The sequence below is a fragment of the Hydra viridissima genome, unplaced genomic scaffold (genome assembly GCF_058129835.1).
Source record: "Hydra viridissima isolate aposymbiotic clone 2 unplaced genomic scaffold, HvirCarnegie_v1 scaffold_2, whole genome shotgun sequence".
NCBI lineage: Eukaryota > Metazoa > Cnidaria > Hydrozoa > Anthoathecata > Hydridae > Hydra > Hydra viridissima.
The window spans coordinates 2,461,428-2,705,220 of NW_028324301.1; the positions used below are offsets into that span (position 1 = coordinate 2,461,428).

The 243,793-nt window shown below is 29.7% G+C and overlaps 22 protein-coding genes, 2 long non-coding RNA genes, 2 other non-coding genes and 4 pseudogenes across 55 annotated transcripts in view; 15 read left to right on the top strand and 15 right to left on the bottom strand.

Moving 5' to 3' along the window:
* LOC145194281 (uncharacterized) overlaps positions 1 to 3,052 on the bottom strand; it is a 5,133-nt gene extending 2,081 nt beyond the window's left edge. For 2 of the 8 annotated variants that reach the window (XM_090077426.1, XM_090077425.1), the window contains exons 1-2: positions 2,511 to 2,716; positions 947 to 1,520 (exon numbers count right to left, since the gene is read on the bottom strand). In XM_090077426.1, coding sequence (XP_089933552.1) covers positions 947 to 996 — 50 coding nt within the window. In that variant the 5' untranslated portion in view covers positions 997 to 1,520; positions 2,511 to 2,716. Of the gene's footprint in view, positions 285 to 932; positions 1,521 to 2,510 lie in introns of those variants that run through there. The other 6 variants (XM_090077424.1, XM_090077423.1, XM_080071911.2 and 3 more) reach the window with 5 other exon arrangements.
* Positions 3,053 to 10,446: 7,394 nt separating this feature from the next.
* LOC145194304 (myophilin-like) lies at positions 10,447 to 12,172 on the top strand. The gene is made up of 2 exons (XM_090080521.1): positions 10,447 to 10,703; positions 11,629 to 12,172. Exons 1-2 carry the CDS (start codon positions 10,598 to 10,600, stop codon positions 11,964 to 11,966), a joined length of 444 nt encoding a protein of 147 aa, XP_089936647.1. The 5' UTR covers positions 10,447 to 10,597; the 3' UTR covers positions 11,967 to 12,172.
* Positions 12,173 to 20,174: 8,002 nt separating this feature from the next.
* Positions 20,175 to 21,717, bottom strand: LOC149891538 (uncharacterized). Its single transcript, XM_090079571.1, has 2 exons — positions 20,752 to 21,717; positions 20,175 to 20,668 (listed from the first exon to the last, which is right to left on the bottom strand). Exons 1-2 carry the CDS (start codon positions 21,504 to 21,506, stop codon positions 20,641 to 20,643), a joined length of 783 nt encoding a protein of 260 aa, XP_089935697.1. The 5' UTR covers positions 21,507 to 21,717; the 3' UTR covers positions 20,175 to 20,640.
* Positions 21,718 to 34,049: 12,332 nt separating this feature from the next.
* Positions 34,050 to 38,159, bottom strand: LOC149891539 (uncharacterized). The gene is made up of 8 exons (XM_090077244.1): positions 37,894 to 38,159; positions 36,817 to 37,782; positions 36,544 to 36,687; positions 35,876 to 36,265; positions 35,443 to 35,727; positions 34,991 to 35,262; positions 34,595 to 34,864; positions 34,050 to 34,249 (listed from the first exon to the last, which is right to left on the bottom strand). The coding sequence occupies exons 1-8, from the start codon at positions 38,157 to 38,159 to the stop codon at positions 34,050 to 34,052; spliced, it is 2,793 nt and encodes a 930-aa protein (XP_089933370.1).
* A 3,957-nt stretch (positions 38,160 to 42,116) lies between these two features.
* On the bottom strand, positions 42,117 to 44,624 carry LOC145195427 (uncharacterized; annotated as a pseudogene).
* A 3,825-nt stretch (positions 44,625 to 48,449) lies between these two features.
* LOC149891540 (uncharacterized) lies at positions 48,450 to 50,774 on the bottom strand. Of its 3 annotated transcripts, none has more exons than XM_090079576.1 (6): positions 50,379 to 50,774; positions 50,019 to 50,183; positions 49,551 to 49,799; positions 49,272 to 49,349; positions 48,741 to 49,042; positions 48,450 to 48,614 (listed from the first exon to the last, which is right to left on the bottom strand). In XM_090079576.1, the coding sequence occupies exons 1-6, from the start codon at positions 50,452 to 50,454 to the stop codon at positions 48,594 to 48,596; spliced, it is 891 nt and encodes a 296-aa protein (XP_089935702.1). In that variant the 5' UTR covers positions 50,455 to 50,774; the 3' UTR covers positions 48,450 to 48,593. The 3 variants fall into 3 exon arrangements, with proteins under 3 accessions (XP_089935702.1, XP_089935703.1, XP_089935704.1); XM_090079577.1 differs by having other exon boundaries at positions 49,272 to 49,313; positions 50,379 to 50,772; XM_090079578.1 differs by lacking the exon at positions 49,272 to 49,349 and having other exon boundaries at positions 50,379 to 50,772.
* A 4,273-nt stretch (positions 50,775 to 55,047) lies between these two features.
* Positions 55,048 to 57,362, bottom strand: LOC149891541 (uncharacterized). Of its 5 annotated transcripts, none has more exons than XM_090080244.1 (6): positions 56,943 to 57,340; positions 56,583 to 56,747; positions 56,135 to 56,383; positions 55,870 to 55,947; positions 55,339 to 55,640; positions 55,048 to 55,212 (listed from the first exon to the last, which is right to left on the bottom strand). In XM_090080244.1, exons 1-6 carry the CDS (start codon positions 57,016 to 57,018, stop codon positions 55,192 to 55,194), a joined length of 891 nt encoding a protein of 296 aa, XP_089936370.1. In that variant the 5' UTR covers positions 57,019 to 57,340; the 3' UTR covers positions 55,048 to 55,191. The 5 variants fall into 5 exon arrangements, with proteins under 5 accessions (XP_089936370.1, XP_089936371.1, XP_089936372.1 ...); XM_090080245.1 differs by having other exon boundaries at positions 55,870 to 55,911; positions 56,943 to 57,339; XM_090080246.1 differs by lacking the exon at positions 55,870 to 55,947 and having other exon boundaries at positions 56,943 to 57,339.
* A 4,175-nt stretch (positions 57,363 to 61,537) lies between these two features.
* Positions 61,538 to 81,221, top strand: LOC145183735 (protocadherin Fat 3-like). The gene is made up of 25 exons (XM_080059185.2): positions 61,538 to 65,433; positions 65,576 to 65,712; positions 65,829 to 66,053; positions 66,156 to 66,482; positions 66,587 to 66,768; positions 66,894 to 67,100; positions 67,394 to 67,726; positions 67,830 to 68,118; positions 68,461 to 69,013; positions 69,463 to 69,812; positions 69,923 to 70,117; positions 70,603 to 71,593; positions 71,678 to 72,927; positions 73,198 to 73,406; positions 73,565 to 73,981; positions 74,110 to 74,806; positions 74,897 to 75,474; positions 76,195 to 76,432; positions 76,726 to 76,845; positions 77,381 to 77,544; positions 77,834 to 78,077; positions 78,161 to 78,388; positions 78,484 to 79,484; positions 79,865 to 80,154; positions 80,476 to 81,221. Exons 1-25 carry the CDS (start codon positions 61,724 to 61,726, stop codon positions 80,789 to 80,791), a joined length of 13,251 nt encoding a protein of 4,416 aa, XP_079915311.2. The 5' UTR covers positions 61,538 to 61,723; the 3' UTR covers positions 80,792 to 81,221.
* Positions 81,222 to 86,001: 4,780 nt separating this feature from the next.
* On the bottom strand, positions 86,002 to 99,462 carry LOC145196870 (grainyhead-like protein 1 homolog). 6 transcript variants are annotated; one of them, XM_090080446.1, is made up of 20 exons: positions 99,109 to 99,461; positions 98,013 to 98,055; positions 96,779 to 96,813; positions 96,487 to 96,535; positions 96,229 to 96,284; positions 94,451 to 94,493; positions 93,858 to 93,913; positions 93,639 to 93,715; positions 93,286 to 93,344; positions 92,745 to 92,948; positions 92,593 to 92,649; positions 88,524 to 88,625; positions 88,335 to 88,410; positions 87,565 to 87,689; positions 87,239 to 87,303; positions 87,031 to 87,079; positions 86,792 to 86,858; positions 86,623 to 86,711; positions 86,459 to 86,523; positions 86,002 to 86,372 (listed from the first exon to the last, which is right to left on the bottom strand). In XM_090080446.1, exons 1-20 carry the CDS (start codon positions 99,387 to 99,389, stop codon positions 86,255 to 86,257), a joined length of 1,716 nt encoding a protein of 571 aa, XP_089936572.1. In that variant the 5' UTR covers positions 99,390 to 99,461; the 3' UTR covers positions 86,002 to 86,254. The 6 variants fall into 6 exon arrangements, with proteins under 6 accessions (XP_089936572.1, XP_089936574.1, XP_089936573.1 ...); XM_090080448.1 differs by lacking the exon at positions 99,109 to 99,461 and adding an exon at positions 98,888 to 98,949; XM_090080447.1 differs by lacking the exons at positions 98,013 to 98,055; positions 99,109 to 99,461 and adding an exon at positions 97,865 to 97,929.
* Positions 99,463 to 114,533: 15,071 nt separating this feature from the next.
* On the top strand, positions 114,534 to 122,032 carry LOC145183889 (mRNA export factor-like). Its single transcript, XM_090080461.1, has 10 exons — positions 114,534 to 114,783; positions 115,115 to 115,207; positions 117,526 to 117,612; positions 118,028 to 118,267; positions 118,854 to 118,880; positions 119,786 to 119,892; positions 120,437 to 120,509; positions 121,315 to 121,416; positions 121,496 to 121,588; positions 121,690 to 122,032. Exons 1-10 carry the CDS (start codon positions 114,625 to 114,627, stop codon positions 121,774 to 121,776), a joined length of 1,068 nt encoding a protein of 355 aa, XP_089936587.1. The 5' UTR covers positions 114,534 to 114,624; the 3' UTR covers positions 121,777 to 122,032.
* Positions 122,033 to 122,078: 46 nt separating this feature from the next.
* On the top strand, positions 122,079 to 124,720 carry LOC145183910 (uncharacterized). Its single transcript, XM_090080466.1, has 6 exons — positions 122,079 to 122,831; positions 122,965 to 123,150; positions 123,407 to 123,443; positions 123,545 to 123,708; positions 123,837 to 123,986; positions 124,231 to 124,720. The coding sequence occupies exons 1-6, from the start codon at positions 122,691 to 122,693 to the stop codon at positions 124,426 to 124,428; spliced, it is 876 nt and encodes a 291-aa protein (XP_089936592.1). The 5' UTR covers positions 122,079 to 122,690; the 3' UTR covers positions 124,429 to 124,720.
* A 4,017-nt stretch (positions 124,721 to 128,737) lies between these two features.
* On the bottom strand, positions 128,738 to 134,235 carry LOC145183868 (scaffold protein ILK-like). The gene is made up of 12 exons (XM_080059341.2): positions 132,774 to 134,235; positions 132,469 to 132,634; positions 132,094 to 132,189; positions 131,887 to 131,983; positions 131,754 to 131,801; positions 131,500 to 131,523; positions 131,267 to 131,361; positions 129,806 to 129,915; positions 129,421 to 129,664; positions 129,228 to 129,327; positions 129,012 to 129,142; positions 128,738 to 128,913 (listed from the first exon to the last, which is right to left on the bottom strand). Exons 1-12 carry the CDS (start codon positions 132,860 to 132,862, stop codon positions 128,773 to 128,775), a joined length of 1,341 nt encoding a protein of 446 aa, XP_079915467.2. The 5' UTR covers positions 132,863 to 134,235; the 3' UTR covers positions 128,738 to 128,772.
* Positions 134,236 to 135,454: 1,219 nt separating this feature from the next.
* Positions 135,455 to 146,045, top strand: LOC145183835 (uncharacterized). The gene is made up of 11 exons (XM_090080452.1): positions 135,455 to 135,981; positions 137,280 to 137,380; positions 137,488 to 137,575; positions 137,758 to 137,840; positions 138,084 to 138,163; positions 138,476 to 138,562; positions 138,688 to 138,734; positions 142,180 to 142,263; positions 142,728 to 142,823; positions 145,006 to 145,056; positions 145,135 to 146,045. Exons 1-11 carry the CDS (start codon positions 135,844 to 135,846, stop codon positions 145,801 to 145,803), a joined length of 1,524 nt encoding a protein of 507 aa, XP_089936578.1. The 5' UTR covers positions 135,455 to 135,843; the 3' UTR covers positions 145,804 to 146,045.
* On the bottom strand, positions 144,720 to 144,849 carry LOC145198573 (U6atac minor spliceosomal RNA). Its single transcript, XR_013850531.2, has one exon. It is a non-coding gene; the product is annotated as a U6atac minor spliceosomal RNA (small nuclear RNA).
* A 2,733-nt stretch (positions 146,046 to 148,778) lies between the features above and the next one.
* On the top strand, positions 148,779 to 152,168 carry LOC145183973 (uncharacterized). Of its 5 annotated transcripts, none has more exons than XM_090080468.1 (3): positions 148,779 to 149,165; positions 150,528 to 150,632; positions 150,869 to 151,483. In XM_090080468.1, the coding sequence occupies exons 1-3, from the start codon at positions 148,799 to 148,801 to the stop codon at positions 151,165 to 151,167; spliced, it is 771 nt and encodes a 256-aa protein (XP_089936594.1). In that variant the 5' UTR covers positions 148,779 to 148,798; the 3' UTR covers positions 151,168 to 151,483. The 5 variants fall into 5 exon arrangements, with proteins under 5 accessions (XP_089936594.1, XP_079915628.2, XP_089936596.1 ...); XM_080059502.2 differs by lacking the exon at positions 148,779 to 149,165 and adding an exon at positions 150,253 to 150,341 and having other exon boundaries at positions 150,513 to 150,632; positions 150,869 to 152,168; XM_090080470.1 differs by lacking the exon at positions 148,779 to 149,165 and adding an exon at positions 150,272 to 150,345 and having other exon boundaries at positions 150,513 to 150,632; positions 150,869 to 152,168.
* Positions 152,169 to 154,760: 2,592 nt separating this feature from the next.
* LOC149891542 (Nuclear RNase P) lies at positions 154,761 to 155,033 on the top strand. The gene has a single exon (XR_016450377.1).
* A 1,362-nt stretch (positions 155,034 to 156,395) lies between these two features.
* On the bottom strand, positions 156,396 to 176,031 carry LOC145183751 (uncharacterized). The gene is made up of 18 exons (XM_090080441.1): positions 175,901 to 176,031; positions 174,483 to 174,577; positions 173,866 to 173,977; positions 173,680 to 173,791; positions 173,454 to 173,569; positions 172,045 to 172,103; positions 171,850 to 171,946; positions 171,644 to 171,755; positions 171,318 to 171,424; positions 171,122 to 171,216; positions 170,795 to 170,906; positions 162,093 to 162,204; positions 161,388 to 161,497; positions 160,951 to 161,128; positions 160,070 to 160,148; positions 157,827 to 158,081; positions 157,653 to 157,753; positions 156,396 to 157,405 (listed from the first exon to the last, which is right to left on the bottom strand). Exons 1-18 carry the CDS (start codon positions 175,953 to 175,955, stop codon positions 156,559 to 156,561), a joined length of 2,754 nt encoding a protein of 917 aa, XP_089936567.1. The 5' UTR covers positions 175,956 to 176,031; the 3' UTR covers positions 156,396 to 156,558.
* A 2,671-nt stretch (positions 176,032 to 178,702) lies between these two features.
* LOC145183812 (rab proteins geranylgeranyltransferase component A 1-like) lies at positions 178,703 to 181,452 on the bottom strand. Of its 2 annotated transcripts, none has more exons than XM_090080445.1 (2): positions 181,306 to 181,452; positions 178,703 to 180,673 (listed from the first exon to the last, which is right to left on the bottom strand). In XM_090080445.1, exon 2 carries the CDS (start codon positions 180,662 to 180,664, stop codon positions 178,859 to 178,861), a length of 1,806 nt encoding a protein of 601 aa, XP_089936571.1. In that variant the 5' UTR covers positions 180,665 to 180,673; positions 181,306 to 181,452; the 3' UTR covers positions 178,703 to 178,858. The 2 variants fall into 2 exon arrangements, with proteins under 2 accessions (XP_089936571.1, XP_089936570.1); XM_090080444.1 differs by lacking the exon at positions 181,306 to 181,452 and adding an exon at positions 180,895 to 180,974.
* Positions 181,453 to 182,460: 1,008 nt separating this feature from the next.
* Positions 182,461 to 188,767, bottom strand: LOC149891543 (uncharacterized). Its single transcript, XR_016450276.1, has 3 exons — positions 188,644 to 188,767; positions 188,166 to 188,258; positions 182,461 to 182,548 (listed from the first exon to the last, which is right to left on the bottom strand). It is a non-coding gene; the product is annotated as an uncharacterized LOC149891543 (long non-coding RNA).
* LOC145183843 (amidophosphoribosyltransferase-like) lies at positions 187,490 to 193,312 on the top strand. 2 transcript variants are annotated; one of them, XM_090080453.1, is made up of 3 exons: positions 187,490 to 187,641; positions 191,439 to 192,543; positions 192,682 to 193,312. In XM_090080453.1, the coding sequence occupies exons 2-3, from the start codon at positions 191,500 to 191,502 to the stop codon at positions 192,931 to 192,933; spliced, it is 1,296 nt and encodes a 431-aa protein (XP_089936579.1). In that variant the 5' UTR covers positions 187,490 to 187,641; positions 191,439 to 191,499; the 3' UTR covers positions 192,934 to 193,312. The 2 variants fall into 2 exon arrangements, with proteins under 2 accessions (XP_089936579.1, XP_079915459.2); XM_080059333.2 differs by lacking the exon at positions 187,490 to 187,641 and adding an exon at positions 190,663 to 190,879.
* Positions 193,313 to 196,568: 3,256 nt separating this feature from the next.
* LOC149891544 (uncharacterized) lies at positions 196,569 to 198,382 on the top strand (annotated as a pseudogene).
* A 1,969-nt stretch (positions 198,383 to 200,351) lies between these two features.
* On the bottom strand, positions 200,352 to 205,119 carry LOC145183902 (transmembrane protein 19-like). 4 transcript variants are annotated; one of them, XM_090080464.1, is made up of 4 exons: positions 204,991 to 205,093; positions 203,530 to 203,568; positions 201,495 to 201,781; positions 200,352 to 201,303 (listed from the first exon to the last, which is right to left on the bottom strand). In XM_090080464.1, the coding sequence occupies exons 3-4, from the start codon at positions 201,754 to 201,756 to the stop codon at positions 200,663 to 200,665; spliced, it is 903 nt and encodes a 300-aa protein (XP_089936590.1). In that variant the 5' UTR covers positions 201,757 to 201,781; positions 203,530 to 203,568; positions 204,991 to 205,093; the 3' UTR covers positions 200,352 to 200,662. The 4 variants fall into 4 exon arrangements, with proteins under 4 accessions (XP_089936590.1, XP_089936589.1, XP_089936591.1 ...); XM_090080463.1 differs by lacking the exon at positions 203,530 to 203,568 and having other exon boundaries at positions 204,991 to 205,119; XM_090080465.1 differs by lacking the exons at positions 203,530 to 203,568; positions 204,991 to 205,093 and adding an exon at positions 202,671 to 202,694.
* Positions 205,120 to 215,124: 10,005 nt separating this feature from the next.
* Positions 215,125 to 217,037, bottom strand: LOC149891545 (uncharacterized). Its single transcript, XM_090080472.1, has one exon. It carries the CDS (start codon positions 217,035 to 217,037, stop codon positions 216,630 to 216,632), a length of 408 nt encoding a protein of 135 aa, XP_089936598.1. The 3' UTR covers positions 215,125 to 216,629.
* A 910-nt stretch (positions 217,038 to 217,947) lies between these two features.
* On the top strand, positions 217,948 to 220,700 carry LOC149891546 (uncharacterized). The gene is made up of 2 exons (XM_090080443.1): positions 217,948 to 218,420; positions 218,562 to 220,700. Exons 1-2 carry the CDS (start codon positions 218,063 to 218,065, stop codon positions 220,151 to 220,153), a joined length of 1,950 nt encoding a protein of 649 aa, XP_089936569.1. The 5' UTR covers positions 217,948 to 218,062; the 3' UTR covers positions 220,154 to 220,700.
* A 422-nt stretch (positions 220,701 to 221,122) lies between these two features.
* Positions 221,123 to 223,165, top strand: LOC149891547 (uncharacterized; annotated as a pseudogene). The gene is made up of 2 exons (XR_016450273.1): positions 221,123 to 221,636; positions 221,748 to 223,165. The product of XR_016450273.1 is annotated as an uncharacterized LOC149891547 (transcript).
* A 1,097-nt stretch (positions 223,166 to 224,262) lies between these two features.
* On the top strand, positions 224,263 to 226,099 carry LOC149891548 (multifunctional protein ADE2-like). 2 transcript variants are annotated; one of them, XM_090080454.1, is made up of 2 exons: positions 224,263 to 224,468; positions 224,553 to 226,099. In XM_090080454.1, the coding sequence occupies exons 1-2, from the start codon at positions 224,456 to 224,458 to the stop codon at positions 225,818 to 225,820; spliced, it is 1,281 nt and encodes a 426-aa protein (XP_089936580.1). In that variant the 5' UTR covers positions 224,263 to 224,455; the 3' UTR covers positions 225,821 to 226,099. The 2 variants fall into 2 exon arrangements, with proteins under 2 accessions (XP_089936580.1, XP_089936581.1); XM_090080455.1 differs by having other exon boundaries at positions 224,345 to 224,468; positions 224,540 to 226,099.
* A 3,719-nt stretch (positions 226,100 to 229,818) lies between these two features.
* LOC145188184 (uncharacterized) lies at positions 229,819 to 230,297 on the top strand. The gene is made up of 2 exons (XR_016450274.1): positions 229,819 to 230,016; positions 230,112 to 230,297. It is a non-coding gene; the product is annotated as an uncharacterized LOC145188184 (long non-coding RNA).
* Positions 230,298 to 230,490: 193 nt separating this feature from the next.
* On the top strand, positions 230,491 to 231,912 carry LOC145186024 (zinc finger MYM-type protein 1-like; annotated as a pseudogene).
* Positions 231,913 to 232,105: 193 nt separating this feature from the next.
* Positions 232,106 to 239,891, top strand: LOC145183921 (erlin-2-like). Its single transcript, XM_090080462.1, has 12 exons — positions 232,106 to 232,368; positions 233,215 to 233,237; positions 233,354 to 233,434; positions 233,545 to 233,591; positions 233,679 to 233,740; positions 233,843 to 233,968; positions 234,112 to 234,185; positions 235,172 to 235,230; positions 235,385 to 235,476; positions 238,448 to 238,537; positions 239,126 to 239,205; positions 239,310 to 239,891. The coding sequence occupies exons 1-12, from the start codon at positions 232,281 to 232,283 to the stop codon at positions 239,445 to 239,447; spliced, it is 960 nt and encodes a 319-aa protein (XP_089936588.1). The 5' UTR covers positions 232,106 to 232,280; the 3' UTR covers positions 239,448 to 239,891.
* A 381-nt stretch (positions 239,892 to 240,272) lies between these two features.
* LOC145183968 (protein lin-32-like) lies at positions 240,273 to 242,361 on the bottom strand. Its single transcript, XM_080059490.2, has one exon. It carries the CDS (start codon positions 240,964 to 240,966, stop codon positions 240,451 to 240,453), a length of 516 nt encoding a protein of 171 aa, XP_079915616.2. The 5' UTR covers positions 240,967 to 242,361; the 3' UTR covers positions 240,273 to 240,450.
* Between the last annotated feature and the right edge of the window lie 1,432 nt (positions 242,362 to 243,793).

A 243,793-nucleotide genomic window follows, 5' to 3' on the forward strand; every position in this document is an offset into this window, starting at 1 on the left:
ATGCATAAAATTCTAAACTAAGCAAATGTCGCGTTAACCGCTCAGTTTTTTTTAGTTTCTCATTCAATTTCTTGTAGGTGTCCAATAGGCGCATGTCATTAGTGCTCTATGTCTCGAAATCCGAATATTTGTAACAAAAATAAAAAGCGCCAGATTTTCTTAGATAAATATCCTGATTTACAAACGATAACAGAACCAACCACTTTCTTCGATCATCTTGTTGCGATAATTCGATGTGGATTTGAAAGAGTAGACATTTAATTTGTTTTTGTTTCATCTAACTTTCGAGAAAATAGTTTTTTATTACCTAATATCCTGAGATCAATATTATTTTAATAATCCTAAATCAATATGAAGCCGTTATATACATAAAAAGGAGCGACCGTTATTAAAAATTGAAAGATCTAATAAAACTAGTTTTACTTGTAAACTAAAGTTTTGCCGTTTTAAATTATTACACGAAATGTCTTTGCTTCAGAAACATTTAAATCTTCATTCAAACATGACTCAAGGTAAAAAATAATCCGTAAAAATCGTGGAAGATAAGAAGCATCCGGGAAAGTGGAAATTTCAAAGCATTTTGAGATTACATTACAACGCACATATATGACATGAAAGGAAATCTTTTTAAAATGTACAAAACTGTTTGTTCAAAAACTACATTATTCATATAAAAAACAATTTTATGAAACAAATTTTAAAACACTACTTTTGTATTTTAGTTTATTTGAAATTTCATTTTAAACTTTCATTTTAATTTTTAAACTCTTAGCGATTACCCCGGTCTGGTCGTCACCCTTAAATACCCCGCCACACATTTTGAGATATCATGCAATAACCAAAAAAAAGTAATTGCAAGCTATAAAAAATGTCGCACTTCAGAAACATTAGCTGAGATTTTTAATTCTGGTAGAATGCACAGAGAACCTTACCTACTTTCTCGTACCTTAATACTTTCTTTTCCTTCTCTTTCTGACCGTTTTCTCCAGAACGCATTAAATATATTTAAAACTTCTGCGATGAAATAGATTAAGGTGAGCAATAGCGTCATTCAGAATCGCAAAGATTCAAAAAGATTTTGATAATTAGTTTCCGGCTGAACAAAATAGACAGAATTCCTAATCAGCTTGAAGATAAAGAAAAATTTTTGCCTCACGAGGGAGGTACATGCATTCGATTTAGGTTCAGTACAACGATTAAAGAAGTACGTACCTTTTTTCGTTCAATAATGACATTGTTTTAACTTTATAAAGTAAATCGGTGTAAGCATTTCTGATGTAAGACAATTTATTTTTAAAAAATTTTAAGCTATAATTGATATTTTAGAGAAAAAAAGAATAAATTTTTTTTCTTGGTATTACATATTTATTTGGAGAGAAAAAAAAAAATATCTTTAAAAAATTTAAATCCATGAGAGGGAGTCGAAATTGATTTTCGTCGGTCGGCGCGCAACTCAGCATATCTACAGTTTTGGGTAAAGTCGGAACATTGAAACGCAGACCGACGTTTTAATACGTCGACTAAAAATAAAAAAGGCAGATCTTTTAGAGCTTGTCGTCTAAACTTTTGCCATAGTTTTTCTTTTTTTAATAACTGTTAATTAATCTTGTCGAATTACTTGGAGTAATCTCAAAGGAACGACATAAATTAATTTAAAGTGTTTTTAAGAAATACTGAAAGTGTTTCTGTTGAAACCTGTTTACTCTAAATACATTTTACAGAAGTTTTATAAAGCTTCAAAAAAATATGTTAAAATTTTCTATAATCTTGGATTCACAAGATTATTTTAAGACTGTGGCATGTTTGATTTGTGCATCGTTTAAATAATCAATCTAGTTGGATAAAATTAACCGATAAATTATCAAATTAGATGAGACTTTGTAAGATTTTAGCTCGATATTGATAACGTAATGGATGCCAGATTCCTATGCAGATTACTAAGCAGCTTTTAAAAGTCGAACCGACTCGAAAAGGTGGTGAATCAACCAGTAATCCCATCTAAGAGTTTTATAGATGAGTACATATATAAGTAACATGGCAACAAGCTATTATGGACTCCTATAATCGTCATAAAGGCTTATAGTCAGCGTGAGAATTTTTTTTGCATATTTTATTTTTGTATTAATCGATCAGTGCATTAATATTGACGGAACTATACAACGTCATCGATTGCAGTTTGCGTAAAAAGCTGGGAATTCAAATCTAAAACCTTGCTCACTTAATACTCTCTGAAGCAGAAACACTTTCATACCTGTTATATTAAAATTTTACATAAAATCAAAATAAGCACAAAATTTTTCTTTCTGAAGATGATAATAAGTTACATAAATATTACAAAAGTAAAAACATTTGTTAAAAATACCGTACGAAAGTAGAAATAGAGAAATTTTTATGCGTAAACTTTCGCTGAAATTTTTTTTTTCAAAAAAAAAAAAAAGAGATTAAATTAAAAAGAGATTTATTTTAAAAATAAGTTCTTTAAGTTAATTAATGGTTGGAAAAAATTTTACCTTTTTTTTACAAAAAAACTTGAGTTGTCAGTTTTAGAGATTTATCGATTATCGAAGAAGTTTTACGCCAAGTTTACTTCTGCGCAGATAAGTTAGAGCGTCTTAAAGAAAATGAATGTGGACAAAAGTGTTAAAAGCGGTGAGCATTTGCTAAAACGAACAAATATTTAAGACGTATAACTGTCTGCTAGATTTTCAACGAAAGCGTTTTGTCTAAACTCTAACTTTGAGACAGCTGTTTCGTATTGCGCAACAAAAAAAGAACATGACTTTAGGCAAGTCCAAAAATTAGGTCTTTTCCATCTTTTTTCCCACAAACATGCTAACAGTAACTTTTGAATTTTTTTATAATAAAAGCTATTAACATTCACAAATAAACGAATGCATGTTAATAACCTAGCAATAAAAAAAAGCGTAATAAAATGTCGTATACTATTGGTAAAACGATTCTGGCTCCAAGGTACTTAAACACACGTGAGGACCTTGGCTACCTCCATACAATAAGAATTAATGTGTATTCTTTTACGAGTTCTTTTCTAAACAATAAATAACCGTAAGAAATACGATTTCGCCAGTTTAGTTATTGATGTTCTTTAGTTCAAAATTTGAAAGGAAAAAATAAATCTAGTGATTTGGGTAAACATTAAAGTTCTGGTTTTATACAAATGCGATTCATCCCTTTCAACAAGTTTTTACAAATATACAGTGATTAAACCATTCTTAATTCCTGTTTTGTAAATTTGAATTTTGAAATTTAGGATGAGCTTCACTTCTAGTTTTTATTATACACAAGAGACTTCGATGGTTTTCTCAAAGCGCTTATTTTGTTTCATTTTGTTTTATCTTGTTGCAAGAAACAAAAGCATGCTTTTAATTACTTTTTAAGAAGGTGTTGTAAATCTTAAATCTTCTTCGAGCTGCTTAAAATATACATTGAAAAAAAATTTTTTTTCAAACTTAAAAACTCTTTTAAAAAATCTCCTCAAAAAAGTCTCTGTAAAATCTTATGTTGTTACATTTTAACTCGAGGACTCTTGTAACAGTTTTCCACGATAGAATTTAATCTTTATGCTAAATCAATTTTTGGCTCTATGAACGTTATATTATTTGTTATATCTGTCCCATGAATGTCAGATCAATTAAAAATATTATTAATCTGTGAATGTCACAAAATAGTCAAAAAGTGATTGAAATAGTGTTAAAATTACATCGTAGCCAAAATTTTTGCATGAGAGAGATAACTTTTGATAATTCATACTGTTTTTTTGTTGTTTTTTTTTTTGTTTTTTTTTTTTAAGAAAAAAAAAAAGCTGTTTTCTCTCTTTTGAGTAGAATATTATTTCCTTTAAATAAATTTACAAAAGAATATCAAAGAAAATAATCTGGCTCCGGTTTAGTCTCGTTAATTTGTAACTGTTACATTTTTTAATCTTTGCTTTTAACTCAATTATTATCTTTTTAATGCCACCCATAGAAAATCTATACAAATAAAAATTTCATAACAGAAAACAATGAAAAGTCGAAATAAATTATTATATGATAGCTAAGTTTAACACAATCAGTTGCAAAAAGTTCAACGTAGACTATTGTGATGACTCATGCACTATATAACGTAAATAAAATGAAAAGGCAGAGAAATACTTTTTTTGATTCGAAAAATTGTTTTCATTGGAAATAACAAAAGAGTGCAGCGAAACATAAAAGAGATATGAAATGAAAAGAAACTATTAAAAGATATTATTTCTCGAACCTTTTATCAATTTATTAAATTATTTGAAGTTTATGTATTGATTAAATTTATTGAAATTCATATATCTATTAAAGTTTAAAATGAAAATAGTTTTTTGTTGCAAATTTTGTTTCTTTTTAAAATTAATCCAAATGAAAAATGATTTTCTCTGTTCATTACTTTAATTTCGCTTTATCTAAATCATCTCCTGTTATGTTTTCTCCGCTTATTCTTTAAAAAATTAGTTTCAGGTGGATTTGAAATTTGTTCAATAAAACGGATATTGGAGAAGTGGGATATACACAGTTGGGGAAAAAGAGTAATTGAAAGCCGCTATTTTATACAATTTTTTTTACGAATACAGCAAACGAAGACCCTAATGAAAGGCGACTCTGTGAACAGGATGTTTCACTAAAATATCCGAAATCTCTTTTACTTAAACTGATATAGTTTCCATCGACCCGTATATTTTAAAATGAAGGATTGTCAAAAATTACGAAAGCACAGAAACTGTATTTACCGCGTTTTGAGTCGTTAACCGTTATTTTTATTTTTTACTTTTTTGCCATTTTTGTGGTGAAGTTTAACTTTAAGATTTAAGCCGCAAAAAACTGCTAAAAAGCCAACAAAATTTCTGCCTCTATTTGTGATCTAAAACTCTTTTCATTGGTTTTTGTCTTAAATATTCTGGAATGGTTTTTATTTTAAATATAATCTGACATAATATTCAGGAAATCAAGTTCAATCAAATGGCATGTGAAATTGAAACATTTCTTCTACACCATGCAAAAAATCTTATAAAAGCGTGTAAGCTAACAAAAAAATTGCTGAAAATGATATTTATCTTAGTTTCTCCGAGTGAATCTTCAGAGATTAAAATTCTTAATCCTTGAAAGACCAGCAGAAAATTTATTAACAATTCTGCGGAAGTCTCCGATCCTCGTTATTTATGTTTACAACTTTTAATTTTTTATGGTATTTTGTGACATCCGGCGTCTAATATTAGACTCAGCATTACACCTTTAACATAGAAAAGCTTAGCCAAATCGAAAGTTCTGGAATTCAGAATAATAGCTACATAAAATAAAATGTAATTAGAGAACAAAGCTTGCTGACAATTACTTTTACTTGGTATTATGAAATTCAGAATACTGGCCTGCGCATTAAGAGTCTGTTAGTTTAAATCTTGGTATAACTCTCGTCATGACACTTTTTTTCCAATATCATATCAGAATGATAACAATACGAAAATGAAACGATACGCAGACGCTAATTGCGCATGATAAAACTAATAGCAACAACTTTTAATATACCGTATTATCCAATCGCATTCATTTATAAATAAACATTAAAGATTTAGTCAATAACAAAATTGAAGCGGTCCTAAATTTCTTACTCTACAAAACATTTTTTAAATGGCCAATATTTACCCAAACAATGTAGACAGCTAACATACTTCAAGGAGTGTAAACAAAAATAATAAACAAACAATTAAAAACAAACAACCTGATCCTAAGATAAATGTCTGCACCTGAAGCGGAACAAATTGCATTAAATGTTTTCTTTTAAAATATGAAACTTCTCAGTATAAGAAAAGTCCCCCAGAGCCCTGGTCGAAGACGTACGAGAAAAAAATATTTATAACCTTTGTAAAAATTTATCAAATTGAAATTCTTTATAAAGAGATATGTAAGGTACCAAATTACTTATACAAAATTTTATTTGATCAAAAATTGAATTTATTTCATATAAATAAAGCGGTCAAATTTAGTTGAAACAGTTTGGTGGTTTACAATGTGGAGCCAAAAGTAAATTATTTGGATGGAGGAATTAGGGGAGTGAAGGGGGAGGACAAAGCCCAAAAAAACGTTTTTTGGAGGAGGAGTGAAGGCGAGGGAATTATCTGTAAACTGGCAGGACACTAAATAAATTTATTAAATTTAATTTTTACAAATCTCTATTTTTGTTATATTTCTCATAGGCTTTTTAATTAACGGTATGCCTTTTTCACAGGTCTGGAATTCTGTTAATTATACTCAGTTTTTATTCCGCAGGAAACGAAACGATTGTTATAATTTAGACCACTGAAAAAAGTTTGAGTTTTCTCTACCAAAAGTTAGTATAACACTTTTTTAGCTTTATGAATTTATTTATTCCTACGAATAAAAATCATTTACATTTTGGTTTAAAAACAGTTTGAACATAATTTGAAGATAAATGAAGACCGCAGGAGAAAAAACAAGCATGTTACATTTCATAACTTTTGAGAAATAAGGATTTTAAAATTTGAAAGTATCTTGTTCTTCCATAGGGTAAATAGTATATTTACTATACTCTATGAAAGAATAAGACACTTTCAAACTTTAAAATCCATATTTATTTTACTGATGATTTTTCAATTTGCTGGCATTATCAGATCAATATTTACCATGGGAAGAAGAAAAATGCGGATAGCAAGTAATATTTAAGCTTGAAATGTGTCTGGCTTTTCCCCTGTGGTCCTGAAATACAATTTCAATTGAAAATTGTTTGTTATTTAAGAAATTCTTTCGCCTCGATGGCCCTTTTATATGAACCCGGTATTCTTTTCGTCAATTTTTTGAAGATATCTTTTTCAATCTCACTCCACGAAATTCAAACTCTTCGCATAGATCTTCCAATTTAGATGATCCCGTAACAACTCGATGGGATTTAAATCCGGGGATTGATTCGCTATTTCCTAAATATTCTCAGTTCGAAGAATTACGTTATCTTCCTGAAATACAAATCTTTATCTAACTAAATCTATGCCATATGGCAGTGCATTCAGCTCTATAATGTTACAATATCCCTCTTTTTTTTACATTTCCTTCGATTTTAACGTAATAACCAACCTAGGGCCAATCCTATAAAGCAGAAAATGCGTTATTTATGCAAAAAAACAAGATTTTTGCTGACAAAAATTGACTTGGCGTAAGAAAAATCCTGTTTTTTCAGGTTTAAAGGATTGGCCCCTGGTCTTCCCAAAACAACCTTAAATCATTGAGTAATTCACCTCCTTTTCATGGATAATCAATAGTTTTCGCAACGGCCTAAGTATTTGAAACAGTGAATTATTAGTCCAAATGACTTTCTATCCGTTGGTTACCATACCCGTTTATTACCGTACCCGATGGTCAATTGTCGAATGTTTGTTTTTATAGCGGCATTTTAGTGTATGCTTTTTAATGGTCTTAACACTTATGGGTTTATTTTAATTCCCATTATTTCTACTGAAGCTTCGAATTTAAATGCTTTTTCTGCAGTTGTAATTCTTCTAATATTAGAGTACTGCACCCTTAAAGACTTTCAATTTTAATGCATTGTTTATGCAACAAAGGGAAAAAAAAATTAAAGTACCACAGTAAATATGAGTTCAATAAGTCATGGCGTATTTTGGGTCACACCTCAAAAAAAAACAAAGGATTAAACCAAAAGTTCAAGTAAAAAAAATTAAAATTAGAATCAGATTTTTTTTTTACTTCCATAAGAAGAGGGAAAAAAATAGTTTCATTTATTTTCTGTTTTTTTTTTTTTAACAAATAATTTGTCAACGACACTCGGAAAATATTTTTAATTTTTTTATTTGATGTTCTCTTTCTAAGAATAGTAAAGTTTAAAAAAAAAAATTTGCAGAACAAAAATTCAATTCTATGTGGTATATTTGTTTTTCACAGAAGTGAGGGTATAAATGAAAAATTTTAAAAATGAAAATACGATATTTTTCAAGTTAAAAAATTTTGTTTCTGGGTTCTAAAAACCCACCACTTTAAAAGCGTAAAATTTTCGGTTTTCGAAACCTTTGCACATTTTTTCTGTTTTCTTTGCATTTCGAATTACTTTGGTCGTTAGGAAAGTTCGTAAAACTCCCCTATAAAAAAAAAAAGGAGAGTTTTTTTTTTATTTTATTTTATTAAATGTTCAAAATAATGTCCATCGATATCTATACAAAATTGCATCCTTTAAAGCCATTTGTCAAAAGTGACGTCATCAAGATTTTTTTTTTTTTCAACCCGAATAGCCAATAATCGGATGGAGCTAAGTCTGGTGAGTTTGGCGGGTGGCAACTTATTGTAATTCCAGCTTGGTTTAGACAATTTGTGACGGTTTGAGTCACATATGGGTCGAACGTTATCATGGAGAAATTTGAAATTTTGAGTGCCTATTTTAGATCTTTGTTTATTTAAGAGGTTTCAAACAATTTTTTATATAATACTCGCTAGCAATGGTGTCTCCCTTTTCAACATAACCCAAATGAACAACACCTGTTATTTTGAAGAAGATGTAGAACATGTTTTTCGGCTGAAACCTGTCGCATCTTACTATAGTTCTTGGACTTTCACCTTCACCGACCCAACTAGGATTAGCTGACTTGTGTCCAAATTGTCTCAAATAAAACCATGACTCATCCCCTGTAATAATATCACATAGTCTCTATGGGTCGTTTCTGAAAAGGGCTAAATTTTCCTTACATGCCTCAACTCTTTTCTTGCGATTTTGATCGGTTAACTCGTGGGGTATCCAACGTGATGTTAATTTTCTTTTTTTAAGTGCGTTGTGAATGGTTTCGTTGATTGTAAAAAGATTAATCAATGTCAGAGCTTCAATTATATCATGTAGGTACGTGTTTTTTTAGAATTTTATATTGACTTAGATAATATTTTAAAAGTAGAGTGTTGTAAGTTTATTGCAATTTGTTTTGTTTTTTTGCAGTTACTAACGTTTTTAATGATTTCATTTCTATTAAAAACTTCATTCCTGTTCCGGAAATGAATTGACATTGAAGGGATGATGGGTTTTTTTTTTAACTTTTGAATCAATTTTATATACCTATTTTCTATGTACCTGCCAAATTTCATTAGAAAATAATGACACGCTCATATTCTATTTTTGCACGCAGTAAAGGTACCAAATATTCTTCTGTTGTAGAGGTTGGGGGGAGGGGGGATTCACGATTACGAGCATTTTGTATATTTGACTATTTTATTCATTAAAAACTTGTTTTTTTTTTAGAAAAATGAAACTTTATTTAAAATATTGGTGATTTTTTTAAAATACTCAAAACATGATTTACACACACACACACACACACACACACGCGCACACACGCACGCACGCACGCACGCACGCACGCACACACACGCACACACGCACGCACACACGCACGCACGCACGCACACACAAACCATATTCTGTTATTAGTTGAATAAAAATATAACCGAGGCAAAGTAATGCGCTAAAAACACTGATCTCTATAATAACTGGATAGCGCATCTCTAATATCAAAATTGACGCCAAAATCGCCATATTGGAAAGGCCCAGAACAATGAAATCTGATATGTGAGATAAAGCGATAAAGCGATAAGCCGAAAAACAGAACTTAAAGCTTACAGGATTAAAATTTTTGGGGCTTTCCAATATGGCGATTTTGGCGTCAAAAAATAAGAAGTTTTGCTCGGAGTTGCGCTATCCAGTTATTATAGAGATCAGTGGCTAAAAACTAAACAATGAAGTTCTATTATAAAATCACCGTTAGCCGAACGCTAATTTTTTAAGTTGGTTGCAGTTTTCTTAAGCATTCCTTATAATGAATTTTTGTCACTTAAATGGGCATAACTTTTAGTAGAATCATTAGTTTTTTATGAAATTTTCACCATAGTAATACTGATTTAAAGCTCTTTACAATGATGTATTATAATTAAATATTTGGATAGTTTAAAAATTTTGCACATGTACCTATATCATGTGTTGCATGCGGATTTTCTTCAATAATGGCTCGCACACGTTCAATATTTACAGCTGTATACGAGGTTTGAGGGTGCCCTGAGCGAGGACCATCTTCGAGACTCTCTCTACCATCTTTAAATAAAGTGTGCCCACTTGGCAACTGAACTTATATTTTGGAGCTTGGTCACCATGAACTAAAGCCAGTTCATCGGTTATGGCTTGTACTGAAATTTCAAGTAGAGCACGGGTTTTAATATATGCTCGATATTCAAATTTTTCCTTTTAAATTTTTTCTTTTAAACGTATATAATAAAATTTAAATAATTTTTTAAATAAACATTCAAAATATTTCAAAAAGTACTTAAAATGTTCATAATTAAACACAGTTTAAAGTGATAAATAAATATTTAATTATTTCCTGTCTCATTGTATCTTTATAGATGAAGTTCTATGAACTTCTCTAACGAACTAAGTAGTTGTCTTTCCACCCGATGCTCAGAAGTAGCGAATGCGAAAAATTTCTCTTTTTTTTAGGAAATACATGTATACCTGGCTTTTTTTAATCTTTTTTAGTTCAATTTGTATGATTATTTAGGTTTTAAGATAAATAGATATGGCAAATAATTCTCCAGAGAAAAATAACACTGCAGAAGTGATATCTGCTATTGCTAAGAAGTACGATTCAGCAGTTGAAAAAAATGTCTTGACCTGGATTAGCAGTAGGTTTTTATATAAAACAGTTACATAATTCTGATAAGCAAGCCATAATCACACAAATAAATACATAGATACATATATGCATACATGCATGCATACATACATGCATACATACAATACAATACAATACAATACAATACATACATACATACATACATACATACATATATACATACTTATATACATTTTCTTTTTTTTAGTTTGAATTGACTTCTCAACAACCAGGTTTTCATGCCATACATGACCTTTGTGTGAACAGTGAATGCCTCAGGGAAAAAATAGTATAAGCCTTAAGATTATGAGTAGTAAAAGTTTTTTAGGACAGATTTCTAGAGATACTTAAAGACTCTTATAAATGAAAAAGTTTATTTGCTGTGTGTAATTGATAGATATAGATTAGATAATTACAAAGCCTATCTATGCTCATCTAAGACTGCTGCACATTTAAGCTTGTCTACCTACATTATCAATATCTACAGAAAGCTGAAATGCGTGATTAAAAGAATTAAAATCTAAACAGTCAAAAGAAATTTTTATATAGTGTAGGGGTGTTTCGAACCTTGATCATGCTCTGTATTTGAGCCTTTCCACTAAGATATAAGGATTTAAGAATTATGAAATAACAATTAATCAATATACAAATTTTTCTAATAAAAAAGTTCCTTTTTTATTATACTGGTAATAAACTGAGCTGAACTGTACTTATGAAATCATATACACAAAATCTTCATGCTAATGTTAACTAAAAGGGTACAAGATAGGGAGTAAGAAAAACATCTGTGCTTTGTTCTAGTGTAGTTGTTAAGGTGAGCTTCTTGTCAGGGTCATGATTATGTCACTGTAGTGTTTCAAACATACATACATACACACATTCATACATACATACATACATTCATACACGCATGCATTTATACATTTTTTTTTAAGGTGTCCTAAAAAGTCCTCAATTGTTTGACGGTGTAAATGGACCAGATGCATTGCAAGAGAAACTTAAAAGTGGTGTCATTTTGTGTAACCTTATGAATGCAATTAAACCTGGGAGTATAAAGAAATTCAATGTTAATGCAAAAATGCCATTCCATCAGATGGAAAATATTGGTTTATTTAATGAGGCTATGCGTAACTATGGTGTACAGCCAGACTATTTATTTGTTACAACTGATTTATTTGAAGGAAAGAATATGGTGCAAGTTTTGATTGGACTGAGAGCACTTGGTTCCAAGGCTTCATCCTCTGGAGTAAAACCAGCAATTGTTGAAAATTAACTTTTAGATATTTATGTATAGTACAACTTTTTTTCTCTGATTCTTCATTTTGCTTCGTTAATTTTCATTCTATTGTTTTGTTTATGTTTTTTTATATTTTTTAGCTTGTTTATTTTGAAAAAATCTAAATTGAGATAATTTTTGATGTATTTTGTTATAGTGTTATAGTGTAAATGATAGTTTTTAATACATTATATGCCTTAAAATCCTTGTTTGACTCATTCCATATTATTGCACGATCCTGAAGTAAATAAACTTACAATCAAAATTTACAAATTTTAGAGTTTACAAAATTTGGAATTTAACAGAGATTATTTGGCTCATGAGAAAATGGCCAGTTTTATTAAATCAGTCACCAATTATCCAAAATGTAATATAATTGACTTGACAAGAAAACTATCTATATGGAGTAAAACTTCATTCATCCCAAGATCATCATCAAGATACCAAAAATATAAATTTTTTAATTAAACAATTTCGACCGAGAAAAAGAAATTGAATTTGACGTTTTTTAAAACAATTGGATTAAAATGACTCATTTTGAATAGCAGCTATAATGGTAAAATGGCTGAAAACGCTTGAAACTTTGAAAATAGGCAGGTATATTTGCCAACAGAAAGAAGCGATAAATATCTTATTTAATAAAACTAATTTAGGCATTCTTTTATGCTGTATTCACTAAAAATAGCAAGCAGGAAGAAAAGAGTCTCTTTTGGTGGTTTAGTAAGTAAACAAGCTGGAAAACCTGGCACAAAGTGTCGGGTATTTAGTAAAATGGAAGATTTTATAGGGGCTTGTTTGATAATTTTTTTTTTTTTTTTTGTTTAAACGTTTCTTTTCAGTTATTCAAAAACTTGTAGTCCTGCAAGACTGGGCCACTGACTTAGAGATGTTCACGGTCAGGAAAGGAATGTCACCATTAACTTCAGAGAGTGAAGTTACCACTATGTGCAAAATTTTAGCTCTTTTGGACCAATCCCCACAGATTTGCCACACTCCACCTTCACCGGGGGCCAAGGAACGGTAGAAAGGGTTAGAATTTGGTTTTGGCCGTAAGGACCCTGAACACTGAGTCTGGGGTAGTCGGAACCTGGTCTAAAACCTTCCCTGAGTAAAAGTACCTCCAAGTTCAAAATTTGGTGCAGATTGGTCCACAGGTGTGAATTTGCATAAAGAACAAACGTAAAAAAGTAAGCTAAAATGTATAATTCAATAAAAATCAAAATAAAAAATATTTTCTTTTTATTCAACATTTTGGACGGTGCAGTATTTAAAAAAAATGTAACTTAGCTGTATTTAAAAAAAATATATATAACACTATTTATTTTTGTTTAAAGTTAAAGATTGACTGCTCTATGTGAATAAATAATGAAATTAACCGTTAAAGCTTAAATAATTACTTTATTATTACACAATGTAATCACTAAACCTTTAAATTTGAATTTACCAAAAGTTTAAGTAAAATTTAGCCAATGCGGTGAAGTGAATCAAATTCTATAGCTAAAAATTTAAAGCTTATCAATATCTTCTTTGTTCTCTTTGTTTCTTTCAGTCTGGAATATGACGATATTTTATTTGAAATCAGAATAAGTTAAGTAACATCAAGTACCTTGAACTTTTATTGAAAAATTTTTCATGGTACATTTCGGAAAATACATTTTTTACTTTAATCTATACTTTCTTCTCAATTAAATATCAGCTTACTATTTGTAATTTAAAGTGTTTTAAATCAAGAGTATGAGTATGGAAAAACTGGGTCTTGCAAAGCTAGGTGTAACAAAGCTGATTGTAGCAAAGCTGGGTGTAGCATGGTGAAAAGTGCTCTCAGTGTTATCGCTAACAAATATCAGAGAAAGATTTTTTCAAATAAAGATTTATATATATATATATATATATATATATATATATATATATATATATATATATATATATATAGTTTATGACTTTTAATTCTAGTTTTTGTAAATGGAGATTACTTATGTAGTTTTCAAGCATTTAACAGTTTATTGTTGCAGCCTGATTTGAATTTGCAGAATTGATATTTAAGCTTTTAATCTTATACTTATTTACACTAAATTGCAAATAAGTATAAGATTAAAAACTTAAATATCAATTCTATAAGAACGAAAAGCGACTGCATAAAATGAAGAAGAATATGATGTATTTCGTCCAGTTAAAGCATACCCAGCAAGCACACAACGTTGAAACAACATTGAAATAACGTTGATCAACGTCGATCAACGTTATTTCAACATTGTTTCAACGTTGTGTGCTTTGCTGGGTAGTAAACAATTCTTATGCTTTGTTAGACAAAATAAATCTAAGCTGAACATTCCCTTTCTTTTTACAAACTTCAAAAAGTTCTTGAAGACACCTATTGTCCGTTCTGTGCACAGATTTGTTTTGGGTATTTCCAGTCTTGATGGTTCCTGACTCCAAAACTTTTTCACAGAGTTTAACGCTCTCTCGTGACCTCCAAGCTTCTGATAATAATCTGCATTGTAGAGCATCCCGCCATCGGAAATTGCGTAAATGAGTAAATTCCGATGTGAGAAATAGTTTATAAAGGTGACTCAGATGTGATACGATGGTGAGGAATGGTATCACATCGGAGGTGCGATGTAGTCCGAGGCCGATGGGGAGAATGTCACGCACTCTCCGATATATTTCGAGATTTACGAATCATCGTATGATATTTTCGTGTAATTTCACAATAAATCGTATTTACAGTGTAAACTAGTAATATTGTGATATTTCCGATGTATTTATCTATAATTACGAGGTTTTCGCAAAATTACAGCAAAATTTTGCAAGCCACCACAAACCATCGTAAAATATCGGAAAATAAAAAGATTAAATCTTTTTTTTTAAATTACTTTTACCACTAATAATAAATAACTTTAACAAGTAAAAGTAACGCATTTTTAAAGTTAACTTTATGTAAGTAATTTTTACATGTAATATATTATTTTACTATGCTACTTTTCAAAAAATGTATTACATTTAAATGTAAAAAAATATTTGATAATTTAATCTAAGTTATGTAAAGTAATATTTGTTTAAAAGTAACTTTTTTCATCAAGTTAAGTAAAATAGTTATCCCTCGTAGGTTTCTAGCAACTAAATATAAAAACTTTAATCAAATTATAACTTTTACAGCTTTACCAGTTTTCTCTCCTTAGGAAATTAATTTCCAATTAATTTCCGATGGAGTGTTTAATTGCGGAGGGAATTTGCGAAAATCTAAATCGGTTTTTACAGTTAACTCACTCTTTTTACAGATTATCATCGCAATTTAATCAAATACCTCGTACTACTAGAAATACTTCGTATTAACAGTGAAATCTCGTGATAAATCATCGAATTACATCGTACCTCGACAAACCTTGTAAGAATTTCGATGTTTTTATTTTTCCAAAATTTCTATAAAGGTTTTTCCGATTAATTACCGTACTTTATTTTGACCATCGGTCGCGTATTTTTACGATGGAAAAAAATCCAAATACGCACTTTTGCGTAGAAACCGATGCATCGCCATCGTAAATCTCGTAAATCTCGTACGAGATTCCCGCCGAGTCCGATGGCGGGGAATGCTCTAAAAAGTATGAATGCCAAAAGAGCATTGCTCTGAAAAAAAGAGCTAGTATTGCTCGAGAATTCCATCTTCTATTACTTAAGTTTGATATTCTAAAACTTCACTTTATGAAATACGAGATTATTTCGCCATTCTGCTATTTTAGTAATTACTACTCTGCTATTCTTGAAATTCATCCTGAGCTGCCCGCAGATCTTTAACAGTTTTGGAATAAAAGGATACTAAATATTTGGTGGCGTGTTGTTTCCTCTAAGTTCTTCATCTATTACTACGCGAAGAACTTGGTCAAGGGCATGGTGTTGACAATCAATGAATTGTGGTTCTCCCAGTTCTTTTGAAAAAAAAAATCTTTGTTACAATCCCATTCTTTCTTCTAGTGTTCACATTCGTTGCATCCGCTACAATTATCTTTATACTCATCCATAAATTGTATTTACTGAGAACGGCTGTTATGCCTTTGATTACAGTACCTGCTTCTCCGCCTGGAAGATCTAGTGGTTGTAGCTTAACTTTTCTATGTTCATTCTTCAGCACAAACACTTGATAATCTCGGTGATTAATACGTTTACTATCAAAATGCAATAAACAGTTTTTCCAAATAAAATGTTCCGTTCATTTCTTCTTTATGTTAAACAACTTCTTTAATAGTGGATGCGAATTGTTGCCAGATTCTTTAATATTGGATGTGAAGATGCGATAATTGTAAAGGGGTCTGAACGTTAATCCCATCTTGAGATAACTGTTGACATATGGTTGCTGCTTTTCTGGTAGACGGCTTTTAAGATGTTAATAATTTGATTACAGTTTTGGTTTTGCTGTACTTTTATTTGGACGGACTGTTCTTCTGAATCTTCAGACTCTTGATATTCTGTCTCGGTCTCTGATTCAGAAGTCGACGTTGACGTTTTGCTGTTGCTGCTGCTGCTGTTGTTACGGTAAATTCCAAGGAAATTTTTCTTCTTTTTGATGGATGGAAAATGGTCCTTTGCTTTCAATCTGAAGATTACACAACCTTTTGTTCTCATTACAGAGCAAAATTCACCATCATTTTTTGTGATGTCAAAAGCTTCATTCAATAAATCATATTTCCCTTGTTTTACACATTTACTATAGGTTTTCAACACTTGATCCAGTTTTGCGTGTACAATTTGAATTGATAAATTTGGAAAGTTTAATTTCTTTTGCCATAAGCTTGTAAGTTCTTTCTCAAGTTGCTTTATGCGTTCGCGTCTACCTTTGATGGATTCCCATAATAATAGTGACAAACAGTTTAGACTTAGAGTGCTATTCTGCTTTTATTTTCCAATAATTTTTGTTTAACTCATCAAAAATTCCAGAAGGTTCAAAAAAGTTCTAGAAGGATGTAGAAAGTCACTTATACCGCTCAAAACTATTACTTGCATACCATTTTAGAAGTATAGTGTTGAGCGCAGGGAATGTCACCAGGTCCCGTTCAGCCGCCGAACGGCTAGTTACAAAAAAATTTTCGGGTCCCAAACTCATTCGGGTATAGACCCATAAAATACCTGATAGCCCAATAACCCAAAACAATGAACAAACGGGTTAACGAGCACTGACAGCTAAGGAACCGAAACCGATAAATTATCGGGTACCCAATCGTGTATTAAATTTTTTTAATACCAGAAAACCCAAACCCGTTCGGTTTTTGGCTTTATCACCATTCGGGTCCTGAATTAATAAATTTTTTAAATAAAATTTTAAAATTTGCGAAAATTGCTAAAAGTTACAAAAATTTGCTACGAGTTAGGATGACGATGGTAACTACGAGTTACGATGCTTACGGTAATTTTAGTATCTTTGGAAAACACCGTGAAATGTGTAAAACTGAAATTTAAAAAGTATACTGAAAGAAACCTGAACCAAGGTTTAAAAAATCATTTTCGAAAAATATTTTGTCTTTTTGAATATTATACATGTCCATAACGTTATATGTATCAATAGGGGCTTCCTAGATGTCATCATCCAGCTCTTCATTTGGATTTGATGAAGAGCTTTTAGTTTCTGAGCAGATTTTGAGCAGCATTTTTCTCTCAAACTGAGAGTAGTTGCGTTTAATGAAGAACAGTTTTTCAGTCTTCAGAGGATGCGATTTCTTCCCTTCGTGACCGTCAGTGATTAACAAGCGCTCTGAGGATGCTGAACTTGCAGGAATACTCAGGATAGCAAAGGTAGCCTTGGAAAGAATTAGATAGACGTTCCCTTTTGTCTTCCAGAACTGCATTGGCTTTCCAATCCATGCAGAAGTTGTCTAAACATCATTTTCATAGGTAAAAAGTTCTTCTTTCAATCCAAACGCGCTCTTCTTCTGCTTCTTTGGCTGAATAAAGCTCAAAGAGAAGCTTCCAAATTGTAAGTACCGAAGACTGTCGTCGACAAGGAATGGTTCAATCTGGGATTCTTCTTCCCCACTTTTACCGAACAAACTTGATAAGAACTCTTTTATAGCTTGTTCAGGATCCTTGGCCGAATTCTGGAGACTAAATATGGTTTCTTTGAACTTGACTTTCAAGAACTTGGCGTATTGGTCTGAAAAAATAAAAAAAGAGAATTAAAAAAGTCTGACTTTAATGGGCGAAAAGATTGACTTTAAGGGAGATTTATTCATACTTTAACTAACTTTTGTTGAATTTGTGTCCTAATATTTACAACTAATTGCATTTTTGGAATTATTCGTAACTGTTCCAAATTACTCGCATTTCTTCTAATTATTCATAGCTGATTGCATTACTTTGTAGCACTTAATTATATTAGTAACTTAGATGTAACTTTTGACGATTGGCACGTCTAACGCTGGATTGGGAACTTGCACAGTAGACTACAGCCATTTTTAAATAATAATACTTTTAAATAATTTTTTGCTCGCATTTGTAAAAAGGTTAGTTGGCAACATATATAGTCAAAAGGCGGTTCCAGGACATCGACCCCTTCCCATACTTAAGGATGAATAAAAAATGGTGAACACTTCATATCATGACAAAACCAATACTTAAGAGTCGTCTTTAAAAATCAAGAAGAAGTATAAAAATAATCATGTTATTTCTATACCAGTTCTTCAAGATGCCTGTTCTTCGCTTGGTTTATTGCCTTGTTTTGTAATGTCCGATGGCCAAGGTGTGAATTCCGTCTTCCAAGATGTGTCTTTTGTCGTCGTTAGCGCTGAGTGCGACTTTGTTGATCTCTTCGGTGTAGACATCGTGATGACGTGATCGGAAGACGTTCATGGTGGTGAGTTTTTCTTGTTTAGTCATTAACCAGTCACCACAAGGTATTAATAACTTCTTGAAAGTCAAGACCTTCATTCAATTTTTTCAAAACATAAAGACACAAGTGACCGCAATAAGACGTATCACCAAATTGAACTCTCTCGCTGTTATAATAAACTGAGCTTTTTAAATAATGGACAAGTTCGACAAGAGGAGGTTGAGCATAAGAGTCGAAGCTGTATTTTTTGTCAGCGTCTTTATACCAGCACACCCAATGAAACCCACCAGTGCTTGAATCTCCTGTATTCACAATACCACATTCTTTTTTTCTTGGCTTTTTTGGTAACTCATCCCTGACAAACACGTCTTGAAAGTTTTTTAATTTTAACTGTTTAGCAGACTTTATCAATTGAAAGTTAGTTAAAGCTTCATTAGGTAAAACAATTCCTTCTACGTCAATCCATTGAAAGTTGATCATTTTTTTTAATTTCTTAAAAAGTTTATCCGAATTTTTTTAACAAGCGATTTTTCATAGAATAGCACCTAAAAAGGGTATGCTTGAGAAGGGTGAGTTTGGTCCGAGCAATAATCCGGATCCAATAGATTGATAGCCTTTTCCATTTTTAACAAAGAGTCCATCACCGTGAACATTTTTAGTCCATGGGGTAATAAACAATCCTTCTCCACCTAAAGTTTTTATCTTCATTCCTTTTCCATTTTTGCTCATGTAAAAAAGACCTCGCCCAGCAATTTTATCAACCATAGCAGAACCAGCAGAAGATCCTACACCTGCTAACAATCCTGTGGCTAGAGCAGGAACTACTCTTGTTGCAAGAGTGCTGCCTAACATACCTAATAACGGTAAAAGAGCTCCGATGAAACCTCCTTCTATTTTCGAGTTGTATGATAATTGTTTTCTGCTCAATTTAAGAGTGATCCCTTTTCCAGCTTCATACGCTTTTCTAATTTTGTTCAATTGCGTATTAGTGATAGCGAGAACATGTTTACCGTTCAAGTCTTGATGAGAAAGCTTAATGCTAGTATCGGTTTTGTCTTGAATGGCTTTTTTAATTTTATCAGATTGGCTCTGCGAGATGTTAATTTTGATATTTTGATAATTGCTCATTTTTTTATGTATTAAAAATTATTTATTTCTCGAATATGATATCGTATTGTAATATCCTCTCCACGAAAATCAACCAAATCTCCATTCTGATCAATGATGCGAGTAACCATTGTTGAAATTTCAAACAGTTTAACAGGAAGATAAATCAAATGCATTGGTCTCTCGATGATTTTATAGCCAGGACTAACATTCGGATAAAACGAGTAAATGCAATTGAGTTGGGTTCCATTAATATAGGATGATCCAATAATGTTGTTAACGATTCTGATGGTGTTAATGCTTGAAATTCTAACGATATGATCCGACTCGTATTCGGAATTGGAATTTAATTTTCTTTTAGTAAATCCTAAAACTGAAGAGATGCTATTCTCCACATTAAAGTCAATCAAATAATTCAAGCCAAGTTTAATGGTTGATTTTAAAGTATTAAGATTGATTCCAATTTGAAGGTTGTTTGGAGAGTAATTAATTTTATTTGCAATAATATAACTTCCACGTTGAGCTGATTTTATTGTGTTTAAAATAGACTTTTGCAAATACTCATTGATGTCTTTAATGTCATAGCTTCCTGATGGAATGATAATGTTCTCCCAATTAGCTCCATTGTTCATGCTGTATTTGAAAGAATTGTTTTTACTGTTTACATTTGGAATGCTGTTGTAAGTCTCAAGACCGAGAAAAGCCATTTCATAACTTTTTCCTTCGTCAAAAACGATTTTATCCAAAAAATCAGTGGTGATAACACTTGATTTTCCATCTACATCGATTATTATACCTGTCATTTTTTTAAAATAAGAATTATTTTTTAAATTGTTTTAGAAAAATAAAAAATTGTCAAACCCGCTTCGGTACTTTCCCTCGTTCTTTTTAGAAGAGAGATCAATAACGGCAAATCCGTGAGGTTCATTCCAGCAATGATTGCAAAAGGCTTTAAAATCTTCTATTTTCATATCGCACGAAACGTGGTCTTGATAAATGTGATTAACACTTTTTTGGTCTTGTTTAAAGAGACAAATAAAGTTAGCATTTTCTCTGATGGTATGTCTTGGAATCTCGAAATAGTTTTGAGCGAGGTAAAAGCAGTCGACGTTAGAGTGTCTTCCTCGGATGTAATATTTTTCGCACTTGTTTTGATTAGTTAATTGCAAATCGTCAAAGATCATTAAATTGTTTTTGGTCGAGTCTAAGGATTCAGGTTCAGGCACATCGTCCGCTGTTTCAAAAAATTGACACTCCATATCATCATTGTTGGAATATTTTTTTGAAAGGTTGTTAATAACATCTTCAGGGTTTAAATTCAATTTTTCCATTTCGTCTTGTACATCATCCGTTAACAAATCAACAATATCCTTTTTAGGAAGTTTATTTTCGAAGGATCTTTTGAGTATTTTGTATTCAGGTTGAAAAAGGGATTTTCCAAAGACATACAATCGGTTGTAATCTAGCCATCCCGGTCTGAGAAGTAGATTGAGCAGCAACGTTGTTTTTCCATATCCAGACTTTCCAACGATGATTCCTCGAATGCTTCTCGGTAAAAGCTTGCTGTTGTTTCTTTTGGTTTTCCCAATTTTACACGACAATTTCATCACTTCCATTTTTTATATTTAAAAAGTTTTTATATATGTTAAAATGTACTGCGTTAAGTGTAGAAGAGAGACTGAAACCATTCACTTGAAAAACGAGATCACAAAAAACAACAGACCTATGTTGAAAGGGACTTGCAACTCTTGTGGGATAACAAAATGCAAGTTTGTTTCTTCTCATACGCCCAAAGGATCATCTTCGCATGCGGTCAATGGAGGAGACTTGGTGGAATCGATCAACTATTTTTCAAAAAAAATAAAGCTTCCATGGGCAAAGTTTCCAGGAGAAATGCACGTTCCAGGTATGAACTTTGCAGGACCTGGAACCAATTTAGATAAAAGACTCACTTCCACGGACATGTATCAAGATTGGAGCAAACCGGTAGACAGAGTGGACAATGCAGCGTATCACCATGATTTGGCATATAAATATTTAAACGACGTTCAAAGCAGAAATTTAGCTGATCAAATGATGCTTGAAGAAATGGATTCGATTCCCAATCCCACTCAAAAAGAAATAAGCGAGCGAAAAATCATTGTTCCCATCATCAAAGCCAAAGCTAAATTTGGATTGGGTGTGAGTGATTTGAAATGGACGGATCAGCTTGCAGAGGAGCTTCATAAACCGGTGATTCATCATTTTAAAAGAAGAAGGGTGATTGTAAACGACATTGATGAAATATGGGCCGCAGATTTGGTGGACATGCAATCGTTTTCAAAATTCAACAAGGGCGTAAAATATTTACTCATGGTGATCGACGTGTTTTCAAAGTATGGATGGATCGTTCCGTTAAAAAGCAAAACGGGTCTTGAAGTGGCAGAATCGTTGAAAAAGATTTTTGGTGAAAGAAAATGCGTCAAATTGTGGGTAGATAAAGGAAAAGAGTTTTACAACAAGCACGTGAGAGCGTTGGGTGTGCAATTATACTCCACTGAAAACGAGGAAAAAAGTTGTGTTGTCGAGCGATGGAACAGAACGATGAAAGAGAGAATGTTTAAATATTTTTCAGCCAACAATACCAATAAATACATTGACGTATTAGATGAGATGGTGAAAAATTACAACAACACAAAGCACTCTTCTATCAAAATGACACCAGTGGAAGCTAGCGATGAAAAGAATAAAGGTAGGGTATGGTGGAATCTGTATGGAAAGGATCAAACATTACCAGCAAAACCAAAATTTCTCATAGGTGATCAAGTGAGGATCGTAAAAAAGAAGTCTCATTTTGAAAAAGGGTATACGCCGAGATGGACTGAAGAGGTTTTTACAGTGTCAAATGTTCAGCATACGAATCCACCCACGTATAAAATCGCTGACGCTAACGGTGAAGAAATTCAAGGCACCTTTTACGAGCAGGAGATGCAAAAGACGCATCAAGACATATTCAGAATTGAAAAAGTCATTCGCAAAACCAAGAGCAAGTTGTTAGTCAAATGGTTGGGATATCCAGACTCGTTTAATTCATGGGTAGATAATAATGAATTGTTAAGTTTGCAAAAATGATCTAAAAATTTATTTTTAATATGTAAAATGCATGCTCCTCACAAGTTTTTTAGAAATGTTGCCTCAGCAGAAGTTCTTAGTTTGGATTTGCAATTAAAAATTTTGGAAGAGAGGGTTAGAGAGTTGGAGGAAAGAAGACCAAACAACATTATTGTGTCTACGAAAACGTTAGATCATCCACCTTATTTCAACGTTAACGAACAATATGAGATTTTTGCCCAGAAAGACATTAAATTTGCTGCTCTCTCACATACAATGATAGCTTTATCCATTGGGCTGAATTTGCAGAAAGGTGTTGCAGTGATAACATTAATGAATAAAATTACTGATCAATTGAATTATAGAAAAAACGAAGTTATTATTTCAGAGTCTGTAGATGATGTTATTATGGACGTGAATAGTAACAGCAAACAGGACGTGATTGTTAAAAAAGGAGAAAAACTTTGTAAGATTAGTTACATTGATTTAAAATAGTTTTTTTCGCTTAATAAAAGTGGAAATATTGAATGAAAAACTTTATCCAGTTCTTCCATCAGCTCCTATAGAAGAAGGAGGGCATGTTTACCGTTTTCATAAAATAAGCGAGATTCAGAAAGAGATAGAGAGTGAAAAAGCAAAGCGAGTTCATCTAAGCAAAAAGTACCATCGTGTGTTTAGGATCATTTCGAATGTGGACAATGTGATGCAAGGATTATGTATAGCATTGGGTGCGACTGGAATAGGGCTTTTGTCTACGATTATTGCGAGTCCAGTAGCGATTGCGTGTGAAGGTGTGGCTATTGGCATGGGGTTTTTATCGATTGTTGGAGGTCGATTGAATAAAAAGATGGTATTAAAAGCGGAAAAGCATGAGAAGATCAAAGTGTTGGCTGAGTCGAAATTGAACACCATCAGCGAGCACATTTCCAAAGCGTTGATAGACGGAAAAATAAGCGATTCAGAGTTTCAATTGATTCTTGGGGAGCTTCAAAAATTTAAATCCTTGACGGTGGAAATACGAACCAAAACCAAAAAGGGAATAGATGAAGTTACTAAAGAAAACTTGATCCAAAAAGGTCGAGAAGACGCGATTCAAACGTTTAACAATTTGTTTAAAAAAGGATCAACGTAGTCGTAAAAACCAATTTATGTTTTTTTTCCACGTATTTTAAAAAGGATCAACATAATCGTAAAACCAATTTATGTTTTTTTCCACGTATTTTAAAAAGATGTTTTTCTTTAAAATACAAGACCTGAATAAAAGGGATGAAATTGTGAAACAAATTAATGACAGAAGAAAGAGAATTTATCAGAACAGCATCAACGACAACATTTCAGATGTTAATTTTCAAGCTGATTTGAGCAAGCTGTTCAAGCCGATCATAGAGAGCAATGAAAAGATGATCAAGAGCCTGTCAGTCGATCAAAAAAAGAAAAGGCCTTTCGAAGTGAACAAAGTTGGAGATAAAATGTATATTGGAAAAATGGAGGTTGAAATAGATGGAGATGATATCATTGTCGGTGGTGAAAGGTATGAAGGGACAAAAGGTCTTTGGGAGCTGATGACTGAATTAACAATACCAAAGAGCTATACCGATGAAGATTTGCAAAATTATGAAAAAATTTTAATGGATAGTGATGCTATAAGATCTGATTCGCAACCGCATAAACCGAAATCATCAAGAAGACCAAAGTATCAGCAACTTATTGCTCCTATTTGGGAAAAAATGATGCGTATTGAAAAAGGTAAAAAAGGTCGCGGTGTCATTATTCTTCCGAGCGATCCTAATGCGTTGGTGGAAAAGCTTGAATTGAGTATTGCTGCATGGCATGCTGGGAATAAAGAGTCAAGAAATGTGGCTGTTGCTATTTGCGATGAGCTGTTGAGACAAGGAGAGATTAATAAAGAGGAATATAAATCGTTAATGAGGACTATTGATAAAATTATTTAAAAAATTGTTTTTATTTAAAAAATGCTCATTGTGAACAAAAGAAGATATGTGAAAAAGAACGTTGTTGGAGGAGGTGGTATTGTGGACATGATTAAAAATTTCATAAAAAGAGCAGCTGCGTCAAGTGTATCAAAAGCAACAGTGAATTTGCTTAAAAATGCTGCTACAAGTAAAATTGGACAAGAAGCGATTACAGCTGCAAAATCTGCTGGGACAGAGTTAGCCCTTTCAGCCATCTCCGCTGCTAAAGACGTGGCTATTGATAAAGGTAAAAAGACCATTGAGAAATTAAAGACTGGTTCATCTATTCAAATTAAGAAAATGTCTAAAAAGAACGCGATTCGAATCCAAGACCTGGTGAAAATGGGGCAGGGCATGAAAATAGTATGAAGATAGCATTTTGTTGCGATGACTTGCAATGAGAGACATTTAAATGAATTAAATAATTTTTTTTAGTACTGAGCGATTAAGAGTTACTGAGAACCCAGAGTATGATATTGGTATTGAAAAAGTTGATTTTTTTGAGTACCTTCCAACCAATCTCGATTTAAATTCTTCAGGCACGATTACTTTTGAGATAGACTGTCAATCGATTCAAACAGTACCATCAGAGGCTTACATTCTTATTGAAGGAGTGTTGAAAAAGAGCGATGGAACCTTTTATGATGCTAAAGACAACATTGCACTGGTGAACAACGCTTTGATGTATTTGTTTAATGATGTGACTTATGACTTGTCGGGAGAGCAAGTGGAAAGAGTGATGTATCCAGGTCCAGCCACCACCATACTTGGATTGATGAAATATCCTTATGGATTTCAGTTTGCTGATGGATTAAAACAGATGTGGTATATGGATACGTCAAATCTTGTTGGAAATTCAGGATTCAATGTTAGACGAGACCACTTGTTTGCAGACACTACATCCGTTGGAGCTTTTTCGTTTAAAATTCCGTTGAAACACATTTTTGGATTTTGCGAAACCTATGACAAAGTTGTTTATGGGTTTAGGCATACCATCACCTTTACAAAGAAAGAATGTGATGATGCGATTTATAGAGCGGAGAGCGTTAGTGCAGGAATGATCAACCTTAAAAAATTCAGACTTTATATGCCTCGCGTTGAATTGGATATTTCGAAAAAGACTGATTTCATGAATTTAATAGCTCAAAAAATTCCCATTCAAGTGGCTTATAAATCAAACAACATGTGAAAGACAGCTTATTCCAGCCGGTCAAACAGAATTTACCTGGTCGCTTGGAAGAGTCACTGACAAAAGCATTCCAAGATTTATCTTGTTCGGACTTCAGACAAACAGAAATTCCAGTCAAACAGTTAATCCATCACTATTCGACCATTGTGATGTTAGCAATTTTTACGTGACTGTTAATGGAATAAAGTATCCAAATTACAATTACGACTTGAATTTTGGAGAAAAGAGAGTGGTCATGGCTTATTCAGATGCGTTCTCTTTTGATGAAAAATATTACGGCACAAATGAACTTGTTTGTCAATCTGGGTTAAGCTTGCTTGAATATATAAAATTATATCCGTTGTTCTTTGTGGATATCAGCAAGCAAAAAGAAAGAGTGGCGTCGGAAACAGCTGAATTAGTGGTAAACCTTAAATTTCGAACTTCAACTATTGCAAATACCGTTATTTTTGCAGTGGTGATCTCTGACAAACTGCTTAAATTTGTTTCAGACGGAACCAACATGACTGCTGTTTATTAAGTTTATTAAGATGTCTTTTCAGGAAAAATTGAATTGACTTAAAAAAAATCTTGTTATAATAAAATGAGATATACAACATCGTATTTGAAAAATTTGTTGAATGAAAACGGAGTTAGTAAAACAGCAGATGATTTAATAACGTTGATGATGCTTGCGGTTGAAAATAATTTGATCAGTAAAGATGAGATTTTAGAAAGAGCAAAAGAAAAAAAAGTAAAGCCTCCTCCAAAAGAAAAAAAACCTGTTGATCCAAAATGGGAATGGCTTAGTTTAGTTAAGAAAAAACCCATCACTGTGAGAATAACCAACATTGAAACGGGTGAGGTGACTGAATACAAGTCTCTTTACAAAGCGATGGCAGGGACTGGACGTGGATGGAGATATTTAGAGCGTCGAGATGGAAAGGTGGATAATGGAATCAAGATTGAATTTTTAAATTCTGAAAACCTTGAAAAACGTAAAAAGCAGCAAAATTGATTTTTTAACTTTTAACATGTTAAAAAATTGACTTAAATAAAATTCTTGGCATAAATAAAAAGATGGAAAGCATGCAAAAGGATGATCTTTTAAATGCTCTTGATGATAGCTTTGAGTCAACTTCTGATACGACTAAATCAAAAAGTTTGCTAAAATTTCTAAAAAACATAAGAAAACTTCCAAAGGAACATCGAATCATTTTCAAAGAAATGGTTGAAGTAGCACCTTTTGAAGAAGTGATCAGAAATATAAAAGAAGACATTGATCTGCGTAATAAATTCCTGATAGGAACAAATTGGAAACTAAATGCTAGCGGACGTAATAATTGTCGTAAAATCACTGAACATATTAGAGAGATTAAAAATATGTATTCACGTCTTTCCAAATAATTTTTTAATTCTTTTCACGGGAGAATTAAAAAAACGGTAAAAACTTTTCGAAGAAGAAAATATGCTGAAAGTGTGCCAAGATTTAAAAAAAAATTGAATTGACTTAAAGAAAATCTTAGTATAATAAAAATGAGTATCTATTCTTCAAAACCGAAATTAATTGTTAAAGAGCGAAAACTTGAATGCATCGAAAAAAATTTTCTTTCCATTAATAAAATGGGTGATAAAACTGATGCTAAAAAGCAAAAAGCAAAAACTACCGCCAAAGAGCGAAAAATTGAAAGTGACATAAAGAAAAATCTTTCCGTAATAAAAATGGAAAGTAAAACTGTTAAAGATCGAAAAGTATCAATGGCATCATTAAGAAGGGATGCTAAAGAAAGAGCTATAAAAGGCTATACCAGAATGACCAGGGAAGAGCTTGTTGAGGCTATTAAAACAACAATACCTGTCATTGCTGTCAAAGAGCCTGTTAATGATCGAAATAAAATGACTGTGAAAGAATTAAGAGAGATGGCTAAAGACCGTGGTGATATCAAAGGTATCTATAAAATGAAAAAAGCCGAGCTCATTGAAGCTATAGGACCTGTCATTGGTTATGGGTCTGCTCCTCGTAGACGAACGACTGAGGCGAGACCTTTGCCTGTTAATGAAAGACCTACCGCGGTTAGGTTTGTTCAACCAGCTGTAAAAGTTTCTGTAAAACCGACAAAAGTTTCTGTAAAACCGACAAAAGTTTCAATAAAGCCGACAAAAGTAAGGTTTGTTGTCAAACCTTCCACAGCGATAAAACCACCCATCGCTCCGAAACCTGTCATTGCTCCTAAACCATTGTTCATTCCACCAAGACCTGTGGTAAAACCTCCTATTGCTCCGAAACCAATTCATTTGCAAAATCCTAATATTCGAAGACCTGTGCCTGCTCCAAGGTTAAGGACTAACGACTTGATTTCATTCGAACCTTCTGCTCTCTTGCAAAATCGGGTGACAGGTGATGAACCCTCTATTCTTAACACACCGGTTATCGATTCAACAAACGTTATTACACCTAGACCGGTTCCAGCACCAAGACCTTTATTTTCAAGTCTGAAAGCAGTTGCAAAAAGTGTGACGTCCTATGTTGCAAATAAGTTTAATGATATTAAAGAATGGATAGATCCTTACGTTCCTGAAGTAGTCAAGAATAAGGTAAGCGAATCAGTGGATCAAATCAATGAAAAGGTAAAGTCTATCAAATCACTTGTATTAAAAACAGTGTATAAACAGCCAGTGTCAAAGCCTTTTACAGTAAAGTTTAATATGACTGAACATTCTGCAGAGCGTACTACTAGACTATTTTCTTACACACCTTCTTCTCAATACCAAGACATTGTTCCTTTTTTAAACTTGGTGAGAGAGTCGGTCATTCAAACCATAGAAGGAGAAAGAAATACAAAGGTAAGAATTGTTTTAATCTGTGAAATGACTCGCGTAAGCATCTTAACAGGTGAAGAGATTACTCAGATGGCTCACTTTTCATCCAACTTGAAAATTATATTGGAGGGTACAGATGTAAGAACGGCTGTGAGTCAAATGGAAGAAAAAATCTTGGAGCGAAGCGCTAATTACAACAAGATGGGATCCAATTGCGTCTTGTCTAAGATTTTAAGAATGGATATCAGATTTATCGATTATGAACCTTTCAAGGGTTCTTCCTACATGGAGCTGTCTAAAGAGCTAAAAGGCAAAAATGCCATCATCAACATGGTAAACAAGGACAACCAATGCTTTAAATGGTCTGTCACCAGGGCGCTGAATCTTAAAAATAGAGACAATGAAAGAATTGACAATGATCTTATTTTAAAATCAGAAGAGTTGAATTGGGAAGGAATGGAGTTTCCTTTAAAGGTGACTCAAGTCGAAAAGTTTGAGAAAAATAATCCTGACATCAGCGTGAACGTCTTTCACTACGAAATGAATAAACCTCAACCTATGCAAATATCCAAATTTCATGATCGAAAGCACTGTGTTGATTTGTTGTATATTTCAAACAAAGACAACAGCCATTATTGCCTCATTAAAAATTTCAGTCGGTTTGCTCGTTCTTCAGCATCAAAACATCAACATAAACAATATTTTTGCAGAAGGTGCATGCACGGCTATGACCAAGAAGAAAAGCTCCAAATTCATCGAAAATACTGCTATCATAACGCGCCTATGAGAATCGATCTTCCAAAAGAAGGGTCGACCCTTGAGTTTAAAAACTACAACAATAGTATGAGAGTTCCGTACTGCGTCTATGCCGACTTTGAAAGTTTCATCAAACCTATCGATGACAACACTGAGTATAATAATAAAGAGTCATATACCAAAAAATGTCAAAAGCATGTTCCAAGCTCCATCGTCTATTATATCAAATGCTACGACGAAACCATTTACAAGGGAAAGCTTGAAACGTATACAGCAGAAAGTGATGATGACGACGTGGCTCAAAAATTTGTTACCATGCTTGAAGCTAACTTTATAAAGATTTGTGACGATAGTTATTCACGGCAAGAACAATGGAAAAATAAGAGAATAGAGACTAATGAGGATGAGAAAGATTATGAATCTGTTACCCAATGCCATATTTGCAAAAAAGATCTTAACGGTGACAAAGTATGGGATCACTGCCATTTGACTGGAAAGTACCGTGGTGCTGCTCATAAGAAATGCAACTTGGATTATAAAATTCCAAAATTTATTCCCGTTGTCTTTCATAACTTGTCTGGCTATGACAGCCATTTGTTCATCAAGAGATTAGGTGGAAAAAAAGGAAAGATCACTTGTATACCTAATAACGAAGAAAAATATATCAGTTTCACAAAAAGCATCAAAGTGAGAGATTCTATTGATAAGAAAGGTAAACCAAAAATAGTGTATTTACGGTTCGTTGACAGCTACAGGTTCATGTCAAGCCCTTTAAAAGATTTAACTGACAACCTTGTTAAAGATTTGTGTGAGGAGTGCTCAAAATTAGATCCAAAAACATGCAAAAAGGACTGTATGGTTAAGAAAGGTAAAAAATGCAAATGTAAAGACAATTGTGAAGATTGCGCTCATAGAAGATCTAAAAAAGGAGACATCATGTGCAAAAACTTAAATTCATTCCACAGCGGAGCAAAACGAGATTTGCTATTAAGAAAAGGCATTTACCCTTACGAATGGGTGGACTCCATTAAAAAATTCTATGAAACACAATTGCCACCCAAAGAAGCTTTTTACTCTAAACTAGACGATAAACACATCAGCGATGAAGACTATGCACATGCTCAAAACGTTTGGAAGGTATTTGGATGTGAAACGTTTAAAGATTACCACGAGCTGTACAACATCTCAGACGTGCTCATTTTAGCTGATGTCTTTGAAAATTTCAGAGACACTTGCATAGAAAATTACGGTCTAGACCCTCTTTGGTATTACACCTCTCCTGGTTTGGCTTGGGACGCCATGTTAAAGGAAACTAAAATTAAATTGGACTTAATAACCGATATTGATATGCTCAACATGATCCAAAAAGGAATACGCGGCGGAATATGTATGATCTCAAACCGACTTGGAAACGCTAATAACAAATACATGAAAAACTATGATCCTTCACAACCATCGAAATTCATTCAGTACTTAGACGCTAATAACCTTTATGGGTGGGCCATGAGCAAACCTCTTCCCGTTAGAGGATTTAGATGGATGGTTGAGGATGAACTTTTAAATTGGAAATCCATGCCTTGCATTCTCGAAGTTGATTTAACCTATCCTGAAAGTCTACACGATTTACACAACGACTATCCTTTGGCTCCTGAAAGACTAACCATTGGAAAAGTGGATAAGCTCGTTCCCAATTTAAACAACAAAGAAAAATACGTCGTTCATCACGAAAACCTAAAACTCTATGAACGGATGGGTTTAGTTATTACCAAAATTCATCGTGGTATCACCTTTGAGGAAGAACCTTTCATGAAAAAATACATCGACCTCAACACCAATAAAAGAAAAGTCGCTAAAAACGACTTTGAAAAAGAATTCTTTAAACTCATGAACAACTCCGTGTTTGGAAAAACCATGGAAAATATTCTAAAGCATGTCGATATTAAACTGGTCACCACAAGAAAAGAAGCCTTAAAATTATCCAAAAAACCTCGATATAATCGGTACACCATTTTTGATGAAAAACTCATCGCAATTCATATGAAGAAAACACAATGCTTTTACGACAAACCCGTTTACTTGGGAATGAGCATCCTAGACATCAGCAAAACACTCATGTTTGAGCATCATTACAACTACATCAAGCCTAAATACGACGATCGTGCAAAACTACTCATGACCGACACTGACTCGCTCATTTACGAAATCAAAACAGATGATTTTTATCAAGACATTGCTGATGACGTACTTGAAAAATTTGACACGAGCGACTTTCCTAAAGATCATCCCGCCATTCAAAACGCTGGACTCAAAGTAGGCGAAAATAAAAAGATCATTGGCAAGTTTAAAGATGAAACCGGTGGAAAGCAAATCACGCAGTTTGTTGGTCTTCGACCCAAACTCTACTCTTACTACATCCCTGAAGAAATAGATGATCAAGAACATAAAAAATGCAAAGGTGTTAAGAAGTGTATTGTTAAAAATCACATCACTCATCAAGACTACTACGACTGCTTAATGACTAAACAAGAAAAACTCACCACCATGAACGTCTTCCGATCACGTCATCACGATGTCTACACCGAAGAGATCAACAAAGTCGCACTCAGCGCTAACGACGACAAAAGACACATCTTGGAAGACGGAATTCACACCTTGGCCATCGGACATTACAAAACAAGGCAATAAACCAAGCGAAGAACAGGCATCTTGAAGAACTGGTATAGAAATAACATGATTATTTTTATACTTCTTCTTGATTTTTAAAGACGACTCTTAAGTATTGGTTTTGTCATGATATGAAGTGTTCACCATTTTTTATGCATCCTTAAGTATGGGAAGGGGTCGATGTCCTGGAACCGCCTTTTGACTATATATGGCAACCAGGTAGACAAATTTTCTGGATTTTTTTTTCACTTTTAAGAGATGCTTGAAGGGAATTAGCACCCTGTGTTTTGGCAATGTATTGGCTGGTTTTTCGGCTTTGCTTTAATAGGTAGGCAGGTCATCTGGATCTGAAGATAGTGTTGGATTTTCTTTTTTCTGTTCACTTCCTTCTTCGTTTTCAGTATCAACATCGACATGACCTTGTGATAACTGAGTACTTGACTGGCTAGCAAGCATTTTCAAAATGTTTTGCTTTTTTACGCACGTCCCATTTTAATTTCAAAAGTTTAAAATTACATCCTTTCTAACATTATTTGAAGAAACGGAAAAGGAAACAATTCTAAAAACAAACAATGATGCTTTAACGATCGGTTTTGCTGGTTTTGGCTTACCTTGAATTTAATAAATCAGAGTCGAGCATTTCAAATAAAGAGTGAGATACAGTAATATTGCCGACCGGTTGGCGTGAATAGCATGAGGAAATGTATTAAATTTTGTATAACTGTAAAAGGTCAAATGAAAATATGATTATTGCAATTATTACGGTTATATTCCATTTTTTGTAAAAATATCAATTATTTTTTAACAAAATGGACCTTTTCACTGAATATCCGACAAAACCGTTCAGGAATTATTTTTCTAACGGGTAACCGGGTTCGAGAACCGTCAGGATCAATAACTTTCGGGTACCGATAATTTGTGTTACCCGAAAACTTGAGTTGGGTCGGGTATGAAAATTTTCAACTACCCGATCTAATCGGTAATATCCGTTCGGGTAATCGGAATCCGATAAAATTTTTTTTGGCTTTTATCGGTGTCCGATACCCGTTCGGGTCGGATCTCGTTCGGTTCCTATCGGGAACCGGACATTCTCTAGTTGTGCGCGCCCCTTTTAAAAACGAAAGCAAAATAAAACCCGTATTCATTATCTTTGAGCAAAAGTTCGTAAATTTATGACACAGAAAATTAATTATTTCACAAAAAAGTGAAAATGTCATAACCCTAATATATATATATATATATATATATATATATATATATATATATATATATATATATATATATATAATGTAAAATCTCGAGGATTAAAAAGCTGAACGTTTGGAGAGACAATATATTTTTGTGTAAATGCAAGAGTGTCTATGCTGCTCCACCAACAGAATATATAATAAAAAAGAGGTCTGTGGAGAGCACGCACCAATAAATTGACCATTAACAATAATAACAATAATTAAGTTACAAATACCACATTTAACAACACCCACACACAATAATTAAATAATAGATATCACTTTCAACATGCTTCTTAATAATTAATTTTTTACTGTCACTTTTAACACACTCCCCCCTGTTGACTTGTCAACAATATATGTCCTTTAATTGTCTTAGACATTGTCCATCAAGAGCTGCCTATCGGGTTGGACGTTTATTAATTGACCTGGGCGCCGCATCATTCTGCCCAACTCGGTTTAAACAGCACAGACATTTTTTTTCGATTTATCTTTATTTTTGCTATCTTCTTCAACATCGCATAAAATTTTTTGCAGTTCTTCATAAGTAACGAGGGATTTTCCCATAACCTTTAACAGTGGCATCTTAACTGATCGTACCAATCTTTCATAAAATCCTCCCCACCAAGGGAAGCAGGTAGGATGAACTTTTGAATAATCTTATTATTTAAACAAAACTTCTTTACTTCAATAAATGTTTTAAAATTGTCACAAGTAATGCTATCAGGTATGCCCCTGCGTGCAATTAAGCGTTTGAGTGCTCGGAGGAAAGCAGGGATCTTCATGTCAGGAGTTAATTCCAGATGAGCAGCACGACTAGACGCACAGGTCAAAATCAAAACGTAAATCTTAGATACAGCATCAGTTTTTAAATAATTTTTTACGTATAAGGGTCCGGCAAAATCTACACCAACAGCTTGAAACGAAAACATAGAAATATTTGTTGGGAGTTGGGGGAGGCAGCATTGTTCTTCCATTAATCTTCTTGCAAATAACACACTTACGCAGAACATTCTTGACAGTTTTTCTTCCTTTAAAAATCCAAAACCTTGCTCTAACTTGACTTAATGTCATTTTAATGCCATGATGCATAACACGTTCATGGGTGTCACGAATAATTAACACCGTAAAATAGCTATGCATTCCATCACGTAAAATAATCGGATATTTTTCATTATAACTTAGTATCGAATTTCCAAATCGTCCTTTTAATCGCAGTATATTTTGTTCGTCAGTGAACAACTTCAGGGATGAACTTAGCTTCTTGTAGTTATCTTGATTTCGTAAATAAAACTATTCAACTAATAACCATAAATTAAATGCCATATCATATTCATCAAGTGTGAACATGTTTTCTTTAATTATTCCATTGTTCTTCTTAATTGTTTTTATCAAATTACTTGCAAATCTGTTTACATATCCTGTTACAATTATAAGCCTGTTCAATGTGCTATACTTCTTAATATCTATCAGAACACAAATATTACCACTACTCGCAGCCCCAACCATATTTACTCTACTCTCATTTATCCTATCAACACCCTTCGACTCAATCAGAACTTCATCCACATTCAAACTATTCTCACCATCAAACAATCCTACTTCAGTTGGAATATCTGCTGGATTCTCCAATCCTGCTACATGCCTCCATTTCTTCCTCTCAACCTCTTTCCTAATCACAACTACACGATTTTCCACCCCAGGATTTCAAGTTTTCTCCTTCCCTTTAATCCAATTCAAAGTCACTTCAGAATCTGTCCAACAACTAACATTAATAATTACTCGATTTTCTATTACTCGTTTCACTTATCCTACTAAATTGTTCAACAGCAAACAACCCAACAGTTCTAACCTAGGAACAGACAGCTCTTTCAATGGCGCTATCTTTGTTTTGGCTGCCAAAAAAAATACTCTCACAGCAACACTCGTCTTAACTCTAAGATAAACAACTGCACAATATATCTCTCTTGAGCTATCACAAAATCCATGTAACTCAGCAGAAATTATTCTCTCCTCAACTCTAACAAACGCAAATCTCTTTACTCTTAAAACACTCAACTTCTCAACATTTCTCAACAATTCTTTCCACTTAAACTCAATCTTTCCACTCACACTCGCATCCCATTCCTTTTTATCTCTACACAAAATTTGAAAAATTGTTTTTAGTCTGGCTGTTATAGGCGAAACAATGCCTAATCGATTGATGCCGAAATTTTCAAGATATTCCTTTTTGTTGTTTTAAGTTCCCGTGACATTGTATAAAGTCATTAAATTGGAAAATAAACTCATCATTTTCCGAGTCCCATTCAATTCCTAAAACTTTTTTATACTCATGATCACTTTTACCCAATTCTGTTTCTAAGTAAGTGCTATCATCAAGATTATTTCTAATCATTTTCTCATTAAAACCAAAATAGTTTTGTAGTTCTTGGCTGTTTGTTTTCCATTTCCTTAAATTGAAACCAACTTCAGACATAATTGTTTTAGAACTTTTATAAAATTCCTTACCCTTCGTTACACTTTCCGTTCCAGATGTAACATCATCAACGTATAAATCTTCAACGAATATTTTTACAAACTTTCCATTAGATTTTTCATGTTTTTTAATGTGATGTCTTATTGTTCCATTTAATAAAAAAGGGCTACTAGTCAGTCCAAATACTACTCTTAAAAACCTATAAACAATCAATTCTGAGTTCCTGTTTTGCATCAACATTTTTATACCAGAGAAATCTTAAATAATCTTTATGCTCGCTAGAAATTTCTATATTTAAGAAAGCTTGTTTAATGTCTGCTAATATGGCAATATAATTTAATCGGAATCGCAGTAGTACATCAAATATTTTGGATAACAGATTTGGCCCTGAATAAAGACAATCATTCAAGGACAATCCATTGTTAAAACAGGAAGCATCAAATCTTAGTAGTTTCCTTATCTTTTCTGACGACTGGCCTGTGTGCTAGGTAGTGTGTTTTTCCTGATTCCTTAGCGATTTCATTGTCAGGTACTATTTCAATAATTTTATTCGTTTCGTATTCTTTAAAAATAGCGTCATAATCACTTAACAAATTCTTATCACTCAATTGCTTTTTTAACCTATTTAGTTTAATCTCACAAATTTTATAGTTATCTGGTAAACAATCGTGATCTGGTTTAAAAGGAAGCTTAGTTACGTATCTCTAACCGTTATGCATAATATCATTTTCGAATGTATGTATCACACACTCATCAGTAGATTCCATTTTCTCTACACTCCAAAAATTTTGTAAATCACTTCTTAGTTCATCAATCTTACTGCGCACATCTTCCACACTCCCTACTAAATTAGCATCAATGTGTAAATTCATGATTACTTTCTTATTAACATTATTTACAGAATGCATTGAGTCACTTAACACCCATCCTAGAACAGAGGAAGAAGCTACAGGACAGCCCTCAACCCCTCTAATAACCTTACCTGTCATAAATTTATGGTACAAATCACACCCTTCCAAAAAGTCAATAGGAAAATCTTTGGAACCATCATCATAATCAGCTAGAATTAATTTTGAAATATGCGGGTAATTTTTACACGCTCGAGATATCTCTTGCCTCTGCAAAGGGCTACAAATAACTGGCACACACAGAGCCTCGACATACACATACAAATTAGCATTTCTATGTTTTACCTTAATTTGAACAACATCGAGCTTTTTAACCCTGGAATTATTAAATTGACCGAATGTTTTTATTATTATAGCTTCTTTCCTTATAGTTTTAACTTTCAATCTTTCACATACATCTTTGGTAATATAAGACCTCTGACTACCGCTATCAAATAATATTCTGAATACTCCACACTCACTCTCTGAATTAAAACACTTAGCCTTTAGCAAAATGCTATCAGACACACCTACAAGAGTTGCACTAGTTTGGGTTTGCTTCTTATTGCAAATAGAGATGTGGTGTTTTCCATTGCATTGAAAACATGAATAGTTAAAATAACAAAATTTTGAGATATGACCTAAATTTAAATGGATGAAACATCTCTTTTGCTTTTTTAGAATTTCAATTCTTGAATCTAAATTCGTTACTTTTAAACAGTGAGAAGGCCTTTGGTTTTCTGAACAATATACACGTTGTAAAATTCTTTGTTCTGGTGCTCTTCTATTTTGTGTATGAAAACCTGATGTTGTAAAGTTATTTTTGTTTCTATAATTATGAGAAGAATTTTGCTATGCATTTTTGTTTAAAGAATCATATTTAAAATTTTTATGTTCATTTTTATCATAATTTGATTATAAAAGATATTTGCCACAATACTCTTTAGCTTGTAATTCTTCATTGTAATATTGTAAAAGTCTATCTAAAGTCCACAACTCTCCGGAAAATTTTCTAGAAATTAAAATTAAAAGTTTATCAGGCAGTTTCTCCTTAAGGATAGGCAGAGTTGTTACGGCATAATATGTCTGGCAGATCTGTCGACATATTTTCAGACAAATTTTACATCGACATAAAATATGTCCGAAATACTTTTCTGCCAACTTACTTTGACATAATTTTATGTCTGAGATATTATCTGGCGACATAAAATATGTCCGAAACGTTTTTATCCTCGTGTTTTGACATAATTTCATGTCTGAGACATTTGCTGTTTCTTATTTTAGAAGAAAAAATCTTACAAGTTTATAGCTCATTTCAGATTAATTTGACGAGTAAAACAAAAGTTTCGATTTCCCCTTATTAGAATGTAAAAACTTAGTCTCAAACTAAGTTTTTATTACTGAATGTGGTTTTTATCATATGGCGTCCTGTGCCACATTAGAAATTATGTTAAGTAGAAAGAAAAGTAGAACTTTTAAAGGGTCGAACCATTTACAGCATAAATTCGACGATCTAATCGTCTACAACATAATAAAAATAGAAAATAACTCTTTGTCGGAATATTTAATTCCGTTCCAGGATAGGTCGAATAATTTATGGTCGAAGCAAACCTTATTAAAAATGTAATTTTTCACCAGCGCGGCGTTTCAGGTTAAAATAGAGTAACCATAGGACAACCGACAATTTCAAGCAGCGGTTAGAATGCAATTTTTTGCCGTAAGAAAATCTCTGGCCCAAATTTATCTTTTAATTTAACCGAACCGTCAGAATCGTTTTTTGAAGAGTAGTGATCTTAACCGAAAATTTATTTCAAATAAAACAAATATCAATGATAATGTTTGGTTGTTAAAATTTTTTTTTCTCTTACACGTTTTTTAAAGAGAAAATATCCCTTTTCAGATTGTAAATGATACAACTCAAACAAATTAACTGGCAATTAAATGCCTTAGAATAAAATATTTAAGTGTCTGCTCTCCTCAATCAAACCACATGGCATTATAGGTTGCTAAACTTTGGAAAATTGGCATTTTTTTTTATCCAATGGTATTTTATGGCCTTTTACCTTTATTTTTGCATTTTGACACGTATTTATTTTGGAAAAAAAGTTGAAATTAATTTTTGCCCCTCAAGTATTTTTAAGGATAATAATAAACACCTTTTGACTTCCGATCCGAAGATTAACTAGTTGATTTCATTGATGAAGTTTGTTCAAAATAAAGTGACGGAATCATTTTGAAACAGCCGCGATATGAAAAAGGGCATTATTATGGCATTTTACATTCACGCTTTTGGCATTTGACATGTAAAAAATGTTGGCAACACTGAATATAATTGTCAATTAAAACGACCAAAATATGACGACTTGGAATGCTCGCTTCCACGTTTGAGACATTAAAAAGATTTTCCTAGCCGCATTAAAAAACGATTATTAATCTAATTATTCATTTTTCGCGGTTTAAACGATTGTCCTGTGGTATAAATAGATCTTGGAATAACTTTTTTCTTGTCACTGTTTTTGTTTTCCTTAAGATTTAAAGACAAATATGGAGAATAATTTGCATAAACAAGTGAAAAGTCAATTTGAAATTAGTAAAGAAGGAGGAAAGTGTAAAATATGAAAAAAATTTTACAAAGGCAAGTTAAGTAACCTCAAAGATCACCTTCTTCGAAAACACAAAGAAAAAGCAGGCGAAATCGACTTAGTTGAAGCTACTTCGGCTACAAGGAATCGAAATGACGATGAGATTCAATTAATTAAACGAATCAAGCTGGATGTTGATGTAAATCAATTAATTAGAGATATGATTAAGTTAATGATGAACCATAACTTGTCTTTCGCGTCAGCTGATGAAATCGGACAATTGTCTTTAGTGAAAAATGCACTCAAAGAATTCAAAAATGTTATAAATCGTCACAGCATGAAACGCTTCATTCAACTTGCGTGTGAAAATATTTTTTCGCTCATAAGAGAAGAAACTGAAAATGTTCTTGTCTCTTTGATGTTTGATAGTGCGTCGCGATATGGAAGAAACGTGTTTGGAGTTAGCTGTAGATATGTGAAGGACGGGCAAATAGCTGACAGAACCTTAGGCATACTTACTCAAGAAGGTCGACAGTTTGGCGAAATTTTAGCTGCTTAGTTAGAAAATGTAATTGGAAAAGTTCGAAAATATGCTAATGATATCTACGCAACTTGCACAGATCAAGGAAAGAACATGACGAAGGCTTCAAAATTTCTTCAAAATGCACAAGTTCAAATGAAAGTGATCCTTGAAATTTATGGTGACGAATTTATAGATTTCGAAGACGAGGAAATTGATATTGGCGCTTTAGAGAATGAAGAAGGGAATTATAGTGAAGCCCACACTGTTTGTGTTGAAAAATCAGTTGGATCGTTCTGTTCAGCCATGTTTTGTGGCGCACATGTGTGTCAACTAGCTGCTAAGGACGTAACATCAATGTTTGAAGATGCATTAAATAACATCAGAAAAGTTGCTATCGAATCCAAAAAAGTAGCATATATTCAAACATTTAAAAATCTAAAAAAACCTCGTGTAGACATTGAACCATGCTGGGATTCCACGTTTTTGATGATAGAAGATTTCCATACCAACGCAGAAGCATATCAAAGGCTAAGACACGACCAATTAAAATTAAATGATGCTTCATGGAGTTTAATAGATTAATATTTCGATGCATTTTTACCAATACATTCGGCTATGATGGATTTTCAATCCGCAAAATTATCAATTAGTGAATTCTACGTTCGATGGATTCAAATGAAAATAGAAATTGAGGACGTTCCAGCAGGTGATTTGGGATTAAAAATGCTACTGACAAACGCAATTAATACACGAGAACAAGTTTTTTTTAAATGGAAGCATTTATTGCTGCTTTAGTTCTGGATCCTAGATTTCGCTTTACATCTGGTCATCAACTGTTTAATACAGAAATGTTGAATAGAGGAATTATACAGCTAATCAAAATCCATCAAAAACTTTGTACTCAACGAAAAAAATCAAGTTCTTCATCAACAGAAGAATCCATGCAATTAAAAGTGTCATATTCCTCAAATACTTCTGAAGAGATGATTCCGATGAACTCAGAAGAAATTGATGCTGAAAAAGTACGCCGTTTCATTGAATATACTGGAGGAGGAACCAGACAAGGTGTTGCTAATGCAGCTTTAGAATCAGATCAAGATATTCGTCAATTAATTTTAAAATGGACTCTTAATGAACCACGAGTGTCATTAGACGTTGATTCAACATTCTTGCGTACTGGAAGAAAAACCAGAAAACGAAATGGAATCAGCTCTATGAAATCTCGTAAGTAGTTTATGGTGCAGCGTTCTCTAGCGTAAAAGTTGAACGTGATTTCTCTCACGGTGCATAGGAACATACTCTAAGACCTTGCAACACATCCCCAGAAATTTTATTTTTGATTATCATTAGAAAATATTTCCTCATTCAGAAAATGTAAACGACAACTTTTTTAGTGGGGGCCTGGGGAGAAAACACATATTTTAGGGCAGTGTCCAGGAATTTTGTTGTTCAAGATAGGTAACTAAGAAGCATGTGGCATACTCAAATTTTTAGTATGTTGATACTGGTAGCAAATGAGGATGACTTGCAAAAAATTTGGGTAATTGGAGCTAAACCAACCCCGCCTCGATCCCTAACTGCCCCCTTCCTAGAACTACGTCTCCTTTAATCGTAAAATTTTTTTTTTATTCTATCATAAACTAGATCAAAATTCATCGACAGATTTCAAATGTCATCAAAAAATCTCTTTTCGTTTAAGATTTATAACAATGCAAAGCTTAAAACTACCCCCTGAAATAATTTTAAATGGTCTCAACTTTTAAACGAAAATTTTTTTTTGATGTAATTAAAAATCTGTCGATGAACTTTGATCTAGTTTAATATAAAACAAGCAAAAAACTGAAAAGTGTTTTTAGGAACCATACCCTGGGGAGGGCTATTAGGGGTCGAGAAGGGTTTGCTACAATTATTTATTACATTAAAAAAAAAAAATACTCTGATTTTTATGGTTACATTATGATTGATATTTTATATTTCAAAGTCATACTAAAAGTTTGTTCATAGGAGATTTAACACTTTACTTTTTACAAACTACATTCCTGCAAAGAGAAAGCTACTTTAAAAGTGCTTGTAGTTGTAAGCAACAACCGCGTTTTTCAGTGCCTCTATATAGTTTGGGCTGTGCTCTCCAACTTTTCTCATTCGCCAAAACTGATTGAAATCCTGATAAATGGATTCGAGAGCTTGTTCAGTCCAGTAACCTAAGCCTATAGAATAGTAGAAGTACAAAAGAAATGCAAGTTTATTTAATAAATATTCATCGTAAATTATGCAAATTCTACGCTTCAACTGTTGAAATAGAGTATTTAATTACTAAGATTATAAATTATTTTTAATCAAATTTAAAAGTTATTTATCATACCAAAGACTCCACCTTTCATGTTGATAAATTCAATAACATGTTGCTCAATTATGTGTACCTTCAAAGGAATTGTAGCCCTTAGATTTCTATAGCTCGTAGAGAACTCCTCTAGATCTTTAACATACGTGGAGCATAATGATTTTCCAAAACAACCATGGACTATTTTTTCAAAATCTCTAAGTACCTTAATATATTTGGCAGCGGAAACTCCAAGACTAAACTCTTGAAAAAACAGTTCAAAGCTGTCTATGTTTTTAAGCAATTTATGACAAGCATTGCCTTCCAAACGATGCTGCCCTTGGTAGGACACTCTGCAGATGTTTATTTTAGACAGATATTGGTTAACAAACTGTAACCCACAGTTCTTGTTTTCAAATAAATTTTTTTCAATCTCTTTTAAAATTTTGTCTACAACACCTAGCAGTATATGTAGTCCAGGAATATTTACAAGTTCTAGTATTTTTTTGTTTTTGTTGCCTGTTAATAACGGGGGGTTAACAACATTAGTGTAATTTTTTGCTTTTTTTAAATTTGCACCATCAGCCATCCATTGGTCGTACAATGTACACAAAGACTCTAGAGTATAATAATCAGCTTTTTGAAAGTCAGGAGATGACGTCATTGCAATACGGACAAGGGTGTTTTGATGTTGCAATTTGTTTTCCAACCAATTGAAGCAAAACCTTTAGATCTTCAGATACTGTGTAATCTAAGGATGAAGTGTTTAGCTTATCCAATATTAACCGCAAATTATGGTTTTTTTCGTTCAATGAAGGGAAAATGGCCAATATAATAGTTTTGTGGACGCTTGAATCTTTAAAATCTTTGCACGCATATCCGTCACACTTGCTCAGTTTCTCTGGAATTTTATTATTTTTTTAGCTCTGGTTTTAGGGTTATTGACAGTGTAACTTTTAGGAATCCCTGCCCTCCATCTTCACCTAATTTGATATCAACATCATTTGTTTCTTGACTTCTGTGATGAAGTACCATTGCTACGAGTGCAATACACAATAGGAGTATCTTTTTCTACCGACTATACATTCATAAAAAATCAAAATGAATAATACAAATTGCAATCTAGCTATAAAAATTTTTTTTTGGAAATAGTTTACTTACCTCTTCGCTTTCCTTTAATTCTAATAGCAATGGGAGTTTATCACAATTGAATAATTTTCCAATTATTTTGTTGTTCTCAATCAGTTTAATATTGAAACCAGATTCCACACTTTTTCGTCCTGCCTCATTTCTCAGAAATCGTGCAACTTCAATCATGTTGCGATTACTTAGAAATCATAATAAAGTTATTATAAAAATTGGCTTTAAACTCATAACAAATTTATTTTTAAAAGTATTTTTAAGCAACAAAAACTTACCTGGAATGCAGTTTTAATTGAAGTTTGTTCAATTTATCTAAAGAAAAGAAAGGTTTCTTAACCTCAGACTTTCCGAAAGAGACAGTGAGTTGCTTCGGACCAAAGGTTTTCAAAGCTAAGGTGTTCTCTGAGACATTTGTGCTGAAATCTTTGGTAGAGCTGGACAGAACTTTTCCTTGCGTTGTTTGGGATGTTGATTTTAAAATGGCAGTCAAATTCTTTAGTCTTTCTAATTTCGTACAGGGATGTGAAACTCCTTGTCCCACTTGGGCATAGCAATGTTGACAAACTAGTCTTTCTGCAGGTTTATTTGAAACATCTTCAGCGCCTTGATAAACAAGATTTCCCGAAACACATTCAACCATAGGAGCCAATATTTTTTCCATTTTTGATTTGCGCCCATTTTCACAAATAAAACATTCACATTTTTTCCCTCCAATAACTCTGGTATTCAGGTCTAAATTTTATAGCACATGTATAGCAACTATAATGACTAAAATAGCGAAACTAAATTTTAAATTAAGTAAACTAAACATCAATATAGTTATAATTACCTTCATAACACGGCCGCATAATGAAGTAAGGATCAGTCCCTGCAAGCCTTTTTCTACATTTTTAGCAAAGCATGGTAGGAAGGTCAGGATTATCCGCTGAATAATCTTTCCAGAATATAGTTTTGATAAGGTTTGAGTAGTCATTTTTCTTTTTACTTAGATTTAAATAAGTTGTTTCAGGATTATTTATTGGTCTTAAATCCGTGCCTTTCCTGAAGCAGCAAATGCAAAATTTTTTTACAAAATCACTATGTTCTTTTGCATGTTTAGGCATTTTAAATGAATGCTTCAAATAAAAACTTCTGATATGGATTGATAATATTAGCATGATATATCGGTCATATCAAATGTCAATGTAATGGCTATAAACACATGTCAACATAATGGCTAAAAACATGCTTTCAGTTCGTATATCAACGCGTGCAAAGAGTTATTATGCAACTGTTAACAATTAGCAACTGCTAGCTTTTACTAATTATTAATAATTAAAGGTTGCTTTGCTTTGTTTTTATTTCAATAAAAATGTAAGTAGAAAGTAATAAAAATTTTTTTATCTGTCTGTAAATTTCAATGTTAAACAAAAATTTTTAAAAACTTTAAAAAAAAAATTGATAAATCTATCACAAACATTTCTGAAAATCTAAATATGGGGCATGGGCTCGATTTTGAGGTGTTCGAGAAGATCCCCCAAATCCCCCCAGGGTATGGTTCCTAAAAACACTTTTCAGTTTTTTGCTTGTTTTATATTAAACTAGATCAAAGTTCATCGACAGATTTTTAATTACATCAAAAAAAAATTTTCGTTTAAAAGTTGAGACCATTTAAAATTATTTCAGGGGGTAGTTTTAAGCTTTGCATTGTTATAAATCTTAAACGAAAAGAGATTTTTTGATGACATTTGAAATCTGTCGATGAATTTTGATCTAGTTTATGATAGAATAAAAAAAAAATTTTACGATTAAAGGAGACGTAGTTCTAGGAAGGGGGCAGTTAGGGATCGAGGCGGGGTTGGTTTAGCTCCAATTACCCAAATTTTTTGCAAGTCATCCTCATTTGCTACCAGTATCAACATACTAAAAATTTGAGTATGCCACATGCTTCTTAGTTACCTATCTTGAACAACAAAATTCCTGGACACTGCCCTAAAATATGTGTTTTCTCCCCAGGCCCCCACTAAAAAAGTTGTCGTTTACATTTTCTGAATGAGGAAATATTTTCTAATGATAATCAAAAATAAAATTTCTGGGGATGTGTTGCAAGGTCTTAGAGTATGTTCCTATGTACCGTGCTCTGGATTCGCTTTGGTTTATAGCCATCTACGTACTCGCATTTCAAATGATTTCTTAGACTCTATTATGGTGGTAAAAAATAATCTAGATTAAATTGATAAAATAAAATTTGTTTAAAAAGCTGAACATTTCACATTTTCTATTAGTCAATTTTTTATGGCGCCCCAGTGCAAGAATCGAGTTCTGAAAACCTTTTTAGAGTCGAAACATAAAAAAAAAATTTTTTATAATGTAATAAAATTCTTTTAGCTTTTGAGTTAGCAAAGTATTTGACAGAATTCTAGCACAAAAAGTCAAAGTTAATTTTGAGAATAGAACTATTATTAAAACGGCCGTGATATAAAAATCTACAACTGGGGCCAATGCTATAAACAATTCGAAGTTTTTTTCGAGAAAAAAAATCTTTCGTAAAAACGCAATTTTTCACGTACGAAAAAAAGTTCGTAATCTCGAGGAATTTATCGCTGTTTGTATTTTTTTCGGCCATTGCTATAAAGCATAAAACGTATACGTCACTAAAATTCACGAATTTTTTTTATCCGTTCACGTCATTGATAACAACAATTTTTTTATTTTTATTAAGTAGGCCTACTTAACAAATTTTATTAGTTATAAAGTAGGCTGTGCTGTCTATTCTATTTTTATAAATATTTTTACATTCTATTATTTGGTGTTTAAAAAACTGTGTAAAATTAAAATAGGAACATGGATTTAATTTTTTCGGATGAAGACTTAGATTTCGAAGTTGCAGAAAATGAGCTTCGCCACCGATTGCCTCGAGAGGTTGGTGTTTAAAACATTACTTAAAATTAATAAATTTTGATGTTTTTTTTTAATGATTTTTTATCGAACAAAATCAGAAATCATACTAAATATGCGCAGAAATTATATTTTTGTTTTGTTTTTCAATTTCATTTTAGTTTAATGGTCGCTTTTTTAACGAAGATGTTTCTGACAACGTTTTTCGAGAACAGTATCGAGTACCAAGAGCTGTATTAGATTTTTTAGAAACTAGGCTTAAAGATGATTTGCAACATTATACTAAGCGAAATAAAAGCATTTCAGTACGTTTCCAGATAATGGTATTTCTTCATTTTATTGGCACAAATGTTTTTTTTCATGTTCTCAGAGACTGTCATGGAATCTCTACCAACACAATTTATCGTATTATACACAGTGTAGGAGAAGCTATTTTCAATGTTAGTGTATTAAGTTAATAAAACTATTGAAAGTTTTACAATGTCATATAAAGTTGCTTATTATTTTTATTTTAGTGTGAAAATTAAAAACTAAGTTTAGTAAAGAGAAAAATTGTTATCTTATAAGATTAGATTCGACAAGAGATCATAAAATGGCCGAATGATTGCTCCACTCTTCCACAAAAGTTTATGGAAATCGGAGGTTTTCCGTGCGTATGTGGTGTTCTGGATGGGTCTCATATACTCCTTTCTAACCCTCCTCAAGCAGATGAAGATTCTCTAATCAATCGCCATCATGTCCATAGCATAAATGCAATGGCAGTATGTGGACCCGACACGTCCATATTTTATGCATCGACCAACAGTCCAGGAAGGTGGCATGATGCACATGTAAGCCTGTCACTAAGTTATATTTTACAACTGTTAGTTCACTAATGCTGGGTATTCAACTAGTACGTGACATTCTTCGGTATGTTCATATTGAACATACTATTTGAACTATTATGATTGCTAATTAAAATGTAACTTAGACTAACTAATATAATGTATTATAATGTAACTTACAGTAAATTTAAATATTGTGATTTTACTACTATTAGGTTCTAAGAAATTGTAACCTATGGAACAAGTTTGAAATTGGAGAGCTTCCATTTAATGGAGCTGTAATTTTGGCTGACTCTGCGTACCCATGTCGAGAATGGTTAATTCCACCTTTTCCTGGTGATCCAGACGGAGCTCAAAAACGTTTCAACAAAGCACAGAGAAAAACTAGAAACATAATTGAGCGATGTTTTGGCATTGTCAAAAACAGGTTTTATGCTTTGAAAACTGGAATTCGTTTGCATAAGGTCGAAGATGCCTCTAAGCTTATCATGTGTGGATTTGTTATCCATAACTTGTGTATTCAACATGGAGACAATGGTAATGACTTTGAAGAACGCGAAGAAGAACAAGCTGATGAAAATCTAGCTCAAGAAAATCAGAATGATGGAGCTTTGAATAGACGATTACAGCTACTTAACTACTTTACTTAAAAGTATTGTTTAAAAATTCATATACAATTTGCTCTAGAGCATAGGATCTATCAAAATAGTTTGGACATGGATCATAGATTTGTGCCTAAATTAGTTGAATTAAAATTGGAAAAAAATTCACACAATGACTTTTTAATAAATGCAAGAAATTTTTATAAAATATTAGACCATAAAAATATATGTTTATATCTGTTTTTATATAGTATGTGTATTTTGTTTTTTTATAGAACACGCTTAAAAAAAATTAGGAGATTTGTTAGCTTTTGTTGTTAGGAGCAATTCTTATTAAGAGTATTTTAAAAAGGTAAAAAATGCTTAATAGCATAAAATTAAGATATGATCGTATTAATATTAAACTAGATTACAAAATAAATTTAAAATATGAAAGATATTGTTTTGTTTAAATTTTAAAATCAACCACTAGCCAATGCAATACCTTATATATAGTTATATATAGTTGTGATGCTTGTATCTATTTCACATCGCAACAGCATTGGTCTTAATGTTTGTGTGAAGTTTTACAGAACTTATTACTGTAAGGTAATGGTGATAAAAAAAAATGAAATAACAAGAACAATTTCAGGTTGAAGTTATATTTTTATTGTTACTAAAAAATGTAATTGGTCATGGCTTTACAGTTAAATACCTTCAAGGTGAATGTTTAAATATAGTTATACAAATTTTTCCAAATTTAACATAAAATTATGATGTAGCTCTTCTCTTAATGCTCAAGAATTTCCTCCTAAAACAAAAAAAATTTGTTAATGATAAAGTTATACTAAATACAAGCTACAAGTTATACTAAATACAAAAAATTTGTTAATGATAAAGTCATACTAAATATTATTACAAATTAATTTTAAAATACCGTTTCTGTATTTACAAAATGTTGCTGGTTTGAAGGTTGCAATTTCTCATTCATTAGCTTTGTTGCTGTTGTGTAATATATTGTTAAAGCCTTTTCTTTTCGAATTTGCTGTTGTCTGAGAGCAACGTCCAATTTCAGAAGTTTTACTCTTAATTCTTGTTCTTTTTTTAATCTTTCTTTTTCTAACCGTAAAACACTTACTTTCAATTTTTTAAAACTTCCATCTACCAGGAGACTTTCTCTAGCTTGTTTTCTTTTTAACTTTTTTAATGCCCCCCTTGATGGTTTATTTTGAATTGAATCTAAAATTTAATTCTAGGTGTCAAAACAAGATCAGTTAACTAAAATAATAAGAAAGGTGGTTTAGATTCCTTTAAAAATAAGAAGTTTTTAATGGTTTTGGAAATACTAGTTGTGTAAAAATTAAGCACAAATTGATGTTGTCTGTTATATAATTATAAGTCTAAAACCTACAATTAACTAAATTAAACAACTGAGATTTAAAAAAAATTAATTTATAAATTGCATTACCTTGAAGTATCTGACAACTGTCACTAACAAGAGTGGTATTGTCTAAATTAGGGGAGGACATACAATCAAATCTTGCATCTAATATAAACAATCAATTAACTCTATAAACTATAGAAATAGAAATATATATATATATATATATATATATATATATATATATATATATATATATATATATATATATATATATATATATATATATATATATATATATATATATATATATATGTATATGTATTTTATAACACAACTAGTCTTAACCAACAAAGAAAAATATACCAGACATAGACGAAATAAAAGAAGCTGTATCAGAAGATTGTTTCAAAGTAAAGTTTACTTCTTTACTTGATGAAGAAAGGGTGGCAGTGGGAGTGGAAAGTTGGTTGGGAGTGGATGACAATGCATCATCTGTTGTACAAAAAGAGATATTAAAATCAGGAACATCGATTCCAGATACATTTATTGACTTCCTGTCAATAATGTCTAAAACAACATTATCTAATTCTGTTAGTTGTCTCCCTGCAGCACCTTAAAAAAAAAAAATTATATATATATATTTGTATATATAATATATATATACAAAAATATTTAATTATATATATATATATATATATATATATATATATATATATATATATATATATATATATATATATATATATATATATATATATATATATATATATATATATACATATACACACACACAGACATATATAAATATATATATATATAACAAAACTATACCTGTTTTTAGACTCTTAGCAAAATTTTGCATTGTAGCTCTTCGCAAATAATCCCACTCTCTACTACGTAGCTGGTTGATATCTTCAATTTTTGCCCCTAAACTATTTAAATGTGACATTATGTCTTCCCAAATTCTATTTCTATGCCTCATAGTAATAGATGGACCTAAAAGTAGATGAAATAAATAATCAATATATAGTATAATGTAGTCTTATATAGTAAAATACTAAATATTCTATAATAATATATTATTTTATAATAGGAATCATACCTAAAAAAGCTTACCTATATATATATATATATAAAATATAATGCAATTATACATATTTTTATTTAAATAGTTTGCTAATTAAAACATACCAAGCTTCCCAAGAAGAACCTCTTTGTTTTCTCTAATCTTTATTGCTAGTATCATTTTAAGTTCTTTAGACAGCATTTTATTTTGTTGTGTATTTGTGTATTATATGGCATATTTGTTGACTATTTATACTTTTCTTTAGTCAAACATTATGAAAAATTTGTTTAACCAAAATTACTATCGAAAACCTAACAAGGAAAAACAACAAGGAACTGAATATCGATTAAATGCAGATTTTAAGTAATTATTTTATTATGGAGTTACCAAATCCTTTTCAGTTTTATCTATAAAATATCTACATAAAAACACAAACAAAGAATGTTCAATGATTTTGAAGCGCTAACGTTGTTCCAGCAATGGCCGCCAAAAATCACGAAGAAAATATCTAAAATTGAGATCAAAAATCTATCTGAAGTTTTTTTTCGAAAAAACGCATTTTTTATCTGAAAAGGCGATTCCCTTGTTCGTTTATAGCATTGGATTTAAAAACGAAGTTTTTATCTTAAAAACGGAATTTTTTGAATGTTTATAGCAATGGACTTTTTTTTTCTTCGCTTTTTACGGTAAAAACTTCGTGTTTTACGGAAAAAACTTCGTTTTTTATGTTATATAGCATTTATTGTATATAGCATTTGGATCAAAAGGCTCCAGCATCAAGAGTTTTTTTAATGCGGCTAGGAAAATCGTTTTAATGTCTCAAACGTGGAAGCGAGCATTCCAAGTCGTCATATTTTAGTCGTTTTAATTGACAATTATATTCAGTGTTGCCAACATTTTTTACATGTCAAATGCCAAAAGCGTGAATGTAAAATGCCATAATAATGCCCTTTTTCATATCGCGGCTGTTTCAAAATGATTCCGTCACTTTATTTTGAACAAACTTCATCAATGAAATCAACTAGTTAATCTTCGGATCGGAAGTCAAAAGGTGTTTATTATTATCCTTAAAAATACTTGAGGGGCAAAAATTAATTTCAACTTTTTTTCCAAAATAAATACGTGTCAAAATGCAAAAATAAAGGTAAAAGGCCATAAAATACCATTGGATAAAAAAAAATGCCAATTTTCCAAAGTTTAGCAACCTATAATGCCATGTGGTTTGATTGAGGAGAGCAGACACTTAAATATTTTATTCTAAGGCATTTAATTGCCAGTTAATTTGTTTGAGTTGTATCATTTACAATCTGAAAAGGGATATTTTCTCTTTAAAAAACGTGTAAGAGAAAAAAAAATTTTAACAACCAAACATTATCATTGATATTTGTTTTATTTGAAATAAATTTTCGGTTAAGATCACTACTCTTCAAAAAACGATTCTGACGGTTCGGTTAAATTAAAAGATAAATTTGGGCCAGAGATTTTCTTACGGCAAAAAATTGCATTCTAACCGCTGCTTGAAATTGTCGGTTGTCCTATGGTTACTCTATTTTAACCTGAAACGCCGCGCTGGTGAAAAATTACATTTTTAATAAGGTTTGCTTCGACCATAAATTATTCGACCTATCCTGGAACGGAATTAAATATTCCGACAAAGAGTTATTTTCTATTTTTATTATGTTGTAGACGATTAGATCGTCGAATTTATGCTGTAAATGGTTCGACCCTTTAAAAGTTCTACTTTTCTTTCTACTTAACATAATTTCTAATGTGGCACAGGACGCCATATGATAAAAACCACATTCAGTAATAAAAACTTAGTTTGAGACTAAGTTTTTACATTCTAATAAGGGGAAATCGAAACTTTTGTTTTACTCGTCAAATTAATCTGAAATGAGCTATAAACTTGTAAGATTTTTTCTTCTAAAATAAGAAACAGCAAATGTCTCAGACATGAAATTATGTCAAAACACGAGGATAAAAACGTTTCGGACATATTTTATGTCGCCAGATAATATCTCAGACATAAAATTATGTCAAAGTAAGTTGGCAGAAAAGTATTTCGGACATATTTTATGTCGATGTAAAATTTGCCTTGGACATATTGGACAGGTAACAACTCTGAGGATAGGAATAAACAAACAGCCGTAAGTTGTTGTTTCTATTTTTAGAGGTCTAAGATTACGTACGCAGCTCTCTATATCATTATAAAGTTTTCTTAATTCTTCTAGATCATTTAAATCTTTAATTTTCTTTATTTTTAACAAAAAATCCATATGTGCTGAAACTAAAACTTGTGTATTCCCGAATCTGTTAGTCAAGATTTCAATTGCCTCTTTATAATTTTCTGAACTAAGTGAAAATCCTGAAATAGTAGCCAATGCTTGGCCAGACAAATATTTTTTTAAATAGTTAAATAGATCTATATCATTTAAACCTTCATGCCTATGAATTGATAAATTAAATTGATCCCAAAAACCCTGCCAATCTAAGGGATTCCCATTAAAAACTGGCAATTCTAACTTAGGTAAAATACACTTTGATTTATTTAAACTTTTAACAGAACCTTTATCTGATTTATTTATTTTTATACTTTTTAATTTTAGTGTCACTCCAGCCATCAACTCATGATAACACTCAACTACTTTCGCACTCTCCAAAACATCATTTTCAATTTCCTCTTGATCTAAATTATTTAATATTTCCTCATCAATATTGTTTAATCTCTCATAACTCTCGCTTAAATTATTTTTTAAATCTATTAAATTTGTATAATTAAACTCCTCACTCTCTAATTCCTCTCTTATTTCGCTCAACAAATTTCTAAAACTTACTCGTAACGCTCTCCTTCTCGCTACTTTCCTTCCTAACGCGGCAGCCATTTTTAAATAAACATCCACAACAACTCAGAATAAAATCAAATTTTCGTCACAATCAACACCTTCAACAATTAAATTCTAATTCTATCAAATCTTCCCAAACAAAATCACAAATAACAAGCTCCACTTACTTCAATGTTCAACAACCCAAACTTTACTCAACTCTTGATAAACTTCTTTCTTTAATCATTTAATTCGGTAACTCTTCATAGTTTTTCATCGGGCGCCATGTAAAATCTCGAGGATTAAAAAGCTGAACGTTTGGAGAGACAATATATTTTTTAACTAGTATAGCTCCACCAACAGAATATATAATAAAAAAGAGGTCTGTGGAGAGTACACACCAATAAATTGACCATTAACAATAATAACAATAATTAAGTTACAAATACCACATTTAACAACACCCACATACAATAATTAAATAATAAATATCACTTTCAACATGCATCTTAATAATTAATTTTTTACTGTCACTTTTAACATATTATATATAATAGGTTGTCAAAATTAATTTGCACTAACTGCAGTTTATAAACATTTCGGATATACAGTCTTATGCTTTTTTAAAAAAGATTTGTTTGGAAAATTCAAAACCAAAGTGAAAAACATAGTTTTTATGATAATTATGATCACAAATTATGCGTTTTGCCAAGTTGCCCATTTTATCCTCAATTTTTCTATCAGTAACATATTAAGTACTTTAAGGATAGCCTGTGATTATAGACTTATGTAAACAAAATATTATTTTCATTAATTATTGCACATTTTTAAATTTCTTTTTTTTCTTCAATTTTTGAACGTATAACTTAGCCTCCTCAATAATATTGTTAAAAGTTTAAATGTACTGTCTATCTGAGCCTAACACCTCCAATCATCAAAACACAACAATAATGATGATTTTGAATGTTTTGGTCCAAACCTATGGCTGCTTAAGTTTACAGGTTATTTATTTTAATTTTTTACTCATATAATTCGTTATTACGCATTTAAAATAAAATTAATATCATCAAAATTTTACTCTTTTAATAATAACTTAAATTTTAATATTTAATGTTATTTCTAGCTAAACAAAAAAGCGAGGTCGTCTACACGTGGAACCTCTAAATTTAAATACTTTTTCTTTATTTCGAGCGAACTTCATTAACACAAGTCTTTGTTGCTCTGCTTTCAAGTTATTTTATCACAATCGCTCGATTCATATCCATAAGGGTCACACACAAACACCACGTGTTGTCATGTTTTATAAAATATTTAATCTATTTTAATTTTTTTTATAAAAAAAAAAAAAAATTTAGTAAGTTTATATTTTTAAGATAACACGCTAGAGGAGAATTGAAAAATGTGCCTATTATTGCATAAAAAGAAGAAGAGAACACGAATTGCATTCTTTAATTATTGTTGATTTAAATCTGATTGGATATTTAACAGTGGTTATTTATTTAAAAAACAAAAGTTGTCAAGTCATGGCGGCAATCGAGTCCTATAGTCACTAACTATGCTCTTGTAGTTATCATAGAGATAAGTATCTCAACGTTGCGAATAAATAGTTTTAGCTGCTGTACTAAACTAAAAACATCTTTTAGTAGTATATTAAACGATCATAAATAAGATCTAATATAATAAGTAAAAAAACTACAACAGTTTTAAGGGATATTATTAATAATTATATATTATATATTATATAAAACATATTATTAATAGCTATAAATTTAAAATATGAAAGATATTGTTTTGTTTAAATTTTAAAATCAACCACTAGCCAATGCAATACCTTATATATAGTTATATATAGTTGTGATGCTTGTATCTATTTCACATCGCAACAGCATTGGTCTTAATGTTTGTGTGAAGTTTTACAGAACTTATTACTGTAAGGTAATGGTGATAAAAAAAAATGAAATAACAAGAACAATTTCAGGTTGAAGTTATATTTTTATTGTTACTAAAAAATGTAATTGGTCATGGCTTTACAGTTAAATACCTTCAAGGTGAATGTTTAAATATAGTTATACAAATTTTTCCAAATTTAACATAAAATTATGATGTAGCTCTTCTCTTAATGCTCAAGAATTTCCTCCTAAAACAAAAAAAATTTGTTAATGATAAAGTTATACTAAATACAAGCTACAAGTTATACTAAATACAAAAAATTTGTTAATGATAAAGTCATACTAAATATTATTACAAATTAATTTTAAAATACCGTTTCTGTATTTACAAAATGTTGCTGGTTTGAAGGTTGCAATTTCTCATTCATTAGCTTTGTTGCTGTTGTGTAATATATTGTTAAAGCCTTTTCTTTTCGAATTTGCTGTTGTCTGAGAGCAACGTCCAATTTCAGAAGTTTTACTCTTAATTCTTGTTCTTTTTTTAATCTTTCTTTTTCTAACCGTAAAACACTTACTTTCAATTTTTTAAAACTTCCATCTACCAGGAGACTTTCTCTAGCTTGTTTTCTTTTTAACTTTTTTAATGCCCCCCTTGATGGTTTATTTTGAATTGAATCTAAAATTTAATTCTAGGTGTCAAAACAAGATCAGTTAACTAAAATAATAAGAAAGGTGGTTTAGATTCCTTTAAAAATAAGAAGTTTTTAATGGTTTTGGAAATACTAGTTGTGTAAAAATTAAGCACAAATTGATGTTGTCTGTTATATAATTATAAGTCTAAAACCTACAATTAACTAAATTAAACAACTGAGATTTAAAAAAAATTAATTTATAAATTGCATTACCTTGAAGTATCTGACAACTGTCACTAACAAGAGTGGTATTGTCTAAATTAGGGGAGGACATACAATCAAATCTTGCATCTAATATAAACAATCAATTAACTCTATAAACTATAGAAATAGAAATATATATATATATATATATATATATATATATATATATATATATATATATATATATATATATATATATATATATATATATATATATATATATGTATATGTATTTTATAACACAACTAGTCTTAACCAACAAAGAAAAATATACCAGACATAGACGAAATAAAAGAAGCTGTATCAGAAGATTGTTTCAAAGTAAAGTTTACTTCTTTACTTGATGAAGAAAGGGTGGCAGTGGGAGTGGAAAGTTGGTTGGGAGTGGATGACAATGCATCATCTGTTGTACAAAAAGAGATATTAAAATCAGGAACATCGATTCCAGATACATTTATTGACTTCCTGTCAATAATGTCTAAAACAACATTATCTAATTCTGTTAGTTGTCTCCCTGCAGCACCTTAAAAAAAAAAAATTATATATATATATTTGTATATATAATATATATATACAAAAATATTTAATTATATATATATATATATATATATATATATATATATATATATATATATATATATATATATATATATATATATATATATATACATATACACACACACAGACATATATAAATATATATATATATAACAAAACTATACCTGTTTTTAGACTCTTAGCAAAATTTTGCATTGTAGCTCTTCGCAAATAATCCCACTCTCTACTACGTAGCTGGTTGATATCTTCAATTTTTGCCCCTAAACTATTTAAATGTGACATTATGTCTTCCCAAATTCTATTTCTATGCCTCATAGTAATAGATGGACCTAAAAGTAGATGAAATAAATAATCAATATATAGTATAATGTAGTCTTATATAGTAAAATACTAAATATTCTATAATAATATATTATTTTATAATAGGAATCATACCTAAAAAAGCTTACCTATATATATATATATATAAAATATAATGCAATTATACATATTTTTATTTAAATAGTTTGCTAATTAAAACATACCAAGCTTCCCAAGAAGAACCTCTTTGTTTTCTCTAATCTTTATTGCTAGTATCATTTTAAGTTCTTTAGACAGCATTTTATTTTGTTGTGTATTTGTGTATTATATGGCATATTTGTTGACTATTTATACTTTTCTTTAGTCAAACATTATGAAAAATTTGTTTAACCAAAATTACTATCGAAAACCTAACAAGGAAAAACAACAAGGAACTGAATATCGATTAAATGCAGATTTTAAGTAATTATTTTATTATGGAGTTACCAAATCCTTTTCAGTTTTATCTATAAAATATCTACATAAAAACACAAACAAAGAATGTTCAATGATTTTGAAGCGCTAACGTTGTTCCAGCAATGGCCGCCAAAAATCACGAAGAAAATATCTAAAATTGAGATCAAAAATCTATCTGAAGTTTTTTTTCGAAAAAACGCATTTTTTATCTGAAAAGGCGATTCCCTTGTTCGTTTATAGCATTGGATTTAAAAACGAAGTTTTTATCTTAAAAACGGAATTTTTTGAATGTTTATAGCAATGGACTTTTTTTTTCTTCGCTTTTTACGGTAAAAACTTCGTGTTTTACGGAAAAAACTTCGTTTTTTATGTTATATAGCATTTATTGTATATAGCATTTGGATCAAAAGGCTCCAGCATCAAGAGTTTTTTTAATGCGGCTAGGAAAATCGTTTTAATGTCTCAAACGTGGAAGCGAGCATTCCAAGTCGTCATATTTTAGTCGTTTTAATTGACAATTATATTCAGTGTTGCCAACATTTTTTACATGTCAAATGCCAAAAGCGTGAATGTAAAATGCCATAATAATGCCCTTTTTCATATCGCGGCTGTTTCAAAATGATTCCGTCACTTTATTTTGAACAAACTTCATCAATGAAATCAACTAGTTAATCTTCGGATCGGAAGTCAAAAGGTGTTTATTATTATCCTTAAAAATACTTGAGGGGCAAAAATTAATTTCAACTTTTTTTCCAAAATAAATACGTGTCAAAATGCAAAAATAAAGGTAAAAGGCCATAAAATACCATTGGATAAAAAAAAATGCCAATTTTCCAAAGTTTAGCAACCTATAATGCCATGTGGTTTGATTGAGGAGAGCAGACACTTAAATATTTTATTCTAAGGCATTTAATTGCCAGTTAATTTGTTTGAGTTGTATCATTTACAATCTGAAAAGGGATATTTTCTCTTTAAAAAACGTGTAAGAGAAAAAAAAATTTTAACAACCAAACATTATCATTGATATTTGTTTTATTTGAAATAAATTTTCGGTTAAGATCACTACTCTTCAAAAAACGATTCTGACGGTTCGGTTAAATTAAAAGATAAATTTGGGCCAGAGATTTTCTTACGGCAAAAAATTGCATTCTAACCGCTGCTTGAAATTGTCGGTTGTCCTATGGTTACTCTATTTTAACCTGAAACGCCGCGCTGGTGAAAAATTACATTTTTAATAAGGTTTGCTTCGACCATAAATTATTCGACCTATCCTGGAACGGAATTAAATATTCCGACAAAGAGTTATTTTCTATTTTTATTATGTTGTAGACGATTAGATCGTCGAATTTATGCTGTAAATGGTTCGACCCTTTAAAAGTTCTACTTTTCTTTCTACTTAACATAATTTCTAATGTGGCACAGGACGCCATATGATAAAAACCACATTCAGTAATAAAAACTTAGTTTGAGACTAAGTTTTTACATTCTAATAAGGGGAAATCGAAACTTTTGTTTTACTCGTCAAATTAATCTGAAATGAGCTATAAACTTGTAAGATTTTTTCTTCTAAAATAAGAAACAGCAAATGTCTCAGACATGAAATTATGTCAAAACACGAGGATAAAAACGTTTCGGACATATTTTATGTCGCCAGATAATATCTCAGACATAAAATTATGTCAAAGTAAGTTGGCAGAAAAGTATTTCGGACATATTTTATGTCGATGTAAAATTTGCCTTGGACATATTGGACAGGTAACAACTCTGAGGATAGGAATAAACAAACAGCCGTAAGTTGTTGTTTCTATTTTTAGAGGTCTAAGATTACGTACGCAGCTCTCTATATCATTATAAAGTTTTCTTAATTCTTCTAGATCATTTAAATCTTTAATTTTCTTTATTTTTAACAAAAAATCCATATGTGCTGAAACTAAAACTTGTGTATTCCCGAATCTGTTAGTCAAGATTTCAATTGCCTCTTTATAATTTTCTGAACTAAGTGAAAATCCTGAAATAGTAGCCAATGCTTGGCCAGACAAATATTTTTTTAAATAGTTAAATAGATCTATATCATTTAAACCTTCATGCCTATGAATTGATAAATTAAATTGATCCCAAAAACCCTGCCAATCTAAGGGATTCCCATTAAAAACTGGCAATTCTAACTTAGGTAAAATACACTTTGATTTATTTAAACTTTTAACAGAACCTTTATCTGATTTATTTATTTTTATACTTTTTAATTTTAGTGTCACTCCAGCCATCAACTCATGATAACACTCAACTACTTTCGCACTCTCCAAAACATCATTTTCAATTTCCTCTTGATCTAAATTATTTAATATTTCCTCATCAATATTGTTTAATCTCTCATAACTCTCGCTTAAATTATTTTTTAAATCTATTAAATTTGTATAATTAAACTCCTCACTCTCTAATTCCTCTCTTATTTCGCTCAACAAATTTCTAAAACTTACTCGTAACGCTCTCCTTCTCGCTACTTTCCTTCCTAACGCGGCAGCCATTTTTAAATAAACATCCACAACAACTCAGAATAAAATCAAATTTTCGTCACAATCAACACCTTCAACAATTAAATTCTAATTCTATCAAATCTTCCCAAACAAAATCACAAATAACAAGCTCCACTTACTTCAATGTTCAACAACCCAAACTTTACTCAACTCTTGATAAACTTCTTTCTTTAATCATTTAATTCGGTAACTCTTCATAGTTTTTCATCGGGCGCCATGTAAAATCTCGAGGATTAAAAAGCTGAACGTTTGGAGAGACAATATATTTTTTAACTAGTATAGCTCCACCAACAGAATATATAATAAAAAAGAGGTCTGTGGAGAGTACACACCAATAAATTGACCATTAACAATAATAACAATAATTAAGTTACAAATACCACATTTAACAACACCCACATACAATAATTAAATAATAAATATCACTTTCAACATGCATCTTAATAATTAATTTTTTACTGTCACTTTTAACATATTATATATAATAGGTTGTCAAAATTAATTTGCACTAACTGCAGTTTATAAACATTTCGGATATACAGTCTTATGCTTTTTTAAAAAAGATTTGTTTGGAAAATTCAAAACCAAAGTGAAAAACATAGTTTTTATGATAATTATGATCACAAATTATGCGTTTTGCCAAGTTGCCCATTTTATCCTCAATTTTTCTATCAGTAACATATTAAGTACTTTAAGGATAGCCTGTGATTATAGACTTATGTAAACAAAATATTATTTTCATTAATTATTGCACATTTTTAAATTTCTTTTTTTTCTTCAATTTTTGAACGTATAACTTAGCCTCCTCAATAATATTGTTAAAAGTTTAAATGTACTGTCTATCTGAGCCTAACACCTCCAATCATCAAAACACAACAATAATGATGATTTTGAATGTTTTGGTCCAAACCTATGGCTGCTTAAGTTTACAGGTTATTTATTTTAATTTTTTACTCATATAATTCGTTATTACGCATTTAAAATAAAATTAATATCATCAAAATTTTACTCTTTTAATAATAACTTAAATTTTAATATTTAATGTTATTTCTAGCTAAACAAAAAAGCGAGGTCGTCTACACGTGGAACCTCTAAATTTAAATACTTTTTCTTTATTTCGAGCGAACTTCATTAACACAAGTCTTTGTTGCTCTGCTTTCAAGTTATTTTATCACAATCGCTCGATTCATATCCATAAGGGTCACACACAAACACCACGTGTTGTCATGTTTTATAAAATATTTAATCTATTTTAATTTTTTTTATAAAAAAAAAAAAAAATTTAGTAAGTTTATATTTTTAAGATAACACGCTAGAGGAGAATTGAAAAATGTGCCTATTATTGCATAAAAAGAAGAAGAGAACACGAATTGCATTCTTTAATTATTGTTGATTTAAATCTGATTGGATATTTAACAGTGGTTATTTATTTAAAAAACAAAAGTTGTCAAGTCATGGCGGCAATCGAGTCCTATAGTCACTAACTATGCTCTTGTAGTTATCATAGAGATAAGTATCTCAACGTTGCGAATAAATAGTTTTAGCTGCTGTACTAAACTAAAAACATCTTTTAGTAGTATATTAAACGATCATAAATAAGATCTAATATAATAAGTAAAAAAACTACAACAGTTTTAAGGGATATTATTAATAATTATATATTATATAAAACATATTATTAATAGCTATAAAACATTAATGAAGTAATCATAATTGTTGTAAGTGCACTTGTATAGTTATATTTGTTACTACGTTATAAAAACTTAGAATTTCAAATTTTTTAATAGTTTTTTTTTTTTTTAACAATATTTATTAACTGACTTTGTGTTTTTAGACTATTTACTCAGATGTTAATCAAACATTTTAATGAAAAGTATATTTCAAAATACCTTCTACAAAGCAATATAATTGGTATTAGGAATATTGCTATTAGGTTTTTATTCATGCTTTGTGTTTTTGCTATTTTTAAATTTTAGATTACATTTTAAAAGAAATAAATTTTGTAATGAAGAGCAATGAAGATAAAATTTTTAACAGTCATTGTATTGACTTTTTTAAAAACTTTTTTATGTGATGAGCGCTTTTATAGAGAAGAACTTGGTTATGCAGACCGTCTAAGATTCACTAGTGGGTTACATCGGTTGTACAATTGCACAGTTGTTAACAATAGGCTGGTATCCAACCTGAAGATTGGCATTTACACACATGAAACTCATGAGAACAAAGTTTCAATAAATTATACTTTAAATGACACTTCTATTTATATTTTAACCACTGCAAAAGTAGAAGACTTCTACTTCGCAATTGTGAATGTTAATGGGGCTGTCCGTGAAAGTAATAAAGTTATTGAACTTACTGCAAGTGACACTAATACAGGGAATGTAATTGATAGGACACTTCTCTATATTTATGTAAAGGAAGATCATAACTTACCTCCTGTATTTGATAGTAATTCAAAGACTATAAGTCTATATGATGATTTATTTCTTGGCAGCATTATTGGAAAAATTACTTTAAAAAAAGCTTATTCAGATGCTATTTTATATATAGATGAAACTAATGTAAGTTTAGTAAAAGAATTTAGTGTTTCAGTGGATGGACGTATCATTTTAATTAAAAGCTTAAATGCGGCTATAAAGAGTTATTTTGAATTCTATGTTAATGCCCGTTTTCCAGACTCCAGATTATATAGTTCAATAAGAGTAAGCATTCATGTTAAACCTGGATTGAAACCTCAGAAGCCTGTTGACAGAACCTTTAGAAATATTATACCTCAACAATCATCTAGTGGTGGTAATAGTTATACATCTCATTTACTTCGAAGAGATTATGTGTTTTCAGTAAGTGAGCTAGCACCTAAGTCAACAGTAGTTGGTAGTTTGGATATAAACATACCAGATGTTAACTTTTTAATTGCTGATGGAGATCCTGCAGGTATATTTCAAATAGACTTTAAAACAGGAGTGTTATTTATACAAGATTCCCAGCATCTAGATTATGAAAAAGTTGTTTCATACAAGTTTAGTATAACAGGGTTTATAAAAAATGAAATTCGTGTACTTGAAGCACAAGTTTTAATAAATGTTACTGATGAGAATGACCATGAACCAGAGTTTACAGAAGATAGGTATGCTGTTTCCATTAAAGAATATACTTCTGCATTTACTTCTATCTTGAAAGTCACAGCTTTTGATAAAGATGATGGAAATAATGGTAAAGTGAGCTATGTAATATCAAATGATATCAAGATTCCATTTGTTGTTGATGATGATGGTATACTAATGCTCTCAGAGCCACCATTATTCCCAAAAATGAGATCAAAATATTATGTTTATATCACTGCATTAGATTGGGGAAAACCATTTAGAAATGAAAAAGAAGTTACTGTAGAGGTAAACATTCAACCAGTAAATTCTCATTCACCTGTTCTCAAGCAACAAGCTTGCAATTTTGTGCTATCTGATGCTTCTTCATCTTTGTTTACATTTACTGCAATTGACCAAGACTTTAATGATAAAATTCAGTATAAAATGGAAAGTATCCATGCAGGTTTTACAATTAACTCCACTAGTGGAGTTCTTTCCTATGTTCCACAACCTGGTCATACAGAGACTATGGTTTATATATCTGCATATGATGGAATGCATGAGTCAAAAGTGTCAGTTCTTAATGTAAAATTTAGCAAAGAGGAAGGGGAAAAAGTTTGTGTTGATAACAAAGATTTTTTTTTAATAAAAGATTTAATATCAGAAATTAATAAGCCATTCCCTTTATACGAAAAGTTACCATCAACTAAATCTGTTTCTTTGCCACTGAAGTTTAAGGAAACCCCAGGCCCAACTGTAAATGTTCTAGAAGATGTACCAGTCAACTCTAAAATTGGCTTGTATAGTACTAATATTGACTGTTGTTTTATGGTGTTGTATTCAATAGAATCTGGAAATAAAGACTTTAACTTTCGAATTGATCCATTAAATGGTACATTATATGTTCTCAGACCTCTTGATCGGGAACTTTTTGCTAGTCACAAACTTACAATCAAGGCTTCTGGTTTGAATGGTGAATCTGTAATGTCTTTATTGACTGTAAATGTACTTGATGTTAATGACAATGTGCCTATTTTCACTAATAATGGTACTTATACAGTATATGTCCATGAGGATTGGCAAATAGGAAGAAAAATTGTCACTGTAGAAGCAATAGATCTTGATTTAAATACTGATATAGAATATTCATTAGTTAATCCTTCTCGAATGTTTAAAATTGATTCAAAAACTGGTGAAGTATCACTTTTATCTTCATTATCTGATGAAATTTATATAGAATATTTTATTCAAGTTCAAGCTTCAGAGAGATCTTTGATACAAGATAACCAAGGATTTGCTCTTATTCATATAATTGTTTCTGAACTGATAAACAATCCTCCTGTTTGTTTGACAAACAATCAACACATTTCTGTTCCAACAGATTCACCAGTTGGTGTTATTGTTGGAAGGATGTTTGGATATGATTCAGATCAGGGAGAAAATGGCAAATTGGTATACACTGTATCAGGTACAAAACAACAAAATCAGTTTGGAGACTATATAGATTCTAATATCTTTAGTAATTACTTTTCTATGGATGAAAATTCAGGATTGATTCAGCTTGTAAAGACACTGCCTTCTACTTTTGAAAAGTTTGAAGTTAATACTTTGTTAGAGGATGGTGGGAAACCAAAATTGAAAGTCACTTGTAAGATGTATGTCTCTATTAGTGAAGGATTCGGTAATATTAAACCTGTTTTCACTCATACAGAGATGCCTTTAATTGTAATAGTACCAGAAAGTACCCCTCTAGCCTCTAATATTACTGAGGTTTATGCAAAAATTCCTGGGCGTCACATAGGAGAAGGTATAAAATATGTTATTATTGATGGAAATGGAATTTTGGACTTTACTATGAAAAACGAACACTCTGGTAAAATAACTAACAAGAATAGTCATTTCTCAAGAAAAAGTTATTGGTTAACTGTGCAAGCTCAACTGGAAAGTAACCCATCTATTTTTACTAACACTCACATTCTTATAAGAATAAAATCAGTAAAAGTTGAGAGGCCTTACATTTACCCAACTGTACAATTTCTAACTGTCGCTGAAAATATACCTGTTGGAAGTAAAATTATTCAACTTCACACCTTGTCATCAGGTGTTTATATATACAACAAAAATAATTATTCATTTCAAAGTGGAAATGAAGACAAATTTTTCAGTATTGATGAGGTTGGTAATCTATTTGTGCAGCAAAAGTTAGTAGTTGGTCAATATGACCTTAACATAACTATTACCTCAGCTTCAAACAGTTTTTTGTTCTCTTATGGAAGTGTTCATGTGACCGTGGAACATGATGATTCGCCGCCAGATTTCAACATGGATTTTATGGCTAATATACAAGTATTTGAAACCAAAGGCTCTCTTCATCCACCATATTTATTCCAAGTTCTTGCAGAAAACAAACACCCTGAAAATCTGCTTGTGTTTAAAAATCTTGGTGCAAGTTCTATATTTTCTGTAAATCCTACAACTGGAGTAGTTACAACAAATAATACGTTAGTGATAGGTCAAGAAGATTACTTAACTATTGCTGCAAAAAACTCAAAAGGTCAAAGTATTACTGAAAATTTCATTGGTATAACAGTAATTGAAAGACCAAAGACTGGAACCTTTTTAGTTTTTAAAAATAAAAGGTAAATTAAAAACTTCATTGAGATTATAAACAGGCTTAAGTTTCTTTTTACTACATTCATGTACACAGATTTTTTTTTTTTTTTTTTCTTTTTTTTTTTTTTTCGTTTTCTTAAGATTTTAAATAGTTTTGTTCTCTTTTAGCTATTATGTTTCGATAGATGAAAATAAAAAAGGAGAACTAATAGACTTTGATAAAGAGATAGATAAAACAACAACTGGGCCTGTATTTTTTTACATCTTATCTGGAAATGAAAAGCAAAAGTTCTTATTCCCGCTAAGTAAAGCTTCAAGTTGTTTTGAAAATTTTTAGTTTGTTACACAATATAATTATAATGATTTCTTTATATGCAATAAATGCAATAATAATTTTTGATTTAAATTTTAAAATCTCTAGGATTTATTTCAAAGTTATATGTGATTAATCCCTTGGACTTTGAGCAGCAACAACAACACAAATTACGTATTCTTGCTTTTGATGGGAAAGCATTTGCAGAAACTGAGTTAATAATATTTGTTATAAATCTAAACGACAATACTCCATCAGCATCACAGGCTTGTTATGAGGCCAGTGTTAAAGAAGGCTTCCGGCATTTAAAGGAGCGCATATTATCTGTTAAAGGTATGTGAATACAATCATCAAATGAGAAATATTAATTATTTATTTGAAAATTAAAGTAATTTAAAAATTACTAAATGAAATTGTCTGAATTTTTATCTTTAGTAATTGACCCAGATAATCTTAATCCTGATTTCAAGTATCAGACAATAAACAATTTTGATGACTCCTTTCCATTCTCAGTTGGTGAGAATGATGGCTCAATCATGGTTCAACCAGTGGAGCTAGACAGAGAGTTGAAATCTGAGTATCTGATGACAGTTGTTGCCAGCAATGCTGTAGAACAAACAGCATTTTGTGTCCAGATATCCTTAGAGGATACAAATGATAACAAACCTTTATTTACCAGTGATGTTTACGACATAACTATTGTTGATACAGCACCTATTCATAGCACTATTATGGTTGTTTATGCTGTTGATAAAGATATAGGTAAGTACACCTATTGATTGTATACTATTTGTAGTTCTTGCAAAGATTCAAGTAAAAGATAGGGAAAATTTCTACTATTATTTATTCTGTAAGTCTCTTTATAGGTTCAAATGGCAAAGTCTCATACAGTTTTGTTGAAAACAACAATTACTTTGATGTGGACCCTAAATATGGCTTTATTTATGTAAAAATGAAATTGAATGAACTATCTGGACAGATTGTTAACTTAAAGTTAGCAGGAAAAGATAATGGTGTTCCAGAACTTATTGGGTATGCTTATGTAAAGGTAGGTTTTTTTGAGTAGTACTTCCTTTCCCTTTTCACAGTTGTTTCCTAAATCCAAAGTATTCACATTATCTACAGATATCAGTTCACATTTATTGTATTCACAAAGCATTCACATTTTTTTAGATATCAATTGTAGCAGATCCCAATAACATTTGGTTTAAAGTTAACAACTTAACAGTTTCTGTAAGTGAAAATATTGCTCCTGGAACTATGCTTCTTGACAAGATTCGAGTGGAATCAACTTCTATTAATTACGAAATTGCTGAAAAAGATGATGATTGTTATACTTTATTTTGGATTGAGCCTTTTACAGGATCTGTTTTTGTTAAGGTAGAAAGACAATCAGCTTTTAAAGATTTTAGAACATCAACTTAAGATTTTAGAAACAAACATCAACAAACAAACATCAACTTTTAAAGATTTTAGAAAAAAAGATCTGAATTTGTGAAACTTGTGTTTTTAAAGAAAACTTTTTTTGTAACTTAATTTTTCACTTTTTTGGAAAAGAAAAAAACATGGAGAAACAAAGCATTTTTAAATCGCTGAATTGTTTATTTAAAAGATTTAAATAATCTAACACTCTTGTTACAATTTTTCAATACTAGATCTAACTTTTATTTTAGTCAGATCTTGATTTCGAAAAGACAACCCAATGTGCTTTTAAGTTAAATGGAGTATTAAATCAAAAGGTTGTTACTACAATCAAAGTACTGGTAAATATCCTTGATCGTAATGATAATATACCATTAGTGAAAGATAAATCTTATATTGGAAGTGTATCTGAAGGCTTAAGCAGTAATTCAAATATTCTTGATAAAGATGGTAATTCTCTGATTGTAAGTGCCACAGACGAAGACCAAGGTGTTAATGGAATGTTGCGTTATTCAATTATAGGCAATATTGGAAAAATTTATTTTATGATTGATGAAGTATCTGGTGAGATTAGAACAAACAAGGTGATATTTCTTTTTATATGTGTTTTTAGTTTACTTTATAAGTAGTTAAAAACACAAATGTTTACAAGATTTTTAATTACTAAAATAATTTTTTTATTTCAAGGTTTTAGATTATGAACTACATCCGAGACACTTTTCTTTCTTTGTCAAAGTTAGTGATCAAGGACTTCCTCAACATTCAGTTATTGTTCCTGTCAGCATTTACTTAAAGGACATCAATGATAAAATACCTTCTTTTAAGAAACATTACACTTTTACTGTAAATCTTCCAGTGTTTAGAGGAACAGTTGTTGGAAGAGTTGAAGCATTTGATGAAGACACTGTACCAAATGTTCCTTTGCAGTATAGCTTACTTTACGCATCAGCTGTGCTTGATATTAATCAGTTTACTGGTAAAAAAGTGTGGTTTGATTACTTCTGTTATAAGAATAACGGATTTATAGAGTTAACAAAAATATAAAACTTTAAATTAATTAATAATTAATTTTGTCTTTGCATTCCACTTTCTTTTATGAAATTTCTTTTTTTGAAACAAAGTTTTGCTTTTTAAAGTAATTGGACTGCTTCTGATTTAATTTAAGTTTGTTTTTGAATAAACAGCTACAAAAAAAAGTACAAATAAAATCAAATTAAAAAAAGTAATTCTTAGAAATTGAGTTTTAAACAAGCACTTGTATAGTGTGTACATATTTCCAAGGTAATTATTTTGTTATCATTGTTCTTTGTATTTACAGGTGTGATATATGTAAAAGATGAATCCTCTCTAACAAGTCCAGCAATCATGAAATTAGAAGTTGCTGTTGGTGATGGTACTTTTAAGGGGAAAACAAATGTTAAAATAGAGACCAAATATTATAAGCCAGATGAAACCTTTAAATTTCTTGATGAAATTTACAATGCAAATGTCCTAGAAAATGTTGACTCGTTCACTATTGTCAAGGTTATCAATCCTGTAGGATATAAGAGATCTGAGAACTTACATTTTAGAATTTTAAACACTGTTCCTGGATTTGAAATTATTGAAAATGTTGGTGCAATCGTAACTGATTTTAATTCAAAGTTTGATCACGAAAATGTCAAGTTTTATGTTCTCCACATTGAAGCTATATTTAACAATGTTTATGCTCGAACATCATTAAATGTGACTGTAGTTGATGTCAATGACCATGCACCAGTCTTTGAACAAAAAAAATATTTTCACCCTGTTAATATTGAAACAAAAAAAGGTACTGTGTTATTGAAAGTTACAGCTCATGATGCTGACTCAGGAGAAAATGGGAAAGTTAGGTAGGACATTGATTTTTTAAAATAAAAGTTATAATGTAGTTTTTATATGAAAGTGTTGTTAATAAATCAAGGCCAGAAATAACATCCAATATTAGGAATAATTATGAAAATCATATTTTATGACATTGTAAGGCATTGAAAGAGCTACAGGTTTTGATTGTCTTATAAACTTTTGTATATAAAAAAAAATTTGATACAAAGGTTTTTATTTAAAAATACTTTTTTTAGTTTGATTTTTTTTTATTTGTTTGAACATTTAGCAGTATGATTTAATGATTGGCAAGTCTTTGTTTTTGGATGTGCTCAATAATAAAGCAATGATCAGCTGAGCTCCTCTTTATTAGGCCTCTAAATAAGAAATCTTGTAGTGATTTCTTATTTTGAGGCCTAATAAGATGCAAATATATTGTAAATAGTAATAAAATGATAATAAAATATAATTTTTTTAGATATTCTATGCTGACAAAAGATAACTACTTCAGTTGTGACTCTATAACAGGTGAAGTAGTATTAGTAAATGAATTTATTAAGAGTCTTACCAAACCTATATATACATTAATTATTGAAGCATCAGATAATGGCACTAATGTTTTGTCTTCAAAAACATATTTGGAAATTCCTGTGCTCAATGAAGATCAACCTAAGTTTACAAAAAGCTATGAAGCAACTGTAGATGAAGACATTGGACAAGGTTCTAGCTTATTCACAGTAGTTGCTTATGGTCCTCAAAATCGACAAGTATTTTACCAACTTTATGATGGTGATGAGTTTGAAGTATTTGAAATTGGGCTCACTACTGGTATGAATATAAATTAATGAAAGTCTTTGTTCTTGCACTTTTAAGTTCTATATAACAGTTAATAACTTGCTCAAAAAATAAATTATCAGTATACTACTTTATTTGTAAAGGGGAGTTAAAAGTTGCTGGTAATTTGGATTATGAACAGAGAAACTCTTACAAATTGCAAGTTAAAGCTATTGATTGTCTGAGTGGATCATGGGCACTTACTGACTGTGAAATAAATTTGAATGATGTCAATGATAATCCTCCAATGTTTGAGAAGCCATTTTACAAAATGTTTTTAAAAGAAGATGTAAAGCCAGGTATCTTTGTTATAATTTTAAGTGTAAACTCTTTTTTTTTTTTTACAATTATTTATATGATTAAAGGAAAGATTATTATTATTTATATGATTGCAAAAAGTAAAAAATAATGTATATTCAGTAAACATATTTCAAGATATATTTTTTTGCATTTAAATATCTAATAGTTTGCTAAAAAACAATTTGCTAAGTACTCATTGTATGCTATATTGAATATGTCATTAACACAAAAATGTTGCGTGAAGAATCTAAATAAATTGGATTGTCAAAAATAGTACTATGAAATTACTTTAGAACAACTATAAAAGTTCATGGGCCAATTTTGTTTTCAGCATGTGTTATATAGTATATGTAATAAATATATCTAGTTTCTAATTAATGATATATTATAATTTATAATAAATTGTAGTTTATATTGTATGATATTTTGCATTCTTTTAATGTGTACAAATTTTTTTATTCTTAAAGAAGATTTTTTTCTTAAGGAACTGTTGCAGGGACAGTTAATGCTACTGATCTAGATAAAGACTTAAACAGTTTAATCAGATATTCAATTAAATCAGCTGATGAAGGTTCTTTTTTTATTGTTAATCCAAGTACTGGTGATATTGCAACCACAAAAGTGTTAGATGCAGACGTTAAATCAGAGTATTTTTTACAAATCACTGCCAGTGATCAAGGCGAACCGAGCAAGTTAACATCTGTTACTGTTCAGATTATTCTGATTGATATCAATGACAATAAGCCAATATTTTCTGTACCAAAGTACTATTTTTATGTAGAGAAATTTGTGCAATCTAAACAATTTATTGGGAAAGTAGTTGCCTCTGACCTTGACTCTAACACAAAGTTAAGTTACGTTCTTTCAAAAACATCTTCAATTGTTAAGATAGATTTGTTTACAGGTGTCTTATATCTTACGGGAATTCCTTTACCAATGACATCAATTTTGCTTGAAGTAATGGCAAGCGATGGTCTGCATGTAGCATTTGCAGAGGTTGTAATTGATTGTCTTGCACGAAATGATTATCGTCCACTTGTGTTAGAGCAAATTGATGTTATTATTACTGAAAACACAATTAAAAATGCTTTATTAGTTGATATTAATCCAATAGATAGAGATAAAGGAATCTATGCCAATGTATCTTATCAAATAGATTCACAAACAGCTGCAAAGTACTTTAGTGTAAATGAATTTGGTAAGATTTATAGTACAGGTCATCCACTTGACAGTGAGCTAATTCAGCAATTAGTTATACCTGTTCGTGTCACTGATGACGGAGGGTTGTTTTCAATCATTCAGGTGGTAGTAACAATTGAAGATCAAAATGATAACACTCCTATATTTGAGTATCCATCCTATCAAGCAACAATTGTTAATTCTCAAATCACAGATGATTCCTTGCTTCAGGTATTTGCATCAGATCCAGACAGGGGATCTAACTCAGAGTTGTTTTATGTAGCTCAAGGTTTACGGTAATCAATTATTCTTATTCTTATTATATTTTCATAATTATTTATATAGTTAAATGTAATTACATCGCTTTAATTTAAATTTAGAGAAGATAATGTTCCAATATTTATTGATGGTCGTTCTGGTTTGATATCATTGTCTGGTACTCCTAAAGGGTCAATGTACCAGTTTTCAGTTAGAGTTACTGATAATGGATATCCAGTTCAAAAGTCTGATACAAAAGTTTTTATATATGTAAAAAGCTGGAATGAAGAAGTTCTTAGATTCAATGTAAATGTGTATCATGTTACGATTTCAGAAGATGCTCCAATAAATTCTCACTTAATAACTGTTAATGCTTTTTTGCAAGGTTACAATGACACACTAACATACAGCTTAGTTGATGGTAACCTTCCACATACAAATGCATCACAATTTTTCAAGTTACATCCAACAACAGGTCAAATAAAAATAAGAAGCCCTTTAAACTATGAAGTACTCCAGCGGCATAAATTACTGATTTTGGTAGTGTCTAAAAAAGGTGATACTTCAACCTGTTATGTTGAAGTTAATGTTACTAATGTAAATGACAATGCCCCAAAATTTCACAGTAGTACTTACAGTTTCAAAATTGCAGAAGATACTGAAGTCGGGGAAAGGCTTATACGGGTTTCAGCTTATGATTTAGATGAGTTATACACAGAGTCATCTTTAGTATATTCAATTGTATCTGAAAATAAAGTTATATTTCAAGTAGATAAGACTACTGGTTGGTTGAGTTTAAAAAAACAACTTGATCGTGAAATTAAGGCATCACATGAAGTTTTAATAGTTGCAACAGATGTTGATGGAAAGTTTGATTCTACCACTGTTCAAATAACTCTTGTAGATGTCAATGATTCTCCACCTGTTTTTCTAAATGAGGTTTATATTGTTACTGTAAAAGAGGATGCTTTAGTTGGCCAAACTTTACGTAAGATTAATGCTGTTGATCCTGATCTTAATCAAAAAATAGAGTATTTTCTCATATCAAGTAGTTCTGAGAATTTTGCCATTGATTCTCAATCTGGAAATATTTATTTATTACGTCAGCTAACACAGGCTTTTTACAACTTTACAACTGTTGCATATGATGGGATTCATATAGGTAAGGCAGATATCTGGGTCAAAGTTCAGGACTTTAATAATCATAGTCCTATTTGCTTGCTGACTTTTTATGAGGCAAGTGTTGAGGAAAACTCTGATGTAGATAAAGAAATTTTGCAAATTAAAGCTGAGGATGAAGATCCTTCTGATATTTTAAAGTATCAGATTCATGGAGATGCTCATGGGAAGTTTGTAGTTAATGAGACAACAGGTGGGTTATTTAAATTAAACAATTTGAGTTTTAAATGGAAAGTTTGTAGTTAATGAGACAACAGGTGGGTTATTTAAATTAAACAATTTGAGTTTTAAATGGAAAGTTGCTTCTTTGTTTAAATTTTTCAAATAAACTTTTTTTTTTTGTATTATTAAATTAATATAAAATGGTTTTTTTTAAACTTATGCAATATTGATTTTCATGCACAAAGGATGTATATTATATTATTATATTTATCTATTTTTTATGTGTACCTTTTTTTTTTAGGGATTCTTAAAGCTTCTTCTTATTTGGATTTTGAAATTGAAACAAGATACAGATTCAAAGTTGTTGTCATCGATCTTGTTGGACATACTTGCACATCTGATATTTTCATTAAAGTCATTGACATAAATGATAACAGCCCTGCTTTTTTACAGCCTCTTTACAAAGCAACTTTGCGTGAAAATGCTACTTATGGTGTTGTTGTTACCCAGGTTTTTTTTAAATTATTAACCAGTAGGAAAAGTAGAAAATAAGTAACCAGTAGGAAAAGTAGAGAAAAAAAAGTGTACAATAAAAGTTAAAAGTGAAAATAAAGAAATTTAAGATAATAAACAAATGAATATAAAATAAGAATAATGTTAATGTTTAGGTCAAAGCATTTGACAAAGATTCACTTAAGAATGGTCAAGTTTCATACTCTCTACTGAATAACATACGTGATACATTTAAAATACATTCTCAAGGCATAATCACTGTTAATAAGCCTTTAGAAATACAACCAAGTACAAGATATAACCTTACAGTTATTGGAACTGACCATGGTACACCAAGCTATTCTTCAAATACTAAAGTTGAAATTATTGTGCTCTCAAATAGTGATTCGCCCCCACAGTTTGATAAATTTTCATATTTGTTTAATGTTACTGAAAATAATGAGCAAGGCATTGTAATAGGGAAAATCAAAGTAACTGGGACCACCAATTTTGATATGTATGCCATTGTAATAGAATTTATTGATCCATTGTATGAAAGCTTGTTTTCCATTGAAGATAATGGTAATTTAAAGGTAAAGAGTCAATGTCTGTTATTTCTTTGTTATTTGAAAGAAAGTAAATCAAGACCAAAACATTTATGCTTTTTTTTCTTGTAGAAAATGTTAGTGTTTTTAGAATTTGTTAAAATACTTTACTATAGGTTTTGAAAGTTTTGGACTATGAAGAGCAAACACGTTATGTCTTCAGCTTAAAGGCATCATATAAGAACATTCCACTATCCTCCATGGTTCTTGTAGAAGTTTTAGTTGATGATACAAATGATAATTCTCCGCAATTTAATCAGGCAGTATATTCAACTCAAATTGATGAGAATATACGATCAGGAACATATGTTACCCAAGTTTTTGCACAAGATAATGATGGGTCAAAAGAAAACTCAAAGATAACATACAGGATTTTACAAGAGACACTTGTACCATTTTCTATTGACTTTCAAGGTGTTATTGCTGTTGATGGATCTATTGATAGAGAAAAGAAAAATGAGTATGATTTTGACATTATTGCAGTAGACAGTGGAATTGTGCAAAGAAGTTCAAAAGCAAAAGTTAAAATATCTATTGCAGATCTAAATGATAATGCTCCAATTATTAGTGAATACAACACCAGCATAATACTTCAAGAAGGAAAACTTCCAGGAACTGAAATACTAAAGCTGTCTATTTCTGATCTAGACACTAGTAAAAATGGTCCTCCTTTTGTCTGCTCACTTTTTGGTGGAGATTCTAGTATTTTTGAAATTCTAACGGAGAAAAACAACTGTGTGTTGCGTTCAAAGATATCTTTCATAGCAAAAGAACATCCACAACACCAACTTATAATAAGAGTATCTGACTCAGGTATTTATTTCATTTTGCTTCAAGTTATATAATTTATAACATTGTGGGATTTTGTTTTTTAAGGTTTGTTAAATTTGAAATATTTTGCAGGTTTTCCAAAACAATATAGCGACTCAAATGTTAAGATAATGGTAGTGAAGGAAAGTTACAATTCACCAGTCATACAAGAACCAAAGGTCTTTTTTGTAATTGTATCAAAACCTTATGGTGTAACATTGATTGGGAAAGTAAGTGTGTTTGACAAAGATGAAAATGATATTCATCAGTATCGATTAACCGGAGGTACAAAGTTGGATTATTTTTCAATCCAACCTATGACTGGTGTTATTGAAGGAAAGCCTAAAAAAGGTGTCTATACATTATCAGTTGAAGTAACAGACGGTAGGAATTCTGATGCTAGTTTGTTACAAATCATTGTAAATGAACGTGATCATGATGTAGAAACAAAAAGTATTGTAATTACTGTTCATGGAATGGATGTCCAAGAATTCATTTCAAAAATGACACATTTTTTAAAAATCCTTGCTAAAATAACTGGAAATAGCATGGAAAACATATTTCTCTGGTCAATAAAAGGAGAGACAAACAGTACTAGTTCATTACGCAAGAGGAAAAGCATTGAAAACAAGGTGTCTGTTGCAGTTGCTGTAAAGATGGAAGACAATATGGTATGATAATCAAATTTCAATTAATACATCCTCACTAAAAGTGTTAAAATATTAAAATTTACTAAATTTTTTTGAAAAAATTTTTTCAAGTATTAGACTGCTCTTTTCCATACCCTCAATTGCCAAAAAAATAACTGAATAAGATTTTTCACTGAAATATTGGTCACAGTTATAAAAAATAAATTTAAAAAAATATATCTCTAGTGCACTTTCTCTTCTTTGATGGATTATTTTTGTAATTATCATGAAAAACAGTCAAAAGAGAGCAGCTTTGTTAATAAAAACTGTTTTTTGATTCAAATTCTCTTAGAAATCACAATTCAAATCAATAGGGTTTCTTAAAATATTCAAATATTTGGGTGAGTGAAATATTATTACCAAATTGAGGGGGCTGTTAAAACTCCCAGTTAAACAATGTCACAGTTACAAATAGGCTCCATTTGATGACTTTCTATGAACTCAAATTTCATCAACATTCTAAGAACTCAAATTCTAAATTTTAGGATTAAACAGAGTTAGAAAAGTTTATTGATTTAAAAAGTTTGTAATCTTTATATGAATGAATCTAAACTCATCAAAAGAGTTTTTTGAATATTCTCCTTTTTTTAGTGGACTTTTTATTGCTGAGTTAATGAACCAAGATTCTCTTTTTCCAACATCTTTCTGCATTTATTCATTTGTGACACTCTGTTGACTTCTATTTACTTTTCATTCTTTTAGAGTTACATGGATATACAATTGCTTAAGAAGTATGTGGAGGAAAATACAGTAGAGTTTAAAAACAATGACCTTGATATTTCAGTTTCAAGCATAGAATGCAATGAATTGAAAGCATGTGGTGAAAATATGAAATGCTTAGTTAAACTGATTCCTGTAGAAAATTTATCCCCTTTCATTCCTTCTGGATATATGGGTTTTCAGAGAACTGAGAAATGCTATTGCAATGATGGTACAGAAGGTACAACTCTTGTTCACTATCAAGTGCCTATATTTTTAAGTAAAAAGATTTTATGCTAGAATTATAGAGAAAAGTTTTCAAACATACAAAACTTTCAAAGCTTTTGAAGTTTTTCCTTCCATAAAAAAAAACTTTTTAAGTATTTATTTCTTAATAATTGCTTTGAGTTTGACTTAAATTTAAACTTTAATTTGTCTTAATTTTGAAATTGATCCTCTAGTTTGTGAAAGGACAATTGTTGGTTTTAACAAATGTAAGATTAGTTAAAAATAATATTCACTTTTTTTTACTAGCTTCAGTATGTCAATCTGTTAATCTATGTTTACGCAATCCATGTAAAAATGGTGAAAAATGTGTTGCTACAAGAAATTCTTATTATTGTGAATGTGTTAATCCTGAAAAATGTGGTCAGGGTGAGTTTCTTATATTCTACTTTTAATTTAAAGTTGCTTATACAGCTTTTTTATAAGTTAAAAGAAAGAAAATAATTATGCAAGAATTTATTCAACACAAGAATATATATTCTTTAAAATGAGTACCATCAATGTCAACAAATTTCTGCCAATAATTTGTGAGCTTTCAGATTTGGTCAAAGTACTACATATTTTGGCTTTAAATTAAAGAATTCTTGGGCCTTATTGATTGAAAAAGTATTTAGATCTAGTTCATTCTTCAAATTCTTTGCTAGTCGTTCTGGTGGTATGCAGCTTTGAATTGTCTTTTTAAAAAAGCCCATTTGAGCAAGACTTAGATACTTTTCAACCAGTACATTGTAAAATTGATCAATAAATTTTTTATAATAATTGCAAAACCAGACCAAAAACACACAAATGTGTAAAAAAGTATTTTTTTTTATCATATGAACTTTTTCCTAAGCCTAATATTAAGTTTTAGGTTTACTTACTTTGTTATTATAGTTTTTTCTGAAACTAATTGTTTCTTTCATAGGTGATGAAAGTATCACACTGAATGGAAACTCTTACATAGAATACAAACTTTCTAAATCATTTGATGAATTGTTTCATACTTTGTCATTGTACTTCAGAACTGAGTACAAAGATGGCTACTTAGTATATGCTTATGCTCCAGCAAAGGATTATTTCATTGTTGAAGTAAAATGTGCTGTTGAATGATATTTAAAAAAAAAATTTTCCCATTCTGCAATTTACCTTTAAAAATTTTACTTTTATTCATTATGAACTTTTTTTTATATCTTATTTTCTATTTTATTTTCTATTTTCTATTTTTTTTATATTTTATTTATATTTTGTTTTATATTTTATATTTTACTTTACATTTTGCTCTATACTTAATTTTATTTTATATTACTTTACATTTTATTTGATAATTTTATCTTATATTACTTTACATTTTATTTGATAGTTTAATTGTATTTTATAGATTCAAGAAGGACATATTCAAGTAAGATTTGATTTTGGTAGTGGATATGTCCAAAAGAAAATAGAAGAAGTAAAAATTAATGATGGTGACTGGCACTTTGTTAGTATTCAACGAAATGGTAACAGAGTTATAATGTCCCTAGATTTTAATAAATACAATTTAGATGTTAAAGCACAAGGCAATAGTGCAAACATAAACATTGATGGAAGACCAATAATAATTGGGTCTGGTCTAACTGATAATGGTAATAATTCTTAGTTCTATAAACTAGCTTTTAATAACACTTTAACTGTAATAGATTTTTTATAAAATTTTGATTTATTTTAGCAAATGCAACATTTTCAGGATTTACGGGTTGTATAAAAGAACCAAAGCTTAATAAGAAGCTTTTACCCTTTATGGGGATTACAGAAATAGTTTCTCGAGTAAGCCTGCATAACACAGAAAGTGGATGCAAAGATTCTGGATTATGCTCTGTGAAACACTGTCCCAAATTTAGTGACTGTTTCAACACATTTACATCGCATCGATGTGTCTGTTTAACTGGTCACCATGGTGAGATGTACTCGATAATCTTAAAATTTGTGATTTTCATTTTTGTTTATGAAATTTTACTGTGATTTCTTTTCAATTTACTTTTTCTCTTGCAGGTTTGTCTTGCATGTCAAATTTGACATGTGAAGATCGTCCTTGTAAAAATGATGGAATTTGTACTTATGAGCGTGTGGGTAATGTTGTTTCATATGTGTGTACTTGTAAATTTGGATTTACAGGAGGACAATGTCATATAGCTCTTGGTGAATGTGCTTCAAACCCTTGTAAAAATAATGGTGTATGTTTGCCTTCCTCTACAGATTTAGGTTATACTTGTAGCTGTGTAAAAGGTTTTTCAGGGAAACTGTGTGAAATTAACGAAAACCCATGTTTGTCAAACCCTTGTTTTAACGGTGGTATTTGCCAAAATATTGATTATGATTTTAAATGTACTTGCCCTAGTGGAAAAAGTGGAAGGCAGTGTTCTGCTGGTCAACATTGTCTTGTATCTAGATGTGAAAATGGTGGCAGTTGTTTTGAAAAAAATGATAATGCAGTTTGTCAGTGTAGAGAAGGGTTTGTTGGAGATAGATGTCAGGAGGATGTGAATGAGTGTTTAAAGGATGTATGTCATTCAAATGATGTTTGCATAAATATACCAGGGTCATTTTATTGCAATTGTACTAATGGTTTGTTGTGTTCTTTAAAGTCAATTTATCCAGAAAGAAAGCAATTTTCACTTATGCTAATTTTTTTTGGTGTGTGTGGAACATTACTTCTCGTTATTATAGTTGTTGGAATTATATATTGCAAAAGGCGGTACCACTTGAGGTATCACCCTACTCCTCCAGGAACTGAAATGCATAAGTATAGTTTTAAATATGAAACTGAGGACTTATATCCACCAAGTCCTCCACCACGAGGTGTCTCAGTGCTTCCTGGATATTATGATGAAAATGATCAAGCTTCAGCTGCAATGTATGAGCCTTCTTTGGTAACTTTCTCTGGTACATCTTCTCCGGATGAGAAAATCCCATTTAAGAATGACTCTTCACGAACCAGTGTAGAATATAATTCTGAAGAAGAACTGCATGGCTATCACTGGGATTATTCAGGGGTAAATAAAAATCTTAAATATTTTAAGTTGATTGTTGTATGTTTTTGCATATAACTAGGGAGTGCAAGCGTGCATCACAATATTTTAAAAGTTTTACAGAGTATTATTATTGTTCCTTGGTATTACCTTTTCAACTCTATACATTTTAGGAATCCCAGAGTTAATAAAAATACTTGGACAGTGCTTTCTAAATAGATTAAATTGAGTTTCCAAACATCCTTCTAGTTCTCAATAATAATAGTTTTATAGAACCAAGTCATCGGAGAAACATCTGGATTCTGGTCCCCAGACCCATTTTTTTTGACTAAAAAATTTAGACTGCATGCAATCTCCAGACAGTATGCATTGTCTAAATTTTAAGTTATAAAATTGTATTTTAGGTTCCGGAAGATGTCATAAAAAGTAAAATGTCACGTGAAGGAAGCCGCCTTGGAATCAGCACAAATCTCTCCTACGGAGGTGATTTTGTTGATTTACCTAAACTACCAGTACGCCCTGCTAGTCGTCGTTCGTCATTACCTGGTTGTTCAGAATCGGAGAACGACATTCCTAAGCTGCCTGAGCTTCCTCAGCAGATAAGGCTTTCCCGTTTATCTTTAAAGTCATCTAATCAATCACCCTCATACTTAAGAAGACCACCTGACAGAGCACCGCCTATTGAAGAAAATAGGTTAGGATAAATATTCACATATCATAACGCCTTGCCGTTTTCTGCGGCATTAAAACTTAAATGGTTTGTATATTTTGGCGCTGTATTACTTGCCAAGCACTAAAAGAATTTACTTTAAATTTAATTAGATTTTCCTATATTACATACCACAATAATTTACTTGGAGCTAAAAAGATCTTTTAGTAATTTAGAGCCTAAGTATTTAAAACACGAGCATAAGATTTAACGCTTTAAGTTTTATACTGCAAGGCACCGGAGCACCTTGTAAAACCAGTTCCTCCTTTTTTCTTTGTTATGATATATTTTTTTTATTTTCTTTAGGTATTCTATGCGTTCTGATGACACTGATAATGAAGACTACCTGCAAGAATATCTTGAAAACGAGACAAACTCGTCAGATATAACTAACGTAACACGGCCTTACACGAAACCCGTTTCTTTGTTTGAAAGAGCTAAAAGTGAAATCAGTGATATCAGTGAGGATTTTGACGGATACACTGTGACCTCACTAAACTCTAATGATGAAGATGATGAAGCAGGCGAGCTAGATCCACTTGATCCAGAAAACACCAGGAAGCTGGAGCGAGAAATAAAACGCTTGTTTAAAGACATACAAAAGCGAACTGAAGACAACTGAAAACTTTTAAGTGTATGATTGTCATATTTGTTAATGTTATTTATTTTTATTTATAATTTTCTAATGGTTCCTTTATTTTTTGAATGATTGCTTTTATTTCGAATTGTTTTATTTTAACTGAACTTTTTGATTGCTATATGTTCGTAACTAATATTTCCTTAATGTTGTATAATTTTGTGATTGTAAAGTTCATTTCCTTTTATAAGTTCTTAACTTCTACTTTGATACTTAACTTCTACTTTGATACTTAACTTCTACTTTGATACTACTTCTTAAATACTTTCATTCCGTGTGTTTATACATTTCTAAGTTTTTTTAGTTTTATAGTTACATACTTTTTTTTTATAATTTCGTATATTTGTACAGATATGTAAAGTTTTTAACTGAAAGTTCATAAATATTAGTTTTTTAGAGTATATTCGATTAAGGAGCTTTTTTTTTTTATTATTGACATCGCAGGATACTTTATAAAAAAATTCAACTAAATTAAACAATATTTACAGGTTAGTAAGTTACTTCGCTCAACGATAGACCGCACTGTAGCATTCTTCGGTCTTTTTTTCAAAGCCAACTTTTTGTTGTCTTGACCATTATGTAGAAAATGAAAAATAAGCAAAAACCATATTCTCAAATATCTGACTTTTACGTCATTCAGTAGATTAATTGTTGTGTAATGTCTGTTATTTTTTCCAACTATTGGTCAGATACTATGCAATCTTAAAGGGCAACTCAAAATTTTTCAAGTTAGATTTTTTTAGTTTTCATGTAATTCTTGAAAAACTCTTTTGCTTCTTTTTTGTGTTTTTGAATATAAGCGAAAAAGAATCATATCGAATAATAATAATAATAATAATAATAATAATAATAATAATAATAATAATAATAATAATAATAATAATACTAATAACAATAACTTCTCTGATAAATAGCGTTATGTGTAAATCCACTGATCCAAGTACAAGAAAAAGAGGGAAAGTTGAAGCCCTGTTGAAATCTTATACATTTTTCTTAAAGAGAAAGACATTTCCAGTCAGAAAGCAAATTCATAGTCAAGAAAAGACTTGATGAAGGTAAAACATCGTCTCCAAAACGCTCAACCTCTGCACAGTGGGCCAGTAGGTGGACAAAATGGGAAAAATTTTAGTTGTCTAATCTTGAAAACTTATTTCCTTTTAGTATCTATATATATTAGGAGAAATTTATTGATAATTTGTTTATATTAAATCCCTTAGTTACCAGGACTCTAAGCATTTGAACATTGAAATTAAAAAAAAAAAAAATTTAAATAAGTAATTAACGGTGATATCAACGTTGTTTTATATTTCAATTACATCTACGTTTTTGAAAAAAAAAAATTAGTACATGCTATTCTAGAGTATTTAGAGATAAGAAAAACCAATATGTGAAATAAATTTGTCATAGCATGTTATCTCAGTTATACTTTGAAAATCACAGATTTAAAAAAAAAAAATTCCTTAAGAAATTTATTTTTTGCCGCACTATAACTAAAAATTACCACAGTTTGCCATGTGTTGTCTTATATTTATTTGAGCTATATGATGCTTCAATCGAGTTTTAATTGATTCCTCGTCCCCTTAAATCCCCGTTCAGATTTTATGTATGTTTTAACTTGGTTGCTATGGTACTAAATTTTGCATAGCAACAACTCATTTTTACATTAACGTTGTTTTAACAGTATTTTACTTGCGCTAAGTGCACAATATTGTGGGTATGTATTAAAATGAGATTCACAATTCTTATGAGATTATTTTTTTTGGTTAGTATGGATACCTTACTTTGCATAGCATAGCAGCAACATATTTTTGGTAGTTGTTAGTAATTTAATTACTAACACTAACAGTAATTTAATTACTTTTAATTTTAATTACTAACGTTTGTAGTAACTTAATTTATAACAAGTATTGGTAGTCCGGGCGGCATATATATTATAACATTAAACTTTTAAATACAAAATAATTGTTACAATAATTATTTAGATATGGTTTTATTAAACTTAGACATTCATAATTTTCTCCAAAAAAACAATCTTTGTATTTCAAAACAAAATATTACTGAAGATATATTGAAATTTATTCAGCCAAAATTTACTGATTTTAAAGACGTTGATTTTAGACATGCTGTTCAACGATTTGTTTACTTGTATAAAAAAAAGTGGAAATCTGCAAACTATTCTGTCAAAAATTTTGAAAAGAAGTTTGTGAACTGGCTTAATGAATATTTAATTGTCAGAAAAAAAGGCAATGAACCAACTGCAAGTAGACGTGTTCGAAAACCAGTTGCATTTGATAATAGTTCTAATAAAACTAAAAAACGGCGTGTATCTTGTTTAATTGAATCTCATTCATCCAATGAATTATTTTTTGCTGCTAATAAAAATTTAGAGATGAATCAATTATTATTGCTGCAAAGAACGTTTTAAATATTTCAAATACAGATAAAGCAACTAAATATTCAGCAGACGAAGCACTGGCTTTAATAATTGATGCAAGTCTGACAAACGCTTCCTATCAATTGATTAGAAGTGGAGCCTTGGAGAAAGAATATAACATTTACCCCGCTTACAATGGTGTCAGAGATGCAAAATTGAAATGTTAATCTGCAAACATAACAGTGGAGGACTATTCAGCTTCAGTTCCTTTAAAAGATTTAATAATTCATACTTTGATAAGAATCTGTGCAGTTCGGGAACCTGTGCTAAGGCACTTGATATTGAACGACAAAGCAATAAAGACAATGATAATAACGTGTAAGGCTAGTTTTGATGGTGCTACTGGCTAAAGCATTTATAAACAAGTTTTATCAGAACCCGACATTAGCAGAGATTTAAAGCGTAAAAAATCATTATTTATTACTTTTCTAGTACCATTGGATTTGACTGGATTTAACAACAGCAACGAAAAGGTGCCTACTTGGAGAAATCAAAAGTCGTCCTCCACAGCCTACTGTAGACCCATAAGATTTGCATACAAAATGGAATCCAAGAAATCTGTGATTGAAGAAGATCAGTATACTAAAAGTGAGACAGAAAGCTTGGGTATGATTTTATTAGAGGTTTGCAAATCTTCCATTGAAGTGAATTGTATTATTGAACTTACAATTATTAATGGGAAGGTTCAAACGATATTATTTTTTTATAATTTTTTGATGCAATTTAAAATTGACAATGTTTTCTTGCACTATTTTTTGCTTTTATTAGTCCTAAAATATTATTTACCTAAATACTCAATTGTTATTCAATATAGGTGGGTCAAAAATCCGATAAAATATTCAAATATCAATTTACCACTTTGTAACTAAGGAGAGTATTCGGTAACTAGGCAATATAAGTATCCATAGCAACCAAATTTTAAAAATTATCACTTTTGTAAGAAGTGTTCTCATATTGGTACTCATGCCAAATTTAGTGAATATAGCACTTACAAAATATCTGCAGATAACAAAATAGGTTGCTGCTAAGCAAAATAAAGTTATCCATAGCAACGAAATAAAAAAATATTACCTTCATAAAAAGCGCAGACATCATATTAGTACTCATACTAATTTTAGTGAATATAGCTCTAATATTAAATTAGTTACGAATTTTGTCCAATAAAAGTGAATTCTGGCCCACTGTGCTCTTGCTGGAAATCATCAATAACAGCTCGTATTTTTATTATGATTTCCGGCCAGACGTTAAATTTTCTTTTTTTGTCGCAGATTCTTTTTATTGATTTATTTCACTAACGTGTTCCATAGCATTTTGAAATTGTATGTTTTATGTATGTAACTCTGATGCAAGATTTTTTTTAAGAAGAATACCATTATTTTATTTTATGGTTAAAAAAAACGTTAAGCAAAAAAATTTTTGTGCATCGTTTTTTTAAACAACTGTGAAAGACTTTTTTTGTAATGAAAAATTTTTTAAAATTTATATTGGGTTTATTTTATTTACATATTCTAACACTTTTTATGTTTCACTTTTTTATTAAAAACCACTTTCTTTTTTCCCTTAACTTTTTTATTACGTCACAGGTTTTATTTGTCAAAGGTTTTACTTACGTCACACGTTTTTTACATTTATTTGGTCTTTTTTTTTTGTCTGCGTAAAACAATTGTCAGATAAAGTGATCGCTGATTATTTCTTATAAAAGTCTTAATTTCTAGAAGTATGACGAAATCTGTCATTCACATGGTCTGAAAGTAAAAAAAACAAACAAATTTTGCTGAAACATTTTAATATTAATCTCTTGTTAAATAAAAAATGGTTTGTTGATGGTCAACTTGTTTAAAATGAAAAACAACCGACTGATAATGTAAACATTACAGAATGTTTTTTTTTAAATTCAAATTAGATGTTTTAATAATGAATGTCATTCATTTTTAAATGTAAATAAATTTTTTTTCTTTCAGTACCCATAGCTATAAGTATTAAAATATTAAATATATAAAAAAAAAAAAATTAAAAAAAAAAAAATGGTGGTTAGAGTTTTAAGGTCGAACTTAATCCATATGAAATATTGAATGATCAGAAAAAAACAAAAACAAAACAAAGACAAAAAAAATCGAATACCGAATGAGTTACGATTAGTAAAAACGACAAAATCAAACAAATTATTTTACCAATTTGCTTATTTTCTCAATGATAAAAATCAATGCCATTTTCTGATGGAAACCGTCGATAGTTGAATTAAAATAATTTTGAGATTTTAACATTTTAAACGCGCAAAGCATAAAATCAGAGAATATTTAGTCTGACGAGACCGTTGAAGAAACTTTTTTTCTTTCAAGAAATCAACAAGATACACTAAAAACAGCGACGACCTATGGCTGTACTAGTACTCGAAAATGTACAAAGCTGCTGAAAGTCAATATGCTTTCACACGCCGCATGATAGACTCACCAAAAGCCAACAGTTGGGCTGAAACTAAACACCATAATCACCAGACATCTTCCTAATTATCAACTATTTAAGTATTTTCGATAATTTAACAAAGCTATATCGAAACTTGAAAATAAAAGTTACTCTGATTAATTACAGGACGAGGCCTTCAACAAACCTCTGCCGAAAATTAACGACTGAAAGGACGCAAAGAAATCAAAAATATTTAAGAATGTCTTTTAAAATTGTCCTTTTTTATTATAAATATTTTGATTTTGATTTGTTAAACTTAAGTTAAATCAATAACTTTAAATTTTATAACTAAAAAATATTTAGGATGGTCCTCCTGAAACTTTTCATATTTGTATAAAAAAGCTTCCAAAAAATGTTTAATAAAAAAATTTCATGGAAAAACACAACATTCAATTTACATTTCGCTGAGTGCCGCAGCTTTTCATTTTAACGCCTGGTTTCTCTCGCCTTAAGATGTCTATTAATCTTTTCCAACGTTTGGAATGAGAATCAGCGTTTTTTCGTTTGAAAATCGCCTGTATATTTAAAAACATTTAGGTCCAGCCAAAGGATTAACTGTCGAAAATTACTTCAAAATGACCGAGATGATTATCAAAATGTATGTCGATCACAAAATCGTCTTCGTCAGCAAATCGTTCTACCAATTGGTCGTCAATATTCACTAGAATTCTGAAAAACACATTGGCTCTAAAACATGCAATATGAAAAAGACTAAGGAAAGGTGAGGCAGGATCAGTTCCTATAAAAACCCTTACCCTTTTTTTGTTTTTTTTAAGATGCTTCGAATCATTTCAGAAGGGATATTATACTTTTTTGAAATCTAAAAATAGTGAAAAAATATATTTAAACATATTGCTAAAAATAACTGTTGAGATTTTTGTTTCAAAGCAAAACTTAAGTTAAAACTCTAAAAGCTTACAGCGTCTTTCAGAACATTTAGTGTGGGCGAAGTTAAAAGTAAAGCATTATACGCTTTTTCTTCTTCTTTTCGAACGTATATCGTCACAACTAAAAATTATTAAATGCCACTTACAGAATTAAGGAAGCAAAACAAATTAAGAACAAAATTTGGAAAATTAGAGATTTACCACTATCTTTCTGGTAAACTCGCGGGGTTTTCGACTTTGGATAAACATCGAGGTTTTCGAGATAATCCTGTAAAGAACGCTTCCTTTTAATATTGCTATTTCTTTTTTTTTTTTAGTCTGACAGCCCTAATGTGACCGATATTCTGAAGGTGACATTTCATTTAAGAATACATAGGAAAGAAGTTATTATAAAAAACTGAGATTTTTATATGAAAACCTATTTAAAAAAATAATCTTACGCTAGCATTTGATAAGGCAGTATTGAAACCTCGTTTTGTCTCTCTTTCTCTTAAAACATCGAAAAATTCAAAACTCAATTAAATTAGTTTAATATAAAACCTGAATAGCACTCATATAACAAGCAAATAAATAGCACTCATATAACAAGCAAATAAAAACCTCTCATATAACAAGCAACTGCAAAAGTAATTAGTTTTACTATCTTACTTTATTTTCGTAATAAAATTTCCTGGTGATGGAAGACTTAAAGAAGAAGTCTCCGCCTCCAAGGGCTAAAATATGAATAATGCATTTGACAATTTTAATTTATCTATCTGTGTGTGTGTGTGTGTGTGTGTGTGTGTGTGTGTGTGTGTGTGTGTGTGTGTGTGTGTGTGTGTGTGTGTGTAGTGTGTGTGTGTGTGTGTGTGTGTGTGTGTGTGTGTGTGTGTGTGTGTGTGTGTGTGTGTGTGTGTGTGTGTGTGTGTGTGTGTGTGTGTGTGTGTGTGTGATAAAATGACTGAAAGAAGATAGGGGAAAAAAATTAAATTTACCGATATAATTTGTTTATCTTTCACCGGGATAAATACAAAGGATTTTGTTATTGGAAATGGTGAATCTTTAAGAACGGTTACTTTATTCGCAATTTGAAATGGGCTCACTTCTAACGTACTGAAATCTGCACACACAAAAAAAAAACAGTAATAATAATAATAAAAAGGTTTATTAAAATAGATTCTTAAATCAATTTTCAGACCGACTGCGTACATCAGTTACAAATCCTCTCACTGATGTGTGTAACAGTTTGAAAACTCAAAGTCATCTATGAAATAGCATACTGTATATATAAAATTATCCAGAGTAATTCTAATCAGTACAACTTATCTGTGCGACGCTTGGGAAAGTAAAAAATAGTTTTTCAAAAAGTAAAACGTTTCAACCAAATTCTGTTTCTAAACGTCAGCGAAAATGGTGGGAAAGTTGTTTGCCAACAACTCAATTTTAATTGGTTTAATTTTTTTTTTTTTGAGCATTTTAATTGGTTTACAGATTAAAAATCTTACTGATGACACATGCTTTCGATTAAATGAATTTAATAATAGCGTTATTGTATTGATACCTCGCTCTACTGTTATTGGGAAACCAAACACTCCACAGAATATCTTCAAAGTGTATTCGAGATTTTAAAAATGAATTAATGAAAATAAGTGAATCAGTTTTTTTTTTTTTTTTTTTTTTTTTTTAAATAGAAAACCATAAATTTAGAACTGATTTAAAACAAAAACAAAATAATTTAACACAAAATGTAGACTGCGTAGGTTACCTGGTCCTTGTTTTAAATATTTCACCATTCGTTTTCCAACAGTCTTTGATTCTTCTTTATTTTTTCTTTCGGCTCCCTAACAAATAAAAAGAATATAACAATGGTTCTTGCATTTAGCGAAAAGCAAATGACTAGAGAAGCTTCTTTAGAGATTACAAAAATCCTTTCTGCATACTTTATCAAAAATACCTTGTCTCTAAAAATCTTTATTTTACAAAAAGCTTGGTGAACGGGCTGAGAATTTTCCGACATATCTTCGTAGGTATCAATCTGAATATGAAGCGGTAGTCCCTATCAAAAAGTATATAAACTAACTTTAACTACTGAAAAAGACGATCAAAAGGAAAATACAACCTCATGGAAAAACATATTTAAACAATTCGAAAAACTAAATTCGCCATAATTCCTTAATCTCGATATCTTTATCTGTAATAAGTAAAAAAGATATTCACTTGGTTGGCGATTGAATGTAGTGACACATCGCAAGTTTAAAAAGATCTCTTTTAATGGCGACCAAAAATTAACTATTACAGTCGTAAACAACGCAAAAAATACTTCTAGTTCATCGTTTGCATGTTTGAATAAATATCAAAATCAATCAAGGTTGAAAAAAAAAAAAAAAAAAAAAAAAAAAAAAAAAAATTTAGAGACTTGACCGTTTAAATAATTAAAAAAAAAAAAAGTTTCATTTGCTTTATAAATATACTTCTTCATATTTAGTAATGCATTTTTATATTGGATGTATGCAAAAAAAAAAAAAAGTATAATTATGTTGGATTTAGCATAAAATATTTACTTTTAAACAATATTTCAAATGCTGCATAAAATATAAACAGAAAGAAATTTCAAAAAATCAAAACGTAGGATATTTAATCATGATTCAATTACACCTTGCTAACAATACATATCTCCGCGATACAGCTTTAGAAAACGCAAATAAAATGTTTTGAATTAATGGATAAAGCTAGTTATTTCCTTTTTTCAAAACATGACCACAAAGCTATCTGGGTAGACCAGTTTGGAACTAGAAATACAAGTAATCTGATAACACGAACTGACATAAATGGCATCAAAACTAAGATTAACTTATTGATAAGACGTGACGGTATAACGCGGCACTCGAATGCAAAAGTTTTATGGAAAATAACAATGAAGATCAATAAAAATGTTCAGAGTACTGAATTCCTGCGTGAATTTTAACGGCGCGACATTTTAATTACTGAGAACAAACGTTGATAGTTTGTAGCTGGTTTCTGAGAGTAATAACAAAAAGACAAACTACTTTCACATTCATATACTAAAATATTTTTCACGTTTAGAATTTAGATGAGACGGCTTTTTCTAGAGGAAAAAAAAAATTATAATTGAAATTTTTTATTTTTCTCTTGCTAATATATTAAATATAAATCATGATTTGAAAATAAAAAATTTGAGAGAAAAAAAAAATGAAACCAACTTTTTTTTAATCGATAAATAACACAAAAAAGCGGAGAACAGGTTAATGACATTTTCAATGAATTATATCTCCACAAGTATAGGAACTGTTCTATAATCTGTTTGTTTATCTTGTTTGTCAATGTGTAAACTAGGAACTAAAATAATAAACTTTCATTTTCATAAAAAGCTTTGATTTGTTAAGTAACTATATTTAGGTCTTGACGAATTAAAAATTTAAATTATTTGTGCTTTTCGTCTATAACAAAGTCTACAGGATACCAACTTTAAGATTAAAACATGTGCTTAATTTAAATAACAATCTTTGAAAATTCTCGAACAATAAAAATCGTGTAAAATGTTTTTTTACAAGATTCTTGAGGAAAGATAGTTGAAGAATTTAATGCAAATTAGTCTCTCATAAAAACACAAACGCAAACGATTAATCAATACAGATTACGCGCTGGTTAATAACTTGATCATAAAACAATTTGAGACTATATTACATACAACGGTGATTTAATAGATTATGCAACGAGTTCGAGAATAGAAAGGCGGTCTAAAATGTTTTTGAAATTTAACTCTTTATAAGATAAATACTAGGAAAATACGAAAATGATCTCAAATTACAGTTTTAACTTTATTTTATAATCGTTTTTTTATATTCGATAGTATAACTAATTTATCATCGATTATTTGATAACATACGAGGGAGAGTCAAAAATTTTATGCACTTTTGTTTATTCAATATATTTATCAACAATAACATTGATAAAAAAATACATCATTTTTCTATATATCCTCCTTGTTTTTCAACGCACTTGGTCCATTGGTCAACAAGATTGCATTTTTTCGCCAAGAAGAATGTTTTTTGGTTGGTCCTGCAACCATTTATACGCCGCTTTTTTTACATCTTCATCCATAGAAAGTTACTGACCTCGTAAACCGTTTTTAAGCGGTCCAAAGATATGATAGTCAGAAGGGGCGATATATGGGCTGAGCTTTCGTAGGGTCGGTGTTCCAGCACCTCAAAACTTAATTGGCTAATGGTTTGAAAAAAATGAGCAGCGTGTGTGGGCGTGCATTGTCATGCAACAACAAAACTGAATTAACAATAGGCCTCGACGTTTGGTGTGAAATGATGGCTTCAACTAACTGGCCAGTAAATGAATGTATCTTGCACTGTTGATCGTGCGCCTCCTGTTCCAGGTAATCTTTAAGTATAGGACATTTTTGTTCCCAAAAAAGGTTAACGTTACTTCTCCTGCAGAAGCCTGAGTCTTGAATTTCTTCGTAACTGACAATCCAGGATGTTTCCACTTCATACTGTCTTTTCGATTCTAGCTCATGATAGAACCACATTTCATTTCTGAAATGTATTTCTCAAAAAATTTTCGCCTCAAGTGGTGTAACGATTGAACAAACGTTGACAAACCTCAAGGCGCTTGTGCTCGTCAGTACAAGGAAACCCTTCTCTGCCTCGGAACCCATCTCTCATGCAAACTTTATAAAAACCCAAGTTCATTATGAATGATTCGAAAGACAGAGCCATGACTAATCTGCAGAGAACAAGCAACGTCATCAATAGTAATTCGCCAGTTCGACATTACTATGTTGAACTTGCTGAATCTTCTCATCAATAGTAGAGGTTAAAGGGGGTCTTGCTCCCTCTTCGTGCGTCACGCTTGGCTGGCCACATTTAAGCATATCTATCCACTTGCAAACACTTCTACCTATAAGTGCACTGTTCTCGTATTTTAATAAGAGCTTCCGATGAAATTCAGCCTCTGACACTCCTTCTGACCAAAGAAATCGGATGACGGTTCTTTGTTCTTCCTTGATGACTGATAGTGGAGCGTCCGTGTTTAAACTGTAAGACACAAAACTAACTGGCGCTATTAGTCTCAAGCTTTGATCACGTGATCACAACTCTACCAAATATTATTACGCATGTGCAGAACGCAGTATGATAATACTAAATATGTGCTGTGGCGAAAATGCATATAATTTTTTACTTACTCTCGTACTTTTATCAATTATCTTTAATCTATACTATTTTAAAAGAGAATGATAAATGAGTAGATACGAGAGTAATGAACAAAACTTTTACACATTCAAAGAACAAAAATGACACGACTGTACGCTGCTATTAGTAACTACACGACTGTACGCAACCTTAAAAAACGACACGGCCGCACGCAATCTTTAAAAAGAAATAACGGCTTAAGGTTTTAAAAAGATTTTTCTTAAAACTTTATACAAAGTAAATATTTAAATGTATAGTTGATTGCAAATATATTAATCTATTTTTACAACAGATTCACATTTATTACATAAAATGCTCTATACAGATTCTTCTGTGTAAATATAGCCTTTATTGTTGATTGATGTGATCCAAAGCAGCATACACCAATAAAGATTTCCATGATAGCTATTTATTTCCTAATAGACTATCTATCATCTTTATTATTTCTCTATGAATAAAGCATTTGAATTCCATAACTGCAGTTTATTGTCATTATTTTGTATCCCTCAACTTCACTTCCAGAAAGAATTTAACAAGGCCTTTGAACACTTTAGTAGCTTGTGACTCATTTTGAAACGAAATTCAGCCAAATTATGGCTGTTCTTCCTCTCTTCTATAATTATTATATCACAGTAAAGTTGACTCTTTTGAACTTCACTGCTGATCTCATTTTATGAAAATTTTACCAACTTAATGCCTAACCCAAATAAAATACCGACGAATGGGGTGAACTTATAACAATCAAAAACTAGTGTTTCAATGGGAAATTTAAAAAAAAAAAAAAAAAAAAAAAAATACCTTAACACCTTTTTGTGGAGTAAAATCAGTACTCAAACAATTTATTCGAAGTGACACCTAAAAAAATTGTAAACCTTTCCTTAAATAACTGAGCATACTTTAAGAATGCAACTGTAAATAGAATCGTTTTGAATAATGATTGAGTAACTCACTTTTGCTTTTAAACAAGGTGACCACAAGAAAGCCAGTGCATTATAGCCATACTCTTCATTATCAATAATTACATTTTGACAAGCTTTTCTCTCAATATCAAATGCTCGTTGATTTGGATTAGGTTGCTGGTTGTACCAATACTTCCAGTTGGTTAACTCACTCATCTCATCTTTTTCATCACGAAAAACCAGATGAATGATTGACTAATGGAGAAATATTAGCAAACCTTGAAACGAAATGAAAAAACTTTCTTCATTTTTACTTTAACTGTAATAAAAAATATCAAAAATTTCATAAAAGATATAAAAGAAAGGATTCAAAATGTGTTGCAAATCAAATGCATTTTCCGGTATCTTTACACATATTACCTTTAATATTGTTACATAATTTTTTGTGTATAATGATTTAACTGTAATAGATTTCAAATAGTGAGTTTAACTTGCATGAAAAACTACTGAAAAACAGTCATTTAATCATCTGGTTACAAGAATGTAATTTTAACAAAATCAGAAATTGGAAAACACTTAAAAATTAATTCACCTTTGCTCTGCTGCATTTATTTTCAATAACTGACTCAAACGTGATGAAGTAAAATTGACCTAAGTAATAATAAGTAATAATAAGATGAACATTTTAAAATATAAAGAATGACAACTTTAGCATCTAACAACAATAACATCAAAATAAAGATACTACAATAAAAATATATAATATAAAAATATAATATTAACGATATTGCTTTATTTTTACAACAATAAGTATTCTTTAACTTTGGAAAAAAAAACTAAATATGTAGCAAATGAAGCTATTTTTAAAATCTAATTAATAGTGAATTAATAATAAAATACTAAAAATAAAGTAACCAAATAAACTTAAAGAAAAAAAAAACACACCTTTATTTAGATAAGTCAATGATTCCTCTTCACGTTTTTGAACAACAGAAGTCTGAGCTTCAAGTATAAAAACATACCTAATAAACAAAATAAAAACAAAAAAATAAAAACAAAAACAAAAAAAGGCTTTGCTACCAACTGATATTATCTTTATTACTTACTGCTATTTTATTATGCATATACACTTATATTTAGGAAGTTGTAAAGTATATAACTTACTTTAAATTTGTATCATGATTAACCTTTCTAACATAAGGAAAAGTGTTTCGCGACATCTAAACATAAACAACATACACAACAATGTACATTACAACAACAATGAATGGAACAACAAAGAAAAGTTGAACAATAGATGAATGCAAAAAAACCCTGAGTTTTTCAACTTTTGGAAAAAGTGTTGTTTTGCTTTAAGCAGAAGTTTTATTTTTTTGTAATAATAGTTATCATTTTTTTATTGTAAAGTTACAAGCAAACAAAAACATAAAACAGTTTTGAAACTTTCAAAGTTTTTGCTGTTGTCAATGCTTCTATGTTATATATTTTAATATTTTCACAAACAATAAAAAATTTTATTAGGTCTTTTTGTTGCTGGGATGAAAAACAAATTCCTATTTATTGCTCATAATTAACTGTCAAATTAAAACACAGATAAACCTTGCCTTGATACCTTATTATTTAATTGCATTTTAATTTTCAGGCAGTAGGCACAATAATTTTGTCAAAATTTTGTCAAGAAAATAATTTTGTCTAAATTTTGTAAAGAAAAGAATTCAAGAGAAAATAACAGCATTAAAACCACAACAAAAACTTACAAGTTTATCAGGTGAGTTTGAAACAGACGTGCTATACTCAGAACTAAGAAAGAAAATGGTTTTGTATGAAAAACAAATTTTTTCCAGTATTTAGAAGTTTACTAAAAATATAACAAATGTCATCATAATCTTCCTACAATTTACTTTATAGCTTTAACTCTATTTAACTATATTTATTATAATCTAAAATTAAATATTGTATAATATAGAATGTAGAGGTTCCTATCAAATCCTAACAGTTGCTTTGTTATAAGCACCAAACTGGTGATGACAAATCATTTTCTAGTTAAATACACTGAGATGTTTAAATACAGGGTGACCACAAAGTATCCGCACACGAGACGGTTTCATCTTGTGAAAATATAAGCATAAAAGCACTTATGTATTTTCTTATTTATTTGTTGTTTTTGGTTAATATTATGTCATAAACTTTATTTACTTTACTTTATATACTTTGTAAACTATGTTCAATTGGTTTTTTTAGAATGGTGCGCGTTTCTCCTTATGGTCAATCTATCATCGAGTTTCACAAAAAAGGCTACTCAGCGAGCTACATTCAGAACCGTTTACATGCGCCAAGACGGACAATTTACGACACAATTAAACGCTTTGACGAGTTGGGAACAAGTTCTAATCATCCAAAATCCGGAAGACCTCGAACAGTGATCACTGCGAGCAATGTGAAAAAGGTACGCGATCGCCTGCGTTTGAACCCCAATCAATCTGCTCGAGGTCTCGCAAAGAAAATGGGGATAAAACGAACTTCAATGGCAAAGATAATCAAAAAGAAGCTTAAGCTCAAACCATACAAGAAGAACAAGTCGCAACTTCTTTCTCAAGCAGCTAAAGTCAAACGTAAAGACCGTTCTCTTGGACTTCTGCACCGTTTCAACGGAATTGATTATCGCAACATCTTGTTCACTGACGAAAAGATTTTTACAGTGGAAAGCATTCTTAATAAGCAGAACGATCGAGTTTGGGCAAAATCTCAACCAAATGTCTCGGTTTCACGCAGTTCTCATCCTGCTTCAGTTATGGTATTCGCCGGGATAACGGCTCATGTTAAGACACCGCTCATATTTGTTCCACAAGGTATAAAGGTCAACGGTGACAATTATTTGGATATGCTCAAGAAAGAAATTGTTCCTTGGGCTCAAAAAGAACTTGGAAATCGTATTTGGACGTTCATGCAAGATGGAGCTCCAGCCCATAAAAAGAAGACAGTTCAGGATTTTTGTGCGGCAACTTTTCCTGATTTTATCAACTTTTCTCAATGGCCACCATTGAGCCCCGATCTTAACCCGATGGATTTCTCAGTCTGGAGCGTCCTAGAAGGAAAGGCATGCCAAAAGCCGCATAAAAATATTGAAAGTTTAAAAAAATCACTACTGAAAGCTTGGGATTCTCTGGACCCTGCCTACTTGCTCGCCACCGTCGAAGCATTCCCGAGACGCCTACAGGCCTGTTATTTTGCTGATGGAGGAAAATTCGAATTCAATCTTTGAATCATAATTGTTATAGTTCAATAAATGTTTTAAAATAAAATTTGTGTTCCAAATACTTTCTACATGCTTTTTATTAAGCTCTTTATCTGTGCGGATACTTTGTGGTCACCCTGTACACTGAGATGCTTAAAATTGATGATAAAAAGTTGTAAAAGATTGATTTATTCATTTTATGCTTTCACTGAGCCTATGCTTTATGGCTGCTGAGATTACATTTTTAAAGAAAGTTTCTACACATAAGAATTGCATTAACTGTAAAAGTTACTAACATACATATTTTCTGTTTTACAGGAAGGTGTTGACTGTGTTCTTTTAATACCACTGGATAGCTAGAAAATGATGAAAAAATTTTAAAGTTTAAAATTTTTTATTAGTCTTGCTAACTATAATAGAAATTTGTTAACATTATTAAAAATTACTTTGTTTATTATTATTGTTAATAAATACATATTCAACTTATATTTTTCAGCTAATAACATATAATTTCAACTTAAGTAGAAAAAAGAGAAAGAGAAGCTGTATTTTACATACTGCATTTATTTGAGAAAATGGAATGCAGGACTTTCCAGTTTCAGGAAAACTAGAGTAAAGAAAAGCATTAAACTCACTAATTAAATTCAACAATATAAAAAATCAATTACATTAACTAAAATCAGCAATATATATACATATATTCATATATATACATATATATAAACATATATATACATATATATACACATATATACATATATAATGACAATTATCAATCAAACAAAAATTTTAACACCTCCTGCTGTTTTGAGTAAAGAAAAAAAGAAAAAAAAAACAATATAGTATTAACCTATGTCTTATTTCCAGCGCAGGACTTCCATCTCGCTAAAATATAAACAATTTGAAAAAAAATGTAACATTTTTGAAAAGGTTAAACCATCTATTGGCTCTTTTTGACTAATAATTCCATAAAGATATAAAATTCAAGTGTCTTGTAATTTGTTAAATTAATTCAACCAAATTCATCATCTTCTCCATGTTCATTAATTTATAATACCGCTAACTATAACTATATTAACTACTTAATATTTTGAAAAAATTATGGCAAATATCAGACAAACATTTGGCATGTTATACTTACCACTGCTTCTTGTTCATAAAAAATTCATTTTTTTTATCACTGCTTCTTGTTTGTATAAAATCAATTTAATTAACACTGCTCTTTTTTTTATATATGAATTTGTTTTATAAGAAACAAATCATTTATCAGTTCATAAAAAAACTATTTTGCTACTGCTTTTTTTTCATCATAAGGTATTACTACAATTATATTTTAAAAAAAAAATTAATCCGGATGAATGATTTGTGCTCTAAAATAGACAATCAAAAAAATGCTAATGAAATGTTTTATCACTTTTAATTCAATAATTGGCCTATTAAATGATGACAAAAAATATAAAATACAAAAATCTGAGTGAATATGTTGCAAAACATTTTGGTTAACTGGACTCCTCTCATCAAAATCACCAAGTAGTGAAAAAGAACAGGAAACACAGTCAAGGTTTCACATTCTTGATTAAAAACTTCCATTTTTATTGTAAATTGTAACAATCATTTTTTACCACTGCTTTTTAATTAAAAGAAATAACTTATTTTGCCACTGATTTTTGTTGACAAAAAATTACTCATTCTACCAATTCTTTTTTGTTCACCATAAAATAATTATTTAGCAACTGCTCTCCATGTTGGTAAAAAAAAACTTATTGTTTTGTCATTGCTTCTTTGACCATATGCAATTACTTATTTTAATATGCTTGCTAATAAAAATGATAATAACTTAAAAGGAATTATAGAATAATTGTTAGAAGAATGAAATAACAGTCCAGCTACACTTTTAAAAGAATAACTTAGCAAACAAGTTATCCAAAAGTCCTACCATCTTTCTATCACAATCACATGCATCACTCACTCAATCATTTATGCCTTACTTGTGTCACAAGATGGAGTAACAGGTTTTTATATCCTTTACAAAACTGATTTATTTGTATTGTTTATGGTTATTCAGGATATACAAGTAAGCTTACCTGTTTTTCAGGTATGTTAATACCTTCTGGATTGTCATCAACGCTAAAAAGTCAAAAATAATTCCTTTTAAAATAGTTTTTAAATAGAAGTTAATAATTAAAAAACTTGATTAAAAAAATTGAAATATAGATATACAAGTTTTAAAAAAATTAGAAATAATGACAAAGATGAAAATTTAAAAAAGGATGGATTGACCTATTAAAGCCTGAATCAACATCCATTTTTTTTTTTTCTTTACATTCATTATAAAATGTTTTTTAGGTTAAAAAAATTTGTAAAACAATATTGAATGAACAGACTATATTTTACAAATTATGTTGAAGCCTTATTCTCTAATTATTAGACAGGATATTTTTTTAAAGATATCTATAGATTTTTACTAAGCTTTTACATGCACAATTTAAAAAACAATCTAAACAATAAGTTGATGTCTTGTGTTTTTTTCCAGTAGCAATATACTACTTATAAAATATACTTTACAATAATATAATATTGACTATTAACAATGATTACATAATTTAGGAATGTTTTTTTAAACAGTACCAAAGAACAGTTATGTTCTTTTTAAACATTAAGCAAAATAAATTTAATGAGTGTTTATTTCAGGTTACTTGCTTTTTAACTAAGTAGCATAACAGTTGAATTTTTATAGACTCAACCATGAGCTTATAATGCTTAAGGCATAATCAATGTGTAAAACTTACAGTAAAGCATATATAAAAATTTTCAATTGTTTATATTTGCAGTTTTATATATTTAAGGCTATAAAAAATGCAAGCAATAACTTTATTATTATTTTTAAAAAAAAAAAAAAAAAGAAGTTATTTCAGATACAAATACAAATCAGCTCGCAATTGATTATTAGATACATAACCTGCACTAAGATTCTTTCTAAATTAATTCTTAACACATCAGATAATACGCTAGTTTTCTACTAATCTAGCAAAAACTTATATTGTCTTTAAGAGATACTTTAAATAGAAATATATCAGAAAAGAAGGATTAATAACCTTTTAACAAGCAAAAAAACTATAATTACTGAAAAAATTATCTTGAATCCTGATTAACTTGAAATACAAAAGCAGATTTAGTTACCTAGTAACGGAAGAATGACCAGGTGATGGCGGATCCTGTCTTGATTCATCAGTCATGCCATAATAGTCATAGAGAAAACTTACTTGATTACTCATATTATCTTCACTTTGGTTAACTAATAATGGTGAAGGGGATAGTAAATCAGGCATAGCAAAACTTGATTTCCATATTTTATCTTCAGTTTCTCGAACAAAAGCAGGAGTAAGATAAACAAAACTTTCTTCGGGTGAGGATTCAGATTCTGACGGAAGTTCATTGAACTTTTTGAACATACTCGTCATCTAAAAACTTAACTAATCCACACCCATAATTACTTTACTAAAAAAAAGGTTTAATTTAGTTTAGATATTTTTTATACATATAGTATATAAAAATAATACATATATATAAATGACATGTATATAATATAAAACAATATGTATATAAAAACAATATATTTAAGAATAGATATATACAAGCAATATATATACAAATGTTTTAGAAAAGACAAAGAAAAAAGTAGACTGGTAACCCAGTCAGAAGCTTTTTAAAAATCTATTCTTAATTTTATCAATTACTTGAAACAATAATTATTGAATGGACTAGTTTAGGAAAACAAGAGAAATTTTTTAACATTTTTAAAGAAAAGTTTTTAAATAGTTTTTAATGGCAGCAATAACGTTAAATTTCACACTGCTATTTTTAAGCACAAACACAGAAACACATTATCAAATTTGTAGCACAATTACAACACTACATTGAAATCAACCATGCAAGTAAAAAAAACCTCTAAGAACTAACACAAATAAATCAACAAAGTTATTAATTACCCTGTTTGGATACTTAAGGAAAAAAAAAAAAAATCGTAAAATCCAAATTACTTCATGAAAAGTGATTTAGATCTCTATGCAAATACGTTGTTAAAAACAACATTGCATGTGTGCTAAGTTGATTGTTGCAAAACAAATCTGATGACAATAAGTTCTATTCAATTTTTGAACACAAAATAAACACATAGAAAGTTATTTGATTTTTTTTTAAGATTAAAGAAATTTCTAGGTAACAAAACACAAAAATTTATATGTTAATAGTAAATTACATCACTTTAGATCTGAAGAAATTTCTTTTTTATTCTTTCTAAATTCAATTTTTTAAAATATTAATTAAAAAACCACAGTATAATATTAAACAGCTGATCTCCATTTTTTTAACCATATAAACCTCTTCAAATTCAACAATTTTTCTCAGCTTATAAATACCAATATCAGCATCAATACTTAAGTCAACAAATGAATAATTCTTAGTAAAAGTTAGTTCAATGCAACATACAGGTAGATTTTTTTCAATATACAAAATTGTTTATTTTAAACAAGAAAACAACTTACATGTTTAAGTTGACTATAATTTGAATTTAACCTTTTTTTTCCTATTGTACTCTTTTGTACATATAAAAGATCTTATTTAAAAATTACATTTAAATCATTTCTTTAAAAAACTGAACTGAAGTTGGTATAGAAATCCAAACACATAAAGTATAAAAACTTTAGTGAGATGAGTTACAAAAACTTGACTGAGATGAATAAGTGTGTGTGTGTGTGTGTATGTGTGTGTGTGTGTATACATATATATATATATATATATATATATATATATATATATATATATATATATATATATATATATATATATATATATACCTGCATGTTACTGGAACAGTAGACAAGTTTAGCTACACAACTAGCAGAAAGATTGCTTCATAGTTTGGCATATATAAATGCAAAATTTACCTTAGAAAATTTTAGGAGAAAAAAAATACAAAACTAATTTTCTATTAAAGTTTTAAAACTATATTTTACATGTGCAGCGACATAATACTACCTTAGAAAATGACCTAACATTCATCATACCCCATGCCTAAACATCATAACCCGATCCAACACCCGATAATTTAGCTTTTTTAATTTGGTTTACTTATCAAAAATACATTAAATTCAAAGAACTCATTATAAAGTTAACTAAACAGTAGCTCTTTTTCTGTAGAAGGTGTGAGCGTGACATTTCAACGACAACTTTGCAGGAGTTAGTTAGCTAGTTTCACTCATCTTATAGACGACATAATTAAACTAGCGAGGCTTTTCCGTTTCCAAAATTTGTTGAATGAGCGAGGTAAAAAAAATATTTTGGACCGAATGAAATAAGTTGTAATAAGCCATGTTGCAACACGTTTATGGTCAGTAAATATATGTAATATTTATTATATATAAACATTTAAATGTGTATAAAAATTTAAAAATAATTAAGAGTAATTATCACCTGGGAGAAGATATCCATCAAAATAATTCTTATTAACTTAGTTTTTACATGAATTTCTACAGTGACACTGTTTTACCAACGACCTGTTTTTAGTTTTTCGTTTGGAATTTATCTTTGTTAAAAAGATTTTTTTATCTAAGCAACCTTTTATAACCGCTAACTAATAATCTAGTAGTTATAGGCTTTTCTGTCTTTAGTCACGAGCTCAATCTGTCATTATAATAATCGCAGTCATTCTCGCAGTTTGTAGTTAGTGAGCGCGATATCATAAGTTTGTTTTGGTTAGGTGACCATGCTACCACTATAAATAGGGATTTTCATGACGGATGCGTTTTCAATAAAACTATCTAATTACTGAATTCTTTCAGTAACCGAATACGGGACAATAAAAGAAAATTTCTTCGGTAATTTTACCAGAAAATGTCTTTGAACATTTTATCAGAGAAAATCGTAGTAAAAATAAAAGGAAAAAAATAAAGGCGTCTACTGAGTATTTTTAAATTGGTACTGCGTTTAAATTGTGCTTACGAAAGGGCGCCTTTCTGAAGAGTCGTACTTTATAAATAAAACAATTAAACCAAATTAAAAAATTTGAGAAAATTAAAATTTTTTCAGCGAAATTGTAAAATTACAATAGCAGTTCGTAAATGTAACATGTAAAATTACAACCTCTCTTTGATGCTTAATATTTTTTTAGTAGCTCAAATAGATACTGAAGAAATATTTCTTTTTACGCTATAAAACTAAGATTATGTCAAAAATATTACTAGTAAAAGTCTTAGAAAAAGGAAAGAACTAAACAAAAAATGTAAATGATAAATGTGCTTTATAGGTATATTTAACAACAATGGCAGGTATTAAATCTACGATACGATCAATTTTGTATTAAAGTTTTTTGTTTTTTTTTTCTCTAATGGCGTTGATGCTATTAACTGTCAGAACGAAAAGTGCCGATGACAAAGGATATTTTGGGGATTATCTTGGATGTATTGAAAGCTAGTCTAGATGACAAATATAAAATTCTAAATAAAATTGAATATTTGCTGCCTAATTTTTCATAGGTAAAGAGCAAGTGTTTCTAAATCCTTTATGTTTAAAAAAATTAAGACGAATGACCAATTTTCTAAAACAAATCTTGATGTTTTTCGCTATACGTATCGAGACAAAGACTTAAATTGAAAAAATTTGATTTCGTCAACGCTTTTGAAGGGTTTCCATGGATAATAATCTGAAAGTATTACCAGTAAACCTCATAAGCTGCGAAAAGGTCAGATACCAATTAACAAATTAACAAAAGTTTCGTTACGGTTGATTTATTTACTAAACACTATTAATAGAAATACCATTATTAAGATTTAAAGAGAACAAGAATAGATTAAAAAACTTTTAAATCGTCGATATGTTACAATTCCCGAAAGATTCAACGCTTAAAAATCATTTACTTTGGTAGTAAAGAAAAGAAAGACATTAAAAAACACTACTGAACGGATTAAGAATTTAGAATCTATTTTCATTTAAAATGTTTTAGCTCTTTATTAAAGAATTATTTGGAAACCTAATCAAGAAATTTTCATTTTTTATCAACCTTTGCCTTTTTTATATACACAAAAAATTACATATTGTCTTTAAATAAATAGCTTTGAATTGCATCACTTAACTTTTAGTTTTTTTATTACACAACAAAGCACTTAAATACAATTAACATAATTACACAAAGAGCATAACTTCTTAGAACGGCTTATTTATAGTTAACACTTAAAAGTATTATGATACGTCATTAAAAGTATTTTAATATTTTCTGTCGAATCTGCAATAAAAAATTTAGTTTTTTCTATGTAAACACTTTTTCTATATACCTGTAAAATCAACGAACCAACCGTCACAGAGGTAGTGAGGTCTTAAAGCCACCCAGGCACGTTCAACCCATAGCTTAGTCGTTAAAAAAAACTGACCGAAGTTGTGTGAAAATAACTGTTTGGGGTCAGTTTGATATTTCAGTCTATTCCAAGTCGTCAATGGTTTTTTCGGGGTTGATTAACTTTGTTTTTTAGGATAAGCTTGTGAACACCAACTTTCGCATTGGAATTTTGGGGTACGTTTGGTTTTTATTACCTTTTGATTACTTATAGTCACCAATGTTTTTTGCTCTTAGTTTTTATTTTCTGATGTCGACCTTTATCTTCCCCCAAATAAGGGCTTACTATGTACAAACACTTGTACCAGCTTTGGTGGTATATCACAGCACGCAGAACGCGTAAACACTCGCATGCACAAAAGTACACTAATTTTTTTCTGTTTTAAAAAATAAAAAAAGACATTTCTTTTATGCAGACATATTATCAAGCCAATAAGGCTTGAAAATCTAAGCATTGGTGCACCTTCGAGTCTCATGGTAAGGAAAAATGCGTGTACTAACGCTTTCATATTCCACCGTCAAAGTTTGCGATAGCATCCATCACATGAATGTTGCGACATCAACCGTCCCAGATCCAGGGTTACGAGTGGTTGACAGCATCGATTATCCCATCCCCAGAATTACAAAGCTCCGTCCCTCCGCCATAACGTTAATTGCATCAACAGGGAAATTATTCGCAACTGTTCCAAATTACTCGCATTTCTTCTAATTATTCATAACTGATTGCATTACTTCAGATCATTTGTAGCACTTAATTGTATTAGCAACTTAGATGTAACTTTTGACGATTGGCACGTCTAACGCTGGATTGGGAACTTGCACAAAAGTAGACTACAGCCAGTTACATTGCAATTTTTGACTAATAATACTTTTAAATGATTTTTCGCTCGCATTTGTAACAAGGCTAGTTGGCAACCAGGTAGACAACTTGTCTGGATTTTTTTCACTTTTAAGCAATGCTTGAGGGCAATTAGCACCCTGTGTAAAATTTACAAGCACTAAACAATGAAATTAAACCAATTGGCAATGTATTGGCTGTTTTTTCGGCTTCGCTTTAATGGATAGGCAGGTCCTCTGGATATGAAAAGTGTTGGATTTTCTTTTTCCTGTTCACTTCCTTCTTCGTATTCAGTATCAACATCGACATGACCTTGTGATGACTGAGTACTTGACTGGGTAGCAAACGTTTTCGAAATGTTTTGCTTTTTTACGCACGTCCCATTTTAATTTCAAAAGTTTAAAATTACATCCTTTGTAACATTATTTGAAGAAACGGAAAAGGAAACAATTCTAAAAACAAACAATGATGCTTTAACGATCGCTTTTGCTGGTTTTGACTTACCTTGAATTTAATAAATCAGAGTCGAGCATTTCAAATAAAGAGTGAGATACAGTAATATTGCCGACCGGTTTGCGTGAGTAGCATGAGGAAATACTTTAAACTTTATTTAACTGCGAAAACGCCAAGTAAAATATAATTATTGCGTTTATTACGGTTATATTCTACTTCGGTAATTTTTTTTAGAAATATCAATTATTTTTAAACAAAATGGACCTTTTTCATAGAATACACGACAGAACCGTTCGGGAATTATTTTTTTAACGGGTAACCGGGTTCGAGAACCGTTAGGATTAATAACTTTCGGGTACCGATAATTTATGTTAACCGATGATTGAGTAGGATCGGGTATGAAAAATTTCAATTACCCGATCTTATAGGCGTTATTGGGTTATACCCGTTTGGGTAGTTGGGGTCCGATAATATGATTGTTGGCTTTTATCGGTGTCCGGTACCTGTTCGGGTCGGATCTCGTTCGGTTCCTATCGGGACCCGGACATTCCCTAAACTGAACCGCAGCTCAATTTTACTTTATGCAAATTTTACGTTAAAAAAATTTTGTCTTCTGCGTAAAAACATTACCAGTACCCAAACCTTTAAAGCTGAAAAATGTGTAATTTACGCAAAAAAAAAAAGGGGGATTTTTTAACGCAAAAAAAATTTATGTTAACTACAATCATATAAACAAAACTACGCTGAACTTTTGAGTAAATTACGCAAAATTTCTCACCCAAAAAAATCTGCTGCAAATTCTAAATTTTGCGTAATTAGGCAACACTTTAACCAAAGAATGATTGTGCAAAGGAGTGCAAAGGTTCGTGATCATTCTAACTTGAAAATCCATCTACTTGAAATAGAAACTTTTATTAAAATAGTAAGTTTACACTAGAGCAAACTCACGATTAATTGCAATATAAGATATGAAAGACGTAACTATAGGCGCCCGTTACTCTACAAAACAGGGGGTTGAAAGCTGTAGTATTTACAAAAACGAATGAAAAATTTTTTATTGCAAAACATTTTAGCATTCAACTCCTTGTTTTGTTGGGTTACGGACCTCTATTCAAACACTTATGCGACGTAATATCGTTATCGTTTGTAATCGTATCGTTATGCGATTTTTTTCAAACACTTATGCGACGTAATATCGTTATCGTTTGTAATTGTATCGTTATGCGATTTTTTTCAAACACTTATGTGAATTATGTGATTTTTATATATGTGTAAAATTATATAAAAAAAAGAACAAATGAGCTAAAGAAAAGTGTTATGACCTTTCCAATATTAGTGGAGAAGAGAGGTTAACCATTCATTAAATGACAAACTTTTTTTATTTACAGCATGGAAATTCAGATTGTGATGTTATAAGTAGGGAAATAGCATTACAAACAAGGTAAACAAGGAGTGAAATATATATATATATATATATATATATATATATATATATATATATATATATATATATATATATATATATATATTTTAAATGACGACATCTTGTATGAGAGTTGAATAAATTTGATATATGAACTTCAATAAATACGAATTCTCTCAATACTAATTTTTTATTTTATCTAAGAAATTTTCGCTAGGTTATTGATACTAGCATCTTCAGCTTTAATTACAAATTGATAATAAATTAAATTACAAACAAACTTTAACGGTAACGTCACTTTTTAATGGCTTCTTTAAACTTTGCTTTAATTGGGCTTCTTTAATATTACGTAGGTATAAAAAATATGGCGTCCAGAATTTCGTTTTTACATATTGACCATCATCTAAATTCATACCTCCATTTTTAGGTCCGCAGTTGTTGAATTGAATTTCGATTGCCTCTCGAACTTTTCTTTCAAATTTTTTGGGTTCTACTTTTAGCGTCTTTACTTGATCCCATTTTATATTACGTGAACATTTAATTTTATGATGGCCAATTGCATATTGTTCTAATTTTTCTTCAAAAACATTTTTTTGGTGTTGTTTTGTTCTTGTTGCTATTTTCATTTTTGTTTCGCCGATGTATTTTTGTTTACACTCGCATTCTATTAGGTATACTCCGGGATGGCTATTTGATGGTAGTTTAGTTTTGTTGCGCGAAGTTAGCAAAGATTTAAGATTTGCACTGGATTTAAAGACTGCCCTGTAACCTGCTTTCCTAAAGATTTTTCGAAGTTTTGGTGATAATATTGGGATCCACGGTAGTGATATAGTTGGCATTTTTGCTTCGTTGTTAGATAAAACTATTTCATTATTTGAGTGTCGTTTTTTTATAACAATATTTGCAAGGTCTTGTAATTTCTTCTTTTCGTATCCATTTTCAGCAAACACATTTATTAGGAAATCGATTTCTTTATTTAAAAATTTTTTAGAGCAAATTGATAAAGCTCTATGAATAAATCCTTTAAATATTCCTTCTAAGATTTTTGGATCGTGGTTTGAATTGGGCTTAACCTGAATATTTGTTATTGCTTTTTTTCGATGTATGTTGAAATCATATTTACCTTTTTGGTTATTTGTTATTTGGATGTCTAAAAAATTTAATCTTTTGTTTTCATCTTCCAATTCAATTGTGTATTTGATGGCATGATGTTGACTGTTTAATATTTGTTGAAAACGGATGGCATTATTTTTATTTGTAAATCTTGCATGGCTATCATCTACGTACCTTTGTAAAAACAGCTAAACTCTGGAATATATCAAATGATGAAATACAGGTATCTTATGACGTTGTCAATTTATATCCATCAATTCCTCTGGGAGAGGCTACAAAAATTCTTCTTGATATGTTAGAGCACTTCCCAAATTTAAATAAACTAACAAAACTAAGCGTTTCAGAAATAAAATCACTAATAGAACTGTGTTTATATAAATGTTATTTTTTATGGAATGAAGAAATTCACGAACTTGTAGATTCAGGTCCAATAGGACTTTCACTCATGGTAGTACTTGCGGAAGGTTTCCTGCAATTTTTTGAAAATAAAGCAATCAACATTGCGCTTCATTCTAATCCACCGTTAGAAATGAAATCGTTTTTCAGGTACGTAGATGATAGCCATGCAAGATTTACAAATAAAAATAATGCCATCCGTTTTCAACAAATATTAAACAGTCAACATCATGCCATCAAATACACAATTGAATTGGAAGATGAAAACAAAAGATTAAATTTTTTAGACATCCAAATAACAAATAACCAAAAAGGTAAATATGATTTCAACATACATCGAAAAAAAGCAATAACAAATATTCAGGTTAAGCCCAATTCAAACCACGATCCAAAAATCTTAGAAGGAATATTTAAAGGATTTATTCATAGAGCTTTATCAATTTGCTCTAAAAAATTTTTAAATAAAGAAATCGATTTCCTAATAAATGTGTTTGCTGAAAATGGATACGAAAAGAAGAAATTACAAGACCTTGCAAATATTGTTATAAAAAAACGACACTCAAATAATGAAATAGTTTTATCTAACAACGAAGCAAAAATGCCAACTATATCACTACCGTGGATCCCAATATTATCACCAAAACTTCGAAAAATCTTTAGGAAAGCAGGTTACAGGGCAGTCTTTAAATCCAGTGCAAATCTTAAATCTTTGCTAACTTCGCGCAACAAAACTAAACTACCATCAAATAGCCATCCCGGAGTATACCTAATAGAATGCGAGTGTAAACAAAAATACATCGGCGAAACAAAAATGAAAATAGCAACAAGAACAAAACAACACCAAAAAAATGTTTTTGAAGAAAAATTAGAACAATATGCAATTGGCCATCATAAAATTAAATGTTCACGTAATATAAAATGGGATCAAGTAAAGACGCTAAAAGTAGAACCCAAAAAATTTGAAAGAAAAGTTCGAGAGGCAATCGAAATTCAATTCAACAACTGCGGACCTAAAAATGGAGGTATGAATTTAGATGATGGTCAATATGTAAAAACGAAATTCTGGACGCCATATTTTTTATACCTACGTAATATTAAAGAAGCCCAATTAAAGCAAAGTTTAAAGAAGCCATTAAAAAGTGACGTTACCGTTAAAGTTTGTTTGTAATTTAATTTATTATCAATTTGTAATTAAAGCTGAAGATGCTAGTATCAATAACCTAGCGAAAATTTCTTAGATAAAATAAAAAATTAGTATTGAGAGAATTCGTATTTATTGAAGTTCATATATCAAATATATATATATATATATATATATATATATATACATACATACATGTATATAATACGAATATAAAACCTTTATTTTTGTACACAAATATCAAAAAATATATGAGAGTAGCTTTAATTTTAATCCAAATAAAAAAAAGTGAAGAAATAGCAAAAACTTCTAACATATGCAACGCTTCGTCGTTATTGGATAAATTGCTAATATACTATATGCTGTTGTAGTGCTATATGCTATTATAGTGTTATTATACTACTTATGATTGATTTGTCATTGCTGTTGTTTGTTGTTACATTAGTAACACAGAATGTGAAAAAATTATTTTCCTCGTAGTTTACACCTTTTTATCTTTTTATTTTATAAAATGAGTTTTAAATGGTGTTAAAGTTTATTATTACGCTATTACTTAATTATGTTATGCTTAATGATAAAATATTTGTTACTTACCTAACTTTCAATTAAATAATTTAGACAATAATTTTAATTTTCTGGTAAATAAAGCGAATGGCTCACTCATGGTTTACTTCAACCCTGGGTAGAAGAAAATCAGTAGGTAGGTTGTATGGGTAGAAGAAAATCAGTAGGTATATTTTTAGGTATACATGTATTATTGTTAAAGTCTGTAAAAATCTGTAAATATTTTGATATTTCTTTTATTACTGTTAGAAACCCAAAACATCAAGCTACCTCGGGCCTCTTATCCTATATTTTTTCCACTTTTTTTTTTATTGGTATAACCGTTTAAAAAAGAAGTCGTTAACTCCTACCCATCCTCCCCTACATCAAAACTTCAATAACCTACATTTGGCAGAACAAATCTTGCTGATGTATTTAAAATACAACGTGTTATCGTATTAGGGTCAGTTTCCACTCATCCGTGGAACGGGAAACTAGCTACGGGAACGGGAAAGGGATGAGAAAAATAATCTTGTGAGCATGCGAAGTTTGTAATTAAAATTTCCCGCAGCTTAGTTTTTCCCATCACATCTGTCTTGGGAAAAAGTTAATTTTGAATTAACTTTTTAAAAAAAAGCAAATAACTTAACGAGCAGTCAATCACTTTGCTCCAATTTTCGAAAAATGTATATATATATTTTATATACCGAGAGATTAGTTATCTTTACACTCAATATACATTTAAGGTTAATAATAAAATACTTCAAAAATAAAAATAAATAAAATAACTAAAAAAAGCATATGTATATTAACACACAGACACGTATGTGAGTATATACATATGTATATATATGAATATATATATATATATATATATATATATATATATATATATATATATATATATATATATATATATATATATATACATACACATATATATATACATACATATATATGTATGTATGTATGTATGTATGTATGTATGTATGTATGTATGTATGTATGTATGTATGTATGTATGTATGTATGTATGTATGTATGTATGTATGTATGTATGTATGTATGTATGTATGTATGTATGTATGTATGTATGTATGTATGTATGTATGTATGTATGTATGTATGTATGTATGTATGTATGTATGTATGTATGAATGTATGTATGTATGTATGTATGTATGTATGTATGTATGTATGTATGTATGTATGTATGTATGTATGTATGTATGTATGTATGTATGTATGTATGTATGTATGTATGTATGTATGTATGTATGTATGTATGTATGTATGTATGTATGTATGTATGTATGTATGTATGTATGTATGTATGTATGTAAGTATGTATGTATGTATGTAAACATGTATATGCATATGTGTGCGTGTGCGTGTGTGTGTGTGTGTGCACATACACACATGTATACATAGATCTGTGTATGTTTGTATATAAAATCATCGGAATGACGAGAGTTCTGGTATATAACGAGATTTAAACTAACTACAATACCGGTTAAAATTTTTATAACGATATTACGAGGTAATCATTCCGATAACACTTTTTTTTTCCGATATCATATCGGCATGATAACGATATGGAAATGAAACGATAGGCAGATCCTTAATGTATACACATACACACAGATATAATAGGAAAAACTAAGTTGCAGTAAACTTAAATTACAAAATGCGCATGCTCACGTGATTATTTTTTCCCACCCCTTTCCCGTTTCCGTAGCTAATCGGATGAGTTTAAACTGACCCTTACTGAGCCGTTAAAAACCTTGAAAATGTTAATATAAAAGTGAAACCCTAACACTTTATGTTTGACAATAAGTTAGTTTTGCATTATAGGGGCCATATTATCTGGTATACTATGCAAGTTAAACACAGCCTATAGCTGGTTAAACCTATTTAAATTTACAAAAAAAGATGATTAAATGTATTTTACGGCGAAGAAAAATAAAAAAGCTAAATAGAAACTTATTAAGTTTAAATTGAAAAGTAGAAGATCGTTTGGACAAAAATGATTGTAAAAGAAAAGATCATATAAGGAAAAGAAAAAGGAAAAAGTAAAGAAAGTAAATAAGGTATTTCAAAAAGAATTTTTGGTTAAAAAAGCTTCCGTGAAAATCACAGAGACCGGAAAGGATATTTCTATTGAAAGTCAAAAGATATTGTTGACTGTAAGTTTAAAAAAATAAGAAGAGGAAAGAAAAGTAAATATCAATACCATTTTCATATTAAAAATCAGACAAAACAAAAAGCCAAGACAAGAAAACACACAAAAAAACTGTTAAAATAAAGAAAAAATACGTATGAAAAGTTTTTATCTGTAGATTTTATAGTAATTAAGATTATATTTTCTTATGTAAGCTTAGATAATAATAAACTAATAATTAGTAAAGTTAATATATTATTTTCCTTCTTAGATAATATACTTATACATACATATTACACATTTACTTTTTTTTTCTTAATTTTCTTTTTTATGCAACTCACTTAGATTTTTTTTTTTTTTTTTTTACTATCTTTTTTCTGTAACTTTTTAATGATGGTAGTGAAACAACCTTGTGGCATTTGCCTCAAAGCGGTAACTAAAAATCACTCAGCTATCCAATGTGATCTATGTGACAAATGAATACACATAAAATGTAATCGAGTTGACAGACTGACATATGAAAATATCAAAACTTTAAATAGCTGATACTGCCTAATCAGTACAAAAACATTTCTTCCTTTCTCTAATATTTCTGATCTTGAGTCAACAACAAATGCGAAACTAATCCTAAAGCTATCTCTAATCATTTTAACAATTTCTTTACTACGATTACTTCAAAATTATCCAATGGAATTCCAAATTCTAGATTCAACTTTCAAAAGTATCTGACCAATCCTATAAGTAACTCTTTTTATGTGCAACCAATGACTGAAGAGGAAACCCTCGACTATGTAAATTCCACTATCATAGAAGGTAAGAGTGTTGGACCGAACAGCTTTCCAACAAAACTTCTTAAACTGGTGTCAAAAATTCTATGCAAACCACTAAATATCATCTTAAAAAATTCATTTTGCAAAGGAATATTTCCTGATATCTTTAAGCTGACCCAAGTTATTCCAGTCCACAAAAAAGGATCTACGGTTGATTACACCAACTATCGTTTGATTTTTCTTCTTTCTAATCTAAGCAAAATTTTTTAAAAAGTTATGCATAAAAAATTATACGACTTCCTAAACCAAAATCAATGCTTATATAAACACCAGTTTGGTTTTCGTAAAAAGCATTCAACAGCTCACGCTCTTATCGAAATTACAGAAAGTATAAGAGTTGCTCTTGATAATGGAAACTTTTCTTGTGGTGTTTTCATTGACTTATAAAAAGCTTTTTACACCGTAGACCATGACACTCTTCTATCAAAGCTTAACTATTATGGTGTACGCAGCATACCCATGCAATAGTTTAAATCATGTCTTTCCAATCGTCAACAGTTTGTTACTTTAAATGGCACCTTCTCAAACATCCATTTTAGGTCCTCTTCTCTTTATTATTTACATCAATGATCTTAATCTTTCTATCAAAATTCAAATACGTATCGTTTTGCTGATGATACAAATCTTCAATTAACGACAAACTCCCTCAAAAAACTAAATAAATATATTAATGAGGATATGGCCAGTCTTGTTCAATGATTCCGAGCAAATAAAATTTCATTGAATACTAAAAAAACAGAAATAGTAATATTTAAGACGCAATATACTAACTTTTCTAAAAAAACTAACAAGAATGTTCCAAAATACTTGAACTTTAGGATAAGTGGCCAAAAGCTGCCTTTGTCTAGTAACATAACTTATCTTGGTGTTGTGATAGATGAGAAACTTTCTTTTAAAACACACATAAATAACCTTACTCTGAAATTAAGCCGTTCCAACGGCATGTCAGCAAAAATTCGACACTACGTTAATTTTGAAACATTACTATCTATATATCACTCAATTTTTGGTTCACATTTACAATATGCATGCCAAGTTTGGGGACAATCTAAAACCGTCTGTCTTTCTAAAATCGTTTCGCTTCAAAATAGAGCAAAACGAATAATCAATTTCGTTTCTATGATTTAATCCACTTTCTAAATTGTTAATTTGTCTGGGATCAACAACACGGTCTCCTTCTTTCCATATTTCGTAACTACTTTAATAGTAGGACAACGCGTGGGCATAACCTAAGATCAGTCACTTTTAACAACTTAACCATCACACAAAAACAGACAGCTAAACATGGAATAAATTCCATTACATATCAGTATATCCTTTCTTGGAACACCCTTCCGTACACCCTAAAAACAGATTTTATCCTTAGATCCAAGAATCTGTTCTTAAAGTCACTCCATCATTTCTACCTAAAAAGTTACGCATAACTTTCTTCTTTACCTCTATGACTTTTTTCTTTATGTTTGTGTACATTTTATAATCTCTTATTTGAGTATATCTGTATATATGTATGTATATGTGAATACATTATAATAACTATTTGACCTATATTTTAACTCTTTTAAAAGTCTGTTTTATAAGTGTTACTTATAAATTTTTGTAAAGTTCTACTTTTACTGTGACTAGTTTATTTCTTATGATTTTCTCTTGTCTTTTCTTTATATTATTTAGGTCTCTGCGTTTTATTAGTGAATTACTATTTGGAATGACCTGTGTTTTTTGTAACATCCTTAACACGAAATATATTGAATTGAATTTTATTTAAGATAAGTTTTATGAAATTGTTCTCCAATTTTAAACCGTTTTTATCTTTCATGTTTAATTGGAAAGGTTTGCGAATGACGTCATTTGTTTGCTTTTGTTTCCTTATTACCGGTTAGCTGCTTTTAAGGCTTAGGATCCTTAAAAGTTTCTCTTCTAACTGATATATACCTAATTTAATTTAAACATAAATTTAATTTGGTTTAAACACTTACCTAAATTTAAAATTATACCTTAAAAATTGAATCATTATTCAGTAAACTGCCATAAATTAAGCAAATGTTACATTTTGACACAAAAAAGTAAATTTCTTTACGCACAAAACTTGACTGATGTAATTGAATTCGTGCAGATGCCTTATATACTGTGATTGTACTGACAAAAATCACGAACTATTTTTTATGCAAAAGTAATTTATTTTAACCAATACTTGTAAAAAATGCTTGTTGTCTGAAATCTAAATCTATCAACAATATACTAGCGGTTTGAATGAAATTCGCATTTAAAAAATCACTAAGACACATGAATTTAAGTTTCTTTAAAATTAGCATTTCTCAATAATGATTTTGTTAATTTTTTAACTTGTCATTAAAAAAGCAATATTAAAAAAAAAACAAAAAAAAACAAAAACAAAAACAAAACAGAAAAAAACAATGGCATTATTTGGTGGAACAGGTTCATCATTTAACTTTGGCTCTTCCATAACAACTCCTAAAGACGTTGAAGTACAACAACCACCATCTGATACAATCAGCTGTATGAAGTTCAGTCCAAATGCCAATTTTTTAGCAGCCACTTCCTGGGACAATAAGGTCAGAATGTTAAATAGTGCATCATAAGTTATTATTACTAATTTAATTTTTGGATAAACAATCTTTTTTTATTATTATTATTTTTATTGTTTACAAAGTTCCTCAACATTCAAAGCAAGTTTTAACGCTTAAGATTTTAACATTTTTCTAGTTATATTTTAAAGGTAAGGTGGTTTTGCCTCTTGATAATTATTTAACAAGCATAAAGTAAATAAATTACATTTCATAGTTAATATAAAAGCTTAAGTTGATTATGAGAATGAAAATGAAAAAGTTTGTATTACATTTAGTTTTGTATTACATTAGTTTACTTTTTTGTTTTTAAAACTAGATTCGTTGCTGGGAGATCCAAGCAACTGGTACAAGTATACCAAAAGCTGAGCAATCTCATTTAAAGCCAATCTTATCTTGCTGCTGGCATGCTGTAAGATTTTTTTGACTTTTTTGTTACTTTAAATAAATACTGTTTAGATTTAAGAATTGTTAAAAAGTAGCTTAATGTAAATAAGTGACTTTGGTAAGACTTTTTAAATTTTTTTAAACTGAGTCTTAGAGCATCGATAAGGTCTATTGTATTGGTAACAATATCCATTCAATCCACCTAGTATCATCAAATGTAGATGGAAAAGGAAGAATACAAGAAAGTGTTAGCTAATTTTCCATATATTGAACACCACTAAAAGCTGATTCCTGCACCTTTCACAAAGAACTTCTGTGACAATTAGACTGGTTTTTTTCAAAAACCTCTTTAAAAACCTCTTTAGAAACACTGCAATACACTGATCTTAAACTAATTTTAAAAAACTATACCTACTTACGTTTTTTAAAATGAGGAACCATGCAGTTCATTAACATCTCTCTACTGGTTTGTACAAACATATTCAAATAAAATTGTAGTTTTCTTGAAATCTGCAGTTGATTTGTTTTTAATGGTATGATCTACTTTTTAAACTGTTTTTCTTGGTCTTCCACTGGGTGATCTTTTAAACTATATACACAATGGCATTTTACATTTTTAATTTGGTTTTGCATTTTTGAATTAATCAATTTAATAACTGTTTTTTTAATTATATTATTTCTAAAATGCTAAGCCATGTGGATGCTCTCATGACCTTCTATGATCTTTTTTTCTCATAGTATTATCTCATAATGATTAAAAATTATGAATCTTTTTTAAAAATGAATTAAATTTGAATGCACTCAATTTCTCTGTAGTATTGACATTGTGAGTTAAGTGTTGGAGGTGAGTTGTCTTTTAATCATACATATGTTGCTAAACTTGTTGCTAACTGTTGTGTTATTAGTGCTACTGCTCAATCAAAATGGTACCTTGCTTGTTAGAACTTTAATGTCTTTTTTTACATGACAAGCTTTTCCTTTTACTTTCATTCAATACCACTTTCTGCTCTACTGAATCTACTCCTGCCATGTCACTTTTTCTACCTTCCCTCTTATTAATAAAAAAAGTCCACTATTTGGTTAGAGGTTGTGCATTTTAGCAAGTGATTTGAAATATATATATGTGTGTGTGTGTGTGTGTGTGTGTGTGTGTGTGTGTGTGTGTGTGTGTGTGTGTGTGTGTGTGTGTGTGTATAAATTGGCCTCAAAACTTTCTGGTCGGATATAATTAGCAATAACTTGAGAAATACTTAATGATTTAATTACAATTTTTTTTTACATTGAAGTTTATTGTCTTATTTAATATTTTTTAAATAGTCTGTACAGATTTCAAAGGATGCTTAGAAAGTGATTTAATATTTTTGAGAGTAGGTGCTGTCATGACCTGGATCTTGCTTTCAGTAACCTTTTTCGATGCTGCTATCCATTTTTGCTTAAGTTCTTTGTCATCTTTTGCTGACTTGATTATGGGTTGCTCAGGGCAGTTTGGAGGATTTGCATCTTTTGGAACCATTTTGATGCCATTTTGATTTTACCACTTCTTTGTCTTCTTGGAGTAGTGGATTGTTGCCAAATACAGCCAAAAGATAACTGCTTTGCTGTGTTTGTTAATATATCACAAAAGACATTTCTGAAGACAATTGGTGATGTAAAAATTAGAAGTCAAAGTCTTTTGAGTGATGGTTGGAGGACTCTTAAGGCCACAAGAGCAAATTATTTTTCTGTCTGAATATACTTAAATTTGTTGCTGACATAGACACCTTTTGAATGATAATAATATTGATGGCCAAGAAACTGAAAGATCCTTTTTGCAGTACATTTTGTTGTCCACAATAATACATAAATCTTGTTGACTGAAAAGTTTGACAAACTTCCTTCACAGCACATTGCTTTTAATTCTCCATCAATCGGTTGCTTTGGAATTTTTTTCTTGGTGTAAAGCTTCAAATCCTTGTTCTCGAGTGTTTCTGACAAGTAAACAACTGCATTCAAATTTTTTATTTCAATTGATTGAATTCAGTTTGTTTATGTCAAAACCTTTCTTCTTTCCACTGGCTCTATTTCTTTCATTAGTTTGAGTCTCATATCTCCTCAATGTCTCCAGATGAAGATTTAGCAACTTGACAATTTTGCAATTTTTGAATGTGTTTTGGTTGGGTTTTGAAGAAAATTATATATATATATATATATATATATATATATATATATATATATATATATATATATATATATATATATATATATATGGTTTGTTTTGAAGTATATTACAAGTTTTGAGTATATTACACAGTTATATGGATAAAAGAATAGTTAACTTTTTAGTAATTAAAAGTTAATTTGCAGGATGGTACCAAGCTATTTTCTGCTGGGGCTGATAATCAAGCGAAAATTTGGGATTTGGCTTCAAACCAAGCTGTTGTCTGTGCTCAGGTATAACTATAATGATGATGATGATGATTTATGATGATTTAAGATGAATAACGATGATTCATGATGATTCATGATGATGATGATGATGATTCATGATGATGAATCATGATGATGATGATGATGATGATGATGATGATGATGATGATGATGATGATGATGATGATGACGATGATGATGATGATGATGATGATGATGATGATGATGATGATGATGATGATGATGATGATGATGATGATGATGGTGATGATGATGATGATGATGATGATGATGATGATGATGATGATGATGATGATGATGATGACAATTACGATGACAATGACAATGATGATGATGATGATGATGATGATGATGATGATGATGATGATGATGATGATGATGATGATGATGATGATGATGATGCCATGTGTTTTTTCAGCATGATGCTCCTATAAAAACAGTTCACTGGATTCAAGCACCAAATTATCAATGTTTAATGACTGGAAGCTGGGATAAAACAATCAAGTTCTGGGATACTAGGCAGTCCACTCCAATAAAATCATTTAATACGATGGAGAAGGTCTACTGTGCAGATGTAATATACCCAATGGCTGTGGTATCCACTGCACAGCGTGGAATACTTGTTTACCAGTTGGTAAATGAGCCATCAGAGTTTAAGGTTGTTACACTGCTTATTTTAATTTCAAAAATTAAATACTTAGGTATTTTTTTCTTTCCACTCTTTTTTTTACAAAAGTTTCTTTTTGGCTTTTTTCTTTATAAAGTGCAATTTTTTTGTTAGCTGAATAAGTCAGTAAACTTTTTTCAGTAGTTCATTTTAACTTTTTTCAGTAGTTCAAATAAAAGCTGTTTGCTGGATGATATATCAAAGTGGAATCATTTTAAAGTTAAAATAAGTCTTTTTCTGCAATTTTAAATAACTAGACAGTTACTATTTACAGCCCAATTTTTTAAAATTAAATTTTTCTTTGTTAAAAATAAATGTCAGTAACAAAATTTTTCTAATCTATTTAAGGTAAAAGCCTCTCTCAAGATCACCTTTTAGGCAGTGTAATCTTCTATGTGATCAAGATTTATATTTAGAAATTTAGGTTCTTTCATAAGATTAATTTTGAGAACCTTATTCTACATTAAGATGCAATCTTGGTGTTATAAGTTTCTATAAGATAAGAAAAAGTTGTAAAGTTTTTATGACATAAATCAACACATCTTAATTTAAAAAAATATCTTTTATTTTTCTTTAGAAAATTGAATCGCCTCTTAAATATCAGGTAAGTAAAAATATTTGTTGTATGTAATGCTAAACATTGTAAAGTTGTTAATATTCTTTTTTAATTCAAATAAAGTGAAAAAAAAAATCTTTACGGTTGTTAAAAAACTGAGAGATCAGCTAAAACCATTTTACTTAATTAAAGCTGATGTCAGTGTATAGCTATGTATAAAAAAAATGAAAATTATTTTTAATCATGTCAGAGAATCTGGCATATATAACAACAATAATAAAATTAAATTTTAAATTGGAAGTAGATGTTTACAGTCATGTTTGCTTTCATGAACAGGTTTTTATCTAGGGGTTTAAGTTAAAAATTTTCTCACAGCATATAAGAGTAATTTTTTCATAGCATATAAGATTCTAAAATCAGAAAACTTTCTTTAAGGTTAGAAGTAAAATGTATGAAATGATTGAGTTGTTTATATACTTTTTAAACTAATTTATAAATTTATATAGTGAACTAATAGCTTGAAGTAAATAAATACAATAACTTTTTTAAAAAAGAATTTCATATTATATAAAGAAGATTCATTGAAAATGTATCAGTAACTTTTACGTGATTATTTTTAGTTGATGCTATTTGCAGTTTATTCGCTTGTTTATATAAAAAAAAAACTATTCATCAAAAAAAATGTCTGACAGAGTTCAGTCAATGTAAATGTCAGTCTTCAGTCAATGTTAGACTGAAGTCAATATTGACTGAAGACTGAAACTGAATAATAAGTTAATCAGATACTAAAAGTTAGTCAAGTTTTCTAGATAATAATCTTGTTGCATATAGTTGAATGGTAAGGAGGTCTCTCACTCCTTTCTACTAAACATTATTAAAATCTTTGGACTTTAGATTTTATTTTTTATGTGTTACTCATAAATTTTATAAAATGTTTTGTAAAACTTATTTAGCACCGATCTATAGCAATATGTAAAGATGCATCTGGTGCTCCTACTGGTTTTGCTCTAGGTTCTGTTGAAGGAAGAATTGCAATGCAATATATACAGCCAGCAGACCCGTGAGTTTTTATTTTAATAGGGTTTTTTATGAGCTGTGCAAAGGCCTATTTTTAACCAGTTTTAATCAAAAAATAATCATGAATCATTTCTTTGCAAGTGTTTGCATGATTCATATATTTGCAAGTGTTTGCATAATTCAAGTCAAGAAATAAAAGTTCATATATCCTAAATCAGTTGTTACAATTAGAGTCATGGTCATATTTTTGTTTTACAGTTATTCTTGTAGCTATTATCACTTTTTAGCCATTGTTGTATTTAAATCATTGCTGTGCTCAGTTTTAAATTGTTATTTTAGCGATTTCTTCCTACCAGTTGGTAGCTATCATATGCATTTTATCTATAAACAAATTTGGTAGCAACTTGTAAAATTTATACAATCTTTGAAAAAAAGCTTTGAAAAAAATTGTAATTTTTAAATATTTTAGTTTTAATAGACTTTGCAAATGCAGATAAAATTATTTTATAGAAAAGTGAAATGTTTTAAACAATAAATTTCAGAAACTTATTAAGTTTATGAAACTTAATTTTAACTTTATTTTATAGCAAAGATAACTTCACTTTCAAGTGTCATCGTTCAGATGTCTCTAATGCCAGCCAAGTACAAGATATATATGCAGTAAGTTTAATACTTTTAAGTATGAAATGAACTTTTAAAATATGTAATTCACATATGAATTTATCTTCACATATATGAATTACTCTTAGAAGGAATAAATTTCTAAAGGTTTCATTTTATCTATTAATCTACCTACTAAATCTTTTGATTACGTTTGTTATAACTGAAAATGGTAAATTTTAGTAAGAGAGATTTTTATGGTATTAAGTAAGTAGAAAACCTTTGTTACTTTTATAAAACCATGTGACAGTACTTTTGATTTCCACATTAAATATAGTAAATTTCATAAAGCATGAAACTTAATAGTTCAGGCTAGTTTATGTTGTTAAATATAAATTCACAGGATTTCAGAAATAAACACATAATAAACACAAATAAAGTCTTATTCCTTATCCACTTAAATCTTTCCATTTAAAAAACATGAATAGCAAAAGATAAGCATAGTTATTTAATACAGAGCATACTAGTATCCTCATGTTCTTCTGAAAATATAAATACAAATCCTACCACATAAATCATTATAGAGTTGTCTGACATTCTTCCTTGAGCAAAACACAAATTTTCAATTAATACAACTACAGGATCTACTACATACTAGAATATATATATATATATATATATATATATATATATATATATATATATATATATATATATATATATATATATATATATATATATATATATATATATATATATATATAAAAGAAGATTGCAGTTTCTCTCTGTTAAGTTTTCTGTTTATCTTGTATATGTAGAAGATAACAATCTAATTTTTTTTTTCTAGTGGTTAATTTATTTTTAGGTAAATGATATAGCTTTTCACCCACAACATGGGACTCTAGCAACAGCAGGGTCTGATGGAAAGTATAGTTTTTGGGATAAAGATGCAAGAACAAAACTAAAGGTTGATCTTTTGAAATTTTCTTTTTGTTTGCATGGTTTTATATAAAAGCTATTGAGTTGCTTATTTTTGCTCTTATTAGACATCTGATGGCTGCCCTCAGCCAATCACATCATGTTGTTTTAATTTTGATGGAAGTATATTTGCTTACTCTATTGGTTATGACTGGACAAAGGTTTGTGACATTTTAGAAAACCAGAATATTTTTCATTTAAGTTTAAATGAGTATTTTTGTATAAGCTGAACTTGTTTTAATTAGAAATTTTTACTTTTTAGGGTCATGAGTTCTATAATACAAATCTGAAACCTTCAATCTTTATACGAAATTGTGGAGATGAACTAAAATCACGATCCAAAAAGTAAAATTATGGAGATGAACTGAAATCACAATCTAAAAAGTGAATATTTGAAAACATCAAATTAGAGCTCGCAATAACAAATTTTCTCAAAGAGAATTAAATCTTACAGAGAAAAAGACATTCTTTGTTTTTGTACTGATTGACTTGAGGTTTAAATTTTATCAAATAGGAAAGTTGGAGTTTAAAAAAATAAGTACAGACAATTTTTTTTTGCTATTCTTTTATTTTTATCAAATAAAATACGAGTTTCTTAAAGTTTACTTCTTGAGTTAACTGATCTTAAAGTTTATCTCTTGAATTAGCTGATTAAGATTATGTCTTAATTAGCTGATTAAGATTATCTCTTGAATTAGCTGATTAAGATTATGTCTTGAATTAGCTGATTAAGATTATGTCTTGAATTAGCTGATTAAGATTATGTCTTGAATTAGCTGATTAAGATTATGTCTTGAATTAGCTGATTAAGATTATGTCTTGAATTAGCTGATTAAGATTATGTCTTGAATTAGCTGATTAAGATTATGTCTTGAATTAGCTGATTAAGATTATCTCTTGAATTAGCTGATTAAGATTATGTCTTAATTAGCTGATTAAGATTATCTCTTGAATTAGCTGATTAAGATTATGTCTTGAATTAAGTGAGCTTAAAGCTTATCTCTTGATTTAACTGATCTGAGAGTTTATTTCTTGAATTAATCTTAAAAATTATTTCTTGGAATAAAGTAACCTTAAAGTTTATCTTTTTAATTAACTGATCTTAAGGTTTATTTCTTGGAATAAAGTAACCTTAAAGTTTATCTTTTTAATTAACTGATCTTAAGGTTTATCTCTTGATTTAACTAATCTTAAATATCTTGAATTAGCTGATCTGCACAAAATATTTTGTTGTTTTTCCTTCAGAAAATATAAAAAATTAATATGAATTCTCATTGGAAATTTGAAAAAGAAAATGAAGCATTCAACCAAAATGAAACTCCCTTTTCAACGCACAGAAAGAACATATATTTGACATTTGGCTTTTTGTTGTTGATATTATTGTTGTGTTTGATAAATTTAATAGTAAGCTGGAGGTTCCTTTTATTTTAATACTTATAATAATATTTATAATAATATTTAATAATTTATAATATTATTTTCAAAAGTTTCAAAAAAGTCTGTGTATAAAATTATTAAGTTTTTACATTTGATTTAGATTTTGATAATATTATACTCAGTTCTAAATATCCAGCTGTCTGGTATGTCATCTATGTCATTTTTTAAAAATCAAGGCGAAATTAAATGGATGCTTGATGCAGACTTTGAAACTATTTCTCTTTCATCATCAACAATTGATGGTTTTTCTGACCAAGATGTCGTTTTTCAAGGCAACAACCAAGATGTGAGTTGATTTTTTTGTTTTTTGATTTTTTTGTTTTCAGAATTATTTTGATTCTGAATTAGTCTATTGCTCAGCTTTCAGTAACTTAAATCTTGCTTATTGATTTTCAGGACTCCTTTTTATAAAAAAAAAAAAAAAGAAAGAAAGAAAAGAAAATTAAATGACTGGAAAAAGTAAACATGTGACTTTTTCTATAAACAAACAAATTTAAACAACATTTTAAAAACTATGCACTTTTTTTATAAATATTTTTCAGATTGAATTTTCTGCAGAAGACTCCTTCAGATCATCAAGTATATGATTTTTTATTTTTAAAATTTGATGTCTTATGATTTTAAATTAGATGGTAGATCCCTGAGATAGGGGTTTCATTTCTTTTAAAATCTATTTTCAGTGAAAGTGACGAATAAAGGAACTTTTTTGAGAACGGAAAATTTCAAATTTTTTGATCCCAGCTCGCAAAAAAGTATTTTAGATTTGAATGGGGCATCTTTACACTCTGTCATTGGCGAGTTCGACGGAAAATCAATTCAAACAGATGTCATTCGTACTCCTAGGGTATTTTTTTTTCTTAAGAGGAGAATTATTAGCATTTTAAAAGGTTTTTTTTTAAACATTGCATAAACTTGCAAATTATTGTTTGTTTGATGGCCTAAATAAAACTTAAAAAATTTAAAATCATTAAGGTTGTTTCGGATGATAAAACTGATTTGTCATTTTTATCCTTGGGTGGAAACATATCCATGACTGGAAATCAAGGATTCTACGGTGATTTTAAAAATCTTCATACAAACGCAGTTGGTGACGTCCTCTTCAACATCAAAAATAAAAATTTTGTAAGTGTTCTGAAATTGAGATTTTTTTGTGGTTCAACTTCTATTTACAACTGTTGTGGGTGATAACCAAATAATAGTGGTGTTTTCATAAAAATATAAATTTGTTGCTAAGTTCTTTGCATATTTCTTATGTAAATAAGATATAACCCAGCAAGCACACAACGTTGAAACAACGTTGTTTGCTTGCTGGGAATAATATAAATACAAAATAATATTTTAGCAAAGGCTTGAGTTACTTTTTTAGGATTTAATCTTTGATGGGTTTTTTGGTGGAATTCGTGTAAATCCAGCACGAATACCGAATGCAGCACTCAACGGTACTCCGATATCTAATGTAAAAAAGTATAGACTATGTTTGTGTACGAAAACTGACCAACTATTTCGTGTTGAAATAAAATCAGATAAGCTAACATGTGCAATTGCCAATGAAAATCCTTGTTAACTGAATCCGAATCTAAAAAAACAAAGATCAGCTATTGATAGTATTTAAGAAATAAATCTTGCCATCTTTTTTTATTTTTTTACTCTATATTTTTTTCTCATGGCTGGAATATTTTTACTTTATTTTATACTATTTAAAAATTATAGTTCACACACACACACACACACACACACACACACACACACACACACACACACACACACACACACACACACACACGTGCATGTTTGTAATGTACATAAATATTGTTATTTAGATAAATATTCAGTTAATAGATAGATATTCAGGTAAATTTTTATCTGCTTTTCTTAATACCCTTAAATGAAAGGTCAGAGAGTTGTGTAATGAGAGGATCCTTTAAAAGCAGTGAAAAGAATGCATTTTTTGCAATCTTTACTTTATTAGTTACAGTAATTTTAACTATTTTCGCATTTAGCTATGTAATATATCATAAAACACTTAGCTATGTAATGTTTCATAAAACATTTAACATAAAAAACAAACGAATGCGCATTCTGCAAAAATCAGTGCAATTTATTTTTAAGTTCTTCTTGCTCAATTTTTATCAAAATCTGACCAAAAAAATTTAAAGAGGAGCTCTTAAATAGGATTATTAAATTTTTTTTTTTTTTTTTTTTTTTTTTTTTTAAATACTAAAGAACCAATCTGATGTAAAAGCAATGGAGTTAGGGACCAAACAGCAAAGTTGTTAGAAATAATTTAACAACTTTTTTACTTTGAAGTTTCTAATCTATAAAAAGTGTTGAATAGATGGTTCGTTCTAATTAATGCTGGACTACTCCCTTAATACATTTTTGTACGAAAACGTGTCTTTGATATTAAACTCAAAAATTTCCTCATATTCGCTTATTTAAAGATGGAAAATTATTGTTTTGGGCGGGCTATAAAAAAAAAAAAATCGCTGGATTTTATCTAAATTACGTCACTTTAAGAAAACGTAAATCCCTAGCAAAGACCTTTCGTAACCCAATATATTGTTCTCTAAATAATTTGTGACATGAAGAATAAGAGTTGGAAAGAGTGGTCTAACATTACTCAATAAACAATTCAAAGATGACTCATGTTATACCAATTACTTTATGATATCAGAAAATTTCAAAAGTATCTTTTGCCTTAGGACTAACCTGATTATGTGTTGTAAGTTTCTGACCCCAATATCAATGAAACATCCTACAAAAATCCTTAGTTTAATGAAATCCTGCATTAAAATTCGCATGATTAATTCCACTGAGTTTTTCCCTTATTTTACTCATGAAAGTAAAATTGATAAGAATTTATGATTTAGAGCCTTGTTATATGCTGTATTCAATGAGACATTTGAGCAGTTGGCTTGTTTAGTCTGGGTGTGAAAGGTTTCGTTTCTACTCCTTGAAATTGAAATAAAAGATTTTCTATATAAAAAAAGGAGTTTCTATAGCCTGTGCATTAAATAAAAGAGTTTCTATAGTCTGTGCATTAAAGAACTCTTAGCCTTTTTTCTTCATTTTGATGAATTGAGACACGTGATAAAACACGGCATGGACGTTTGGTGTGACTGAAGCAAGAAGACTGAAAACTTTGCTTGAACTTGGAAACCTTGGCTCCAAAGTCAAATTCTTGCGAAAACTTTGACAACATCATCAAACATTTTGAGGGTGAATAAAATCAAGAGCACTAAGTTTTTTCTCTCTTTTTCAAAGAATTGTGAGGTGCAGATTTACTCTCTTCCATAACAATATGAGTGAAGCTAACTTTTAGAAAGGAACTTACTCTACTAATCGAATTAAGCTGATTTGATTTAGAGCTGATCAAAGTTTCCTCATCTAATTGTTATAGAAGCCGAATGTTGAATTTTTATCATGTTCTGTCTAGATGGGGGTTCTTTGAAGAGTTTTGTTGTGCTGCTGAGAGGAGCTTGTAATGAAAAATATTGTTAAAACCAGCTTTTGAATTTTAAAAAGAATTGTTTTTGGCAAAAGTTTAATTGACTTGGTGGAGATGCTTCTTTGGAAGCCAAAACTGATGATTTCACTTGCTCAATTCCGATATGATCAGTACCAGTTATGATTCTTAAAATTTCATGTCTTGATTAAGATGTAAAATAGTAAGCCCACAAACAAGGATTGAATACGATTTTGTAGAACATTTTTCTGAAGCTTCGAGCGATATTGTGGTGCTTTGAGTGTTAGTTTGCAAAGTGGATGCTTTTCTTTCACAAACTGATGATGAACGAGTTGAAGGCACAATTATCTTTTTATCTTTACTTAGCTTTCAAACTTGAAACCTACAGATAATGTAAATGGTCAAAGGAGCTCATCCTTGAACTTTAGATTGTTCTTAATGTTGAAGAACGTTTGCACGTAATAATGTCAGTTTCTGATCGTTTGCACGTAATAATGTCAGTTTCTGATCGTTTGCACGTAATAATGTCAGTTTCTGATCGTTTGCACGTAATAATGTCAGTTTCTGAACGTTTGCACGTAATAATGTCAGTTTCTGATCACCTTTTTTCGAGCAGGTTACACAAAACACACTTTCTTCACTATTGATGGTTTTAGGCAAAAAAGTGCTATCATAATTTTTAAGGATAAAATTCTTTTTATTAAAATCGTAATTTTTATCTTGAGTTAAGCACTATTGCCTTTTCCGGATAAAAGTTAGTTTTTTGTTAATTTTTCAAGTTACGAAACAGTGCAATTCGAAAAAAAACAACAAAAAACAAATTCCACTCCAAAATCGAGTTTTAATAGGTAAATTTTTCCTAACAAATCGCAAAATTTTTTTACGCTCTTTAAGCATAGCATTTTTATTCTAATATTTTTTCAATGACACGAGTATTTCTGTTGAAATATCCAATTTTAGTTTAAATTTCATTAATCAATGTCTTGAGAGGTGTGAGACTAAATTCAAAGTCCTTTGAATTTTAATGTAAAAGTTTAAAATTACTTGTTATGGCCCCCCCCCCCCCTGTTACCATCACCTCTCAAAAAGATTTTTATAAGATCTTTGATTGATATCGCCTCTCAAAAGGCTTTGTATAGGATCTTTCATTGATATAAGCGTCTCAAATTTAGAACCCATGTAACGTTTATGAAATCTATTGAACATTAATGCGTTGCTGCTACTGAATTACATTTTAAACTTTTATAGGCTTAAAATATCGAACGGGGATATTTCTATATCGCATGCAGCACAGCGTATGTTACAAATTGATGGTTAGCGAGTGTTTAAAATATCAGCAATAACACCAAGTACCGTGGTGTGACCTAACAAAGTCCTGTTTTAAGAAAGTCCTAATTTAAAAAATAAAAAATTTTGTATATATAAGATAAAGACTTTAACTAACTAGATATCTAGTTAAAATAACTAAGTTATTTTCCCCAAATGTTTATTTTATATATACGAAATTTGCCATTTCTTAAATTAGGACTTTCTTAAAGCATAGGATATTGTTAGGTCACACCACGGTATTTTGGATATTACGCGAGGTTAGAATTATTTTGTTCTATCTCCAAGTTAAAACGTTGGGAGAAAGTTTTTGATTTTTTCTAAAAGTAAAAATTGTTTAAAGTTTTAGCTTTTAGTTTTAAAGAAATAATAACTTATGCTTTAAATAGTTTATGTTTAAGCAAATTATTTAAAAAAAGTTTTTAAAATAATGCGTATTTTAAAAGTTATTATTACTTACAAAAATTAATAACTCATTTTCTCCCAACTTTTAAAATTGGAGATAGAACAAAATAATTCTAACCTCGCGATTAGTCAACAATCTCGAATGCGTCCGCATCGAATATGCGTCGAAAAAAAATTTTGCAACTTAATTTTTTTTCTTTTTAATACAATGAACAATGATTAATATATTGAGTGTTGTACAATAATTCAAAGACATCAAAATACTTTCACGAGCGCTATCAAAAACAGATGACAATATACGAACGATGCATTATTTTGAGAAAGTACGAGTTGAAAATTGAAATGTTAGAAAAACATCTTAAAACACCGTCATTTAAGGTAAATAACCAAGCAAAATGGAAAATAAATGATGCTTCTTTCTTGCTAAAAAAATGTATGACGCAGATAGAAGTCTTTTCGTTTATTTTACAGACTGATATAAAATACAATATAAAAGTTTTTTTATCCATTATAAAAAGGCACAAGATGAGGTTTTACTGTGTTTTTACTGGTTAAAAAAAAAACAAACTCAAGTTCATAATTATAGGCCTAAAAAAGAGATCTAAGTGTATTTATTTACAAAATTTATACCTAATATTATTGAAAATGCCTTTTAGGTGAACTTAACCTACCAATCAATTAGATGTAGCTGGTTCTATTCTCCTTTACGTTTTACATCTTTTGAATAATGGGAACGATTTGGTCAAAGCGAGGTCGTTTTGTTGGATCAGCATTCCAACATAGCGAAATAAGTTTACTTAACTGATTTGGCATTCCTGGTGTCATTGGAGGTCGGCAACCCTCTGTTGCAATCTAAATCATAAATAGTTAAATCAAAGATCAATCAGAAAGTATGTCCTGGAATTGAATACAAATCAACAGTCTATAAAGATAAACAAAAATCATTATACTTTCATCCCACACTCCATAGGCGATAGTGATGCGTAAGGTACTTCTCTCGTCGATAATTCCCACATGATAATTGCAAAGCTCCACATGTCGGCTGATCGCTGATCAACAGACTCAGGACTGTTCCGCAGCACTATAAATCATAGTTTATAGATTCATATAGATTTCAAAATTTTTAATTAGAGGCTTTTCATCAGAAAAAAAGACCATTTCCTTACTTTCTGGAGAGAGCCAGTTAGGTCTGTATACTTTTGTATGATCTTGAAAAGAATATCTAACATCTTGCATGCTAATTCGAGCTGTAAGATCTTCGTCAATCTAAAAATATAATTTTTGAGAAATTAACACAGAAAAAAAATTATCAAAAAGAGGAGAGACGAAGTAACGTAAACTAAAAAACGCCTTTCATACTAAGACATGGTAGCTCGTGAGAGTAAATCTTTGAATAAGAGGCTCCAAACTATGAAAGTAAGACATTCCTTTAGCAATATCAAGAGCAAACTTAACAGCTTGTGTTTGATCAACCACAATTCCTGTGCCTTCGTGTAAGATGTTGTACAGAGAACCATAAGGCATATACTGGCTAATCACCATAAGATTGGGTTGTTTTGCTACAGCGTTGATAACAGGCAAAATATTTGGATGCGAGAATATTCTAAAACAGATATCAAAAAACCCTTTTATATAAACTTTCTTCATAAAGATATTTTTAAGTATTATTATTCTACATAGTCAAATTATTACTATATCTTTTTACCTTTATTTATGTCTTTTTACCTAAATTTACATCAAATACCTTAATTTGGGGTATTCATCATTGAAAACCAAAGCTAATCGTTTGTGGAAACCATGCAGTTTTAATTTTTTTGCAACAACAGGTACATTATTCCAAACACCTTTAAATAACTAAAGAATATAAATGCAGAAAAATAGTGTATATATAATTTCATCAGCATATCTTGTAAAACTCTTAAATCCATATACATAACCAAAACTTCTATTTTTATTGTGCTTTAAATAAGCATTGCACTAGGTAAAACTCTGGTATCCGTTGCTGTCAAATTATATTAAAATTATTGCTCCCAATAGACTCATAAATCCTGTCCATAATGGAACAAAATTCACCATTTTTACCCTGAAAAAAAAAAGTTTTACAAGATGTATGCTTAGAGAAACTTTTTTATATGATATAATTGCACTTTGATGTTATTGTTGTATTTTTTAAAAACTATTAAAAAGTACAACTGAAAAATGTGCAAAAAAACTGTTTATTAACACTTATAAACAACAAGGGGTTAAGAACAACAATGTTTTAATGCTTTATATACATTAAAAATCATTTTTTGGATATTTAACATATTTTTACAAATTTTTTATAGCAAATTATATTAAATATTAGTTTATTATGACGTTTCTGGAAAAATGCCAAATATCGTGAATAAAGCAAGTTGTCTGGTTTGGTCAAATAAATCAAACTGAAAAGGAGGCAGAATTGATTCAAATTCATTTGAAAGGAATGATATGAATAAACCAGAGTCAATTGAAGATAAACGTTAATAGCTGAGATTGAACATTACAGGAACTAAAGAAAACTAAGGCATGCAAAAAGTCAGATTTCATCTTTTATTCTATTTTGGGATATTTAATGGTTAAAACAGGGCAAAATCAGTAGAAACTGGTTCCTTCATAAATGTTTCTATATGACTTTCATCAACACAAGTAAAAAATCAAGAGGTAACAATAACATGAAATGATACTACCACATATGGGTAGTTTTTACTTAATAAAAACTACCCATATGGTGGGACATCAGCAAAAGAGTCGAGAAAACTTGAAAGAGTGTAAAAATTGTTAGGTAATATAAACTTTAGATAATAATTATCACTTGCAAAGAGACCTCCATTACCCTCATCTATATCTGCAGATTTCTTAAATATTAAAGCAGTTATCATCAATGAGAGTATTGAGAATCCTCAATGATGGTTAAATGATGAATCCTCATCGATGATGGTTTTTTGTCAATAATTTGGAACATCTGACTGACTGGGGGAATTCCTATTATAGGCTTTAATTTTTAATTTCGAATGCCAGTCATAAATACCAAGTAGAAGTTAGAAAATTTTTTAACTTCTACTTGGTGTGGCATTGTCCATTTGGATCTTCTATGAAAGTTCCAAATGGACAATGCTACACCAAAGGAATTTAAAGGGATGTTAGCAGGCAATTGAAGAATCTGAAAAGGTTTTCACTGAGTTACCTCTCCAGTGTTACTTTCGCTTATTCTTTCCATGAGATGAATGTCTCCAACATCAATCCCAGCATTATTTCCTTTTAATGTTGAGAAATCGTAAGCTAAATGAAAAAAATCATAAGCTTAATGAAAAAATATTCACTTAAACAAACTAAAACATGTAAAAAGGCATTCGTAAACCTAATACAGCAGAAAATGTTTAATCTATCAACTCTTCATTAAAAACATTTATAACTCACCAGCATTACTCAATCCTCTAGGTTCTAAAAAAAATATACAAAAAACTGTAAAATTATTTAGTTTTGCAAGATACACCAATTACAATTACATTTATTTTTAAAAATGTTCGGTGAATAAAGGTAATTAATAGAAGTAATAAAAAAATAATTATTATGATACTTATATGTGTTTTAATAGGAAAAATAATTTAGATTAAAATCTTAATCTAAAAAGTAAAAGAAAAAAAAAAAAAAAAAAAAAGTTACTTTCTAACCTTTGAATTCTAGACGTGTTAAATCTTGCCCAAGATTTTTTGCTTTATCTAAATAAATTTTCATTCATATTGTTTGTTGTAGTTTACAAAATATTCATAAAAAAATTTACTAACAATATTGTTAATTACATACCTCTCAATAAATTTTTTAAAAATGGGGTCGCTTTGTCTAATGGAGTTTCATCATACCGGTTACATTGCATCACATAAGCACCTGAGTTGACCAGTTCCTTAAAAGAAAAAACTCTAATAGAACACTTTAAAAAAAAAAAGTTAAAAAAAAAAATTAGTATAAATAAAATAAAGTTAATAATCAAAATAGAAGTTAGGAAATACTTACAACAGCAATTGTTTCCAGATTCCAAAAACAAGCATAATGCAAAGGCGTGTTTCCATGTTCATTCATTAGGTTTAGATTAGCTTTATACTGAATTAGCTATTAAAACAAAAAAAAAATTTCAACTTTTTCAAGAAAATATCTGAAAAACACGAAAAAGTACATGAGGAGAACAGAATTGTTATACAATATTGCTTTAGTGACCTTCAAAGACCAAGAATTTTGAAAGGAGTTTTCATTATTTAACCATATATAGTTAAAATTTATATAATATTTTTAAAAGTGTATAAAAAAAACCAAGTTTTAAACAATTCGATGTTTTCATAGATGTGTTTAAAAATAATTCTTTTAGATATATCTAACAATAAAAGTTTTTACCTTAGTTACTATTTCTTTATTGCCATGGGCACAAGCCAAATGAAGTGGGGTATCCCCTCCATCATTTCGTGCACTGACACGTGAACCACGTGCCATTAACATTTCAAAAACAACCATTTGACCTTCACGACATGACCAATGTAAAGGAGTAAACCCATGGTCATCTCTAAAAGATTGTATATATATATATATTGTGCAAATTATTTTTATACCTTTTAAAAAAAAACATTCAAACTTTTTGTAATGATTAAACTCAATATTTTAATTATTTCCATATAAAAATATGGCAAAAAAAAAAAAGGTACCCTTCATTTAGATCATTTTCAATATTATCAAGGAACTGGCGCACAAATTTTACATTTCCTTCTCGTGATGCTGAGAAGATATCCTCCATTTGAACGAATTAACTTTAAATATACAATCTTTCAAACATTCATTGAAAACTGTTTAAAATTTTAAAAATGACAGTAGTTTTTTTTATTTGTGAGGATGAAAAGAATATCTAGATAAAAATAACTAACAGCATATATTCCCAATAAAAAAAGAACATATTTTAAACACCTAACATTTAATTCTCCAAGAAGAATGAAGCTATGAATATTTTCAAGATTAAATCTTAAAACCATGTCCTACCTAAATTACTTTAAATTTGACAATATTTAATATGTTCTATATACATATTCATCTAATATTGTCAAACTTAAAATAATTTGGGTAAGACATTTTGACCAATTAAAAATTGCAATAAAATTTTTATAAACTTATAGCTTGATATATCTTTTATATATGAGTATTTCTATTTGTGCAAGTTTTATTGATTGACTGAAATTCATCCAGATTTAAAGAGGATTAAACAACTTTATGATTGGTACATTTTTTTATTTACCTATACTCTTTAAGTTGTTAGCACCTATATGTTTCCTTTAACACTATTTTCTGTAAACACTATTTTTATAATCAACTTATACATCTTTAATGTGGTAGGCACCTATAAACAAACCATAATTCAGTTTTGCATAAAGCAAATATAACATATTATGAACTATGGCAGTTTAGTTATTTTAAAATTAAAGCATAGTACCTTTTAAAATTGTTTTGTATACTAAATTAAACAATTAAACTTGCAGAACATGTTTACAAGCATTACACAAGTTTTTTTTTTTTTAAAAAAAAAAAAGGCCTGAGATATTGTTCTTGTCCTTAAGATCAAATACAAAAAGAAGTTTAAAATTGCAGTAGAAATAGTTGATCTTAAAAAACATTAACTTATAAACATTTTTTTTTTTGTAATGACAAATCATTTGTTGTAATAAAGCTATTTACAAGCTTTTTTTGAAAAAAAAAATTGTTTACCTGTCTTCGTTATATTAGTAAATTAGACATTGTACATAAACGCTTCAATTGAAATTAAATATCAAAGGTATTGTATTAGAAACTTCCCTTTCTCTGTAAAAATATATATTTATTCATACACTCCACAATTTATAGTTTTATCAACAAAAATGGTTGACAATGGGCGGAATTTGAGGTAAACGAATGTTGGTATATTAAGTGATATTGTAAACCTATTTACGCTTACTTAAGTACTTAGTTCATTAAAAATAATTTTAATTACATCTTCGTTTATAACTCTGATTGAAAATATATCCTACTTTCTAAATTAAAGAAAGGAAAAAGTTGTTATCCTACTAAGACAACAACATATTTTCAACAAGTACGGTCACTTTTTTGCAAACCAGCGCTGTTTTGTCTAGCAGCGATTTAAACAGCTCGTATTTAACAAAGCGCTGTTTTTCATTAAGTTACCGTAATTGTTCGATTTTATTTCGGTGTGATCGCTTTTCATCGGGCTTGATATTTTTTCATACTTTTGTTTTAAATCTCTAATAACATGTCCTGGAAGATATTCTTAATTTATGTAAAATTTAACGTTAAATTAATCCTTAACTCATGATAATATGTTGCAGCTGCTACTATCAGTGTTTAACGTTTACTGGTGATAATATCTGCAAATATATTGATCTGAAATAAATCAAGGAAATTACGACACCAAAACACACAAAAAATGACGCAATAGAGCATTACATATTCGGCATGATGCTCTTTAAGCGGCTATATTGGTTAATGTCAACCCTAAACACGCCTATGTTTGTAAAATTTTGGGAAGTCTTTCCTCTTAGCATACACTAGCTCTTTCAAAATTGTTTGCGTATTTTATTTCTCTTATGAACTAATACTTTTTAACAAGTTGTTATTTTTGTTTATTTTGTTATTTTATTTAGTAATGGACTTTTCAGAGATTTTGTTACGGTGATAATAACGAATAAAAAGGAAAAGGAAAACAAACTTTGTCAACTTAATTCCCAAAAGTGTTCAAAATAACTTTTAACATATGGAAGTTTTCAAAAAATATAAATTTAGCTGTTAAAAGTTGAGAAAAATGAATAATTTTTTTAATTTAACAAAAGTTACAATAGCTTCAGAAATAGTTTTTAACAATGACCGATACTGCTATAAGCTGCCCTCTTTCATGGCTCTTTGCATACTCCAATAGTTAAACCTCTACAAAGATGCCCCTTCAAAGTTAACATCAAAGATGATAGGTTTTTCATTTTAAGTTAACTTTTTATGTCTGAAGAGATGGTGTATGATCTGCATTAATGAAAAAACCTTTTTCACAGTCAGATTTGCTAATAGGCAGTGTTGTAGTAGCCCTGTATCTTTCATTCAACAGAGAAGATAAAAACCTTGTCACATCATCAGTATTAACAATTTTGTCTTAGAAAATTTGAAATACTTTTTTTAATAAGTATTTTATCCATGAAAAGATATTTGGATTATTTAAACAATAGAAATAGGCGTGAACAAAAAATATTGTTGCTCAGGAAAGGAGATTAAATAACTCTATGCTCCCAATGCGATTAGGATTAACTTCATGCCGAAAAGGTGCTATTCAATGATACTACCAAAACCCCTCTTAAACTTCAGTATAAAAAAGAACAAAAAAAAAAAAATTCAAAAAGAAGCTTTTAAAACGAAAGATAAAAATCTGTTATGTTTAAAATCAGAATCAGATACTTTTTCACTTGGAAAAAATTGAAGAAAGTTTTGCAGATCAAACCATTTGACACTAATTTATTATTTATTGAACGCCCCTCTTACAAATATTGGTTAAAACTTAAATCAAATCTCAAGTTTGAAAAATGTTGTTGGAAATATGTCAAGCGATAATTTTTATTGAATTTTTAGCTAATGTAAATTCTGCTCAATTCAGATATTATTTACATTAAGAATTTTCTTGCACTTTAAAAATATTTCTCAAAACTTAGCGGAATTATTTGCTTTTTTTTTAAGGTGATATTTACCGCTTAAAAAATGGCTGCCGAATCCCTCATGTCAGTTACTAAAACTTTAAACTCAAACCGTGTCTGGCCATGCAAATTTGATGGCTGCGGTTTGTTTTTTAAAAAGAAAGACCATTTGTCAAGGCACGAACTAATTCATACTGATGAGGTAATTTAATTACATTATAAATCATTTACAGGAGTCCCAAACCAAATTATTATACAACAAAAAGTATAATCAAAAGTGCCATTCTATACTGAAAAGATATACACAGGGTAATCAAAATATAAAAACAAAAAGTCGTAAAAACTCCCTATTAGATATTACGTTTTTGTCGAGATTTTTTTTTTTTTTTTTTTTAAACCAATGAAAGCATTTTCAATAGAGTGTATATATTGAAACAATTTAAACATAAAATTAAATTTTGATGGTAGCTTCTCCTAGCAGACATCCTGTATCTTACATCCAAAATTATTCGTTTCTATAACTTAATCCAGTTCCTAAATTGTTCATTTGTTTGTGATTAATAACTTGGTCTCCTTCCTACAAGTTATTTCATAACTACTTTAATTCTAGGATAATGTGTGGGCATAACCTAAGATCAGTCACTTATAACAACTTACCTGTCCTACTAAAATAGAAAACTAAACATGGAATAAATTCCATTATATTCCAATGTATCCTTTCTTGGAACGCCCTCCCAAACACCCTAAAAACAGATTTTATCCTCAGGATCAAAAATCTGTTCTTAAAGTTACTCCATCATTTCTACCTAAAAAGTTATGCTTAACTTCATTCTTTACCTCTGTAACTTTTTTCTTTGTGTATATGTACATCTTATACATTATATTAATTATTTTACCTATATTTTATCTCTTTTAAAAGTTTGTTTTATGGGTGTTACTATATAAATTTTTGTAAAATTCTACTTTTATTGTGTGATTAGTTTATTCTTATGTCTTTTCTTTATTTTATTTAGTTGATTGTGTTTTATTAGTGAATTACTATTCGGAATGACCTGTGTTTTTTGTAATATTCTTATTAACACAAAATATGAAAATTGTTTTTGTTATGTATTTTTATCTTGGGTCCTGTTGATGGTAGTTGTGATTGAACCAAGGCTTCTTTTAAAAAGTTAATGTTCTTTTACTTTTAACAAAATTAGACCCTTTAGTATATTGTTTATGATTGTATATGTTTTTTTATGTTTTAAAAAAGGAATAAAAGAATCTTTATGTACCTTTTTTTTGAAATCATCGTACTTTCTGTTGCCTTTTTTCATATATTGATATTTTTATATATTTTTAATTAAATTGGAAGAATGTTATAGCTAAAAGTGCCAAAATTTTTCACAGTTAGGAAACAGCCAAAAAGAAGTTTAAAAAAAAAATTTCACAAAGGTTTTGTACTCATTCATAATTATCATGGATATGGTTCTGCTAAATATTTTGAAAATTTCTTTTTAGCGACCTTTTGAATGCAATGTTGAAGGGTGCAACAAAGCTTTTCGTTCTAAGAGTCACCTGAAACGCCATGAGGCTACACATAGCAACACAAAAGCTTATAAGTGAGTTGATAGTTTACTTTGAAAAGTTTATGAAAGAGTATCATGATTTTTTATGAAATTCTGTATTTTGTAATTTTTATGAATACTGTAAAAAGAATCTCTTGTAGATGTGATCATGATGGTTGCTCAGTTGCTTGTTTGACTCTTTGGAATTTAAAAAGGCATATCAAAAGAACTCACTTAGGTAGTTTCAAGGTAATTATCTTTATTAGGTAGTTATTTTTATTGTAAAGATTACAGTCTAAAATTATTTTACAAATTAATTAAAAGCTGGATTAGAATTATAGCAAAACCATTTTCATTTCAAATCCTAATTGAACTGATCTTTGCTAAACTTATTATATTATGACTTTAACAATATTAAGTTTTTCTTCCAGTGTGAAACTTGTGACAAAGAGTTTAAAAAAAGCAAACTTTACAAAGAACATCTACTCTTAGAACATAAAGCTTCTCGCTTTTGGTAAAGGTTTTTATAGCAACTGTTTCATTAAAAACATTAGTGTTTTATTGATTTTATTGAAACTTGCACAAGTTTATTGTATCAGTAAGTTCTTAGTATTTTTTTACTATTATGTTTACCTGAGATCTTTAGAAGTTTACTGGAAATATGACCCTTTGCAGAGTTTTGAATTTGAAACAATATGGGAAGTGTTAAATTGAACATGGTTGTATTAAGAAAATATCTATTTGTTTATTTCTATAGCTGCGAATTTCCTGGTTGTGGTCAAATATTTACTGAAGGTGTTAAATTAAAACGTCATGCAAAGATTCATACAACTAAAGGTGGGATTTTTTATTTTACTTATATTTGAAAAAATATTCACAGTTGGATAGCTACAATATATATAAATATTTTGATAAATTTTTAGATTTTTGTTGGTTATTAAGTTTAATGATAGTTTTTCTTCATTAAAAACATTTTTAACTGTGATCTGTTTTGTAAGTTAACTCATGCATTAACTGTGGAACCAATTAACTATGTATTTAAACCATTTAACCATGAACTAATAAAAAGTAATTTGTAAAAATTGAAATAAAAATTTACTTCAAATTTTAATTCAAATTGGTATAAAGTTTTACAACTGTTGCGTTTAGAATATTCGTGTGTTGTGAAAGGTTGTTCAATGAAATTTAACTTGTGGTCTGAATGTCGACAACATATGGCACAGTGTAAAAATAATGGTAACATTCCTTTAAAACTTTTCATATATTCTTTGAAACAATTTGTACACTTTTAAACTGTTTGTATACACTTTTGAAAATGTTCATATATATGTTGAAACTGATAAAGACTTATCTTTTTACAGAAAAGCAATGTGATATATGTGGGAAAACACTCTCTAAAGGTTCCAATGTGAGTTTAAAAGTGAAGTTTTTCAAACTCTTTTTATTTTTTTAACTAAATATATCATTAGGGAGAGTTAGATTACAGTGGGAGATGCTTTACTTTTCTGCACTTTGACTTCCATTATTAAATATAGTTCATTATTAAATAATTGATCAGCAATTATTTGGTGATTAGTTTGCTAAAGTTTAGACAATCTGTCATTGATAATCTCAATCAGGATCAATCTGTCATTTATAACCTCAAATAGGTTTCACCAAGCTAATAGTTTTGTTTTATATTAAGAAATAAATGTTTTAAAAAAAAATAAAGCATACTTTCCGATAGTATTTAAAAGCATAGATTTTAAAACCTCAAAATGGCTAGAGTGTGAAATCATGAATAGTTGATGTAGTAAAAACACATTTTCAACTGTGTAATAGATTATTGACATAATGCTTCAATTCAGTTATCTGTTTTTTCAAGTTGATGTTTAATTTGAATAAATGCATTGGAGAGACTGGTCTTAATTGTAATGTTTTCTCTTTTTTGAAAGAATTTTAAAATGTATTAAAGAATTATTAGTATTTTGTTAATATGTAAAAAAAAATGCAAGAGAAAGTAAAAATAGCTGATATATTTGAAATAAAAACTATTGGTGCTGAACTCAGTAACACAAATCAAAACGTATAACAGGATTTTAAAAATAATTAAGATAACTTCAAAAGTATAAATTTTGTAATTTTTTTTTATATCTAAAGTGTTTTTCACTAAATAAACAAGTTTTTATTTGATATAATTGCAGAAACAAAAACACTAAGCATGTTTAAAAATATTCCATGCTATTTGGATATACATATTGATGGCCAAATTGAAAAGAATTAGTACCTTACTTTCAATATTTGTTGTTTTAGCTAACCTCACTGTGCAACCCCTGTGCTTGATAAAAATCAGACAATTTGGCACAAAACACATCAATTGCAATAATTGTTGATGATCACAATAACATCTTTTAAATTTTCACTGCAACCAATCTTTGATATTATATCATCACAAAGTCCAGTCTATCTAGTATTTTGATTGTTGATTTTTGCCAACTAAATTGCTCAAGGCTCACTGAAGGATGCCATTTTTTATTAAAAATTACAACCTCAATCTAAAATGAGGCCTTGTGCTATTAGCGATCATTGTAGCTGAAAAAAAATCAAAAATGAAAAAGAGAAAATCAAAAAAGATGCTTTTGCAGCATCAGCTACAAGTACGGATACAAGATTTATTTTTATGTGTTTTGCATTGTATAGTAACAATTAAAGCCAAGAAGTGTAGAGTTGATATGTTGCATGCCTTCTCTTGATATATAAACACTGGACCATTGCAAAAAGATTTTTTTTTTTTTTTCTAAATTACATGATGCACCCCTCCTATCTTGTTTCTTTTGGTAAAATATGAATGTGTAAAAAGTTTTAGATCATTTAATGATCTTTTGACCCCTGCCCAACCCAAATAACTGAGTGGTTACCCTGTTCACCATCACTGAGCAGGATTTCCACTGTCTGGTTTTTATTTAACCACTGCCTGGTTTTTATTTAACTTTAAATAAATTGACTTACATGTAATTTGCAATTCTTTTTTACAGTTATACAAACTATATTATTACTGTTATTAAGTATCTTTTCTTTTTATTAAACCGTACTGCATTTCAAACATTTTTTCATGATTTTAGTGTGGAAAAATAGATTCCTTCAATAAATTGTTGAAAATATCTTAGTGAAGTATAAAGTTCCAAGGTACTTAGCCAAGAAATTGTTTTTCATTTTTGAGCAAAGTACAAAATGTCTCCTATATTTCAATGAGAATAAAAATTGATCAAATAGTGAACAAGATAGTGTTGGCTTTATCAACTTACTTGACATCCTACTATGTATGCAACTATTTTACTTTGATTTGTTTTTCAGCAATGATACATAATCAATATATGAATTAACACAAGGATGATAGTTAATAGATTCTTTGATTTTAATCCAGAAAAAAGGCATTAACTTTTGTTTACTTACATCACAATCAATGTTGGAACATGTGTAAAACAAGCCCATTGCAATAATCAGTGAAATCAGCAAATATTATAAATCATGAGAAACAAGTATAAAGCTCATATGACATTTACATATTTCTAAAAAATAAAATTGTAACTTTTATTTATCTGAATTACCCTGTAGCATAATTAGCATAATTTAAAATTGTCTGCCCCAGTTACCTCCTATAATTTTGCAGTAAAGGTAATGCATAAGAGTGTTTTGTTAAAACTTCAAGATTGAGTAGCTAAGAGAATGAATAGATGAAATTGGTTGAGAAAATATCCACTTTTATTGCTGCAAAAACCTAATAATTCAAAATTGTTAGAGACCAGAAACATACACACAGAAAAAGAGAATTAAAAATATCCAATTTAAATCTCTTGCTTTTTTTATTTGGAAAAAAAAACAAAAAAAAAAACACAGATATTTTTTTGTTACAAAACTCATTGGTTTGTCCTACATTATTATCTTATTAATTTTATATTATGCTATGTAAATTTGTATCCACAATAAAAATTTTGCTTTTCTTTTTTTAGCTGTTAAACACTTTTAAAAGTATTGGTACCCAGTTGTAGTCAGGAATTTGATTGGTTTATACAATAAGTAAAAACTGCTAATCTATATCTGCTTACTGTATAGACTTTTTGTGATGTTTATGAGCTCATTTTTGTTCATTTATTAAATATTTAATGCTTTTTTAACAATATGCCAGGCTGAAAAACAAATCAAAGTAAAATAGTTGCATACATAGTAGGATGTCAAGTAAGTTGATAAAGCCAACACTATCTTGTTCACTATTTGAAATTTGTCAGTTCCTAGAAATCTGTTGACTACACACTCTTCTTTGCACCTCAGTGTTGAGGAACGTGTTTTCAATAAAGTGCTTTCTGCCAGTAATTAATGCTTGAAATTAAGCTGCTATAATAATGAGCCATTTGCTAACCTGACTGGCAGTATATCAATCCACAGTGGTGCAGTTAGTCAATTTTTATAAATTCATTTTGTCAAATAAGATGATCTTTTAATAGTATGTTTTTTTAAGTATCCAATGTATTCTAAATTTAACAAATTTTTCTAAATTTTTTTAATGAACTTAATTTAGTAAAATGCAAGCAAAATGTAAAAAGGATCATGGAGAAAAGTATTTACTAAATATATTTTTAATGAAAACATCAAAATATTATTTTTTTTTTATGAAAACTTTCACTAAATAGTTTTTCTTGAGCATTTGTGTTTTATATAATTGGTAGTTTGATTGTTTTTTTTGTTTGTTTGGTTTTTTTTTGTGATGAAAATAGAATTGGTAAGAGATTCAGAAAGTAGCCTAAAGTTGTTGTGTATTATTTTTATACTTTTGTAAAAAATGTTGCTTTTGAAAGGTAATTCTATAATTCATTCAGCTGAAAGCTCATAGAAAGATACATTCAGAAGATAGAGAAGTGTTTCAGTGCACCTACGCTGGTTGTGGTAGATTTTATACTAAGGTAATGTAGTTTTTTTTGTCTTTCTATAGAACAAAATTGCTTTGTTTTTTTTTTGTTTTTTTTTTTGTGAACTAAATTTTTTATGTAAAATTTTTATTGCTTAAAAAACTGTTTGTGTGCAAAATGTCATCAAATTTACAATTCTTTTTTTCTTTATTTTTCCTAATACGATTCTGATTTAATCATTAAATATTCCTTAGGTTTTTGAATAATTATAAAATATATCTTAAATAAATATTGAATAATTTTTTTCTCTTATTTGTGGTAAATTCCTTGAATAAGTTACTAAAATGATTTATGAAAAGAGCACTTTTAATGAAACTATTATACATGCATATTCTCTTCTTCTATTTTTTATAATTCTTATGAAGAAACTTGATAAAGCAGCTATATTTAGTTTAACTTCAGCCTTAAGGATGATGTCTGTTGTATACTTGTGTATGCTAAATTTTTTGGTATTCTAGAAATACAATCTAAAAGTGCACTGCCAAAGTTTTCATCAGAATATCAGACCATTTTTGTGTCCTAAAGATAAATGCAAGAAATCTTTTCATTTTCAGGTAAATCTTACTATTTATAAGAGTTTAATAAATATAGTTTTTTACATCTCAGTGCATTACAGGTGTGATGTGCCTTACCTTTTAACTATGAATAGATAAACTTTACTTTTTTTTTTTTTAAAAAAATATTACAAATCAGATATCAATTTTTGATTTATACATTTAGCAGCCAATGATAACAATTACATATAAATAATAATGACACTACATTACAAAAAAAAACAGAATTTAAATGTAAAAAGTTTAAAAAGACCAAAGTTAAATGTGTTGTATATACTCTTGTATAACCCACTTTTTTTTTTTTTTCAAAAAAGTCTTCAAGAAATTGGGGTGTAGGTTAAGACAGTAGTTAAAAATTGAATTTTACTCAACCATGCGTAAGCAAATATGAAAAGTATTGGATTAATAATTTTATAAGGTTTATTTTAGGCTTCAATGTCTTAAAAATGTTTTATTGGGATTAAGGAATTAGAGTCCATGGAACGTAAAGTAATAATGTTTCACAACAACAACCTCATTTTTAATGTTGTTTCTTTTAATTTTTTGAGTAATATAAACAAACCTGCACCATCGATACTCAGTTTTTTATTTTTATGAATAAGAATTTTTGTTAAAACTTCTCTAAAAAGAGTTTGATCTTCCTGTTTGTTTTTTTGTTATGAGTAGAAATATTTTTGTGTATGTGTTTGTTATAGCAACAAGTATAAAAGAATAGTAATCAATTTCTTTTTGTCCCTTAATGATTACAATAATTTTAGTTAAAAAATTTTCAAATATCTCCAAAAAAAATTCTTTAGGTAGTTTATCACACAAGTAAAGAAAAAAATTTTATGTCCCTTTTATTACATTTCCAAATAAATTTTCAGACCCAAACCACCTTCTTCAGAAAGTTTTTTTTCTACAATATACGAGCTATCAATCTTTAACAAAGGAAACTGTGAATTGGTGACGCGAGAAGTTTTAATTTTCTTGCTAAAGACATAAATTTCTACTAGAAGATCTGACAGCTGTGTAGCATAGACTCAGTCTTTGGTAGATTGAAAGATTTTAAAAATATGTGGCTAGAAATTTTGGATACATACTGCTGGGAGACATTGAAGCTCTTGGCTAATCTACTCTGTGAAACACTATCCTTCTTATCAATCAATTTTTTTAAATCCAATTTTTCTAAATCCTATTTTTCAAAAATGTTTTTTCTAGCTGGTTTTTAGTCAACGAACTCAATAGCAACAATATATATAACTCAACATACACCAATGATATTTTGTCAGTCAGCTCCTTTGTGAGCTCTGCAGTCAATTCTTAAACGTCGAGATCATGTTTGTAGTTCTTCAATGTTTCCATTTCAGTCCTGGTAGGTTTTGAATTTAATAGCATTAAATTATGCGCACTGCAATCGTTTGATTATTTTCGGGTTTGTTATTTTTAAGAAGCAAAAGATTTTTTGCTATTTTTTAGGTGCGAAACGCGCTATCGTGATCGTGTTTATTCGTAAATTTGATATGTTTAGGTTAAAAAAAATTTTACCTTGTAAAAAAATTGAAGGAGCTGTAGCCTCACTGACTCCCCTCCCTGGTACCGTGGGCCCTGCATTTGTCCAGTTATGTATAAATATTGTTTTTTCTTTTGCTATAGCATAAATAGTTTTATTTTAAAATTTTAACATTCAATAAAGAAAAGAATCACTTGCGATGCTCCTTTTTTAAATAACAAAATAAAGTTTTCATATCTCTTACCTACATAGAACGAATTAATGTCTATCTTTTTTACAAATGGAGTGGTAGATGATTTCCTGGATCTATAAACATTCGTGTTTACGGATTAACATTTCGGGTTCTTCTACACTTCACTGATTAAATTAATCGATTTATTAAGTAATTAAAAGAAAAGTTGTCTTCAAAAAATTGGTTAGATGCCACAAAGTAAGTGACATAGCCTTAACCATGCGTGTTGTGGTTGATAGACTCAGGGTCTATTCTCGTCCTTATCGAGGGAGATGCTAACCGGCTCTCGGCTCATACAACACAAACTATTGATATGCGAAATTTGTAATTATACTCACTTCCATTCCATCTTTTGTTACTTGTGGTGCAATTTACTTTTCTTTAGAGTGGCCTTTATTAGAACTTATTTTTTATGGTACCAATCGCAATCCCTTTATGCTTCATTTTTTCTTATTTAGCATCTTTTGCGACGCCATCTTGATAATCATGCTGCCAATAAGGAAAACAAGGTAAAGTATTATAAAAAAGGTTTTGCGGACCATCAGTTCTTTCTTGCTAATTTTTTATTCGGATGTTTTTAAATGTAGGAATCGAAGAAACGTAAACCTCCACAAGTAAAGCGGAAAGATTTACTAATTGAGGGCTTAAGCGGTTACATGCCCGAGTTTGCAAGAAAGTTAACTCAAAAAGAAATTGAAGCCTATATTGAGGAGTTTGGTAGTGGGGCAGAAACAGAGCCTGTTGAAAATGAGAGTTATACTACGCAAGAGGAGATGCCCCCTTTGCTTTCTGAAATCAATATTCCTTCTATTGAGAGGCAATTTGAAATGAATAAGTTAGAATTTAAACGTATAGAAAACGGTTCGGACGAGACCGTAACGACAATGACGACAGATATTGATGGTGATGATTTAGGCTTGGTTTTTGAGCATCTTCAATCATCTAAAGCGTTTAAAGTTCCCTCAGACTTACTCAATTCCGAAACAACGCATGCAATAGAAACTGATGACAAAGACATGGTTTCGGTAAATCGTGTTTTTATACAACACAGAAATCAAAATCAGCTCTACAGCGCACCTACTACTAATGCTACTTACGATGTTTCAACGTTAGAAGAAAAACTAAAGCATATAGTGAATCAACGACGAGACAATTATTTTGAAAAGTCATGTCATATTCAATCATTTACGGAATCTGACTCCTCTGACTCGGAGGAGAAAAAGAAAAAACAGCTGATAATCCAAAGATGTTCTTAATTTAAATAAATGGTTTTTTAAATCTTTTTCTATTTCTGTTTCTTGTGATTATCTACGTTTCGTGTGTTTTTAATTTTCTGCTTTGTTTTAAGTCTATTTTATAAAATTTATATTTTATAAAATGAGCCTAAAGCACTTTTTAAAGAGTAGCGCTTTAAAAAAAACTATAAGTAGTTAGACAAATTTGTTTGAAATGTATGACACAAAACTAACTACTAAATAAAAAGAAATTATGTTCAAAATTTATCTTTATTTGTCAATACTCTTTTTAACGAGTCAATACTCTTTTTAACATTTCAATGCCTTTCCTGTTGAAGGACTTATCAAGTCCTCCGAAAATCGCTTCAGTTTCTAATATGAACCATCAGTTGTGCCAAATCTCTTTTCCTGGTGTATTATTTTGAAACTTGAGGACAGGTAATAGTGATTGGTTCCACCGTGAGCACACGTGGCACCCGTTTGGAAAAGAGTTTTCTCGATTTTCGCAACTCTCAACTTTTAGTGGGCCACATGTTACAATCTTCTACACCCGTTATAAACTTCTGAATTCTTTTTGCTAACGATGTTCAAACAAGGAATCTTTTTGACTCTCCATTTCATCTGTTTTCAGTACAACTCTTGGTTATACCTGTTTTATGAACTTCTGAAAACATATAACAAAATATGTTTCGATGCCATTTTTACTGCATTAAAAAATCTGTTTTCTTCAAATAAACTTTAGATTACTATAGTTTATTAGACTGAATAGAGAATGGAACTAACTCGGCTACCTCGCTTGTGCATTCAAGTAGAAAACTGTTAGTCTGACCAAGTAAGGATTTCTCCTGGTTGCTTAGGTTTTATATAGTTTTGGACTAATTTCTTCATACCAATAAACAAAGTTTCTCCTTTCCAATGAAGTAAGCTTTCTACGTTCCAATGAAGCAAAGTTGCAAAAAGTTGCAGAAAGAAAAGTGTGAGACAGCTGAAACAACAGGTGGATACACATTTCAATAGCATAAATCAGTAACACCATTAAAGTTTGTGGTTGTATTCGTGGTAATAGGGCCATAACTGAATTTTAAGGCTCTATTGCAGACATGAAAATATAAAATTTAATAGATTTATTTCACAATAAAAATAGCAGACATTGTAGCATGTCGCTGTATTGCATCAGAAACCTAAAGATACGGCGAAAATTCCTGTTTCTTTACAGATAAGTCCTAATTGAAATTTTAATACAACTTTTTGAAAATTTAATACAAATTATTTGATGGATATATCAAAGCTTATGATCATGCTAAGTCGAAGCAAACATGCCAATAAGAGATAAATTCAATATTGAATGAAACAAAAGATGACAAAAGGGTTCCTCAAAAAGTCAAAACTATAAAATAAATATTTTTCCGAAGCAATAAAAGTCAAAGGCGATTTAATTAATTACTAATTTATCTAGTCGAATGCTGTGAATCTGAAGCTCCGTCTGATGAAGAGCATATCAAAGTTGATTTAGTAGTTAAATAATCTTAAGTGTCCGCATCAAGGACTGAAGATTTGAATTTACATTTCGTACAGCGAGAAAAAAGCTTAAGACTCATTGAAACATGAAATTAACGTGATATTCGGAGATTTTATTTGATAAAGAGAACAGAATGTGGACAGTTGACATCTAAGAAATGGAGCCTACGGAAAAAAGAAGAGGAAAATTAAACTAGAAAAAGATCTCAAGAAAAAAGAAGATTCAATAACAAGAAGCAAGAAATTATGAAGTAGTCGGGGAGAAGCCGTTTGTGAGCTATATGATTCAACGCCAGTTAGAAAGAGTAAGTAGTGGTCGTCAAAGAATTGAAGAGGTTTAATATGGTTTACTGAAAACTGTTTAAGATATAATTTTTTATGATTTATCACCTCTTGAAAAAAGATGCTGCTATCAGAAGTACAAAAATGTTAAGTGACTTAAAATTTGCAAAACATTGTAAACATAAGATGTTTTTAAATTATATAGTTTTATATATTGATGGCATACAGTGAGCAAAAAAATTAATCATGCAGCCAATAGAAGTTAATAAAAATGCATTTTTCTCAAAAATTATAAACTTTTTTGAAAAACTAATTTCACCAAAAGATAGCGCTTAAAAAATACATTAAAAATCATGTTTGAAAATAAAAAATTTGAATTTGTTATATTTAAAAAAATAAAGAACTAACTTTATTGAAAATTCCTGACAAAAAAATTAATCATGCAACAAGAAAATTCGAATGGTAAGTATCAAAAATTATATTATATTTAATTATATTATTTATTTATATTAATTTAAATTATATATTTATATTAATAAACTTTCCAGCAATGACCAGCATTGAAAATATAAAATCTAAAAGAAGCTACACATCTCATTCGATCGGACTTCGTGCACGAGTAATTGCGTTATGGCAAGATGGCCAAAGCCAAAGATCAATAGCTAAAACGCTATGTATATCGCCTGCAACCGTTCAATCCATCGAGGAAAAGTTTAAAAAAGTTGGAAACCTCAAAAATCAACCTGAAAGAGGACGCAAACGAAAGACTACGGCGTGTCAAGATCAATCTTTGATCAAAAGATTCAAAATTAATCTAAGATCTTCAACAACAGCAGCAGCAAAAGAGTTGGAGGAGAGTTTTGGATTGTCTCTCACACTGCAAACAATTAGAAATCGCTTGCATGAAGCGAATTTACAAGGACGAACACCACGCAACAAGCCGTATATAAGCCCAATTAATAGAAAGAAGCGGCTCGAATGGGCAAAAAAGTACGTGGATAAGCCACAAGAGTTCTGGGACTTAGTCATTTGGTTTGACGAGTCGAAATTCAATTTATTTGGCTCTGATGGAGCTGTAAAGATATGGAGGAAGCCAGGAGAAGAGCTTCAATTGAAGTGTTTGAATGCCACAGTTAAACACTGTGGCGGTAATATTATAGTCTGGGGATGTATGGCAGCGAGCGGAGTCGGGAAATTGGCGTTTATTGATCAGAGAATGCATCAATATTTATATAAATCAATTCTGCAAGATAATTTAAGTTCATCTGCAGAAATTGTCGGGTTGAAAGATAATTTTATCTTTCAACACGACAATCATCCTAAGCATACGGCTCGTTCGGTCGTCGAATATTTAAAAGTTTCAGGGTTCAAAATGCTCGAATGGGTTGCTCAATCACCAGACTTAAACCCAATCGAGCATCTTTGGGATCACGTCGAGAAAAAATTAAAAGATCGGCGAATTTCGAAGAAAGCCGATCTGAGAAACTTAATTTCGAGTTTTTGGTCGGAAATCGGGTCAGATATTACCAGAAACTTGGTAAATTCAATGCGTAGACGTTGTTTAGCCGTCATCAAATCAAATGGTGGACCTATGCGTTATTAATTTTATATCAATTTTCTTTATTTTTAATTTAATTTAATTTTTTATATTATGCATGTTTAATTTTTTTGCCTTGGTTTTTTGATTTTTTATTTCTTTTGTAATTTTTCATAACTTATATTATTATTTTGTAATTTTTTAGTTCCTTTTTCGATAAATTTATATATAAATTTTAATTATTTAATATAAAAATCATAAATTTTAACTTAATTTAGTTTAAATTCAGTATTAAAAAGTTTTTACTATGGTGCATGATTAATTTTTTTGCTCACTGTGTTTACAAATCGCGAGGTTAGAATTATTTTGTTCTATCTCCAATTTTAAACGTTGGGAGAAAATTTTTGATTTTTTCTAAAAGTAAAAATTGTTTAAAGTTTTAGCTTTTATTTTTAAAGAAATAATAACTTATGCTTTAAATAATTTATGTTTAAACAAATTATTTAGAAAAAAATTTATAAAATAATGCGTATTTTAAAAGTTATTATTGATAACCAAAATTAATAACTCATTTTCTCCCAACTTTTAAAATTGGAGATAGAACAAAATAATTCTAACTTCGCGAAATGTTAACTACGAATAATAAAAGTTAGTTTGAGGCTGTAGCCTGTCTACAGATATCTACTATTGTGTCTACAAATATCTACTAACTTAAAGAAATGTTAGTGCCTGCTGAGAGCGTACACTTTCTAAGTTGAAATTGATAAAATTTGACTACATTCAACACTCACAAGAGAACTTGAACTAATTCGACTCAAAATTGAAATTACAATGGTGGACCATGATATGGATTTTATAGAAGTTGCTAAAACTTTAAAATTTTAAGTGACTCACTTCTTTTTTAGGATTAATTTACATTAAATTAATTTATATTAAATCAATTTAGTTTTAAGTGTGGGTGGAAAGTTACAGCGCCTTTTTTTTTTCCAGAGGTCAAATATTGTCTGCCTGCATGCTCTTTCTTTCATTCTTTCGGAGAATTAACTTTTTGAAATGTGTTTCAATCAGTAAAACATGCTGATCGTTAAATGTCTGAAGAGCTAGAATACAAACACTTGAAAACATGCATCAAAATATTAATCTTTGATTCTTCGAATAAGCTGTAGTGTTGTCCGTAAAATGCATTTGCGCGGCAAAGTTCTTTTTGCTTTTCTTAGCGTATGTATGTGAGTTCTGTTGTGATATTTTCAAATTTACAGGTTTTGAAAACTTTTACAAAAACTTCTTATCTTGATTTTCTGGTTCTGTAATTTAATCTCTTGCATTTTGAATTTTATATAGTTAACTCCTTTGTACTGCATATGTAGGTATCTCCTTTATAATCTTTATGTAGGTATCTCCTTTATAGCTTTTCGGTGGCTATTACGTAATGCTTCTTGGGATTGGATTTATAAATTGGAGATGGTGGAAGAAATTGGAAGCTCATCTGTCGTTAAAGACATTCGAGGAGGAGGTTTTTTTTTTTAAGATTTTATTAATCAAATAAAATATGTGAGCTTTTGTTGTTGCTTCTTATAAAAAAACAAAACATTTGAATGCAGAAATTAAGCATTTTTTTGTGCAACAAATTATAATAATAAAAACAACAAATAATGAAATAATAATTAGTAGATATTCTACTTTTATCACTTTAATGTTTTGTTTTTTTTAATTCTTTTTTTTTCTTCAAACCTTATTTTATATATTCAGAACCTTACATGACAATTAAGATGCGTTGTTTTTATGACGACAACCGTTTATATGGAAAAGCCTGGGAAGCCATCATGAATAATAACACATGTCATCAAAAGTTGTTTCAGAAATGTTTTCGCAATCGAACTGTTCCTGGTCGGCAAGAGACTCACGTTCTTACTTTTACTTTTAAAAAAGGCATAAGTCAGTGCGTATGCGTTGACGTCACAGGCTGGTGTTTAGAGTTTTGCGAAGATATCCCTGATATAAGATGCTGTCTCGATAGAGGCGAACAATCTGTTTTATGCCGCGGATAAATCAAATGAAGCTTTGTTGCTACAAGATATTGTTGTATAAGATTTACAACATGATTATGCTCGTTTAGGGTAAACAAGCAAACGGCCGCGGAGCGAACTTAAAAATATCACATCATCGCCCCTATAAAATATTTTGTTGTCATTTTGGTTAATGCCAAATTTTAATACGCCGATGAAAGTATTTACTATAGCTGTGTTGCATAGCATTCCTAATATCAAAAGCTTATAGTACAAATCGTATACATTTGAATTAATTTTGCTTTGAAATTTGAATCAACCTACGAAGTATATTTTTGGAGATTATATTTTCAGAAGTTTTTTTTCTTTTTTCGTCAACGAAGCAAGTAAATGACTATAGAATAGCATCCATCGTATGCAGCATATTCTTTATAAATCTTGTGCTAGAAAAATTCTCAACTCTTTCACTTGTAAAAAAAATAACTTTGCAGATTTCTTTACTTAATGAACTTTTCATATTCAAGATTTATTTTACTCTCAAAAATCCTTAAATGTAGCTAAAATCGTCAAAATATTTCATATCGACATATTTATCGTCAGCATATTTGATATTGACATAATTATCGTCAACATATTTGATATTGACATATTTATCGTCAACATATTTCATATCGACATTTATCGTCAACATAATTAGTAGGGTAGTTCTTATTAATAGTTGTTTTGAGAAAGAAGCGGAAAGTCAATTTAAAACTTTGAACATGTTTTCTTTGTTTGTTTTTGATATTTTTTTATATCCATATGCTAAAGCTCATGAATGTTTAAAAAATCACTACGCACCTTTTTTTCTTTTTAACTACTACTTAGCTCTCTTCTGGTGGTACTAAAGCTATTATTAAAATGTTAAATACTGTATTAAAAAATTGCAAATAAGAAGTTTTATATATAAAAAACTAAAATATACAAATTTTGAAATAATTTGTAACAAAAAAAATTTTTTTTTGCCTCGCTTACCCAAATCTAAAAACACATAAAAAGAAAAATACGCAGAATTAAATATCTCAAGATCTATAGGTGCAATTACAATGAAATTTTCAGCATATATTCATTATATTCATATGCAGGAGTTGTACTAGAATTAGGTTCTAATACAAAATAGTTCATGAAATAATGTCTGATATGTCCCCCCATCTGGCACCCGCAGCTGGTTCAATATGGTAAAATTGCCTTTACTCCTAAACTATATGGATACAGTAGATGATTCTAGTACAACTCCTACATCAATATGGGACCAATGTTATTGTAAAGTTTTGGAGCAAATAAATGACCCTATCTTGAGATATTGCATTCTGCGTATTTTTCTTTTAATGTGTTTTTAGATTTGGGTAAGCGAGGCAAAAAATTTTTTTGTTACAAATTATTTCAAAATTTGTATATTTTAGTTTTTTATATATAAAACTTCTTATTTGCAATTTTTTAATACAGTATTTAACATTTTAATAATAGCTTTAGTACCACCTTCTTCTATGCTGTGCAGTTATAACCATCTTGTTATTTTGCAACAGGAAAAGTTTAAAATAAATGTAAAATCGATTATTTAAAACATCATCTCGTTTAAAGAGCTTATTTGGAATATAAAAATAAGTCAAAACGAATAAAAAAAGTCAAAGCAGAGTCGTGAAATTTGCTAATTGAAAAATAGATTCATAAAAGAAATTAGCTTGTCATCTACACTTCGATTGTTGATTTACAAATTCTGTAAATAAAATTGTTACCTTTTTTACATAAATATCGACCGTCAACCGAGCAATATAATATTCATTTTGTCGGAGTAGTTAAATTAGTTTTAAATTTTAGTTTTTTCTTATATTATGCAAATTCTAAATTTAATTATTTTAACTTGTAAAAGACAAGCAACCAAAATTTAGTGTTAACAAATCAATAACTGTGCGTGAATCCTCTTTAACTGTTATATGTTATAACTATTAGATAAAAGTTCTTAGTATCACTTTTATGTTAGTGATACTAAGAACCTTAATCTAATAGTTTTATAAGACTTGAGTAAAAGTGTTATTTTTATATTCCTATTATATCCGCCACAAGAATCACTCCGAAAAATAATATTTTCAACCTCATTAGTTATATTGTTTTCGATATATTCTCTTAAGCAGGAGCCTACCTCTTGGGCACCACGGCCTGCCTCACCTTCAATCCAGACGTGAAAAGTAGAAATTTTTCGTTTTCCTGGATAAATGCCACAGTTATACAACCATAGGTGTCTTCTATAAAATATAATATTTATTGTGAGGCGAGGTTACGACAGTGTTTTCTCCATATCAAAAGTTAAAATTTCCTCTCTTGTCTTTAAATCTAAATTCATGTTTTCCCTAGCTTGCTCAGTTTGTCTTTGATGTTTTGTCTCTTTCTAAAATTATCAGACTCTTTTCGTCACCCTCTAGAAGACTGTCTATTTTTATTTTAAATGTATCACATTTGTGACAAGTATCTTTTTTGGCGGGCTTTGTTTTTAAATTAAATGAAAAATTAAATTTTAAATTACGATGAAAATCTTACTGCATTGGAATTATCGGCTTTATGAAGATCATATATTAAAGGCAATGTTGTGCCTTCTTGTAAATAATCTTGCTCCACTCTTCTTTTTCTGTTATAATGCGATTTATAACGAGGATATTGGTTTATGTGATTGCTTACACACTTTTAAGTTCCTTGTTTTGTAAAGGGTTGTATTTATACGTTTCGTTGAAACTTTCAAGATATTTACAAACATGTCTCTACAAGTTTACATTTTATTAACAAAATATTGCCTTGAAAACTGTCGTTTTTGAGATTTTCGCACTAGAGTGTGCAAGGTTCGTTGTTTTGACTGTTTTTTAACGCATGTTACAATGAAACTAGTCTGTAGATTATAATCGCCCAAATTCCAATAATGTTCAAAAAATTCTTTTTGTTTTTCCGCAGATAGTTTTTCAATAGTAAGTTGCTTTAAGATCTCGAATTATTTGTCACAAGAAAAGATGTTTCACTTTTATCGGAAAATGAAATAATTTAAAAAGGAGGCTGTATATTATGGATCGCTCGTAATTAATAGCTAAAATGTTTTATAAATACAAAAAATGCGAATTGATTCTTTTATACTTTCCACTCACAACACAAGAAGTAATTCTTGACAAAGAATACCGTTGTTTTTTTTTTCTTTAATTCTTCTTTTTAAATTTAATATTTGTGGTTCTCTAATTTTTATTCTCTTTTCTGCATAGGTACGTCTCTGAAAAAAAAATCTAAATATTAGATCCAAAATGGTAAAAAAAAGCCTTTTTATTGCTTCCTCAAAAACGTTATTTGTAAACATTTAATTTTTACCTCTAAACAGTATTTTCAAAAAAACATATCAAAACTAAAAATCTTTTGTTCTTTAAGCATAATATTTTTTTTAATAACTTAAAATACAAAAAAAATTACGTTAAACTGATTAAAAGTATTCACAAAAATTTCTAATGAAATTATTCAGTTTATTTAGATGATATACATTCTAATATTTTAAATTAAACACCACAAGTGAAAAATTTATATAAACTATTGCCAATAAATAAGAGAACTAATCTCTCGTTTAGGTGTATGGTTAAAGTGCACAGAGGAACTGTGTTCCGGGAAGGTCTGAGATAGAAGCCTAATTCTTTTAACACTCTCGAGAGGAGAGTTCTCGTAATACGGGAAGTGGCTTTGTCTGCTTGCGATCTATAGAATGTAGAAGATGTGGCAGAAATATCTGTCACTGATACAAGATCACTTGCATGAGAAAAGTACCATGGCTAGATACTTGAGTTCGATTAGTGCAGCAGTGCCCAAATGGTGGCACTGTAACTTAATTCAGACTACTCTTAACCAAACAGTCTTTTTAGTTTACTTTATCATAAAAACTTTAAACAAAAAAAACTACATGAGGTTGCAATTTTCAAAATCATTTTATCAAGTTAACGGTCTTTAAATAGTCTTAAAATACAAATTATCACACCTTCACAATTCATAAAAATTAAAAGTTAGCAATTAAAAAGAAATAATTTTTTTCGACTCAAGTTTTGTGGATTTTTGTTTAAAATGATAAGAACCATGTGAAGGGGGACCAATCTAGAGGCTTTTTTTTTTTAAAAAGAGAAAAAACAAACAAAAAAAAACAACGAAAATTCAAATAAAATGGACAACCTTTATTATTTTTACTTAGAACCTTGAACCTTGGAATTTATTTTTTTAAAGATGATCCCTTTTAAATGTTGACCGCAACTGCGTTTTAATTCTTCCATTCTGACAGTCCAATCGTTAATGGCTTGTTTGAGCATATGTGCCGGTATCTTACGAATAATACGAGTGATATTAGTTTCCAATGCTTCAATCGTAGTTGGTTTATCAACAAAGGCTTTCAGTCAGCAAATAGTTCGTTAACATGGCGAGATAACGGGCGCCATTCATTTTTGAACCGATTATTCTATCGGCTCATAAGCCACACCAAGCGTTTGTTTTTAAAGGATGTAACAGCAGTTCTTAAGCTGTTTCATTAATTCTTAGTAATCACCCCTGTCAAAAATGTCTTCAGAGAAAAATTGGAGAATTTTATTGTTTTCCTTACCTGATTCTTATCTGAGGCATTTTCTCAGAAAAACGTAAAATTACGCAAGTTATAATTTTATTTAAAACCTGTTGATGCATCAGAGGTAGCCTCATTTCATCACTTTTCATTTTCTCAAAAGTATTACAACCAATAATGTACAGTAGATTACGTTTTTTCAAACAAAATAATTTATGTTACTTAAAACTATTCGTTTCTAGTATCGAGTTTATAGCCGAAAATAAATGTGTTTATTTTTTAAATAAACATATTGTCTAAATAACTAGAGAAATATCAAAAAGTGTTGGCACACAATTACCATGTTTTAAAATAACCACAACTAAAACAAATCTACTATTGTTTTATTCAAAGTTATATCTATTAAGGTATTATGCCCTGGAGAAGTACATATAAAAGCAAACTTAAAGCTTGCTATCGCAAAGAGAGAAATGAAGTAAGGTTGTTAAACTTTAAGAGTAAAATAGAATATGCAAAATCTCATTTTGAAAGTATGAATATATTTAAATGGTACGAAAATATCTTTTGTCTTATGGACAAAAAACAGCATATATATATATATATATATATATATATATATATATATATATATATATATATATATATATATATATATGCACACACACAAGGATTTAAAAACGATCTGGCAAAAAACTATAATTTCTAAAAATATTACATGCGATTTTTTTAATTAAATATATAAATTTAACAAATTTTTACCAAATAAAAAACCCAAAAAGAACAAAATTACTTTTTTAAAAATCGTTTTCTTACAAACGTTACTCGTAAAATAACTATTTCTTACTATTCCTAAACAATCTAGAAATACCTTTAATTTTTTTTGTTTTGATGTTAGAATTAGAAATTGAGTAATCTGAAGCAAAGTATTCGCTTATTGCGCCGTTGCTCTCGCTAAAATTGCCGTTCCCCGTAAAACTTTGTACTGAGTCTTTTTGCATATCGCTATAACTCTGTGAACGTTTTTCAAGATTGACTCTTATGGTTTGCAATCTCTCATCTAGTACATTCGAAGGTTCAGTATTTACTCGCGTAATACTCTTTCCTGAATTAATCAGCTTCATATCAGAAGATATGTTGCCACTCGATCCGCTTTTAAAGAACAAAGGTGCCCGAGAGAAGTTATCTGCCTTTTGATTACTTAAGTCGCCATCTGGAAATTCATTTGAAAATGACCTTATACAGTTCGAAACAGAAATTTTTCTCTCAAGCTGAGAGTTTATGGACTCTTCAGATTCTCTGGATTTAAGATCTGTTGAATTGTGTGAACTAACAGTTTTAGCATATACAGGATAAATTTTTTGTACATCGGTTCTATTTGCTATGTATTGGTCATTTTGCAAAAAAAACTCAGCTGCGGGTTCCGAAACTTTGCACGAGTTGATTTGTTCTATTTCTATATCGTCCTCTGAATCTTTGTTAATTTTCATTGAACAGTCTGACATGGTTGCAACAGATGCAATATCAGCAAGCGCACGTTCAACAGAATATTTTCTTTCAGAAAAATCATTAGGTATATTCAAATATGTACCGCTAACTATTTCGAAGTTCAATAAAGATTCTATCTGCTTCCATCGATGCTGACGCTCCTGGAGATCATTGGTTACCTCAGCCAATGCACTTCTAAAAAAAATCTTTAAAGATAAAATAAAAATTAATAGATATATTATTAACAAACACATTATTAAAAAATGAGCAATGGTTTCATTAACTTTTTAAGATTTTACATTACTTATAGGATAGCAATTAAGTATTGTAAATGAATAAGATAATTACGATACATAATTTGTTAAAATATAAACGACGAAAACAAACTAGAAATTTCATTGCAAAATATTTTTAAAAAACTGTAGAAAAAGTAACACAATACCTAGCAGTGAGTATCTTTTCATCCACGTCATCAATAGATTCACTGTGCGCTAAGCGTAAAACACCAAGCATAGACCGTCGAGTTTTAGAAACTTTGGCACACTTAAAAGATAATAATAATAAAAAGTAACTGTTATTCTGAAACAAACTAAACTTTTATTTTGAAAAAACTTACTGCTTCTTTAGCTTCTTTCATTTGATTGAGCGCTATTTGTTTTCTTTGCTGAAAATGTTTTGTTTCTTTTTTGTACGTCACCATCAACCATTTCTGCAACATTTTCGGTGATTTAATTTGCGCATTGTAAAGTTGTTTTTGTGCGTTGATCAAATGTAATCGCATTTCAGAAAGTTCTTGCTCAATCATTGACAATTTAATCTTGTCCTCTTGATTTTTACCATATTTCTCAACACGTAAAAGTTCAGCTTCTCTCTGAGTTAAAAGAAAATTTATAACGATTAGAGGTGAGTGTTACGCAATCGACCATGATATACAGTTAAACAATCCAATTTAGGCCCATAAAAATCAAAAAATTCTGAAGTACTTTAAAATTTTCCGATTTAACACAAATAAAAACTCATTTTGTTGGTTTTTTTTTAATAAAGATCGCATATGTTAGACTGAAATTTAATATTTTAAAAATAAAAAACAAAATTTATTTTTTGTCTGTCCTTGATCATCATTTTTGCTAGTGCACTGAGTTATTCAAAAATTGGAACTATATTAATTTTAGGTCATTGCTTAAATATTAGCAATATTCTAAGTAGAGGACTCAAGAAAATAACGGGTAGCACTTTCTTGCACTTGAACACAAAAATCGCGCGCTAAGAGCGAAAGAATTAGAGCGAAATGCATTAGCCATTTTTTAAAAGTAAATTGTGAAACAAACATGTTTTTTAAATAATCAGAAAACTAATGCACACACACTTGGAACTCCATTGTCTTTTTTTTAACTATTCGCAAATTATATATATGTAAAGTGTATACAAGTATACATTTATCTTTGTTATTGGCTTGTAAAGTAAAGTATATTTTATACATACTACAATTGCTTCTTATTTAATTGATACATAAGTATATTAAATGGTTCGAAAAAGAATTCATAACCAAAAAATATGAAGTTGTGTGGGTATGTTAACTGCACCCAAAAGCAAAAAAATTGAAGTTGTGTGGGTTAACTGCACCCAAAGCTGTAATGAACATGGAAATGTCATGCAGCCAATGTTTCCATGGTAATTACAGCAATGACTTTCTATTAAGTAACAAAGTCAACCTCATCTAAAAAATCTAAAGAACATAAATTACAGAAATGTTTTCCATTTTAAGCTAAATTATTTTAAATTATTTTAAATTATTCTAAATTATTCTAAATTATTTTATTACTAAACTATTGATGTTGAATTTGCTCAGGCAAACAGTAAAGATGTTCCTGAAAGTTGAATTCATGAAAAAACTGCTGGCAAAAAATAGCTAGCAGGATTTATACATCATCATAAAGAATTAAATTTGCGATGATCTTAAACAAAAAATTTGTCAAAAGCCACGAGTTTTATTAGAAGAAACATTCCAAAAAATTTGAACAGTTTCTAATTTCTACTCTTTTTTGCAATTACAATACTGGGTGAATGTATGTACAGTTGTTACATATATTTCATGTCTAATGAAATATATGTAACAACTATACATACATTCACCCAGTATTGTAATTGCAAAAAAGAGTACAAAACAGGTTTGTCAAAAAAATCAGCAGAATGTGGCACACTTGTTACTGCATGCTGTACAGTGAATGAAATTGGTAATTTCTTACCAGTTTTCATATTTCCAAGGGTTTATTTCAAAATACTTTATAGTATTGTAAACATTTGTAAAAAATTGCTTCACTATGAGACACAGTTGAATAACTTTCTTACAATTGTTTTGAATGTCTTTGATGTTTAAAACTTAAAGCTCTAAAAGTTTTAAAGATGTTCAACTGTATAACACTCTCTCCCCTATATTTAAATTAATGACATCTAAAATCATGAAACCTTTATAATACAGTATTGTTAACATTTGAATGTGACAACCCATATTTTTGAAACAATATCATATGGTTACAACAATTGACTAACGTAAATGTTATTATCCTAAGGTAGCTAGAATATAATTTTAAGATTTTCCTTTTTTTGATTTACCTTACCATAAGAACTTGCCAACTTGATAGCTCATCAGTAAACATAACAACTTGTTAGCTAATTTGATAGCTCATTAGTTAACATAATAGCTCATTAGCTATGTTAGCATATAATAACTTAACATATAGCAACTAGCCTAACATATAGCAACTAGCCTAGGATCTAGCAAAGTGATAACTCATGCACCTAAATAAAATTAAGATTGTTACAGAATGATTATTTTTAAAAAGAAAAAAAAAAATTTACCTTAACACTTTCTATTTCTTCAATAAGTTGATTCTCTCTATCACAATTTTCACTTACATTTGACTCTGAAACTCCCAATCTAAAATCATTTCAATGAAAGTTAAGTAATTTAAATTTTATTGGCTTTTTATAGGCTCATCACACAATGGCACTAAAGCTTGAAAAAGTTTTAACTTATTGACATGTTACATGATTTTACGCTATTTTTAAAATGTATTAGCAACATTTTAATACAATTTTTGTTCAGGAATATTATTTGTACCAATGCTCCCTTACATGGGGAGTATTGGTACACAACGTGTTTACATTATTACAGTAAGAAATTTCATAAAAAAAGTGCAATTTGAATGAAAAATAAAGCAGATTCTAAAACCAACAAAATATTTTATAACATAAAGAAACATATAATTTATTTAAATAACTAGTATTTAACAATTATATTTAAATTGCATAGGTGCATAGTGTATGAACGCATTACAAAGCATTTGAGAATAAGAACCACATAAAAAATATATTTTGCCACACTGTACCAAATATATATGTAATTTACAGAAAAGTGCTTCAAAGTGAAGCACTTTTTTATGTATTAAAAAATTTATAATTTTTTAACTTTTTTTTTTTTTGAGTTTTAAACTTTTTTTTTTTTTTTTTTAAATTTATGTTTGAACAAATTAAAACATTAAAAAAACTTAAAAAAGGTATTGTATTCACCATACAAAGTTAAACATGAAAAAAAATCAACCTAGCAGCATAATAAACAAAAGGTAATTTTACAGGTAACAAATACTTAAAACCTAACAATATTTTCTGTGGAAGAAGTGATTATAAACAACAATTGGTATCTGCATTCAAAATTGAAATTGATTTAAGATTTTTCTTACGTATTCTGCATATTTTTTAAATTATCTTCTGCAAGCTGCAAATATTCAAGATCTTTAGTCATTTGTTCAATTTGATTTTGTGTTCGTTTTTTTTCACGGAAAGCATAAAGGCAAAACAATGTGGACAAGGAAATGATGCTTAGAACAACATAGTCATTAAAATAGCTGCCAGGCATATCTAAAATATATTAAAATAATATAAAAAAGAACTTTAAAGTACAAAAAGAACTTTAAAGAACAAGAAATGTTTTCAAGCAAATAATTGGTTGTGCTTAATACAATTATTTAAGATAACTAAAACAAGAGTTATCAAATATTTTGTTAACGAACAATATTTAATGCTTAACATGTATACTTAATATATTTGTCTAAACAAGACAGAACTCTATTTAAATATCTTCTATGGTATTTCTCCTTTAATTTTTCAATGATCTTACCATCAGGGATGCCAAACAAAATAACGTCTGAACATCGAAGGCTGATTTTCTTTCTGTGTATGCTGTCTGATATACCAATCTCATTAATGAGAAACTTCTCTGTAGTCAACCTTAAATGAACCATCATTAAATAAATACACAAGTGCATTAACTGTTAACCACTGCCAAAATCTGAATACTGGTAGTTATCCAAATAGTGAAAGTAACTAACTAGCAATTAAGTTACAATATATTTTTTAACCAAAAATTTTTGCATCTAAATACATAGTATATTGTTAGAAACATGCTTTGGCTGCAAAAACCATTTTGCATTTTTTTTTTAAGAAGCATAAAAACTTTCTCTGAATTCTTCAAGGATTATTCACCTGAAGTTCAAATATGCATTATTTAATTCTTCCTAAGATTCATTTGGGCAAGTTATTTAATTCTTCCTAAGATTCATTTGGGCAAGTTATTTAATTCTTCCTAAGATTCATTTGGGCAAGTTATTTAATTCTTCCTAAGATTCATTTGGGCAAGTTATTTAATTCTTCCTAAGATTCATTTGGGCAAGTTATTTAATTCTTCCTAAGATTCATTTGGGCAAGTTATGCCACTCTAGAAAAAAAAATTATTAAGTCTCTCTTTGAAAATTTTTATTGCTATAAAAGGCAAAAAATAAGTATAAATAGTTTTTCATTATAATTGAATTATTGACAGGGTTACCTAGGTATATCTTTGCCACTGATATTCTTTTCACGGAATGCTTTCTCATACTGTGGTAGGCCAATCACCACTCTTAACCATTTCACAACATCATCTGTGGTCCAGTTATAAACTAAAATGTTAGAAAAGGTTATTCAATTTATTCCAAACAGAACATTTAAATTTCTTAGAACCACTATGCAGTCAAATCACACACCAATTTTGTACACTACAAAAACACAATTTTTTAATTTCAGGTATAAAGAAATCCATTCAAATATGGTTATTTTCCAGTAACAAATTTGGACTTAAGAAAGTGAATACCTTGCGGAATATAAAGCACAACTTAGTGTTGCAGTAGTGTTATTACAAAAAATAAATCAATTTTTAACTATTTTGTAAAATTAAGCCATATTTTAAAACCTACAGTAATAAAATACTTTGTAAATGATTTCGGAAAAAGCTCAGACAGTACCACATAAGCTTCTTATTGCACATTTTTTAATAATTTTTTTAAAAAGAATTCTTTAGAGTCATTACATGTCAAATTGACTTCATGACTTAAATTAACCGTCTTTAATTTAAAACACATATATTTGACATCATACCCATTATTATGATAAATACTATGCAGATTATGTCAAATGATGAAAAAAGAAATATAAATTGACACCTTTACATCTTAAAATGATTTGATCTTTACTTTTTTTTGATATATTATTTGTCTACAACTAAAATAGAAAAAGGAGCAACTTTGACCTTCAACATATTGATTCAAGCATTCTTCTTAAACTTTGATATCCCACTAAAATTTTTGCTCAAGGAACTTTAACCCTTTGTGGTCCAAGATGTGACAATGATTTTTTTTTTTTAATTGTTTTATTTTTTCTTTAATTTGTGATAAATTTACATACAAAAAAAAAAAAAAAAGATTTAATTTTTTTATTTTGGCTGTCTTAAAAATTACTATGGGACAAATAGGTCCCGATAGGCATTATCTAAACCAATAAAAAGTATATATTATTTACAATGTACAGATAAAATTGTTCATTCATGAAACTCTTTAAAGCAGTTTCTTTTATCGTTTATACATAAGAAAATTTTACAAGTGCTACACTTGAAAAATGGCCTGGCTTCAATCTTCTTTTTTGAACAGACTTCGCACCGTTCTCATTTTCCATCGCGCTGTGGCCAAAGAATTCCAAGATTTTCTTTACGAATTGATGACGTTACTGAATAATTTGACTTTCTTCTTTTGTTAGTAGTAAGTCTGTTGGAAGGAGATGATGTCATTGGTCTGCCGAGATTTGGTGGCTTCCCTTTTATAACCATGGATTGTGCAACTGATCTTCGAAAGTCAAGAAGATTTATATTTTCATTGGACATTTTTTTATAAACAACATAAGCATTGCAGATTGTTCGGTCAACAAGACCAAAATAAATGCGATGCCACCACTTTTTTAAATTAATAATGCCAAATTAAATAAAATACATCCAAAACAGAGTTCCGTAAAACCTGAAGGGACATATATGTCCCACAACAAAGTAGTGAAAATAAACAACCTAGAACAAACTTTCACCTATAAAATTTAACATATATTGATCATATTACTATTAAAGAACACAACAAAAAAGTTTAGAAATTCTGTAATAATTTGATAATGAATAGTAAAGTTTTTTCCTCAAACTAAAATCAAAACATGCGCATCATCAGTTTACCTTTTTAAAAACTAGTATTTATGCCATAAAAGTACTATATATGCCGCAAAAAGTTGGTTTGAGATATAGCCAAACAATTATAGAAATGACATAATCAAATTTTTTGAGTTTCTTAAGTTCAAGTGAATCGCCGTAGAGCCTAAAGTAAACTGGGACATTTATGTTCCATCGGACCACAAAGGGTTAAAATCAAACTATGTTTACAAGCAAATAATGGTCACAAAGAATATTTTAAACAATAAGATATACTATTAAAGAATAACAATCATGATTTAGACACATTAATGTATGAAATCTAAGAAAATCTTTCAGTTATGATACCATCATTAACATGCCATTAGGTCTAAATAGCACCAGAATCTTGGGCAAGTACAAATAGCAAATTTGTTTGAAGATTTGCAAATCTTGTTAGAACTGCAAGATTTAGCATTACCAAGGAAAAAAACTTGGTAATTCTATCCAAACAGAAACAGTAGACTTGGTAATCAAACTTATCAAAATGATAAATTTTCATAAATGATGTTAAAAAATGACTTAAAAGCATTAAGAACTTAAAAAATTTCAAAAGTTTAAAATAACTTATTATTACTCAATTTTCATGAGTTTCATGCAAAAATGTAAAAAATTTTCATAAAAATTTTATGCAGTGTTTAAAAATGATTATCCTGAAGTAAAGATCAGATTGTCTAAGTTTTGCAATCTAGAACCTAAGTACTGTATTACAGCTAATGCTTCAGGTGCTCAAAATATGTTTGTGCCCACCACTAAAATAATACCTTGCTGATGCAACTAGGTGGAATAAAAGTAAAAAAGAGTTCATGAACTGTAATATTTGTTTTCTTAAGAGGTTGAGTTTATGCAACACTAAATGATTTTGCTAAAAACTACCAACATGTTCTTAAGGCTCAGATTTATCACTGGAGCCTCATTACTTAGTGGTTTTTTTTTTTGAAGAAGAAATGTTTCTTCAACAAAAGTTTTTTGGTTACCATCTCAAGAAACACTGCTTACAACACAGAGTTTATTTACAGAGTTCAAGAGGATATAATTGGATTTAACCAAGACAATCTACCTGATGTAAAAAATGTTGAGGATATTGAAATGGTATTAGGACTGTTAAATACCTGTGTCTCAAGAAAGTCTAAACAAATAACTACTGGTCAGATTTTGTAAGTTAATAAAAAAAAAAGGAAAGACAAACGAAATAAGTTTTAGGTTATCTTTAAAAGAGGAAAATAAGCACAATACAAGGTTTGTGTGGAAGAACAGTTCCTGAAACAAGGAGGCAACATCATTTTGTAAAGGAGTCAGACTTACACCAAGCATTCAGCAGTAGGACTCTGACCCTCTTAGAAATGTCAAAGTAAAATGAATATTGACACAGGCTGGAAATTTGAGAATTAGGCTAGAATTACACTGACTATTTAATTTGTCCATTTAGAAATGTCAATCCTCAAACATAATAAGTTACAAAAGAACAATTTAACATTAGTCCTACCAAAAAATGCTTTGCTGTACAAAAAAGGTAACAAATAGATAAGTTTAAAAAAATAGTAAAAATAGTAAAAAAATATATATATATTTATAAATATATATATATTTTATAATTACATATGAATTGTAATTTATATATATATATATATATATATATATATATATATATATATATATATATATATATATATATATATATATATATATATATTAAGGTGAGTCGAAATGTAAAAAATATTAAGTTGGAGATCCTGTACATGTCTAAAAAGTTGCTTTTTGATGTACTCGTTTGAAAAAACCTCACTTTTTATTTTATGGACAGTGTCTACAGGTCCCAACTCTGACTAGAAAGACTACATAAATACCCAATGTTAGTGTAATGTATTGCAATGTATTACAAATTAAAAAGAATGTAAACTGTAACAAATCAATGTTAAACAACAACAATACAAAGTTGTTTAACCTAACTGTTAATAAAATCTTTCTTGCTGTATATTTTTGGTATCTCTAATCTGGATTTCTTACTCTGTAACACCATGCCATGACGGGACTTTCTCCCATAAACTTTACAGCTCGCAGCGCTAACGTCTTTAATTGTTTTCTCTACTGTCTGTGAATGACATGGAACATCGGGCAGTAGTATTGGATGTGTGTAAGTAAGTTGATCATTTGAAAGGTGTGATAGCATCGGAGGAGACGTAACATTACTCTGGTCCCAGTCAATCATGTTAATGAACGATGTCGCAGCCAGATTTAATGTTATATCCTTCTTATCAAAGACGCGAACCGGTATGTTACTATTAGTCTGCTTCTCTCTTGCTCGTTACTCTTCTGAGAGGTTCAGATGCCACCTCTCTAGACATGTAGAGACGCAAAATCATGTTGGCTTTCGTCAACCACCGAGCATGACTTATATTTCCAGGTAAATTCTTCTTGAGGAAATCAATATCTGTAGAAGCCTGACGTCCATGCTGTACTGCTAGACATGCTTTCAAAAAGTACAGTTGGTTTGTTCTAAGATCCTTCTTGACAGCAAATAATTAACGACAGGCAATTCATTCGGATCATATTCTAGAGCTGAGCTAATTGTATCTGTCGATGTGGAAGGTCCTGTAGTTCGAGCAAAATCCACGCCTGCCAAGAACCTTCTAAATGGCAACTCATTACAGTGTAGAAGGCATACCAACCACTCTAATGGTCTACCTAAGTTCTCCTCCAATATTCTTATGATTCCGTTGCTTTTACCTGTATTATTATTTGTGCCATCACACACAACACCTTGAATGCTTTCTACGGAATTTGTCTCTATAATAACTGACATTAATTCCTTTGTTATATCAGCAGCTTTACTACTTTCAGGAACTACATGATCGATGTATATGTTTCCTGGATACGAAACAATACTATAGTGTTCTTCTTTTTTACTTCTTCTACAACCAAAACTCTCAACTAATGTAACGTCTTGTTTTCCATAAAAGCCTATACAGCACAATTCCTTATTGCTCTGCATATGTTCTTCAACCAGAGTATCTCTCCAGAAATTCCTTTGTCGAGTAGCTTTGAAGGATCTAGAATTGTTGCTGAAGACAACATGCTGAGGTCTTTTAAAACAGCATTAACAATAAGACATGTATTTCTGTTGCTAATTTTGCATCGATCAACTGCTTTACACAATTCCTTGTACTTGTTTCTGTTCTACACTTATACTGTCTCTTCCTCTGATGTATAATTACTTTCAGACGTGGTACGCTCATTCTCATCAATATCTTCCTATTTTTTTATATATTCAACCTCTTTTGACTGTGCTTCATCACACACTGATTTCATAAATTTGTGTTTTTGTCTCTTTTCCAGTGTTGCTGTCGTTTCTTTATCTACTCCACCAATTATCATATTTCTAACAGTTTTCTGGTGAACTCAGAAATCCCACTCTATCAATGGAATTTTATTTGGCAGAGGGCACGTGCATAAGTTCCTATCTCTAATGCCCGAATCAAAGCATTTGCAGGTACAAATGTCAAATAACTGCTTAAAAGAATTCGACTTCTCAGTGAACGTGTCTGATGTTCTTTTTGCATCTGATTATTTTTCAAGTGTATGTACTTTATCCATAAGTCTTCTAATCCTAATGATTGTGCTATTCACTTCTATTGTGGGAATACTTGCTTTTGAATAAACACATTTCACTCTGTCTGCTAAAATTGAATATCTTTCTTGCAAGCTAATTTCTAATACTGTTTTCTGATTATAATAGAACGCCTTAATAACGTCTTCATATGATGGGATTTGATTTTCAGGAAGATCAACTAACTGTCCAAACAATGGATGTTTAGTTGCACTTCGTGTACACATACTATCCATATTTAATATAATTTGTCTAAAGTAATAAAAAAAACTACAACAAGTTATGTTTACAATAAATAAAAGCTGTTAAAACAATTTTTCATAAGAATTTAGTCAATAAATATTCCAATATTTATACAGACCATAATATGTTTAGCCCTCTCATAAATAGGCCTACATGTTAAATGAAGTGATCTTTCTACAGTCTAAGCTATAGCCTACTGTAGTATAAATCTATATTAGTCTATTTGAATTTTACTATAGGTTTGTTATTGCAAAAAAGAAAATAAAATTACAAAATACTATATTAGATATTTTGCTTGTTTCTAAAAAATCCAGCTAATGGTTTGTTGCTAATGTTGGTGACGTCACATGTAAATAACGTTATAAAATTTATTCCATTTCTTTTTTAGCACTTGTAGTTAGGTGCTAAACCATTTGCCAATGCATTTTAGTCAATGATTTATAGTTGGTACGTATTTAGATTGTACCAAGGAAATGGTTAAAATACATCAAATAAGGTAAGACTTTAATCAAAAGTTGGGACCCCTAAACGTTTCATAAAAAATCTTTAAATATTATTTTCATACTGTACTGATGCCAAGACAACTTTTTGTTCATGTACAGGAAAGATAAAAAAATTCGACCCACCCTAATATATATATATATATGTTAAATATATATATATTATAATACATATGTATACAAGTTTTTGCAACAAAATATCTAGCAAGAAAAAAATATATGGAAAAAAAACAGCTTCATCCATAGAAATAAAATATTTATCCATAGAAATAAAATATTTATCCATAGAAATAAAATATTTATCCATAGAAATAAAATAGTTTTAACAAAAGATAATATGTATGGCAAAACATTATCTTTCATAAAAGAGCTCTAGCAAAAAAATAACACCACTATGGAAAGCAACACCAACCAAAAAATTAAATAGCTAGAGTAAAAAGTAATTTAACTTTAGCAAACTATAAAAATAATAAAATAAGTTTATCTTTTATGTCTATTTTTAAAAGCTTTTATTTCATCTTTCCATTTCAAAACATTTTTGAACTGATAGTTTTAATTGTTCATAAAGTATATTTTTTAACAGTTTTATAAATATATTGGCTCTAAATAGTCAGGACACATTAAACAAATGTTATATGTGAGCAGTTCATGTGTAGCTAGGGCTGAAATTTTGATTTTGTTAGCATATTTAGTTAATAGCAACTCTTTTGCAATTTTTAATATGCAAAATACTTTCATTAGGTTCAATTAAACCTTTACTTGAGAGTATTCTAATTAAAGGGGAAGATACTTTGTTAGTTTGAAGAATGTTGTAACACTAAGAGCATTTAGATTTAGGTATATCTATTTTTTTTTGTATGCTCAACAGCATGAATTAAAACTTCCATTAAACTTTCACACAAACCATATTGTTCTATTTCATTTTGCAATACAAGCAAAGTTGTTTCCAGTTCTTCCACATTTTTATTTACTGTTTCTTCATTGTTAAAACAATTATTCAAAGTTAAAGTTTCTTCGTTAAATTTAAAAAATTTAATTTCAAAAATTATTAAAGTTCAATTAAAACTTAAAAAAATGTCTGAAAATATTTTCTTGTATTTTTTAAAACTAAACTTTGATAATAAGCATATAGACATATAACAATGAAAAATCAAACACAAAAATTAGTTTTTAAAAATAACTTTAGGAAAACAAATTAATGTTATTCAAACCTATTTACGTAAAAGTATGACTTTAACCTATAGTATAAACTTTTGAAACATCATAAAACTTTTTTCCCTAAGTGAAGGTTGAATTTATTATAGCCTATTATTATTATTGTTATTATGAATTTATTATAACCTATTATTATTATTTATTATAACCTATTATTGTTATATGCCTATATGCTTATTATCAAAGATTAGTTTTAAAAAATACAAGAAAATATTTTCAGACATTTTTTTCAATTTAAATTTAGATCACATTAATCAATCAATAAAAAATTTTTTTGATTCTAAAATTGAACTAAAATAATTTTTGAAATTAAATTTTTTAAATTTAACTTTGTTAAATTTAAAAAATTTAATTTCAAAATTTAATTTAAAATCTCTAACTTTGAATAAATTGAAAAATGTTGGTATTAATGAAAATTAACTTTTAAGGGTCAAAGAGGAAATGGCTTCAAAAGTGGAATAGAACCGCAACCATATTCCACTTTTAAAAATGAAGGAAGAGGAAAGTTTTAATTTAAGAGGAAAGTGTTTTAATGACAAGTTGTAGGTTTGTCTAAAGTTATATTACATATATTACAAATTTATTCAGTCAAGTCATTCACAGAACAAATTGTGTTTTTTAAAAAAACATGTTTCATCTAACAATTACTGAGAAAAAGTTCTTTTTACAGGAAGTTTTCTCAATGGTGTAAGTAAAGGAAGTAAAGATGGCTCACAAAAACAATTGTTTGTATTAATTGTTTAGTTTTTTTTGTAAAGTCTAGAGTAATTTGTTTGCTTTGTTTGATAATTTTTTCCTATCTAGTTTCTTTGGAATATGTATTATCAAAATGATCAAAACATTTTCCAGAGAAATTGGATGGTTCCCAATTATTTTTGTATATAAATTTGATCCACCAAGAGCATAAATCTACTTCTGAATGAAAATTGAATATTGTTTTAACTATTAAACTCTCTTCAGTGTCATTGATTTTTCCTTTTTTTAGCTGCTTCTGGAAGCAACTACACAGCACCTTTTTTTCAACTTTTTTTAAACAAGAAAATGATGTTAAAATGCAAAAATGAAAGTTTTTTTTTATTCCAAAAATAAAGAACTGAACTAAAAGCTGACCTATTATTTTTCTAACTTGTATGGAATATTTCAAATACTGATATATCAAAAACCAATTTATTCAAATTTTTACAGTTATGTTTTGCTTAGTATGAAAAAATGTAAAGATCAAACAATTTTGAGGTGTTGAAAATGATTTAACATGGAATGACCCATATGATGCTTATTATCATAATAAAAATGATTTAACATGGAATGACCCATATGATGCTTATTATCATAATAAAAAAAGGTTTGATGCCTGCAAAATAGGATGATGTGGGAAAAAATAAAGAATTTTGTTAAAACACTAATTAAACACAGTAAACATTTATAACCTTCACTTTTTTGCCATGTTACCCATAACTCTTCAACTGAAATATGGTTATCAGTTACATGAAGAAAAGATGGCCGCTTTGAACGTGGAGTATTCAATTCTTCCTCCATAAACTAAATTTTTATTTAAAAAATTTTAGTGTAAGTCATTTTTGCAGTAGTATGTATACAGCCAATTTCTCATCTTATACAGGTTTTTGCAGCTGAATTGCAAATGGAAAAAATTCAATAGTTAATAAGGTTTTTAATTACTTTTCTTTACATAATATTTCTGATATAATATCTTTTCCAAAAAGTAATTCTGAAAAAATACTTTATCAAAAAAGCACCTCAGAGGATTCTTCTAAATCAATCTCACCATCTTTATCATCATCTAATTGCTCATGAACAGCTTTGATTGCAAGAAAGTTCTTATCCAACTTATCTTTAGAATTAAAAAAACTTTGATTTGAAACATTTATTTGATGAAAAAACATTAATCTCAATACTTATAAGCAAACAAAGGATCTTGATAATAGGACTTACTAGGCACACCAGCTAAAATTACATCCGCAGAACTTTTAGTCAAAATATTTCTATGTAAAATATTATCTATTCGAAATTCTCTCTTTAAATACATGTCGTCAATCAACCTAAGTAATCAGAAATTTAGAAAGATAAAAATTATTCCAAAACTATTTAAAATAAGATAAAATGAATAGACTGTATACATTATGAATATAACGTAGCATGCATGCTGCAATACATATATACATTTATACATATATACATTTCTGACGTTATAAATAAAGATTAAGGCATACTATGAATATAGCACTACTACATACAACATTTAAATACAAACAACTTACCTGGGTATATATTTCCCAGTAACTTGTTTTAACTGGAAGTCTTGTTTATACTGGGGAAGTTGAACAGTTTTAATAAGCCAATTAATGACCTCATCATTACTCCAACTATAAGCTAAAAGTTAAAAAAAAAACTGTTTATAATATAATAATAGTTAATTAGAAGCAAATGTCAGAAATAACAAAAAAATCTTAATATCAATCAGAACCTTCACTTTTTTGCCATATGTCCCACAAATCATCAAGAAGAGTATGTCTAACAGCATGTAAAAGATTTTGAGGTCTGGACTGCATCGCATTCTTATTCTAAAAAATTTATTGAAAAAAAGAATAGAAAAAAAAAAAAAGGTTTCTAAAGACTGAAAATATTTCCTTCCCAAAACTTAAAAAGCTTTTGTATTTACCCCTTTTTCATCATAAACTGTCTTTAATGCAAGAAAGCTTTCATCAAAATTTTTCATCTCTAAAAAAAAATTAATGACATTTCCTTTTGAAAAAGTGAATGTAAAACCAGGTAAAAAAAACTTGAAAGATAAAAATATTTCACTTTGAAATATCTTCAGCTGTTCAACAATTACTTTTGATTGTAATATAGCTAACTCTAAATTATCTTGATTGAAAAATACTTTAAAGAAGAATTTGTTAATCATGGGTAAAAATGACTCAATAGGAATACTAAATTCAAATCTCAAAACGAATCCTAATACACAGCTGAAAGAATGCGAAGCATTATTGTGTTATGTAAGAAGACTACCTGAGAAAAAATATATGAAAAAGTTTGAATAAAGCAAACAGAAGGGAAAATTCCTTGCAGACAAATTATTATGTTTTACAATAATTTATAGAAAAATGTCAGGCTGTGAGCTAATAATTTATAATAATTTATCAGATGCCAAAACTGCATTACACACCAAAAGAAAATACATTGTTTTTATTTAGATCATAAAGTTATTGCAAACCATGATTTTAGGTAACTATTTACATTTAAACAATGTATTTATTCAAAACCACTTCTCTTAATATGAAAAAACTCTCACTAGATTGAGTGCATATAAATATTTATCAAGAGCTAAAATTGCTCACAAATGCTTAGGCTTATACAGAAACTGAAAAAATTCACAGTCTTTAGTTTTAAAGTGAAAACTGAATACAAACAATAATGTAATATTTTAGTAGACTGAAAACTTTGGTTGCCTTGTTTCATTTTTTAATATTTATATTAACTCAGTAAATCAAAATTGGTTTCTGAATGATTGATAGTGAATTAAGTTAATTTGTTTATTTGTTAATTTGTTAACAAAGAGATAGGCAAACATCATTTACACAAACTGGTGTAATAGAGAATTGGCATAAGCATATCAAAAATGCAGAATTATATTTTGTAAACAAGGTTTATTTTTTAAACTTGGAAAAAGAGAAAAGAATATTAGATGCTGCAATTTTTATTGATCATGATTGTTCAGTTTAGCTCATGCTATTATTTAAAAAAAATAAGAATCAAGAATTTCAGAAAAGAAGCACCCTATCAATTAGGAAATGTTCCTTATGTATAAATTTTTTTTATACTAACCCTAAACTTGCAAATAAAAAGGATTGGAAATTTTTCAGAATTCTCCTTTTTGGGGCAAAATTGCAAAAAATTAATTCTGCAACATTTTGTGCTTGCAAAAATTGTTGGAGTTAGCCTAATTTTTTGTTGACCTATATGTCCATAGATCAGTGCGAATTTTTTTTATTGGATATAAATATTTACAATTTTAATATTTATTTGATACCCACATTACTAATAAGAACTGTAGCAAAAAAAACACACCTTTAGGAGGACCAAATAGAATAGCATCTGAAGCACAAAGATATATCTTCTTACGGTCAAGATCTTTATCAATTAATAAAGTATCTTTAACAAACCGAACTTTTGGAGTAGCCAGACTAAGAAGAAAACTTTAGTTTGCAATTTAGAAGAAAAAAAAAAATATTTTCATGAAAATATTAAATTTAGACAACAAATGTAGTATGAAAAGTCTCAAAAAGTATTATACCTTGGCATTGTTGGCCCGTCAACACTATATTTAAGAAAATTTTGCTCATACTCTGGTAGTTTTACCACAAACTTAAGCCAAGTGATGACATCAGACACTTTCCATTGATAAACTTTAAAAAGAAAATTATTTTCTAAAATCTATAAAATCAGAAAAGAAAGTGCTAACAAATGTCAAAATAATTACCTTCATTTTTTTGCCATTTCTCCCAGAGGCTATCAACAGATATCTTAGAAAGATTCTTATGAAGAAATTGTTCTTGATACGTATTTTCATATTGTAGCTCTGAATTCAGGAACTATGAGAAATATGAGAAAAATTATTTAAAAAATATGAGAAGTATCATTTACAATATAATTAGACAACTTTTTTTTCAAAAAGTTTGTACCTTAGACTAAAATAACAGTTTAAAAACTTTTTTATTTGAAGAAATAAAAAGTTTTATTTGTTTATTGCAAACTTTTTCACAAGTTATACATAATTTACTTAGTTATACATACTAAAAACATAAGTTTTTTTAAAAAAAAATTTTTAAATAAAATTTCTTAACAAATGCATTTTTTAAATCTTAAGTTTTAAATATTGGGCTTTTTTTCTTTAAACAGGCAAATACTTTTTTGTTTTTGGATCTCACTAAGAGTTTTATATCACTTTTCGCTGTTTTTTTTTTTTAAATTTATTGGACAGCACCACTTATGACATTTACTATTGTTCAAAAACAAATATCAAAATCAACAAAAGCTTTCAAGGATAATAATTTAAAGACAAAAATGTATACTTAAAGTTAACACTTAAATCCATACATCAATTGTTTCAGTTACATCAATGTTGCCATCATGATTGTCATCAAGGTAAGTGTGAATGTCTTTGATAGCAGCAAAGTTTCTGTTGCTTAAAACTAAAACATAAACAAAATTAATTCTACTGAAACTTGATAAAGAAAAAAATTTGTTAAATTACTGACATTAAATTTAACATGTTTTAAAAATCAATCTCTATATTAAGAATTCACACTTTAAATATTTCACGGTAAATTAACAGCAGTAAAAACAACAACATAAATATCAGCTTTATACAAGTTATTTCTTTTTAAATACTTGTTTTCCAGTTTGTCAAAAAAAGATCTCAACTTACACATTGTATCAATAATAAGAATAAAAGAGCTCAATTTATATATTGTGTCAGTAATAAAAATCAAAGACCTCAAGCTATATGTTGTGTCAGTAATAAGAATCAAAGACCTTAACTGACATATTGTGTCAGTAATAAAAATCAAAGATCTCAACATTTTATGAAATTTAGTGTATATTTACATGTTAAGTAAAATTGAGAATTTAAGCAGTTATTTTTATGCAGCAGTGTCAAGCTTTATCTAATATAATCATCCTATACTGCTCACCTTAAAGAGACATCTTCAGCAAAACACCAATTATATGTTATAAGCTCTTAAACTTGTAACAAATTATTAACTTAAATAAATTCAAGCAGTTGTAACACCAAGACCACCAAGACATACAGTTGTTGGTTTTGTTAAATGAATACGCTCTAGTTTTATAACTATTCTTCAAATATCACTACTTCCTTTATAAACAGATAAAAAAACTTTTTAAACATTAAATGCCATAAATTAATTTTTATTTAAACTTTTAGAACATTTGTTAGAAAAGGTTGATCAGGTTGTGATCATATTATAAATATTCTATTTAATTCTTTGAAATAAAAACAGGGAAATTTAGGAAGTATGTGCTTAGTCTAAATGCAGTAGTTTTATAGAATGATGCACTAGATATGACTTTTTCTATTTTTTATACAGCCAGATATTTTACTGAAGAAGCTGTTTTATCACCAGCTTTATGTAAAAATCAAGATGTTTTCAACTATCAAGACAGGGTTTAGCAATATATATATAGCTTAGTAAAAAAATTAAACAGATTTTCAAACTGCAAAGTTATTTTATACAATGTATAAAGTTATGACCTATATATAAAATTTATACAAAGTATAAAGTTATGACCTACATATAGAATTTATAAAATTTATAAAGTTATTACCTACATGTAAAATTTTTACAATGTAAAAAGTTATGAACTACATATAAAATTTATACAATGTATCAAGTTATGACCTACATATAGAATTTATACAACGTATAAAGTTGACCTACATATAAAATTTATACAACGGATAAATTTATAGAGTTAAACAAAGGTACTAAGTTTACCTGTGTATAAGCAACTTTGAAAGCATACCAGATATATTGCACAGGCATGGACCATTTTCTTTTATTTACCATTATTTTATATTTAAATCTGTACAAGAAATACATCAAAAATGCTAAACAGAGAAAACAACTTATTTTTTGTCTAATAAATTGAAAGTATTCCAACACCAGTTAAGTATTTTAGTACATTTGACAAAAAATTTATTTAAACAGAAATATTAGTATGAAGCTGTGTTCTTTGGAAAAATAAGAAACTATAGGAAAATTAAAAATCTGTTAGTTTAAACCACTAGACAAATTATTGTTGAAACTTAAAAATTTAACCAGAGTAAACTCACATGACAGTAATTACTTAAAAAAAAAAGCAGTTGGTGGCTGAAATGATATTATTTTCAAGGCTTTCTAAATTCTTAATATAATTCTTAATGCAATTCTTAATGTAACTCTTAGTTTATTAATGTATTTTTTAATTTTTTTCTTAATTTAATTTTTAATGGAACTCCTAATCTAATTCTTAAAGCAGGTTTAGACCAGAAACATTTATAATATCTACCATTTTAAACTTCTATACCAATAAAAAAAATTCTAATAAAAGTAGTGTAGTAGTGTTTTGTAGTTTCTACAAAAACTATAGAATCTATAAAACTATAGAAACTATAGAAAATATAGAAAATATCTATAGAAGCCAAGATATATTAAGAATAAATTCATTTGTTTGCTATTTGTTTATATTCTAAGGATTTATGTTATTTAACTTGATAAAAAGTTATTTTTTGTTTAACATCAAAATGGTGAATAGTTGATTTTTACAAATCCATTTTTGCAAATCTTACAGGATTTTGCTGTTTTCTTTTTAAACTTTTTTTTTTTTAATTTTAATTTTATTTTTTGGTAATGTTAATCCTGCAATGTATTCCATTTTAAGTATGATGAATTCTGTTTTTATCGCTGATCAATAAAAAAATTTGTATATCAGAAATGTGTTTTGTGCCTTGACCCACTAGACATTAACTATATAGGTCTACAATAAATTGCTTGAAGCTTCAATTATTTTAACAAAATTGAGATTACAATTGCAGCATCAAATACAAAAAATTTAGTTAGAAATTCAGAAATTAGATTTCAGCACAAAATTTGTATTTTGTAACAGATTTCATCAAATTTTACAAAAATGGATAAGTTGTTCATCATAATTGTTCAATTTTACAGCTTGAACTTCCATTTTTTGGAACTCCTGAAATAATTAGCAGCAGGGACATCTCTGTTCAGAATCTAGTAGTAATAACCCATCATGACTGCATTACCACATTCATTGTCTCCATCTCTTTCAACTTTTGATAAGATCTTTCCCTCCTAGCACTTGATCCAAATCTCTAAGGAGACCTATTCAAAAAGAACAAGTAGAGCATTTTGATGCTCCTATTCATATAATTAGTTTTTAAAACATTACATTCATTCAGTTTTTAAAACCAATCAGCATATTGGCCATAGGTTTCTCATAGCCCCTGGCTTTGTTTTTGTCAAGAGGATTAGTTCTACAGGCTCTTCTAGCTGAATCCATTTTTAATCTGCAACAATAGAATAATTACAGGATAGTGATATTTGTACTGCAGTAGATAGTTCTAGAAAATTCTATAAATATCAAATAATTAGAATTTAAAGCTATAAACATGTACCACATATACAAAACTGTCACACACATACCTTGTCAAACATATGATTGTCAAATCTATCCTACTTTTATATTCCTGGAAATCATAAAAGTGTAAAAAAGTACATATGAAAATCCTGACCTGAATGAGCAAAACCAATCTAATTTTTGGATTTGATACATCAAAATTGTCCTATCAGCAAGAAAATCTTAGACAATAAACTTGTTAATGACCAGTGCTTTTTATCTTGAACTTATATCTAATATTAAATATATTGGTGTAGCTCATTACTTTCTATTGAAGTTGTGATGTAGATAGTAATATAAACTTAGCAACTTTTGTCCTATTATACATCTATATTATATGTAACCAGATATTTTATTAAAACATATCTTAATTCGTTTAAACTCTACTTTTAGTTCAAATTTTTTACTCCACGCTTTCATACTAAGTAAACATAAAAACAAAATAAAAAAAATAAACAAAACAATATCTAATTCACATAACTGCAATAGAAAATGTAATAGATTGTTTCTTTGTCAACAAAATTTATAAGAAGGCAAAGAAGATTCCCTGTATATTTAACTCAATTATTCAACTTAGAAAATTTCACTTTCACAAAAACAGCAGTTTTATAGCAGTTTTTTACCTTTTGTTTTGTTTGTATTATTTATACTATATCCACTTATTGTACTAAAATAATATAAAATATAAAAATTTTAACTTTTCATTAAAACAGGTTTCTTTTACATTATTGTAGAATTTTTCAGAACAGAACATTTTGTTGTTGTACTGACAAAAGTCAATGACTACAGTTTTGACTTAAAAAAGTAAGTTTTTTTAACAAAATTAACTTTAAAATTATTATTGTTTTCTAACATCATTTGAAATTTGGCTTGAATTTATTTTTAAAAAACAATAAAACACTTATTCATATATCTAATTATAATAAATTTTCAAAGGTTTCTTTAAAATAGACCTCAGTAACGAGTTATTGTTAATTTAAGATTTTTGTCAGCACAATGACAATATGAATTTTAGTTGTTATATAAAAAATTTGTCAAATGTCAATTTACTTCACTTATGCTTCCCTTAAATTAAAACTTTGCAAAAATATTAAAATTGTGATATATAAAAAATTGATCAACTATGTATCAATAAAAATTTTTTAGACAGTTCTTTTATATAAACATGAGCATACTTTTAAAAAATACCCTTTTATTGAGTAAATCCAAGCAGGAAATTTCATGAAACAAAAAATCATTTGTAAAAAGTATATAAAATAGTTTTTGCTTCTAAAGCTATATTATTTAGCTAGTTCATGCTGAACTTCATCATTTGATTCTTTTATATTTGCATTTCCATCTTCTTTATTACTAGCATCATCATTGTCAGTCCATAATATATCCTCAGGATTTGGTACTGGTATCATAAATTTTTCATTTGGTGCAATTGATTTAAAAATAGTTTCAGCTTGATCAACAGTGCTTTTAAATCCTAAATCAGCTCCTGGCATTGAACCAACAAACAAATTATTGGGCAGATTTTCATAAAAACAGTCACTACTCTGATTAAAGTACAAAGACCAAAGTAAACGAGGCCTGCTTTGACTTTCAATATCTGTAGAACATAGGTTGGAATTTTCAGTTAACAACTTTGTATAATCTTCAAGATCTTCTTTAGCTGTTCGATATTGCTTACACGCTAAATATATTACAAATACCCCTACAGGACACGCACAAGAAGCAGGTCCCAATTCAAGCACTCTAACTAAATTGTTTTTACCATCCACAGGTGGAATGGTCATAAAACTCAAACATTCTTCATTTGATGAAAGTAATGACTTATTGGTTATTAATATTGCTCTTGAAACTGATTCAGCCTGATTAATTGGTTTATAGAAACCTGGAAGGTAACTTTTTTCCATGACAATATATTCACAGCTAACTAGTTTTTTGTCAATTATTAAACCTGTGCACTTATTAGTCTCAATATCCATACAAACTTCTTCTGCATTTTTATTCAAGCAAAAAATACCTCCAAATACTGCACACATTCTGGAAAAAGCTTGTGGTAACTCACCAATACCAAACAAAGGCCAAATAAATGGTGATTTACCATATTTACCTAGTGATAAAAGAAAACCTTTAATTTCATTTAAAGCATACAGAGCTTTGACTTCAGGTTTAACCATTGCTATTGAGTAAATAATAAACTTCTGGAGGCTTTCTGACAACCTTTTAGTCTTCAAAAAGTCAATGAAAGGAAGTTTATAATCTTCACATGCTGATTCTTCTAGCTCACACTCAATACAAAATGTTAAAAATTTCATCAGCAGACGCTTTTCAATAACACTTAAATATGGACTGCTGAATACATCTGAACGATTGCAAGGCACCTCAACAATTGCATTGTCCTTAAACATGAGAACTCTGTTAACAACTTTAAAATCAACATAATGAGATATGTTAGCTTCAATAATTGTGTTTACTAAAGGTCCTGCTGAATATAGCAGTTTAAAACTAACATCCAAATTAAATTTATGAGAAAGGATGTGGAAATCATCTAGTGTAATACATTCTCCTTTTATTATTTTAGCTTGACTTAGCATGCTGGAGGATGATTTCTTTTTAACTACACTATCAGAATTTGTAGCATTGTTTGGACATGTGTCATCAGAATTTAGAATACTATTTAATTTTGTTTCAACCAAGCTTTCATTAGCTCCATCTAACTTTTCTTCAGTTAATTTTTCCTTTCCTTTTTCTAGAGTTTCTTTCTCAAACTCTCCATAAAGATTACTTTTAATCTCAAATTGTTCATCATTTTTTTCAGGGATACAGGAATGTATAAAAATGTTAGATATGGTACCTCCTTCAAATATTGGAATTTTCATACTATCTTCTGTAATTTTATGATTGCTTTGATGAAAATTTGCCCATTTTTGTAAACCATCAAAGCTAAATGTTGACCATTGTGATGAATAGTAATTATTTCGATCAATATGAATAACTTTCTTCCCAATACGTGATAGTGCAGCAGCTACCATGGTTTCACATAGTCCTGTACCCATCACAATTACATCAGCTTGGTCAGGGAAATTTTCACTCATAGCTTTAGCCTTTAAGAAAAGAAAAAAAAAAATTTCAAAACCAAATGAAATAAAAGAAAATGTTTAACAAATTAAATTTTTGGACATACATACTTTTTAAAAAAATTTATCTTATATGAATTTTCTTAGATTTAAAAAAAAAAATGTTAAAATTTAGTTTATAATACAGTTATTATTATAAAAAAAATTTATTTGGTACTTAAAGTTTTTGTATAAAAGTAACCTTATACCATTTTAACACAATTTCTGTATATGGATATTGACTTATATCTTAATAACTGAGACAAATTATCTATAGCAACTTGTATATAAAATAAAGCTGTCTAGCTCGTAGTATAATATTTGATACAGATGATTTTTTCGTAATTTTATTCAAATGCCTTTTAACATCTATGTAGCCACATATCTTTTTGTAGATTTTAATGATTAATATTATTATACTATGAATTATTACAATTTACAATATAGCTCGTTTAGCTATATATTAGGTGCAGATGTAAAAATTGATACTTTTTAGTTTAAGATAAGTTCCGGTAGTGTATTAAAATTAAAGTCTGCCATATATATAGGCCGTTCATTATCTAAAATATTCAAAAGCTAGCTATACTTTAAATGATTTTGTACTTATTTTAAACACTTACATCTAAACTACGTAGAGTAAATAAGCGACATAGATTCAAAATAAAACTATTTATTCTATTTTATTTTGTAAAGAATAGTAAAAATATCTCGATTTTATCTAATAAGTTAAAGAACTTCCGCCGCAATGGTTTCGAAATCTTTAGATTAAGCGCGATTTCGTGTGTTGTGCAGTATATTGTCGTAAGAATCGTTGGATAATTAGATGTGACGAATTGTAAAAAGTTTTCAACTGTGAAGAAATTGTGAAAAAGATGAGATAAACAAATTTCAAAATTTTTAAACAAAGAATCGAAAAAACATTTTTTTGAGCCCCAAAATGAAGAGGATTACAGAGGTTAAGGCGTTATCATCGAATGAGCTTTAGTCTGTATCATCCTAATTTTTATTCAAATATTTGAACATGCAACTTATGCCACTTATGTTTTAATTACACCAAATGCTCAAAGCTGTTTAAATTGGTTCTTTGCTAATAGCTTTTTTCATAACTAATAAATTAATTGATCAATCGATTCTGCACAGAGAAGAGTGGGGTAATCGTTTGATAATTACAGATTAAATGGCAATCTTTTTTGTAATCGTAATAAACTGTTCATCCTAAACTATGTACCAAGGATGTTCTATCAATATTTTGCAATAACTTTTGATTTTAAAAAACGTAATTTCATCTCTATTTTAATGCTGTGATCGCAGTTATTTTTATACAATCCGTTTTTAAAATTGAACTGAAAAGATTCTTTTTAAAATACTTATGTTGTATTCATTAATGCAATAATGTTTTGATTGATAAACGTATGGTTTTAATATAATTTTATTGTACTTTCGGACATTATTATTCTTAGAACTTCAGTTAAAATTTAAAGGTCTGAAATTTAAAGAAACATTAACATAGAATTTAAAATACGCATTAAAACTGTTGTAATGTGCTTAGAGCTTTAGGTTAGACTTTTAATCATTACATCTCATTTATCAACGTTTTTTTAGGTGTTGATGCCATGCAACGCTTAAAATTGATGTCGTTTGGATTTCGTTTTGTTGTTTTGATTTAAATTATATAAACAATAGTTGATATTCATTTTTAAAAATAATACATAAGAATTTTTACACTCTAGAAGCATGAAATTAATGCAACAAGTTTGTTTTTTTAACTTATCTGTTGGCGCTCGACATCATTTGTGGGCGGGCAAAGCACGTCATCTTCTGTGGCAATAGATGTAAAGCGGTTTATTACGCGATCAGATTAATCTAATTCGAAAAATCGGAAATATTATTGCGAAAAATAATCCTAATAAATCTAAGATATTGCAAAGTCAGATATATTAAAGAAAAATCATAATCCTACGCTTATTTCAAGAAAAATATATTGCAAAAAGAATAAGAAGCAAAATTGATTAATTTTTTGCTGAATTAGCTAATTCTTAAAAGTATATAGAAATAAAGCCATCCGATTATTTACTAGAGGCTTCTATCACCCAAAAAAAAATTATTATCGAATCAAATTCTACAAAAATTTAAAAAAAAAAAAAAAAAAAGTAAACCAAAATATCGTAAACTGAAAAGAAAAATTACCAACTCCTTCACATTTTTTTAAAATCTATTTATTTGCATGGAAATCTTTTTGAATCTAACTAGCTTGAAAACTAACTAGCCTGTGAAATGATCGGTAGATTCCCATTAGATTAATTTTAAAAATCTTATGCTGCAGAGTTTTTAAAAAATCGGTTTTTCTGAACTTGTTTTTTTGTGTTCAGACTTTTGTAAAAATTAGATTTGTTGCATCGGATATATCTAATCCGACTAATCTAATCGTCTAATAGTCGCTTATTTGGCAATGTGGGGAATTTTTCTTAAACTCGGTGCAATTTGCTTCTGTTTCCGTTCGGCTTTTTTTTTGGTTCGATACAATTATCTTTTTATTTCATAAACTTTCTAGTAAAATCAATTGACAGACATTCTTTAATTGTTTAAGCCATTTAAGTTCGAACACAACTACAAATAGTACTTACATAAAACAAACGTTCAATCAAAACTGCTAATTTGAGCCTAAAAATTTTTAGTAGTTTTGATTGAAATAAAATTTTTTTCTTAATTTAAAACAAAAACCTTTTTTTTTTTTTTTATTTTTTTATTTTTTTATTTTTTTTCACTTTTCTTGAAAATAGTTCTATTTTTTACAAATTCCCTAAATTTATAAATGATATTTGCTTTGTAATTTGTTCCTTAAAGTTAACATTTGACTTATCGGGTTTGACCACTGATCTCTATAATAACTGGATAGCGCAACTCCGTGCAAAACTTCTTATTTTTTGACGCCAAAATCGCCATATTGGAAAGCCCCAAAAATTTTAATCTTGTAAGCTTTAAGTTCTGTTTTTCGGCTTATCGCTTTATCGCTTTATCACACATATCAGATTTCATTGTTCTGGGGCTTTCCAATATGGCGATTTTGGCGTGAATTTTGATATTAGAGATGCGCTATCCAGTTATTATAGAGATCAGTGGGTTTGACTCTATTGTAATAGCGGGTAAAAATACTAAAAACATAAAATGAGTTTTAAAGCCTACGCACGTAAAATATTTGTATCAACAAATATGAACTACTTAATGTAAATATACAAAATATTGTTTCTTTGGTTTTTTAGTGTTTTGAACAACTTTCCATGTAATAAAAACCAGTCATAAAGTTTGATAAGGATGACTTCTGTAGTACATAACTTTTTTAAGTTGCTAAATTTCATGCGCAGAAATTGGTAAAATGGTTGAATGCGCCTTACTAAGCCGCAACGGTAAAGATATAGCCTCTCCCAATAATACTTATTCCCGTGTTTTGTTGATTCAGTGCAAGTATTGCTACAGCTATACCTGGGCGGACCACCTTTTATGATTTAATGTAACCATTGTGATTGCACAACTGTATTTGGATAACACTGTATAAGTCAAACATCGCAGTAAAAAATGTGATGTCTGTAGAAACTCATAATTTTTGCATTTTAAAAATTGCATCACCTTCAAAATGTTTACATCACTTTCAAGTTGTTTAAATCGATTATAAATTGATTTAAGCTTTCCAACCGTTAATGATATCTGCAATACTGATATTTGCATGGTTATTATATTTTTGGATAATGACTCTTTTAAATTGTCATTCTTCTAGGTATGCATTTTGTTTTTATATAAAACACATTTAGCTATAGATGTATCTAAATGTTACTTTCAAAAGATTTTCTGTTGTGAGGTAAATAAGTTGATGAGAAACTTTTTGTAAGAGCCTTAATCACATTCCAGTATGAGAACTGCTTTGTTTTAAAATATTTTGATGATGTGCATCTTTATTGTCTTTTTGGTGCCGATGTGTAATAAATCGTTTCTTACAAGCGAGGTGGACAAAAGTCAGTTCAAAGAATTGACTAATTGATGAAATTTTCACAATAACAATCCCTCATTGGTAACAGCTTGAGGTATTAACTATGACAAACATTCCAAAGCGATGGGCTCATCGCTCTGGAATGTTTGTTATACTTAATACCTTTAAGTGACGTCAAAATGTAAATTCATTTATTAAAGAACTTTAGTTACAATTTTACAGTACTTTTAATACCATTTAACAAGATTTTAATAAAAGAATCATCGTGTTGCTGTGATGAAAAGAAGCATCTTGTTGTTGTGGTGGATTTTACTTAAGGGGGGATGTTCTTTTTAATTTCTTTAATCATTTTGTTTAAAAGAAAAACTACTTTTGAAAAACATATTTTTATACACTTTGTTTCTCTTTCATTTAAAATGTAAATTTTTTTTTTTCGCTTTTAATTTTTCAACGTATACTTCTACATAATCGAAGCAAACTTTAAAATTATTGTATAACGAAATTCTGTTGCTGTACAATGTGTATGTATATAGTTTATCACCATATCGATCCACAACATTTTGTAATTTTTTTTTTTTTTAGATTGTGTGTGCTCTTTTTCAGAAATAGAGATATTTGAAGAATGGCGGAAACATATGCAAGAAGGAAGGAATTCCCATTTATTGGATTTGTTTTACAAAAATTTTGTGATGTAACTCGAGATTCAGAGAGGTCTTTGTTAAAAATTTAAAATATTTCAAAAAAATTATCCGTGGTCTGCAACCCATGTAATAATAAATCGTTTTTAAAACGAAAATAAAAGTTTATTAGAGGGCACAGATATAGAATTTAAAATAATTATTTATTTTCCATGTCCTTTCTCGTCATCTGGAGGATGACAGTCTAAAAAGAACTTTGAAGCCTCATCCTTTTAAAGTACGTGCTTTTAAAGTACAATCTTATCATAGTCTTCTATGAGGAGAGAGAATTAAGTTATAAACAGCGATTAGTAAAAGACGTAAACACAGATACTTATTCAAGCTGTCATGTAAATAAATGATAAGAAGTTAAAGCGTATTAAAGAAAAAAAAATAATAACAAAACAAAACAAAAATACCAGCGATTAGGAAAAGATGCACATGAAGTGACTTCTTTACCTGTCAAGTAAATAAACGATAAGCAGGTATCGCAACAAAAACAAACAATAATAGAGAACTATAAAAAGCTCAAACATTAATGGAGAACTTCAAAAACCTCAAAAAATAGAGTTATGGAGGACTTCTTGGGTGAAAGAAGAAAAATTAAACTAAATTTTAGGGAATCAGATTTTGGAGAGAGTTTTTGTGGTTAAAGAGTTTTTGGATGAAAAAGAAGTTTTGAGGATGAACAAAAAATAAAATAAAAGGAAGAAGAAATTTTTAATAAACAGAAAAAGAAAAGAGTTGAACAGAAGTCAGGAAAAATATTGATTAAAGAAAAGTAAGTTTCGGCATTTCTAATAAAGAAAATAAAGAAATATTCGTTTAAAGAATAAAAGAGAAGTAATTGATAAAAACAGTATTAGACACTACAAGAATAGTAAGAAAAAATTATTTGTAATTTTATTAACGCAATGAATTAATGAGTGTTAACCATTACACATTAATAGAGCGTATATTGAGAATTATAATATAGTAGAATATACTGAGGACGGAAAGCACAACACTAACCTTTTAACAAATAACCTTTTGCCCTTCCCTAACCAAGCAGTCGTCAGACCCTCAAAATCAACCCCAACTTCCGCATTCTATTAACACTAGAATCCATTTCTCCTAAAACCTCTGCAACCCTTCTAACGCACTAAGCATAATATAAACGATTAAACAAAAAGACCGTCCTGACACTATGCAAGTTGAAAAGGTTATACTCCCTTTCAGATGCGCATATATCTATCACAGAACCACGTGCCTAAATCAACCTTCAAGGCATACTGGATAAAACTATTAAACGTTTAGTTGAAACGCAGTGCGGAGTTCTTAAAAATGTTTCCTTTTCTACATCATTCACATTAATTTGTAAACGAGGATATGACTGAGTCTCTGTTTGCAGAAATTTTCGAACTCCAATGCTACTGATGAGTTTCTGTTTGTATTTCTGTTAATTCCATTTAGATTGAATGACGGTCAAAACATAATATAGCAAAATCCGCGGCCATAATCCACACTGTTGCCGTCCAGTTAAGTTTATTTTTTTAAATAAAACAAATGAATTTACTACAACAGAAACTAACAAAGTTTTAAAATAATTATCTTAACTTACTCCAACACCTGTAAGAGTCGTCGAGTCTCAAGTTACTGCTAAACACGACCTTACATCTATTACAATCAAATTATAGAAAAAAATTTTATTGTCCCCCTAGTTTGTTGTAGACGAGTTGTGCGATATCTTTTCGGAAAAATAATTTAACATTATGAAGAATAAGATCTTTTTAATAATAATAAGTTTTTAGTATGCATAATATGAACAAGGGGCGTATATATACTGTGGAGGAAAGTGATCAAGACAAATGATTAACAATAGTTTTTTATCTTAAAGATTTCTCAGCAATTTAAGCTTAAAAACAATAGTTCTTATTGACGATTTAGGGTTTATATTTAATAATTTAGTGTTTATATTTTTGTTTGTTAGTTCGTTTTCAAAAAGCACCAAGATACTGAACTTTCGAAGAAAGAAGTTTGCAGACTGTTGAATTGAGTGGATTATAGCCACCGAAAAGCATTTTTTGTGAATACGACTAAGGTGATAGATTTAAGGTGATAGATCAGTAAAACTGGTTATAGTGAAGGATCACAATGTTTCTTCTAATTGTTTTAGTTACAAAGATTTCAAAGTTGGTTAGTTTAAATCAGGGATTTATAGCAGGGGTGTTAGAATCAGTTTAAAACTCGGGTGAGTTTTAGGGAAAAGTGGTTTGACGGGAACTGGAATCTATTTGGATCCTTAACCAATTTTTGAGGTACTTTAACTTTAAGGAAGTTTTAGTGATAAGTTTTACGCTGGTTTTATTTCTTAATTTTTTGCGCATAAAATACTCTCAATTTCAATTCTCAATTGTTTTTACTCTCAATTTCTTGATCTTAAAATAAAGAAAAGATTTGAAACAACCTTTTTTTCCTCCATCTCTTGCCCAAAGGTAGGGACAGACCCAAACATGAGAGGGGAAACCTTGGACCTGCTCACATTAGTTTTTTCAGCATAATAAAAAACTTTTTCTTCGAAGAAGTTTCCTTATATTTTTCTTATGGTTAGATCATTGTCTCATGCTTAGATCTAGCTGGTGGATTGAAATTTTGAGCAATCTTTACCTTGCTTTATTTTATTTTTATTAGGTGGGAAAATACATGTTCAGCAATTGCATGCAAACAAATGAAAGCTTTGCCACACTCTAACAACTTTTTTTAATCAAAGGTGGAAACTTTCCTTTATCCAAGTTCATGCATTTGGTTTCTGCGTAATACTCATTAATTATTTTTTTCATACCTTTTTAACATGGCAATGGACACCTAACGGTTGCAAAATACGTGAAGAGTGAGCAGGAAGGCATATTAAACGCATGTTATTGTTTCGACAAATCTAAAGTTAATAATTGGTTACGTTAATAACCCATTTAACCCAATAAATCACTATTTTTTTTTTTGACTAACAATCACACAACAGCTACTATATATAGTGGCTGAGAAGCTGCGAAAGAGGGTAATAGCTCCATCAAGTGATTTAAGATTAAATTTAAACTCGTCACTACTTGAATTTTTTTTTCATAAATTTACGCCAAGGTTTCTGTATTTTTTTGCAAAGATCCATCGTCATCTCTATAGTTTATGGATATCAGCTTCTCTGATCCTTTTTCTACTAAATTTCTTACTGTCTTGAATCGATCATTTTTAATTAGTTTTATGATATAACGATTACACAGATCAACAAATTTAAACTTTTTTGATCTTCAGAAATATATGTATACCTTTCTTATAGGATTTTTCCCGCTGATTTTAAATCAGTCCTTATTCTTTCTCTATCACCAAAAGCTTTGAAGATATTCGTACCTTAAATTTTCATGAGTCATATTAGTTTTAGCATTGTATCAGTGTGCAGAAAAATATGTATAAAGATAACTAATGAAAATTTTTGTTTACATCTTTCAATTGAAATAATAAATTGAATCAATGCTCAAATTAAACTAAGTTATTGTGAGGGTGGCGTTTTTAATAATTAAATGATTTAATGTTTGTTAGTTGATTTAACTGTTTTAGTATGTAGCTGTAGTAAGTTTAGGATTTAACGAGGTATGGGCCTAGTGTTATGTGTAAAGGGTTTAGGTTGTGTTTGCCGTCCTCAGTGTATTGTATTATACAATATAATTCGATAAACGTTCTATTAGTGTGTAATGTTTAGCGCTTTTTTATTCATTATGTTTATATAAATATAAATAATACTCTCTTACTCTACTTGTAGTGTTCGATTCTGTTTTTATCAATTATTCCTCTTTCTGTTCTTCTTTTTTATACGAATCTCTCCTTTGATTAATATTTCTTCTGACCTCTGTCTAATTCATTACTTCTTTTTTCTTTCAAAGTTTCTTTTTCTGTAGTATGATATCTTGACACCCCGCTCTAGTAGATTGATTTATTTTAATCTGGGTGCAAGAATTTTTTATTTTTCTTTAGACAGGTTTTTAGGTCTCTAATGAGGTTATTTAGCTTCTTTTGATTAAACAGTTTTGGTTCGTAATTAGTGTTGGTGTAATTGTACTCTGGATCATTTGATGATGAATGACCGGGGAAATCTTCAGTATATTTTATTTCTTAATCTTCTGAATCTGGCCGGTAATTATGGTCTTTGTTTTTATAGTTTGGAAGACAAGGACTGGGTAATGGTTCATCATGTTTTACTGGTCTTCTAGCTGAATCAAACTTAGGGTACTGTATTGATCGTTTATTCTTACCAAAAAAACCAGTCATCTACATGATTTCTTGGCTCTCTCCAAATCAGCAAAAGGCACGGAGGATTTCTTTTCTTTGAACCAGTCTCACAATCCAGTTGATCAGCTTGAACACACATAATGAAATGTCCATGGTTTATCTTGATTCCTTAAATGACATCCGAAGTAGATTCCATACAGCTTTATGTTAATTGTTATTGGTCTTTGCTGGGGTTTGGTTGTAAATTGGCCGCAAATGTAACAGAATCAGTCATTATGGATTATTTTTGCGTTTACATGGATCTTGATAAATTTTTGTTCTTTTCATGTCAAGTTTGTAAATTATTTATGAAAATATTTAGTAATTCAAAAAATTTTGGTGATAAAAAAAGAATAAGATTTAAAATCAGCAGAAAAAAATGCAATAAGATGTAAAATTATTTCTGAAGAAAATTCTTTGTTGAACTGTGTTATTTTATTGGAAGTGGTTCTTTTTTTTTTTTTTAACCTCGTCCTTCCAATGAAGTTGTGGTTCCAAACTTGAATTTTCCATTATTCTAGATACTGTGCAATTAAGAATTCTGGTTTCTCAACTTCAGATTATGTTTTATCTTGCTTTACTGGGTCCACAACTTTATTCTGCCGCAATTAAGTTGCAAGTAATTATAATAGTTATAATAGTTATAATAATTTGGGAAGCTAAATAACTTCTGTTTTAAACAATCATACAACAATTAAAACTGACCACCTATTTTTTTTTAGCATGAACGGGGATTTTCATTTTATCCAATTTTATCTTGTTTCTTTTATTTACATTACAATAAGACAATCCAAAAATAAAAAATATTAATAAAAATCGTTTTTAGCTAGTCTATGTTTTCGGAATTAGAGACGTGTCCTCAATCCCTAACAGAAACATGTTTTTAAAAGATGAAATGTAATCAAAGTCTAAATAAAAATTCATATCATTCGATTTAATTTGTTCTCCAGTTTATTTATAAAAGAAATTCTTACGAAATTTGAAAAATAAGATAATTACAGCCAAAGGAAAAATTCGGTTTTAGACCACTTATTAAAAAAAATCCGATCTTTTTGCTCGGAACAAATAAGACCGAAATGAAAGTCCATGCATACCTGCAAGGATTTGTTTCAGGAAAATGGATGACGATATTTTAAGAGACTCGTGTGCAATATTTGGTTGTTCCGCCTCTCAAGAGTGTTTAGGCGATACAAATGTGTTTAATACTCTTTATCTTGGACTAATTGCCCTACAACACAGGTTGAAAATAGTTATCCTATCATTATTAAAGTACATGCTATAACATTATATTTGTTGTAAATAGTTATTGCTGTACTATTATTTATTTTATGAAATTAGGTTAGTAATAGCTAAGAAATAAGCCTTGTTAGTTCTTAACAATAACCAATATAAAGAGCTGGTTTTCAGTTACAGCTAACTGCATAGGTAATAAGCACTCATCATTTAGTAGGGAATCTACTAATAGGGAATGAGTAGGGAATCTACTAATATTGCGGACTTTTAATTTCAAACTCAATCTTTGTTGTTTTATTGATTAATTGTTAATTTGCTATAGCAGTTTTACAGTTATTTGATATAGTTAAAAAGTTTTTCTCTTTCCTTTAATTTTTTCTAATTGAACAGAAAAACCTCCACCAGTAAAACTGTCAACATCTTTTACAAGAATGGGGAAACACTAGAGTATTCAAATAAAGCCAAGTTCTGTTATAACGAACATTTTTCTGTTATTGAATAACTTGAATAAATTGAATGATTGTTTGTAAGTGTTTTTAACTTCTTTAAAATTTTACTTTTTTAGAGGGCAGGAAAGCTCTGGAGTTGTGTTAAGTGATGGAAAAGATTTCAGTGTAAAGAAAGGAATGGGTTTAGTAGACAATGTTTATGCTGATATAGCACCAAGTGTAAGGGGATACATAGGTATTGGTCATAATCGCTATTCTACAACAGGGAAGTCTTTAGAGCTGAATTGCCAGCCTTTTGTTGTTCACACCAGCTATGGAAAAATAGCTGTGGCTCACAACGGGGAATTAGTAAATGCAGGTAAAATTCGGAAAACTTTGTTAAAACAAGGAGTTGGCTTGTCTACAGAATCAGATAGTGAGCTTATAACACAGCTTTTAGTTCAGGAGTCACCATATGGTGAGCCAAATGGTGTAGACTGGGTCTCACGAATCACTAACCTTATGAAGATAGCAGAATGTTCTTTTTCTTGTCTTTTATTAACTTCTGAAAATGAAATATTTGCTTTTAGAGATCCTTTTGGAAACAGACCTTTATGCATTGGAGAACTAACTACAAATTATAGTGTTAAATGTGAAGAAAATAAAAAAAAATGCAAACAATTATCATTATATATTGCTTCATCTGAATCCTGCGCATTTACCTCTATAGGTGCATCTCTTATACGGGATGTAAATCCTGGAGAAATTGTCCGGATATGTCCAAATGGAATTCAGTCTTTAAAGATAGTTGGTAGAAGTAAAGAAAATTCTCATTCAGCATTTTGTATATTTGAGTATGTATACTTTGCACGTCCTGATTCCTTTTTGGAAGGTCAGGAAGTCTATACTGTGCGTAAAGAATGTGGTCGTCAACTTGCTATAGAAAGTGGTGTCGAAGCAGATTTAATTAGTACTATACCAGATTCTTCTGGTCCTGCAGCTAGAGGATTTTCAGAGCAATCAGGAATTCCGTATGAAGATGTCTTTGTAAAAAATAGATACATTGGTAGAACATTTATTCAACCCTGTTCTGCTGACAGAAAACTAGGAATAACAACTAAGTTTGGTCCACTGAATAGCAATATTAAGGGAAAACGTATTGTACTGATTGATGATTCAATAGTTCGTGGAAACACTATGCCTCATGTTGTTAACATATTGAAAAATGCTGGTGCAAAAGAGGTTGCATTTCATCCACATTCAAATATTATTTATTTTTTACACTTTATTTCAACTTTTTGTAATCTGTTTTTTTGTCACTACTTAATAATCTGTTATGAAAGAAAAATTACTAAAGAATACTTTTACTATATTTTTTAGATACATATAAGAATTGCATCCCCACCTTTAAAACATCCTTGCTTTATGGGCATTAACATTCCAACTAAAGAAGAACTGATAGCAAATAAGTATAACACAATGGAATTGGCAACATATTGGGGTGTTGATAGTTTAGTATATCTTTCCTTGGAAGGCTTAACTTATGCTGTGACAAAAAACATTCCTAGTAAAGAAGATGCTCACTGCATGTCTTGCTTAACAGGGAAGTACCCAGTCCAAATAGAGTGGTAGATTATTTATGTAATGATTTATATGACAGTTACTTAATTGAATTTTATTTTTAACAAATCCCAACTAATTTTATCTCTTAGATAAGGATTTTGTAAAGAAAACCTAGATTACATATCATGATAACATAACATGTCTTTGACAATGGCTACTGTTCCTATATATATTAATTTTGGTTGAATCCATTTACATTTTTATATTAGATAGACGTGCACATATACATTTGGATTACATGTAGATTTACTTGTTTTAAAAAATATAAGTCATACGTATTTTTATATATTATTATAAAAAAGGTATATCAATTTTTGAGTCTTTACTTGTAAAAGTTTTCTTTTTTCGAGTAGTAACATGATAAAAATAGATAGAATTCTTCGGTTCATTTAAACGCCTATTTTTTTTGGGATGATTGTTAAACCTTAGACCCGTTGTCTTTAATCATAAGTTCACCGGCTTTGTTATGCTAAAATGAAAAAAAAGTATTAAAGAAACAAAGAACAAGAAAAATCAACTTAAAACGAAAAAGTTTTATTTAAAAAATTATGTCGATAGAATTTTTAAATTTTAAATTAACGAAAGACTTCAAAATACTTTTTAAGGTCGATTACTCCCAAAGAAAATTATTTTTTGGAAAAAAAAAAAATAGGATTAAAAAAACGAATGAAATTAGAAATTTCCAATTCCACTCCTTAAAGAAGGTCTTAAGTGATAAGACCAGAAAGAATTTCAATGCCAAGTCAAGGGCCAGAATCGAAAAACAGGATTTAGAGTTTGAAAAAGATTCTAAGCATCCCATTATAAATTTTTAAAATAAAAGGAACTCCACCTCCCAGGTATGGTACCAGGGGAAGATGTTGGGTCAAAGTGATACAAATTCATTACCATTTCTATTAAATCTGAGCGTTTGTTAACGCCGTGGCTTGTCAATATCTTCACAATAGTATTGTTTCTGTTTCTCTGGGGTGCTTACTTAAAGAGAGTTCATTTGTCATCTTCCTCATAGATTCCTAAAAATTTGGGTAAAGAAAATTTTGACTGAGGAGTGCAAATTGATCTTTTTAAATCACTGCCAGGTTTTTATCAGATCTAAATTTGCCCATATAATGATACAAAACATTCTATTAAAGGGTCTCTGGAGTATTCTTGAAAACTTTTTCATGTGGCCGAACGTTGTTTGCTGAAAGATCACTTTATCAAAGCCTTTACATAGCATCTTGGAGAAGGGGGGTAGGGGGGGAAAGGTAGGTTGGAGGGATGGGGATTTGAGTTTCAATGGTCGGTTAAATTGCATCAATTTTTTTGGCAACTTTCACCAGTGGTGGTTTCGTTTGGCTGGAGTAGCTCACGTCTCTTAGCTTGAGCTCATACGGAATCCAAATTCCTTGTTTTAGCATTATACCGATTGCCTTTCCCAACGTTTAACTAAACTGAATAGGAATAATTTTGGTTATGGTTTTAGGGGTAAAATAATCGTTTCCAGTGTGCTGAGGACTGTTTTGACCGATTGTTTCGCAGTGAAAGTATAAGTTCTATATATATATATATATATATATATATATATATATATATAAATATAATTTTTTTTTTTGATTAAGTTGTGTGCCTGGAACTACAGAGTACTACAGAGTCTGGTCTACAGAGGGTCGCGGTACGTTTCTAAGTTCCTGGCACACAACTTAATCAAAAAAAAAGAAAAAAATTCAGTGTTAGAAATAGCTATGAACATTGAAAATCTAGTAAACAGTTTAGAGTCAAGGAAAAGTAAAGTTTTTGTTGATGTCAAAAAAGTAATTAAAAATATTTATAGATTCATAAGAAATTAATGAATTTTTTTAAGTATAGTCAAGAAATTCTATGAAGTCAACTTTAAATATATATTGACATAAGAGCAGTTTAGGAAACACTGAAAAGTTCGCGTAGCTGCTGTTAAAGAGTACTTTCAAATGGAAAAAAATGCGGGACAGTCTCGAAGAGGATTATAACCACACACATAAAAACAAGCAACTTTAGTATTCGATTAGTCAACACTTATAATCTATTATTGTGAGGCGATTAGGTATAGGGAACGAAGGAAAAATTTCTGTGTCGAATGATGGGTAAGAATTCTTTCTGACATATGGTATAATTTATTCTTCGTCCATTTCAAATGCAAAAACAATGAATGTGTTAATTGTGATGAGTGAGAAGTTTAAGATGAAAAGTTGAAAGATTCAACTTTTCTTTGTAAGATTATTTATTCAAAGAAATTTTCATGATACAATTCTTGTAGAAGCTCTATGTCTAAATAAACTTCTTCATGGGTTCTATGACTTAATAATTAAACTTAATCATTTTAAAATGCAAGTTCTGCACGGAAAAAAGAAGTTGCCATTTTTAGGTTGCCATTAGTAAATAAAAGAACAAAAAGTAAAAGCCAGTGGGATTATGGTTTTTACCTTAAAAATGACGCGAAGGAATTCCATTCGAAAAAGTCCAAAGATTTTTGGAAAACGCGCTTATTTTTTCAAATTTTAGAAAAAACCGTTATCAAACGATAACTATGCTGTTGGTAACTGAAGAGAAATTTCTGGGAGAAACTTTTACTCACTTCTCGTGATGCAGTGTCGTGTAGTTAGTGTGGTCAGTTTGTCTAACCATAGCTTAAAAAAAAGTTTATCTAAGCGATGCTGACATAAACTAGGAAACGGAAATTTTTGATGCTAAAAATGATAGTAACAGTATTCGATTTTTAGTAGTGTTGTTATCGACTTCAACTAAATCGACTAAAAGTCGAGTAGTCGAAAGTCGAAATAAGTCGACTTTGAAAAATCGAATAGTCGATTTAATCGACTATGGGTCTACTTCTGATCGACTGAATGTCGATTTAGTCGGGTAATCTTAATATCCTTATTTCAATTTTTTCACTTGATTTAATTTTATCAATCTTTAATATTGTTATGATGCTGACTAATGAGTAAAGAAGTATATTTTTGGTAGGTTTATCTTGTAAAGATAATCTATTTATAACTATTGAGCCATGCGCAGAAATATCATTCATAACGGTTTTTTAAATTCAACTAAAATATCTGAACATCGAATCTAATTTGCTGTATCACATAAACTTAACTCTTAGCTTACTGTATGTAGCACCACTTCATTAATATTTCTTTTTTCTCATTATAGTAACCACTTGATGGTTTTTAAACCAAAATATTAAGGTGGTACTAGCCCGACAAATTTCAAAATTTTCAGATTTTTTTTTTTTCTAAATTTGAAAAATAGAATCATTGTAGATTTCAAAAATGTATAGTTTTACTATGTTTTTAAGTAATTTAGTGACAGTAAATGTTATTTTGGTAATATGATCTCAAAAAGAAGCCCTTAGCAACCGCATAGCAACAATAAACAATGCTTACTTTTGGGCTAACTTTCCATAAATTTCATCAAACAATTAATTTCTATTATTATTCTACATTTCATATATATCTCCTTTGCTTTATATCAACTTTGCAAATACGTTAATTCCATTAATAATATTAAATTGAGTTGTGTAGTGAGAAGGAAGTGAATTTATAACAGAGTAATAAAAAACGTCTTGTTATGATTATTTTATTGAATTTATTGCATTTATTTTTCACATTTTACTGCTTTATTCTTAGATGGGAAATAAAAAAAATAGCAAAAGAATAAAAAGAAATTATTTTCATGGAAATCAACATAAAATGTCTGATCAACAAAACATTTCACCTGAAAGTGCTTCTTATTCAAATATGTTTAGTAGTACTAATAGTACAAGTGCTAAAAAGTTGAACAAAGCAGTTAATTGTATTGGAAGTTCAGCTAAAAACAAACAGATATCTAACGACCTTAATTTTTTTATATTTATACATTTTGGCATTATGAAAGATTTACTTGAGGAGTTCTCACGCTGTTCTGAGTGTAGCTCACCTGTTAAGCTTACACATAATAAAAATGAACACAAAGGGTTTTCACTTAAATTATGTATAAAATGTAGTGTTTGTTCAGCATGCATATTTTCTTATACTTCTCAATATATACCTTTACAAAAAAGTAAAACTGTAAAAAAAAGCACATGAAATTAACTATCGCACAGTTATGGCTTTTCTCGAGATAGGCAAAGGTCATGCTGGAATTGAAACATTTACAGCAATGATGAATATGCCATTTTCTATTGCATTTACTACTTATAAAAAAATTAATAAGACTCTTTATTGTGCATATGAAAAATCTGCTGAAAAAAGTACCCAAAAAGCTGCTCATGAAGTGCGTCAAATGATTAACATCAACGCGTGTAGCAATGATATTGTTGACTGTCATATTTCTATTGATGGAACATGGCAAAAAAGGGGTTATTCATCCCTGAATGGTGTGGTATCTGCAATTTCAAAGGATAATAAAAAGGTCTTAGACTATTACACTATGTCAAAATTTTGTAAATCTTGTGAGATTTGGTCAAAAAAAAAAGGATCAGCTGGTTATGAACTATGGAAAACAAGACATAAGTGTGCAATGAATCATCACGAATCTTCTGGTGCTATGGAGTCCGCTGGTGCTATTTAAATTTTTTGTTCTTCATTAAGTAAGTTTAACTTAAGGTACAGTCATTACATAGGAGATGGGGACACTAAAGCATACAGCAAAGTAAGGGAAGCAAGACCTTATGGAGAAACGTTGATACCAGAAAAACTCGGTCATGTTCAAAAGAGACTTGGAACAAGACTTCGGAATTTACGTGCAATAAAAAAAAAAGAAAAGTTGAATGACAGTAAAACTCTCTCAGGTAAAGGAAGACTAACTGATGCAAGTATTAACTTAATGCAGAATTACTTTGGTATGGCTATTCGTCAGAATGATAAACTCTATCCTATGAAAAAAGCTGTACTTGCAGTTTTATGGCACTGCTGCGAAGGTGATGCAGCTTTGTGTCATCAATTTTGTCCCAGAACCAATACTAGCTGGTGCAAATGGCAAAGGGATAAGATTACAGGACAATGCACTTATAAAAACAAGTTAAACTTACCAATTGCTATAAAAGACCTATTACACCCAATATTTATGGAACTTAGTTCGGACAATCTTTTGTCAAAATGTTTACACAGCTATACCCAAAATCCTAATGAGTCTTTTAATCAAATAATCTGGGAAAAATGCCCCAAAACACATTTTGTTTCAAAAAATGTTTTAGAGTTAGCTGTTTTCTCTGCAGTTATATCTTTTAATGGAGGTTACGTTTCCCATAAAGAAACATTTAAGCAACTTGGATTTCATTGTGGAAAATATTTCCTTCTCGGTGCAATTAAAAAAGACGAAAATTGCGTCATTCATATGGAAAGGAAGGAAAAAGAAGTGACAAAATCAATAAGGAAAAAATTGAGAGGTATGAAAAAAGGATTTAGCAAGGATGACTCCTATGTGTCTGGAAATTTTTAAAGATATATATTGTTAAAGTTGTTTTATTTTGTTTTCTTGCGTTTTCTCTGTTAACAGATTTTTAAACTTTGAACAAGAATATCTTTTGAACTACTTGGAGATTATGGCTAAAATTTTCACAGATTGTTCATCAGGCTACTGCAAAGGGATTTGACCAAAAAGAGACTTTTAAAGTTAGCTGTTGTCGAGATATTGACATTAGCAGCACAAATTTTACATAAAAATTAAAAATTATTTTTTAAAGTGCAGCCATTTTGATTTTGTAAAAGTTCTGATGGTGATTCTGGTCAAATCCCTCAATCAACATGTTGTTAACCTTTTTGCAAAATTTTAGCTTCACACACTGACTATTTCATAAGAAATCCTTGCTTAAAAATGTAGTTAAAATTGTATATTTTTTGCTGACTCAGCATGTTTTCGAGTATACTAATACTTTTTATTATATTTACTCTAAATAATTTTTTAATGCACATAGTTTAAAAAAAAATTGCATCAAAATTAAATAAATTGACTGTTTTAATTTTTATGGGCTAGTACCACCTTAAGTAATGTGTTATAGTACTCAGTAAAGGATGCGAAAATGTTTTATAAATATGCCTCCCCAAAATTAGTTTAGCCGTCCCATCCGCCCCCACCTATCTACGCCACCGTTTTGTTTTGTTTTTTTTTCATTAAATTTTCTGGTAATATTTTGCTTTAATTCATATGTGTACCATCAGCACCATATAATTATTGTTCTTGAAAAAAGTTGAATTCTTTGCTTTTATATAACAGTATTTTTGCTCAATAAGTATTATATATTTTGAGCATAACAACTAATTGGCATTAACAAAAATGAAGGTTCATACATATTACGAAATATTTCATGTATGATAGGCTGCAAAACGTTTTGAACAAAATGGAAGGTCATATTCCAGACAAAATATTTGTGTCCGTTTTTGTGTATGATTTTCCGCACATCTACATCCACGTCTTGGTGTTCCTTCTACAGGAAGATGTGGAGATACATTTTTCAGTCGCAGTTTTTTCATAGCCGGTCTCCCTCTCGACAACGAACGTTGTACAGCTACAGTTTTTCTTCCCTCATTTATCATTTCCTCTGCCAGCGGAACCAAAAATTGCTTCCAAGAAATTTTATTCTTTGTGGCCTACTTATATTTAATCCAAGCATTTACAAGGGACATCACAAGTAAGCGATAAAACACCTTCTTCCACCATTTATTCGATTTACGATCTAGTTCATATAGTCCTATCATTTGGTCCGCTAAATCCACCCCTCCCATAATTTCGCGATGAAACATCTCTGGGCAAGAAACACTTCGTTTTAAGCCGTCTTTCAAAGTTTTCGTCACTTCTGTAACATCAGCTTTATGAAAATTATTCAACATAAGGACTTCTTTTGTGTCTTGTCATTTTACAAATAGCAGTCCATCTTTACTGTACTGAAACACATATTCGAATCTTTTCAGCTTTTTATTGATTTTAGGTAAATATTTTCTATTTTTGTTGCACGTTCCTTAAAGCGTCATCAACAAATAAAATTATAGGCATCTATGCATCTCAAGCAAATTTTACTCACAAAAGGCGTCTAGATCAGCTATGCAATTTAGTGGTACATATATGTACCGAGAATCTCTTAAAGTATATGATTATGATTTATTTAAATATTTCAACTAAATCGACTTTTAGTCGACTTAGTCGATTTTAAAAATGTATTAGTCGATTTTCGTCGACTTTGAAACATACAATAATCGATTTAGTCGACAGTCGAATAAATTCAAAGTCGTAACAGCACTAATTTTTAGACATTTCTTAGCATGCCCATAGGAGTGTTCAGAAATTATTTTTATCTAGATCTATGAATATATATATATATATATATATATATATATATATATATATATATATATATATATATATATATATATATATATATATATATATATATATAAGAATATCAACACACAAAGAAAGCAAAAAAACGTGACAAATAATAAGATATATTATTTACAATAAATATGAATCAAATTCTTCATTACAGAAAATTTAAAAAATCCTGGCACATGTTGAGTAACTTAGCTTACAAAAATATACAAAACCACATTTGCTGAGTAGCGTACTTACTAAATAAATAATCAATAGAAAAGCTTTAAAAATATTGAAAACTTTCTTGGTTTTAACTTATATTTCTAGAACGTTTGCATAACAACCTAATTTAAAGTTACAAGAATTGAAGCTTCATACACCTCTTCACAGATAATAGTGAACTAGTGAGCTTCAATCCATTGGCAGTGCACTATAACTAGTGAACATCCCTCCATAGGTAGTAAGCTACTATTGGTGTAGTTAAAGCAATCAGAATAGATGAAATTAAATTAACTTGGTCATTATCTAAAACATCACAACCAGAAATATGTTGAGTTGATGCGTTTGGTTTGCTTACAACTTTTTTGCTCAAAATACAATACCCAGAGTATTGGTATACAGCTCCTATGAATGAATCTAATAAACTCCCTACAAGGCCTGCATAAATACTTACTAATAATATTGGCCATTGCGATGGTAAAGTGACTTCACCGATGTTCGGGAAAACAAACAAATAGTTTGAAATTAAGAATGTTACACCGATTGCAAGCCCTCCTAACGCACTTGAAATTAGTCCTACTAAAGTAACACCGCCATTTGTCCCAATGGGAACTGTTTTCCACGAAGTAATTAAACGTGGAAATTTTCCACCATACGCAGTACCAATTTCTGAGCTCCACGTATCGCCATTGCAACATGCCAGAGAACCAATCAATCCTGTTATAAGTACAGACGTGTGAAAATCTTTTGAAAAATTTATCGGACGCTCAGCACAACCAACTTCAATCAAGTAAATAACTGAAATAAAAACTGCAACTCCCCCATTGCAAGCTACCTGTCTCGCAGTTCGTTGTCCTCCTAAATGTACAAAAAAAAAATAAAAAATTAGATACTTTGTTAATGGCAAATGTAAATTTAGCTGATTGCAATAACATATATACAGTCGAACTTATTATTTTGTATGTATGTATGTATGTATGTATGTATGTATGTATGTATGTATGTATGTATGTATGTATGTATCCAAATATATATATAGATGTAAATACCTTCTTTATAATCCTCTTCAAATTTTCGCTTTTCTTTTGCTTTTAGATTGGTCAGATGTGAAGATGTCACGAAGAATGTTAGCATACACATAAAAAATGCATAGTTTGGAAGAGTGGTTAAAAAACCCACTAACAATGCAAGTAACGATCCAGACAGACTTAAAGACTTTTTATCGTAAGCTCGCTTTGAAATTAAACACGACGCTAACAAGGCTATCAGGAAGTGAGCGGTAATTGTTTGGAGGTTGTTAACTAACATCATTAGTATGATAAGATAAATTACGAACCTAAACATTTTTAAATTTCAAGTTACACATACCAAATTTTTAACTTTCAACACGCTCATGATTTTGGTAAATCAAACAAGTCTCAAATGTCAAATATTTTATTTACACAACGATATCATTTTACACAATAAACTAATTATAGACATCGGGCTTTTTAACCGTTAATGCAAAATTTACACCCGGAGGGTGCTCTATATATGAAGACCAATACTTGCAATGTAACTTATGATTATTACTTCAAAAATAATTGTAAAAATATTAATCTTATACCTTAAAAATATTTCAGTATTGGTATAAAAGTGTTGTTTGTAATTTTTCAAATAAACAAAAAAAAAAAAACCAAACACTTTTATTCGTTATAAAAAAGCCGTTTTTACGTCACCGATAAAACTTTCGGAACTTTTTAACGACGGCTAAATTTTAAAACTTTATTTTATAGACATTTTTTGGAAGAAATCATAACACAGATGATATTTAAGTAATTCGCTGATCTCATCAAGTTTTATCTCTCTCTTATCAAAAGGTCAACTCTTATTCATTATTTTGTCTTTTTAAAACTTTGTTCACCACTGTGTTATCCCGCTTACAACATCTAAACACAAGTAGCAACAAACAAACAAATAGTAATAATAAAAAAATGATATTGTAAAATCATTTATAATACAGCAATATTGCTAAATTTATTAAAGCTATTGATGCCAATTATAAATGGATGATTATATACTTTTAACTCAAATAATATCATTCATAAGCTATTAGGATAGCATAGCATTTTACAATATATTTCGTTAATATATTTAGCAACAAAAAAAAATTTTGATGAATTTTTACAAGAAACATCTACAAATACCACAACCCAACAACCAAAAATATTTTTCAATAATTTTACCAATTTTCTGGGTTATTTGTTGTGCTGATTCTGAAAATAGTAATAAAAAAGTTGAATCACACACCAGTTCCTCACATATTAAAAAATATATATTTTATTATTCAAAATGTGAAAAAATATTTTTAGTCATTTAAATGTTGTCAGATTAGCAATAAATTCTAACATTTAATTTAATATTAATGATATTATAATATTATAAGATTGGGAATGAAATTAATTATTAGGTCAGTAGTTTTGCTAAATGATAGATGCTTGTTTTCTTCCAGATCTAGAAATCAATAATCAAGACAAATGTAGGGTTCCTTACAAAGTATGTTATGGCTGTATTGAGAAAACTATTAAATCTGCAGTACTCATGCATGGAGAAAGCAAAAAAATCATTCAGAAAACTTTCTTTTTTCTTTTACAGCATTGATGTTTCTGGACAAATATAAGAGAGCAATTGTCTATCCTAACCATACTTCAGCTGATTGGCCAGTAAAACATGGACCAGGACTTCCTGAGCTATCTCAGTTTATAGATATTTTGCAGTCCAGTTCCAAATTTAGTGAAACTCAACTGAGTACTGATGAGTTTCAATGTTCTCCAGAAAATTTAAAACTACAGTTATTTACACAAGCTGAATTGAATGATTAAGTGAGAGATTTGGGTTTGACTAAAGAGAAAGCAGAATTGGCTTGGTTCTACACTGATTAGTATTTAAGTTGTGACTAAGCTTTTGAAAGTTTGTGAAAGTGAAAGCACTAGTTTACGAACTTATCATAATCAATATGATAAACAAAAACTCTTGTCAAATTCAAAACTCTTGGTTATCTAATGAGCTTTAAAGTCCATTTCTTGGACTTTTTTGTGATCTTACCATCATAATGTAACTTTTTTCATCATCTTGATATTTTTCCTAAAAACATGAGTGATATGAGTGAAGAGCAAGGGGAACAGTATCATCAAAAGAGATTGAGAAACAATACCGGAATATATATATATATATATATATATATATATATATATATATATATATATATATATATATATATATATATATATAGAAAAAAAAGAAAGAGACACAGACACACACACAGACACACACATACATACATACATACATACATACATACATACATACATACATACATACATACATACATACATACATTTTGCTTTTATAAAAAATAGAAATTTTGGGTAGTTCTAAAGCATATTTTGCATGGGCATCACTCGCCATCAGGCAAACTAAAATCCTGATTGGTCAGCCACAGTTCACATATGTATATATAGCAGTAAAAAGTACTACCTTGTAAGTAAACTTACCTTATAAGTAAACTAAAATGCAGTGTGGTTAAGTTTAAAGCTATCAATATACCATACATACACATACAAAATCTGTATTTGTATTTAACTGTAGTGATTTAAATAGTAAGAAAACATCAATTGAAATAAATGTTTTTTAATAACAAAATTACTATTAAACTTATAAATTGTGAAGTTAATAATTTGAATTTAGAAAATTCATTTAAAGTCTTTAGGAAATTGCTTACTCTCAACCAAGTTTTAGTCAAAAAGAAAATTGAAAATTGATCATAACAACCTTTACTGAAGACCTATTTATGGTGTAAATAAAATTGTAGGAGCCTATTGTAATAGAATGGTTAAGTTTCCAGATTAATTAAAAAATTTCTTAATCCTGTTTTATTGTATATAATTTTTTTAACCTGATCATTTTATAAGAATAAACCTGTAAGCTAGTGTTTTCGTTTTTAAACATCGAGTTTTTTTAAATTATTTAGTGAGAAAAATTTTTACTAATACAGATTTAGATAAAAATCTGTTAATAATCAACAAATTTGACATCACTGCAACTAACTACAATACATACATACAAACATACATACATACATACACACATACATACATACATACATACATACATACATACATACATACATACATACATACATACATACATACATACATACATACATACATACATTCATACATACATACATACATATATATATATATATATATATATATATATATATATATATATATATATATATATATATATATATATATATATATATATATATATATATATCACCTGTCATAGATACATATAATGAAAAACCCTCTCAAAAAAATGTTTTACATACTTTATATAGCATTTAACAATGATTAAATCTTAGTTATAGTACATTGACACATTTTGCTTAAGAGTGGTCAGAATTTATTAAATTAGATAAATAATCATAGGTTATTTATCAATCTAGCTTCCAATTTCTGACATCAAAGAAAAAGAGAAATTAGTAATCAGATGACTTACTTGAATCATAGCCTTTTCATTTAATTGGTAATTTCATTCATAGTAAACTGAAGTTGTGTATACGGAGACACAATGCGAAGTAGATTGTTGTCAATTAGATTATAATGCTATTTAATTTTTATGATGGCTGAGTGAGGCAATTACTTATTTGTTATTTTAGTATAAATTTGTTTAACTTAGTATTTTACTTTTTATCAAAAAAGGAGACAAATTGAGTAAAAAAAATATGCAAATGAGTAATGCAAAGAGATAATGTATCATAAGAAAGAAATCAAAACCCTGAAATTTAAAGTCTCTTCGGTTATTTTATGTCGAATATTTAAAAACCGTCTCATTCACTTTTCCAATAAGCCCTTTCAAATTCGAATGGTGCAATCTAGGGTGTTGACTTCATTCTTTTTTTTTTTTCTACTATATTCAAATGGCCATAGGATCAATAGATGAGGATTTATTCACATGCAAATATATATATAATTATTTAGTTCATGTTTTTTTTTAAAAGCATAACGCTGATAAGCATATAGAGGCTCAGATTTGGAAAAAAAATAAGCATATGTAAGCATATTACTGAGCCTCGATAAACTATTTAAAAAATTTTAATTTTATTTAACTAAAAATTTTAAGTATATATATTTCTAAATTTAAACCAACAAAAACAACAAAAACCGAAGTTTATGTTTTGCAATGCAACGACCTTATGAAGTAATGAAGCCATTGTGTTGCAAAACCTAAACCTCAATACTTTAACATAAAAATTTAAAGTTTAAGAGTCGCTCTGAAGTGTTTTATTTTTCTCTCTTTTTTTTTTCTCGCTTTTAATGTGTAGTTTACTTAACACCATATTTAAAATGTTTATTTTATTTCTAAGTTTTATTTTCAGATACTGTTAAAATAGTAATAATAATGTCAAAGAGAATAAAGAGAAAGCAGCCTACATCGGCAGCATTTGGTTTTACAAAAAATGTTTTGCACAAAGGAGAAATAAGTGCAATCCGATTGCCGTTAGAAGCTATTAAAACTAATGTTGAATGCAAACATTGCAAAAAATTATTTGAAAGCCAACAAAGACTAGCTTTTCATGTTAAAGTTATAGTTAGGGCGTTTGCCGTTTATCAAGGACTCAGTGATGAGATAAAAGAAGACTACAATGAAGTGAAAAATGCACTGACTACTGCCTTCTCTGCTTCTCCGCTAACAGCATACGAAGAGTTCGTAAATCGCCGTCTTAAGGAAAACGAGTCCGTTGACGTATATCTCGCAGAATTAACAAGGCTGAGCAAGCTAATATCGTCTCACGTAAGCGAAGAGTGGATAAGGTGCGCATTTATTCTCGGATTACCTGACGAAGCAAGAAAACAGCTCCAAACAGCACTCTCGATATCAACAATGTCGCTGCACCAAATCGCTGAAAAAGCAAGAAGTTTGGTAATCTTGCGTTGTAAAGAATCGTGTTATGTTAGTCGCGTGAATCTTGGTGCTATTGGTCCAAGAAAGGTTCCTCAAGGAAGCGGAAAAAAGACCATGACTTGCTACCTATGCGGTGAGGAGGGACATATCAATCAATATTGCAGCGAAGGAATTGAGAAGAAGAAGTGTTTTGTGTGTGGAATGGACAACCACCTGGCCCTGAACTGTTACAAAAAGTGTACGAACTCAAAAAACATGGAAGGGAAGCCACCCGTCTATGCGCGAGCGGCTTCCCACGAAATATAAAACCACCAACTCTCTGCGTTTATGTCAATGGAAGAAAAATAAAAGCATTGTTGGATACTGGATGCTCCAAATCAATTTTAAGTCGGGATATCGTAAACGCAAAAAATGTCAAACACGCAAGACAAAAGGTCGTGATGATGAATGGAAAGTCAATTGAAGTAAAACACCAGATTGTTGTTAATCTTTCTATAAATAACACTACCATCGATTTGGAATGCCTGGTTGCCAACATTGTCCCCGAATATCAAATACTACTTGGTATGGACACAATACGACGGCTTGGAGGTGTCCAAGTTGGGAGAGACGGCGAAACCATAAACTTCAATGTGGAAAAACTAACTATCAGTGCTACTGCAGTCTCTCAAGAAAAAACGAATGAAGTATCCTCGCCTACTATTCAAAAGCTGATTGATAAAGACTTCGTAGCAGAATTCAAAAATGGCAGCTGGAGCGTGTCTTGGAAGTGGCTGATAGAACCACCAACTTTGACAAACAAAATTCCAAACTATCATATCTCTGATGACGTTAAAAGTGATTATGCAAAGGAAATAAGTGAATGAATAGCACAGGGATGGCTGAAACCATTTGAAGGGAGATGTAATGGCATCATTCCGTTGATGGCAGTAATTCAACGAAACAAATTAAAAGTACGTCCGGTGATGGACTACCGGGAGCTGAATCAATTTGTGTCCAGTCATACTGCAGATGGCGACGTTTGCAGTACCAAACTTCGCAACTGGAGAAAGTTGGGAGAAAATCTTGAAATAATCGATTTAAAGAAAGCGTATCTGCAGATTCGTGTCGACGAAGCACTGTGGAAATATCAAGTCGTGGAATATGAAGGGCAGCGTTACTGTCTAACAAGATTGGGTTTTGGTTTAAATGTGGCGCCCAGAATAATGACTAAAATTTTAAAAAAGGTATTATCCTTAGACAAAGTTGTCGAGGCTGGGACGGACTCATTTATTGATGATATCATTGTCAATAATAACATAGTGTCAAGTTGCAGAGTTCGAGAACTCTTGGAAAAATATGGCTTGGATTCTAAGTTGCCAGAAAAACTTGTCGGCGGTCGTGTGCTTGGATTGCGAGTGTACAAACAATGCAACCAAGTCCGTTGGAAACGTGACAACATACCTAAAGTTCCTGAAGGAAAAATGACACGTCGGGAAATCTTTTCTTGGTGCGGACAGCTGACCGGACATTTTCCAATAGCAAATTGGTTGCGCCCTTCGTGCAGCTATCTAAAAAGGGTTTCGAGTAGTTGTGGATGGGACTCTTTTGTGGACGAACGTATTGTCAAATTAGTAAACAGTTTAAATGAAAGACTTACAAAAGAAGATCCCGTTCATGGGTCATGGAACGTCAAAAACACTTCCGAAGCAACAGTGTGGTGTGATGTGCAGCTTAGCCGTTGGCATAGTGTTGGAAGTGGCTGGGGAAATAGAAGAAGACTATTCGTGGCTGAGGAAACAAGATGATACAGCTCACATTAACCTTGCAGAATTAGAAGCCGTGATAAAAGGAATAAATCTAGCAACAAAATGGGGATTCGAATGTATTACCATAAAGTGTGATTCGGTTACTGTTGTCGGCTGGTTGAACTCCTTAATTATCGGTGACAAACCCGTTCGAGTACACGGTCTTGGAGAACCACTTGTCCGTCGCCGGTTGTCGTTAATTGAAGACCTTGTGAAGGAGTGTGGTATAAAATTAAAACTTTTTCTGGTAAAGTCAGCAGAAAATAAAGCCGATGCTCTTACAAGAGTACCGCAGAACTGGCTGCATTTAAACCATTCTGCAATGACAGCAAATGTTGTACCACCTGATGTGAAGTCATTTCATAATCTTCATCACTTTGGAGTCAATCGAACCCTTTATCTGATGAAACAGATATATCCGAAGGAGAAGGTTAGTAGAAAAGACTTCCCACTTAATTGGTGGATCCTGCGCCAATTAAGTGGGAAGAAGGAAATCTTGAAGTTGGAAAGAGTTGGCACCGTTTAGCTACCGATGTAACCCACTATAAATCAGAGAATTATTTGTCTATTATTGACTGTGGAAAAAGAAGCAAGTTTGCAATTTGGAGAAAGCTACAGAACGAGAAAGAAACAACAGTGTGTTTCCATTTGGAAGAAATATTTCGAGAAAAAGGACCACCATGGCAAGTTCTACTTGACAACAGCAAGATCTTTCGCTCAAAACTCGTTAGTGAATTATGCGCAGAATGGGGAGTGTCCATCCTGTTTCGTTGCGCTTACAGGGCATCAGGGAACGGAATTGTTGAACGTCATCACCGCACTATCAAGCGAATGGCAGCCAGAAGTGGCAAAGATCCGCTAAAAATGGTATATTGGTATAACCGGGCTCCCAGGAAAAATGGCGAGGAAACATCGCTCCCCTACAAAGCTATATTTTCTTATGAGTGGAAACCACACACAATTTCTGCCAAAACCAACGAAGAAGTTCTCCACAATTATTTTCAAGGACAAGAAGTATTTGTAAAACCACCTGACTCGAAATGTACGAGCGAATGGAACAGAGGAAAAGTTACAAATGAAGGACGAGGAGTTTCGGTAGAAATCAATGGATTGCCGAGACACATGTCGGACGTCCGTCCTGTTCCCATCGCAGCCGATTTGCCTACTAGAGGATTGGAAGAACCCATTGCGGACAACCTGAATCACCGAAAATCGACGCGAATGCGGAAGTTTCCGAATAGATATGCAGACTTTGTGATCTAGAGATCAAGGGGTGTTGTAGTTGCGTCATTGTGTAATTAATTGTGCACAATGAATATGTAGTTCAATGACTATATATGGCTCGTTGTGCATAATTCATTGTGCACAATGAATTTAGAAATGATATTTAAATTGTAAAAGCGGATGAACATAATGAGAAAATATACAACAAATATAGAATTTAGTTGTCTTGATAATTCAAGGACAGGTTCTAAAGATCCAAGTTACGACAAAAAATGGGGACGGTACCAACCTGGACAAAGGCTCAATGTTGACCAGAGCCCACTTCCCTTTGTTGTTCATCGTAAGAAAATTTACGAGTATGTACCCAAGGGTCAAGGTGCAACACATAATACATGGATCTTACAACCCGGTTCAGGATTGGAAAAAAGACAATGTTCTTTTCAAATTATGTTTCGGCTAGAAGAAGAGCAACGAAAGCTAGCCATCATTTTTAGAGGTCAAGGAAAACGCATTTTGGAAGATGAAAAGTAAGCATGGTACAAAGTTATTCGCGTTTACTTCCAACAAAATGCTTGGTTAGACCAAAACGTTTGTAAGCACTGGTGTGATAAAACACTTCTTCCATTTGTAAAAGAACAAAAGCTTGATAAATTTGTTCTAAAATTTATCACGTTTTAAAATTTCACTCAAGCTTAATTTCTCAAACCTTTGAAGATGTCTCCTCTGACATATTTTATTAAACTAATTAACGAAGAAAATTTAATAAGATTTTAACAGCAGTACAGATTAATGGATTCTCAGAACTATTGTGAATGTGGACATGTTATGAATGCTCAAAAGTATTTATTTCAACGACTTACAATGAAGTGTCGAGAATTCTGTAATACTTAGCGATTTTGTTTTGAAAGGCTTTTTGATGACCGCATAAACAGAATGGTTTCTGTCGGTGGAAGTTATTCGTAATAAACAAAATAGAGCAATAATAATAATTTTACTACAAAAGAATTTAATAAATTAATATCTATTTCTTCCAAATAAATTGTTTAAATTCGTTTTGTCAACAGTCTACTAAAGACTACTGCTGATTTTATCAATTTATTTATTTTCAATCTAAATCTTTTTCTTTCTCGCAATATTTTCATTCTTGTTAAATAAACATTTTCTTTTTCTTCATTTTCTCCAGTTTTATTTATCTTTACTATACAAAACAAGCTATCAGTCAAATTTCAATGTGTTATATTTAAGCAGGATCCATCCTCCTTTAGTAAAATAAATCACATTTCTATATAATTATAAAATATACTTGTAAATAATTTTTATTTAGTTATATAGTAAGCATTGTAAAATAGTAATTGATTTCTTTGACCAGGAAGTTCCATCAACTACATTAAAAAATAAAAAAAATCATGAAAAGTACTCAAAAGAGACTATGCTGTCAAAATATATTTGGCAACTAAAAGAAAAAAAGATTAACTTTAAATTAAACTGGTCTATTCTAAAAACTGCGCATACCTATAATAACATATCTCAAAAATGTATGTGTTGTTAACAAAAAAAGTTTGAAATTATTACTTATTTAGATCAAGAAAATTTACTAAATAAAAAAAGCTGAACTTATTTCTAAATGCAAACATGAAAGTAAGTACCTTTTAAAAAAATTATAAAAACAAATGACCAAACTTATTAACCAAATTTATTTAATTCTAAATACCAATTAAAAATAATATATATATATATATATATATATATATATATATATATATATATATATATATATATATATATATATATATATATATATATATATATGAAGACTCCACGGGAAGAAACGGCAGGATCACATTTTGAAAGTTTCGACTTTTTACACTTTCTAGCTTTACTAACCATAATAGCATATTTTGTATTTGAATTCAAATCAAATAAATGATTTGATGCATATTTAAAGTTTTTCTAAATTTTCCTAAAACTTCGAAACTTATAAAGGTTTAAAAGTTTAATAATGATTTATCTCAAAATGAAAAAATGTGACCCTGCCGTTTCTTCACGTGGAGTCTTCATATATATATATATATATATATATATATATATATATATATATATATATATATATATATATATATATATATATATATATATATATATATATATATATATATATATATATATATATATATATATATATATATATATATATATATATATATATACGTATATATAGTGACCACACGCTCTATTTTGTTTATTACGAATAACTTCCACCGACAGAAACCATTCTGTTTATGCGGTCATCAAAAAGCCTTTCAAAACAAAATCGCTAAGTATTACAGAGTTCTCGACACTTCATTGTACGTCGTTGAAATAAATAATTAAACGTCGGATTTTCTACCCTACCTTCTGAATCAAAGTATGAAAAAACAATATAATTCAATATCGATGTCTTTTAGCTTGTAGATAACTAGAAAAGTTGTGCTTAACAATTTAAAACCCTTATTTTTTGAAGCATTCATTTTTAAGTTTAAGGACAATATGCGTCATCCACCATATCTTTGTCAATAATATTTTTTTCAACTTAGCCCAACTTTTGCTAAATATTATTCAGCTTAGACAACACATTTTCAAAAACAGTTTTTTTTAAAAAGAAGTTATAGAAGGTAGGACGAACAACCATAAAAATTTGGACTTGCCTTAAATCGCCTGAGTACTTACTTGACCATGTGCTTATTTTTTTTACAATATTAATTTATGACACGTGTAAAAGTTACTTCATAAAAGCAAATAATGGCATGTAATGACACCAACAAGGTTTAAATTCTCTAGATAAAATGTCCTTGATTGTAATTTTTTAATGAATTGAGAAGATTCTTTAAAAATTCTTTAATGAATTGAGAAGAGGAGGCTTTACATATGCAACAATTTTGAGTAGCTTTATGCAAAGTTAGATTATTGCACACATTTCCGTCTACCGCAAGTGTTTACCTAATAATGCCGGACTGTAATATATATGACCATTGATTTTTACACATTACGGCAATAAACTTTCTATTTATCAACATAGGCAAACTCGTTTTGTCTCTGGCAAAAATTTCTTTAAACAAATTGCATTCTAATGAGTCTACAACATCACACAGAAATTTCAAGGACAAGTGAGACTGTACTCTGGTTTCCTTCAAAATGCTCTTTAAAGCAGGCAGTTGTGCCTCAAAAGCTAAACTTAAAACAAGTTATGTGTATTTAGATATTTGTAAAGGATCAAACGAGTAAGAGAGTGACAAAACTTTTAGTTTTTGTATGTAAAGTTCTCTATGCTTGGTCAAAACTCTTTCCAACCAATCATAACCTGCGATTTTAGAGGCTTTGTTATACTTTTAACCTTCTAAAAAAAAAAGTTACTATAACTTTTTTTTTTAGAAGGTTAAAAGTATAACAAAGTGGTTTCTGATTGGCGGGAGGCAGAAACCACTGAAGGCGGTCTCTAAATCAACTTGCCTCCGAAATATCTTCTGACGGCGGCCGTCAGTGGCTTCCGCGTCCAAAAAAAGTCGGCCTTTCGGCATAAAGTTACTTTGCTGCCGGGAGACGTTATCAACTCTGGTCTAGAATTAAACTTTACGTATTAAACTAAGTGATCTTAAGCGCGTTTCAAAAAATATTTTTTTTTATAAGCATATGAAAATTTTGAAACAGGCTCGGGTATGCTTAAGCAAAAAGGTAAAAGAAGCTCAAAAATATGCTTAAACTTAAGCATATTTCTAATAAAATATGCATATTTCAATACTTTCTTAAAGTGTGCGCGTTACTAAAGGTTAATGGGTATAAGAAAAATAAAAAGTTGACTTATGCTCTGTATTTGCTTTGGTTTTAATGTAGCTGGAATAATGTTATTGTGTAAGAATAAAAAATAAAACATATACTATATACAAATGTTATCAATGAAATCAAAGATACGAACTTCGCATTCCTTCTCATCCGGACCAATAAAGGTGTCATCTGGAAGAATTTCGTTGGGACTTTCATTTATAGCATCATCTACCTCCACCGGTTGAATATCACCCTGATTTCCTATGGGTTGATCACTGCCGGGATCAATGGTGGATGGCGGGGGCACTTTGTAACTATCAAGGCCCTCTGGTTTAACAAGCGAATCTTCTGAGCCATCAGAAGTCATTAAACACCCAGTCATCGTCCAACATTTCTTCCTTTGCTTGTCATACTTTGAAGTGTTTAAAGCTTTCCATGCTTCCCCTGCCCAATGTGTAATCAAAATTCGTCTTTCTTTTGCAGTGTAGGGCATTTCATCTCTGAACCATCAGCCAGCAGCCGACAGTATACGAGTTAAATGCCATTTGCTTTTAATCCAATTAGTTGACAATACAAAAAACGTGATCGTTTTTTGTATTGTCAACTAATTGGATTAAAAGCAAATGGCATTTAACTCGTATACTGTCGGTTTTACCGAATTTAATAGGGATGCGCCGATTATATGTCCGCCCATTTCTCGACTATGCTATTCACACAGAAAACAACAGAACTTTGTTTATTCCAACTGCATAAACAACTCAATAACTTTGAGAACCCCCCAGTGCTCCCTTTCAGTTAAAGTTAATTTTGCTTTGTAGAATCTCTATAATTGCACACATCTCTTTCATGTAAAATGCAGGTTCAATAAGTATGAAAATGTAAAAATCGCCACTACATGAAGTAATTCAATGTTTATAACCAACAGGGAATAATCAATGAAAACACGCTAGTTGACCGAGCTACGTTCAACACAGATAGCAAGCATAAGATTATTCATATTGCAGCAATAAATTGCTATTCTTCTTGATGTAAGTTAGCGATCTTAAATGGCTTTGAAACTATGAGATTTTAGTACCTTTATATGGCAAATTCTACTGATTCCGCTCAGATTCCAGCTCAGTCAGTTAAGAATTGTATTTCAAATTTAGATACCACGCGGAGAGATACGTTGGGTCCGCTAAAACTCGGGACAAACTTCATAAATTAGTGTGTAATGATTTGTTCAACCTAACTAATAACATGGGACAATGTGACAGGATTTTAAAACTGAGTGCTTGATAAACTGTAATATCATTAATATTATTTTCAAGAAAGTATTTACGCTTGTAAACAATTTTTTTTCAAGTACAAAATAAAACAAAAATACAGATCTAGAATGACTGACATGAATTTCTCTGTCAAACTAGAATTGTTAGATTTAATTTAAAAAAAAAACGCTGCCAAGGCAGCAGATCAATGCAGCATATGATAAACAAAACTATACTCATATGAGTATATTTTTGTCATTTCGTTTGCAGTATATATTTCGGCCCCTCAATTATTTTATATTGTTTTTTTTTTTAATATTGGCTTTTCTTTATTTTGAGTTAGGGTAAACTGACCTATATCTGGCCACATCGTTCTTATTGTTTAAAAGTAAAAATTCCTTTAGTGTTACATGAATGAATAAATTTACAAATAAATAGGAATATTTAGGGATGGGTATAATTCAGAAAAATTTTTAACAAAATCAAACTTGATATGTGTTTAAGCATCAGTTTTTCAGATGCTAGCTAAAAGACTTATTTCTGGCCGCTGAGACTTAATTCTGGCCGCTTCTTACCTAATTCTAGCCATCGGCTAGATTTAGGCATAACTTCTTTTCTGAATTACATGTTTTTAAACAGAAAAAAATTCAATTGAAAGAAGAAACATTACATAAGCAAGAAACTGGAACACCAATATTCAAGTTAAAATAAAAACAACAAAATAAAAAAAACAAAATAAAAACAAAAGAATAATATATTGTTAATTTTTTTTCTCCTACAGTTTGGAAGTTTTATGTTTTTTTTCCTCCTGTTTTTTTCTCTTTAACATAACATTTTTTTCTCTTTTTTTTTCTTTGATTAATTTTTTTTGAACTTCTTCATGTTTGTTATCCAGTGCTTCTTGAGATGTGAGCAAAAAATACTTTGGTTTCAATGCAGTTTTCGTTTTTTTAATGATTTGAGTGGGATATGTTAAAACATCAGAATCTGGATCTCCTGGAAAGGATTGATTTTTAAATGGAAAATTTTGATAAACACTTGAAGCTGTTATTTCTATTTCGTTCATGGCAACATTCTGAGTTTTAATATTACCTGTAACTATATTTTTTACTGGGGATGGATTAGGAATAGCATATGTATGGTCAAAATTTAATATTAAAGAATGCTTTGTTGCTAAAGATGTTGAAATAGAAAAGTCAACATCTGCTTCAATTGATTGATTCAGTTGATCAATATTGCATTCTGCTGTTTCACAATGGTCATTAGATACTTGAGGTAGATTGCCTAAAATTTTCAACAGATTCTTGTTATTTTGATAACTGGGTTCTACATATAAAGAATTAGGCATGTAAGCTTCAGGTGGAATTATATTTGGATTGTATGGATAAATTCCACAAGCTTGAAAACCAAATATAATATTATTTGGGGTAACAGATTCGTTCCAAGTCTGCTTCATCAATCCACAAAAACTTACTCTTAAAACTAGTGTCCCAGGAAAATTACTAATCAAATTTTCACATGCTTTTCTGTAAGCTTTCTTGAGTGGGCCAAATACTGATTGATCACAAGGCTGAAGCCAGTTAGAAGTGTGAGCTGGCAATTCAAAAATATGTATTTTGTTTGCCACAGCTACATCTAATAACTCTACAAAGTTGTGTGAGTCATTGCCGTCTAAAATAAGTAATTGAGGTCTGTCAGAACCAATTTTTGGAAGAAATGATTTGGTAAACCAGAGAAATGCAATTCCCTGGTTAGTCCATCTACTATCAGAAACACTCCATGTGCTTCCTTCTGGTGCATTTTCAATTTAAAAGCTGTTGAGTGACCTATTTGTTTTTCCTTTTACTATAAAATGTGGTGGAAGAGAGTTACCAATTGCATTGACACAAGCTATAACAGTAATTGTTTCCCGATTACCTGATGTACGACTATGTAGGTGCTTTACTCCTTTTTTAGCAATTATTTTCCCAGGGTGATAATCAAACTGGATTCCAGTCTCATCCATATTCCATATATTCTGCGGTTTACTAATTACATTATTTTCCATTAATACATTTTTAAGAATAGAAAAGTATGTTGAAACTTTACAAGCATTCATACACTGATGTCTAACAGCAGCTGTAACTTCTGGTTGACGCAAAGTTATCTGTTTGTACCTTTTGCACATCCCACGCCATCATTTTTCAGAAGGTATTCCATTTTTGAATGATTTATTATGCTTTGCAGCAAAGTTTTCAGCATATTTTAGAAACTGAGATTGACCAAAACCTATTCCTAATGCTGCACAATTGCATGCAAAATCAGCTATTTTATTTTCTTCTTCATCATTTAGAAGGGTGGGATGACCAGGCTTGGCTCCCAATTCTGTTTTTCCAGAAAGTCTAACCTGCAGAGAACATCTTGGAACACCAAAAGCCTTACATGCTGCACGCTGTGAAAATCCATTTTTTACAGCTTCAATAGCTGATATCATAGCTGCATCACTCCATAAACAGTGTTTTCCACGTTTACTTCTGTACAGTTCTTCTTTTTTTTTTAAGAACCTTGTAAATTTTCTTATTTTAACTTTCCTAATTTTTTCCATTCTAATAAGAAATTTCAGAGTTCTATAAAAAACATAAATATTAAACTATAAGACAGTTATTAATATTTAACAAATGCTCTTGCATATAAGTCCACATAGCCATAATATATGTAGATGCATATCCATAACATTCATTACTATACAACAAAATTAAAATATTATTATGCAAAAAAGCATTTAATCAAGACCATGGTCATGTATCAAGGCCTATATATAGAACTTTATTTATAAAATGGTATTTGTAATGTAATGTTATAAAAATATGTTACTAATCTACTTAAAATAAAATTTATAGTTATAAATAATACTATGTTTATAAAGAATACAAAGTTAAGTTTGGATTGTTCTTAAACATTACATAGACTACATACATAATACAATGCAGTATATATACATTTGTGTCTATACAAACTGACACATGTACATATATAACACATAATAATTGCATAACTATATTCATGATCATTAATACACATTAAATAACATAGTTTTCAAAATTACACAAACAAACATACACACATATCTATAAAAGTGTGCCATTTTGAAAGCTATAGATGTTTTATAGTTTAAAAGAATCGTAAACATAAACTTATTTATGGCCAGAATTAGAAATAATATTTGGCCAGATACAGGACATTCGGTAGAAAATGAAGACTCCACGGGAAGAAACGGCAGGGTCACATTTTGAAAATGTTGACATTTTACACATTCTAGCTTTATTAACCACCAAAGCATAGTTTGTATTTGAATTCAAATCAAATAAACAATTTGATGCATATTTAAAGTTTGACGGAATGAAATCTCTTTTCTTCATTATACAAAAAATTACCTCCCCGAAAAACAAATTTTTAAGAATGTGAATAATGTTCGGAACTTTCTAAAAGACATCAACCAAGTTTACCTTCCTTATTTTTTGAATTGAAGAGCGTTTTTTCAAAAGGGATATAAGTCCATTTTTGCTGAAATCGAGTTTTTTTTACTTTTGGATTCTATAGTGTAAATGGAACAAATCTAACTATAATAACATGGATAGAGAATTATTTATCCACTTTACTTTCAATATTAAAATCACCAAGTTTTTTCAAAAGGGCATAAGTCCCAGCATTAGAAAAAAGTATAGCAAAAACTTAAGTTCACGCTTGCGCAGTAGCAACTTCCGTAACAAATTTTATCTAAAAATGGTATCTAAAATAATAGATTCAGAACTGGAAATATTTTCTTTCTCTCTAACCCCTGGACATGGTCGGAAAAGATCGAAAATAAGCAAAACAGGAGAGAAAAAACGCCAGAGATATTCATCTCTTGGAAAATTACCTGTCATAGCTTGTAGGCACAACAACAAAAGATGTAAAGCAGGCAATCTTGGCAACCTGGATATTGTTGGTGAGCTCAGTTGTATTACACTAGCCACTTTTGTTAGTTCAGAATTATTATAGTTAGCTATGAGTTTCAATCTATACTATGAATTTAAAATACAAATAATTCTTTATTATATCAATATTGACATACCAAAATTTTTTTTAGGTTTTTTCCAGAAGCTGTACAATGAAGAATTAAAAGTTAAACAGGATAATTTTCTTCTGAAGTTTGTTAAATTAACTCAAGTTAAAAGACACAGGCCAAGGAATGAATATTTTTTTTTGAGAAAACATTCAATAAACTACAGTATTGCTGACAGAAGTTGTAAAACAGTTCCAGTTTGTAAAAAAACATTTCTTTCCATAACATGTGTTGGAATAAAAAGATTGCATAATCTTATAAAATATTACTCTAAAAATGGGTGTCTGAGACCTGAAAAACGCGGAGGATTTAGACAAACGATAGGTGATAAAGAAATCACCAATTCAATAGTGAATTTTATAAGTCAATATAAAGGTTGTGTTTCACACTATGGGAGAGGGAAAAGTGTTAGAGTGTACCTTTCACCTGAATTAAATGTTGTAAAGTTATGGAGAAACTGGAAACTTCATAGAAACCAAGAAAATATGGGTATTTCATCACTTTCTAAATTTAAAAACATTTTTTACACAAAGTTTAATGTTGGATTTGGAAACCCAAGAACAGATATCTGTTCTTTTTGTGAAGCACAAAAGAAGTTGATAAGAAAAACATTTGATACAAAGTTAAAGGGAGAAGAGTTTGCTAAATATCGTCTGCACAAATTAAGAGCAAAAAAATTCTACTCTCTTATGAAAGAGAAAAATGAAAATGTCATTAAAGTGTGCTTTGACATGCAACAAAACCAACCACTTCCTAAATTAAGTGTTAGTGAAGTATTTTATGCTCGACAAATTTGGCTCTATAATTTAACATTTGTTCGACATGATCAAATAGTACAAAACAAAGATAACATTTTTATTTATACCTGGTTGGAAACTCAAAGTGGTAGAGGATCTAATGAAGTTTCTTCAGCCCTGGTTCACTATTTGTCTAAGTTGGAAAAAGATTTAATTACAGAAAGAGGAGCTAAAGTGAAATTAGATCTACATTTATTTTCTGATGCTTGTTCATCACAGAACAAAAACTTTGTTGTTTTGTGTTGTTTGAAAAATTTTGTGGAAACGAGTGTTATGTTTAATGCTGTTAAACATTTTTTTCCAATCAGGGGTCATAGTTTTTTACCTCCTGATCGAGTTTTTGGGCGTATAGAAAAAGTGGTACGCAAAAAAGAAACCATTCTTTCTCCTCTGGAATATTACAAAATATTTTCAGAGCATGGAGCAGTGCAAAAACTAGGAGAAGATTGGTTTCTTAAAGATTACCAAAAAATGGCTAAACAGATTCTTAAAAAAAAAAAGCCATTTCCAATGAGAGATCAGAAAATTATAATTTACTCTCAAAAGAAAATCGAAGTGCAAAGTGCATATTCTGCAGAGCCTTGTCTAGTTAGTTCTTTATTAAAAAAAGGACAGTTGTTTGCAAAAATGACTGAAGCAATACCAAGACCATTAGAAAACAAAGTCAAAAAGGAAAAGAAAGCAGATGTAAAAAAGTTAATGGCTTTCTTTGAGGTACCATATGATGCAAAGGACTTCTATGCCTGTATTCTTGATGGTATTGAGGGAGTAATGCAGAATGATGTTGATGAGTTTGATGAAAATGAACCGTTTGTTTAAACTTAATAAAATAATTTTACTAAACTTTTGTTTTGTTTTTTTGTATTATAAAATGTTCTCTATTGTTGTCTTAAAATGAGATTGTCTAAAAGTATGTACTAAAAGAATATAATATTAAATCCATTCAAATAATTTTTTGTCCCAAACATTAAGGGTTCATACATTAATGACGTCTCTGCTGAAAGGGGTACTAATGACGTCTCTGCTGAAGGGAGTATCAGTAAATTAATTCAGATGGTAATTATTGGTAAAATTTTGAATTAAAACAAAAATGTTTAATTAAACAATTTAATTACATCATAGGCATCTTGAATTCCTTAAAAACTCTTTAACCAATGTTTGATTAACTCAATTTAGTATTTTTATGAAAATAAAAAAACTGATCTGCAGCATGCTTTGAACTGGTATGTCTGAAAACCATCGAAAAACGTTTAAAATATTTTCGCTTTTCAAATCTCCATTAAACATATTTCTGGCATAAAACAACAGTTTTTTATTTTTTAAACAGCGTACGTATGAATTTTAAATTTTTACAAAAAAAGAAAAATCACAGAGAGGGTCTTACTTATCATGTAACAAGGGATGAGGTGGTCAAAATATTAGGTGTGTTTTAAGAACTTACGTTACAAATTTGTAAGTCCATCCAAATAAACTTAATTCGCAAACAATTTAAAACATAATTTTGTCACAAATACTTATTTTTCTCTAAAAAAATGTGGACTTATGCCCTTTTTGAAAAACTTCTTACATTTTAACCCGTTATAAGTATACTTCAAAAAAAGAAAAATTTTAATTGTAAAATTATTTTTATGAAAATCACAATAAACTACCGCTTACAAAAAGAAAAATTTTTATTTGTTGAAAGTTTAAATAGATTATTAATTTTTTTTAGTTTTTTCAAAATATTTAAAATGTGACTTATATCCCTTTTGAAAAAACGGTCTTCAATTATCAAGACTGATATTGATAGCTTTAAGTCCTTGTTTTTCAAAATAGTAACAGATGACTTGGTTGATGTAAGTTTAGTAAAAATGGCGGCCAATGAAAAACCATTAGAAATGCTAAAGAAATCCAAAAAACGAAAAAGTAAGGAAAGATTGCGTGAAAGTAAAAAAAAAACAAAGACTAGCATCACATAAAACAGGACCTGAATGTAATTGTAAAAGGTTGAAATGCTTCGAAATTGTTAAAAGAGAAGATAGAATTTCTTTATTAAGTTATTTTAACTCTCTAGCCAGCAAGGATGCTCAAGATTCGTATCTGGCTAGTTTAATAACTTTAAATAATGTTTCAAGAAGAAGACCACGAAATATCGATTCAAAAGGTTATAATAGCAGTTACAAATATAAACTTTTTATTACAAATCAAGAGGTAATAACAAGTGAGAATTCGTTTGTTCATGTTTGCTTTTCTGCATTTACTTCAATCTTTGGGATAAAGAAGGGAAGATTGGAGACAATAAAAAGAAGTCTTTTAACCACAGGCAAATTATAATTTTTTATTGAATATATTAATAGTTATAAAATCTTTTTTCTTAATGCAAGTTTTCAATAACATTAATCTTATATAAAAATTACGTTTTTTCATTATATAGGTCACTCACCCCACGATCAAAGAGGAAAACACAAAAATCATTATAATAATTTTACTCCTGAACTTAAAAATAAGATATGTGATCACATTTCTTCTTTCAGAGGTCGAGAGTCTCGCTATTCTCAAAATAAAACTAGGCGACTATATCTTCCTGAAGAACTGAATATTACCAAGATGTTTAACCTGTTTAAAATCAAGTATGGAAATGAAAAATTGTCATATGAATCTTATCGCAAAATATTTAACACTAATTTTAACATTTCTTTTGGGTACCCTAGAACTGACACTTGTTCTAAATGTGATGAGTTTAAAATTAAAATCGAATCAATAAAATTTGAACTATCTCTTAATTCAGAGTGCAAAAAGCTTAAACAACAATTAGATGAGATAGAATTACAGAAAGAACAACACCACAAAGATGCCAAAACATTTTATGTTAGAAAACGAAATGCACGGTTTAAAGCATAAAGGGAACAAAGATTTGAGTCAATTGCTTTTGATTTCCAAAAAAATCTCAATTTACCAAATCTATCAACCAATGACTTTTACTACAAAAGAAAACTGGCATTTTATTCATTTAATATTCACGTGCTTTCAAGTAATGAAGTTTTTTTGTATTGTTATGATGAAACTATTGCTAGAAAAGGGGCTGATGAGGTAACGTCAATGTTATATGATTTTTTTATGAAACATTTAGACAAAGAAATTCGATCTGTAGAGCTGTTTTGTGATTCATGTGCCGGCGAAAACAAAAACTATACATTAATTCGTTTTATGGATTTCCTTATTCATGAAAAAAAAAGGTTTGACTTCATTAAAGTTATGTTTCCAGAACGCGGACATTCTTATATGGAGTGTGATAAAGATATGGGGTTAATTAATTGCAAAACACCTGCATGTATTCCATCAGATTGGATTAACACATTCAGAAATGCTTGTAAAAGACCCACTCCATTTCAAGTTGTAGAATTGATGCAAGATATGGTAAAAAATATAACTGATTTTTTAAGACCATTTTATAAGAAGAAATGTCCAATTCCAACACGTCCTCTTCGTGAAATTTGTTTTAGAGGAGACTCAACTGGCATTATATTTCATCGTGATTCGTGGAATGGGTTATTATTAAAAACAAATTAAAAAAATAATAGGAAGATTGCTATAAAAGGTGAGATCCCAATACTATATAATGCAAAACTTTGTATCTCCGAGGCAAAGTACAGAGACCTACAAGTGTTAAAAAAGTTCACATCCAATACAGAGTTTTATGATTCTCTGCCTTACAATCAAGAGCTTGTCGAGGCATTTCATGAAAATATTGACTCTGAAGATGATGAATAAATAGACGCCTTTTTTCATTTGTAGTTTGACCTTTCTTTTTCTTTTTTTGTTAATGTTTCTTGAAAGATTTTAAAAAGTTAATGTTTTTTCTTTCTCTGCATTTAAACTGAATCAATTTATAAAATTAATAATCACAAGATATTGAAATATTGATATTAAGATAAAAATTGAGAATAGACATAAATATTAGTTTTTTAGTTACATTTACCCATAAAAATTTAAAACTCATTTATTATAAGGAAAGACTCCCTGCAATAAATACCTGTTTGTACATATAGTTTTGTGAAAGAAAAGTGACATCTGTATGGGCAAAGCTTTAAACCTTAGAATTAAAAAGAAAAATTGCATTTTGTCATCAACAACAAAAAAGTATTTTTAATTCATACTGGCCCCAAGACTGTTTTAAGGTCGATACTAGGTTCCAGTGGTGAAGTCGGTTGATTAAAAAGGCTCCTGCCTGATTTTATTTACAAGCTAATATAAAATAATTAAAACATTAACTTTTCACTTGATCTAAAAACTTAAAAAGACGTTATACCGGGGAAAAAACGGCAGAGTCCAAAAAAAACTTCACTTAAAAAAGAATGTCTAAAATGAAAATTATTGCACTTAAATTGAAAGTATAACTTTAATTGCATACAAAAATGGTTATTTTTGCAATATACTTTAAAAATCCACACATTTTTCCTAAAAATTTAAAACATATACAGGCTTAAAAGGTTAAAAATGAATTATCTCAAAACGAAAAAATGTGACCCTGCCGTTTCTTCCCGTGTAGTCTTCAAATATATTACAATTTTATATATAGAAATTCACATGTAAATAGAATTTATACACATTATTCAAAACTAGCAAAATTACATATACAGTTTTAAAAACATTACATTTTAATATTACTTTCAATTCAAGCGATTTACAAACGCAATAATGTTTGAATGTAATTATCAAAACTTTGAAAATATCAAACATCGAGTTTACGGACGCAAAAAAATTAATCAAATATTTCCAGCATGTTTTCAAAGCATCAGCATATCTATATATTTTCTTAACTGCGCATTTAAAAATTAAAAAAATTAAAATATCATATCTTATTTCATAACAGACCAATAAACTATTACATTAAAGCATTTTGAGCTTCTGAAAATCGACCAGAATTAGGACGCGGCCAGATATAAGTCAGTTTACCCTAAACACTAATTTAAGAAGTTTGTCATGAGTTTTACCGGACCCAACGTATTTCTCCGCGTGGTATCCAACTTTAAAATACAATTCTTAACTGGTTGAGCTGGAATTGCTAAGAACAGAAACTAAATAAAAGTTTTTAGTCTTCCGATTCTTAGCTTTGCTACCATTTCCTTGCTTAATGCCAAGATGTCACATCTAGGTATTCGTTTAACTGATAGAAGTTAATATTACTACTGAATTAGTTTTAACTTAAAATTAAATCTTTTAAAGCTATAATTTTTAGAACTTGGCAGATATGGTGATCTTATCATAGAAGGGAAAACAAAAGCTATCTATGCACTTCCAGAGTATTTGGGTGGTCAGTATGTTATCATGAAATCACATGATCAAATTACATGTGGTGATGGAGCACGTAAGGATATCCTTACAGGTAAAGGTGCTTTAAGTAATGCAACTAATGCTGCTGTCTTTGAGTTTCTAAATACTGTTGGAATTCGAACTCACTTTCATCATTCTGTGTCTGACACAGAATGTATTGTGGAACAATGTGAAATGATTCCACTTGAAGTGGTAAGCAGAAGGTTAGTCACAGGATCTTATTTACAACGAAATCCTGGTGTTAAAGAAGGTTTCAGATTTTCTTCCCCGAAAATGGAGTACTTTTTTAAAGATGATGCAAATCATGATCCACAATGGTCAAGAGAGCAGGTTCTTGAAAATAAGCTGACAGTTGGCGGATTAACTATTGGTCAATTTGAGTTGGATGAAATTACTTTAGTAGCACAAGCTTGTTTTGAAATTTTAGAAAAAGCTTGGGCATCTAGAAATTGTGTTCTTGTAGATATGAAAGTAGAATTTGGAGTTACAGTTAAAAGCAAAGAAATAGTTTTAGCTGATGTTATTGACAATGATTCTTGGAGAATTTGGCCTGCTGGAGATAAAAGACTTATGAAAGATAAGCAAGTTTATAGAAATTTATCACTGGTAACAGCAGAAGCGATGACAGAAATAAAGAAAAATTATGCATGGGTTTTAAATGAAGTAAAATTATTTTTATCAACACCCAGTGCTAGAGTTGTTATTTTAATGGGTTCACCTGGTGATCTTCCTCATGGACAAAAAATAGAATCAACTTTGAAATCTCTTGGTGTTCCATGTGATATAAGAATTAGTTCTGCACACAAAGCTACAGAAAAAACAATTGAGATTGTCAGATATTATGAAAGTCATGGTATACCAACTGTTTTTATTGCTGTTGCTGGTCGAAGTAATGGTCTTGGTCCAGTTTTATCTGGAAATACAGCTTATCCTGTTATTAATTGCCCACCAGTTAAATGTGATAACTGGGGAGTAGAAGATATCTGGTCGTCACTTCGTTTACCATCAGGGATAGGATGTACCACAATTATTGATTCTGAAGGTGCTGCTTTAAATGCTGCTCAGATATTAGGCCTTACTGATCATTGCATTTGGAGTCGTATACGTGCTCACAGATTGAATATGGAACTTGCATTAATGAGAGCTGATAAAAATATCTTGAATTTGATTTAAAAAAGTTAGCATGTTTAAAGGAAATAGACTCTTGGTAATCTTAAACAACATTCTTAAATTTAATGATTTTTTGTTTCTTGTTTCCTCTTCAGAAAATTAAAAAGATATTTGGTATTCCAAACTTTTTTGTAACTGTAAAAAGTTTTAAAATGACAATTTTTGTGAGCATTAAAATTTTTGATGTAAATTATTATAATTATCATTATTTGTGGAATTTACATAATAACAATTTTTTTAAAATAAAAAGTTTGAAAGATATTCTTCAAGTTCCTAAAGAAACTTTTCTCTGTGATTGACAAACTTCCATCACCAGCATCATTCAGCATAAATAGTCACTAAGTTAGAAACGTCCATATTCAAACGTTATTTGAATATGTAAACAAACAATACATGTTCTAAATAATGTTTTTAAGTCTCTGACTTAGTAATTCATACACTCGACGTAGTTGTAACTAAGCCACGTTTTATATTTACGACAATTAACTTATATGCATTAAAAACATCACTGCTTCAAACTTGAATATACTTTTGAAGTAGAGTTGATATTGAATTTTTAAAAGTTTAAAATCCATTTCGGCCAAGTATTTATTGGCTTATTAATGAGCTAATAAATACAGATCTATAACTGTAATAATAAAATATATTGTAACATGAATATCGCGATCTAATAAATAAAGTTTTACGTTCTGCAAATGTTATGTTATTGAAGTCAGAACAATTTTGCCTCCTTTTATGTTTTAATTGTTGCATGTCTGAGTTGGCTTGGCTTAATTGAGGGATAGCTTTTATTATCTGGATCAAAAACGGATATTAATTTATTTCATAGATTTTGTTCAGCTTTTTAAAATTAACATCTTTTTATTATTAATAAACTCAAACAACATAATTTTGGATATGTTAAAAAAACATAGTATCCATAAAAAATTTCCTTAACTGCCCTTTTAAATTTATCACCATGCTGATTATGTGTCTTATACTCTGCAATAGTGGGCGTTAAAATATGCATAAAAAGGGTTAGATATATTTATACTAACCAGCCCTCTAAAGTGACCTCGTCACAATCAAATTGGAGTTTGAGTGACGAATTCAGTTGTTGGATGTGTTTACTATAAAGTTGTTTATAAATATAATACCATCGATTAATTTGTATTTTTTTCATTTATTTTACATTTACACAACTTAATGAAAACAATGCTACTAGTTAGAGAATTTTGCTTTTATTAAGTTAAATTCTCTAACTAGTAGCATTGTTTTCATTAAGTAAATATTCAAGTAAATTGTTAAAACAAACTTTAGCATTAAACTGTTTTAAGATTTATATTTTGTTAGATAATACTTTATTTTAAATATTTTAAAATAAAAATGCAATGCTTCCATGCTTTTTATATTTTAAAATCTTTTAAGTCTCCCTGAATTTACAGACACCACTAAATATAAGCAGGGCCGCCGAGAACCTTCAAGCCGCCCGGGACAAAACCTTTTTTGGCGCCCTTATAGATTTCGCTTCATATATATACTTAGCATAGAAGCAAAAAAGTACATTATGCCTTTTAACTTTAACTTTATTTCATTTTTTGCTAACTAACCGCAGCATAAACATTTCCTAACTTAAATAAAATTTTTGAGCTTTTTTCGAGGCAAAATTATAAATTACTCCATCATATGACAATGATTTCGCAAGATCATTTTCAATAGACAAGATCATAAGATTTGAAAGTCGCTCTTGCCCCATGGTGGCTCTGAAATGGTTTTTTATTATCTTAAGTCTACTAAAAGATCTTTCACCCTCTGCAACGGATATTGGCATTGTGTGAAAATGATTAATTTCGAAAATATTCGTAAATTGCTTTGAAAATAATATATATATATATATATATATATATATATATATATATATATATATATATATATATATATATATATATATATATATATATATATATATATTCTACTAAATCACCTTCAAATAAAATAATAGCATTGTCAACTACGCAAACTCATCAAAAAATTATAAACTCAATCTCAAAAAGCTAATGTCATAAATCAAAATTTCAATAGTTAATTATAAATCTTAAACATGAATTACCATAAATAAGTTGATCGTAAAGAGTTGAAAAATATTTACTATTACTTTCTAAATTCTGAATAGAATTATTTCTAAATTGTATTCACAGTTTATTATTTTTTCGAGGAATTAAAAATAATGATATAACGCGAGTAATATATACATTTCAATTATGGCATTTTAAGATTAAAAAAACTATTTTTATTTTACTTTGGCATCTGGCGCCCCATCGACATCTGCCGCCCGGGACAAACTGTCCCTTTGGCCCCCCCCCCCCTCCGGCGGCCCTGAATATAAGTTTAATTGCATAATATTTCGTGTATTTTTAAAAAGATTTTTTAATCATTAAAGTGTAAGCTATAAAATTATCAATCTAACATCCGTTTCACCTCTCGACAATTATTATTTAACGATTAGTTTAGACAAATTATATGGAATTTATACATTTTAGTAAATGATTTCTTGCGAAAAAATATAATATAAAATATATGTAATAAATAATGTATATAATATATATTATGTGTAATAAGATATATATAATAGAATAGACTAGAAATGTACGTAATGTAATTTATGATTAGTTTACGTAAAATAATATGTAATATTGCTATTGCAATACAAACTGAATCAGCTTTACAAGAAAAACAGAATCGCGGCAACAAATCAGACGAAAAGATACTAGAGCTTCAAGAATAAGAAAATCATTTTACATTTGTCAAGTCTGAATTAAGAAACGATTTGCTTTTTAATATTCATTTCTGTTTGATGTTTTTTTTGAATACGTTGCTTTGACTAATGAATTGTAGTTTGATCTTTTAAAAACGTTTCTGTAGCAATAAAAACTGGGACTTTTTAAAATGGTTTTTTTTTTTTTTTGCCTCTCCAATTTGTAAGAACTTCTAACAGCCTATAGATTCATAAAAGTTATTTAAGGTTAGCTTTTATGATTATATAGAATCAAAACTTAAATTACATTTGTAAATTTGGAATGTAGAAACAATCAATTGCAAATATAACTGATAGGTTATCATAGGCGTAGAACGCGCTGGGGATCGGGGGCTCGGAAATTTGTCGCTGGGGCTTTGCCCCAACCGAGAAAATTCACCGAGCTTTCAAAAATATTTCAAAAATAAAAACAATAATATACTTAAACATTAACAAATATAACAATTTAAAAACGATTATAATATTTCCGCAAATACTTATGGTGATTTTCCAAATTTTAAGCTTTCAAAAGTTTATACTATTTTTCGAATTTCAGAAATTCCACGCTTCTGATGAGTCTCAAGGGAGTTTTAGATCGGTAAAAACGTAACAAAAAGCAAATTAACAGAACAACATCTTCTAAAGAGTTATGAGTTAAACGTTCCTTTAGTATTTTTTTCTTTGATAACTTTGGCAGTATTATTTGTGTTAATTATTCAAAAGTTTTGAATTAAAAATCATTTGAATTAAAAAAATGTAAGTTTTTGAAGAAATTTTTTAATTGTTCAACAGTACATTGACTTTTAAGTAAAAAAGTTCTACGATGTTGTAGAATGAAGAAGATTAGTGAATACTTTTCAAAAAAAGAAAATCAAATTGAAACAGTTGCATTGTTTTCTGAATCTCAAAATGCTAATAACTTCCAAGGTAATACTCATGAAAGTTTATCATTTGTTCAGTTAGATGATGCAACTGATTCAATCGCTGTTGTTGAGTCGCCGTCTTTTACAGAAGAGCCTAGACCTTGTTGTTCAAGACAGTCATCTTTTCCATCAAAGAAGGGAAGAAAATTTAAACAAAGCTGGAATGAAAAACATAAATGGGTTTTACATGACCGCGAGAAAGAAAAAGATTTTTTTGTTCTACCTGCATCAAAGCTACCCAAATGAAAATGCCTTTACCTCGTAGTTCAAGAGAAAAAGATTCGTACAAAGCTTTTATTTTAAACGGATTTTCTAATTAGAAGAAAGCATTAGAAGTTTTTGGTTCTCACGAGCGGTCTGAACTCCATAGGGCGTCTGTTAGTATGATCGCCTCAGCAACACTAGAATCAACTGTTATCCAACACCTTAATCATCACCAAAATAAAAAAATGATGGATAATCGTACGGCTTTATCAAAAGTATTTACAACACTTCTTTATTTGGTAATTCCTCAATTTCGTTTATGAAATATTTTGATTAACTATCAATCATTAAATTTATTTAATGGATAACTAAATGTTTGTTCTTAATGTATTAGGGAACGCAAGGCCTAGCCATTTGTGGAAAGGTTGAAAATAATCCAAACTTTCGCATGCTACTCAAACTACGAGCAGACGATTCTCTGGAACTGAAGAAATGGTTAAGTCGTCCTGAAAAGCAAAAGTGACTCTTGCCTGAAATTGAAAACGAAATCCTACAAGACTTTGCTCATGCAACGCTTCGTAAGCTATGCCAAAGTATAAGGGAATCACAATTCTATAGGTTGATGGCCGATGAAACAACGGATATGTCCGCGAAAGAACAAGTTTCGATCTGCATTCAGCGTGTTAATGAAAAATTTAAAATTGAGGAGCTTTTTGTGGGATTTTATCAAACCGAGAACATCAAGAGCGCAACTTTGTTAAACTGTTTAATGGACGTTTTGTGTTGATTTAGCCTGTTGATTCAAAATTGTCGGGGCCAATGTTTTGACGGATCGTCTAACATGTCTGGAACTATCTATGAATTGCAGACTTTAATGAAGGGTAAAGAAGAGCGGGCAATTTACGTGCACTGCCGCGCTCATAATCTCAACTTGGTAGCACAAGATTCTGTTAAAAATCAAACAGAGATCAGGAATATTATGAATTTAGTGCAATCATTCATTGCATTTACCCGTGGATCTCCAAAACGATTGGCATATTTCAATAAGTTTCGAAATGTAGAGGATGTAGAAAGCGGAACATCACTGCGGCCACTTTGCCCAATTCGATGGATCCTTAGAAAACCGCCCATTACATCTATTACAAGTAACTATTTTGCCATTATCAACTGGTTAGAGGATTTTGAAAATCATTCTGATAATTCAGCCAAAAATAAATCAAAAGCAGCGGGTTATCTGGAGTCTTTTTGTAAGTTTGACACATTTTTCAAATTAGAAATTTTGCGCATGGTCTTCACAATAATCGAGGATGCTGATACAGCACTCTAAGGTAAATATTGTTTTATTTCATAGTGTTTTTTTATTTAATATATTATTTTAAGCAAATTATAATGTTAAACGTTTATTGAAAATCATTTTAGGCATGCAGCTTAATTTTCGCAAAGCAATACCATCAACACGCTTAAGAAAGTGTTAAAAGAAGCCCGAGGTGATACTCGCTTCAAAGTCTTATGGGATGCAGCCGTTGTAGCAGCAGAATGTAGTTTACTTGACAAACCAGAGATGCCACAGAAACGTAAAATTACATCAAAATTTACTGTAAGTGGAGTTTCATACTTTGCTGACTCCAGAGGACCATTACCGCCAGCTTTTCTATGCACCTCTGGATTGTGTTATAACGGGACTTGCGACCCGTTTTGAACCAACTGAGACCACTAAGCATTTAGCAAATGTAGAAAAACTTCTCATTGGTCAGTCCTTGGAAGTTGGATTCGTTGAGGCTTTTTACAAAGATGACTTTGAAGATTATAGAAGGCTACAACTCCATCGCGGCATATTTGTGGATTATGCAAAATTCAAGAATATTCAACTAAGTGATTTTGAATCAGTTTTAAATGAGCTTGTAGACCATGATAATGTCCTTTCTCAATTAATTCCACTGATTCCCGAGTTTGTGAAACTGGTAAAAATTTTACTATGTATGCCTGTCACCTCATGTACGTGTGAGCGCTCTTTTTCTTGTCTTCGTAGACTAAAGACTTATTTGCGTTCTACAATGTCTCAGGAGCGATTGAACCATCTCGCTATTTTAAATTGCCATCGCGATGTTGCCTACACTCTTGATCTAGATCATTTGATCGATGAGTTTATAATGCGTGCCTCCATACGCATAAACACACTTTACTTGAGAAAATAAAAATACATTTTTTTGCCCATTGAAAAAACCTTTTATTTCTTATTATAGATTTTCAACTCCTACAAAATAGTTTATGCCCCATCCGGGAAAACTAAATGTAGATTATAGTCTATTACTGGAATTATAGGCTATTACCAGAATTACAGTCTTTTACCGGAATTCTAGGCAACAATATTCTCATGAATATGAATTTGAGATTATAGTCTCCCATTATTCTTCTAAGTTCCTTTTTTTTTTCTAAGTTCTTTACTTCTAAGTTTTATCGAAATTCTATTTTAGTTTTATGGCATTATTTAAAATTATCATTTTCAAATAGCACACAACTTCAATTCTCTTTTACATCAGCCTAACACGAACTGTTGACTAAAATGGCTGACGTCAATATCGGAGCGTTAGCTCTTATTGTTGCAGTTTTAGCATTGGTTGCTAATTTTTCGATTCACAAGGTAGAAGAAGGTATAAAAGTTTTTTGTTTTATCTTATTTTTTGACAAAGTTCATTTTATGTATATTTTAACGACTGCATTGCGACTGTGTTGACAACTGTATACAGAGACCAATGTATTTTTCCGATACCCTTATATAGATAAGATTTCCTTAATGTTCTTGCATAAACCATTCATCAACAAGACAATTTTGAGATTCTCCAGTTGATAGTTGATACAGTTATCATTAGGTTACATATATTAGTCAGTTTAATCTACCCAATAGAAAATAAGAGTGTAATTTCAACTTGTGTGTTATTTGACAAAATGGTTGGCAAATTAAAAAAGTTTTGAGAACAAAATAATTATGTGGTAATAGTCAATTATTAGTTAATTCCAGCTCAATTTTTAGTGTCTCTCTGCTATTATATACTATAAAACTGGTTAGCTAAGAAAAATTTATATTTTTTTAGTGTAAAATTTTGTGAAGTCTAGTAATGAAAAACTTTCTTTAAAATACAAAAAATGTTAACATCTCAAATATGAAAAGGAGTTTACGCGCACATAAACACAATAACAGAAAATGAAATTTATAAAAAATTTTTAATCTTACTTATTCAACAAAAATCAATAAACAAATAAGAAAAGTGCAATTTAACAAAGTGCAATCAAATTTCATGCTGTGCAATCCTTAATTAGAAGTCCCAATTTGAGTGTCTCAAAATTATGTTTCTTAAAAATCAAACTTATAAAAGTTAAAGACTCTTTAAAAAGTCCTTAAAAATTGCATAATCCAGTTGAATTATCTAGATACTTTAAAAACTACCTGAGGTATTTTTGTTTCTTTTTTATTAAGTTGTATATTTATTTTGTTTTAGGACATGTTGCTGTTTACTACAGGGTAACTAATAAAAATTTTATAAAATTTTAAATTTTTTATTAAGCTGTTTTATTTGTTTAAAATTTGTCTTACCTTTTTTACTTTGGTTTCAATATTTTTCTTTAATTCTAATTTAGGGTGGTGCTTTGTTATCTTCAACAAGTGGTCCTGGTTTTCATATGATGATCCCTTTTCTTACGTCTTTTCGACCAGTTCAAGTATTTTTTTCTTTCAGGTTTTGTCTTTCAGTTTATCAATGTTTTTTCTAATCTTTTAGTATTTTTGTTAAATTTATCAATTAAATTTTGTAAAATTTTTGTTGTTTTAGACAACTTTGCAAACTGATGAAGTGAAAAATGTCCCATGTGGTACAAGGTTTAAAAATCTTATTGTGATATTTTATATTATTATTTTATAATATATATAAGGTAATTTTAATTTAATCAAGTTCTCACTTTTTAGTGGCGGTGTGGTAATATATTTTGATAGAATTGAAGTGGTTAATATTCTTAAACCTGGTGCTGGTAAATATATCTTAAATGTTACCTTGTTTCTCAAATTAAACTTAAAACTCTAACTGGACTTTAATTCAGTTCTAATTGTTTTTCATTAAATTTCTTGATTAGTTTATGAAATTGTAAAGAGCTATACAGCAGATTATGATAAAGCCTTGATATTTAACAAAGTTCATCATGAACTTAACCAGTTCTGTAGTGTTCATTCTTTGCAAGAAGTTTACATAGACCTGTTTGGTAAGTTAATTTTGCTTACTTACACTAGCTTAATATTTCTCAGCTGTTATTTATGTATTTATAAGTACATACTTAAAATTCATGCATAAATATGAATGATAAATATGGATATATGCATTCCTATGTATTGATGTATTTTTAAGATCAAATTGACGAAAACTTGAAAAGAGCACTACAAGAGGATTTAACAGTTATGGCTCCAGGACTTAATATTCAGGCAATTTTTCTTTATAGTTTAGCTAAAGTTTCAAGATATATTTCTTTTATCATTTTTAAAGATATTTTTGTTAAAATTATTGTACTTTTTTTGCTGTTAATATTTTCATTGTTCATGTGAATGCTATATGAGAAACAAGGCTTCATATAATTTTTTTTTGCATGCAAAGCTACCTTTTTTACTAAATAACTTAATGCAAATCTAACCTAACTGTTAAACATAAAATTTTTCAGTAGAGTACTTTTAAGTTTAAATCTTTAACTTTAGCATTTAATGTTATAAATTATAAGTTGTGTTATTGAATTAGAGCCCTTAAATTTATAAATTTAAGGGCTCTTATTCAATAACACATGTCTTTTGAAATACATCTGTTATGTTTGTTCTGACAAAATGTAGATAGTTGAAATTTTAAAATTTTGATATATTCAACCATTTTGATACAAGAATGTTAGTTAGGTTTTTTCTGTGTTAAAGGGACAATATATTGTTAATAGGTGTTTATAAAGAGAATAGTTTCCAGGTTTCTAAATGATATTATGTTTTTGAACATTTCTTTGCAAGATTTAGCACATGTTTTAAAGGATTAAAAATGTGTTTAAAATAGTTTCTCTAATAATTTTAAAAATATATTTATAATTTATTAGTGTTATGTGTTTAATAAAAGTATATTTATGGTTTATCAGTGTTATGTAATTAATCTTAATGGTGATATTGACACAAATAACAAATTAAATAATGCTTTTTAAAAATCTGTATTAAATAAATCACATACTTATTATCTGAACAATTTGGTTTGAATTTTTATTTTATTTACAAAAAGTACATAGTACAAATAGTTTGTACTTATTACATCATAAGTTCTGAATGTCTTAACAATTCTTTGTTAATGAAGTTTTTTTCAGTTTAGAAAAATATTCTTGGAATATTATAATTATTTGAGCATAAACTATGTTTAACATTTAAAAAAGAATAAAATTTAATTTCAGGCTGTTCGTGTTACCAAACCAAAGATTCCTGAGCAAATTCGGAAGAATTATGAATTAATGTTAGTTTGAATTAGTTATTGAGAAAACCTTGGTTATAAAATATCTTTTAAATAAGTCATTCACTGGAGAGATTAATCAAGAATATGTTTATGTAATATATACTTCTTGAGTGTTCACACCAAAACTATAAAAAAGATCAATTTTTTTTTTAAGGGAGGCAGAGAAAACTAAATTACTTATTACCATTCAGCATCAGAAAGTTGTTGAGAAAGAAGCAGAAACTGAAAGAAAGCTGGCTATAATTGGTAAGTTCTTTTCTCAAAGGCTTCTTTTTGTAACAAAAGTTAAAACTAAAGTGTATATTTGATTAAATAAAGAGGTTTCATTTCAATACTTATGTATTTTATATAAAGTAAATTTCATATCAAGATAATTTTCAATGATTCAACCTCTATGTTCTGTGTATAATCAACCTTTCTACTAAAATATTAGCACCATAGGAAGACAAGAATAGAGAATATGGAAAGTCTGTCAGGATTTTTTTTTTCAAACTCATTTCACCTACAATTGTCAAATTCTTTCCCTTTTTTGAAACATAAAGTGTTTTTACTTGTCTACCATTAACATGTCACCTTTTATGAACACCAGGGTGTCAAAGATTGTTTTTTTTGTTTTGTTTGTTAAAATGAAAAATCTCAAAATGTGCTGCAGATACAACATGAAGCAGTTTTACTATGTAATGCTTAGAAATAAAGTAAAAAAAAGATTAATTAACCCTCAGAAATCCACATTATCTCATAATGGTTTTAAAATTATTTCCTTTAGCATACATACAAATGATGTGTCAATAATTTAATATCAAATATTGTTTTTAAGTTTTTTTGACCTTTAAGTGCTTATTTAGTTTGTTTCACAGGTGACCCACTGGGTTTTGTAGGATTGTAAATAATATATTTTTATGCAAATAAAAAAGCAAAGCGAAATGTTTAGAAAATTTAATTTAACAAACACAAAAGTTTCTAAAAAAATTTATTAGCTCTGTATAACAAAGATGCGCTTTACATTTTTCATGTTGTTTTTCTTTATGCTACACTGCTTGCAATGCTGGAAAATTTCCACTTTTAGTAGAAATTGGAAAAAACAATCATTTCTAACCTCTGATTCTGACATAAGTCTTTGGGCAGATTTTTTCTTTTTTTAGATGGGCTTGCAGTTGAACCCTCTATGGGTGGTCTTCCACGTTTCTTTGTGGGTGCATTTAACTGAATTAGCAATTATGTTAAATTAGACTGGAAATTGCATTTATTCAACACATCTTTTTTAGGCATTCCTAAAAGCCCACATGCCTGAAAGCCCACATGCCTGACAATAAGAGAGCCAATTATTCACTAGCATTATCCAAATGGTCTGCTAAAATATGTACAAATACCACTGTTTTTATGAAGTAATTATGAAGATCTTACACCTCCCATACTTTCATTGTGTAACCTTAGAACTGCAGGCTGCTAGACTTGAGCATAGGCTGACTTAGCTTTTCATATTTGTTGACTGTATTCCTTCCACTCAAGGATAAATTCCATTCACAAACTGTTTAAGCTTCCTGAACTTTCCCTTTCCCAGGATCATCATCTCATCAATACTGTTATTTTCTTGATGCATAACTGTTAAACAGTAACCCCTAAAAAATACTAGCCGTGGTCTTACTTTCCAAAGTTCCTCAATCTTTTCTTCATCGAAAACCAGATTGTTATTTATGAAATGTAGAACTGAAAGGAGCCCCTGAAACCTATTTCGACTATATTTTTCTTAGACTTATCTACACTGTATAGATTTGTATTTTTTACTAGTTCTAGCATGTTGTTGGTTTCTTGAAATAATGTATTAAGGATTGAACTTCATAGTTTTTAGGAAGCTCTAAATTTTTACCCTTGAAAACTGAGTCTGGTGGATTGAACTGGACTTTTGTCCAATCATACACCTTCTTTTTCTTTTTCTTAGTAGAGACAGCAGATGTAGATGGCACCAGATCTTCATCATTTTCATCAAAAGAAGAATTCAGTTCTTGATTCCTATTTCTTAGGGTCTGATTCATAATCCTCATCATCTGTAGAACCATTATCCAAATCACTATCATTGAAATCAATTACTTCTAAAATATACAACCCTTGCTGTGTATTGATTTTCTCTTAGGGTGGAACTGACATTCTTCTGCAAAGAATAAATAAATAAATAATAAAATATAAAAAAACATATTACAGATTATTAATAAGCTTAAATAATTATATAGAATAAAAGCCTTAATCAGAATCATTTAAATGTCATTTTATGAGCATCTAACTATTTCATTGAGAGGGATTTTTTATAACAATGATAATTATTATTGAAAACAATCTTAAACTTCATATGATTTTATCCCTAAAGCTCAATGGGTCCCTGAACATTTTTAAAAGTGTTATATATACATAATAAATATGAAATCAAATCTCATACAAACTCGTTAAGTGCATCATTTACATATTATTACTAAGTATTATGTGTCTTACCTCGTATAAAGCAGTTATTATAAGTCAAATCTGTTGTGGTTTGATAATTCAATCATGCATGTGAGTGGCCATATGTAAATAAGATTTTACTTAGTAACTAAAAAAATTCATTGTAATTTTTAATTCTCCTGAGTCCCACTGATGTAACACTGGAAAAAAATTTAAACATGAAATAGACTTTTCTTAAACAGATTCTTCTGTGATGGATCACAGGTGACCCAGTGGGCCTCAGAGGGTTAAAATAAAAAAATAATTAAAATAAAAAAAGTAGTTAAAATTTAAAAAATAGTTAATTAAAATAAAAAAATTAATTAGTTGAAATTAAAAAATAATGCTTAGAAAATATTTGTTAGTAATGTGAAGCAAATTTTAATGTTTGGCAATTTTTTTCTATTCTGAGTTTACAAACCCTTCATTTTGAACCCTTGATATCTTGATATCAAGATACATTTTGATATCTTATGTTTTTGAAGTTAATCATTTGATAGTTAATCATTTGATAGTGAAATCAGTTTAAAAATAAAGAAAATGAGTTCTGAAAAATGTTTGTTTTTTTTTTTTGTTTTTTTTTTTTCATTTAATCTGCTTCTTATTTTAAATATTTACTTAAAGATTTAAGCAACTGAATTACATTTTACAAATATATTATACTTTCACAATTATAGTGCTTATTTGTAGATTTTTTACATATTGGTATAGACTTAAATAACAGGTAGATAAATTGATTATTTAGAGGCAGAGAAATCTTCTCAAGTAGCCCAAATCACCTATAATCAAAAGATTATGGAGAAGGAGAGTCAGAAAAAGATATCAGAAATTGAAGGTTTGCTAATTTATCTTTCTCGAATCTAAGACATTTATCATATCTCTCTTGTATCAACAAGAAAGATCTAATGAAACAACAAGGCGTTTATCAAATCTCTTTTATATCAACAAGTTGTATTCATTAAGTTTTTTTTGTATCAGCAAGACATATCCATCAAATCTCTCATGCATCGTTAAGACATTCATCAAGCTTATGGCAGGTTTTAAAGAGATTTGCATCAAACCTTTCTTACATCAGCAAGACAAGTATCTCAGCTTTTTCTTGTGTCAATAAAACGTTTGCATTTTGTAACATTTTATTTATTGACTACTTTCTACTTGAAAATAACGAGAGAAAAAAAATATCACAAAAAATAAAAATTATAAACGTTTCTGATTCTAGATAAATGATCAGTATAAATAGCATATGTTAAAAGAAATCTTAAATAATTAAAATACAATCAGCTAGTTTCTACACAATTCAAAATTTAAATATTCTGATCGATTGTTCTGAAGGAATTTGTATGTTCTATGAAAACGATTATGCGTGTATATTAGTGGCCTTCATTCACTTTTACTTTTCTATATATCACGGAGATTTTTTCAGATTCAACTCATTTGGCAAAAGAAAAAGCGGTCGCCGATGCTGAATTTTATAAGCAAGTTAAGATAATCGAGTCAAACAAGGTAACTCTTACTTTTTAAAGTCAAATGATGTTATCGTTTGAAATGCTTTTTCAATTCATCAAAGAAAAAAGTTATTGATAAAAGTTTTCTTTAATTTAATTAAGATGAAATTGACGCCTGAGTTTCTGGAGTACACTCGAATACAAGCCATGGCACAGAATAATAAAGTATACTACGGGAACAGTATTCCTAACATGTTCCTTGATACTGAAATGTTTTCCAGAAAAACAGAACAAAAATAGTAGAGAAAAAGGATAGTTAGCGTTTTTTAAAATTTATAAAATCACATCTTAAAGACCTCGAGTGGTATTTTCCGAGTTTAAATATACAAGAAGGAAAAGTAAAGAAGAACAACTGATGTTATTGTTATATCGCACAGTTTTTTAATTTTATTACTTTTATGTCTTTTATTACTTTTATGTTCTTTTGCAAAGATTCATTCTGGTGTGTTTATTAACAGAATCCTTACAAAAAGAACTTGTAAAATTGCGCAGTTTGACGTTAAAGGATCATTTAATTGACGGTTTTGTCGAAAGCTCTCGATATATAAAAACGTCAAATTTTTCAAACGACATTCTAAGAAATTTTTACCTATCATTTGTTCAGCTGAAGCGCAGATGCAAACTTTTCATTGAAAACGCATTAGTGTTATTCATTTTTCATTAGAAAGAAAATATCAATTTCTATTGGTTGTTTAATTTTTCTCACCGGGATACCTTGTAATCCCCGGGAAGCTTCTGAAAATTTTCATTTAACACGCCTTTAATATAAATACATCAAGATTATGAAAAAAAAGAAAAGTCGCACACAATGTGAGTTTAGGCAGCTTGTAAAATTTTTTATCGGAAGGAAGATTTTTAACTTGCTGATGTTGCGATTGGTTTAAATGTTCTCAAGAATCAACTTCTAAAAACATCTTGTTGCTGATTTTTAGGCCAATCATTAAATAGTAATAACATTAAAAAACACTTTTAGGCCCAACATCTAGAGGTTTGACATCTTTAAAAGCATAACGGTTGCTAGATTGAAATATCTTTATATGAAAAAGTGAAAGGAAGAGATTTCCATCAAAATTAAAAATATTTATATTACAAAATATGTTTACATACTCTTTAGACAAAAGTTACAAAGCAAAACAATAATTTGTGAAAACATTGACAGCACTCTGAAGTTCGGCGATAATTCCAAACTACTACTACTTTAAACAACGATCTGCCAATTTCCGGTGTATTTTTTGCACGTGCATTAAGGAATAGGATTTTCGAGTTTAATTAATAACTGATCTGTTGATAAATTTAGCATGTCTGTGCTTAGTATATCTTCTTCGTCTCCGCTATTACTAGAAATACATTCGGAGCTACTTCTTTTATTTTTTGAGGAGTTATTGCAATCATATTCCTCTAATATATCTTTTAAGTCTTTTATGTAAAGCGCAGCACAGCGCAAAATTTCCACTTTAGAAAGTTTTTTCTTATCCGGCAAGAAAGGAACCCTCTGCCTTAGCTCATCGAAACCGTCATTGACTTGTTTTACACGATTTCTTTCCCGTTCGTTTCTCCGTGCCACTGCAGCTGGATCCATATTTGCTACAACACTGTGGCTGGAGCGTCTTCTTCTAAATTTCCCACCACCGTTTCCCATGTTCCAAGGATGGCAAACGACTGTAGAGGCATATCCATTAATTTGTTCATACTTTGTAAATAGCTGGTTATTGATTACCATGTGTTCGTTTAATAACGGCCTTGGAAATAAAAGTTGCATGGTGGTGCTCTGTCTTGTTAAAGTGGTTGAGTTGTTCAGACGCTGATCAAATGATAACTCCTCCTGATCAAAATACTTACACTTCTTTTTAAATCCTATACTTAAAAAAAAGGAAACAAAATTTTATCCAACTCCTTCTTTGTTTTCATCTTGAAACGTAATAATTAGTATTTGCTTTTTTTAATGATGGACCGGGGGAGGGGGTAAAAAATCAAAGATTTTTAAATGTAGTTTGTTATTGAAAATCAAAAGCGTTATTTATTTAAATTCTGTTTGCAGGCATAAAATATTTTTTTTATTGGTTTTAAAAATTTTTCAAAATATTTTTTTCTTTAATTAAAAAAATATATATATCCTAAAGTCACACCTCCTCCCCCCTAAATATCTTTAAAATTGAATTAAGATATTGATTTAATTAGGGAAGAAATGTAATCTAAATCGCAGCCATCACATTAATTTCTGATTAAAAAAATGTGGTGTACTATTTTATAAACATTATATATATATATAACGTTTAAATTAATTGGAGTGCTTCTCAGTGTAACAACGTAACAACGAAGCATCAGATAGTTATTCTCTGAAACTTATTCAACATATGATCTTAATCTATCAAAAAACTGAATGATTATTTATTAGATTCATTTGACTCGAGTAGAATATTTATACAAACTTTTTTTAATAATCCGCTAATTTGTAGAATACTTAAAAACGAAATAAATAAATAAATAAAATAATAAACAGTATCGAAATAAAATCAAGTCAATAAAAAACATGTAAACTTCAATTCTTACTCAAACCGCTGGTGTTTTCCTCGTTTTTTTCAAAAGAAAAAGTTGCCTTAAGAGAGAAGAATACCGGTAGGGTTTTTAAAAAGTTGATTGCGAAAAAAAAAAAAAAAAAAAGGTTAAACAAAGATTACGTCTGCTTTATAAAAGGATTGTATTTTATTTACATCGAACTTGTGTGTCATGTTTATTTGATTGCAAAAAAACTCAAATACTCTTTTAATATTGAACAGAATTGAAGATAGAAGAACAGAGAAGCAAAAAAAGAAAAGAAAAGAAAAAAAAAAGTAAATAGGTAAAATGAAGTTAAAATGAAAGCATCCCCATTATTAAGAACGTAAAATGAAGCCATCATTAAGAAAACAACAGTCGCCATGCTAAAATATATCATTCTCTGTCGTAAAACGGTTACCCTATAACTAAACTGTAATCGGCCATTATAATTACACCAAGTACTACCTTAGGTTACGTTCACCTAAAGACCGTACATTTTTTCAAACATAAATCATGCATTTAAAACTAAAGTAACCACGCAATTGTAATACTCGTAAAAAGCTCATGCGAGAAACTTTTGAGTTAGACGGGGTAGTTTGACGATGGAAATCTCGTGGCGTCCATTTTTAGAGGTGAAACAAGCTAACAACAAACTTAGTGCGCATAATTATTCAGCGTTTCTAAAAAAAAAAAACCTTGCGCATGTTGACATTTTGATGGCAGTTAAGAGTTGAAATTCTATGAAAAACACAAAACGCAAAAAAGTATAAGAATTAAGACAAATGAAAGAATGTTTTCGTGGGTGGCGAAGATGAATTTTGGTTGTTAAACGAAAGATTTAAGAACTGTTAAAGATGGCCATAGGGGAAAAAATAGGTGTTTTTGGAATTTTTTGAAATTTAAAATAGTATATATGGGAACTTTGTTCGATTTGTTTGTTCGTAAAGTAGTTTCATTATCCCGACCAAAATGAACGGAAAATTGAAAGCAGCATTTTTGATGTTAAGTTAATGAGGTTAAAAAGAGGTAAAAGAGATTATATTTTTCGAATTCGACCATTTACGATCATATGGAACGTCTTGGCTTTATTTCAAAACTTGACATATGAGTACCACAAGTTCTTACAGAATAGAATTAGCTTAGTCGCATTAACAACTTTGATTTACTTTCTCAAAAGTAAAGAAAATGATCCATTTTTGAAGCGAATGAGTTTTTTATACTGACTGCTATTTACTGCTACTAGTTAAAAAGTTGAACAAGTGCAAACCACTTCAAAGGCCGATATTTGCCAAAAAAAAAGTTGATCTGTTTGGTGGGATTTCAAGGGGATTGTTTTTTTTGAGCTCTTACCGAACAATATCACGATTAATCCTGAAATGTACTGTGATCAACTGAGCAAATTGAATGATTCACTCAAACAGAAAAGGCCAGAATTGATCAATAGAAAAAGTATAGTGTCCCACCACGATAATGTGAGACGTCATACAAGTTTTGTAACTTGCCAAAAGCATTTACAGCTTAAATGGGATGTAATATTACACCCACCATATTCTTCAGTTTTGACACCTTCGGGTCTCTACAAATTTGGAAAGGCCTTGGGAAGACCTTCACTTCAAATAGGACGTAAAATATCATTTGAACCAGTTTTTTGCCAGTTTCTTTTTTTCATGAGCATGGAATCATTCTCCTGCCCAATAGATGGCCAAAAACTTTGGACCAAATTGGAGAATATGTAATTTGATAAAATGCTTATTGGGAAGAACAACCGGCGATCGAAACTCTCAAAAGTCTATCTTTCATCAAGATAACTCTTTGAGAGACAACTTAGAGCTTCTATGTTCTAAGTATGACAGTTTTGAGCTTAAAAAACGAGCTTCTATGTCATCATTTTTAAACTTGAATAACAAATCAAACAAAAAAAAGTTTTAGAATTTTCTATAATTTTTATACTATAAAAAAAAATTCATTTTAATACCGGCTCTGAAACAATCCTAAAATGATCTCGTACGTTTGAATGCTAAATGAAACTTGTAAAGAGACTCGAATTG

What these genes read in the sequence shown, in the direction of transcription:
- LOC145183921 (XM_090080462.1), top strand. Translation starts at nt 232,281, where the DNA reads ATGGCTGACGTCAATATCGGAGCGTTAGCTCTTATTGTTGCAGTTTTA. An exon ending in AGTTTACATAGACCTGTTTG is followed by an intron (nt 233,969 to 234,111) that starts GTAAGTTAATTT and finishes TGTATTTTTAAG; the next exon opens with ATCAAATTGACGAAAACTTG. An exon ending in AGATAATCGAGTCAAACAAG is followed by an intron (nt 239,206 to 239,309) that starts GTAACTCTTACT and finishes AATTTAATTAAG; the next exon opens with ATGAAATTGACGCCTGAGTT.
- LOC145183868 (XM_080059341.2), bottom strand. Translation starts at nt 132,862, where the DNA reads ATGGAGGATATCTTCTCAGCATCACGAGAAGGAAATGTAAAATTTGTG. An exon ending in GCGAAAGTAACACTGGAGAG is followed by an intron (nt 129,916 to 131,266) that starts GTAACTCAGTGA and finishes TATATTCTTTAG; the next exon opens with TTATTTAAAGGTGTTTGGAA. An exon ending in TCACGAGCTACCATGTCTTA is followed by an intron (nt 129,328 to 129,420) that starts GTATGAAAGGCG and finishes TTATATTTTTAG; the next exon opens with ATTGACGAAGATCTTACAGC.
- LOC149891540 (XM_090079576.1), bottom strand. Translation starts at nt 50,454, where the DNA reads ATGCTGTCTAAAGAACTTAAAATGATACTAGCAATAAAGATTAGAGAA. An exon ending in CAGTTGTCAGATACTTCAAG is followed by an intron (nt 49,043 to 49,271) that starts GTAATGCAATTT and finishes ATTAAATTTTAG; the next exon opens with ATTCAATTCAAAATAAACCA. An exon ending in ATTTTGTAAATACAGAAACG is followed by an intron (nt 48,615 to 48,740) that starts GTATTTTAAAAT and finishes TTTTTGTTTTAG; the next exon opens with GAGGAAATTCTTGAGCATTA.
- LOC149891545 (XM_090080472.1), bottom strand. Translation starts at nt 217,037, where the DNA reads ATGGAAAAAATTAGGAAAGTTAAAATAAGAAAATTTACAAGGTTCTTA.
- LOC145183973 (XM_090080468.1), top strand. Translation starts at nt 148,799, where the DNA reads ATGCATCAATATTTATATAAATCAATTCTGCAAGATAATTTAAGTTCA. An exon ending in AGCCGTCATCAAATCAAATG is followed by an intron (nt 149,166 to 150,527) that starts GTGGACCTATGC and finishes TCTCCTTTATAG; the next exon opens with CTTTTCGGTGGCTATTACGT. An exon ending in TAAAGACATTCGAGGAGGAG is followed by an intron (nt 150,633 to 150,868) that starts GTTTTTTTTTTT and finishes TTATATATTCAG; the next exon opens with AACCTTACATGACAATTAAG.
- LOC145183910 (XM_090080466.1), top strand. Translation starts at nt 122,691, where the DNA reads ATGAATTCTCATTGGAAATTTGAAAAAGAAAATGAAGCATTCAACCAA. An exon ending in TGTGTTTGATAAATTTAATA is followed by an intron (nt 122,832 to 122,964) that starts GTAAGCTGGAGG and finishes CATTTGATTTAG; the next exon opens with ATTTTGATAATATTATACTC. An exon ending in ATGTCATTCGTACTCCTAGG is followed by an intron (nt 123,709 to 123,836) that starts GTATTTTTTTTT and finishes AAAATCATTAAG; the next exon opens with GTTGTTTCGGATGATAAAAC.
- LOC145183902 (XM_080059402.2), bottom strand. Translation starts at nt 201,789, where the DNA reads ATGTTTAGGTTCGTAATTTATCTTATCATACTAATGATGTTAGTTAAC. An exon ending in TGAAGAGGATTATAAAGAAG is followed by an intron (nt 201,304 to 201,494) that starts GTATTTACATCT and finishes TTGTACATTTAG; the next exon opens with GAGGACAACGAACTGCGAGA.
- LOC149891546 (XM_090080443.1), top strand. Translation starts at nt 218,063, where the DNA reads ATGGATAGAGAATTATTTATCCACTTTACTTTCAATATTAAAATCACC. An exon ending in TGGCAACCTGGATATTGTTG is followed by an intron (nt 218,421 to 218,561) that starts GTGAGCTCAGTT and finishes AATTTTTTTTAG; the next exon opens with GTTTTTTCCAGAAGCTGTAC.
- LOC145183751 (XM_090080441.1), bottom strand. Translation starts at nt 175,955, where the DNA reads ATGGTCCATGCCTGTGCAATATATCTGGTATGCTTTCAAAGTTGCTTA. An exon ending in GAAATGGCAAAAAAATGAAG is followed by an intron (nt 173,792 to 173,865) that starts GTAATTATTTTG and finishes TTCTTTTTAAAG; the next exon opens with TTTATCAATGGAAAGTGTCT. An exon ending in AATTTTAGCTGGTGTGCCTA is followed by an intron (nt 171,217 to 171,317) that starts GTAAGTCCTATT and finishes TTAATTCTAAAG; the next exon opens with ATAAGTTGGATAAGAACTTT.
- LOC149891539 (XM_090077244.1), bottom strand. Translation starts at nt 38,159, where the DNA reads ATGTCGCCAGATAATATCTCAGACATAAAATTATGTCAAAGTAAGTTG. An exon ending in GAAGAATTACAAGCTAAAGA is followed by an intron (nt 37,783 to 37,893) that starts GTATTGTGGCAA and finishes TCATAATTATAG; the next exon opens with AAACAAAAATAACTTTACAA. An exon ending in ACACACTACCTAGCACACAG is followed by an intron (nt 36,266 to 36,543) that starts GCCAGTCGTCAG and finishes GATTGTTTATAG; the next exon opens with GTTTTTAAGAGTAGTATTTG.
- LOC145183889 (XM_090080461.1), top strand. Translation starts at nt 114,625, where the DNA reads ATGGCATTATTTGGTGGAACAGGTTCATCATTTAACTTTGGCTCTTCC. An exon ending in AAGTACAAGATATATATGCA is followed by an intron (nt 120,510 to 121,314) that starts GTAAGTTTAATA and finishes ATTTATTTTTAG; the next exon opens with GTAAATGATATAGCTTTTCA. An exon ending in TTGGTTATGACTGGACAAAG is followed by an intron (nt 121,589 to 121,689) that starts GTTTGTGACATT and finishes TTTACTTTTTAG; the next exon opens with GGTCATGAGTTCTATAATAC.
- LOC149891538 (XM_090079571.1), bottom strand. Translation starts at nt 21,506, where the DNA reads ATGGAAGTGATGAAATTGTCGTGTAAAATTGGGAAAACCAAAAGAAAC. An exon ending in GAGGGAAAGTACCGAAGCGG is followed by an intron (nt 20,669 to 20,751) that starts GTTTGACAATTT and finishes TAATCGATGTAG; the next exon opens with ATGGAAAATCAAGTGTTATC.
- LOC149891541 (XM_090080244.1), bottom strand. Translation starts at nt 57,018, where the DNA reads ATGCTGTCTAAAGAACTTAAAATGATACTAGCAATAAAGATTAGAGAA. An exon ending in GGTTCTTCTTGGGAAGCTTG is followed by an intron (nt 56,748 to 56,942) that starts GTATGTTTTAAT and finishes ATCTACTTTTAG; the next exon opens with GTCCATCTATTACTATGAGG. An exon ending in TTTTATTTCGTCTATGTCTG is followed by an intron (nt 55,948 to 56,134) that starts GTATATTTTTCT and finishes TGTTTATATTAG; the next exon opens with ATGCAAGATTTGATTGTATG.
- LOC145194304 (XM_090080521.1), top strand. Translation starts at nt 10,598, where the DNA reads ATGGCAAATAATTCTCCAGAGAAAAATAACACTGCAGAAGTGATATCT. An exon ending in TGTCTTGACCTGGATTAGCA is followed by an intron (nt 10,704 to 11,628) that starts GTAGGTTTTTAT and finishes TTTTTTTTTAAG; the next exon opens with GTGTCCTAAAAAGTCCTCAA.
- LOC145196870 (XM_090080446.1), bottom strand. Translation starts at nt 99,389, where the DNA reads ATGACGAGTATGTTCAAAAAGTTCAATGAACTTCCGTCAGAATCTGAA. An exon ending in GGTCATTCTTCCGTTACTAG is followed by an intron (nt 98,056 to 99,108) that starts GTAACTAAATCT and finishes TTGACTTTTTAG; the next exon opens with CGTTGATGACAATCCAGAAG. An exon ending in CAAACTCACCTGATAAACTT is followed by an intron (nt 93,914 to 94,450) that starts GTAAGTTTTTGT and finishes GTTTATGTTTAG; the next exon opens with ATGTCGCGAAACACTTTTCC.
- LOC145183735 (XM_080059185.2), top strand. Translation starts at nt 61,724, where the DNA reads ATGAAGATAAAATTTTTAACAGTCATTGTATTGACTTTTTTAAAAACT. An exon ending in AAAAGAAGATGTAAAGCCAG is followed by an intron (nt 70,118 to 70,602) that starts GTATCTTTGTTA and finishes TTTTTTCTTAAG; the next exon opens with GAACTGTTGCAGGGACAGTT. An exon ending in CCGCCTATTGAAGAAAATAG is followed by an intron (nt 80,155 to 80,475) that starts GTTAGGATAAAT and finishes TATTTTCTTTAG; the next exon opens with GTATTCTATGCGTTCTGATG.
- LOC145183835 (XM_090080452.1), top strand. Translation starts at nt 135,844, where the DNA reads ATGGCTGCCGAATCCCTCATGTCAGTTACTAAAACTTTAAACTCAAAC. An exon ending in CACTCTCTAAAGGTTCCAAT is followed by an intron (nt 138,735 to 142,179) that starts GTGAGTTTAAAA and finishes TAATTCATTCAG; the next exon opens with CTGAAAGCTCATAGAAAGAT. An exon ending in AGAAATCTTTTCATTTTCAG is followed by an intron (nt 142,824 to 145,005) that starts GTAAATCTTACT and finishes TTTCTTATTTAG; the next exon opens with CATCTTTTGCGACGCCATCT.
- LOC145183843 (XM_080059333.2), top strand. Translation starts at nt 190,758, where the DNA reads ATGGATGACGATATTTTAAGAGACTCGTGTGCAATATTTGGTTGTTCC. An exon ending in CTAATTGCCCTACAACACAG is followed by an intron (nt 190,880 to 191,438) that starts GTTGAAAATAGT and finishes TTACTTTTTTAG; the next exon opens with AGGGCAGGAAAGCTCTGGAG. An exon ending in AAAATGCTGGTGCAAAAGAG is followed by an intron (nt 192,544 to 192,681) that starts GTTGCATTTCAT and finishes TATATTTTTTAG; the next exon opens with ATACATATAAGAATTGCATC.
- LOC145183968 (XM_080059490.2), bottom strand. Translation starts at nt 240,966, where the DNA reads ATGCAACTTTTATTTCCAAGGCCGTTATTAAACGAACACATGGTAATC.